Consider the following 288,358-nt stretch of genomic DNA (forward strand, 5'->3'; position numbering starts at 1 on the left):
CTCAGCTGTATATTCCTAGTAAGATGTACATTCAAATCTATCTGTTTTGCATCCAGCCCCCATTTCTACTTGAGGCTATTCCTGGCAGAGAATGCGACTTTTCAACTGTGAAAGTGGCGTCATCAGGCTTGATTCTTAACTGATGACAGCAACATTAGCAGTGGTAAGTAAACAGGGTTAACCAGTATCACGTCCACGCATAAAACATGTATAATGTGGTAAATCACAGGAAGCTTCTTTGAACAATTAGCTATGTACTTGAGAAAGTTATTGACAAACACAATATCCCTCACTACAGCTTTATTAAATTTGATCACAAGCTGTGGGCATTGCTGGCTAGGCCAGCATTTAATAACCCATTCCTAATTGCCCTGAGGGCAGTTCGGAGTTAATGGCATTTGGGTCTGGAATCATTGTAGACTAAACTAGGTAAGGATGACAGTTTCCTTCCCTAAAGGACATTAGTGAACCAGATGGGCTTTTTCCAACAATCAACAATGGTTTTATGAGCATCATTAGACTCTAAATTCCAGACCTTTTTTTTATTGAATTCAAATTCCATCACCTGCCATGTCTAATGCTAAGTCCCCAGAATGTTGCATGGGTCTCTGGATTATTACTTAGTGATAATGCCTCCAGGTCATTGTCTCCCGCTCTCATATAGTAGGGATAAATCATGCTTAATTAAGTCCATTCAAAAATGTGGAATATACAGTGAAATTGCAATGAGTCAATTGCTGAGAGAATAGGAATTCAATAGAAGGTGAAGACAGCTCTGTCATGAGAGAAAGACAACTGGTGGTGCTTTAACCTGAGGGTTACCATACCTTTAGGCAAGGGCAGAGGTTGAAAAGAAGTTCTTCATGGTTGCCTCAACCAAGGGAAAGAATTGAAGCTATGTTTTTGGTGTCACTCTATGTTACCAGCCAGCCATCCAACCAACTGAGTGTGCTAGTTGGACTCAATGTTCTCATGTGTACCAGCTTGGGTTCACGCATTCATATGCTTGAAAGTCAGAATCAAAAAATAATTCCCTAATGACCCCTGTGCTGCAGCTAAAGAACCTCTCCAACTCACTCTGCTACAAAGCAGTTAAAAAGGCAACAGAATAGAAAAAGATTCTCTTGTATAATGTTGGAATTCAATCTTGGCTGAAAGGCATTATAATTGCAACCTTGAAAAACTAAGAATTGTGAAAATATTGCCCACCTGCCAAGATCTATGCAATGGTAAACTCTCAGTTGCAACGTTTAATTAAACAATTTTGAGACCGAACCAAAACTGAAAGAACTGTGGATGCTGGAAATCAGAAACACAAACAGAAATCTCAGCAAGTCTGGCACCATCTGTAGAGAGCAATCAGAGTTAACGTTTTGGGTGCAGTTCTGAGGAAGGTTCACTGAACCTGAAATGTTAATTCTGATTTCTCTCCACAGATGTTGGCAGACCTGCTGAGCTTTTCCAGCAATTTTTGTTTTTGTCTCAGGGACTGATTCATATATTTGTTTTTGTAACCTTCTAACCTTTTCAACACACCTCTTATTCTTAGTGTGTGTGTGTGTGTTTTCTCAGCCTTTCTTCTTGCGTGTCGCAATTAATAAATTCACTCTTTTTCTTAATTCAAGAAGCCTAGTTAAATTGGCTACTTTTAAAACACAAGCTCATTTATGTCTGGGAGAGAAAGATTTCACAATGAACCTTTTAACCTAGTTGCAAACAATTGAGGGAGTTAGTGAATAAAGAGCCAGTCCATCCATCCTCACATGGGAATTCAAAGTTGAGGGCAACTCACCTGGATCTGTAACAAACTGGGGAACCTTGCTTCAAGGAAAGAATCAGGAAATTCAGCCCTTCAATAATAATCCAGCCTTATACCAACATCTAAAATATTACTCATTATAATCCTCCAAAAGTAGATATTTAGAGGTATTTGTTCTATGTTGTGGCACCATAATCTTACCAGATCATACAGCTACTGTCTCATCAGAGAGATGACTGATGGTGGTTTATCTTGGGGGCCACCACACCCCAGGGAAGCGAAGATGTTAAGAAGGAGGACCTTTCATGGTACACACAGCCAGTGTTAGGAATTGAACCCACACTATTGGCATCATACTACTGCACAAACCAACTGCCCAACAGGCTAAGCTAAACTGACCTCCATTTGTTCCATAATACATTGTTCACAGGGCAAAGGTGTGATCCAAGTATAAAATATGTCCCATCTTTTACAGTAGCCCTATTCTATTCCATGTTGTGCAACCTTTGGGCCGTTATAATACCAACAAGAACATCCCAAGAATTCAAATAGCCTGTATTAACAAGGGCTGATTCTGTAATGGTGGTAAGTGGAGCCAATTACTTTTCCTTCAGAACTGTTGAACTTCAAACACTAAAGCTCCTGAAGGGTTCAAAACAATCTAATTATTTATTTTCAGTTGTGAATGCCTGATAAATTAGCTTAAAATTCTACAGTCACAACATATGTTGTCCTTTACTGGATGCTTGATACCTTTGACCTTTGCCCTGTAGATCTTAAAGTGCATACAACTTAGGGAAACAAGATCCTGGCTTGTCCATTTTGAGAACAATGCACTGTCGTGGCAGCTGATCCTTCTGTACTTGCGCTTTTTTAAAAATTGACTCTTGAGATCCACTTAAAATACATTAAACACTCTGGACAATGGACAGAAAATGTTGTGAACACTAACACATAAGGATAAAACCCTGGCCAGTTCTATCTATTTACATGAATGGCCAGTTTTATGATATGTTATAGGATATCAGAAAATGTTACATGCTGAAGAAAAACTCCTTGTATGGAAAACATTAACGAGGAAAATTATACACTGTAAGCTATACCAAAAGGATAAGATTAAATTTTTTCCAATGTTAAATGGATTTTGCTTAGAAAAAAATCAATACTGTAAAAATATCCAAGAAAAGTTGCCAACAATTCTGTCCTACTTGAATTAGTCATTTCGAAAATATCGTTTCTATTACAATTTGATCTTAAGCTTAGCAGGATTCAATGAGCTAATTAAATGAAACTGGTCTATGTTGTGATTACTGGAGAAACTTCTGGGATCTGAAGTGTACCTAATAGAAGATGTCTGAATACATTTGTATTGGGTAAATGAAGCGATTTCCAACACTGTATCAAATCGCCGTTCCAGTGGAAAGCTGGAGTTTGAGAAAGGAGCAAAGTATGGGCCTGTGTGTAGTAACTTAAACACAGGCATATCGTTTTGTATATAAAAATACCTAAAAAGCAAGTGTATGTTAAATTTACAAAATTTTCTCAATCTAGCAAAAATATCAACAGAATTGCTCCAAAGTTGCTGAGAGTTGAGAAGGTCTCGCTCTGCGTGTTACAAAAAGCACAGTCTGACTCTAGAAAATTAAGGAATTTGAGTATTAGTGGGAAAAACAATTTGTTGAAACTTTTTGCCTTGCTCTCATCAGGACATTTTGCAAGAACAGAATTTCAAGAGGAAAATAACTGCCCCAGAAGAGAATGCTCATTGGTTAGGAAGTATACCCTAGAGCTTTCACAGTAGAGAATATACCCATTAATGCTAATTGACAGTTAACACACAGACTTTGTCAAATTTTACAACTAGGCAGGTTCATTGGTTTTAAAAATGTGTTGCTTGAAAAGCGCAGCAGTTCAGGCAGAATCAAAGGAGAAGGAGAATCGACGTTTCGGGCATAGTGCCCGAAACGTCGATTCTCCTTCTCCTTTGATTCTGCCTGAACTGCTGCGCTTTTCTAGCAACACATTTTTAAGCTCTGATCCCCAGCATCTGCAGTCCTCATTTTTTCCTAGGTTCAATGGTTGCCATGTAAGATGAACCAGTGAATGGCTGTCTCCTATATTGTTGAGTTGAAAGAGACATAATGTGTCTACATATTCTGTCCATCTGCAGAGAACAGGGCCCTGTGTATTAATATATGAAACTTGCAGCATATGCCATTAGTGTGAGCTCAAGTGACCAAAACCTGATTGTCAGCATAATTTATCACACACTCAGGATAATCCAGAAAATGTTGCCCAACTGCAGAATGACATTGAAATTCAGACATTGTGTTGTGTAAATGCCAGCTGGTAATTTAGAGAATTATCACTTTAGAAACCAAATGGTAGAAAATATGTTTTGTTTATAAAGACAAGAATAGTTTCTTCAGTCCATATATAACAATGGGAAAATATTACTTAGAATAACTTCTTATACATCATGGAGAGCAATGACTTGAGAGCCTTAATTATCTGGCCATCAGAAATAATTACTATATATATATAGGTTCAGTGTTAAGTAAACTGTACTAAAATAATGCAAGTCCACAAAAATGTAAGTAGTAAGCTTGGTGCAAAACATACAGGGACTTTAGTTGAACAAAATTATATTAGTTACTCTTAACCATACATTATGAATACAATTGGAAACTGTGTCAATGTCAATTAACAGTTTAAAGTATAAAAACCCACAAAGGAAAGCCAGCATTTTTTTTAGGTTTGATACCTTTTGTCCATTGGCTTGTGACATGATGAAACATGTGAAAGGTTTCAACCCTAAATGTGTTTCACGAAGTGATTCTAGTGACTGTAGCATTGAGGAGCAAAGTTATTGTTCATGAGGCCACGTTGTGTGGTTTGCTCGTCTGCTCGCAACAAGTACTTGAGCAGTTTACCATCTGCAGGTGGCTGCACTTGGTTTTGAAGATGAGAAAATTTAATACCAAGAAGATGCCTTTTATTCGTATCTGATCAAGATGAAAATGCATTGAAAGAACATGCCTTTGTGTTTAACCAAGTTTAAACCTGCTGTAGATTTGCACGCTGGATGTCTAACAGCATACCCACTGTCCATCGCTGCTCTGTATTCTTTGAGAAAACAGAGAAAGCTTGCTAAATAGCAAGTAAGCATTGTTATGGCAGAAGAGTTTGTATTTCACTGAAATTGGTCTTCCTGGGATTTTCTGTAATTGCAATGGATTTCAGCACTGAACTAAATTGGACTCAGTCTACAGAAGGACAACAATATCCAAAGCAATGGGGCAATCTTTTCCCTACAGTTATGGAGAGGAGGCGATAAGGTTGAAGCCACTTCCCCATGTTTGAGAAAAAATGTAGTGTACAAATCTCTACTTGCGAAAAAAAACACCTTAATTTGGAGCTTGTATTTGAGCAATCTGACTGATTTTACTCAGTAGCACTCAGTAAAATTAAGCTGCTAACCTTTCAGAGTCCCAGCTTGTTCTCTTGTCTGATGTGCTGGATCAAGCTTTGGACTTTGAATTTGACACTGGTACTTGCTCAGGTCAGAGGAAACCAAATTAAATTCGGATTAATGTGTTCAAACTCTATTCAATTTTTCCAGAGCATTTAATGGATGCAATTGCCTTTCTCTAGTCTAACAAACATCAACAGATGATATCTGGTTGCCTGCCAATCTGTAACAATGAGCTTTCAGTCAGTATAGTCAGACTCTATGTGAAAACATATAAAAAGTAAAATGCTGTAATTTTTTCTTCTCCAGTCTATGGACAGAAGAATTTAAGAATGAAATATACAGCTTAGATGCAAATGTAGTGATTAAAACTGGGTCAATTTGAAACAGATATGATATTTTCTCCCCCCAAAAATCTACGGTTGCATGGGCAGCCTGGTAGCTCAGTGGTTAGCACTGCTGCCTCACAGTGCCAGGGACGATTCCAGCCATGGGTTACTGTCTTTGTGGAGATTGCATTTTCTCCCTGTGTCTGCATGGGTTTCCTCCCACAGTCCAAGATGTGCAGGTTGGGTGAATTGGCCATGATAAATTGCCCATAATGTTAAGAGATATGTGGGGTAGATGCATTAGTCATGGGTAAATGTTGAGTTATAGGGTAGGAGAATGGGTGTAGGTGGGTTACTCTTCAGAGGGTCGGTGTGGACTTGTTGGGCCAAATGGCCTGTTTGCACACTGTAAGGATTCTATGATTCGAATTACAGACAATTTGGATTTCAAATACCATCTCAAACCATCCGAGACAACTGCAATTGATGCTATCCCACTGGTTAATTGCTTCATAAATGGATTTGTGCAGTCTAATCGTGAGCAGTTAATTTGGTCTAGAGAGAGGCACGTTCTATATTTTGCATGTGTTTTCATTGCTTGCTGTAATGTTAAACATGATCGCTTTTGCCAGGATCTCATAATGGAAAATACCAATGATGCAAAACGTGCTAAATATCAAACAGATTGAGAAAAAGTATTGCTACTAATTCAGTAGAATGAGCATACATGGGAAAATGGATAGGAACAAAGTTATTAAAACACCAAGCAATGGTGAATTCAGAAGCGATGCACATTTTACAGTTTATTATTTGATTGTGGTAAATCAATTTTGCCAGTGGGGGGACCAGATCTCGACATCTTCAAGAATGTTTGTTTGTCAGGGGCCAGTATTTAGTTCAACATGCTTCATAATAAATGCCACTTGCCTTGGACAACACCATGAATGCAAATAGAGGATCCCAAAATGATCCTTTTGTCAAAAAAAAGCCGAGCATTATTGTTTACTCTGAATGTCACAACCACTGACAACTACTCCTCGTGTTGGACAGTTCTGGAGCCATAAAGGTCTTTCAGTTCGTTTCCAATACCGTCCAAGAATTGGGAGCAGTTACGGACTTTTCATTTCTAGGGGATTCCCTTCATTTGTATTTACCATTTTTACGCCGTTCTTTTTAAGACGTCTGGCATGAGAGCTTCGACCTAAAGGTTCAGTGCATGCTCACAAAACAAATCGAGGCAAATCGAGCTGGACTTTACAGCACAAGGTTAAAAGTTGGTTGCTTTGGAAAGGCAATTAAGTGTTGTGCTTGACGAGTAGCGGTTTACTCCCAGCCAAAATCATGGCCTGTCATCTGGTAGAACTTCAGATTAAATGGCCTATAGAACTCTTTGAGCCGAAGAACAACATCCATGTCTATTTTGGGGTGAGTCCTTCCCTTTGATTTGCCGAGGCAGCGGGGCCTACTGCTACCCTCTGGCTTCTTCAGGCAAGGAAAGCCCTTGGTTTCATTAAAATAGAAGTGTTTGTCAGTAATGACTCTCTTAAGGCCCAAGAAGTCCTGCACACGGCCCATCTCGCCGGCTGGATCTGTCACGAGCCTCTCCCCGCTCACAAAGAGAATCTTGGACAGGGGGAAGTACTGAAGCCAGTTCTCCAGATGCTTGGCATAGATCCCAATGCGGATAGCACTCCACGACGTGTCGATGAGGCCCGTGCTCATGTTTTTGAACGTCAGCATTTGAAAGCTCGGGACCCCCGGATTCTTGGACAGCGTTTGTGTGTAGTCCGAAATAGCTCTGGTCACAGGGTTCCTGACCACCACAATCAGTTTGGTCTCTTTCGACATGGAAAAGATTCGCTTCGGGGCTTCCTTAGTGACAAAATAACTTGGGGTCTTCTCCATGGTGATCTGTCCTTCCAGAGTGCGAGGCATAAGGTTCCTGTGGAACAAAGAAGGAAACTAATTATCATTAAGCAACTCCCAATCAAGAGCGCAACACATCGCCTCATGTTTACATTAGTACCTGGTGATTCCGCCAAATGAATAGCAAGTGGAAGATTAAAAACCAATTAACAACTTTGTTGTCATGTTTTCTCTTCCTTAAACTCTCATGCCCTCACACTCTCCTGATCTGACATCAATTTGGACTCCTCCACTTAATTCTGATAATTACACTGCTCAATACTAAATACATGATGGAGATGGTGTGATGATACTATAGCTTTAAGAGGTTATTTTTGTCTTGGCCTTTTTAAAAAAAGAGAGATTGAATGAGAGGTGCCACGAATAAACAGCTTGTGAGATTTTGGGGTATCGTTTCTTCTTGAAAAGCTATAACAATAGGAGCAGCCTGAATGAGTGTGGTTGAGCACCCACAGAACCAGGACCTTTAATTTAGCTTCCAGCAGAAGCTGCTGGGGTTGTGAAAATCTTCCACAGCTCTTTTTGCTACAGCTGAAAGCTGGAGTTCTGTCTCTCTCTCAGAATTGATTTTCTTTCCTCTTGGATTGGAGAACTGCATGTGAGAAAATCTGTGTTTTGAAATGGCCTTTTGCCAAGTGTGTATTTATGGGGTGCTACTATATTGGCACAGTTAATTAGTATTGGGTACTGTACTATTATTTTGTTACGTTTTACAATAGTTACCCTAAATTCCTCTTTCTTTGGTTATATTTTTAACTGTTGTGTTTAAATAAATTGTGTTTTGCTTAATGCCAAGTAGTTTGACCATTTGAATTGCATTTGGAACACTGCATCTCACACTTACCTTTAAACTAACAAAACGTTAGGGTCTAGACTACCTTCTTCATATATTTTGAGAAGGTCTGCTCTGGTCCATAACAATGGAAACTACACACTGGCAAAGCCCAACTCACGTACATTTACCTGAACATCCCTTACTTCTGAAAACCATTGCTCTGCTCAAGAAAAACACATAGAATATCAAACTATTTTCTGGTCTGTTTGCGATCAGAACACAAAACAAGCCAGAGGGCCAGCTACACCAGGTTAAAGTAAAGGATAACGCTCTTCATTCTCCACAATATGTATGCCTTAGGTTTGACTTGCATTTCCAATCCTTGTGTGTTTTGAGTGACATGGTCCTCTTTGTGGAGAGATGGAGTCAGATTTTGACAAAATTATGTGGGAACTGGAAGGAGATGGCCCAAGCTCAATTCAGAGAAGCCTCAACAGAGACAGAATGAGAGACAGTAAGTGTGTATGTGTAAGTGTGTGAAAAAGACTATAGAATCCCTATAGTGTAGAAGCAGACCATCGAGTCCACACCAACCCTTCTGAACAGCATTCCACCCAGTTCCACACCCCTACAAATATGCATTTACCATGGCTAACCAACCTAGTCTGCACATCCCTGGATACTATGGGCAATTTAACACAGTGTGTTAGCTTTTATTGGTAGGGGGATTGAGTTTTGGAGCCATGAGGTCATATTGCAGCTGTACAAACTCTGGTGCGGCCGCACTAGGAGTATTGTGTATAGTTCTGATCACCGCATTATAGGAAGGATGTGGAAGCTTTGGAAAGGGTGCAGAGGAGATTTACTGGGATGTTGCTTGGTATGGAGGGAAGGTCTTATGAGGAAAGGATGAGGGACCTGAGGCTGTTTTCATCAAAGAAGAAGGTTAAGAGGTGATTTAGTAGAGACATACAAAACAATCAGTGGATTAGATAGGGTGGACAGTGAAAGCCTTTTTTCTTGGATGGTGATGGCTAGCATGAGGTTTAAATTGAGGGGTGATAGAAATAGGATAGATGTTAGAGGTAGGTTCCCCTTCAGAGAGTAGTAGGGGCGTGGAATGCCTTGCCTGCAACAGTAGTAGACTCACCAATTTTAAGGGCATTTAAATGGTCATTGGATAAACATAGGTGTAGAGTGAAAGCATTTCTATAACGCTCGGAGCTGCCTGCGTGTCTGCGTTGTTTGATATCTAATCTCTAGTGGAAGTTTTACTAACATTAATAGCATTATGTTTATAGGGAAAAAAAACTTGGATAAGGTTTGAACATGAGAAAAGGGGTTATAATCACAATTATTGCTTGTCTTCTGATGCAGAGAGTACCCAGATTTCACGCTGCCACCTCATTAATACTTGCCACGTGTAGCTAGTACCTGAATATGGAAGAATAGGAGCTAGGCTAGACCATTCAGCCCCTCCAGTCTGCTCAGCCATCCTACTCCATCATGGCTGAGCTTCCACCACAATGCCAATTTCCTGCACTGTCTCCATAACCCTTTGTGACTTTAATATTCAGAAATCAATGTTCTCGGTCTCAAAACGCTTTCATTGACTGAGATTCCACAGCTCTTTGGAATTCTTCACCACAAAAGTTCACCATCCTCTGAAGAAATTCCACTTCCTCTCTGTCCTAAATGTCCCCAACCCAGCCCACAAGCCAGTGGAAACCTCCTTACATCTGCCCTGTATTGACTTTGTTGCTACTTGTTGGAGTGATTGGAATGCAGTCAGCCAGGTGGATCTCAGAATAGGAGTTCCCTGTTTAAGGTTGTTAGCCAGGGCTTCCTCTTTGGACTAGGGTGACAGATATAAACAGCAGTGTCAGGGATTCTGCTCCCTCTAGGAACTGGCTATGAGCTAACTGGATCAGTGCCATGTATATGCACATGTAAGTAAAGGATGTCTTGGAGATGGGATACCAGCCTTTGCGTAGGCACAACACCTCTTTGTCAGAAAGCTAAGGAAATTGGGCAGGTCCATAAGGATCCCGCCAACCTTTAGTGGTGTACCATCGAAAGCATTCTATCCAAATGCATCATGGCCTGGTATGGCAACTGCCACGCCCAGCACATAAGAAACGACAGAGAGTTGTGAACACAGTCCAGTCCATGACGCAAACCAACCTCCCATCCATTGACTCCATTTACACATTCTCAGAAAGGCAGCCAATATCAAAGACCATTTCCCACCCCAGTTATAATCTCTTCCAACCTTTACTATTAGGCAGAAGATACAAATGCTAAAACACACATACCAACCAGAACAGCTTCTTGCTTGCTGTTATTAGACTGCTGAATGGACCTCTCAAATTTCAAACCTAATGTTGATCTTGTTCTTGGTGCACCTTCTCTGCAGCCGAAACATTGTATTCCTCACTCTGTTCTATCACCTGATGATCTTTGGATGGTATGATCTGCTTGTACTGCACACAAAACAAAACTTTTCACTGTACCCAGGTATATGTGGCAATAATAAATCAAATTTAAAAAAAGTTATGTCACTTGTAAAAACTATGTTTCCATGACAATAGATACAAACAGGAGTATACTACTTAGCCCTTTGAGCCTGTCTCAGCCGTTCACTAAGATCATGGCCAGTTTGCTTTCTCTCGTTCTTCTAAACTCGAAAGGCACGCCCATTCTCTTCAATCGGTCCTCATAGAAGAAGCCCACCACTCTAGAAATCAGTCTGGTGAATCTTCATTGCACTGCTTCTGTGACAGGGTCTGAGGCAAGGAGGTCAAAATTGCACAGAGTGCTCCAGGTGTAGCTTCAATGCAGCTCTATGCTGTACATTCCTGATGAAGGGCTTATGCCTGAAACATCCGTTCCCCTGCTCCTCGGACACTGCCTGACCTGCAGTGCTTTTCCAGTGCCACACGTTTCTACTTTATGCAACTTCAGTCAAACACTTTTACGCCTGCACTCAAATCTTCTTGCAATAAAGGTCAGCAGATGATGTTCCTTCCTAATTGATGGATGCATCTGAACGTTAGTTTCCACTGACTCATAAGCACGATCACTTAGGTCCCTTCGGTCAGCAGCACATCCCGATCCCACACCATTTCAGAAATGCTCTGTGTCCCTGTTTTTGCTGCTATTGTGAATACGTTTGCATGTTATATTCTACCCGCCATGTTCATGCCTGCTCACTCAGCCCCTGAATCACTTGGAAATATTTTTGTGTCTACCTCTCCAACTCACATCCCCATCAACTTGTGTGCGTTAACAGCATTGACACTATGCACACATCACAAATTTGAGGAAGGGTAGGAACCACTCATGGCAATACACTGGACAATGAGCTTGGTGCTGGATACCAATGTCTACTTCAGCACTCAGACGGTAAAGGGTGCTGCCACAGTGCTTTTCCCCAAGGTACAAAGCCCTTCTCCTGCCACTGCGCTTGCTGCCGCCTGTCACTCAGTCCAGCCTAAGCTGAGACGGTGCAGTCTGAAACCGGGCGATTTCAGAAAGGAGCTGTTCCAGGGCAAAATCTTCATCACACTCCACGGAACACCACTGTTTCACAGTGACTGAGATATCACCAAGTTAGTGCAGTGGAACAGGGAAAGGTATCTAGGAGATAGAAGCAAAGGGATGGTTTGTTAGGTTTACAGCATGCACGTTGACTTTTATGACAGTTGTGTGGAATGAATTGCCAGAGGAAGCTGTGGATACAGGTACAGTCACAAAATTTAAATGGCATTTGGATAGGCACAGGAATAGGAAAGGTTTAGAGGGATATGAAGCAACTGGAACTAGTTTGGGAGACATGGTCAGCATGTACAGGTTGGACCAAAGAGTGTGTTTCCATGCTGTATGCCTCTGTCATAGAATCCCTACAGTGTTGAAGCAGGCCATTCAGCCCATCGAGTCCACATTGGCTCTCCAGACAGCATCCCTCTCAGACCCATCCTGCTGCCTCATCCCTGTGTTTCCCATGGCTAACCCACCTAGCCTGCGCATCCCTGGACACTATGGGCAATTTGGTCTGGCCCATCCAACTAACCTGCACATCTTCAGACTGTGGGAGGAAACCCACGCAGACACAGAGAGAATGTGCAAACTCCACACAGACATTTGCCTGAGGCTGGATTCGAGCCCAGGTCCCTGGAGCTGTGAGGCAGCAGTGCTAACCACTGAGTCACCCCACCATGGACACCACGATGACAAGTGACACTGAAGAGGAAGGCTTGTGACTGCTGGGGATTGAGGGATTGGGGCTGTGTTTACTGGCAAGTGAGCTGATCATTCACAGAAATTGGGGATAAATGCTGTTTAACTCTTAGTGAAGGAGGATTTTATTTAAAATACTGCAGTCTCACATTGTCTTGCTTTAACATCCTGTCTATCCACGCGATGTAGCCAGTTTATACTTGCCTAATATGGCTGAATAGAACAAAGGCATTGGCCAACATACCCATTCCCACTCATGGCAAGAAACCTCCAAAAAAAAAGAACTTAGTAACTCCTTGTTTGCTGAGCCCCAGTATAATTTTTAATGAGCTGGTGCACAGACACCCTGAAATCTTCAAACCACTGAACAACAGTCTCACAGAGCCTCACCCTTCCAATCTTCCCTCCCTTTCAGGAGGACCTGCCCTTGTGGGTTTGGGTGCAGTTAGGAATTCAGTGGCTTGGAGAAGCGGAGTACTCGTTCTGTGGGAAATCTGTATTGGTATTCCAATGCATAAAAGGAATTTAAATCCCTACTTCAAAATGTCATTCCTTGCACACAGTGATTGCTGACATTTCCTGGGACAGAGATAGAATTTAATGCGCTTCCTATCTGGCACAATGTTTCAAGACACCTAATCATTTCCATTCCCCTGACTCCAGTCATTCCCTCCAAGTGAAATCGGGAATCTCAATGGCATCCCATTCAATCGGGAATCACACATACTTCTGGGGGGTCTTAGAATTGCAAATTCCAAAAGCGATAGTTTTTATCTTTTTTTTAATTTGAAGCAATGAAGTGGATAATACTGACCTCGGTTTGTAAACTAAACCAGCTCTTTGCTAAACATCTACATTAAACCACTTCCTCAGCGGGCGTGCAGAATAATATGGACTGGTGTTTACAACAGATGCTCAGATTTTCCAACGGTCATGTTGTTCTTTTCGTAATGTGGACGGGAGTCGGTCGGGAGCTGTGAAAAGTGTACTTCAGGGAGACATTGCATTCGTAAGGGAGCCATGATCAGAATCTCCCACCAGAAATGTGGAGCAGGGACCCCAGTGGCCAATGGGCCAGAGCAGGAGTGGGGCACTGGCTTGGAGTAGGCGTTTGGTAGAGACCATGTGGAGGCTCCCCTGTGCTGATCTGTTGCAGAGAAACTTAGGAGAGATAGATAGAGACTGTGATGTTTGTCTGTTTTAACTTTGCTTCTTGATTTTCTGACCCATGGTTGTAGCTGGAGTGTAACTATTTTTTCATTTCTTTATTCTGTAACTAAGGATTGTACCTAGGTAGCTTTGTACCTAAGATGGTGCCTGTGTTGGTGACATTGTTACACTAACTAATCTTATAACTGAAGAAAGTGTACCCAGATACCTTTATAACTAAGATGGCACTGTAAGTGGCAACTTATAAACTTTCCACTGTATTCATTTCAGTACATGTGACAATAAAGGTAATTCTAATGTAAGAATAAAGGAGTGGGGTGCCAAGAAAAGTGATGACCAATCCTTAGAAAGTCAGGCCATATTATCCACATACCAGAGTAAGCTGGGGGAAGATTCCAGTGTTTCCCCCAATATTCCATGGTCCAACTTTAAAATTGAAACAAGATTTCCTGCTCCATTTCCAACGTGTTCTACAAAATGTGGAATGGACTGGTGGTACTTGAGGGAAACAAGCATCTCGTGTCTGCTGGCAATAACACACAGGGGAGCCATTCACACAAATTACTAAAGACCATGATGATGTATCAACAAGGACAATCTTCCCAAGGTCAATCCCACACTGGGACAAGCTGCCAAAGGAAACAGTCATGGCCCCATTAGCTGAAACATCCAAGATCCAGCTTCAGATTAATTTCCCTTTACAAGTTACTTATCATCAGGACAACCATCTCAGTAGATCACATCTGGTTTAGCCAGCGCTATTCAGAAATGTCGATAGAATTTGGATAATAGTCCCCAGTGCTGACACAACCCAAAGGTGAGGGTCAAGAGCGTCAATTTCCTAGGAGTGACGATCACCAAAAATCTGTCTTGGACCTCCCACATTGATGCGACAGTTAAGACGACACAACAACGCCTCTTCTTGCTCAGGAGCCTTAGGAAGTTCAGCATATCCATAAGGACACTCACTAACTTTTACAGACACACCATAGAAAGCACTCTATTTGGGTGCATCACAGCATGGTATGCCAACTGCTCTGCCCAGCCCTGTAAGAAACTACAGAGAGTTGTGAACACAGCCCAGACCATCATGAAAGCCAACCTCCCAACCATGGACTCCATCTACACTTCACGTTGCCACGGAAAGCCTGCCAACATCATCAAAGACCTCTCCTACTCTGGTAATACTCTCTTCCAACTTCTTCTGCAAGCAGATGTTATAAAAGCTTAAGCCAACAGTTTCCTCCTTGCAGTTATTAGACTGTTGAATGGACCTGTGTAATTTCAAATCGAATATTGACCTTGCTTTTGTGCACCTCCTGTGCAGCATTAACCTTGTGCGTCCTGCTCTGTCTAAGCACCTTACGATCTGTGTCTCTTTGTGTGTTAGGACCTGCCTGTATTGCTCACAAAGCAAAACTTTTCTCTTAACTCAGCTACACATGACAACAATAAATCAAATCAAATCAACAGAAAGAAAAAGGCAGCAGATTGACAGCCAACTTTGAGAGAGAAAATGCTCATCACACTTGGTTGAGTTGAAGCATCGAGTCTTGCCTTTTGCCATTCTGCTAGACATTTGCAGATCTTGCTGTATTTTAAAAAGTTAAAGACAGCCATATGTTTGAATGCACACTTGATGCCTTTGTGAACCAGAGGCCAGTAATGCCTTGGGTTATACTCCCACCTAGTTGGCCTCACGAGGGAAAACAGGGGGAGCAGGATAATTGGTCTCTTTCCTCAGGCTGTGAGGTGAGAATCAGCCAGGCTTCTCTTTCCTGCTGGACAATGAGGTGGAGGAGCGGTGTTGGGCTGGGGTGGACTAAGTTAAAGATCACACAACACAACACCGGGTTATAGTCCAACAGGTTTACTTGGAAGCACTCGCTTTTGGGACCTGACGAAGGAGCAGTGCTCTGAAAGCCACTACTTCTAAATAAACCTGTTGGACTATCACCTAGTGTTGCATGATTTTTAACATTGCTGGACAAGGTGTGTGGATATGGTTTGGAGACAGGATCCAGCATAGCTGACAGACCTAATACAGTTTACTGGTTACTATTCAATACCTAGATACACTGAGAATACACATCCACTTGGCTGAGGTGTGGAATGCGTGCAAGAATCCAGTGAACTATTTCCTGACCTTTAGCAGAAGAAAGAATTGAAACCTTTTCAAATCATTCTATTAGGGAACTGAACCGACCTGCACTGACTAATCCATCTATAAAATAAAGCAAATTCTGTAACTGGATTTCAGCCCCCATCCAATTTCTTTTATTGTTATTTCCTGATTATTTTTCAATTTTTCTCCAGTCTCATTCTTCTGTCTGAACAGATCCAATTCACTTTCGTATCATCTATCTCAGCCCTTTAGCTCAAGTACACTGCAAGCAGCCTGTCAGCCTAGTCAGTCTGCAAGGAATCATACCTTCCCCTAAGCAGGCACAAAATATCCTCAAAATTACACTCGCGCTTGTCAAGAAAAGTGACTGCTTTATTTCATTGCAAAGTAGTTTAATGTAAATATCGTTCTGAAGAACGTGACACTGGAGTTAAACCCTTGCTAGTAGACGTTCATTCTTACCATCGCTTGCAAGGTGATAGCCCCATACTCAATTTCCATTGAAAAATAACCTCGTCTCAAATATTTATAGATCCCAATTAATTTCCAGTGAGAATGTACAGAAACAGCAAGGAAAGTCATCACCGTTATTGAGTAATACATGATTCTGTGGGCTACACATTACATTTTTCAGTCAGAAAATCATTAGATGGACACATTCACTTGTAGTTCATTTCTCTCTTACAATATGTCAACTCAGTTCCTTCTATCCTCTCACTCAGACTGTTCTCCTCCCACGTTACCATGCCTCTGTGGCCCAACGCTTCACAAACCTTTGCTTTGTACCTCTGATTGTGGTCTAGGTTGGTCAGTCAGAGAATTGTCACAATCAGTTACTTTGGTGACAGCAGCAAATACAGGGAGAGCGTGAACTCTGAAAAATTTCAGCCGGGAAGATTTCATTTGGGCTGTCTCTATAAATCCTGCTTAATGTCATCATGCTGGCCCGTAAAAAATAAAGGTTAATAGATAACTCCATCTCCTGGAGGCTTTTTATATTCTATTTCATGTACTCTGGTTCCAATACATCACATTCAGAAATAGTTCGGAATAGTATTTTATCTACTTATTGAGCATGAATTGGAAAATCAGTTAAGTCATTTCAAAAAAAACTTGCCTTTTGCAATATGCAGCCTCATTTTTTGTTCTGCAACTGGAAAACAACCTTCCTGTGTCTCTTTTATGATAAGCTGGTATACTACTTGAATTCTCACAATGAGCTCGGATTTAAGAACCTCTGAATTACCTCACATTTCAGAGCTTGACCTTCAACCCAGGTATCCTATTGGAAGGATGTCATGAAAGTTGAAAGGGTTCAGAAAAGATTTACAAAGGTGTTGCCAGGATTGGAGGGTTTGAGCCACAGGGAGAGGTAGAGTAGGCTGGGGCTAATTTCCCTGGAGCGTCGGAGGTTGAGTGAGGTTTATAAAATCAAGAGGGGCATGGATAGGGTAAATAGACAAGCTCTTTTCCCTCAGGTGGGGGAGTCCAGAACTAGAGGGTATAGGTTCAGGGTGAAAGGGTAAAGATTTAAAAGGGATGACAGGTGCAACGTTTTCACACAGAGGGTGGTGTGTGTATGAAATGAGCTGCCAAAGAAGAGGTGGAGGCTGGTATCATTACAACATTTAGCATGCATCTGGATGGGTATATGAATAGGAAGGGTTTCGAGGGATATGGCAAATGGGACTGGATTAGGTGAGGATATCTGGTTGGTATGGATAAGTTGGACCGAAGGATCTGTTTCTGTGCTGCATATCTCTCAGATTCTATGATCCCCAAATCCAACAGCCTTCAGAATCTTACCCCCTTTTTATTCCAATTTAGTTACTTTTTCCCACACTATTTGCTTCCCAGCACTGGCCATTTCAAATATTCACTGTGGAAAGTGTCTGTACACCTTCGCTCTGCTAAGTTTGATCTCTTTGTTATACTTACTGCTATCATACAGTAAGTCCTTTACCTAAGAACAATGCGTTTTGTGTAGCCACTCGACAGCTACAGTGTATCTTCTGCCAGTAACCACTACAAGGCTAAGATTTGTGATTAGGAGGGGAGTCAAGGGTTGGGGGAAAAGCCAGCAGGGTTGACGCGAGGAGTGTCAGATCAGACATGACCCTATCGAATGGTGCATCAGGCTCAAGGGGCTGAACGGCCTACTCCTGTTCTTATTTCTTATGGTCTTAAGCCTCATAGAATTCACACAAACTCCATGAAACATATTTGCATTGAATGTATGTAATCGGTGGAACATCTTGAATGATATCCCTTCAGTCTACCCTGATCACCTAGACAATCCAACAGTCTTAAACCTCTCCTTTTGATTCAAATTCCTTGAATGAGGTGACTGCCTAGCTGACCCTTTTCCACATTGCCTCAGTCATCTCCTTAGCAAGTGGTAGGGGGAGGAAGTGGGAGTATGGCATGGAGATAGTGGATCAGCCATGATCATATTGAAAAGCAGGGTAGACTTGAAGGGCCTGCTCCTAATTTCTATATAACCTCGCTGTGGTGTCGTGACCACAGCTGGGTGATACTTTCCCAGATGACCACTCCTGGCTCCTTCTGGCATTTGCCATCTTTACCAGTATGTGGTACTGGGTAAGGGGTGTTTGCACCCTGCGGCTCCCACATACAACTTTGATTATCTATTTCTAACTGGATCTTCAAACTACTTTAGGAACTGCCAAAAGCTTGAACCAGTGATCCCTATAATTCTGTGCTGATCTGCCACACCAGCCAGTCAGAGCATATTACGTGCACAGTTCCCAGTTCAGAGCTTTTTTTTAATCTTACAGACTAATTGCTTGAGTGAACTCTAACTAATGCACACAAAATACTTATTCAAGCTATTGCTTTCTGTGTTAATTTCCTGGTTTATGAATTTTTGGCCAAGTGGATAGATGGAACCACACCTCAGTGTCTACTCAATGACATTTGACTCAGTTGCCAGAAAGAGCATTCAAATTCTTCTTTTATTTAAAGGCAGTTCCTCATATCCTGAAGCAGTCCATATACAAATGCAGCAAAGTTAAGACAACATCCAAGCTTATGCTGATGAACTGCAATTAGCAGTTGTGCCACACAAGTGCCAGTCATTGACCATCTCCAACAAGACAGAATTCAACTATCCATGACAATCAATGATGGCATTACAATCATTGAATCATTGACTGTCAACATGCTGGGGGTTACTATTGGCAGGAAATTGACTTAGACTTGCCAAATGAATACAAAGGCTACGAGAGCAGGTCAGAGGCTAACCACCTAGTAGGCAGTCCCTCACCTCCTGGCTCCGCAAACCCTAGTCCACCAGCTACAAGGCACAAATCAGGAGAGTGATTGAACACTCTCCACTTGCCTGGATAAGTGCAACTCTCACAACACTCAAAAAGCTGGGCACCATCCAGGCCAAAGCTGCCCACTTGATTGGTATCACATTCGCCACTTCCTTCACTACCAGCACGGTGGCAGGAGAGAGTACCATCTACACGGCACATTGCGGTAATTCACCAAGGATGCTTCTTCCAAACCCCTAGCCTCTATCATCTAGAAGGACGAGGGCAGCAGAACACCACCGCCTCCACACTCGCCTCCAAATTACTCACCATTCGAGTTGGAAGTACGTTGCCACTCTTTCACTCCTGCTGGGTCAAAATACCTGAATTCTCATTCTAACTACACTGTGGGTGTACCAACGGACACAGCAGTTCACCAAAACTGCTCACCCCCACCCACTTAATAGCAATTGCCGGATGGACAGTTGACATTGATCTACCTAGTGACAGCCACATCCCATGAAATGAGTGGCCAAAGGTAGTGGTTGCCAAATGCTTTCCGCAAAGAAATTTAAGGCCTTCACTCCACAGAGGGCTGCAGTTCACTAATACCACGCATTACACACTTCAATTCTGATTTTAATCTATCATCCATGATAATAGCAACCAAATAAATGCAATTAGTGGCTGCTGGTGACGATGGAATCACTACCACATGTAGCTCAGATGCACTTAAGGGAATGCCAGAAGAGAGATAAGAAAGAACAGGAAGGTAGACTGATAGAAATAAATGAAGCTGGGTCTAAAAGAGTCACAGGGAGCACATACAGTAAGATGGACTGATTGTGCTCCACAATTGTATGTCGACAATGGTTGCTGTGCGAGAATTAGAGCTGAGCAATCTCTGTGGCTGCCAGAATCACTCTGTTTTGGGTTAATGCCAACGTGTGCGGTTCCTCAAGACAGGCCCTACATGAGAAGTATTCTTCGACCCTGTTGCCTGAAATGACTCATCTCTATCCATGCCCTGTGCTGGACTGCAGCACACTGAAACATGAAGGCATCCCACTGGGACTAGGGAAAACATTCCCACCAACAAAATAATCCACAACAATCCTAATGATAAAAGGTCCTAGTTGGTGACTATTAATTAGGCAACTTTGACCCCAACCCCTCTGTTTCAATTCACTCCCTTGTTACTTATCTTGGCAGCAGGCACCTATATAATCTGGAAATAGCAAATTGTGTGGCTTGCCCTGCAGTTTAAACCAAAAGAAAGGTTGAAAGTGCCAAAGGCAGCCAAAATAAATGAAATAACAGGCATTTTGATGGAACCCAAGGGCCTTGTAAAATAACTAAATGGTACATTGTCTGTTTGTGATGTAGTTTCAAAGGCTCATCAGCAATTTACAAACATAGCAGTGCACACAGCAGCAAGACCTCAGACACACTGAGAAACTAAAAAGTTTGAAGATGCAACAGGCTGAATATCCAAGTCTTAGCTCAAAGTCACTTTTGAGCTATTAATTGGGGATGTCCGTATCAGGCAAGTGTAGCCCGATCTGTCATGAGTTTTCAGAAATAGGAACAGGAGGCGGCTGATTGGCTCCCTCAAACCTGCTCCGCCATTTGATAGGATCATGGCTGATCTGACATTCCACACGTCTGCTCTCCTGCCTTTTCTCCATAACCCTCGGTTCCCTGACTGATCAAAAATCTCTCTGTCTCAGCCTTAAATATACAAAAGAATGGTAGGTGAGAAGGAGGAGGGCCCTATTGTTGGTGTGGGAGGGAAGGGAGGGGGTTAGGTGTATCCAATGAATGTGCACAGTGGTGTATGTTTCTGCTCCAGTTCAATCTCCCCCACTGACCAGATGTGAGGCAAAGGAAAATCAGCCATTTATGCTCATTGTCGATTGTTTGGGAAAACCCCATCTGGTTCATTCAGGGAAGGGGAAACTACCATCCTTACCTGGTCTGGCCGACATGTGACTCCAGACCCACAGCAATGTGGTTGATGCTTAACTGTCCTTTGAGCAATAAATGCTGGCTTAGCCAGCGACACCCTCATCCCATGAATGAATAAAAAGAAGCTATAAGCTTGCTGGAAGAGAATGGTTTCCAATGTTGCAAACCCTGACTCTCCTCTGTGCTACATTAACAAACAAAAACACATTGTCCAGCAATGTTACAATGTGCTGATTTGGATAAAGCGAGCCTAGAATATTTCAGAAGATCAAAAACAAACCCCATTACACCACTAAATGCAAACCAAAGAAATCAGCAGTAAGTTAGTGGTAATAGCTACCCATGGTGCAGAATCTCTGTCTCTCCAATTGTTGGTCCACTCCACAAGGTTAAGACTGTAGGGTTAGACACACAATGCTATAAAATGTGCTTCATGCTGCATTACAGGAATTCACCACCTCTGTCATGACCAGAGGTCAGACCCTTGATGTACTGTGGAATTTATAAAGAATGTTAATTCCAAAGTGTGCCATCGAAAAGAGGGTTGATACAGTCCAAAATGGTCAGAGGTATAAATATAACTGATGCCTGGGGGTGGGGAGGGGGGGAGAGAGAGAGAGAGAGACCCACAAGGCAAAAGGAACTTTAAATACAGTCCTTCAAAATGGTGAAAGAAACAATCCAAAAGAGACTGCACTGTGATCACTTGAGGTAATGAGGAGCTAGCACACCTCTGCTCAAAAATGAGCCACCCAACCCTCTGTGGATTAATGTTCCAAATTGCAGATACATTTCATGTTTTTGTCTTTGAGGAATACACAAGGATTGGAGTTAAACAGCCAATTTCAACACTACAGGAGGGTGCCAGAGGGACTGCATGTTCTCATGTGCACCAGCCTGGGTTCAAGTGTTCACATGTTGTGAAGATCACAACAAAAGAACTATCCCCTCGTCACCTGTGTTCATGAGGTGGAGGTGCCGGTGTTGAACTGAGGCGGACAAAGTCAGAAAACACACAACACCAGATTATAATCCAACAGGTTTATTTGAAGTGCCAAGCTTTCAGAGCGCTGCTTCTTCATTAGATGAAGTGACTTCTGGGCAGCGTCATCCAGGGACGATCCCAACCTGAACTTAATTCCAATGAGTTTGCTAAAGGAGCAGGACATCACTAACCTGTGTAATGAGTGGACTTCCCTCCTCTAAAGCCACTGGGAGCACCGTGATTCTGTCCAAGGGTCAGAAATCTCTGAAATTCCACAAGTCAATGTCCATCAAATGAATAGATTAAAACAAACTCTATAGCATAGCCCCATAGTGACTGTTCAAGTTCCAGGATCATTTAAAACATGTTAATTCAGTTGCAATGGTAACTGATCCATTGTAAAGGTTTGAGAAAGTTGATATCCAATATAATCCTTCATTAATTGTTGCAAAGTAGCATGTCAAAAAGTAGTCTCCTTGTCTGTACAGACTGATGACACAAATGGTAAAGATTAAGATTATGAAGTCTTTTTAAAATTATTGCATTATTTCTGTTTAAATTAATCAAAATGTTTTGCCAAATGGCACTAATGAAGATAAGATGATAGCAGCTATCACTGTTCTCAGTCACAGCCCAATTAAACTCTCACAGATGGACTGTACATAGCAGGGAGTCCTTGCAAATCATGTCACAATGTAGCAAATAAATCCCAAATAAATCCCCCCTTAAGGATGCTGTTAATTCCAAATATTTTGACCATTTCTGATTATTAACCTAAAATTTGCTGCAAGCTTCTCTGTTTATCCCCATTGGAATAAATGAGACAACTGACTGGGAAATGGTGTTTTAGCTGGAACGCCTTGATGGTAACTAAGGGAGACAACCAGAGCAACTTCAGTGTTTGAATCAAGACTTTGAAAACGATTTGTTTGCGTTTTTGTGATGGATGAAATTTAATGGGCTGTGGCTGTATCACAGATTCCACCTCAGGCAAAAACTGAGTTCTCAATATTGGCTTGTTCACTAATGATTTTTCTGCACTGTAGCCAGTAGGATACTAGGTCTACAGACATGCTGAGCTAGCTTTCCCTAGCTACCAGTCACTGCTTTTGCAGCTTAAATCCAGCTTCCCTGCCATTGGCAACCACTTTAATCCCCTTGTTGACCAATGGAGTGCCAAAGCTTCAAAGTGTTGGTGTGAAACTCGACAGATAAAGACTTTCTTGACAGCTCTAACATTTACATGCACAGAAAATACTGGCTTTATGCCTTCTCCCATCTAAACTGGGAGCTAACAGGGATAAGTGTTAAAGGTAATCGCTTTCTTCTGACCTCTTACTTTTAACGTTTTCTTCCCCTCCCCTTCTAAAGATACAAAATGAGACATTATCCGCTGCCTGGAAGCTTATTCTTTGCTACCAACCTTCTCCATGAAAGTTTGCATGCTATTCAAGAGCGACAGTGCCACGATTGAATCTGATCTTGCCCAAACCTTGGCATCCACAAACAAAGCTTCCTCGTGGCACCAACCAGATAGAAATCAGAAGCAAGAGCTTCCCTTCCTTAGCCTGGGGCAACCAAGATCAAGGATAGCTTCCAGGTTGGCACTCTTGCAGAGAATTGCAAACATTGTACAAGGCAGGAAGGGTACTGGTTTGTAGGAATGATTTCCAATGAACTCTTACATATTCCTCATGGAATCTTTGGATGGGGCCCCTTACTTTCTTTTTAAAGATCTTATTCTTCCCAAAGTTTTATGTTCAGTCGACATATTTGCGGCCACATATGACCATCATGCAAGTCAAATTCCTGACCTAGAATTTTGGACATGTGTTATGCTCACAAATATGAGGGGTGCAATTTGCCATAGCCTTTTAGAGTTAGAGGCCAAGGGCACAGAAAAAAAGACCCTTCAGCCCATCAAATCTGTACCGGTCAAAAACAACCCAATTACTCTAACAAAAACAGAAATTGTTGGAAAAGCTCAAAAGGTCTGGCAGCATCTGTGGAGAGAAACCAGAGTTAACATTTCAGGTCCCATGACCCTTCTTCAAAATGTTAACTCTGATTTTTCTCCACAGATGCAGCCAGACTTGCTGAGCTTTTCCAGTAATCTCTGTTTTTGTTTCTCATTTACAGTATCCGCAGTCCTTTGGGTTCCAATTACTCTAACCCCATTTTATAACTATCTATTGATTTCTCTGTTTTAACACAGATCCAGTTGATCCCCAAGTTACACAGAAACAAAAACAGAAGTTGCTGGAAAAGCTCAGCAGGTCTGGCTGCATCTTCGGAGGACATTTCCAGTCTGGTGACCCTTCTGAGGGTCCGAAACTTTAACTTTGATTTCTCTGCACAGATGCTACCAGACCTGTTGAGCTTTTCCAGCAATTTCTGTTTTTGTTTCTGACTTACAGCATCCACAGTTCTTTCAGTTTTTATTCCCCAAGTTACACAGACTCATAACTAATTTCTCTCCAAATGCTTGCTGCTGAGAAGTCTTCTTCAGTTGATGACACAGGAAATGTTTCATGCAATTTTTTGGAGGTTCAGTATCTATAAAAGCATTTATCCTGCAGCATATTTTATGCTTCCTCAAATGTACTTTACAGCATAGAAGAAGTTGCATCAAAGCTAGCCAAAGATGTGGAACTAATGTGCATCAATGATGGTTGAAACTTTCATTTTAATATTCAGAGGAACTGTGGGTTCCACACTTCCCTGAATCTTGGGCCTTGTTTGGTCACACTGATATGGCCCATTATAGTTCCACGTACACAAAAGATCTTTATTAGAAATTCAAACATACCTTTACCATCCACCCCAGCAACATCCTTGTAAATCTCTTCTGAACCCTTTCAAGTTTAATATCTTCCCTATCGGAGAAATGAACGCAATATTCCAAGTGTGGCCAATTGTGATTTTAAAGTTTAAGGTGAGAGGGATAAGATTTAAAAGGGACCCGAGGGGCACCTTTTTCACACAGAGGGTACTGCGTGTATGGAACGAGCTTCCAGAAGAAGTGGTGGAGGCTAGTAAAAACATTAATTACAACATTTTAAAGACATCTGGATGGGTGCATGAATAGGAAGGGTTTAGAGGGATATGGGCCAATGCTGACAAATGGGACTAGATTAATTTAGGATATTTGGTTGGCATGGACGAGTTGGAGTGAGTGGTCTGTTTCCGTGCTGTACAACTCTATGGCTGTATCCAGATTACAGGCCAATTGAAATCAGTTTAACATAGTGTTACCTGTCTGGCTTTTCCAGTTGCAAACAGGACGAGTGGAACAAACTGCTTATTTTAGGGAGTGGCACCTTCATAATGTCTAGATGGCATGTTTCCATCACAGTAGACATGAAAAGTATAGGTAACGACACAATAAGTACAAATTACTACGGAAAAAAGAAACAGGTGCCCTAGGCTTTCTTAGTTGTAAAGATCAGTTGTGTTTTATTGCATACTTCTCAAATATGTAATAGAAATTTGAACCAATTTCACAGCATATATTTTCACATCAGATTAGAGGGCTGTCATGAATTAGAGACTGAGGACTTGGTTTAAACTTCCTGCAGAAACACAAATTAGCTGAGCCCTGCTGCATTTCACTGCAGGTGCCTGACCTGCTAACAGAAGTTATTCGGTGGGATCACCTCTACTGTCAGCACCAACCTGCCGCCTGTGTTTCTCACACTAAAGCAGTTTAAGACACACAGCAGATTTGCCGTCCATAAAGGGGAGCTGGAGCCCAAGTCAAAACTAAAACAAACAACATGCAAACAGAAGAATAGCTGGGACAAGGAGCAGAGAGACACTATAAATGAAATCACAAACAGCTGAAAAAATAGTAGCAAGGCAGCTGATTGTATTTGTCGCTGAGTTACTGCAACATTTAGATTAGATTAGATTAGATTACTTACAGTGTGGAAACAGGCCCTTCGGCCCAACAAGTCCACACCGCCCCGCCGAAGCGCCACCCACCCATACCCCTACATCTACCCCTTACCTAACACTATGGGCAATTTAGCATGGCCAATTCACCTAACCTGCACATCTTTGGAGTGTGGGAGGAAACCGGAGCACCCGGAGGAAACCCACGCAGACACGGGGAGAATGTGCAAACTCCACACAGTCAGTCGCCTGAGGCGGGAATTGAACCCGGGTCTCTGGCGCTGTGAGGCAGCAGTGCTAACCACTGTGCCACCGTGGTAGAAGGATGAGAAAAAGAGTAAACAATTTGATAATAACCAGACTTAGATTAAAGGATAAATATTGGAGAGAACTTCCTTGCTCTTATGAAATATTTTCATGGAAGATTTAGTATTCACCTGAGAGAACAGACGCAGAGCATTAGTTTGGTGTTTCATTCTAAAGTTGACATCTTTGATAATGCTGTACCTCCTCAGTATTGCCCTACTGAGTGTCAACAGGAGTTCTGTGCTGGAGTGGTGTACAATAGACTCTTGCCTGCACTGGTTCTATTACTTAGTGTCAACCTCCTGTCCGTTCTCTATATCCCTGCTCACTATTTCTATCCAAACAATCATCTCATGTCCTTTTGAAAGCCTCAGTTGAACCTGCCTCCACCACATTTCCAGACAGTGCCCAAACTACTCAGAGTCATAGATTTATAGTGATGTACAAAAGAAATGACTATGTTCTCTCAGTCCTGTTCATTTTATGAGCAGGAACAGCCTCTTCCCAACTCCTCAAAATTTAACTCTCTGATTCCTGGGGCCATTCTTAGTTATAGAGTCAAAGGGTCATACAGCATGGAAACAGACTGTTCAGTCCAACCAATCCATGCCAAACATAATCCCAAACTGAACCAGTCCCACTTGCCTGCTCCTGGCCGATATCCCTCCAAACCTTCCCTATTCATGTACTTACCAAAATGTTTTTTAAATGTTGTAATAATGCCCACATCCACCACTTCCTCAGGAAGTTCATTCTACACATGAACCACCCTCTATGCGAAACATTTGCCTCTCATGTCCTTTTTTAAATCTCTCCCCTCTCACCTTAAATATGTGCCCCTGTCTTGAAATGCCCCATCCTGAGGAAAAAAAATACTTGCCATTAACCCTATCTATACCCCTCATGATTTTATAAACCTCTATAATGTCACCTCTCAACCTCCTTGTGCTCCACAGAAAAAAAACGTTCCAGCCTATCCAGCCTATCCTTATAACTCAAACCTTCCATCGAGGTCTAATAGGTGTCTCCTACCAGTTCAACATCACCATCAGCTCTTGTGCTCTATGCCCCTAATAATGCCCCCTTATGGGCAGCACGGTGGCTCAGTGGTTAGCACTGCTGCCTCACAGCCTAGGGACCCAGAGTCAATATCACTCTCTGATGACTGTCTTTGTGGACTTTGGACATTCTCCTCGTGTCTGCATGAGTTTCCTCCGGGTGCTCTGGTTTCCTCCCACAGTCCAAAGACGTGCAGGTTAGGTGAACTGGCCATGCCAAATTTCCCATAGTATTAGGTGCATTAGTCAGAGGAAATAGGTCTGGATGGATTACTCTTCAGAGAGTTGATGTGGATTTGTTAGGCCAAATGGCCTGTTTCCACACTGTAGGGAATCTAATCATCTAATCTAAAGCTGAGAACATTGTATGCTTTATTAACTGCTCTCTCCAGATGTCCTGCCACCTTCAATGATCTGGGTATACATAGACCAAGAACCCTTACTTTAAAACTGCTCCTCTATTTCATATTGTCTTTTAATGTTCTTCTGACCAAAATGACTGTTTGCACTTCTGCATTGAAATTTATCTGGCACCTCCACCAATTTATCAATGTCCTTTTGGAATCTCGCACTGTCCTCCTCACAGATTACAACCCTCCCAGGTTTTGTGTCATCAGTAGTGTTTGAAATTGTCCCTTGCACACCAAGATCCAGATCGTTAATATACATCAGAAAAAGCAAGGTCCCAACATTGACTCCTATGGAGGATTCCACTACAAACCCTCCTCCAGCCCAAAGTCACAATCATAGACCCTACAGTGTGGAAGCAGTCCATACTGACCCTCCAAAGAGCATCTCTCCCAGAGCCAACCCCAGCCCTCTACCTTATCCTTCCATTTCCTATGGTTACCCTACCTAGCCTGCACACAACAGGGAATTCGGCATGGCCAACCCACCTAGATTCGATTCCCTACAGTGTGGAGACAGGCCCTTTGGCCCAACAAGTCCACACCGACCCTCCGAAGAGTAACCCACTCAGACCCATTTCCCTCTGACTAATGCACCTAACACTATGCACCTAACTTAGCATGGCCAACTCACCTGGCTTGCACATCTTTGGACCATGGGAGGAAAGCGGAGCACCAGGCGGAAATGTCGGCTATTCTCAGCTAATGGTGACCTTGATAACCATCGTAGTACTCTAATGGTCCTTCCTGGTTACATGGCATCAAACTCTAATTAGCTTTGGAAGGAGCTGAGCAAACCACTCAGTTCCAGGGCAATTTAGGATGGGTAAAAAAATACCAGCCTTGCCAGCAATGTCCACAACCCATGAAAGAATGAAAAAAGAAATCAGATTGCAAGCTTCAGTTAACTTTGTAAACTAAAATCTGTTTCACACTAAATAACTGAGTATCATTAAACCAACACTATTCTCCTTTTGATCATATCATTAAGTAATTTTCCCTTCCATCGTTCATGTCTCCAGTCCCACAGCCTAAAACACAGCTAAAAATCACACAACACCAGGTTATAATCCAACAGGTTTAATTGGAAGCACACTAGCTTTCGGAGCGTCGCTCCTTCATCAGGTGGTAGTGCCACCTGATGAAGGACGATGCTCCGAAAGCTAGCGCTTCCAATTAAACCTGTTGGATAATAACCTGGTGTTGTGTGATTTTTAACTTTGTACACCCAGTCCAACACCAGCATCTCCAAATCAAGTCTAAGATACAATATTTAACATTGATAGGTACTGGGCATAATATTCATGTGCTCATTGTCCAGCTGAAGAATATTTATAGAGTTTGCCAAGGGAAGGAAAACATTAACTTTATTTAAGAAGCGTCTTATGGTTGTTTCATCTTACCACAAGGCTGCAAGAGAGCGAATGCATCACTCCCTGTGACAATGTCTCCTTTAAGCATATCATAGCCAGACGTTATCCCTTGTATAGCTGCTCAGGTTCCTTGGTGATGGTGGATCCTGAATCACAGCAGAAGCAGCAGAAGATGGAAAGCAGCAACGCACTGACAGTGAAGAGAAATTTCCATTACACTAAGCAAATGATAGAACCACCATGCCAAGGAAACTGAATACAGAAATTGAATACATTGCCTTTATATTTGCTCATTAAAGCCATGCCTTTTATAATGTGCGTGGCATACATTCCAATTTGGTGTTGGTGATGCATAGCAGTTTCCTGTCATACAAATTCAACAGACCTTTATACAGCCTTGAATTACGCTAGCAGCTGTGTTAGCTAGCCAGTGATCTCTTAGAGAAGAGAGTTTCGGGTTCATTGTTTACATATATGAATCTGCAGTGTCGACATTGGAGGCAGCTGATGTTGCTTTTCATGAATTGATGACAACTTGTTACAAAGCACTGACCCAGATACTAACCAAAATGATTCTGCCAGAACATGATTGGACTGTCCAGTACTGGACACAACCCTGACAATGAGAAGGTCACAAGAAATAATACTTGCTTTAATTAAGGGGGTGGTATGACACAGGAAATCGATTAGTGAAATGCTTTCTTGGAAGAGGAAATTGTTCCCAGACATTTCAGAGGCTTTGGTGGGATGTTATTCTGCAAAAAGTGGGCAGTTTTGCAATGACTGGGATGTACAAATGTTAAAATCCTGGCCCAATTCCAGTTCTAATGGAGTCAGGATCCAGTTCCGATGGCCAGCATGAGGAGAGCTTGCAATGTACGTATCATCATGAAGCCACTTGTCTCATACTTCATCACCCTTTTAAAACATTTTCTAACACAGGTGTTCTGAGGAACGGTCAATGGACCTGAAACGTTAACTCTGATTTCTCTCCGCAGATGTTGCCAGATCTGCTGAGCTTTTCCAGCAATTTCTGTTTCTGATTTTAAAACTTAATGCTAGTTGCTCAGATCATTGAAAATCTCTGGTAAAATGGAAGGTGAGGTGGTTGAATCCGATAGGGAAGTGCCTTTCTACTTACTCGGAGGATCCAGTAGACTTACTTCGCCCACCTACTACAATCAGATCACCATCCACTCCCAATTCTTACTATCTTCTTAGTGACCTTCCCACCCTTTGCCCTGTGACCTTTCTGAGTAGACCTGAAGGATGGCTGATTTCCCTCGTCAACAGGACTTCAGTGAACCAGATGAATTTTTACAAAATCAGTGGTAGCTTTTTGGGGCTTTCCCTGTTCCTGATGTGGTGTAAGAAAAGAAGGAATCTCGATAGCTAGAAATATCTTTTCACGATTCTCCCCTCTACCCTTAAATGGCATTTTAGAATTTTGCAAGAGAGCAGGGATGACCTTATTTCAATGCATTTGTGTTTCATTAAAGCCACAATTCACCCTATTTATATGCCACCTTTCCTGCAATGAGGCAAAGAGGGGGGGTAGACTGTGAGAATAGCAGTTAATTTTGGAGGTCCCTAAGCAGGAGAGATGTGTGACATCACAGAGGTAAAGCAGAGAGCAAGGTTGTGGATGTGGGTGAGAGCCATTGGGAGAGGTTTGACGTATGCAGGGAAATTCAGGGAAGCAGACGCTAGAATACAAACACTCGTAAGAAGATTTAGTGAGAGAAATTATGTTGAGTATTTAGGAGGGATTGCCCATAATTTTGAATAAACATAATATTTTAGATTTTTCGTAATGAACTTATTTCTTTTATTTTTTTTCTTTAAGATAATAAACATTATTTATATTTTTATCTGTTTCATTAATGCTTTTAGCTAAGCCTGAAAAGGAATAACTATGAGCTGAGCCGAAATAGTTCTGCGCCTAAATGGGTCTGCAGCAAAATGGGCTGCGCCAAATAGGCCGTGCCAAATCGCTCGCGCCAAAATGGCTGCGCCGAACGGTCCCACTCCGTCGGAAGGTCAGTGTGGGCTTGTTGGGCCGAAGGGCCTGTTTCCACACTGTAGGGGTTCTATGAAGTCAAGCAGAAGTGGGAATTGGATGAAAATATCCTCCCTCTGGGCCTTCTGCTTGGTGTGGGTCAGTCAAGTTAAGTTTTAAACAGATAGCACTAAGCCAATCCCTACCAATACAAAACAAATGAAGGAAGCCATAAGGGGCAGCAAGTATGGGTCACTTAACATAAGTGAGAGAGTTCATTGATGAGTAGAGTTAGAGACAGTTGTTGTTGAACAGAAAGGAGTTTTACTTTTGTATTTAATTCACGGCCGGCTATTGACATTGGTCACAAAAGAGAGAAACATGCTATTTCCTTGCACTGAGATTGAAATCCTCACAAACACAAAATTGAGGTGGAGGCTTAATTAGGAATTGGTGGGGGTTTTTAAAAAAGATAAAAAAAGGTAGATTCGCAAACAGTTTTCCAATTCCGCATGAAGTACAACCACTAACTGATGAGATTATAATCATTTCAGTGCAAAACACTGGAGTGTATTCTGTCTATGATAGCGCTGAGTGTGATTGGTGTCTGCACGTTCCACATCACCAATGCCAACAGCGTTGTCTGGTTCAGCTCATGTACCCGACCACGAGGTCACTGCTTAATGACGGATCATGCTGGGGGGGGATCACAGCCCGTCTCTGTCACCATTGGTGGCAGCTCGTGTTCTGCTTCACTGCCACTGGGACTTAATCCTAAAAAAAGTTTGCGCTGCACAATCACAGGGACCTGAACAATAACCGACAACAGCCAGAGCTGCATACATATTAGCCCGCGCAAGCTTGCACTGGTGACATCAGTGACACCCTCTGTCAGGAGATACTGTGCTGCTTTAGTCTAACTCACCCTGAAATACTCGAGGAGGAATGAAACACAAGTGGCTCAAAAGCATTCAAAACTCAAGTTTTCCTCAGTTTGCTGTCAATCACCATTTCAGAGAGAGAGAGAGAGAAAGCTGGGTGCTTTCATTCATTAACACTGAGCCACGACATGCTGAAAAGAAATCATTTACTGGCCCCCGTTTTGAAATGTGGCCAAATATGGGAAGATTATAAAATGTCCCACGTTGTCCTACAAAGAGGAGGAGGCAATCGGGAAGGATTTCGACGCTGTGTTCGAAACCGGGCTCTCATGACTAGCTTAAAAACTGCCGCAGCTTTGGATTCTGTGGTCATCATAATTGGCTGACCATCTCAATTAGCATAAAGCCTTGGAGGCTCTGTCTGCTACTCTTCATTCCGAAATGGATCATTAGGTAGTTTGCCACCAGACAAAACCCATCTTGCAAATTTCATTCACAAGAGTGTACAATTTGCCCCATGAGAGAATCTGCCTGAAACCGACCTCTCCAAGGAGCTAAAGTCCAAACCAAGAAAGGCAATTGAGCAGAACTCCAGTCCCAGAATATTCAGCTCTGGCCTCTGCATTCCATGGTGCAGCGATATAGTCCAACAAATAACGTTCATCATATAAGACTCTATTTCATTGTAGCCATCAGTGCTAGTCTTAAAGGTAATCTTACAATACTTTTTTTAAAAAAGTCATTCGCAGGATGAAAGCATCACTGATTAGGCAGCATTTATTGCTCAGAGGGTGTTTGAGAGTCAATCCCATTGCTGTGGGTCAGGAGCCACACATAGGCCAGACCAGTTAAGGATGGCCATTTCCTTCTCTAATGGTGAACCAGATTTTCAACAATGGATTCATGGTCATCATTAGATTCTTAATTCCAGATATTTATCCATGGCAGTATTCAAACCCAGGTCTCTGGAATGTTATCTGGATTTCTGAATGAACAATCCAGCGATAATATCGCTCAGCCATCACCTTCCTTTATCGAGTTGAAATGGTATTCCTTTAACACATACAACTTCATCGCAATCACCGTTCCAGTCAGACAAAAATTCTTCAACTTTTAATCTCACTTATTAACATTGAATTTGGCCTTCTCTAGCTGTGTGGGTACAATCCAAGCTAAATGAGCCATTCAACCCTCTGACCATTTTAAAGACTGGATCAACTTATGTTTCAACCTGGGCCTCTCCAGAGAGGTCAATGAGAATTGGAACAGATTGCAATAGAAGTAGAAAGGCAGCTTGTGTAGTTACACAGGAATCAATACTGAGCAACTTGGAAATTTTCTGTAGCTTCAGGTGTAGAAAACATATCCTGACAGACAGAAATCAATGAGGTCAGGATTTAGTGTTCAAACAGGCAGGATAGTGCTAAAAACAGAAATGGTTCTGCATAAAGAGAACTGTGTATACATTTGAGGAAAATATGAATTGCAAAAAATTAAGGCACAGTCAGGAGTCTGGGACAAAGTGGATTTTTCTTTAAGAAAGCTGCACACACATGATAAGCTGAATAGTTTCCATCAATATTACAAGATTCTATAGCATGGTCCCAAATTAATTTTGTTCCAGGGCTTTTTTTGATCTACTCCCAGCCTATCCTCAGTGGCCAATGCACTTGCCTCAGAGCAGAAGGCTGGAGATCAACTTGCAGACCAGGGAGTGGTGTACTCTCAGTAGAACCATCTCTCAGAAGAAACATTGAAGTTGTTGACCCAATCTTCTCTCTTGGATTGACCTAAAAGATCCCATGTCACTACTTAGAAGTAGGGCAGTTGAATTCCCTGTGGTGTCCTGGCCAATATTTATCCCTCAACCAATGATACAAAAAGCTGATCATTATTCCATCCTTATTTGTGGGAGCTTACTGCGCAAAGTGCGGCTGCTGCAATTCTGAAATCACAGTGACTACGTGACATGAAGTATTTCACTGCAGCACGCTTTGGGATGTCCCAATGTCATGAAAGGTGTTGTAAAATACAAACCTATGTTTCCTTCAACAAAGATGCAATGGGAGAGATTTATATCACTTTCCATTTAATCTGGTGCATTCTGAGCTCCGAGGTCCAAAGTTGGAATCCTTTGAACATTATACATAGATGCCACTGGATGGACCTGTTGTTGCAGGTAATCAAAATATCCAGCACTCAAGCTGGATTAGTTACTACATAGTTTTAACTAGGCAGTCTACTTAGGATAAACCTAGTCCTTGATACATGTGAAACTTTTCTGTGCAGTCATGTTATCAAAATATACTCCTTCCACCCCATATTTCCTTCCGAACAAAGCATTCCTTGTCTGCATGTTAAAGCGTTCGCCTTCCTGCTGTGTCAGAGCACTTCCTCTGTCTAACACACCCTTTTTTTCCCTGTATCTTAGCATTCCCTTCCCTCAGCTCATCCACTTAGAACACAGGCTGCCTATTATTTCTCCCCCTCTTCACTAATTCGAGTTGCCCAGAGAGTGACACAGCTCAATTAGCTAAAGATCTGTTGAAGGCAGATTGACATATTAACACTTTTGAAAGAGGCTGTGGGATTAATCAAATCCCCACTTCAGATTTTAGCACATACTTTTAAATGACCTCAATGATTTAAGGACCACTTCATTTCCAAAGCACAACTTGGGGAGCTTATGTGGAACCCTTCAGAATTCTCACGACTCAAACTTGACCAGATCCCCTTAACATAACCCAGCCTTGTCAAATATCGCTTTGAAGTCTTCTTGAAAAATTCAAGATTGCAGCATTAAAACGCTCGTACAGTTAATGTAAGATTGCTCATCACTTTCATGATTCATCTTTGCTGATAAAACTAAATGAATCCTTTATGCACTGAAATTCCCTGGCAGTTTTTGATGAATGAGTTAGTCCTTTCTTCTGTGATGAATATTCTGAACTCCTGGCAGTATTAAGGAAATCAGTAAATGAGAGAACCGTGCTCTCAATAGAGTATTTATGACTAAGGGTAGAAATGAACTGGAAACATAAACTCATTGTGTGCGTTACATACATTGAAACTAATGGGGCTGGGTCTTTTCAGTAACATCAGTTCACTTGCTTTCTAAAGGTCTAGCTTAATCTCTGAGAGGGGAAAGAATCAAGGTCATCACAATCTGTTTTCTTAGAAATTTAGTCACTCCCAAACCTAATTGTAGCCACAAGGTTAAAGTCAAAATGGAAATGCTCACTTCTTACACTCTTGGGTTGAAAGATTGGATTAGATTCCCTATAGTGTGGGAACAGGCCCTTCGGCCCAACAAGTCCACACCAAACCCCTGAAGAGTAACCCATCCAGACCCATTTCCCTCTGACTAATGCACCTAACACCATGAGCAATTTAGAATGGCCAATTCACTTGGACTGCACATCTTTGGACTGTGGGAGGAAGCCAACACAGACATGGAGAGAATGTGCAAACTCCACACAAACAGTCATCCAAGGCTGGGATCCAACCTGGGTCCCTGGTGCTGTGAGGCATCAGTGCTAACCACTGAGTCACCGTGCTGCCCATCGATTTGCCACTTCCAGTTAACTCCCTAATAATCTGATTGCACATGGGAACCCCATCTTCTATATAGTCAGTTCTCATTCTGACATTGATTCACTTCTTAGCCAAGTGAAGCAAGCATCTGGTTATGAACAGAAGAGAAAATATTTCAGACATCATTAGGAAGTTTCAAGTAAAAAGCAATAGAGCATTTTAAAAAGCAGAATTGACTATTACAAATAACAGTTACTGCTACTTTAATAAGACAAGCTGCAAGTCTGCTGTAAAAACAGGGCTGAAACTTAAGGAGAAGAATACAAATCTACAGAAGGTAATCGATCCTGTAAAATAGTGGCTCGGTCAGACATGGGAAGCCAACTCGTCAAAGCAGATTAGTTTCTGCTAAAGCTGCTTGAAATTCTGAAGTTTTGTTTTGCTAACCTTAGGAGTTGTAGATTTTTATCTGTTTAGATCTGTACCTGCTGTTCATATCTCAAGAGTCTGAGTGAACTGGGTGGAGTCAGAGGCTGAGCCCGATACAAACAGTCAATGAGCCAATCTCAATTGATGCTTTTTACCCATCCAAATTTTCCTCAAGCTACGTAATAGGTATTCAGCACAGAGGTTTAATTTTTGTTGATTTCTGTGGACAATGAAATCTGCTCTGGCTCATTTTCTAGCATCATTGTCACATGTATAGTATGTCTACAGACAAGGTTTCTACCAACAAAGACTGCTAATGTTTTAATCTTACTCAGAAACATGCTCAGTAGGATTACTGCAGCACAAAGGAAGCAAGTCCAAGTCCTGAGGAATGTTGCCAAACATAGAGACCTGGGAGCGCAGGTTCATAGCTCCTTGAAAGTGGAGTCGCAGGTAGATAGGATAGTGAAGAGGGCATTTGGTATGTTTCCTTTATTGGTCAGTGCATTGAGCATAAAAGTTGGGAGGTCATGTTGCGGCTGTACACCACATTGGTTAGGCCACTTTTGGAATACTGCATTCAGTTCAGGTCTCCCTGCATTAGGAAAGATGGTGTGAAACTTGAAAGGGTTCAGAAAAGATTTACAAGGACGTTGCCAGGGTTGGAGGATTTTAGTTACAAGGACAGGCTGACTAGGCTGGGGCTGTTTTCCCTGGAGTGTCAGAGGCTGAGGGGTGACCTTAAAGAGGTTTATAAAATCATGAGGGGCATGGATATGGTGAACAGCCAAAGCCTTTTCCCCAGAGTGGGGGCAAGTCTAAAAATAGAGAGCGTATGTTTAAGGTGAGAGGGGAAAGGTTTAAAAGGGATCTAAAGGGCAACTTCTTCACACAGAGGATGGTGCGTGTATGGAATGAGCTGTCAGAGGAAGTGGTGGTGTTGGTTAAAATTACAACATTTCAAAGGCATCTGGATGAGTATATGAATAGGAAAGGTTTGGAGAGATATGTGTCGGGTGCTGGCAGGTGGGACTAGATTGGGTTCGGATATCTGGTCAGCATGGACAGGTTGGACCGAAGGGTCTGTTTCCAGGGTGTACATCTCTATGACTCTATGACTCCAAGTTGCATTCACATAGCACCTAACACGATAGCAAGGCTGCAATTATTTCCCATTCCTCAAGAACCTCCCATGGTGGTGTTAGGTCAGCAATTTCAGAACATTTCTCAGAGATGATAAATTACTTGTCTTTCTGAATTTTGTCTTAAGTTATAGCAGTCATCAACTTTGAATGCAGGTGTAGTTGAAGAGTCCTTTGTAATCATTGAGAGGAAGAAGATTAATCTTGGAAAATACTTACTGCAAACCCCATTTTGAACAGCCTGAAAATTAATGCAGAACATGATAAAGTGTCAACTTTTAAAATCAGGCTTTTGCAAAGATGTGAAAAGGAGGCAAAGTCTGATTAAAAGAAAGAAGATGACCCAAATGTATAAGACAGAAATGATAACCAGTGTGAAGATAAAAGCCAAATATTGCAGATGCTGGAAATTTGAAATAAAAGCAGAAAATGCTGGAGAAACTCAGCAGGTCTGTCAGCACGCGTGGAGAGAGAAACAATTAATGTTTTGAGACCAGGTTCTTCTTGGACTTGAAACAGCGCATACATGATGTTGAAACAATGCACGATTTCTTTTAAATCCTTGTGCTCACAGGTCAGAGAGATTAGGGCTTAAAAAGGACCTGTCCTTCCACCTGCCGCAATTTTAACACCAGGTTTTGAGAGTTGCTAACTGCTGGTAGCCTCATAGATATGCAAAGACTGGAGTCCCATAATTACACTAATCCAATATGACTCAGGACCATGCAAATGTATTCAGAGTGCATAGAGTTCTCTACTCCACTACATTCCGGATATCAAACAAACAGTGCATGAATCTACACGTAATCTGGGAAATACATTTATAGAGTCATAGAGCATGGAAATAGACCCTTCGGTCCAACCCATCCATGCCGACCAGATATCCCAACCCAATCTAGTCCCACCTGCCAGCACCCGGTCCATGACCCTCCAAACCCTTCCTATTCATATACCCATCCAAATGCCTCTTAAATGTTGCAATTGTACCAGCCTCCACCACTTCCTCCAGCAGCTCATTCCATACATGTACCACACTCTGCGTGAAAAAGTTGCCCCTTGATTAAGCTCCAGCCTTTGAGAGCATAAGTCCGACTATTCCAAACTACCACAGATCATAAGGCATAACAATGATACACTGAAGATCATTTGGGGGCAGCACGGTGGCTCAGTGTTAGCACTGCTCCCTCACAGCACCTGGGACCAAGGTTCGATTCCAGCCTCAGGTGACTGTCTAGTGGAGTTTGCATGTTCTCCCAGTGTCTGTGTGGGTTTCCTCCCATCATCCAAAGATGTGTAGGTTAGATGGCTTGGCCATGCTAAATTGTCTATTGTGTCCAGGCAGGGTGGATTAGCCATGGAAAATGCAGGTTTATAGGGATGGGTGGGTCTGGGACTCAGAGTCATAGAGTCATAGAGATGTACAGCATGGAAACAGACTCTTCGGTCCAACCTGTCCATGCCGACCAGATATCCCAACCCAATCTAGTCCCACCCGCCTGCACCCGGCCCATATCCCTCCAAACTGTTTCTATTCAGATACCCATCCAAATGCCTGTTAAATGTTGCAATTGTACCAGCCTCCACCACATCCTCTGGCAGCTCATTCCATACACGTACCACCCTCTGTGTGAAAAAGTTGCCCCTGAGGTCTCTTTTATATCTTTCCCCTCTCACCCTAAACCTATGCCCTCTAGTTCTAGACTCCCTGACCCCAGGGAAATAACTTGGTCTATTTATCCTGTCCATGCCCCTCATAATTTTGTAAACCTCCGTAGGTCACCCTTCAGCCTCCGCCGCTCCAGGGAAAACAGTCCCAGCTTGTTCAGCCTCTCCCCATAGCCCAAATCCTCCAACCCTGGCAACATCCTTGTAAATCTTTTCTGAACCCTGTCAAGTTTCACAACATCTTTCCGATAGGAAGGAGACCAGAATTGCACACAATATTCCAACAGTGGCCTAACCAATGTCCTGTACAGCCGCAACATGACCTCCCAATTCCTGTACTCAATACTCTGACCAATAAAGGAAAGCACATCAAACGCCTTCTTCACTATCCTATCCACCTGAGACTCCACTTTCAAGGAGCTATGAACCTGCACTCCAAGGTCTCTTTGTTCAGCAACACTCCCTCGGACCTTACCATTAAGTGTATAAGTCCTGCTAAGGTTTGCTTTCCCAAAGTGCAGGACCTCGCATTTATCTGAATTAACTCCATCTGCCACTTCTCAGCCCATTGGCCCATTTGGTCCAGATCCTGTTGTAATATGGGGTAACCCTCTTCACTGTCCACTACACCTCCAATTTTGGTGTCATCTGCAAACTTACTAACTGCACCTCCCTTATGCTCGCATCCAAATCATTAATGTAAATGACAAAAAGTAGAGGACCCAGCACCGATCCTTGTGGCACTCCACTGGTCACAGGCCTCCAGTCTGAAAAACAACCCTCCACCACCAGCCTCTGTCTTCTACCTTTGAGCCAGTTCTGTATCCAAATGGCTAGTTCTCCCTGTATTCCATGACATCTAACCTTGCTAATCAGTCTCCCATGGGGAACCTTGTCGAATGCCTTACTGAAATCCATATTGATCACATCTACTGCTCTGCCCTCATTAATCTTCTTTGTTACTTCTTCAAAAAACTCAATCATGTTTGTGAGACATGATTTCCCATGCACAGAGCCATGTTGACTATCCCTAATCAGTCCTTACCTTTCCAAATACATGTACATCCTGTCCCTCAGGATTCCCTCCAACAACTTGCCCACCACTGAGGTCATGCTCACCGGTCTATAGTTCCCTGGTTTGTCCTTACCGCCCTTCTTAAACAGTGGCACCACATTTGCCAACCCCCAGTCTTCCGGCACCTCACCTGTGACTATCAATCATACAAATATCTCAGCAAGAGGCCTAGCAATCACTTCTCTAGCTTCCCACATAATTCTAGGGTACACCTGATCAGGACCTGGGGATTTATCCACCTTTAACCATTTCAAGACATCCAGCACTTCCTCTCTGTATTATGGACATTTTGCAAGATGTCACCATCTATTTCACCGTCTATATCTTCCATATCCTCTTCCACAGTAAATACTGATGCAAAATATTCATTTAGTATCTCCCCCATTTTCTGTGGCTCCACACTAAGACCGCCTTGCTGATCTTTGAGGGGCCCTATTCTCTCCCTAGTTACCATTTTGTCCTTAATATATTTGTAAAACCCCTTTGGATTCTCCTTAAATCTAATTGCCAAAGCTATCTCATGCCCTCCTGATTTCCCTCTTAAGTATACTCCTACTTCCTTTATACTCTTCTTAGGATTCACTCGATCTATCCTGTCTATACCTGACATATGCTTCCTTCTTTTTCTTAACCAAACCCTCAATTTCTTTAGTCATCCAGCATTCCCTATACCTACCTGCCTTCCCTTTCACCCTGACAGGAATATACTTTCTCTGGATTCTTGTTATCTCATTTCTGAAGGCTTCCGACTTTCCAGCCGTCCTTTTACCTGCGAACATCTGACTCCAATCAGCTTTCGAAAGTTCTAGCCTAATACCATCAAAATTGGCCTTTCTCCAATTTAGAACTTCAACTTTTAGATCTGGTCTATCCTTTTCCATCATTATTTTAAATCTAATAGAATTATGGTTGCTGGCCCCAAAGTGCTCTCCCACTGACACCTCAGTCACCTGCCCTGCCTTATTTCCCAAAGGTAGGTCAAGTTTTGCACCTTCTTTAGTAGGTACATCCACATCATGAATCAGAAAATTGTCTTGTACACACTTAACAAATTCCTCTCCATCTAAATCTTTAACACTGTGGCAGTCCCAGTCAATGTTTGGAAAGTTAAAATCCCCTACCATAACCACCCTATTATTCTTACAGATAGCTGAAATCTCCTTATAAGTTTGTTTCTCAATTTCCCTCTGACTATTAGGGAGTCTATAATACAATCCCAATAAGGTGATCATCCTTTTTTTATTTCTCATTTCCACCCAAATAACTTCCCTGGATGTATTTCTGGGAATATCCTCCCTCAGCACAGCTGTAATGCTATCCCTTATCAAAAATGCCACTCCCCCTCCTCTCTTGCCTCCCTTTCTATCCTTCCTGTAGCATTTGTATCCTGGAACATTAAGCTGCCAGTCCTGCCATCTCTGAGCCATGTTTCTGTAATTGCTGTAATATTCCAGTCCCATGTTCTTAACCATGCCCTGAGTTCATCTGCCTTCCCTGTTAGGCCCCTTGCATTGAAATAAATGCCGTTTAATTGATTAGTCCTACCTTGTCCCTGCCTGCCCTGACTGTTTGACTCACTTCTGTTCTCAACTGTACCAGTCTCAGATTGATCTCTTTCCTCACTACCTCCCTGGGTCCCACCGCCCACCTTACTCGTTTAAATCCTCCCAAGTAGTTCTAGCAAATCTCCCTGCCAGTATATTAGTCCCCTTCCAATTTAGGTGCAATCTGTCCTTCTTGTACAGGTCACTTCTACCCCAAAAGAGATTCCAATGATCCAAAAATGTGAATCCATCTCCCATATACCAGCTCCTCAGCCATACATTCATCTGCTCTATCCTCCTATTCCTGCCCTCACTAGCTCGTAGCACTGGGAGTAATCGAGATATTACTACCCTTGAGGACCTCCTTTTTAAATTTCTGCCTAACTCTCTGTAATCTCCCTTTAAAATCTCAATCTTTTCCCTTCCTATATCGTTGGTTCCAATGTGGACAATGACCTCTTGCTGGCCCCTCTCCCCCGTGAGAATATTCTGCACCCTCTCGGAGACATCCTTGATCCTGGCACCAGGGAAACAACACACCATTCTGCTCTTTCTCTGTTGGCCACAGAAACGTCCGTCTGTTCCTCAGACTACAGAATCCCCTAACACAATTGATCTCTTGGAAGCCGACGTACCCCTTATTGCATTAGAACCAGTCTCAATACCAGAAACTTGGCTGTCTGTGCTGTGTTCCCCTGAGAATCCATCACTCCCAACATTTTCCAAAACAGCATACCTGTTTGAAATAGGTATATTCACAAAAGACTCCTGCCCTAGGTGCCTACCTCTCTTACCCTTCCTGGAATTAACCCATCTATGTGACTGCATCTGAGACTTCCCCCCCTTCCTATAACTGCCATCCATCATATACTGTTGCTGTTGCAATTCCTCATCGCTTTTATCTGTCTCTCCAACCGATCCACTCGATCTGATAAGATTTGCATCCAACAGCATTTATGGCAGATATAACCTGCAGTAACCCTTAAACTCTCTTTAAACTCCCACATCTTACAAGAAGTACATATCACTACGAAGGTCATTTTTGCTCCTTCACAATCTATAGACCCAAAAAATAACACCGTCTTATTCCTCTACAAAACACTGCACCAGGTTAAATTAATAGCTATGGCTCATATTTTAAGTTTAATCAAAAGACTTATCTCCAAAAACATATAATCACGAAAGAACCCACTGTACTCAATACTGCAGCCTTTCTCTTGGACAGACTTAAAACAACGATTAACTTATCTGATTCTGTGTTGTGAACTTCGCCCAAGATTAGTTGTGAAATTCACTGTTTGTTAATTTTCCGAGATGCACTCCGAAGTCCAGTGACACATGAATTCTAAAACAGCAAAGGCAGTAACTGTGAAGGTTCTCTCTCTCTCTCTCTCCCTCCTGCACTGTCCTCACCATGTGCTTCCTTTGTCTGCTCTTCTCCCTTTTAAAACTGCTGTTGTTCTGACTTTTTTTTTCCCAAAGTTCCAAAACAATGCAACAGCATATAAAACAGTAATTGCTGCTCCTGGAATTCGAGGAAATCATCTCCAGCACCTGAAATACCTCAAAAAAAAGGAGCAGCTCTTACAGCCAGAAATTTTTCCCGTCCTCCATCGGGAGGGATGCTCTTTGGAGGATTGGCATGGACTTGATGGGCCAAATGGCAGCACCCGAGGAGCAGGAGAATCAACATTTGGATGTAAGTCCTCCATCAGGAATTTGTGAATTGTGGAATAATGATCAGCCTTCAGTGCTTCTTTCTTCCTGGCTAGCCATGTCAAAACCAATGTGAAAGGCTAAGGCGCAACTCCAAATTGTGTGCTTTTTACAGCTGAACCAGTCTACATTAGGAAGCCTTTATGTGTTCACTGAATGTTGAAAAGCACTTTAGAAATCAATTAAATCTGGTCATATTTCAGAACACGGTGGCACAATGGTTAGCACTTACGCCTCACAGCGCCAGGGACAATTCCCGCCTCAGGCAACTGTCTGTGTGGAGTTTACACACTCTTCCTGTGTCTGCGTGGGTTTCCTCCCGGGTGCTCTGGTTTCCTCCCACAGTCCAAAAATATGCAGGTCAGGTGAATTGGCAATGCTAATTGCCCATAGTGCTAGGTGAAGGGGTAAGTGTAGGGGAATGGGTCTGGGTAGGTTGCTTTTTGGAGGGTCAGTGAGGACTTGTTGGGCCGAAGGGCCTGTTTCCACACTAAGTAATCTAATCTATCATAACGTCCTTCATTCACTTAGTTGCTGAATATTTTCAAATACTCAGCTGATCCTATATGCTAACAGTACCATACTGGAAATTATGTAAATATTCATACAAAAGTGCATTTGTATTTCTTCAGGGATAGTATATTTCCTTATGATCTTAGTTCCAAAAATGTGCTATCATTTTTTTGTTTGATAGATATTGAAGTAATTTGTGAATAATGGGACTAATTTAATCAGGCTGCGTTGCTGACGAAAGGCCTTGTATGCAGATATCTCCTGTTTGTAACTCAGGGGTCCACTGTCCGTGATGTTCCAAACATGGGGACTGCAGTGTCTACATCTCCAACATGTTGCTGCTGCCTTGTGAGATACCCCTTTCCCCTCCCTCTCGGGGTGTAGGTGGGGTGATGGGATTGAAGTGACCAAAATCGCCCTCGATTAAATTGTATCAAAGCTGCAGAAATGTCCAGCTTTCGAAAAGCCCAATCGTCAGAACTGAACAAGACAGCAAGCAAGACGCACCTGAAGTAATGACATTGTTGGGCTCCTCAAGCAGCTAATGAGGCTAGCTGGGTGCTGAGAAGTTTGATTATCCAGCTGGGAAGTGTTCAGTTATTGACAAACTGTCAGCCGAGTGAAGGCAGCTTTACTGATGGGGGTCCCTGAGAGTGCTGAGAATCGCAGTAATGGATCAATACAAGTACATTGTTGGGAGGCAAGGACTGCTCCCTTGCACACGAAAAAGCTTTAACGTTTGGCAATATCTGAATGGCACTGTCAGCCCTGACCCCAGGACTCAAAGTCCTATATAGCAACAAATACAAACGCATGCTACAGTTAAGAAACAACACAGGTTGTAGATTAGTGAGTCAGGATTACAGTGGTGCTGGAAAAGCACAGCAGGTCAGGCAGCATCCTTTGCTCGAAACGTCAATTTTCCTGCTCCTCGGACGCTGCGTGACCTGCTGTGCTTTTCCAACACCACTCTAATCTTGACATCGATCTCCAGCATCTGCAGTATTCACTTTCACCTTGTGGATTCATGAGGCCTTTTCTGGAATACTGTGTCCAGTTCTGGTTGCCCAGTTATAGGAAGAATATTATCAAGCTGGGGAGAGTTTCAAAGAGATTTACCAGGATGTTGCTGGGAATGGAAGGTTTGAGTTCTAAAGAAAGGCTGGGGCTTTTTTTTCCACTGGCTCATAGGAGGTTGAAAGGGATATTATAGAAGTTTATAAAATAATGGGGCATATAGATAGAGTCAATGGTAGCTGTCTATTCCCTAGGGGATTTCAAAACTAGAGGACACATTTTTAAGGTGAAAGGAGACAAATTTTAAAAAGACATGAGGGGAAAATTTTTTTACACAAAGGGTGGTTTGCATGTGGAATTAACTTCCTGAGGGAGTCGTCGATATGGATCCAATTTCAATGTTTAAAAGACATTTGGATAAGTATATGAATAGGGAAGGTTTGGAGGGATACAGCCCAGGAACAGGCAGGTGCGATGAGTTTAGTTTGGGATTATGTACGGCACAGTCTGGTTGGACTGAAAGGTCTGTGTCTGTGCTGTATGACTCTGTGAGGGACACAGATGCAATTGCTAAGAATGTACACAAAAACAGACAGATAATAGCAAGATGCAGCAAGTAAAGTGCCAGGAGGGATAATAACAAGGTCAAGAAAATTGGATTACACATGTCAAAAAGGAATTTTCAATTGTTACTCAATCTTTCGCGCAGTTATATTTAGAGCTTTAACTATGATATGGTGAGGCCACAAACCACAACAAATTCACTCCAATTAAAAGGAGGTACGGTTGAGTATTGGGATGGGCTGGTTTGCTGGCTGCAGTAACTGCAAATTGGAAAAATTGTAGATTTTGTGCTCAAACTCTGAAGTAGGCCTTGCGCCGACAAATGAGACTCCAAGGTGACAGTGTTGCCAATTGGGCCACAACAGTGGATGGGTCTTCACCACAATGGGATTACGGAATTCACATTCAAGGTTGGCATATGAGATAAGAACAAATGTGCAAAAGTGGTTGAAATTTCATGCTCAGTTTTCTCGGGCAGTCCATACACTGATGCAACTCATGCTTTGTATTACTATAGCCCTTTGTTACGCCCATCTCTATCAAGTCTCACTGCTGAGCTACAGTTTTCAAAATGATTGTCTGACTCACTTGGACAGCATCTCCATCACCCTGGGTAAAAGCGGCTGTGTCATGCAAACACCATTAATGTCCAAGTTCCCTTCCAGGTCACAACCCATCACTGGATACAGTGACATTGAAAGAAAGATATGAAGACAAAATCCGGGAATTCCTAGCTGACACCAATTTGGGAGCAGCATCACCACAAGGACTGCCGCAGTTCACGAAGAAGATACAGTCCATCATCGTAGGGCAGCAAAGCATGGACCAGAAATGCAAGCTTGCCAATGCCATCCCTGACAACAAGTCTAGACAAAGAGTTTGACAATATTCCAATTTATTCAGGCAAAATAGGAAATCCATACTCCCTCTGAGACAAAACTAGCCATGCATTGTCACATAGAGAGGGCCAATGAAGGTTCAATTAAATGCCTTGCCTGAAAGACGGCACCTACATCAGTGTAGCACACCCTCTGTATGGCACGGGAGTGACAATATACAATATAGAATCATAGAGATGCACAGCATGGAAACAGACACTTCAGTCCAACCCATCCATGCCGACCAGATATACCAACCCAATCTAATCCCACATGCCAGCACCCGGCCCATATCCCTCCAAACTCTTCCTATTCATATACCCATCCAAATGCCTCTTAAATGTTGCAATTGTACCAGCCCCCACCACTTTCTCTGGCAGCTCATTCCACACACACACACCACCCTCTGTGAGAAAAGGTTGCCCTTTAGATCTCTTTCATATCTTCCCCCTCTCATCCTAAACCTATGCCCTCTAGTTCTGGACTCCCTCACCCCAGGGAAAAGACTTTGTCTAGTTATCTTAACCAAGCCCCTCATAATTTTATAAACCTCTATAAGGTCACCCCTCAGCCTTCAAAGCTCCAGGGAAAACAGCTCCAGCCTACTTAACCTCTTATAGAGTCATAGAGATGTACAGCATGGAAACAGACCCTTCGGTCCAACCTGCCCATGCCGACCAGATATCTCAACCCAATATAGTCCCAAGTTCTCAGGTACACCTGGTCAGGTCCTGGGGATTTATCCACCTTTAACCGTTTCAAGACATCCAGCACTTCCTCCTCTGTAATCTGGACATTTTGCAAGATGTCACCATCTATTTCCCTATAGTCTATATCTTCCATATCCTTTTCCACAGTAAATACTGATGCAAAATATTCATTTAGTATCTCCCCCATTTTCTGTTCTCTTCCTCTAGCTCAAATCCTCCAATCCTGGCAACATCCTTGTAAATCCTTTCTGAACTCTTTCAAGTTTCACAATATTCTCCCGATAGGAAGGAGACCAAAACTGCACGCAATATTCTAAAAGTGGCCTAACCAATATCCTGTACAGCCGCAACATGACCTCCCAATTCCTGTATTCAATACTCTGACCAATAAAGGAAAGCATACTAAGCACCTTCTTCACTATCCTATCTACCTGCGACTCCACTTTCAAGGAGCTATGAACCTGCACTCCAAGGTCTCTTTGTTCAGCAACACTCCCTCGGACCTTACCATTAAGTATATAAGGTCGGCTAAGATTTGCTTTCCCAAAATACAGCACCTCACTTAAGTGAGAATTGAACCTGTACCCTTTTTACTCAGGGGTAAGAGTGTTACCATCGAGCTATGACCAACTAGAAAAAATATAGCAATATTTCAGGAGAGGGACAATCCCCAGCTGCTCCCAGTTTTGCTGATTAGAAGCATACTCAGTGATGGAATATGAAACATGTCTTTCTAAAAATAAGCATTGCAGTGTTCATAGTATGACTTACTTTGTGTACTCACTAGAGCAGGACTCAAGCTAGATGCTTTCATCACGATTACAAAATGATTTAATATTTTTAGTGAAGCCCACGACATGAGCTGGGCCATGCGATCATTTTTGTCTTTCCAGCCTGAGAAACATAACAAAAAAGCCCACTTGGATAAGTGTGTTAAATTAGCTCACTGAGCTGGAAGGTTTGTTTTCAGACATTTCGTCACCATGACTAGGTAACATCATCAGTGAGAGTCTCAGGTGAAGCGCTGGTGGTATGTCCTACCTCTCTATTTATAGGTCTTGGTTTCTTAAGGTTGTATAGAGCCTTTCATGCCTTCATGAGGTCATAACATCCAATGAAGTACTGTTTGAAGGGAATGTAAGGATTAAACAGCAAGATCCCAGAAACAGCAATGTGAGAATAACTCGATAAACTGCCTTCAAAACAACACTGATTGAGGGATTGTACAAGACATCAGGAGAATCAATGGATTTTTTTTTAAATGATACGATGTGATTGTTTATGTTGCATGAAAGGTTGCAGAAAGGATTTACAAGGATGTTGCCAGGGTTGGAGGGTTTGACTTACAGGGGGAGGCTAAATAGGCTGTGGCTATTTTCCCTGGAGCGTCGGAGGCTCAGGGGTGACTTTATAGAGGTTTTTAAAACCATGAGGTGCATGGATAGGATAAATAGCCAAGGTTTCTCCTCTGGCTTAGGGGAGTCCAAAACTAGAGGGCATAGGTTTAGGTTGAGTGGGTAAGATGTAAAAGGGATCTGAGGGGCAACCCTTTCTTGCAGAAGATGGTGTGCATATTTTACGAGCTGCCAGAGGAAGTGGTGGAGGCTGGTACAATTACATTTAAAAGGCACCTGGATGGGTACAAGGATAGGAAGGGTTTAGAGGGATATGGGCTAAATGCTGGCAAATAGGACTGGATCAATTTAGGATATCTGGTCATCATAGACAAGTTGAACCAAAAGATCTGTTTCCGCGTTGTATACCTCTACGCTCTAAATGGTTTAGCCCAATGAATTTTCATCAGACTATAATCTGTACATGAGGTAAAAACAATGACTGCAGATGCTGGAAACCAGATTCTGGATTAGTGGTGCTGGAAGAGCACATAATCTGTACATCTCCGTCATGATCGTGTCTGACCTTCAGAGTGTTGGAAACATTTTCAGTTTTTAAACTTCAGATATTTGTTTTTTACTAGAACATATTAAAGCCTGCCCAAACATCTGAGAGAACCAGTTCTTTTCCTGTCTATTATGATCAATTATTTTGTCTTGTAAGATCAATTCTTGATCAAAGGCATGGATTGTGTGCAGCGAAACAGTCAAACAAGTATAACTCATTTTCTTTCTTCCTTCATGGAATGTACACTTTGCAGGCAGGGCGAGAAATTATCACTCATTCCCAATTGCTCTTCAACCGATTGGCTTGTTAGAACACTTCAGAGGTCTGGTAAGATCTGACCACATTGCTGTGGGTCTGGAGTCACATGTAGGCCAGACCAGATAAGAATGGCAGATATCCTTCCCTAACAAACGTTAGTGAATGGGATGGGTTTTTACAATAATTGATGATAGTTCCATGAACTCCATTGCAGAGACAAGTTTTATATGCCAGATTTAACAATAGAATTTAAATTCCACACTAACTGACCTGGTGGGATTTGAACCGATGTTTTTTAGTCAGTCATGGGATGAGGGCATCTCTGGCTAGGTCAGCATTTATTACCCATCCTTACTTGCCCAGAGGGCAGTTAAATGTCACCAACATTGCTGTGGGTCGGGAGTCACTTGTAAGCCAGACCTGATCAGATAAGAATGGCAGTTTCCTTCCCTAACGTACATTAGTAAACCAGGTGAGTTTTTCAGACAACCAACTTTGGTATCTAATCAGCTTTCATGGTCACTATTAGATACCAAATTCCAGATATTTCTTATTAAATTCAAATTCCATCATCTGCCATGTCAAAAACCAGGTCCTCGAAACATTACTAGAGTTTCTGGAATAATAGTCGATCGATAATACCACTAGACCATTCCCACCTCACAGTATTATCTCAGGCCTCTGAATCAGAGGCCCTGGGATAATAACACTACACCATCAGGGAGTGAATCTACAAGTGAAGGCATGAACTGAAGATCACCAAATGAACCACAAAAAATTTTTTGGAGAATTTTTCTTCCTTCAACAGAGGAAGTTATTTCATGTGGAAGGCCTCTTGGAAACAATGGTGGAAGCAGAATCCATCGCAGCTTTTAGAAGGATACTCGGTAAAAACTTGACAAAGGCTACAGATAGTAAGATTAATTAGATTTCCGTGGCTGGAACAGATGATTAGAGGGTGGATTAGCATCTTCTACGCCATACAATTCCAATCCAAGCACCATCAGGATCCAGTTAGAATTTGGATTCAGCATTAATATTCTTTTGTGCATCTTTCCCAACATTATCAATATTTGCTTTACCCGTCGATGCCAAACGAGAGAACCAAAGAAGAAAACGTGCAATGCAAGGGGGATGAATTATCAGCAAAATCTCAGACAGTGCATATTAGTGACTAATTCAAACTGTGTGCATTGATCGCAGCCCTTTGTTCTGTCAGCTTCAATTTTCAATCATGTCATCAACAATGTCTGGGAGGGGGGTGGGGGGTGGTTCAAAAATATGTTCCACCGACAACAGCAAGATTAAACTTCAAAGTCCAAACTTTTTGACAGTTAATTCTTCACAGGGATAAATCACTGAGATTTCAACTTCAAGGAAGTCAAGTTGTTCAGACCAAAGGCTTTGCTTTATTAAAGATATTTGCAATCAAACCAGTAATGAGACATGTCTGCGGCAGGTAGGATTTAAACCCAGTTAATAGTGTGGTGCTGGAAAAGCACAGCAGGCCAGGCAGCATCTGAGGAGTAGGAGAATCAATGTTTCGGGCAAAAGCCCTTCATCAGGATTTAAACCCAGACCTTCTGGCCCAAAGATGTGGATATTACCACTGCACTAGAGGCTTTATTTTGTTTTGTGACGTCCCTGACTAATGTTCTATCAATTTAAAAGTAATATTCAGGTTGCTTCATCAAGAATGGTTGCAGCAATAAAACAAACTCCCCGTACATTGGGAAAGAAGGTAATTTAGCAGCAGGCCTGCCTTTGGAAGCACAATGCCACCTACTTTGTGGTTTAGCCAGCATCCTTCTCCTCAATCCAAGTACAGTTGGACCTTCCCCTTCTGCCTCCATTTATCAGGATGTGGAGGTGCTGGTGTTGGACTGGGGTGGACAAGGTCACAAGTCACAGTACACCAGATTACAGTTCAACAGGTTTATTTGAAACCACAAGCTTTCGGAGCACTGCTGCTTCATCAAGTGATGAAGGGGCAGCGCTCCAAAAGCTTGTAATTTTAAATAAACCTATTGGACTATAACCTGGTGTCATGTGACTTGTGACCTTGTCCATTTACCACTCTTGGTCAAGTGGCTGTTGAGATTGTTTCTGTTGTACAATTGAATGCAGAGGCCGCTTGAACAGCAGAGGGCCAACGCTGTTTGAGTACTGTAATCATTTTGACCCTCAAGCAAGCTGTAAGATCACATTTATTTCATTAGACAACTGTGAGGCAAGGTTATTGAGATTGACAAGGTACTGCACAAAAAATCCAACCTGACGTCTGCCAAATAGGAAGTTCCTGGCAAACACCCTGGAAGCAAGGCCTGGGTGATGGAGGGGAGCTGTTGCGGATGTTCAAACATTGAGATGACACTTTCATCTTGTTGGATTGAGAGCAAAATCAGGCCTCGATCTTAAAGTCTCCAGGTCAGCACTACTCAACGTTCCATCCAAAACAGGGGCGTGTAAAACACATCTCAGTAAATCAGAGAGGCCAAGTTGGACAGTAGATTAGAGCAGTTCCCTTTCTTTGCTGGGATCCTGGGTTCAAACATAGATCAGACTGATGGCGAGAGCAAAGTCTTGTTTCTCTAGCAAGAGATAGCACAGGATTGTAGCACAGGTCAGCACTCAGTTAGCAACATATTTCAGAGAGGTCAGCTCATGACGAGAAGATGTACAGAAACACAGACTGGTCCGAGTGATATCGTGGTCAGGGCAGTGTACAATGTACATCGCTGTGTAGCTTTCTGTGTTGACCTGCCTCATGAATGCTGGAAGGGTGACCAAATGGAAGAAAAAATACTTTATTTCTAATTCTCACCCACAGCAACATTTGTAAAGAAGGAAAAAACAAGCGTGAAAATCTAAAACGAGTACTCAGACTATAGTTGCCAGCAGAGCATTGATATTTCTCAGACCCATGTAGATAGGGTTAATAGTAGGTATCTCTTCCCCAGGATGGGGAGTTTCAAGACTAGGGGGCAGATGGGAGGAGGGAGTTTTAAAAAAGACATGAGCGGCAAATTCTTTACACAGAGAGTGGTTCGTGCATGGAATGAACTTCCTGAGGAAGTGGTGGATGTGAACGCAAATATGTTTAAAAGACACTTAGATAGGTACAAGAATAGGAAAGATTTGGAGAGATATGGGCTAGGAGCAGGCAGGTGGGACTAGTGTAGTTTGGGATTATGTTTGGCGTGGACTGGTTAGACCGGAGGGTCTGTTTTTACACGAAATGACTCAATGATGATAACTTACTTCTCACCTTCTTATGTTTGGAAAGCCCCGTAAGGGAGATTTAACAAGCCTTCCTGATATTTGTCTTTATTGCACAAACTTTAAAAGATGGAATTAATTTCTGCTGGTCAGTGGAACGTATTTACAGTCACAGGAGATGCAGAATCAGTCATGTAAAGGAAATAGAGTGAATGGGCTTTAATGAGCCATGAAATATCCTTAAAATTTTAACGGTGTGGCCAGCAGAGCAGATTTTGAAAGAATTCCAGGCAGTTTAGGAACGCCTGCAGTAGAACAGATTCCCAGAATGCTCAAAGACTGACTAACCTGTTGCCTGATCCACAGGACCATCACCAGGTTGTTCCTGAGGGAGTAGGGAGCAAACATAGGGACAAGGAGATCGAAGGCTGGATTTTCAGGAAGACTCCCATCCTGTACTTACGCCCTAGAATGAAACTTCACTCCAAGAGGTCACTTGAAATCAAGGGAGGGGCTGCCAAGTCAGAAAATCAATCTTGGAAGCCTTGTCCACAAGATTCAGCTCTCCGCCAACCAAACCAGGCCTGAGAATGGCACTAATGAGAAGTCTGTAGTTCAGATGCCACACTGACAAATTAAAGGAGAGGGCAAATTTTGATGGGAGGGAACAATTGTTGCAGGACTCAACAATGAAAAATAGTTTTAAAATTCCTGTGGAAAAATGCCAAAAGAGTCAATTACAATAAATGAACGAGCAGATTTCAAGAAGGGACACTTAAATAAACACATACTGTTCCCATAATTTTGTTGCAATCAGAAGGGTATTTATTGTAGCTTAAGGCAGACATCAGTTAAGCACTGATTTAAACCGGAGTATTGAAATGAAGGATGTTAACAGCTTCAAGAGGTTAAGAGTAACAAAGCATTCGTTAGAGGGGAATGGAATTGTTCTGGCTCACTGCCTTTATTCCTGATGAAGGGCTTTTGCCCGAAACGTCGATTTCGAAGCTCCTTGGATGCTGCCTGAACTGCTGTGCTCTTCCAGCACCACATATCCAGAATCTGGTTTCCAGCATCTGCAGTTATTGTTTTTACCTTGTTCTGTACTTACCTGGTCAGCCACAACTAACTAGCTAAAAGCCATGTCCACTGCTTTACTTCTAGCTCTGGAAGGTACAGTATGTCTTTTTGAGAGATGTGTTGGTGAATTGGCCAATACCCTGCTCTCTTCTGGGCAAACTAAGGCAGATTTGGGTGCCCTCAATATTTAACAATGAGAAATGGCTGGATGGTGATTACAGATAATACTGACAGGAGTATTGCACATTCTGGATTAGTGGTGCTGGAAGAGCACAGAAGTTCAGGCAGCATCCGAGGAGCAGTAAAATCGACGTTTCGGGCAAAAGCCCTTTTACTGCCCCTTGGATGTTGCCTGAACTGCTGTGCTCTTCCAGCACCACTCATCCAGAATCTGGTTTCCAGCATCTGCAGTCATTGTTTTTACCTAGAAGTAATGCACAATTGTGTAGCAATGAAGGGTGGGAAATTGTTATTGTTTAAAATGTGATTCGGTCTAAAAGTAAGTTTTTAAAAAAGGTACTTGATTTCTCTGTATGACGCATTAAATTGGCAAGGTTTATATGCATTTACAAGCATTAGGTTACAAATGATAGTTTTTATTGCAAGAGAATAGAGTACAGAAGCAAACAGGTCTTGCTTGTTCAACTGCACTGTGTGCGTAGTTCTGGCCCCCTCACCTATGGAAGGATATACTTGCCACAGAGGGAATGCAGTGGAGGTGAACCAGACTGGTTCCTGGGTTGGAGGGGCTGTACTGTGAGGGAGAGGGTTTGTGGAGACCAAGTCTATATTCTCTCAAGTTTAGATGAATGAATATCTGTTGCTCAGAAACTTACGATTTCTTAAAGGGATTGACAGGTTGAGTGCAGATAGGATGTTTCTCCTGACTGTGGCATTCAGAAAAAGGATAAAAGGCAAGGCTAAGATGAGGAGCAATGTATTCACTCAGTAGGTGGTGAATCTTTGGAACTCTCAGCCCAGAGGCCTATGAAAACTCCATCACTGAGTAACTTCAAGACAGACACTGATAGATTTCCAATTACCAATGACATCAAGTGATATGGTGACAGGACTGGAATACAGCATTGAGGTAGATGATCAGCCATGATCAGGAAAGGCCAGAGTCAGCTTGGGGGCAGAATGGCCTACTTCTGTGTTCCTTTAATAAATGAAAAACTGCATCCAAGAGAACTGGCCTATAAAGAATGATATCTGTGATTATTTCTGATTGCAGCAATAGCCGTTTTTAAAGAGTGCTCATATATCTCTGCAGTGGTGGTGCTGGTGCTGTTGGCAGGGACTCGCAGTGGTGAAGATCCTTTGCCGGTTGGAGAGCTGGTCCACCTTCCTCTCATTTTCCAGTCACTCTCAAACTCCGTCCCTTTCACCTCCCCTTGGTGAAAATGTGCAGCTCCCAGCAGCGTCCACTTCCATGGTAACAGATTGAGGCACAAGAGATGACAATCCAGCCTGCTCTGCCACTCATTAAACCAGTGCCTGAGTGTATCCTTACACCATGTACCTGCCTTGGTTACCCAAGAAATGGCGATCAATCTCAGTTTGACATTTTCGAATGGCTCAGTCTCAACAGCTTTCTGAAGGAGAGGGTCAGAATGGGACAGGGATGGGGGGGCACCCCGAACTTCTCCTCTATCCTGAAGTCACGTTGTCACATCTAGTGACAGTAGATTCACTTCAGAATCCAAGAGAGAGCTGGGATAGCTTCAATCCCTAAAGTGCTCCTTGACAGAAGGAAAGCAGCATATAATTTTATGGAGCTACACAAGTTAAAGAAAGTTCTGATGTTATTGGGGGATTGACACAAAGGAGAATACAAGCTGACAACCTTTTAGCCTTTGTGGATGCCTCATCAAACCCCATTAGGACCTGTGCTCGGAGATTGTAATTCTGCAGTAAACAGCAGAAGGAAGGTCTTTACTCTAGTACAGAGGTTTATTAATGCCATTCCTAACACCAAACCACGATTTGTATCAGTGAAGCTTCCCAGTGCGGAGATAAGGAGAAACGTCTTAAGCCAGAGAGTGGTGAATCTATGGAATTCATTGCCACAGAAGACTGTGTAGGCCAGGCCATTGAGTATAGTTAGGACAAAAATAGGTTCTTGATTGTGATCAAGTGTTATAGGGAGAAGATGGGAGAATGGCTTTGAGAAACTTATCAGCCATGATTATGAACAGCTACAAAACGCTTGATATTTCTTTCCTCCTTTGTTTTCCTTCTTTATCTCCCGATCATGATGGGCAGATTCATGGAGGCAGAGGCAATGGATGAGGGCAGCTTTGGGCACAGTACGTGACTTGGCAGCATTGGCAGCAGCTGTACTGGTGAGATGTGCCCAAAGTAGATACATGGTGGTGGAGTTGAGTTTGGGCCAGTGTGGGTGCCCAGCAGTATTGTTGACATCTGCATTGGCACGGTCCATGGAGGACCCATCATGGTGAAGGCATCAGTGGAGGCGAGATGGCACCAAAGAGGAGCTACAGTGGCAGAGACTCGGTGAAGGGATCTCATGCCTGGCCACCAGGCCCACGGCCCATGTTAGAGCACTTAAGAAGAAGGGTGGCTCAGTGGTTAGCACTGCTGCCTCACAGTAGTAGGGATCTGGGTTTGATTCCTACCTCAGGTGACTGTCTGTGTGGAGTTTGTACGTTCTCCCTGTGTCTGTGTGGGTTGCCTCCAGGTGCTCTGGTTTCCTCCCACAATCCAAAGATGTGCAGGTCAGGTGAATTGGCCATACTTAATTGCCCATAGTGTTAGGTGCATTAGTCAGGGGGTAATGGGTCTGGGTGGGTTACACTTTGGAGGGTCAGTGTGGACTTATTGAGCCAAAGGGCCTGTTTCCATACTGTAGGGAATCTAATCTAAATCTAAGGAAGGACTGTAAAGTTGAATACCTTTTCTCTTTTTTTTTACTTTTCTATGTTCATATTCCATGCTTTAGCTCATTTTCATAAGTTTTAAAATGGAGAGCGGTGACACTGAGACACATTTCACAGTCTTTTGTAACAAAATACATGTGACAATCAATCAATCAATCAATCAATCAAGCAATCAATAAATAAATAAATAAATCCGTTGCATTACCGACCCTTTGCACAGTGTGTGTTTTGGGCCGAGAAGGCTAAAGGCAGAGGCATCCAATGGTGCAACAATTAAGACTTGGGTTACACAAGAGGCAAGAATTTAAGACCATAAGACATAGGAACAGAAATTAGGCCATTCAGCCCATCGAGTCTGTTCTGCCATTCAATCATGCCTGATAAGTTTCTCAACCCCATTCTCCTTCTTTTTCTCCTGTAACCTTTGCTCCCCTTGACAGTCAAGAACCTATCTATCTCAGTCTTAGGTATACTCAATGACCTGGCCTTCCCAGCCTTCTGTGGCAATGACTTCCATAGATTCACCACTCTCTGGCTGAAGAAGTTTCTCCTAATCACCATTCTGAAAGGTCTTCCCTTTACTGCAAGACTGTGCCCTAGTCTGTCCTACCAATGGAAACATCTTCCCAACATCCATTATGATCGTAGAGGGTTATGGGGGAGACAGAGATCGGAAATGACAGGACATGGAGGGATTTTGAAAATGAGGGTGAGAATTTTAAAGATGAATGCTTGCATACCTGGGAGCTGATGTATTATCAGGAGAGCACAAGGTGGACACCTTAAAATTTACACAGGGGTTTGAGCAGAAGTAAATACTCACATCTAGAGGTAACAAAGGCACAGAGGTGAGTTTCAGCAGCAGGTGAGCTGACCCAGAGATGATGTTATGTTCAGCATTAAAGCATAATATTGTCACAACGTGGCTGAAATTTGAGCTGACTCAGTCCAAATGAGAAAAAACATCTGAAAGCTTTGAATTATACATTAAAATATGCATTTACAGATACTGTCAGTGATACTGTTTGAAATAATATTGCCGCAGGGTCAGTTTGCAAATTTACAAGTCTCCTCTGCACAAAGTCTCCCATTTAACACTTGGTGTTGTAAAAGTAAAGTTGGTTTCACAGAACCTTCTGGGAACTCAATGAAACAAATGTTTATCTTGCCTTCACTGAGGAACACAAGGATTCTGATCTGACAGACGGAAACTGGGAGTCCAGGTGGAATAAAGCAAATAACATTGCATTCACAATGTGCTCCCACAGACCGTCTGTTTGAGCGTACACTTTCAGATAAAGACTGAGGCCGCCCGAGATGGCAGCCTCATGCAAGAACAGGGTAAAATCAAGGTCTGGTGGTATAACTAGGACCCACCTAATGTTGGACCTGCCAGTAATAGGGGTGGTCACTGATGATTGTTCAGCTCCATTCACAACTCCTCTGATACTGAAATGGCCTGTGTCCATACAACAGCAAGATATGAACCCCATTCAGGTTTGGGTCCATGAGTGACAATGAACGTTTATGAAATACAAGGCAATGACTATCTCCAACAGCAACAAGATTCCCTCTCAGCATCTCTCCTTGACATTCCTACCATCACTGTGCACCATCTACAAGGGGCACTGCAGTAATTCACAAAGCTTCTTGGACAGCACGATCTCTACTACACAGATGGACAAGGGCAGCAAGTACAAGGGAACACTTATCACCTGAAAAGTTCCTTTCCGAGCCACTCACTATCCTGACTGGGAAATACATTGCCACTCTCTCTTTGTCACTTGATCAAAATCCCAGACTACAGTAGGACCCTAGCAGCACTGAGGACATACTGACATAATACAGACTGCAGCAGTTCAACAAAGCAAATCACCACCTCCAAAAAACAAAAGGACCAGGAGCAGGAGTAGATCATTCAGCCCCTCAAGCCTGTTCTGCCATTTAATATGATCATGGCTGATTTTATCTCGGTTTCAACTCTACTTTCTTGCATGCTCTCCAGAACCCTTCAACCCATTACTAAATTAAAAATCTACGTTCTCCTTAAAATTTATTTACGATCTTGCATCCATCGTACTCTGGGGTAGGGATTTCCATGGATCCACAACATGTTGAGAGAAGTAATTTTTCATCTGTTTTAAAATCTGCTACACCGTATCCTAAAACCATGATCTCTCATTCTACATTAGAATGGTGCTGGAAAAGCACAGCAGGTCAGGCAGCATCTGAGCAGTAGGAAAATCGACGTCTCGGGCAAAAGCTCTTCATTAGGAATTTCTGATGAAGGGTTTTTGACCGAAACGTTGATGTTCCTGCTCCTTGGATGCTGCCTGACTTGCTGTGCTTTTCCAGCTCTACTCTAATCTTGACTCTGATCTCCAGCATCTGCAGTACTCAGTTTCATCGCGTTCTACATTGCCAGCCAAGGGGAAACATCCACTCTGCATCTACTTTGTCAACCTCCTTTAGCATCATATGTACCTCAATTAGATCTCCTCTCACTCTTCTCAAGTCTAGTGAATATTGGCAAAACCTGCTCAATCTCTCCTCATGCGACAAGCCTTTCAACTCTGGAATTAATCTTGTGAACCTTCTCGGAACTGCCTCCAATGCAATTAACATCCTTCAAGCTGAAAAGTGGCACTGCACAGGCCAAGCAGCATCTGAGGAGCAGGAGAGTTGACATTTTGGGCATGAGCCCTTCATCAGCGCTTCCTCAGGTAAGGGAACCAAAACTGCACGCAGTACTCCAGATGGTCTCACCAACACCTTGTACAATTACAATAACACTTCCCTACGTTTACACTCCAGCCCTTTAGCAATAAATGCCAAAATTCCATTTACCCTCCTTATCACTTGTTGTCCCTGTATACTAGTTATCTGAGGATGCTCAGATCCCTCTGCACTGAAGCAATTTGAAGTTTCTCTCCATTTAGATAATAAGTTACCATTCTTATATTCTTCCAGCCAAAATGGATAAACTCACACTTATCCACATAAAACTACATCTGTCAAATTTTGAACAATTCACTGAACCTTTCTCTATCCATTACATTTCTTATTTCTTCATTGCAACTTACTTTCCCACCTATTTTAGGGTCCTCTGCAAATTTGGCTGTAATATATTCTCATCGCTGCATCCAACTCATTAGCAGATTGTATAAAGGGGAGGCAATGGCCCAGTGGTATTATCACTGGACTGTTAATCCAGACATCCTGATAACATTCTAGGGACGTGGATTCAAATCAGACAACAGCAGATGGTGGAATTTGAATCTTGAATTAAAAATCTAGTGATGATCAGAAATCCATTGTTGGGGAAAAACCCACCTGGTTCACTAATGTCCCTTTAGGAAAGGAAACTGCTGACCTTACCTGGATATGACCTAGATGTGACTCCAGACCCACAGCAATATGGCTGACTCTTAACTGCCCTCTGGGCAATAAATGCTGGCCTGGCATTCCTGTGAATGAATAAAGGGGAAAAAAAATGCTGGGAACTTAAAAGGAAAATTTGATAACAAACGTTGGCTCAGACAATGGTGCCATATTCCAATGAATAAGCAAATAAATATCTGGTCGACGCCCTTTAAATACACCTGAAATTCTAGGGGTTTTATCAATAGCAACCCAGACTCATTCAGAACCATCCCGCCTCTGCCTTTAATTGAGTCAGCATCACAGACAAACATCCATATGGTACCAACATTTATGTGGGCAGCACTGAGTAAACCAACTCTCCTCTATTGAATTGATCATCCTGACAATGAAAGCTTCTAAATGGAAATCTGAAGCTGCATCGTGAAGATTTCAGATGATGGAGTCATGAATATTTTCTTTGGCAGCTTTTCCCATTGTGGGATTGTTCTTGTAGGAAAGATAATTGAGACAAGGTTTTGGAAACAGATGATGGTCTTAGTAGCTGGTGTGTATTCAGTGAATAGTGCAAAGTGATATTGAACAGTACCATTGTCAGTGTAATTCATATCATTTGACATAAATACTTACAGCCCTGCTTCTATTTATCAGCAGCTACTAAGATAGAAACACTCAAAAGAGCAGCAACTGTTAGAATTCCAGCTCTCTACACCCCAGAAAGAATAAACACTTGGCAATCAATCACGATCACAGAGTCTGGTATTTGTATCATCTTCAAACAAAAGAGCTACACATTACCTTTGTGATAACTTGTGAGAGGTGACCATGAAAGGTAAGGAATGAAAGAAGAGGGCCATTAAAAGGCTTTGCCTTGACAGATTTTAGCACATTACTGCATTGTGGAATGTCTCAATGTCTTCCTAAAACATCAGCATCTATTGCTTATCAAGTTTCATTAGCCACATTAAAGCAAATTAATGTCAAAACTGTGGATTGTATTGTTGGTCAATGCATTTCACCTATGTTATAGAACTGGAGGTCCACACATTGAAAATTACAGTCCCCAGAACAACTCAGCTTCCAGTTAGAGAGTCGTACAGCCCAGTCCTACAACTCTTTGGTTCATGCTGACCAGACGTTCCAATCTAATCCAGTCCCATTTGCCAGCATTTGGCCCATATCCCACCAAACTCTTCCTATTCATATACCCATCCAAATGCCTTTTAAATGTTGTCATTGTACCAGCCTCCACCACTTCCTCTGACAGCTCGTTCCATATACGCACCACCCTCTGTGTGAAAAACTTGCCCCTTAGGTCCTTTTTAAACCTTTCCCCTCTCACCCTAAACCTATGCCCTCTAGTTTTGGACTCCTCTACACTGGGAAAAAGACCTTGGCTATTCATCTTATCCACATCCCTTATGATTTTATAAGCTCAGCAAGTAAACCTACACCCTAAATCTCAACCTGAGCTACAAACCTTCACAAATCTTGCATTTTATAAGCCTTTAGAAGGTCACCCTTCAGCCTCTGGCACTCTGGGGACAATAGCCACAGCCTACTCAGTCTCTCCCTATAGCTCAAACCTTCCAACCCTGGCAGCATCCTTGTAATTCTTTTCTGCACCCTCTCAAGTTTAACAACATCCTAACTATGGAAGGATGATCAGAATTGCACGCAGTATTGCAAAAGTGGCCTCAGGGTTATCACTGCAATAGGACATCTTCTATCTGAATATAAAATGGAACGTTTATCTGTGTACTTACGAATTGACTGCTGAATGCAGCTGGAGTTTGAGCCTTGGCAACTAATATTAACACAGAATTTATCACCAAGGCCGCTTTTAGGAAGAGCAAGTGAGAGATATAAAGCTATCAAACCTGATCAGACTGGAACTTGAATTTATTTGCTTCCTATGACACTTTTAGGATTCTGATGGTCTACGTTTTTGTTTTCTAATGAGCAGTTTTGTCAAGAGTTTTTGTTTCAGATAATTAAACACCTTTACAACTTAATATAAGGTGGCTGAAACACCGACTAATTTTTATATGATAAAAAATAACGATGCTCAAAACTGATCTAATTTGTCATCCTTATATTTTCCCCCTTCTAAGTCTAAATTGAACTTTTTCCCTTGAATGGATGAGTCAGAACAATTTTAAATATGAAGAAATGCTATTATATCATTTGGATTTCAGATACCAATTGCCTCTTGCAATATTCTTAACAAAATGACACACAATCCTGACCAGAAAGGGGGCGCCAATTTTATCAGACAAATACTTCCTGAAACAGGGCAGCTGGAAGACAATGGGATATAACGGGTAAAAAGGAAGCGACGATCTTGATGTGTTTACGTGACAATGCAGATTGAGAGGGCCCTGGCTCCATCAGTGGCAGTCTCACCTCTGAGTCAGACTGCTTTGTGGCTTTAAGTTTCAGTCCAGGCCCAGAGTCTAAGTGCAACTCTTTATAACAAGACTGAGGACCTACTGCACTGTCAGGGGTACCAGCTTTCAGAAGAGACATTAAACAGTGACCCTGTCTGCTGCCTTAGGTGGAGGTACAAGATCTCATACCAGTGTCATCAAGAATAGACTTACTCCCTGAGACTTAGCCAATACTTACATCTCCCTGCATACATAGGCTGCCATGATTCCTTTATTACAATAGTCACTGCATGTCAAGGCACGTTATTGGCTGTAAAACACTTTGGCACATCTTGAAATCATCAAAGCTGCTATATAAATCTAAATCCTCTCTTTTACTTCGATACCACTGCATTGTTGCTAATGCAGGGATCTTGGGCCAACTGTAAAATTATTCGGATGTGTTTTAACCATCAACTATATCGGAGGTTAAAGAGAGCACACTGTGGGAAGACAGTGTTAGCCTAGTGGTACAGGTAATGGACAAATAATCCAGGTATTTTGGCGACCCGGGTTCAAGTCCTGTCATGGCAGATGGTAAATTTGAATTCAATAAAAACCTAGAAATAAGGCCTTTTAGATACTGTCAGGGAAGGTAGCTGAATCCTAACCTGGTCCGGCCTACAAGTGACTCCAGATCCACAGCAATGTGGTTGACACATAACTGACCTCTGGGCAAATAGGCAATAAATGCTGATGGCTGCATTGTGAAATATGCAAAAAAAGTGGTCTATTTTATTAACACTGTTTTGCATTGCATCAGTGACTTCTTGGACTCACACAGGCTTGTATACAGCATCTTGGTGAGCTATTAGTGAAAGGACCAAGCATTTTATAGCAATTACTGTATCAGAGTTCAAATACAGTGATGTCCCTTGCAGCAATAGTTGGTGCACAGAGCAATTAGCCTTTGCTGATAACTGGTGCATATGAGCTTTTTCTTGGAATAGTGTGCCTGATCTAAAGGTCAGGTTGAGATGATAGCTGGTGCCCAAATCCATCGGAATGAATGCAAGCATGCACAAAGGAGACAATGACCCCAAGTGACAGGTTCAATAAAGCAGCAGCATCAGCAAGTTAGGCCAAATTTTACATCTGGGACTCACAGAAATGACAGCCACACTGAACATTTTCAGCACTGACGCTGATAGAAACTTCCAGAACCACAAAGAAGTTGGAAAATGAGTCAAATGCTATTTGTACGTTGCTAATTCTCAATAATTTGCTTCTATTTCCTTTTCACTGAAGGAACTGGCTCCTTTGCCCATAACTCTAAATTCCTTTCAAAAGGAGGAACTATCATCTTGACAAACTGGAGACCACATCTTGGTGTGAAAATAAGTAGCAATTTTTCCTGTATGTATAATTTTACCCAAGGAATGCAAGAATTGACAGGGTCATGCAGAAAGAGCTTTGCCTGTAATAATTATCCTTGCACCTACAGGCATTCGCATTCACACAGGGGATGTGATTTTAGTAACGGGAGAGCACATGATCCTTTACAGAGGAGGGGTAAGGGTATCAAGAGAAACCAGGAATGCAGCAGATACTGGAGCTCCACAGCAAAAACAGACAGCATCTGTGGAGGGACTGAAAGGCTCATTCTTCAGCCAAAACCGCAATGTGATGAAGATCTTTCAAGAGAACTTGCTCACTCTTAGGGAGTCGTAGAGTCATAGAGATGTACAGCATGGAAACAGATCCTTCAGTCCAACTTGTCCATGGCAAACAGATATCCTTAATTAATCTAGCTCCATTCGCCAGCACTTAGCCCATATTCCTCTAAAATCTTCCTTAGCCCATATTCCTCTAAAATCTTCCTTAGCCCATATTCCTCTAAAATCTTCCTATTTATATACCCATCCAGATTCCTTTTAAATGTTGTAATTGTACCAGCCTCCACCACTTCCTCTGGTAGCTCATTCCAAACATGCACAGCCTCTGTATGAAAAAGTTGCCCCTTAGGTCCCTTTTAAATCTTTTCCCTCTCCCCTTAAACCTATGCCCTCCAGTTCCCCACCTCAGGGAAAAACCTTGCCAATTTACCCTATCCATGCCCCTCATGATTTTATAAATCTCTATAAGGTCACTTTACAAAACCTTGCAACAGCCTTGTAAATCTTTTCTGAACCCATTGCTGAACTCCTGTACTCAATGCACTGACCAATAAAGGAAAGCATACCAAACGCCACCTTCACTATCCTATCTACTTGTGACTCCACTTTCAAGGAACTGTGAACCTGCACTCCAAGGTCTCTTTGTTCAGCAACACTCCCCAGGACATTACCATTAAGTGTATAAGTCCAGCCCTGATTTGTCTTTCCAAAATGCAGCACCTCGCATTTACCTAAATTTATCTTCTTCAAACAGGCTGTGGGATTTTTTCACTTTGTTGCACTACTCCACCTCTGGAGTGTTCTCTGGGGAGAGGATGTCTCTCACAGAACCTTACAGTCTGCTTAAAGAAGCCTTGCCTACAGTGGTAGCTCCTTTCATATACAGACTGACAAGAACCAGCCCATTTACCCTCGATTCCCACAACTTTATGCCGACAGAAGATTTGTTCAATGCCTGACAAAGAACAATCAGCACTTCTTCCAAAAAAAGGAAGATTAGGAAGAATATTGCCATTGCTTCAGGCCCTTAACCATAATCTCCATTCCCTGATGTCACTGGGCAGGCCTCCCCAGCAACTGAGTCGGGCCCTCTTAAAATGTGCTGTCCATTTGTGGGCGGCACGGTGGCACAGTGGTAACACTGCTGCCTCACAGCGCCAGAGACCCGGGTTCAATTCCCGCCTCAGGTGACTGACTGTGTGGAGTTTGCACGTTCTCCCCGTGTCTGCGTGGGTTTCCTCCGGGTGCTCCGGTTTCCTCCCACTATCCAAAGATGTGCAGGTCAGGTGAATTGGCCATGCTAAATTGCCCGTTGTGTTAGGTAAGGGGTGGATGGAGGGGTATGGGTGGGTTGCGCTTCGGCGGGGCGGTGTGGACTTGTTGGGCCGAAGGGCCTGTTTCCACACTGTAAGTAATCTAATCTAATCTAATTCTGATGCAGAAGAAAACATCAAAGCTTCCATTTTGTCCATCAACAATGACGTCTCCCTAGACCTCTGAACATTACTTGGCTCTGCTCTGGAAGCACAGAGACGTGCACACATATGTATTCACTCTGGGCAGCTGTGGTTCAGTGGTGGCACCCTCACCTTTCAGTCAGATGGCAATAGGCTCAAAGACCCATTCCAGAACCTCAGCTGACACTTCAGTGCACAGAGTTGAATGTCTCAGAAACCCAGGTCCTATCTGTAGATGGGCCTTTAAAAACTCCTTGGGAACATTTGATTGTGGTCAGGCTCAGTTTCCTGGCCAACATTTATCTCTGAATAAAACGCCACGTACAGACGGGCTGGCTGTTTATTCACGCCTTATATTATGTGCACAAGTAAGTCTGCCCACTATTCCAATATTGTGCAAGTCCAAATTTTCTTTCTTTGTAATTGCCCTGCGTCCAAACCTTTCTCTTCACTCAGGCAGAGTGAGGATGAGGATTGGTTGATGGAAGAGCTTGACCGTGCCATTGGTCAGGGATCAAGCCAACAGCTGTCAGCCTGTATTTACACAGTACATTGTAATAGAGTGAAGAGTCATTAGAAGCTTCACAGGAACATTACAACAGCAACATGTCAACTACATTTCGAGAATACCTCACTGGCTGCAAAATACATTCAGGTGTTATGAAAGGCACTGTGTCAAATCATGTTATTTCTTTCTTTAGCGTCTTCCTTATTGACTTCCCACTCTCTACACTCTGACTCAGCTAAACATACAATATTCTGTTTGGCACAAATATCTGATTCTCTCTCTCAGTTCCCCTGCTCTTCACTTCTCTATACACCGAAGCCAAAATTCTTATCAATGTTTTCAAGTCCCTACAATGACGGACTTCTTTCTCAATTTATTCACTACAGCTGATTTGTATTTTCAGTACTGATCCTTTCTGCCCTAATCTGGCTGAGGTTACCATGAAACACTCTCATTATTGACTTTCGGAAGGATGTTACTCATGCCCCCCCTACACATTAACAGCACAGAGGTGGAACGAGTGGAGAGTGTCAAGCTCCTGGAGTGGTCATCCACAACTAGCTTTCTTGGACTCTTCATGCAGACGCACTGGTTACAAAGGCCCAACAATGTCCCTTCTTCCTCAGGCAGCTGAGGAAATTTGGCATGACGGCGAATACCCTCGCCAACTTTTATAAGTGCACCATCGAGAGCACTCTGTCTGGATGTATCACTACCTGGTATGGCAACTATACCATTCAAGACCGGAGACGGTTACAGAGAGTGGTGAACTCGGCCCAGACAATCACAAAGGCCAACCTCCCATCTATAGAATCCATCTACCAGGCCCACTGTCAAGGAAAGGATGCCAGCATTCTCAAAGATCCATCTCACCCTGGCAATGTTTTTCTCCAACCTCTACCATCGGGGAGAAGGTACAGAAGCCTGAACACACACACCAGCCGGTTTTGTAACAGTTTCTACCCTACTGTTGTTAAAATACTTGAATGGACTCACAAACTCTTAACATTCGCCTGCACCTGTGTTTTTGTTTTTGCTGATGTTTACCTGTTATTTACCACTCTATGCTACTGAACTCTGTGATCTGCCTGTATTGCTCACAAGACAAAGCTTTTCACTGTGCCTCAGTACACATGTCAATCAATTCAATTCAATTCCATTCCTTCTCAACCTCTCCCCTCACCTGTCTCTCTCTCTCTCTCTCTTTCCCTCCGTCTCCCTCTATCTAACCTGAGAGCAGCCCCACGGTTTGGTAAATCTATGGCAACTTTTACAGACTGCGGTTATGGCCTAGAGCACCTTAGTAGAGAGTGTACCATGCGAAGGTCCAATTGCACCCATCCCCCAATCTTCCCGAATCACCACAGGTAGGCTTTATTAATAAGTGCATGGAATACAAGAGCTGGGAGGATACGTTGAACTTGTATAGGCCACTAGTTAGACCTCAGCTGTTATCAATCTGTATACCTCAGGATGTGAATACATTTGGGAATGCGCAGAAGAATTTGATAAAAATGTTTCCAGGGGTTAGAAACTTCAGTTATGAAGACAGACTGGAGATGGTGGGACTGTTTTCCTTTGAAAGGAAAAGGCCAAAAGGAGATTCTATTGAATTTTTCCAAATCATGAGGGGTCTGGACAGAATAGACAGAGAGAAACTGTTCCTGCTTGTAAAAGGGTCGGAAATGAAAGGGCACAGATTTAAAGTGTTTAGCAAATCTGACGCAACAATAAACTTGTTCCACATGAAATGTTCTGGAATGCACTACCCAGAGATGTGGTGAAAATAAGTACAATTGAGGCATTTTAAGAGGGCAGTTTAGGTGGATTGGCTGTGCTAGGTTGCCCACAGTGTCCAGGAATGTTGCAGACAAGGTGGCATTGCCTTGGGAAATACACGGTTACAGGGATAAGATAGAGGGGTGGGTCTGGGTGGGATGCTCTTTGGAGGGTCAGTGTGAACTCAATGGTCCGAATAGCCTGCTTCCACACTTTGGGGATTCTGAAGCAACAATGATGATCTTTACAGAAGTGACGTGCTGCAGGGTTATGGGGAAAGGGTGGGAGAGTGGCATTGTGTCATGATGCTCATTTGGAGTGCCTGTGACGACACGATGGGCCAAACTGGCTGCCTTCTGTACCACAACAATTCTGTGAGCCCTTGAGGCCTTCACAAAACCCAAGCAGCTAAGTTTCAGCCAGCTTTTCTCACCAGTGATAGGGGCAAGTGCAAAGTGCCTTCAATGCCCTCCAAACCATTTGTGTGAAAGGTTGGTATATCCAGTGTGACTGGCATCCCATTCCTCCATCTCCTCTGCCTAAATCAGATGCTGCCAGTCAGCTACAAAGGCGGCCAGTGGTTGGAGACACAGCAGAGGGAGAGGCTCAGTTCCTTGGAAGGCTGGGCTGCAATGCCAACAGTGAGGGTTCAATTCCCAGACCAGCTGAGGTCATCCTGAGAGACTCTCCTTCTGAATTTCTCCCTTTGCCTGAGGCACAGTCACCCTCAGCTTAAACCACCACCAGTCTCTCTCTCTCTCTAATGTTACAGCAGCCCTACAGTCTGGTAAGACTATGGTGACTTTTACAGACTGGTTATGGCCTAACTTGATAGAAACCATGACATGGAAGTGCTGGTGTTGGACTGGGGTGGACAAAGTCAGAAGTCGCATCAGGTTATAGTCCAACAGATTTTACTTAAAATCACAGAGCGCCGCTCCTTCGTCAAGCAAAGTCAGCAGAGCTCTGAAAGCTTGTGATTTTAAATAAACCTGTTGGTGTTGTGTGACTTCTAACTTGAGTCTCACGTGAAGTCTGATTTCACCATTCCCCCAATCCCACTATGTCAGCACTTTAGCCAGTTTACCGGAGATGCATTTTATTACACTGTCCCCACTCACATTGATACCTAAAAATGTACCACAGGGTTTTGCACCTTCTCACAATTTTAAAGGGAGCAGTACAAATAGACTTTGCTGCTTGTGATTTATATCAATGTTTGATCCCAGAACCAGTGACAGCCACTGCCAAAGTATAACAGATTGACTTATACAGTAACTTCAAAATAGAATTGCTTATCCACACGTACGTACAAAACAAATTATTCAAAAACATGACCGTAATGGACATTCTAAAGCTCAACTCTCAGAGCATATAAATTATATATCAAATCCTGAGTCCCGATGAACTACACATGTGCAACATTTTTATAGTTCCTGTTTCTTAAATGAAAGTCTCTGAAAGCTTGAAACCATTTCACTGGGAAGATATCAAAAAAGGAGTCTTGGGGTTTAATGAATATGATCCTTGCCAATATCGACATGAATCCTTTCATTATCCATTCCTGCTGTCCACAGGCCTGACATTAAATTTAGCAACTTTCTCAAGGCCCATTTACAGCTGTTACCAAGGATCCACAAAGCTTTAGAGTTAACCCTTGGCAGAATGCTGCACAACAGGCCAATTTGCATTATTATATGTTATAGGGTTGTCAACTGTAATTAAATCCAGTGCTCAAGTTTCAACCCAAAGCACATCCACCATTCCCCAGCCATTAGGTGGCCAACACGCATCCGCCCTTGTGATGCAATGCTTTCCTAGGCCAATCAAGAAGCAAAGAAGACACAAAATTCAACTGGATGATGTTTCGTTGCCTCCCCCCACCCCAACATTTTCCATATTTTTATATCTGGAAATTATCAACTTAATGAGGAAAGAAAATACAGAAGCTTTCAAAAGTCCCTGTGATTTTTCTTTTCCCTTCAGTGTTTGACACACAAGATGGAGATTGATGTTTAATTCCTGGAAATTCCAGGCCAGTACTGAAGTGCTGGCAACTCCGTGTTGCGTTAGCCCTGCTTCCATCAAAAGGAAGGGTTTGACCCTGTAATTCAACTAGACTTGTAAAACAGGAAGGGAAATGAGGAATAAGTGTCTTTTCATAATTACCCACTAGATTTCCTCCATTTATCGGATTTCCTTTCAACCCTCATCTCCCTAACACGTAAGAGAAAGACTACAGAAGCAGTTCACAAGAATAGTTCCTGAGAAGGATGAACTTCAGCTCCAGAATAGATTGAAGAAGTCAGGACTTGTCTTTGGAGAGAAGTTGGCTAAGATGAGATCTGATAAAAGTGTTCCAAAGTACAAGTAGCTAAGTAGACCAGATAGGGAGAAACCGTTCCCACTCATAAGAAAACAAGATGGTGGCATAGATTTAAAGTAATATGCAAAAGAAGCAAGGCTAACGTGAGAAAAAGCTTTTTCATTCAGCAAGTAATTTGTCTGGAATACACTGCCTGCAAGTGGGGCAGAGGTAGATTCAATTGAGGCATTCAAGAAGAATGATTATTTGGGTTAGAAATGGTGTGCAAGAGGGAAAGGCAAGAGATTCTCACCAGGTGCTAGACCCAGTCCAGACATGATGGACTGAATGGCCACCTGTACTTGTGATTCTCTCTCTGTGAAGCCAGGGACTGGTCCTATGACAGCATCAGTAGTTATGACTGCAGTTGCCAACTTCATCACATGTCCTCCCATCCCACCTAACAAATGGACTTTGCTTCCCCACACATCTCCAATACTGGGATAACGGTTAAATGAAACAGGACTGGGGGAAAAGAAAAGGAAACTTTTTTTTCAAAAACAACAACAAAAAAAGAGTGCTTTCATGACTTCCTTCCAAGTTGCTCACAGATAGGTCCAGGAGATGAATTTTAAATTTTAAATCCCTGGCAAGTTGAGGGCAGCATGAGGGTCAGGAAATTCCAAGGCAGAATCAATCCCAAAGTTGATGTCAGATGAGGGGCACCATGTGGGGAACAATCAACCAGTATTGACCTCTTGCGAAGCGGCCAATGATCACGCTTGCTATCCTTTAATAAAGACCCAGGCAGGCTCCTGTGAGCTGGAGATCCAACTGGAGTGCCTTCAGCGTTGACCTACAGTGCAGGTTTGAGACAGTTCCTCTATCTTGAGACACTCTCTCAGCAGGTTTGAAAAAGGTTAGAATTCAAGTATGGCCCACAGCAACTAAGCCACCGTTGTGCAGGAGAAAGCTCTCCTTAGGATTGGCCTACTACACAGCAGTGGTCAAGTAGGGTTAGAGAGACTCCTGCCCCAGACTCCTCCCCTACCCAGTTTGTCTCATCATCGTATCGGGCTGAGGTCCAACTGTGCAATACTCTCAAACAGTACTGATCATCATAGGAAACAGTGCAATTCAGCCAATAATAAACTAAATATTCCTTAAATTCATGTTTTCCTTACCTCATCAGACTTCATAAGAATTCTTTAGCTGCGAAATGAGAACATGAATATGTCCTTCGCACCCCCAACCCCCACACTCAGAGTTGGCTGATTCCAGGCACCTAACACACCCCAAGCCCAGTGGAAAATTCCAATCAATCTCTCGTAATTGACCTTTTGCTCACTTCTAATGGCTACTGCTACTTGCAGGAAGTCTGCTCTGCTGCCCTCTGAGCATGGCTTTGATTAGAGGCTTTGCAGAGGAATGTCAGGGGCAAGTTGGGACATCAGTGGGCAATGCACATTTACATGTCAGCCCCCCTATATACTGACCCCCTCAAGGGCAGGCAAAACTACTGGCACCCATTCTCCCCAAATTACAATTGGTCTGGGGTTTACATCTTAAAGATATTTTCCAGTCAATCCATTCAGAGATGTGATGACACATCTCTGGAGCAGGTGGGATGTCAACCTGGGTCTCTTGAATCAGAGGTAGGGACACTACCATTGCACTACAAGGGCCCCTCCACATCAGACTTAGAAAAGATTACAAGGGACAAGAAATGTCTCTAGAAAGCTTTGCAGGATATAAGAGTTGATGGATGATACTTTCTGGGTGATATCTCAAGGACCATACACTGATATCCAATGTTGAGGTGTGACTGCTAAAATCCCATCCAAATACGACATATCCTTTCCATCATTTAACCATTCCTGTCTCCATCATATCCCAGATGGCACCTCTCTCTCTCTTCCCAATTCCGATTCCCATAGCATTCCCATCATCCTCCAATTCTGACGAAGACTTGCTGAGCTGGAATGTTAACTTGGTTCCTCTCCTTACAGCTGCTGGCAGACCCATTCAGATGCCTAGTCTCTGCAGTATTCTGTTTGTGTTCAAAGCATGTTTAGCTTACAGAAGAGTGGCAACCTCGCTGCTTTATCAATATTGACCAGATCACCTTCTTCCAGTCTTTCTTGTTTTTGATGAATGTCTTGTAATTTAGCTAGTAGTGTAACCTGCAACTTGTTAGTAGGAACAGCTGAGTGATGTGTTAAATGGGCATTGTGACAGAAGGGGTATAGTTCTAGATCTGCAGTTACACCAGAGAGAGAAAAATACAGGCCATTTGGCTGACAGTGTTTGTACCAGCTCTTTGTAAGGGCTATCCAATTAATCCCATCTCATTCTCTGAATGCAGAGCCCTGCAATTTTTCTCTTTTCAAATGTATGCTCATTTCCTTTTTGACAATTCCAACTGAAGCCGCTCCCACCAACCTTTTAGATATAACAACCCGCTGCTTTAAAAAAGTTCTCCTCATCTGCCTTGGCTTTTTTGTTTTGAAATCCAGAACAGGAAAGGTCCAGAACAATCGCCAGCCCAACGTGACAGTCATGCCACCAATTCCGTTAGTGCAAAGACAAACCCATTTGACAGAGAACAGGAAACCTGGAGGATGACAGGCTTTAGCCCATTTAATGCGGGGCCTCTCTCAAAAGCCAAGACTTGGCTCATTCATTTCTTGAGAACCTATTTAGTTAAGTGAACAATAAGGGTCATTTTTGTTGAAGTGCAGATTTCCACTCCGTACACACAATACACACGTAAATGGCAGATTAATGGCCTCATTTGTTCCTTTACAAATGCTAATCTGTTAATTGTTTATCCAAATGGGTCAGTTTAACATCTCATTATTCACTAGTCATTGGCGTCCTGCCAGTGGAAATGTCTGACTCAAAACTGTCTTAAATCCTTCCGGTAATTGTGAATATGAAATAATTTCTTGCTTTCGGAATAGATTGCTGGTTACGTAACAATATGCAGTGTGTTAGCTCAGAGCAAAGAAAAACAGTTAGTTACTTAACAGGAATGTACTCCAGAGCCTTGTCTCTTTCTAGTTCTCTGTAAACAGCCAATGTATATTTATAAAATCAACATTACGCTTTACAGAATGAGACATAATGAGTAATTGCTATCCAGAAAATGCAGAAGTTAGTGATTTGCAGTTGATGACAAAACAGTTGTTGAGAGAGTGAGAGGAATTTTAATTAGGACAAATGGTTATTCACTGCCAGTTGCTGTGTGTGTGTGTGTGTGTGTGTGTGTGTGTGTGTGTGTGTGTGTGTGTGTGTGTGTGTGTCTGTTGGTGTGTTGGTGTCTGTGTCGGTGTGTGTATCTATGATGTGTGTGTTGGTGTCTGTGTCGGTGTGTGTGTATCTATGCTGTGTCGGTGTGTGTATCTATGATGTGTGTGTTGGTGTCTGTGTCAGTGTGTGTGTATCTATGATGTGTGTGTTGGTGTCTGTGTCGGTGTGTGTGTATCTATGATGTGTGTGTTGGTGTCTGTGTCGGTGTGTGTGTATCTATGCTGTGTCGGTGTGTGTATCTATGATGTGTGTGTTGGTGTCTGTGTCAGTGTGTGTGTATCTATGATGTGTGTGTTGGTGTCTGTGTCGGTGTGTGTCTGTCTGGTACAGAAAATAGCAGCTACAAAAATGGCAGTGCAGTGAAAGAATGGTAAAACTCAAACAAAGCAAACAAACAACATCAATGGCAACGTACACCTACTTTGGTTTAGCAACACATTGAACTTAATCAAAGGAATACAGTTTGAAAGTCAAAAAGAAATAGGTCGTTTCACTCCCTTAAAGCATGTGCTTCAAGGAACAGCTGATTTGAGGAAGACTGCCTCAACTCCATCTCCCAAACATGTCACACAGAATCTCCATTAATTCATGCTGACTGACCACTTTAGCCCAGCCTCCCTTCACCAGTTCACACTGTCGGGGTATACACCGATGCACTGGCCTGATCCTGAACATTGGCAAAAGTGAGGACTGCAGATGCTAGAGATTAGAGTCTAGATTAGAGTGGTGTCGGAAAAGCACAGCAGGTCAGGCAGGATTCCTGATGAAGAGCTTTAGCCTGAAAAGTCATTTTTCCTGCTTCTCGGATGCTCCCGGACCTGCTGGGCATTTCCAGCACCATTCTAATCTAGACTCTGATTCTGAACATATAGAGAGATACAGGCCCAGTTACAGGGGTGTATCTCGTGATCTTTAATTAGTCAGTCCAGTGACAGAACCATTGGAAGTTATTGAATAGACATGAGCCAGAGAAAGATTTAGATAAAACCAAAGAACCATGGATGCTGGAAATCTGAAATCACAGGTCTAGCAGCATCTGCGGAAAGAAAGCAGAGTTAATGTTCTGAGTCCAGCAACCCTTCTTTAGAAAGGTTTAGCCTTAACTGCAATGGATTCAGCTCCTCATGATATAAACTAATAGGTCTACACTCTGACCTTGAAGCATGTTACTGGGGCAAAGTTTGGGGCAAAGTTTTGCTGAAAGTCAAATAGAGTAAACACAAACTCAATATCTCTTTCATACACTGAGTGACAAGAGTAAATTGTTTTTGGGACAGCACAGTGGCTCAATAGTTAGCACTGCTATCTCATAGCTCTTGGGTTCAATTCCAGCCTCAGCCAACTATCTGTGTGGAGTTTGCATGTTGTCCCCATATCTACACAGGTTTCCTCCGACAATCCAAAGATGTGCATGTTAGGTGTATTGACCATGCTAAATTGCCCATAGCATCCAGGGATTTGCAGGGTAGATGGATTAGCCATGGTTCATGTAGGGTTGAGGGGATAGGTCTGGGTGTGATGCTGTTTGAAGAGACAGTGTGGACTTGTTGGGCCAAATGGCCTGTTCCCACACTGTAGGGATTCTATTCTTTACCAATTCATGGTGCATCCCTCAAATTTCACACCGCAAACTACAAGTATCATTCGTGTCATAGAAGCACTAGGCACTCACTGACTGGCTCCAATAAGAGACATTGTCCCCTTCACATTCAATGGGGTTACCATCACTGAATTCCCCACCATCAACCTCCAAGGGATACCACTGACCAGAAACAGAACGGGACTAGCCATAGAAAAACTGTGGCTATGAGAAATTCTCTGCAAATAACTCACTTCCTGACAGCCCCTCTCCATCACTTATACAGCACACTTTGTGAAGCTCCAACACTCAACAAGTTCTATCTAGGTTAAAGCAGGCTGGCTGACTGGGACCCCATCCAATCAATGCCCAGCAGCCTGTAATACATAGAAGATGCATTGCATAAAATTCACGAAGGCTTCTTCAACAACACCTTGCATTTGGCCCATATCCCTTCAAACCTTTCCTATTCATGAACTTATCCAAATGCAAGTAACTGTACTTCCATCCACCACCTTCTCTGGTAGTTCATCCCACACACAAACCACTCTCTGTGTAAGAAAAGTTGCCCCTCATGTATTTTTTAAACCTTTCTCCTCTCACCTTAAAAATATGCCTCCTCGTTTTGAATTCCCCCACCTGAGGGAACATAACCTTCTTATTCATCTTAACTATACCCCTCATGATTTTATAAACCTCAATATGGTCACTCCTCAACTGCCTACACTCCAGGGTAAAAAGTCCCAGTCTTTTCAGTCTATATTAATATCGCAAACCCTCCAGTCACAGCAAAATCCTGGGAAATCTTTTCTGAATTCTCTCCAGTTTAATAATATCCTTCCTATAGCAGAATGACCAGAACTGGACACGTTAGTCTAGAAGAGGCCTCAGAAACGTCCTGGACAACCTCAACATGATGTCCCAATCCTCTACTCAAAGGTCTGAGCAATGAAGGCAAGCATGCTAAATGCCTTCTTAACCATCCTGTCTACCTGTGACATAAATTTCAAAGAGCTAAGTATCTGAAGCCTAAGGTCCCTCTGTTCTAAAACATCATTCAAGGCCCTACCTTTAATTGCATAAATCCTACCCTTGTTTGTTTTACCTCGTGCTTAATCAGATTAAATCCACCTTCCACTCCTCGGCCCGTTGACCCAAGAGTGTTTCTCCTCAAGGGTCATTAGGAACAAGCAACAAATGCTAGCTTTACCAGGGACATGAAATCCTATGACCCTTAGTTCTAGACCCTTAGTTTGAATATTCAAGGGGTCTAAAGCCTGCAGGCAGTCCCACTCTTAAGTTGGTATGTACAAAACAAAATGGACACAATGCACAGCAATTTCTACTCTCATCGCTTTCAAAAATTCAAACAATACCAGTCACACTTGCTGGAAATCCGAAATAAAGACATACAGTGTGGGGGTGGCATGGTGGCTCAGTAGTTAGCACTGCTGCCTCACAGTGCCAGGGACCCAGGTTCGATTCCGGTCTTGGGCAACTGTGTGTGGAGTTTGCACATTCTCTCTGTGCCTGCGTGGGTTTCCTCCGGGTGCTCCGGTTTCCTCCCACAGTCCAAAGATGTGCAGGTCGGGTGAATTGGCAATAATAAATTGTCCATAATGTTAGGTGCACTAGTCGGGAATAATATAGGGTAGGGGAATGGGTCTGGGTGGGTTACTCTTCAAAGGGTCAGTGTGGTTGTTGGGCCAAAGGGCCTGTTTCCATACTGTCGGGAATCTAATCTAAAAAAAAATCGCCAGACAATGCTGGAAATGCTAAGCAGATCAGACAGCATTTGTAAAGGGAGGAAGAGAATTAATGTTTCAGGTTAATGAACGTTTGGCGGAACTGGGAAAATATAGAAGTATTATAAATCTTGAGCAATTTGGCGGGGGGAGAGAACAAGATGGAAGATCCATGATAGGAGAGGCGAAACAAAAAGGAAGTGTCCAATGCAGGTGTATATGGAAAAAACTTTAATTAAATCCCACAAAGAAAGGGGAAATAAAAATGGGAGAGGAGATTTCTGTCTGAAACTGCTGAATTCAATGTTGAAGGCAGTAAAATATCTAAAGTTAAAGATGCATTGGGCCAGAACTTAATTGGTAGCAAGTGGCATAAACTCTGCACTGTATTAGAGTGAAGGAAAGATGATTGAAGCTTACACATTCTAAAAATAACAGCCTGTCAAAGGCACACATACGCCAGTGGTATACTTTGCATGTTGTAGTTCACCAGTTTGACATGTAGAGTGACACTGGTATATTCTGAAGCCTAATTACTAAGGGGACAACCCAAGTCCATTTGAAATTTGGCGAATGCAGCAGCACCCGAGCTGGGGGAGATGTTGCGGGGGGGGTACCAGTCCAATGCAAACACATTCTTAGCACTAGTTTATAATGAAGCTTCTTCCCGGAATTATTTGTTTGAATAATATTGACTCATTGTTTTATAAAACATTTTGCATTTACATGTTCCCATGGGGAGAAAAATAACATTAAACCAGTTCATTGAGTATATCAAGTGATGTCAACTGTGTCAGACAGACGTCTTCAGACCATTTGAGTGGTTGCTGTATGGTATCTTCAATTCATACACAGTAATGTTACTGACAAGGTTCCTGCAAATCAGTAGTTAGCTTAATAGAAGATGTGCCAACCAGAGTTGATTTTTCTGAACAGATTTTACATTGTACTTTGTGAACTGTGTATGTGATGCACTAAACTTTTAATTACTTAGATATCAAACTGCTATCCTGGAAATTAGAAGGAAATTAACACCTAGAATTAGAAGTGCACTCTCTCTGAATGAGAACTAAGCAGTCTGTGATCATGTAAATACACGGAAATAAACTATTTAGCCACCTGGGCCCTATAAGGAGTTACTTGTTTACGAAAATATTTGCTTCATTGGAAGGCGGCGTGGTAAAATAAAATGCATTGGACAACAATAACTTCAGTTTATACAGCACTTTTATGTAATGGAACGTACCCCCAAGACATTTAACTGGAGCATCAAACAAAACTCAACAACAATCAAAGGATACTCTGCCCAAGTCATTTCAGTAAGAGTCTTAAACGAGCAAAGAGAAGCAGCAAAGTTTAGGACAAAAATCAGATATTGCTGGAAAAACTCTGAGGAAGGGTCACTGGATCCAAAATGTTAACTTTGCTTTCTTTCTGCAGCTGCTGCCAGACCTGCTGAGTTTTTTTCAGCAATCTCTGATCTTGTTTCCGATTTCCAGCATCTGCAGATTTTTGGCTTTTTTGTTTGGAAAGTTTTGGAGGTGGATTCCTGAGTCAAGGCAGTTGAAGACTGGGCCACCAATGCTAGAGTGACGAAAAGTAGTCACAAGGCTACAACTGGAGGAGGGCAGAAATCTTACAGGATTGTAGGACTGAAGGTGGTGTTTACAGAGATAGAGAAACAATATGTTACAAGTCATTTTAGAAAAAATGCAAGGAAGTAAGGCATGGTGCCAATTCCTTCTCTACAATAACCTCGTAGCAAATACTACTGCAAGCATGAGCCTGGCTTAAATGATTTGCTTGTGACAATATTCTGTAGGAGTACCCTGGCTTCAGAAAGGTCCAAAATACAATTAAAGTTGTCCAAGCTCGAAACTATTTTCAGGGAGGTGAGAGAACAGAACAGAACAGAATAGATCAGATCAAGGTTATAACAGCCAAGGACAAATAATCCAATCATTAAAGGTAGCAGCCTGTCTGAAAATTAGTCACCTGTAGTTCTTACTCACTACATTGAATTCAATCTCATTCTTTCTCAAAACTACATTACACACTCTTGAAATCTTCCATTGACCAGTTGATAGCCTTTGCCTAACTGTGTCAACTAGATCAGGAATGTTCTTCATTCATGGAAGTTGAGGCAACAGAAGGTTATTCATGAAAGCATCAATACAACATTACAAAAGCTTACCACTTCACATGATATGGAACACCGATAACGGTGGATCAATGCATATCAATTCCACAGGTTTTAGCAGTCATGAACAACAAACAGTATATTCCTAATTTAAACTGTAAAGAGGCAATCTTTCAGTTAGATATACCATGCAACCTGAATAATATATGAACATTTCATTAAAGTCAACTTCTTGTATAGCATTTACATCTTTTCAATCATGTTACCCGCAACCTTTATGTTAACCTTTTTTTGTCTTTTTATATTAATTATCACAGAACTATCAACTGGAAAGAACATTACTACATTTTCAAAAATTGTGATCTTTAAACTATTTGACTGCAAACACACAACTGCAATCAGCAAGCTAATAAATGTATGATTTCTTATTCATTCATTTTTCTTAACACTTTTCCCACAGAATTCACTCCGCAATATTAAACACTACAGACTCGCAGCTGCACATGTCGATGTGATAGTACCACTGCCTAAAGGAAATGTCATTCTCTAACCTTCACTCACTGCCTGGAAAATATTGATGCTTATGTAGTGCCTCCTGGGCTGCATTTCCAACAGTAAGTATTATAATAAGCATTGAAGAGCCAATTTTTCTGTAATTCACTACACCCTCCAAAAATAAATCCCGACCCGAGCAATAAAGCTCAGAAAATAGATTAAATCTCACAAAGCTCATTTTGCAGCAGCATTAGCTGCGAAGCTACAACATTATAGACATTAGCCTAAAACTTTGAGTGTTCTGTGCCAGTGGCAAAGTTCCATACTTACTGCCAGAATGTCGGAGTAATTCAGTGGTTTTTCAATGGGTGATGTGCATTTGCAGCGGACTGGCTACATCAATACCAGCACAGGCAGAAAAACTGCATTGGATCTCAAACCTTTACTCCAGTTTTTTGAAAAATAAAAATGAAATTTGCAATCCAGTACATCACAAACTGTATTCAGTTCTAGGAATTTGACCCAGTGACAATGAGGGAACAGCAATATATTTCCAATTCATGGTGAGCGGCTTGGAGTGCAACTTGCAGGTTTTGGCGTCAGTGGGACAGCTTTTCAACTAAGTAGGTACATGAAGGAGGACAGAATACAGGTGTTAGGATAAGATGAAGAGTTTGGGACGGCAATTGTGTGCTGCAGAAATGCAGGCACAAAACAGTTTGGCTTAACCTTTCAAAAAAAAATTATAAGATGTGAAAGTTTCTGACAATATTTATTGTCCACATCTCATTGCTGTTGTTGAGGTGGTGGGGAGCTGCCTCATGTGATCACAGCTGTCACACTGTTAGGGAGGGAGTTCTAGGATTTTGACCCAGTGACAATGTGGGAACTGAGATATATTTCCAAGTCAGGATAATGAGTAGCTTGGAGTGGAGCTTGCAGGTGATGGTGTTCCCATGTATTGGCCAGTGCTTTGAGGACAGGAGTTGGGAGGTCATGTTGGAGCCATATAGGACATTCGTTAGGCCACTTTTGGAGTACTGCTTTCAATTCAGGTCCCCCTGCTACGGGGAAGATGTTGTGAAACTTGAAAGGGTTCAGAAAACATTTACAAGGATGTTCCCAGGGTTGGAGGGTTTAAGCTGTAGGGAGATGCTGAATAGGCTGGGGCTGTTTTCCCCGGAGCATCTGGGGCTGAGGGGTGAGCTTATAGAGATTTATAAAATCATGAGGGCCATGGATAGGGTGAATAGTAAAGGTCTTTTCCTAACTGGGGAGTCCAAAATTAGAGCTCAGAGGTTTAAGGCGAGAGGGTAAAGATTTAAAAGGGAGCAAAGGGGCAAATTTTTCACGCAGAGGGTGGTACGTGTATGGAATGAGCTGCAAGAGGAAATGGTGGAGGCTGGTACAACGACAACATTTAAAAGTCATCTGGATGGGTATATGGTTAGGAAGCGTTTACAGGGATATGGGCCAAATGCTGGCAATTGAGACTAGATTAATGTAGAATATCTGGTCGGCATGAGTGAGTTGTACTGAAGGTTCTGTTTCCATGTTGTACAGCTCTATGACTCTACCTGCTGCATTGTCCCTCTGAAAGGTAGTAGTTGTGGATATAGAAGGAACTATTGGAGCAGCACTGCATTGTGTTGATGATACAAACTGCTGATCCTTAGAATAGGAGTAGACCATTTTGTCTCTGGAGACTATTTCGCCCATTAATGAGATCTTGCCACCCCTATGTGTTGGAGATGAAGGGAGTGGAAATTAATGGCGATGGATATGGTGCCAACTGGGCTGTTTTGTCTTGATGTTAACAATTTTTACCTTCAAAGAAATTAGATCTACACCATCCAGGCAAGTGGGGAGTATTGTAGCACACCCTCCGACTTGTGCTTTGTAGATGATAGACAGACTTTGGGAAGTGAAGAGGTGAATTCCTCACAATAGGTTTGCCAGATTTTGAACTGCTCTTGGACCCATTCGAATACGACTGGTCCAGTTCAGTTTCTGATCAACATTAAGCCCCAAGATCCAGCAATGGTAATGCAATTGAATATCAAGGGATGATGATTAGATTTCATATTGCTGGGGTGGTCGTTACCTGGCACTAGCGTAGTACAAAAGTTACACACCAGTCATCAGTCCTGAGTTTGAACATTGTCCAGGTTTTGTTGTAGTTGGACAAGTTTTTAAGGAATGATACTGGCCATCAGTGAGTATTCCAATGTCTGACCTTATGATGAAGGAAAGGTCATTGGTGAAGCACCTGAAGCCTGGGACACTACCCTGAGGAACTCCTGCAGAGATTAAAACAATTACCTACAAAATTCGTAAATCATCTTCCCTTGCACTAGCTATGACTTGAATGAGTAGGCTGTGTTTTCCCCCCCCGCGCACCCCCCCACCGCACCCCCTCCAGCCCACCCCAAACCAATTTCCAATTACTCCAGTTTTGCTGGGGCTCATTGATGTCACACTCAGTCAACTGCAGTCTCCCCTCAGCTACGGAGTTCAGCCCTTTCACTCACATTTGGTTCAAGGCTGTAATGAAGTCTGGAACCTCGCAGAGCCCAGAAAGAGCGGGTTACTGCCGAGCAAGTGCTGCACTGTGGACCACTCCTTCCAACGCTCTGACAGAGAGTAAACCAACAGACATGCTTATCCTCCCTTTTCGTTTTGGACAGAATATACCTGGGCAATTTTCCACATTGCCAGGTAGATGCCAACTTTGCCGCTTAATTGCCTGTTTCTGTTGTGGGTCATTGGAGCTCAACAAATCAAAGAATTCAGGCGGCAAACAGTTTTTTGCTGATGTTGTGTGACATAATCCCAATATAATAATCAACACTTGCACTTAAATTAAGTGTTTACTGCCAAGTTGTTCTATATTCCCCAAATATTTACTGACTGGAAAATAATCTCTCAAGGAACCCTTCTTGTCTTTTTTTTTCTCAACTCCTGGTTAATTAGAGATCCAGGGCAGGGCTGCACTGAAGTGATTTTGGAAGCAGTAATTATAGCGCAGTAGTAAACACAGGGAAAAATCACTGGAGTCATGCAGATTTGTCAGCATCTAAAGGCAGACAACATTTTGGTCTTGGATTTTTGATTAGAACCTCAAATTGAAAAATGAGCAAATCTCTTTCAGGGACTGAAAAGGGAGATGACGAAGTAAAGCAAGAGAAGGTCAAGAGTTATGTTGGTTTTCATCACAACAACGCAGCTCACGTGAATAGGGTTTATTCAGCTAGGCAGAAGAGTTGAACAACATAGAAAAATCTGAGAACTTTTTTTGGATACAGGAATAACTGAGAGATGCAGAGAGAAATAAAAACACACACAGGAAATGACATGGAAAGCAGATAGCCGAAACACTCAGGATAAACAGGGTGGTATGTGGCTCAGAGGTTAGCACTGTTGCCTCACAATGCCAGGGACCCTCGGGTGACTCTCTGTTTGGAGTTTGCACATTCTCTCTGGGTCTGTGAGAGTTTCCTCCAGATGATTTCGGTTTCCTCCCACAGTTCAAAGATGTGCTGATTAGGTGGACTGACTATGCTAAATTACCCAGAGTGCTCAGGGGTATGCAGGCAAGGTGGATTAGCCATGGGTGATGCAGGGTTGCTGGGATGGAGTGGATCTGGGTGGGATGCTCTTCAGAGGGTCGCTGTGGACTCGATGGGCCAAACGGCCTGTTTCCACACAGTAGGGATTCTAAAAAGGAGGAAATCAGCAAGGGTTTGAGGTATCCCCACATCAATGTATAAATCAGGGGTAGCAACAAACAAAAAGGAAATACTTGCATTTATATAATGCCTTTCCAGCCCTTTCGATGCTCAATGGCATTTTACAGCTAAAGAAATACTTTAATGCTGTAGATGTGGAAGCCAACATATAGATCAGAAGATCAAACAAACATTGATAAAATGATAACCAGATTGTCAGTCTGAATGTTTCTGCTCAAGTGTCTGGAGTGAAGCTCGATCCCATGACCTCCAGATGTGAACTGTGGTACCAACTAAACATGTCTGATGGGTGGGGTGGAGGGGTCGGAGGAGGGTTAGCTATCACACTCCTTTGTTCAGAGCATCAGGACAGTGTGCAGAATTCCAGTGTGGCAGCTCATTTGGAAGGGAATAGGTGAGGAGGAAGAACATGTTCGGGGTTAGAGTTTAGGGAGTGGCACTAAGTGGCCATGTCATTGGAAGAACCTGCACACACACAATGGACTGACTGGCTTCCTCCTGCTCCATTACATTCTGAGATTCGGAGGGTAGGGAACCCAAGACGGAATGGTCAGAGGGGAATGAGGATGTTGCTCTAGATGACAAGCTGCAGAGGTGAAGGTCATATTGGCAGAGGGGCTCAGTCAGTAGAAATACCGGATAGGGAAGAGAGATTTCAAGTTTGGAGGGAATTTTTTGAGGAGGTGATGACAGTGATCGATGAGAGTAGAGCAGTGGAGGTTGTCTAGCTGGATTCTAGTGACAAGGTACACTCATCCAGAAGATTCGGCCACTTGGATTCAGAACTGGCTTGCCCACAGAAGACAGGGTATTGGTGGAAGGATGTTTCCTGACCAGAACTTCGTGACTAGTACTGTTCTGTAGTGATCCACACTGAGACCTCTGCTGTTTGCGATACATATAAATGACTTGGAATGAAAATGGAGATGGTTGGGGTAGTAAATTTACAGAGGATACAAAGATTGGTGGAGTTGTGGATAGTGTAAAAGGTTGTCAAAGGATAAAGATCAGTTGTAGAAATGGGCTGAGAAATCGCAGATGGAGTTTAATTTGGCTAAGTGTGAAGTTCTGCACTTTGGGAGGTCAAATGTTAAGCAAGTTTGGTTAATGGCAGGACCCTGAACGGAATTGATGTACCGAGGGATTTTAAGATTCAAGTCCATGGCGTTCTGAAAGTGGTCACACAATTATTTAGGGTGGTAAAGAAAGATGTGTGGTATGCTTACCTTTATTGGTTGGAGAATTCCGTTCAAGAGCCAAGATGTCATATTGCAGCTTTGTAAGAGTTTGGTTAGGCCATATTTAGAGTGTTACATTCAATTCTGGGTCGCCACATTACAGGAAGGATGTGGAGGCTTTGCAGAGGATGCAGAAGAGGTTTACCAGGATGCTGCCTGGATTACAGAGTCTGAGCTATAAGGAGAGGCAAGAAAAACTCAAGTTGTTTTCTCTGGAGCAGAGGCTGAGAAAAGTCTGTAAAATGATGAGATGCATAAATAGGGTTGACGGTCAGAATCACTTTCCCAGAGTTGAAATGTCTAATACTAGAGGGCATGTGTTTAAGGTGAGGGGGGCAAGTTCAAAAGGAGATATGAGGGGGCAAGCTTTTTACACAGAGTCTGGTAGGAATCTGGAACACGCTGCCAGGGATGGTGGTGGAGGTAGATATGATAGTGGCATTTAAGGAACTTTTGGATAAGCACGTGAACATGGAAGGAATGAGGGATGTGGACTAAGGGCAGGCAGAAAAGATTAGTTTAATTTGGCGTCATATTCGGTATAACATCGTAGGCCAAAGTTCTATGTTCTATGTTCTAACTGTAAGCTGCTACACAGATGGGGAGTGATTGAGACCTCTTGTGATTCATGATGCAATTTAAGGCCAGTTGATTAGATTACTGCCTCGTAATCACTCCCAGGTATCCATCATTCTCTAAAGACATTGTTTCTTCTGCAGGAAATTCCATTCTAGCACAAAAACCATGTCTCTGTTTTCTATTCCACTCTGTGTTGCTTTGATGTTAAAAATAGCCCTATGAAAGCAAAAGGCTGAACTAATAACTGTCAATCACGCTCAAATACTTAATTTACCACAAGTTCCAAACGGAATGGAGGATAATTATTGCTGCTGGAAAGACCCATCAAAAAATAACCATGTTATAAAAAATGATATTGTTATATGTAGCCATAATAGTGCTTGCTAATTACTGAATAGCAAGATCCAATCCAGTGTGAAACATCTGTACCTCAAAAAAGATACAGGTGGACTAATGTGAAGTCATGGTGTTATACCTCTGCAGCCCAATCCCTTACCTCAAATGAAACCCAACTCCTAAATGATTTCATAACCATTTGAGGTGCTGGTCTTCCAAGAGGACTTTTTGATTGCTTAGTGCTTCAACACCATCTATAATAGACCCTGAAGTGTGGAAGCAAGTCACTTAGCCCATCAAGTCCAAATCGACCCTCTGAACAGCATCCCATTCAGACCCACCCAATCCCTGTAACCCTGCATTTCCCATGGCTAATCCACCTAATCTGCACGCCTTTGGACTATGGGAGGAATCCAGAGCACCCGGAGGAAACACATAGTCACCTGAGGGTGGAATCGAACCCAGGTCCCTGGCACTGAGGTAGCAGTGCCCACCACTGAGCCATCGTGCCACCCTGATAGATACTGGAGAAAATTTCATTTGCTATAAATACACATTCTGAGGGAACATGGCACCATGTTCTGAAGAAGTGTCACTGGACTCAATTATAGTAACTCTGATTTCTCTCTTCACAGATGTTGCCAGACCTGCTGAGTTTCTCTCAATCTGTTTTTACATTTGCTTCAGATCTCCAGCATCCACAGTTATTTGTTTTAAAGTCAACAACAAAAACAGAAATTGCTGGAAAAGTTCAGCAGGTCTGACAGCATCTGTGCAGAGAGAAATCAGAGTTAGCGGTTCAGGTCCAGTGACCCTTCCTCAGAATGTCCTCATTGATTTCTCTCCACAGTTGCTGAGCTTTTCTAGCAATTGCTGCTTTTGTCTCCAACGTCTGCCGTTCTTTCAGATTTTTATTGTTTTATTATAGTGGAGAAACATGGGATTGGTGCAAAGGTAACTCATTGACTTTATATACGGAGGCTGGGTCTAGTTTGTGAAGAGGGACTGGAGAAATTTGGGTCCTTTTGATTACAGCAATGAAGACTATGAGACAATCTCACCAAGATGCTCAAAAATGACAAAAGATTCTGATTTGGTAAATTGATAAGAAAATATCTGCCCTTGAATGGCAAGTGCCATTCTTATGGTCACAAGTACAAAAGGACAAATTAAGAGAATAGAATCTTCCTGCACATTTAGATATAGAATACCTACCAGACATAGAAATCTATTTTAGAAGCTACTTGCAATTCAAGAATAGGTTCTTATTGTCGTGTCAGGTGGAAGGGAAAATGGCGGTAAGTTGGCATAGGGGATGTAAAAGTCCACAGTGCTTATGTTAGCTGTCAAGTATACAGCATAGGAGTGGGGTGTAAGTGCTGTGGAGTGTCTATAGAGGGTCTAAAGCTAGAGATCATTTTTAATGCTTAATTATTTTTCCTACAAGTTTTGAAGCAGTGGGGCCAGTCTTTTACACAGGGTGAAAGGGAGTACTGCAGGTCCTGGAGATTACAGTCAAGGGTGTGATGCTGGAAAAACACAGCAGGTCAGGCAGCATCCGAGGAGCAGGAAAATCGACGTTTCGGGCAAAAGCCTTGAAGGGCTTTTGCCTGAAATGTCGATCTGCCAACCTTTTGCACAGACAACTTCAGATCTACCTCCCTGTGGCTGCCTCCATATGTGCCTCTGATGGTGGAGCCAACTCCTATAAATCAACCCTGCCATCCCAAGAAGTAAATGAGAACTTCCAGGGCACTCACTCCAGAGTTGGGTGCGTGGAATGCTCTGCCAGCACTGGGAGTAGAGTCAGATACATTAAAGACATCTAAGTGACTCTTGGATAGGCACATGGACGATGGTAAAATGAAGGGTATGTAGGTTAGTTTGATCTTAGAGTAGGATAAAAGGTCGGCACAGCATCAAGGACCAAAGGTCCTGTACTGTGCAGTACTGTTTTATGTTCCATGTTGGTTATTATTACTCTTAGGAACTTGACGCTCTCAACCATCTCCATCTCAGCTCCATTGATCTAAATAAGGGCATGTCTTCCTCCTTGCTTCCTGAAGTCAATGATCAGCTCTTTAGTTTTGCTGATGTTGAGGGAGAGATTGTTATCTTTACACCAAGCACACTATTTAAGGAAATTCAGCATGTCCATAAGGACCCTCATCACCTTTTATAGATGCAGCTCCATCTGGATGCATTATGGCTTGGTAAGGCAACTGCTCGTCCCAGGACCATAAGGTGTGAACACAGCCCAGTCTGTCACATAAGCCAACCTTCCATCTGAGACCTCCATCTACATGTCTCACTGCCTCAGGAAGGTAGCCAACATCAAAGACCCCTCCCACCCCAGCTATAATCTCTTCCAACCTCTTCCATCAGGCAGAAGATATAAAAGCTTAAACACACATACCAACAGGTTCAAGAACAGCTTCTTCCCCACTGTTATTATATCTGAATGGAGCTCTCAAATTTCAAATCTAATGCTGATCTTGCTTTTTGTGCACCTTCTCTGAAGCCGTAACTTTGTATACCTCACTCTATTCCATCACGATGATCTTTGGATGGTACGATCTGCCTGTACTGCACACAAAACAAAACTTTTCACTGTACCCAGGTACATGTGACAATAGGAAATTCAATCAAAGACTTTTACACAATCCTGGAGGAAAATCTTCATTTCTGTCATATACCAAACCTTTAACGAGCTGTTAACACTAACAGGAGAAAAGTCAGTTACTGCTTTTGATCGGCCTTATTTCTGACACGCTGTTACTATCAATAACACCCAGAGCATAGCACTCCCTCCCTCAATAGCTCAACAGTTCTCAAATTATATTTTCGTGTGCACTTAAAATAGAACAAGACATTATTGCGTTGAAGTCAAACCAAAGACATTTAACAAACGCACACTTAAGAACTTTGTCTAACCCTAAAAACTTAATTTAAGATCCCCGTGGGCAGAAAGATAAATAAATAAATTCACATTTCTCACGATTTCTACAATATTCATCAACTGCAGCCTGACTGAATATGACAACGACTCCCCGATAATTCTTGGTGGTAATCAGTGGTTCATAATGACTTAACGGTGTAAAGCACAACTGATGGTCTAATTTAGCTGTCAACCTTCCTCCAATGCTCCCCCATTCAAGATTGATGTTTCATTTTTTTTTGTGTGCAGCGCTCCCACTTTCAGTTAACCCAGCTGAGATCACTCTCAACTGCTGAGGTCAAACAGATACTTAACTTGAGAAGAACAACCTTCGAGAGTTGGACACATTCTTGCTGAAAAATAAATCACTTTGTTTCAAGGCTAGCTAAAACATCAATCCATCTTTTAATCCTGGCAAATGTACAGGCTTTTAAACTCTGGGCTGTCATGTACAGTGTCTAAGAGACAGGGGAACGAGGTTTTTGAACAAGTGCAGACTGTCCACCACTGTTGCTTCCAACTGGTGTGAGCCAGCCTTGTGCAAAATTAATGTATCATCAATGCAAAGCTAATGTTTCAAGTCTCATCTTCACAAGAAGTGTCACTGGATTCCAAGCATTAACTTTGTTTTCTCTCCACAGTTGCTGCCCAACCTGTGAGTTTCTCTCGCAATTTCTGCTTCTGCTTGTTTCAGATCTCCACAGTTCTTTTCTACGTCTGCGTGGAGTCTTAAAACAAAGTAGCAATGTGTCAGGATAAATTTGACAGCTAGGTAACCTTATCTACACATGAGGATGTGAGCATCACTGGCAGAACCAGTATGTGTTGCTAATCCCCAACTTCCCTTGAGCTGAGCAGTTTGCGAGGACAGCTTCAAAGAAATGAGGGGTTATTGAAACATAAGATTCTGAGCGGAAAGGGTAGATGTTGGGAAGGTGTTTCCATTAGTAAGACAATCTCAAACTAGGGGACAGAGCCATGGAATAAGGGGTTGTTCAGTTTAAAACTGAGACATCAAATGTCTGGAATTCCCCAACTTTACACCAGGGAGACGATATCACAAAGTATTGAACAATGAAGAAGGTAGGACTTTTCAAATATTGAGGAGTTGGTAGCTGCATTGAGCTGGCACGAAAGAGAAATTGAGGCCTTGGATAGATGGGGCACCTGATAACAGACTGGTGCAGGTGAACTAGGCAGGCAGGCAGATCCTTTCCAACTGCTGGGCCCCTGCTGCAAATGCAGGTTGCCCTGTGCTGGGGCCCCACTGTAGCACCTGTAGTGTTTGAAGTTAAAAGAGTTGAAGATGTGTGTGTGTGGGTGTGTGTGTGTTATCCTCTCTCTCTTTTGTCTTGATTTCAGCAGTTGGCTGATCCTACAGTAGCAGCTAGCTATCAGTGGGTTAATTCAGGGGAAACTTACACCCCACGACTGACCTCCATTTGACTCTGATGTTTGGGGGTACCAAAGCTCCTGTGGGAAATCCTCCCTGACATCTCTACCTTCTGTCTTCTCCAGGGTTGGAGACATCTCTGTCTCTGAAGGGATGTCTGTGCAGCAATGCAGTCAGTCCTTTACCCTGAGCTCAATCCCTGGATCCCTCTAAGCTTGTTTTCCTTCTCCATCATGGATCCTCTGTGCTTTTACCACAACTCCAACTCATAGCCACTCCCCATGTGGAAGAGATTTTCCACTCGACTCCCCTGCATCTTTTGTCCACACACCTCACCATAGATAAAAGATCAGAGAGGTTATGTTGGAGTTGTACAAGATATTGGCTAGGCCACAGCTGGAGTACTGTGCGCAGTTCTGGTCACACACTGTAGGAACGAAGTGACTGCACTGGAAGAGGGTGCAGAGGAGATTCACCAGGACCCTGCCTGGGATGGAGCATTTCAGCTTTGAAGAGAGGCAGTATAAGCTCAGGTTTTGTCTTTTTAGCAGAAAAGGCTGAGGGGAACCTGATTGAACCAGATTATGACTGACATGGATAGGGTGGACAGGAAGCAGCTGTTGAAGGGTCAATAATTTTAAGGTGAAAGTTTAGAAGGGATTTCAGCAAATATGTTTGCACCCAGAGGGTGATTAGAATTTGGAATGTTCTACCTGGGAGGATAGCTGAGTCGAGAAACTCCAGAACCTTCATAAAAAGTAACTAGAGCAGCACAACATAACATTCAGGACCATGGGCCAAGTGCTTGAAAGTGAGGCATGTGTTGCCATAGAGATGTTTCTTTCAGTGCAGACGTGATGGACCAAATAGTCTCTTCTATATTCACTGTAAGGTTCTATGATTCTATTCCAAAGTGCAATGGAACCTGGAAGAACTAAAATATTTCTTTCAGTTTGGCTTTACAAACGTCCAAACTCAACACCGGGTTCAACAATCCTAATCACAAACAATACATCAATTTTGTTTTATAACAGAGTCTAGTAATGATTCCATTGTGGATATTAACACCTCTAGACCCGAATTTTGTTTCTTTGTTTGTCCTACTGCCATCTTTCTGGCAAGCTTTTGCAACCTCCTTTTTATTATTGATCAGAGGGTAGGAATCCTGCAGCGAGTAACTCACCTCCCGACTCCCAAAGCCTGTCCATCATCTACAAGGCACAGGTCAGAGTGTGATGGAATACTCCCCACTTGCCTGGGTGGGGGCAGCTCCAACAACACTCAAGTAGCTTGATACCATCAAGGACAAAGCAGCCCGCTTGATTGGCGCTACAGCCACAAACATCCACTCCCTCCACCACCAAAGTTCCGTAAAGGCAGAAATTCACCCAAGATCTTCAGACCACACCTTCCAAACCCTCGCCCACCATCTAGAAGGACAAGGGCAACGGATACATAGGAGCACCACCAATTGGAGGTTCCCCTCCAAGCCACTCACCATCCTGACTTGCAAATATATCGCCATTCCTTCACTGGGTCAAAACCCTGGAATTCCCTCCCTTAATGTATTATGGGTCAACCCACAGCAGGTGGACTGCAGCAGTTCAAGAAGGCACTCACCACCATTCAAGAGCAACTCAGAGTCATAGAGATGCACAGCATGGAAACAGACCCTTCCATCCAACCCGTCCATGCCAACCAGATATCCCAACCCAATCTAGTCCCACCTGCCATATCCTTCCAAACCCTTCCTATTCATATACCTATTCAAAGACCTCTTAAACGTTGCAATTGTATTAGCCTCCACCATTGGAAACATCCTTGTAAATATTTTCTGAACCCTGTCAAGTTTCACAGCATCTTTCAGATAGGAAGGAGATCAGAATATCATGCAATATTCCAACCGTGGCCTAACCAATGTCCTGTACAGCCGCAACATGACCTCCCAACTCCTATATGCAATACTCTGACCAATAAAGGAAAGAATACCAAACGTCTTCATTACTATCCTATTCACCTGCGACTCCATTTTCAAGGAGTTATGAACCTGCACTCCAAGGTCTCTTTGTTCAGCAACACTCCCTAGGACCTTACCATTAAGTGTATAAGTCCGGCTAAGATTTGCTTTCCTAAAATGCAGCACCTCGCATTCAACTGAATTAAACTCCATCTACCACTTCTCAGCCCATTGGCCCATCTGGTCAAGATCCTGTTGTAATCTGAGGTAACACTCTTCGCTGTCCACTACACCTCCAATTTTGGTGTCATCTGCAAACTTACTAACTGTACCTCTTATCCTCGCATCCAAATCATTTATGTAAATGACAAAAAGTCGAGAACCCAGCACTGATCCTTGTGGCACTCCACTGGTCACAGGCCTCCAGTCTGAAAAACAACCCTCCACCACCACCTTCTATCTTCTACCTTTGAGCCAGTTCTGTATCCAAATGGCTAGTTCTCCCTCTATTCCGTGAGATCTAACCTTGCTAACCAGTCTCTCATGGGAAACCTTGTCGAACGCCTTACTGAAGTCCATATGGATCACATCTACTGCTCTGCCCTCATTAATCCTCTTTGTTACTTCTTCAAAAAACTCAATCAAATTTGTGAGACATGATTTCCCACGCACAAAGCTATGTTGACCATCCCTAATTAGTCCTTGCCTTTCCAAAGGCATGTACATCCTGCCCCTCAGGATTCCCTCCAACAACTTGCCCACCACCAATGTCAGGCTCATTGGTCTATAGTTCCCTGGCTTGTCTTTACCACCCTTCTTAAATCGTGGCACCACGTTAGCCAACCTCCAGTCTTCCGGCACCTCACCTGTGACTATCGATGATACAAATATCTCAGCAAGCGGCCCAGTAATCACTTCTCTAGCTTCCCACAGAGTTCTAGGGTACACCTGATCAGGTCCTGGGGATTTATCCACTTTTATGCATTTCAAGACATCCAGCACTTCCTCCTCTGTAATCTGGACATTTTTCAAGGTGTCACCATCTATTTCCCTACAGTCTATATCTTCCATATCCTTTTCCACAGTAAATACTGATGCAAAATACTTGTTTAGTATCTCCCCCATTTTCTGCGGCTGCACACAAAGGCCGCCTTGCTGATCTTTGAGGGGCTCTATTCTCTCCCTAGTTACCCTTTTGTCCTTAATATATTTGTAAAAATCCTTTGGATTCTCCTTAATTCTATTTGCCAAAGCTATCTCATGTCCCCTTTTTGCCCTCCTGATTTCCCTCTTAAGTATACTCCTACTTCCTTTCTACTCTTCTAAGGATTCACTCAATCTATCCTGTCTACATCTGAAATATACTTCCTTCTTTTTCTTAACCAAACCCTAAATTTCTTTAGTCATCCAGCATTCCCTATACCTACCAGTCTTTCCTTTCACCCTGACAGGAATATACTTTCTCTGGATTCACGTTATCTCGTTTCTGAAGGCTTCCCATTTTCCAGCTGTTCCTTTACCTGCGAACATCTGCCCCCAATCAGCTTTCAAAAGTTCTTGCCTAATACCGTCAAAATTAACCTTTCTCTAATTTCGAACTTCAACTTTTAGATCTGGTCTCTCCTTTTCCATCATTATTTTAAATCAAATAAAATTATGGTCGCTGGCCCCAAAGTGCTCCCCCACTGACACCTGCCCTGCCTTATTTCCCAAGAGCAGGTCAAGTTTTGCACCGTCTCTGGTAGATACATCCACATACTGAATCAGAAAATTGTCTTGTACGCACTTAACAAATTCCTCTCCATCTAAATCTTTAACACTATGGCAGTCCCAGTCTATGTTTGGAAAGTTAAAATCCCCTACCATAACCACCCTATTATTCTTACAGATAGCTGAAATCTCCTTATAAGTTTGTTTCTCAATTTCCCTCTGACGATTAGGGGGTCTATAATACAATCCCAATAAAGTTATCATCCCTTTCTTATTTCTCAGTTCCACCCAAATAACTTCCCTGGATGTATTTCCAGGAATATCCTCCCTCAGTACAGCTGTAATGCTATCCCTTGTCAAAAATGCCACTCCCCCTCCTCTCTTGCCTCCCTTTCTATCTTTCTTGTATCCTGGAACATTAAGCTGCTGGTCCTGCCCATCGCTGAGCCATGTTTCTGTAATTGCTATGATATCCCAGTCCCATGTTCCTAACCATGCCCTGAGTTCATCTGCCTTCCCTGTTAGGCCCCTTGCATTGAAATAAATGCAGTCTAATTTATTAGTCCTACCTTGTCCATGCCAGCCCTGATTGTTGACTCACTTCTGTTCTCAACTGTACCAGTCTCAGATTAATCTCTTTCCTCACTATCTCCCTGAGCCCCCCCCACCCCCCCCCCACCTTACTAGTTTAAATCCTCCTGAGCAGCTCTAGCAAATCTCCCTGCCAGTATATTAGTCCCCTTCCAATTTAGGTGCAGATCGTCCTTCTTGTACAGGTCACTTCTACCCCAAAAAGATTCCAATGATTCAAAAATATGAATCCTTCTCCCATATACCAGCTCCTCAGCCATACATTCATCTGCTCTACCCTCCTATTCCTGCCCTCGCTACCTCGTAGCACCGGAAGTAATCCAGATATTACTACTCTCGAGGACCTCCTTTTTAAATTCCTGTCTAACTCTGCGTAATCTCCCATCAGAATCTCAACCTTTTCCCTTCCTATATCATTGGTTCCAATGTGGACAATGACCTCTAGCTGGCCCCCCTCCCCCTTGAGAACATTCTGCACCCTCTCTGAGACATCCTTGATCCTGGCACCAGGGAAGCAACATATCATTCTGATTTTTCGCTGCTGGCCACAGAAATGTCTGTCTGTACCTCGGACTAGAGAATCCCCCTAACACAATTGATCTCTTGGAGCCCGACATACCTCTTGTTGCTTTAGAGCCAGTCTCAATACCAGAAACTTGGCTGTTCGTGCTACGTATCCCTGAGAATCCATCACCCCCTACATTTTCCAAAACAGCATACCTGTTTGAAATGGGTATAGCCACAGAACACACCTGCACTAGGTGCCTACCTCTCTTACCTTTCCTGGAGTTAACCCATCTATGTGACTGTATCTGAGACATTCCCCCCTTCCTATAACTGCCATCCATCACAAACTGTTGCTCTTGCAAATTCCTCATTGCTTCTAACTGTCTCTCCAACTAATCCATCGATCTGATAAGATTCACAACCAACAGCATCTACTGCAGACATAATCCGCAGTAACCCTTAAATACTGGCAATAAATGCTGGTCCAGCCTACATTCCAACATGTCCCTTATCAGAATTCCTGCCTTTTGCTTCTTTACCCTTTAACATTTACTTGCCTTTTGATGTCTTTAAAATAAGAGCCTTTACAATTCTAATGAAAGTGTATCAACCTGGAAAGATTCAGTACAAAGCAATCACACTGGTCCTGCTGCACCACAGGACATGGTGTCACAGGCATTGTGATTGCATGGACTGTGAACATGTTCCTTGCAGTCAGAGTAGCAGCAAACACAGCCAATGTTAATGCTGTTTCACTCCACAAATGCAGACCGACCAGCATTTTCGGGTTTTATTTCAGAATTTCAGCTTCTGCAACATTTGCCTTTTTTTCCATCATGGTATTCGGGAAGCAGGATTCCAAACATCATAATGCTGTTGAAAATTCTGCATCGTCCAAACCATACCTAAATCCAATTGTGTCCCAAGCAATATGATTCAGACCACTACAGGTGGGAAACTTGCTGAATTAGCCTAGGTAAAATCTCAAAACTCGAAAACCTTTAGGTTAATGAAAGGAACAGCAGTACAGTTTCAACACTGCAAACGCTATGATCTTTTAATGAATTGATGCAGCTGACAAATACTCCAAACCTTATGGCAGGGCAGCAACAGCTTGTCAGTCTGAACATAGCGCAGCTCGACCTCGGAGGTTCTGCCTGAGGGGCACAATCCAAATGAGCTTCACGAGTTCTCAGATCGGCGGTGTCTCCCATCCCAGATGAGCTGGGGAAGAGGTACGCCCCACTGCTCTGCAGTGAGCAGACTCTTAACATAGAACCAGACAGTATTCTCGCCTTCAAAGTCCTCAGTCCAGCAACTTGCAAATCTCATCTTTCACGCAGTTGGAGGAGACTATTTGGAAAAGCCTCCTAACTTCATCCAAACCAGGGGTACACTGAAATATTTAGTAAAGGGTAAAAAATCTCAGAATTACAAGTAGCATCTTGAGAGTTATTGCACAATTGAATTACTCAAAAATTCAAGTGTTTCTCCACTAGAGTTATCAGACGACTGGCTCTATTGAAGCTACCTGCTTGATCGCCAATACTTTCTTTCAACATTGTTTTTTAAACATGTGTAGTCCAAGACAAATGCCAAGAGCAGGCAGATGGGATTATCTTAAATTTGGGATTATGTTCGGCTAGACTCTAATAGATTCTAACATTAAGCCACTATTGAGCCAAATATTCACTTTCATGGAGATAAGTTTCTAGTGTCCTAAGGGAAAAGAACTGTCAACACAATGGCTCTGAGAGGCTTTATAGATGGTTCTACTGCTTTTGAGTTGGCTCGGCCCTTAATGAAGGTTTGCCAGGAAGCTATCAACATAAAGAGAATCATACAACACTTTAGAAGTTGCAGGAGGTCATCCATTTCCCATTTGTTCCAACCATTCTCTCATCACCCTACCCTTCCACGGTCTCTTATACCCTGCCTGCCAACACAAGTGTCCATTTTTACCCATGTCATTCCTCATATCCTCCATTGCAAATCAATGATTCCCCCCTACCCACCTCCATCATTCTCATGACAACCATCCAGGACACCACCATACCATATCTACTCATCTAGTACCCACTCTGAGAAGATCTCACAGACCATGTAATGCAACCCACGCTCACAGCAAAAATAACTCCCATTCATAAAATCCATTCAAATCTTTTACCATGTTAATAAAAGTAGGAGTAATTGAACTCTTCTCCAAACAAACATTTGTTACTCCTGAAGTAGACCACTTAAATTGTCAAATGGTGAGGTCAGAGATATTTTTGAAACTTAGTCAAGCATTCATGATAATGTGAGAATCTTTGTGGAGGTTTTAACAAACAACTCTATTGAAACTTTCCAACCAGATAATACTTTCTATCTAACTACTTAAGAGTTATAGAGTCAGAGTCATACAGCATGGAAACAGACTCTTTGGTCCAACCAGTCCGTGCTGATCATTTTCCCAAACTAAACTGTCCCACCTGCCTGCTCCTGGCCCATATCCCTCCAAACATTTCTTATTCACGTACTTATCCAAATGTCTTTTAAATGTTGTAACTGTACCCATATCCTTCAGTTCTTCTGGAAGGTCATTCCAGACACAAACCAGTCTGTGTAAAAAAGTTGCCCACATGTCTTTTTTTAAACTTGCTCCTCTCACCTTAAAAATATGTCCCCTGGTCTTGAGATACCCCATCATAGGGAAAAGACATTTGCTTTTCACGTTATCTATACCCCTCAACGTTTTTAAACATAAACTTTGATAAGGTCGCCTCTCAACCTCCTACACTCCAGTGAAAAAAGTCCCAGCCTCTTCAGCATCTCCTTATAATTCAAACCTTCCATTTCCAGCAACATCCTGGTAAATCTCTTCTCAACCCTCTTCAGCTTAATAATATCCTTCCTGTAACAGGGCGACCAGAACTGGACAATAAAAGCAGAATAAAAGAATGTTTTTTTCAAAATATCTTTCGTGACAGCTATAAAGTATTTTTATGTAAGCTTTAAGAACAGGCCATTTAAACAAAATACTTAAGATCGCATCATTTATACAGATGTTATACACTATTTAAGAGTACTCATGTGTACACTGTCAATTTAAGATGGCCACTGCCATTGCAACAGCCAAAACAGTGTTTCTTTCCTGTTCGAATTCAGCATTACATTCAGTTCTTCCTCCCACATAAATAAGCCCTCTTCCTCAAAGCTGAAATAAAGTTTGTTTCATCAGAAATTGAACAGGACTTCCATACCTTGGTTTTGCCCATCATTTTGAAGGGTCTGCAAAGTGTTTTCAGCTCCATGGAAATCTGACCCTGACCAGTGAAACCACCTCTTCTCCTGTGACACTGAAATGAACAGAAATACCCAACAAGCCCTCTTTAATGGGAGCTGTTTTCATGAAAGTACTTGCACTGGAAGAGCAGAAAAATGTTTCTCAGAACTTTAGAGATCATAAATGTGCAGGCAAACCAAACAAAAGATCAAGGTTTAATGTGGGTTTCTGGGGATAGGGTGGGGGCTGGGGCTGGGTGAGATGCCCTTTGGAGGGTCGGTGTGGACCCAACGGGCTGAATGGCGTTCATACTTTTCATACTGTAGGCGTTCTATGATTTATTTATATGAAACTTTGCTTAGACTTACAGAAGACTGACAGATAAAAGCCACACTGCTCCCTTATAGGAAGTTTTGAAAATATCTCTGAACAACAAAAGGATCAACCCCCTTCCTCCTCCATCAACAGGAAAGCTTAGAAATCAGGTCAAACAGATTGCAGTTTCCACTTTGATCGTTAGAACTGCTTTACTCAAGAAGAGAAGTCACTATTGGAGCTGCTCTTCAGTAGCTGTGTAAAAGTTAATTTTACAAAAAAAAAGACAACACGGAATTAGAAATAAATTATTTTCTGCTACACTATTTGCAACACTTTTCCTTCGTGGTATGAGATGGTCACGAGCAAGGCATACATTTGTTGCTTATCCCTAATCACCCTTAAGATGGTGGTGAGCCACCATCCTGAACTGCTGCAGGCTGGGGAACTCTAAGGCAGTTGGCAGGGGAGATCCTGGATTTAAACACAGTGCCAACCAAGGAATGCCAACGCCAAGGTGGGTGATGTTGGGAGCAACTCTCAAGTGATGACCCCACACCTCTCTGTAGCTTTTGGAAGGGATGGAAGGGATGCTGCAGTGCATCTTGGGTACAGCTTAGCTACTGTGCTGTTCAAGCAAGTGATCGGTCAAATCTGAATGGTGTCAAAAGCAAAAACTAAAATGTTGTTGAATGAAGTACCACATTGGTTTCCCTTCTCTGGTTTGTGCTAATAGTTAAAAATAAAACTTAGTCAATGGCTATTGTTGCATCCATCTTAGGATGGAGGATGAGCACACTACCAGTCACAATAATGACAGAAATTGTCTACTGTAATAAAAGTACAGAATGGTCAATTAAACGCATCAACTTATCTATTGGCAAAGCTGGTATATGGCTTACTCTACTCAGTAAATATGCTTATTCATTAGACACCAAAACTTCCAATCAATAGACGTGCTTATGTAGAAAACATGTTCTTTAAAATGTTAATATATTGAAGTCATCAGCTGAAATGATTTTCAAAGGATTCATATTGATCCACTGCCAATGAAAAATACATTCACTTTTTAAATAGATACAAAGGGGTACTGGCGTGCCTTGTTAGGACGGTACAACAAGACATTGCTAGTCAATAGATATATCAGGGGCATTTCTGTTTGTTCCCAACAGTAAGAGAACAACAGGATATTGTCCAGCTGTACCTTCTGTTCTGCAGTTTTGCAGCCAACCACATTTCTCAAAACTTATTCTCCACAGCAAGTCATTTTGAAGGTCCAAACCTGAAGTCAAGTACAACGGCTCCAAATCAATTAATTGATGTGGTGAAGAATTTCCAAAGATATCTTCAATAACATCTTTTTTTTCCCTTTCTAGATTTAGAAAGCAGTGTCCCTCCCGTTCCAAAAATAACATTGCGGATAATTCTACAAATGTCTCAAAAATGCTCTACTTGGCTTTCATTCAAACACAAGCAGCTCTTGGCAGAATAAAGGCAGAAGCAGAGTAACTAAAGAATTAATTGCTTACAAAAAAAGTTATACGGAGTCACTATAATTCAGAGATTGAGCGAGAAAAATAAGGAGCGGGCTTGTGCTGAAGACAAAAATAATTCCATCGCTGGCATAGCTATCAATGAAGACGCCTGACTCCAGGCTTCACACGTCACTACGATGAATTGAAAAAAAAACGTTGAACGTCAGTACTTTTACTTTCAACCATTTTGGTAGATGCAATCACTGCATTATAGATGACAAGAATGGACTGTACTTGAGTTGCAAAACACACTCATTGCTTTACAATTTCTTTCAGAAAATATAACACAAACACATATCAATGCAGTTAGCTCTCTAGGATTTCCCCCCTCCAAACAAAAGGTAAGGGAGGTGTCACTATACTCCTACCAGGGCATCGGACTGCTCTCAGAGAAAAGAGACAGAAACACCACTGGTGGTGGTTTAACCAGAGGCTCACCAGGCCTCCGGCAAGGAAAGAAGGAGAGTCCTTCATGGTAACCTCGGCCAATGCAGGAATTGAACCCACACCATTGGCATCACACTGCTTCGCAAATCCCTCCCACTGGGCTAACCAATTCCTTTCCTTCCAAATGTACACTAACCCAAGAATAAAAGTCCCTAACAACGTGAGGGATTCACCATGTTATACTATTGTAGAATGAACATTTCTTTGTCCCACATTCTGCATTTCTTACATAATGGAACACTGAACAAAGGACTTATATAGCACCTTTCAAATATCCAGAAAACCCCAAGGTGATTCACTGTTGAAGTGAAACGGCTGTTTTGCAGGAAAAGAAAAGCCAAATAAAAAACAACAATGACCCACAACCTGGACTGAAATGAATGGCCAGATAATCTGCCTCAGTACGTTGGACAAGGGATGAACATGAACCTGCAAACTCCTCATCTTCAAAATGATCTTTGTTTCATCATGTTACCACAGTATGTGGTCTGCTCCAGTGGCTTACTAAATCAGTAACATTACAAATTACAGCACCATCTCCCACCATGGGCACAAAATCATGACTTTGCCATCACAATTTGGCTGGTATATCAATGTCCTCGATGGAGGGAAATCTGCTGTCCTTACCTGGTCTGGCCTACATGCAACTCCAAATCCACAGCAATGTAGCTGACTCTCAGCTACACACTGAAATGGTTGAGAAAGCCACTCAGTTCAAGGGCAGTTCAGGCTGGACAACACAAGATGGATTTGCCTGTGATACTCACATCCCAAGAAAGTACACTTTTAACGTGGCAGAATAGAAACTGGGGGAAGACACAATGATAAGCACAGGCAGATCAGTAACAGCTTTGCAATCTGGGAGGAGTCACCACCACACTGCCTTTTGAGATTTAGGGTTAGGACTAATTCTTCTCAATACCTTGCTAAGAGTAACATGGTGATGTGCTGCAGTTCACTCAGAGCCCAAGTTGCTACAGCGACATATATATTCACATGGACTCTTGGCTGTTTAAGTTTACAGAACTAAATGAGCAAAGCAAACATCTACCACAAAATATACGCAGTTCACTCAGTTATTTGTCATCTTCAATGCTTCCCCACAGCCATAAGTAATTCCTTCTTGCCCTTCCTATTATGGAGTGAAAAATCAGACATACCGGATTAAATCCTGTATGGTCCGGGAAACAAAAGAATATCTGAACCATTGATTTACCAGATCACTTCTGAGAAGAAAAACACTCATGACTCTATGTGTTTAAAATCAACATTAAACCCTTGTGACCAATTTCACAGTGACCCTCAGAAAGTAAAGCATCTTAGAGTCACAGAGATGTACAGCATGGAAACAGACCCTTCGGTCCAACTCGTCCGTGCTGCCCAGTTATCCCAACCTAATCTAGTCCCATTTGCCATTACTTGGCCCATATCCCGCTAAACCCTTCCTATTCATATATCCATCCTGATGCCTTTTCAATGTTGTAATTGTACGAGCCTCCACCACTTCCTCTGGCAGCTCATTCCACACACACATCACCCTCTGTGAGAAACGGTTGCCCCTTTGGTCCCTTTTATATCTTCCCCTCGCACCCTAAACCTATGCCCTCTAGTTCTGGACTCTCCCACTCCAGGCAAAAGACCTTGTTCTATCCATGCCCCTCATGATTTTATAAACTTCTAGAAGATCACCCCTCAGCCTCTGACACTCCTGGGGAAAACAGCCCCAGCCTATTCAGCCTCTCCCTATAGCTCAATTCCTCCAACCCTGGCAACATCCTTGTAAATCTTTTCTAAACCCTTTCAAGTTTCACAACATCTTTCCGATAGGAGGGATACCAGAATTCCACGCAATATTCCAACAGTGGCTGAACCAATGTCATGTATAGCTGTAACATGAGCTCCCAACTCCTGTACTCAATACTCTGACCAATAAAGGAAAGCACACCAAACGCCTTCTTCACTATCCTATCTACCTGTTACTCCACTTTCAAGGAGCTATGAAGCTGCACTCCAAGGTCTCTTTTGTTCAGCAACACTCCCTAGGACCTTATCATTAAGTGTGTAAGTCCTGCTGTGATTTGATTTTCCAAAATGCAGCACCTCACATTTATCTAAATTAAACTCCATCTACCACTCCTCAGCCTATTTGCCCATCTGATCAAGATCCTGTTGTACCCTGAGGTAACATTCTTTGCTGTCCACTGCGCGTTCAATTTTGGCGTCATCTGCAAACAGAGACAGTACAGCAGGGAGACAAGGGATGGGCAGAGAGGAACCCAATACTTTTGAAAACAGATCAACCCAATGCAATTGGATAATTGGCACCGGAGAAAACACCAAATTTTTTTTTCCACAAGTTGAGGGTATCACTGGCTAACCCAGCATTTATTGCCCATTCTTAATTCCCTAGAGGGAAAATTAAGAGTCAACTACATTGCTGCGGATCTGGAGACCAGAGCAGTAAGTTTGGCAGTTTCCTTCCCTTAAGGACATTAGTGAATCCAGATGGGTTTCTCTGACAATCAATTCATGGTCACCATTTGAGTCCTGCACAGTGGCTCAGTGGTTAGCATTGCTGCCTCACAGTGCTAGGGACCTAGGTCCGATTCCAGCCTTGGACAACTGTCTGGGTGGATTTTGCACATTCTCCCTGTGTCTGTGTTGGTGTGCTCCAGTTTCCTCCCACAGTCCAAAGATATGCAGGTTAGGTGAACAACCATGCTAAATTGCCCATAGTGTCTAGGGATGTGTAGGTTAGGTGCATTAGTTTGGGGAAATGTAAAGTAATAAGGTAAGGGAAATGGATCTGGGTGGGTTACTCTTCAGAGGGTCGGTATGGATTTGTTGGGTCAAGTGATCCTGCGTACCTGTAACATTACCTGGGTTGTTGGACTAACAGACCAGTGTTAATACCACTCAGCCATCATCTGCCCCTACTAAAATATGAAATGAAGCATTTCTGACAATTGGATACCACTTACCCTTACTGCCTTAGAGTCAGGAAATTCTGTTAGAGGTTCTACTGCCATCTTGATCCTGAGAGTCAACACTGACATGTGTGGCAGAGTAACACAAGGCCTGTGACCTTAGGCTCTTTTCATTAAGCTCAATAAAATGAAATGATCGAATGTTAGATTGTGCAGATTTGGGCCCCATATCTCAGGAAGGGTATACTGGTCCTGGAGTGTGTTCAGAGGAGGTTCACGAGAATGACCTCAAGGCACAGTCTGAGAGCAAAGGGAAGACCTTGTGGAACGGAGATAAGAGAAACTTCTTTACCCAGAAAGTGGTGAATCTATGGAATTCATTGCCAGTGAAGGCTGTGGAGGCCAGGCCATTGAGTATTTTTAAGACTGAGATAGCTAGGTTCTTGAATATGAAGTGGATCAAGGATTACAGGGAGAAAATGGGAGAATGGGGTTGAGAAACTTATCCACCATGACTGAATGGAGGGGCAGACTTGATGGGCTGAATGGCCTAATTTTTGCTCCAATGTCTTATGGTTTAGATCAGGCAGAACTGCAGTCCAGAGTTGGCCCGGATCACTTCATTAACTGTAGCACTCACGCTCTCGTAAGGTCAATGAGAAAATGGGAAATGTTGTCTGCCACTCAATATTGAGGAAAAGGACTGCTCGCGGAACAGGGTCCTGTGGATGCATGCAAGGGAGGAACATAACTCCAGTCTTTGTTACAGATGGTTCAGCCAGATCTGGGCTGCTGTAATTAGTTAACACTCAAAATTAAACAACAAATTAAGTTGAAAACCAAGAAATAAATAACAAATTGTTTACTCGTGTCCATCTGGGGCAAGGGTGAAATGCCTTTTCATCAAAAATGAGATTCTTTGCTGTTTTTCTCCTCAAAAAAGGCACAAGCCGAACTACTCTTGTAGAAGGCACAACTTGAAGCCACACATCTTCATTAGAGCATCATTCATTACAGAGTGGGACAAAAAGAGAGGCATTTCTCCTGTTTCCAATTAAAACAGGAATTTCAAGCCCATGGTCAGAATCGACACAATCATTTCATGTCATTGGCGGTTCAGCCAAGTTGATTAGAGGGATATATTTAGGTAAAAATAACTGTTCATTAGCCCAAGAAATGGCTCTTTTACGTTGTCAAATTGCAGAACTTCGAGCATCTTAATTATTTCGGTACCCATTTTATCTTGAAGCAAGGCCATTCATGGCCTTTAAATAGATTGCTTGCATCCTTGCGGATTTGCCTCATGTCCACAACAAAGAAACCAAACAAAAATGGTTCAGCTATAATGGGTAAGTATTTGCAGTCAGCGATAGAGTTTATGGTAGTTGTCCTCTCCCTGGGACGGGGTGATTTTAAGACTAGGGGGCACGTTAGAGGAGAGAGATTTAAAAATGACTTGAGGGTCAAATCTTACACACAGAGGATGGAACAAACTTTGAGGAAGTGGTGAATGCAGGTACAATTACAATGTTTAAAAGACATATGTAAAGTACATGAAGAGGAAAGGTTTGGAGAGATTTGGGCCAACATCAGGCAAGTGGGACTTGTTCAGTTTAGGATTATGTTCAGCATGGAATGGCTGGACCAAAGGGTCTGTTTTCATATGACTCTATGACTAATGATGGCAGTTTAAAGAAATGCAAGTGTGATATTTGGAAATGCATTAAAGAACGTTTAAGATCTCCATTTGAACAGAACAATGTTTTGTGATAGAGTCAACTTGTGCTTGATGTAAAACCTGGTGAATTTTAAGTTATTCACAAAGTCAGTAAGTTTCGTGTAATGAGCAGGCCACAACACTTAGGAGCAAAGTAGAAAATTATGGCATTCTTGTCTTTCAGCCAGCAAAGCACAGATAAACAAGACTGAACTCTAGGGGAATTTTTATACAGTTTATAAAAAAGAAGAAAAAAATATTATCATGTCATAAATCTTTTTCAGAAAGCAACAGAATGATACCCACCAGGGAGAAAAGTATAGAACAGCTCTCTGGCCAAATGAAATACTGATAGTTTCCTTCCGTTCATTTCTTTCTTAATTTACAAATTGCACTAAAACATCAAATACTTAAAACTGTTAGTCTTCTGGTGAAGCTAATTGGATGTCCTATTAATGTTGAAACAATGTCACAGTCAGATGAGGTAGACAGCAGGCAGAACATGTTGAAACAGTTGACTTTCCACAGGTAATAGTTGACCTGCTGTGGACTAGCAACATTTGAGAGTTGAAAATTGTTTTGAAAAATATTTCACATCAATGGTATACATAAATATATTGGGCAATTTTCTATCATTTACATATTGGTGTCAGTCTGACGCTGTTTGAGACTTACATAAGGAATAGAAGGAAGAGCACTCCACTAGGCTCATTATGCCTTTTTTACATTTCAGATCATCAGAGTGAACTCTCTCAACAACTCCACTTTCTTGCCTTATGTTCATATCCTTTAATTCTGATGTGTGTACGTTCTGGTTGCCCTGATAAAAGGTATTATTAAGACGGAGGGGGTTCAAAAAAGATTTTCCAGGATATTGCTGGGAATGGAGGGCTTGAGATATAACAATAGACTGGAAAGGCTGGCACACCTTTCACTGGAGTGTAGGAGGTCGAGGGGTGGCCTTATTGAGGTTTATAATATCATGAGGGGCAAGGGTCATTTCCCTAGAGTGGGGGTGTTCAAAACTAGGAGGCACATTTTTAAGGTGAGAGGAGAAAGATTCAAAAAGGACATCGGGGCAACTTTTCTTACACAGAGAGTGGGGTTCGTGTGTGGAATGAATTTCCAGAGGAAGTGGTGGATGAGGGTACAGTTACAACATCTAAAAGGCATTTGGATAAATTCATGAATAGGAAAGGTTGGGAGAATATGGGCCAAGTGCAGGCAAGTGGGACTGGTTTAGTTTGGGATCATGGTGGGCATGGACTGGTTGGACCAAAGGATCTGTTTCCATGCTGCATGACTACGATTCTAATTCTCTCTTGGCATTCAAAAGTCCATCAGTCTCAATGTTTTTTAAAAATATCCACCAAATATCCATAGATCTCTAGGGTAGAAAATTCCAAAGATGCATGACCCAAGAGTGAAGAAATTATTTTTTCAGTCTTAAACACATTATCATGATTACGACCTATGATTCTAAGCTTTCTAGCCAGATGACACCTATCCCATTAAGTCCACAAATAATTTTATATAAGATGACCTCCCATTCTCCTAAATCCTCAAGAATAGAGAGTCCCTTCTGCTTGATCTCTTCTCATAGGTCATTTCTCTCAGCTCTGAAATCAGTTTACAGAAACATCATTACACTTTCTCTAAAGCTCATTACTGTCTTGGGCAAGATGACCAATGCTGTGTCAACAATACTCTAGAAATACTCTCACCTAAATTCTATATAAGTGCAGCAAGATTTTACTCTTATACTGTACACCCTTGCAACAACAGTTAATGTACCATTTTCCTTCTGAATTGCTTGCTGTCCCTGTATGCTAGCTTTGTGATTCATGCACAAGGATTTCCAAGTCGGTCAAAATAGCATTTCCTAGTCACTCTTTTTCAAAATATGCTGCTTTCCCATTCTTCCGACCAAAGTGAATGATTTCCCATTTCCCCACAATACTCCATCTGCTACCTCACTGGCCAATCACTCAAACCCATCTCTAACCCCGTGAAGTCTCTTTTCTCTTCATTGTCCATTTTTCTACCCAGCTATGTATGGTCATGCTTACACAGGCTAGTTACACTCCACCCCTGATCTCAGTCAGCAATCTAACTTGTAAATAGGTGAGGCCTCAGTACTGTAACTTGCTTTACTCCATTAGCTTCACTGTCATTCTGAAAATAACTAATTCACCCGACATGGTCATTGCTGACTGGGCCAGCATTTATTGCCCTTGAGAAGATGGTGGCGAGTGGCCTCATTTACTGCTGCAGTCCTCAATCTATGCCAGTTGCACTACCACCACGTTTCAATGAGCCCTACTTTCATGTAACTAGTACTGCAACTTATTGAATACTTCTTGGGAATATTATAGCAAAACCTGCCCACAAAGTTTACAAAACAATAATGTGAAGGACTGACTTTGGAAGAATTTTACATTTCCATTTTATTATAAAAATGTCAGTCACAGAAAACACTGACCCCAGTTTAGTCAAATCTGCCCAAATTAGGCAGTATAAGTCCCAAAAGCAACACAAAAATCAAAAACCACAAAGGTTGATTCAGTGGTAGTCTCTCCATGCCTTGTGTCACTGGAACTTTGGGTGGCACTGTTACGTCCTTACACTTCCTGCTCCCAGCAGACAGTCAGAAAGCTTTCAACAGAGTTAGCTCTTGTGAAGACACCAACCCATCTCACTTGGTTAGTTAGAAAGGAGTGCCTCCTATTTTTTCTTGTAATTGAAAGCAGCGCTGAAATAAATAGGGTGATACATCAAGTTAGCTTTGCACTGGCCACAGTATTAGTGCAAGTGAGATATTAGAAAGTTCTCTATTGCTCAGATTTTGTTAAAATGGATCATTTCACTTTTGCAAATAGCCAACAATTACGTTAATGATTTGGTCTAACATTGAACAGCTATTTGAATGCTGCTCAATTCTCACTTAGTGTATGCTCCTCAGCCTATACAGACATAAACTGGCTTTGCCCACTCAAAGGTTTGGCAGTATAACTGAGGCTTAAAAGGTTTTGTCCGGAAGGCCTTTGACAAGGGGCTGCACAGGAGGCTGCTAAAGAAAATAAGCGACCATGGTGTTAGGCCCAAGGATAGATAAAAGATTGGATGACCTGCAGAAGGCAGTTAGTGGGGATAAAGAGGTCTTTTTCAAGATGGCAGCCAGTAGTAGAGTTCCGCAGTGGTCAGTGACAAGGTCAAACTATTTACATTATACATTAACAATACAAACATAGGAACTGAGGGCTTTGTTGCTAAGTTTGAGGATGATACACAGATAGCTAGAGGGACAGGTAGTGTTGAAGAAGCGGGGAGGCTGCAGAAGGACTTTGACGGGCTAAGAGAGAAAGCAAAGTAACGGCAGATGGAATACAATGTGGGAAAGTGTGAGAATATGCACTTTGGTAGGAATAGAGACGTAGACTATTTTCTAAATTGGGAAAGGCTTCAGAAATCTGAAGTACAAAGGGACTTGGAAGTCCTAATTCAATGTTCCCTTAAAAACAACATGCAGGTTCAGTTGGCTGTTGTGAAGAAAAATGCAATGTTAGCTTTCATTTCAAGAGGGCTAGAGTACAAGAACAGGGATGTACTGCTGAGGCTGGATAAGGCTCTGGTCAGACAACATCTGGAATATTGTGAGCAGTTTTGGGTCCAGTAACTAAGAAAGAATGTGCAGGCCTTGGAGGATTTTTTGGGGTGGGGTGGGGGGGAGCAAGGGGAAGGGTCAGAGGAGGTTTACAAGAATGATCCCGGGAATGAAGGGTTTGTCACATCAGGGACAGTTGAGGACTCTGGGTCTGTACTCAATGGAGTTTAGAAGGATAAGGGAGGTTCTGATTGAAACTTACAGAATGCAGAGAGGTCTGGACAGAGTGGATGAGGACATATATTTCCACTACTAGGAGAGACTAGGACCTGAGGGCACAGCCTCAGTGTGAAGGGAGGACTGTTTAGAACTGAGATGAGGAGGAATTTCTTCAGTCAGAGGGTGGGGAATCTGTGGAACTCATTGTTGTGGAGGCCAAGTCATTGAGTGTTTTTAAGACAGAGATAGATGGGCTCTTGGTTGATAAGGGGATCAAGAGTTACAGGAAGAAAACAGGAGAATAATTTTTAGAAACAGATCAGTCATGATTGAATGGCAGACTAGACTCAATGAGTCAAATAGCCTGATTTGGCTTCTATATCCTATGGCCTTATGGTTGTGCCCTGAAAAAAAGACTCAGGTATAATTTATATCAAATATGAAATGATCTGAAGCAATTTATCTCAAATATGGAACTATCCTAAACTATCCCTTACTATCTCCACTCTCCAAGAGGTTTTTCTAATTAATTTCTCTCCTTGAATGCATGTAACTATTGAATTGATCCTCTTATTGAGACACTCAAACCTCAGATTGCTTCTCAGATCTGCCATGTACCAAACCCCTCACTGATCTGTCAGGTAGGTAGCAAGTTATGAACTCAAAATACTGCAATTAAAATTCAGCTAGAATTGGACTATTGTAGTAATTTATAACAGATTGCGAACAAGGACACAAATATCACATCTGATTTATGCCTCACGGTGGGGTGGGGGGATGGTGGGAGCTTGAACTTTGAGTGGTATTGAATTGGTTGACCATTAACACACCACCATTAATTTACTTTACATTTTCAGCTGTGGCTCAGTGGTAACATTCGTGCTTCCAAAGAAAGAAGGTTCCAGGTTCAGCAACCCAAGCACAAACATCAAGATTGAGATCCCAGTTCAGTACTACATTGCTGGAGATGTTGTTTTTTTCATTAGAGCTTAAGCCTAGGTACTGTCTACTCTCTCAGGTGGATATAAATGGCCATGTGGGACGATATTGAAGAGGAGCAGAGCAGTTATCCCTGGCGTCTTGTTAATTTTTATCCTCCATAAGGACAGACAGACAGAATCTTGTTGTTAGTAAGTTTGGGGAAGTTTGCAAATTCACTGCCCCTCACAGATCCTAAAATATAACAGCGAGTACACTTTAAAAGTACTTCCTCAGTTGCAAAGCATCTCCTGTGCTTGCGAATGTTGCCATTTAACATTTCTTTTATTGTCTTCAATGTGGCATGATACATAATTAGATTTACCATTTCACACCATCACCCAAAGGTAACATTAGTTAGGATGGTGCAGAGACTAGACTGCGTGCACAGATTCTAAAGTCGTAATGAGATTGCTTCTTAAATTGCATGAGCGTCTCCTGAAGTATGCCACCTAATGCCACCCTCACCCTGATGGCCACCTTTGTGTGTGGCTGCATCAAGCTGTGCGTGGAACCCCGGTACGCAAACACCAAGTGTCACTACGTACTGAGGTTCTACCTATCCCCGGTGTTGCGAAGGATGGGCCTGGCCTCGCTGCCGCCAAATGCTCCGAGTAGTTGGACTGTTCCGTATCACCTGTCCTTCGTGGAGAAGTTTATGAAGAAAAATACTTTTGACCACAAGTCCATCAGGAAATGGTCAGCATGTAGTGTTCTTGAGACCCTTCGGGAAAAGGAGAGGGCGGATCCTATCGAGCTGTTCCCTGAGCAGACTGTCAAAGCCATTTGGCAGAATGTCTCATCACCAGAACTTTCCAACAAGCACCAAGACATGGCTTGGCTGGTGGTGAGAAGGGCTCTGCCTGTGAGATCCTTTATGCATGCCCGGACTCTCAGCCGCACCGCACACTGCCCTCGAAGCGGCTGCAGGGGGGACAAGACTGTCACACACCTCCTTCTGGAATGTTCCTACGCATAAGAAGTCTGGAGTGGAATGCAGTGGTGTTTGTCGAGGTTCGTCCTGAGCAGCGCCTTGAGGCAGGACTCCGTGCTCTACGGCCTGTTCCCCGAGACACACACCAAGATGAACATCAACTGTGCTTGGAGGATCATCAACTCGGTGAAGGACGCTCTCTGGGCGGTCCAAAACCTGTTGATCTTCCAGCTGAAGGAGTTGACCCCGACTGAGTGTTGCAGATTGGCACATTCCAAGGTCCAGGACTGTGATGAGGAACGCACTGAAGCTTGGGGCAGCTGCCGCGAAGGCGCAGTGGGGAAAGACCACCGTGTAACATCTGCCTGCCTAAAGAAGAACAGGGGGCCCACGCAGTCATTTGGGCTCTGCTGACGCCTCAGCTAAAAACATAATCGTACAGACCTGTAAATAGGAATGATTACTCTGTTTTTCGGTATGCAAACAAATGGAATGTTTACATATGTATGGCATGTCCAACTGTACAGACCATTAAAGTATTTTATGAATAAAGTATATTTTTGAAATTAAAAAAAAGCCTCCTGACGTAAAGCTGCAATTGACAGAGGAAGAGGTTGTATAAAATTCACGAATTGAAGAAAGCAAATATCATTTACTTATAAGTGGGAGACAAGTTAGAGAACAATGGTTCAGGATTGAGACCTCCAAAACCTTCGCCCATTCGTGATGCAAGTTTGAAAGAACCTGAACAAAAGGAATTGTCTGGTTTGAATGGCCACAGCTTTCCAACCTATTGATACCATCCAACAACAAGTGGTTAGTGAGATCAGTGGGATTGGTACTGAGAACACAGTGTCAACAGTAAAAGGTACATTTAGGAACGCAAATACATCAGTATTAATTTGATTTTTTCCCCCCATTTACCTAACTCAAAAAATAGAAAGTAAGCTATATAGGAATTGGGTAAATCTTGCATCACTGTTTTAAAAAAGAACTAGATGTCAATAACTAACGTATGTGAACATTTAACACATTTTTAAAATTGTCAATGGGAGACAAATTGCTGTCAGAAGGGATTATTATGGTTGTTCCCCAACATAGCTCTGCAGAAGCCAAAACCTTCCTATTCATTGATCTCTTCAAAATCTGCAATTGAATGGAAGAGATTGCGATTTGCCCAGCACCAGGATTGACACAATTAATGTTGTGTCGTGACACAGCTCTCAGAAAGGCACTGCAAGGGCTTTTGCCCGAAACGTCGATTTCGCTGCTCGTTGGATGCTGCCTGAACTGCTGTGCTCTTCCAGCACCACTAATCCAGAATTTGGTTTCCAGCATCTGCAGTTATTGTTTTTACCTACTGCACTTTTAAGGACAACCAGAAGACATCATGACGGGCTGTTTGAGGATAAAAGATTTCCATCTGACTCTCAGCACGGTTCAGTCAGTCAGCTATGTATATAACAACACTGTAGGCATAGAACGGAGACTGCAAATGCAAGTTTGAGATATCACATCGATGTAATCGTTAATGTCATTAATATACTTCAAGACATCTGTCTCAGCAAGAATCCGGTCTCTGTGGGGTTTGTTTTGTGTGCTAACATGGACAAAACCTCTGTGCAGCAATGCCAACAAGTGGGTACTAGAATATGCCAACAGTCACTTGAAGCTGGTGACAGCAAGTGCCAAAGGGGTTGGGTCAGAACTGAAGTTATAACTACAACCAAAACTGAAGGCCACATTTGTACTGAAACAAGAAAGTGAGTACTCTCTCTTACACACACAAAAGGAAGGGGCGGGGGTCACAGTAGATTTGATTTGAGCAGGGAGTTTTAAAAAGGACAGCTCCAACCACTATTGCAATCTCAGAACAAAATGTTTCAAAACAAATCATTGAAATAAAAAGCCTTGCCAGTGTCCAGACATCAGTCAATCTGGCAGCTTTTCAGAAATGATATGAACACCAAGAAAACGCACACTGTGTCATATCTCTCTGGTCATGAATTGCTGCCACATGCACAAGCTGGCTACTCCCACTGCAGCTATTTTTAAAGCTGCAACCAGAAAAAAGGGGGAAAGAAGTCAACAAACAGAAGACAGAAAAAGTGCTGCACTACATCACAACTTGTTAATTCTGACATTTCTAAAAAGCACAGAGCAGCATTGCAAGGACAGATCATATCACAAGGCTTTTCACACTATCAGAAACAATGGTTAAACCATAACGTAGGAACAAATAATGCATCCAAGTTGTAGATCATTAACAATCCATCCATCACAGAATGGTGACTTGGATGCTGAAAGTTTCACACTTAACATGATAGACATCAATCCACAGACAGCACCTACACAGTCAAAATGAGACAACTGGATAAGGTCAAGTTGCATGCCTGCCAAAGCAATACCTTAAAGAATAGAGATGTATGGAAGTGCACCCTTATATATTTGATCGAGACAGGTTTACCATTCAAACAGAGAAAAAGGAGGATGCTATGTTATTGCACTTTATTGGAAAAGAGTCTAGTCTACATGTACAGCTCTATGATTCCAGATGTTTAATACAGCTGGATGACTTCATGACGTGTAGTGCTCGAGTATAAAGGTCTCCAACGTACCTTCAGCAGTTCGTCTGGTCATTTGTTATAATGCATACGTAACTAACTGAACAGTAATCTTCATGAACATAGAATCCAGACTGATTTTACAATTCTGTGATATCACATCAAAATAATATAGTCAGTATTAATAGATTTCAAGACATTGCTCTCAACCAGAATCCAGTCTTGGTGGTAATTAGGAATTAGCATATAGCGAGAAAAAAAACCACATATTTCAGCCTTTGGAGTTGTTTACCAGACCCATTTCTAGCAGGAACTACTCCCCTTTCAAATCAGCTGTGGCAATTCAAATAGTGAGGGAAGTTGCCAGCTTTATTTCTGTACCCAGGGAGAATGGTCACACCAAGTAAGAGATAAATATTAACCAACGCAGTATATCATAAAAACGTCACTGATTTCTCCAACATTAGCAATTTTACAGATCCAAATGTTTAAATAGATTGTCAGCAAAGCACTTATTCTAGGAGCAAATGTAGTGCAGATTTGAGCCAAAAGTGTGCCCAAAATACCAGTATGGTCCCCAAATGAAAAAAAAGTCTGTCATTAACAGGAAGCATGAGTTGTTTTTTTTAAAACGCAGACCAGCTCATTAGAGTCATCTGTTGAAAACATCGTAAAGTTGTCATTCAATACCATCTGCCTTCATTATTTAGAAGGTCTGCAACTCTGAACAGGGACATAATATTGCGCAGAGGTAAAGCATCCGCAAGGAAGACTTTCCTCCTGCCTGCCGCCTCCCACAAACTCAATTGTACCCATTGTTTCCTGCAAACCTCCAGGTAATTAAAGCAACTCATCGCACAGTTTCACTGGCTTGGGCCAAACTGCCTCCTAAATTGCTGCCTTTAATTATTAAAAAGCCCCCTTTTGACAAATCTCTATTAAGCCTGCCAATGAAGACCAGGCATTCATCATTAACTTTTTAATTTCAGAAAAACCTCAGTAAATTAAAGATTAATTTTCATTGATCTTAAAAGAAATATGGTTGCTGTGCTCAGGCAGAGGCTATAAGCTTTACAGAAAGTCGGTCACCCTAAGTGTGCAATACATTAGGTTTCGATAGCCTTGGGGTCTGAAAGATAATGGATAGAATTAGCTGCAAGAGAAGATCTGTGTGGAGTTGCCACAATTACAGTCACTGATGAAGCACTGTATATATTTTCATTGCCTGAAATAGCATTTTGGCAAGCATGGAGAAGAAAAAAGACTTTTTTCAACTTGCTTCCAAGAGCAGATGATACCTTATGAAGATTGAATGAGATTCTGATAATAAAGGCAGCTGCTACCAAACTAATTACAACTTGTTTTGAAATTCCTTTGCTAACCATGTCACTGAACACACACTGCATTCTGTTACCACAGAACCCATGGAATCGGAATTGTATGAAAATCAGAATGGGTTCAAAGCCAGTTTTGGACAGGTTTTGATGCAATATGTTATCATTATCTATCAGATTGAAGGGGAGGTTTTGTGATATTATCACTGGACTGTTAACTCAGAGACCTGGGTAATGTTCTGGAGACCTGGGTTTGAATCCTGCCACAGCAAATGGTGGAATTTGAATTCAATACAAATCTGGAATTAAGAATTTACTGATGACCATGAATCCATTGTTGATTGCCAGAAAAGTCGACCTGGTTCACTACTTCCCTTCAGAAAAGGAAATCTGCCACCCTTATCTAGTCTGACCTACATGCACCTCCAGATCCACATGTGGTTGACCCTTAACTGCCCTCTGGGCAATTAGGGATGGGCAATAAATGCTGGCACAGCCACTATCCAATGGATACATTTCACAAATAAAAATTGCAACTCATATTGAAACATAAAACTTCGGGATAGTGTCAAGAAAACAAATTGAGCTTATATATCTCACACACACACACACACCTCCTGCGGATTGTTGAACATTTACTGCACAGCAAGAAAAAAATTTACTTGCATTTGGATGGCACCTGTTTTTAATCACAGGATGCCCCAAAGTGTTTTACAGCACTTTAAAAAAAAGTATGACCATTGTTGCAATACAGAAATTGCGGTAACTCATTTTTTTGCACTGAAAACAGATGCTGGTTGAGGGACCAAAATTGGACTCCCCTCCTTGTATCCTTTAACATCCCCCTGAGAGGGCAGTTCACAGCACTGTTTAAAGTCTCATTTGATTGACCTCCAACAACACTCCTTCAAGTGCAGTTCACCAGGCAGTGAAGATGAACTGGTCATTCTCCACTTAAAATCTTTTATTTATAAAAACCCATCAAAAAATGCATATTTCCAATCCTACAACTGTACTTCCAGTCTGCTCATACACACACAGATTGCACACAAGTTAAGCCCTTAATTAATGCCAACAACCTGAATATAATTAACCCTCAATTGACAGGCAATTAATATATCTCACTGGACTGTCAGCCGAGGTTGTGTGCCAGGGTGGGATTTGAACTTTCTGACTTTCAGTATTGAAAGAACAGGGTAACTGAGCTCTGACAAAATGTTTCCTGTATAGAATGTTGATCCATTTCCCAAGTAAATTTTTCCCCGCTGTAGGAAATGTTAATGCAGAGACACGACGAAAACGATAGGTATGGGCATGGCCTACAAGACAGCTTCGATAATTCTCAAACAACTAAGCAATTGAATCAGGGGTTGTCAGTCAGGTGGGACGGCTACTTGGTAGCTACACAAGTCACGGGCAACCAAGCAGCTTAGATTGTACTCAATCTGCTCGGGCCCCCGTGAAACACGAAAGGTAGACAAAGAGGAATGCGACAACTGAAGTGGTGGTACAGGCATTCGAAAAGGACTGGAGCCAAGACAGCGCACCAAGAGAAGCAGGGTCACAGCAGGGACATCGGTAGATGTAGAGAGGGCCACAGCAGAAATGATGCTGGAGTCCGGCCAGAGAAGCAGGGTGAGGGGGGGTGGCGAGAGGCGACTGGAGCGGCTGACTGACAGCAGCCATGACCGTGGCTGCCAACTGGGAGAGGCAGGGCGGCCAAAGGAACAGCAATGGAGGCCAGTGACGGCAGCCGGCACTCGGAAGCCCAATTAGCAGCAGAGATGGAGCAGAAGGCCAAACAGGGAAGTGGGATGATCACTGCGACAGTAGGAGAAACAGCTAGAGAGGCCAGGTGGAAACAGAGAGCTAGTGGTGAAGGCCAATCAGAAAGGCCACATGGAAGCAGCAATGAGCTTATCATAACAAAAGGTGGAGGCGGAGGCTGGTTTCAAAAGGGGCCACATGTCAATGTGGCTGTTAAGAAAGGACAAGCAGGTAATTAAAGAATGGGGAGGAGAAAGATAGTGCAGACTGGGACAGCTTACCCAACATCTCTGGACAGTGGGAGAGAGAACAGAGGATCAAACTCATTTACTCTCCTCACCTTCTGTCTGTGAGCAGCCCGGGTTAACTTCGAACAGGCTGTGGTGTGTTCATAAAAAAAACCAGCTTTTAAAATAACGACCCACAGCAAGCTGTCTCTCAGGTATATAAACGGAGAGTTTTTTTTATTTAGTAACATTCAAACCAGATGTGGTTTTCATGACTTCAATCAATCATACACACAGGGAAAGAAACAGGAAAAAAAGAGAGTTTTACAGCTATATCGAAGCCAGTCGAGGTCACGGGGATTGTCAAAGTCCAGTGAGGGTCCAACCTGGAGTCTGGCGATGGTATTACCAGCAGGGTAAACAGAGCAGACTGCCAGGACCCAGCAAAAAATGTCACGTCAAAAATTTCCAAAAGTCAGACGGTCGAGTGACTGGCCCATTAGGGACTCAGCTTCAACCTCCAATTAGTTTCAATCATTCTGATCATCGAATCATAGAGACGTACAACGTGGAAACAGATCCTTCGGTATGACCCATCCATGCCGACCAGATATCCTAAATTAATCAAGTCCCATTTGACAGCACTTAGCCCATATCAATCTTAACCCATCCAGATGCTTTTTAACTGTTGTCATTGTACCAGCCTCCGCCATTACATGCACCACCCCCTGCGTGAAAAAGTTGCCCCTTAGGTCCCTTTTAAATCTTGTCCCTCTCACCCGAACCCTTTAGTTCTTGACTCCCCCACCCCAGGGAACAAAATCTTGTCTATTTACCCTATCCATCCCCTCATGATTTTATAAGTCTCTGGAAAGTCACCCCTCAGCCTCTGATGTTCCAGGGAAAACTGTCCTAGCCAATTAGCTTCTCCCTATAGCTCAAACCCTCCAACCCTGGCAACATCCTTGTAAATCTTTTCTGAACCTTATCAAGATTCACAACATCCTTTCTATAGGAGGGAGACCAGAATTGCACACAATATTCCAAAAGTGGCCTAACCAATGTCCTGTACAGTTCCAACTCCTACACTCTATGCTCAATTGTTAAATATAGGTGATACCTGCACCTCCACAAGTAAAGGTAAAGTCTTGCCAGATCTAAGGCTGCTCTCACATTAGACAGACATAACAGGACCACCACACCTCAGGCAAGGGGAGAGGTTGAGAAAGAGAGTTGAACATGGCAACCTCAGCTGGTGTGGGGATTGAACCAACACTTAGAATTATGCTGCAATGCGAACCACCAACCAACCCCTGCTCCCAAACGTACTGTACAATGAAGTTTGATGACCATCCAGTAGAGACCACAGCTTGTTTAAGAGAAATACTGTCTGCCCTTCTTTTTGCATTTTTTGATCAGTATTTTTCACACTGAAAACAGAGAGATTCGAAAGGAGAGCATCCTAAGCTCTACCTTTGTTATCACTATTGGAACTTTCTGGAATTGTAGCCAACTTGTATCATGTCATTGATGGTGGCCATGTTTTGTTACCACCAAGGTTCTGTTTTAAAACAGATAACACGGTAAAGTTTGATTTAAACTGTTTGATCTTTTTCGTTCATATTGGCATGACACGTGAAAAACGAGACAAAGGCCACTAGAGTAAGTACAGCTGCCAAACAATCAAACCTGATAAGATAGTGTGGCTCAGTGGTTAGCACTGCTGCCTCACAGCCCCAGGGACCCAGGTTCAATTCTATCCTTGGGTAACTGTCTGTGTGGAGTTTGCACGCTCTCCCCTTTCTTGTATGGGTTTCTTCTTGCAATCCAACGATGTGCAGATTAGGTGGATTGGCCGTGCTAAATTGCCTGTAGTGTTCAGGGATGTGTAGGCTAGAAGGATTAGCCATGGGAAATGCAGGGTTACAGGGATGGGGTGTTGGTCTGAGTGGAATGCCCTTCAGAGGACTGAATGGCCTCAACACTATAGAAATTCTATGAAATGGTGCACAAGTTTTAAAATGATCATTTTATAACTCCTATTCCATCTCTGTTGTTTGCTATAAATGTAGCTACATTTACAAAACATGCTTAAAGGTGATGCCGGGGCGGGGGGAGTAAATTCCATACGCTATAAACAATTAACTCAGGGGAATGTTTAGGCTGAATGTCAGGTGGTAGCAAATCTGCCTAACATCAGTAGGACATTCAGGCCATCTGAACTCCAGAGTACATCTGAATAATACAGCACCACAGCATCGTAGAGCTAATGGGAATGCTGTCACTCCCAGTCAGTGGGAGCAGCGAATGAGACAGGAGGAGGGCTTCCCATCCAGAATCCACAAGGATGGCCCCCCGACAAACTCAGAGAAGGGTCGGACAAGCAGCAGATGGTGGCGGGTGGTGGGTGGGGGAGCTGGTGGTGGGAGAGAAAGGGAAGACATGGTTTTGGAATCCCGAGGGTTCTTGAAGAGATTCAGGTGACAATTTCCTATGAAATACTTCAGGAAGATTCACCACAGTAAAAATGTGGGGTCTGTGACGATTCCGAACAATATATAAATAGAGCTATTGCCCTTGTGGTTTGTATTGACAGCTCTCAATCAGTATCAATGCCTGTGGGGACAAGCCTTTGTCTAATTATGCACTTCAAACCAGAATATTAGTTCTGTTTTGATGAGGTTTTGCTCAATAGAAGCATAGGAGAGGACAGAGGGAACAAATCACTTAAAAAGGGAGGCTAAGTAGGAGGTGAAACCAAGACAGGTTTAGCACCTTCTGACAGCATGCAATTATCTGCCAGCACTTCACATAGAACTCCTTACTTTGAAATATGATACAACTGTTTCATATTGTGCAAGATCTCACAAACATCGGTGAGATAAAAGGTTGCGTTTTGGAATGGTCAAAGCACTAGAGCTCTTTTTATCATGTCAAATAATTGTTGCTGACCACCCCACAGAGTGATGATGACTGGATGCACAGTATCGCCAACTCTGCAGCACTGCCTGCACTGAAGCAGGAGTCCAGATATATACCATCAAAGCCATCGATCAACATGGTGACGTCAGCTATTACAAGTCGGTATGTTAAAATAGAGTCAACTAAATTGAGATCAGTCTGCCACTAACAGACATTTTAGCCAAATATTCCATTGGACACACAGAAATGTTCACTGGATATTGTTAAGTAGTGTTTTGATTCACCGTCAAAGCAACACAGTGGCTTAGTAGCTAGCACAGGGACCTGAGTTCAACTCCAGCCTCAGGAGACTGTCGAGGTGGAGTTTGCACATTCTCCCAATGTCTGCGTGGGTTTCCTCCGGGTGCTCCAGGTTCCTCCCACGGTCCAAAGATGTGTAGTTTAGATGGATTAGCTGTGCTAAATTGCCCTGTAGTGTCCAGAGATGGGCAGGGTAGGTGGCTTAGCCAAAGGAAATGTAGGGGTTATACGGCTGGGATGGGGGGTGTGGGATGTTCTTTGAAAAGTTGGTGTGTATGTGATGGGCCAAATTACCTCCTTCCATAGTGTAGGGATTCTATTACTGGGACAGTTGGTTTGTGAAGCAAAGTGATGCTGACAGCGTGGGTTCAATCCCCACACCAGCTGAGGCTACCATGAAGGACCCTCCTTCTCAACCTCTCTCCCATTGCCTGAGGTGTAGTGACCCTCAGGTTAAACCACCACCAACCATCTCTCTCTCTAAAGAGAGAGCAGCTCCATGGTCTGGAAAGACTTTGCTGACAAACAAAAAAAATTCACGAGGATAAAAGATTGACTAACTAATAGGGAGTATAGAGGATGGATAAATGTATCTTGTTAGGACCAGCAAGTTGTAATAACACACTCAACTGATGACCAAGATTGCACAAGTTCAAGTGACTCTCTCTCTCTAGTTCCAAACTGCACTGATCACAATATACATTTAATGAGACAAGTTATTGATATGGCCAATTAAAATAATCAAACAGAAATCTGAACAAACAAGTAAATTGATTATAAAACAAGATTTGGCAGCTATGCAAAGCTGATTAATGCACTCTGTTTAAAATAACAAAGGTTATTTATCCCCAACACAGTTAGAGAGAGAAAACAAATCTTGTCTACACTTGTCAACTTCAGAAAGAAAATACTTTGGCTAACAATCATTGGTTCTGGTAGGAAAGAGGATATGAAGGAAATGTTCAAGATAGTTTTCGATCAATGCTAAACACGAAAAGCCAGGAGTTCTCTCTTGGATTTTTGATAAGGACTTGTTGAGAAGAATGTTTTTGGATTCTTTTCAGGATTTCAGTTCTCACAATTTACACATAACAGGGGTTTTTCAAAAAAAAAATCAGACTTGTTTTCTCTCAGTATGGTGTCATCCAATGGGATGGAAACCATTTCCAAACACAACAGCCCAGTTCCTGGTAGTCTTAACCTAGTCAAGGTCGTTTGAAGTAAATGGCTCCAAGCAATTAGCATGTGTATGTCATCTTCAAGAAACATCTCTCTAAAAAAAAGGGCCCCACTATCTTTTCCATGACCTGAGTAAAATAAAAATCTCAGGTACCAAAACACTTCGCTGCCTACTATCCTTTAGCAGAAATCTCACGCAAGAAACTAAGTTATAAAAGAGATGATAGAGTCTGCAAAGTGACATACACATTACAAAAAGTGGGCAAAAAAGAAAGATTAAATGGAGGATAATACAAGAAAAGATGAAGTCACCTAGTTTGTCAGGAAGAATAGAAAAACAGTGTTTTTTTTTCAGTGAGAGACTGCAGAACTTAAAGGTCTAGAGGGATCTGGATGCCCTGATAAATGAACTAACAAGTCAATCTGTAGGTACAGCAAGTGTTTAGAAAGGCAAAAGGAGCGCTCGTGTTTATTGCAAGACTAATGTAATGCATGAGCAGGGAAGTTTTACTGCAGCTGTACAGGTCCTTAGTGAGACAATATCTATAATATAGTGTACAGTTTAGTCCTCTGTATTTGAAAGAAAATGTAATTGCATTAATTGCTGGGTTGGGGGTAGATCTGTCTCACTTTGGGCACGTAGGCAAACTTTGGTGTAATCCAATTCAGAATTTAACTATCACACATCAGAGACTGGATTTTAACCTGGAAGGGGAATCAGACAAGGCCAGGCATAGTATACGATTCAGGAATGCAAATGAACCAGGAACAGAAAAGTGGACTGTAAAAGCTTCACTCGGGACGTAAAGGGGTAAAGATGAGCAAGGTTTAATGTGGGTTCATTTCAGGTGGGAACAGGAGAATTTATAGTGGCGAACAGGGAAATGGCAGAGAAAATAAACACTGAAAAGAAAACATAGAAAGTCTCCCAGGAATACTCAGCAGCAAGAGACATGCATATCTGTAGAGCTGGAGTAAATTAGTATTGATAAAGAGATAGTATTTGAAAAATGAGCTAGCCTAAGGATTGATAATCTCCTGGACCAGAGAGTATTAATCCAGAGAGTGTTGAAGGAATTAGCGAGAGAGATAGTGGCTTCATTGTTAGTTTCATAATTCTACAGATTCTGAAATGGTTCCAGCGAACATGAAGGTGGTAGGGAAGTGCATGTGACCAAACTGGACATCCTTATCCATGAGGCACTGAGACGTATGAAAGGCACCATGCAGGTGTGAGAAGTGGTTAGAAAAGCACATGGTATGTTGGCATTCACTTCTAGGAGATTCGAGTACAGAAGTAAAAGACTTCAGCTGTAAAGAGTCATGGTGAGACCTCACCTGGAGTACTGGGTGCATTATCCTCATCCAGGAGTGGGGACACTTGCCGTTGAGGAGTTGCAATGGAGGTTCACTAGATTAATCTCTGGTAAGGGAGGACTTGAGGAAACTGCACTTGTACTCTCCAACATTTTGAAGGATGAGGGGTGATCTCATTCTAACTTGAATTCTCACAGGCTGGACCGGAGGTTCCCTCAGCTGGTGATTCTAAAACCAAGGGGCAGAATCTCAGGATAAGAGGTAGGCCAAGATGAGGAGGAATTTGTTCACCCAGAGGATTGTGAATCTCTGGAATTCTCTAACCCAGAGGACTGTGGAAACTCAATCGTCGAGCAGGGTCCACGCAGAGTAGGGTTCTGAAGACCGATGGCAGCAGGAGATGTGGGGATAGTGAGGGATAATGGTACTGAGGAGATGGTCGAGAATAGGGGGACAGGCTCAATGGGCTGAATGGCTTACTCCTACTGCTACGTTTCAATGTTCAAGCAAATCACGATGCTTTAACTGATCACATCACTGACACAGTAAGGGAGAAGACTTCATGTTATTAAACTGAAAAGAGTGCAGAAGAAAGTTACAAGGATGCTGCCAGGACTCAAGGGACTGAGTTATAGGGAGAGGTTAGATAAGCTTAGACTTTTTTTCCTTAGGAGGCAGGATGGGGGGAATCTTGTAGAAGTGTATAAGATCATGAGAGACATGGATAAGGTGAATGCACTCAGTCTTTTTCCCAGGGTTGGGGAAATCAAGAGAGAGAAGACATCAGTTTAAGGTTATAGGGGAAAGAAGAAAAAGGAATCTGAGGGGCAACATTTTTACACAGAGGATGGTACATATATGGAATGAGCTGCCAGTGGAAGTGGTTGAGGTGGGTACATTAACAACATTTAAAAGGCATTTGGAGAAATACATGGATAGGAAAGGATTAGAAGGATATTAGCCAAGTGCAGGGAAATGGGGTTAGCGTGGATGGATATTTTGGTTGGCATGGACCAGCTTGAGCTGAAGGCCTGTCTACACTGTAGCACTCTACGACTCTATTACTCTAGAATGAGCATGTGAACAAAGGGATCTTGCTACCTTTGTACAGGTGTGAATAAGATAGTGTTACAATAGATAAGGAGCAAACAATCTCAGGGACAGCGTGTTTGCAGACACCCACAGCCTCAGGGGGACTCTACACTGGTATCTCAAGATGCAGATAGCATTATTGGTTTAGCACAGAGGACAAGACCTCTGGACACCCCTGGACACCATGGTCAATTTAGCATGGCCAATTCACCCTAACCGGCACACCTTTGGACTGTGGGAGGAAACAGGAGCACCTGCACAGACATGGGGAGAATGTGCAAACTCCACACAGTCACCCGAGGCTGGGATCAAACCTGGGTTCCTGGTGCTGAGAGGCAGCAGTGCTAACCACTGAGCCATCAGGCCACAGATGAAATCCAAATTTGCATATTTAAAGAGAAACCGCGCTGGGATCTGTCCATTCGGTCAGAACAGTTAATTATTTCAGTGAGGTTGGTTTCCAACTTGGGGTGGCATTTTTAGATGAATATTTCTGTCAATGAAAAAGTAGTGAGAGATTCATGTGTCTAACATGTATATTCTTGAACTGCTATTTGGAACATTAATAGACTGCTGGCAATAGCAGATATGAACCAGTTCCGTTTAAATAAAGAAATATGTGCCTAAATGGCATTGTGTAATTTGATGCCCTTTTTAAACTGTTGCAAATTAACAGTAGACCTCCTATGCAGTGGATACATCAAAATTGTCAGTGGAGATCCACATCAGAAATATTTATTAATGCTCATAATCAAAAATTATACTCAGACAATGCATATACTGTGATGACAAATTCTGTAGATGAACATCTGAAAGAACAGCTCAACAGTCATAAAAGCTGGCAGTGTGGAAGCAGGTCATTCAACCCATCAAATGGCATGGCTAATCCACATAGCCTGCACTTCCCTCCCTCACTCTTTCTCCCTCTCTTCTCCCTCACATGCATGCGCACACACATATAAGTCTATGGGGTGAATCTGCATTTGCAGATACATTCTACTTTGCTCAACAAACACACACAATCTGCAGGCAGTCAATGCAGGCAGTGAATCCATGTAACATTTTATAAATTCCACTTTGGAAGTAGAACCAATTTGACTAAAGATTGGGATACAGACAGATTCTAACCTCACACTTTAATGCATTGTCTGAGCTGAGATGTCCCTTTTCTTTATAAAATCTTAAGTTATCTTGAGAATGTGACTTTTAAAAAGTTCTGGGATTTACATATTAATAAATCAAAATCTGCAACCCATTCTAAAAGATGGAAACCTTAACGGCAATCTAGGTTTGTTCAAATACTGTATGTTGTTTAAGTTGCATGACACTATAATCTTTTGCTATAAATTCTGTGTCCTATGATCCTGCTCCACAGCTACCTGATGAAGGAGCAGCACCCCAAAAGCTAGTGCTTCCAAATAAACGCGTTGGACTATAACCTGGTGTTGTGTGATTTTTTAACCATTGAAATGTCTGAAGCAGGACTGGAGTGTGGGGAAACTTGTCCCTACTGAGTATACCCATAGGTGGAGCAGCCTGCACAGTGTCATTTCACCGAAAGCTGGTCAACCTTTCATGGATTTTGATCAGTTTTACAAAACGTGCACTTCCAAGTTGTCACAGGTATCAAACAACCGCTTTGGAACAGCGCTGTCTGAAGAGCTACAGCAACTGAAAGTCTGTACAAGTCCAAACAAGACATGGGGCAGACCAGATGGACGTTCACTGACACTCAATAAAAAGATCAGAATTCAAATCCCAGCAGCTGTTAAGGAAAACGCTTCAGTTCAGACAGCTATCCTTCTGTTTGATAATGAAATGCTGCCATTAGTTTCTGCAGTCATTTTCAAAACTGCATGATTAAGTTTAAATGATCTGAACAAAATTAGCTCGTAAGCAATCGACAATCTCTGAGATGTCAAAAGGGACCGTGAGAATAGTAATATACAGAAATACTCCAACCCTTCTTCCCAAAGAGAAATATCACATTAAGTTTATTTGCAATTGACTTGGAAGCAATTATTTAAGTTAACAATTTGATGTTTGACTGGACTACAGAACCAGGAGAAAGTAGTCAACTTGACATCCACACAGGCATCTTTTATCACATGGGAAAATCTTGTGTGTCTTCAAGCGTTTTTTGTTCCGTACATGGTAAATCAATGCAGATTATCTACTGGACATCTGAAAGGAAGCTCTCTTGGTAATTACACAGCGATCTCCTCTGACAGGAAGAAGCTGATATAGAAAATATCAGCTACCACCCACCAACTTTCTGACTGCACCGTTTAGAACTCTGTGGATTTGCAGCTCCAAAGCAAAATTTTTTTTTAAGAGCATTACCTCAGGAAACCAAAGGCCCCAAGAATTTTCTGGAAAAATGCAAAACTGACGAACCTTTCAACCACCCTCCAAATAGTCCTCCAACAGGCACTTGGGGATGTTACTCAGTATCACAGGCGCTATGTGAATGCAAGCCAGTGACTGCACCTTCAACCTTTGACCGATTTCAGAGTTTATTTTTAAACTACACCAATTAGACACCGGGTATTGCTACACCTGCCTGCCTGGCCTTAGCCATAAGCGCAGCAACTCTACAAGGGCAGTCTCTGGCTTTTGGCATGGGCTCCCCACACTCTCCACAGACGGCAGACACAGCGCCGACACACAGATTAGCAGAAATGCAATTCAAACAGCAGCAGGAGACATCTCAGTAAATCACTGCGGCTGCCGATTAATTGTGCCATTTCCAGGAGGCAGCTCACTCCCTTCTTGTGTACAACAATTGCCAGCTTCGCGGATGTAAATATCAGTAAACAACCATCAAGTAGTCAGGAATTGAAGTCCACTGAATAAAACATTGTGGTTTATGGACTTACTTAAAAATTTTGTTTTGCTTTGTGTTGAGGCGATTACTCACCTTCCTCACATTCCAAAGTCATTCCTATCACTTTGGGTGCTAGCAAGTGGGATTAGATTGGGTTGGGATAGCTGGTCGGCATGGACGGGTTAGACCAAAGGGTCTGTTTCCATGTTGTACATCTCTATGACTCTGTGACTGTCCTGGAATTCTTCACTTCCTGTCCCAATAAACAGAGAACTGCCCTACGTATTGCTTATAGGAGAAAGTGAGGACTGCAGATGTTGGAGATCAGAGTCAAAAAGTGTGGTGCTGGAAAAGCACAGCCGGCCACACAGCATCCGAGGTGCAGGAGAGTCAACGTTTCAAGCATAAGCTCATCAGGAATTCGAAACGTCAACTCTCCTGATCCTTGGATGCTACCTATTACTGTTCCATGCACTGCTTAAACTTAGAGGCCTCAATTTCAACCTGTCGGCAAGTCCAAGAGCATCAATCCCAAACTCAAGAGGAGGAGTAGGCCATTCAGCCCCTTGAGCCTGCTCTCCCATTCAATAAAATCATGGCTGATCCAACTACTCCGCATTCCCACCTACGTCAAATATCCTTTTATCCCTTTGCTTATCAAGAATATACACAGTTCCTGCTTTAAAAAGATTGAAAGACTCAACCCCTACTGCCTCCAAAGGCTCACGATCCTCGGAGACAAGAGGAATTAAGGCTCGCCCATTGCCAAATTCCTGATCACAACCATTGTCCAGATGGCAAATCAGGCACTGCTTGGATGGGAAATCAGAAATATTTATATAAAACTAAACCATTAACATTGGGCTTGACTCACTCAGGATGCCATCTAATTAAACAATGCGTCTGCACTAACTTGGGAAACGTACAGGGGAATGGCTTTGAATGTCTAATCCTGGGAATGGGAATTCAGAAATCCAGCATCAAATTTAGGAAGGCACGCAGTTAGCTCAGTTGGCTGGATAGCTGGTATCTGATACAGAGTAATACCAACAGGGTAGGCTCAATTCCTGCAGTGGCTAAGGTTACAGTGAAGACCTCTCCTCTCACCTGAGGCACGGTCACCCTCAGGTTAAACCACCACCAGTCTCTCTCTTTAATGAGAAAGCAGTTCTGTGGTAGCACTATACCAACTTTACCTTTACCTAGCAAACTTAAGAAGCCAAAGCATCACGAGGCTGGTGACCGACTGAGAATGACAAGGGGGTGGTGGATTAAAGTATGAATGTCACTAAAGACAGAGAGAGAGAGAAAAAAAAAACAAAAGTCTACAATCATCTCAAGCAATCAGACTGAGATTTGCTCCACACACAATGTGCTTACACTACAGCAGGTGTACAAGCGAGTGTCTTGCCTGGGAGGTCACCTCGAAAATTAAGTCTGTATGATTTTGAACCCAAATGAAGACCAACCGTTTGTAGTGATGAGACACTTTCCCCACCCATTATAGACAAACCAGGCTCAGAGTAAGGAAAAACAGCAGTGGCACAACAAAGAGCCCAGATTTCAGCTTCTGCTGCGTAGGATCAGGATTTTAACCCTGCAGAAACCAGGCCGGTGAGCAGTTCAAATGGCCTGACTCACTCAGTGCCAGGAAGCAGCTTGGGATCCTACCCTTGCTGACCTTGGGCAACACACCCCAAACTGGAAAAAATTCCAGGAAGTGGGTTCACCTCCAAAAACAGAAGGTTGTAGGCCCAAGCCCCATGAGTTGGCTGACAGGATCTTTGGCACCGCGGTAAGGTGCCATGCTATGTGTGCTCCTTTGTTGGAGGAGCTGAGTCTTCAGTGAGCCATCTGCCTGAAGTGGATAGAAGAGAGAACACTGAAGAGCAAGAAGAGGAGAAATTTTTGGCCAATGTTTCTTCCCCAAAAGTGGATTGTCTGTAGTTAGTCGCTCACCGTTAACAGGGGCCCTGCTGGATCCCAGTTGGTTTCTGCACTTTCCTTTATTTAACCTATTGTTTTCCATTTCCATACTCCTGTTGGTAACAGAGAGCACACTTCCAAGAAAAAAAGTGTCATTCAAGCTCACTTCTTCCTCCAGATGCTCTGACCATTCCCAAATCCCTAGAACCGGGTCACGTGAGCAACGAGATCCCATTCGGCAGTAAATCCATCGCTTTACTTTGAGAGTGGTCTTTGCCCTATCATCAGTTTCTCCATCACTGCGCCATTCAGAAACAGTATATCAGCATTCCAAAATCCATAAAAGTTTGGTTTGGAGGTCGTTCGTTTGTTAGGTCATGTTTTGACCACCTTTCCTTAAAAGGGGGATACACGTTCCGGAGGGAGTACAGCAGATGTTTACCGGACTAACTCCCAGGATGGCAGAGTTGTCCTGTGACAAGAGATTGAGGAGTGAGTGATAGTTATGAAACACCCAAAATTCTTTTAAATAAAACAAAAATGGGGGATGGATGATGAAATAGTGTTGATCAGGGCATCACTAAATTGTGGATCATGATCAACCCAAAACTCCAAGGTCCCGTAACTTGCAAACACCACACAACGTTGTGATAGGAAAAAGCTTGGGAAGCATTGAGATAGTTGCAGAGAGAATATTTCCAGTAGTTTTCAGAAGTTTGGGACTGGGAAAGAACTCCATCACTCGGCCAACTTGGAATTGGTTTATAGAATCACTACAGTGTAGAAGCGGGACATTCAGCCCATTGAGTCCATACCGACCCTTCATCCCACCCAGATCCCTATCCAGTCTCTGTAACCCCGCATTTCCCATGGCGAACCCACCTAGTCTGCACATCCCTGCACACTATGGGCAATTTAGCACGGCAAATTTACCTATACTTCTTTGGATTGTGGGAGGAAACCGGAGCATCCGTGGAAACCCACACAGACAGAGGAGAATGTGCAAACTCCACAGAGACAGTTGCCCAAGGCTGGAATTAAACCCGGGTCCCTGGTGCAGTGAGGCAGCTGTGCTAACCACTGAGCCACCATGAACTTGTTCACTCAGAGGTTAGTACATCTCTGGAATTCCCTACTGCAAGGACCTTGGAAGCAGTCCTGAGCATGTACAAGACCAAGATTGATAGATTTCTAGATTCTAATGACATCAAAGGAGTTGGGGAAAGTGATGCCTGAGTAGACATGACCTAGAATGATGGAGCTGGCTCAGAGGTAGAATAATCTACTCCTGCTACAACGTTGAAAGTTCAAGAAAATGGTTTGAAAGTGGAAAGGAGTGCTTAGATTTTGAACGAGTTAACCTACACATTCTTAATGTTGTTAACAGGGCAAGGACCGGCAAGGGACAGAGATAGACAGGAGGAAGTTAGATTCCAAGTCATCCTCTGCCGGAAGAAAAATGGACATGATCATCAGGCCCACAAATCATTTTACACTCAGATTGTAGGTTTGCTCGCTGAGTTGGAAGGTTTGTTTTCAGACATTTCGTCACCGTGCTAGGTAACGTCATCAGTGAGCCTCTGGTGAAGCGCTGGTGTTCTGTCCCGCTTGCTAATAGTGTGTCTTGGTCTGTGAAGGTGGCTGATATTATTTCCAATTCCTTTTCTCAGAGGTTGGTAAATGGGGTCCAAATCGATGCATTCATTGATGGAGTTCCAGTTTGAATGCCAGCTCTGTAGGAATTCCCGTGTGTGTCTCTGTTTAGCATGTCCAAGGATGGATGTGTTGTCCCAATCCAAGTGGTGTCCTTCTTTGTCTGCATGTAGTGATACTAGTGAGAGTGGCTCATGTCTTTTGTTGGCTAGTTCGTGTTCATTTTCTTACACTGTCCTTCTTACACTGAATGTTTATGATGTTTTCTCCATTGTCAAGTCCAACCGTGTTTCTGCGCGAGTTGAAAGTCATGAATAAAGGCCGTCACAGTGTGAGCGTAGAGGCCACAGCTGTTGAATTTGGCAAGCAGTCACATGCTGCCATTTTACAAGGGTTTCAGTCAGCACAGAGTAAGAAGTCCAGCAGCAATTACACTTCACGCAACAGGAAACCTTTTTACTTCTAATTACTTAAATCTGTCCACTCGACCCAAAGAATCAAACCATGTCTCATCTCAGTAAAGAGACTCCCAGCATGATGCCCAGGGCATGCTCACCAACCTTTGAATATCCGTGCGTCACCTTGCAGATCAGCATCGCATTCAAATGGGGAAGAAATGCAATTAGAAGTGTTCCTTGGGGGCTGGGGGAACAAAAGGAAGCAGCTTTAACACAGAGGCCTGGACACACTAAATGAGCGATTTGACGAGGATGTGATCTTTGACATGTGGAAGCACACAGTCACAGCAATAAGGAAAATAAAGAGCTTACCTTCAAATGGAAATCAGCACTCATTCTAATGCAAATAATCACAACACAATAAGTAGCAATTAATTAGGCCGGTGAACTCGAGGGTATTGTCAGATAACATAGGTAAAAGAAACAAAACACCTAGTTGATCAGTCTCAGGAGGGCCTCAGTGTAATTAGGCGAGACACAAATGGAGAATTGATCACCTTCTGGCCTGCTAAAGTGAGATTTCTGAAGGACACCATAACTCTGCCCTGAAAAACAAACACCAGGTCCTTCCATTTTAATCACATCGATGTCACAATCACACAATCAGAGCTTTTTTTTCTCCTGGGTACAGTCTGATTGAGTATCATAGAATTCCTACAGCATGGAAGCAGGCTATTCGGCCCATTGAGTCCACAATGACCCTTGGAAGAGCATCCCACCCAAACTCACCTCCTTAGCTTATCCACATGACCCTCCATTTCCTGTGGCTAACCCACCCAGCCTGCACATCCCTGAACACTATGAGCAAGTTAGCATGGCCAATCCACCTAACCTGCACAACTTTGGACTGAGAGAGGAAACCAGAGCACCCAAAGGAAACCCACACAGACACGAAGAGAATGTGCAAACTCCACACAGACAGTCGCCTGAGGTTTGAATCGAACCTGGATCCCTGGTGCTGTGAGACATCAGTACTAACCACTGAGCCATGCTTAATGCAAATTAACCATCACAGATTAATGATTTCATTAAATTTATTTATTTTTGGCTAAAGTATGAACAGGAGTTTCTAACAAATTAAACAGCTGTTATACAATACTTTGGATGAGTAATATGAATAGAGGGCTGTGGGCCAAGTGCTGGCAAATGGGACTGGATTAACTTAGGATATCTGGTCAGCATGGACGAGTTGGACCGAAGAGTCTGCTTCTGTGTTGTACATCTCTATGACTCTATAAGAAAGACTAGGCATTTCTCATGACCAATGCATGTCTCAGTGTGCTTCAGAGGCTGTGAAGTACATTTTTAAAAGGTTAGTCATTGTTGTGAGGTAAGAAATGTCTCAGCCAACATGCACACAGCAACTCCCCAAAACACCAATGTGGTCATGACCAGTTTGTGCATTATATCCTGGCAATGTTGATTGAGTGATAAATATGGACTAGTGTGCAAGGAATAACTCCCCTGCTCCACTTTAACATAGTGCCCAGAGATCTTTTACATAAAAAAAGGGCAAATGGAACCTTGGTTTAATGTGCTTTCTGAGAGGCAGCACCTCCAATTGTGTGGCATTCCCTCAGTGCTGCTCTGGAGTGTCAGCCTTGATTTTTGAACTCCAGTCCTGGAGTGATACTTAAAATAAGAACCTGGTGACTCCGAGGTGAGAAAGGACTACTGACTGAGCCACGAGATGTTGCAGATGTCCTAAAGGCTGGACCTATTGCTTCCAAAGGTCTCCAGCACTGGTGTTCTCGGTTGACATGTCTGACTGAATCTACTGCAGAACAATTGCTTACTGATTCTGGCAATCAATCTCCATTAATATCACTATTGTGAATTGGTCAGATTATTACATTTTGGACTGAACCTTCTGGTTTATGAGAGTTCACATAGTTTGGTACCATATTTAGGATGAATGAAGGGAGGTTCTCTTACATGCTGGAGTCTGCTTTACAATCAGCCTGGGGTGGTTTAATTGATCAAGATCAGAAGAAGCCTCAAGATGATAGATTTGGGGGTCACCCATAACTGTCCCAAGTAAAAACCTCGCTCTCAATAAAACAGTGCGTGGACTTTGCAGCACCTAAAGTCCCGGAATAAGTGTATCAACTATAAACAGTTGTCCTGAAACCTATGCCTTTAAGATGAAAGGCATTTGTGACCAAAAGATAATGGATTAACATTTCTTCGATACAAAACTAATGTTTCCTTTTGCCATGGGAAAACAGCGTGGAAGAAGCCATTTTGGGTTCATATTGCAGACCCATTTTGAGATCAGGTTGCAGCCTTCGTTTTAAGTTCACGAACATCAGAGAGTGAACATTTGAATATTTGTCTGCGGGGGGGTGGGGGGGTGGGGGGGGGGGGGGGTTGGGTCGGGAACTGCAACCAACTGAAGGGTAGAGAGCTAGAAGAAAAATACGAATTTATCAGGCCTACTGTTTAGGCAGAGAAAATACTGACTATCCCACACCACATGGAATGCACAAGGGAGTTCAGGCTTTGTTTGACCCAGGCAGGCTGGAAAAAAAAGGAGGCTGGAAGATTTGCCAACCTTAGAGCAAAGTTACCAGGGTGGGAAGGTAGAAAGGAAGCAACTCATTGCAAACAACTACAAATTGTTTGTTAATGTTTATACTTCGGGGTGAATGATAAGTAAAAGACAATATGTCTAAATTTAAAATGCAATATTGTCTATACAACAAGTGTTTAATTAATTGCATTTTTAGGCATTTGACATAATAAGGCATTACTTACATGTTATCAGCAGTGATTGCAATGAGGTCAGCTGGGGAACCTCATAGAGTAAGAGTTCCCTGATTGGACCAGATTAACAACCCCAGTCAAGGAGCCCTGGCTGACAAATATGAACAGGATTGCCAGAGGTTCTGTTCATTCAGAGCTGGCTCTGAGGGAGCTGGATCAATGTCAAGGACTCTCCACACGTAAATAAAGGGGGACTTGGCAACGGGATACTGACTCTGTGAAGTTATTTCATTATCATCAGATGGTGGGAGATGGAAATGAGTTGGCTCTTGGTCATCTTCAATTCTCAAAATCCAAGGCAAACTCGGGAAACCTGGAGTCTCAGGCCTCAGCTCCTGAACCCCACAATCCTAATGTTTCTGTGTAAGGAATTCAGCGGTTACCAGTGGAGCAACTGTTGCTAGGTAGACAATGTCTTGTACATAGGTCTGAAATAGTCTAGAATGGGCTAATGCTGAGGAATGCCATACATGCCACTCAATATGAAGCTGCAGTGCGGATGTGTGGCTTAGGATCTCTGAAGAATGAGTTCCTAACCTCCAGGTTCTTCAATAATTCGATAACAACGTCCGTCATATCAACATCATGGGGTGCCTCAGACGGAAATGACCAGTGATAGTTTAAACATAGGGTCACCATGCCCCAGGTGAGGGGGGAGGTTGAGAAGGTGGGACCTTCATGGTCACCTCAGTCAGGTGCAGGAATTGAACCCACGCTGTTGGCATCGCAGTTCATCACCAACCATCCAGCCAACTGAACCTCCCCTCCCCCATATCAATGTAACCAGTTGCTCACACGCAATAAGTGGCTGACTACGAGAGACTCTTTTAGTTCAACCAGAAAGTAGTTTTCCTTTACCACATGAGACCAAATAGGCGCTGTAGTTTCTGACAGCTAAAGAGGGTAGTGACAGCATCCTTCAGCACGACCAGACAGTGCAGTAAGCTGGCACATTCTTTCAGATAGCTTTGTGTTAACAATTGTGGGGAGGGGAAAGAGGGGTCAAGAAAAGGAAGTAGAAAAAGTATAGAGGCAGGGACATTTCTCGTGACCTGGAAAGCACCTTTCTTAATAGCTAGCATGGAAAGGCACAGATGGCGATCCTTTCTGAAAGTGTCATCACGCATAATTCTTTAAAAAAGAGAATACTGTACAGTCAGTTCTAAAACGCGATGGTTGTGTTCTTGTGCAACCCCGTGTTAGAGAAAGATCGCGCTTTAGAAACAGGGATTAATGCGTTGGCACTGTAATTGCTTTAAATGTTTTAAACGATCGCACTTTAGACAATTCATCAATCGCGTTACAACGAATTTGCGTTGACGGAACCCGCATTGTAACAGAACAATCTCTACTTTAAAGGGAAACAAACCATAACCAAATCAGAAAATAAAGTGAATGTTGCACTCTATGACATGCCTGCACTATAGTCACACTTGTGCATAAAATGGCTCAAGTTTGAGAAAGCTCTCATTAATGTCAAAATTGGTGATCCTCTTGGCTTGTGGCACAGTTGAGACAAGGAGAGTACTGAAATAGTGGACCAAGTTATGTCAGAATCGAACATTTTATTTTGTTTTGTTAATAAAGAACAGAAATATTCCAGGAATTGCCATAGATTTTGATTTTTTACAAAACATGAAGCTAAGATATTAGCAACTGGATGAAACCTGTACTATCTGCCAGATTCTGGATTAGTGGTGCTGGAAGAGCACAGCAGTTCAGGCAGCATCCAAGTAGCTTCGAAATCGACGTTTGGGGCAAAAGCCCTTCATCAGGATTTCTACACTTCCCTGAAAATATGAAAAACAAACAGAACCTCATGTAATGCCCTGTCTACGCATTGATTTACGGAGGTACTGGAAAAGTCTTAATGTGGAAAACATGTTCAATTCTGATAATTAAATGATGAAATGTCCAAGTTCGTCTCTCAGGTTCCCCTCTCACACAAACAAGATTGGAACTAAAATAGAAATTGCTGGAAAAGCTCAGCAGGTCAGTAGACCCGAAATATGATTTCTGATTTCTCTCCATGGATGTGCCAGACCTGCTGAGCTTTTCCAGCAATTTGACTTTTGTTTCGGATTTCCAGCATCTGCAGTTCCTTTGGTTTTTACAAACAAAATCAATTCAGACAGGCACAGAACATGGGTTTTCTTAAATGGGCATGGGGAAAGACCAATATTAATGAGAGGCATAGAATTTCAAAGGCTGCTTTCTCCTCTATAGAAGATTTCCACAGGTAACCGCTTTAAATGAATTGATGTTTCTTGGACATTTCTACTTTGTAAATGAATGGGGTGGCGGGAGTGGGGGGGGAGCGGTGGGGTGGGGACTAAAACAATTATTTTTTGGAGGAATCTAATCTGGATGTGGACAGACATATAATTCTGGAGAAAGAAAATTCTGTCAAACCACATACTATTGAGGGTCTTATGTACATTTTAACCTTGCCTCCTAGCTCCACTTTAACTCCCTTCCCTCTCCACCAAGGACATGCAAGTCCTGGGCCTCCTCCACTGCCAAATCAAAGCCACCAGCCAAGTGGAGGAAGAACGCCTCATCTCCCACCTTGGGACTCTCCAACCACATGGCATCGACACTAACTTCAACAGTTTCCGAATCTCCCCTTCCCCCACCTCATCCAATGCTCCAACCTGGCACTGCTCTCTTGACCAGTCTGTCTTCCTTCCCACCTATCTGCTCTATCCTCCCCTCCGCTCTCTCACCATTATCTCCCACCTGCATCCACCTCTCGCCTTCCCAGCTACTTTCCCCCTACCCCCACCCTCCAACTTATCTCTCAGGCCCCTTCTCCTTCTGCATCCCTGATGAAGGGTTTATGCCTGAAACGACAACTGTCCTGCTCCTTGGATGCTACCTGACTTGCTGTACTTTTCCAGCGCCATACTTTTTGACTCAGCTCTCAAGGGAAGGCCTGGTTGAAAGAGTGTTCCAAGTTGGCCACTTGCAGGGCGGGCAGTCACAGGGAGGTGAAAAGACTCTCCTACCCTCACATAGGCAAGAAGAGAATGAAGTTCAAGAGATACATTAGTAAGGTGTCCAAGAAAGATCCAAAACTAGCTGCAAGGCAGCTTTTTAATTTGATTTATTGTTGTCACATGTACCTTAGTACAGTGAAAAGTTTTGTTTTGCGTTCAATATAGACAGATCATACCATACAAAGTACATTCATGTAATAGAACAGAGCGAAGAATACAATGCAATGACTGCAGGGAGGGTGCACAGAAAGGGAGATCAACATTAAATTTGAGAGCTGCCCAATTAGCTGGAAGATCTGATTGGTAATTGGGCCAAGGACAGAAAATGAACAGGGGAAGTAAAGGAGAGAAAAGAGAAATCAAACTGCACATATTTCATTTTCGTTTCTTTCTTCAACTGCCATTTGTAAACTTGAGTCTAACGTGAAACTAACCAAGAACAATGATGCTCAGATTCATTCAAGATTCCATCTAGTGTCCTAGTCTAACAGTAAAGCAGGCTTCAGAAGTCAAACCTCAGCAGTCACCCTCCGTTTATCGTGAAGCTGTGAATAACACTGAGTAAAATCGATCCTGATAGTTTGCAAACAATGTCTATGTTGAGGAATTTATTTGTTAAACATTTAGCTGACGTAGTTTGGCGAAAGGGAGAGCACTGAAAATCCTTGGAGTCTGACAACTTCTTTCTCTTCTCAAGAGGATATTCCATTCAGATTTCCAGTCATAATTAAACCCACTCCTTATCGGATCCTAAGGGCTAATCGTTATTTTTGTTTATGTCTGGAGAAATCAGTCATGATTTTATGGTTAGTCTTGTTGAAAACTGTAGTATGTCACAGACAGTAAAATAGGTACTAGTTGGGGAACTTCCTTGTATACCAATCCAACAGCAAAATCCTACTTTTTCAGCATTTGATAACAACATATTTATTTAAAAAGCAGGCTTCATTTACCAAATAATCCCACAGTTCCAAGTAATTACACAGGAAGTCAACTGTACACAACCAGTGCCTCTCACTCACCCCTTATTGACCTTTATTAAAACGATCGTTTGACAGCAGCTCACAACAGGCATTTTGTCCAGGTTTTCTGACTGGAATGCTGTGTTATTTTAAATGGACTATCAAAGGTGATTGGAAAATCAAAATCTTTGTGTGAAACGTCCACTTAGCAACATTGTAGGTTTTTGGTTCTAATAGGGAGTGCTGCTCGTCATTCACTTGCTCATTTGCAGTCCCCTAGAACAGAACTGCACATCAAAAGAACATCTACCTCTCTAACCAACTGAAGTCTCACATCTCAGCACTGAGACCTGAAAGCTTTTATTCTGACCTATGCTGAGTTGGATGCCAATGTGTGTGACAATATCAGCACCACAAGTGTCTTTGGTAATCCTCCAGGTAGGATTAATGCAACAGAACAGTAGAATCCCCTAGGAGTCTCACTGCAGGTTGGGCCATCTGTAGAAAGTACAGTTCATGCAAAGACAGAGTTGTGTTGATCACAATCTAACAAGACTCACTTCCTATGTACCCAGACCTGAAGATTGACAGCGGTCATCAAAAAGCTGCCAGTTCTTCATGGAACTGCATTTTACAAGAGAAAGGTAAAAGAAAGAGGCATTTGCAATTTAATTGTAAAGATTAACAAGATTTGATTGCTACTGTGACAAACATTAAACACTCAGCTTTTCCTCAAGTCAGTTTCTGGTATGGTTTTCAATGATCTTCAGCCAGAAGTGCTGACATGAATGGTCCTCACTATCAGTATCTGATCAAGGAACTAGGACAGGGTGGCATGGTCGCTCAGTGGTTAGCACTGCAGCCTCACAGCACCAGAGACCCAGGTTCAATTCCAGCCTCGGGTGGCTGCCTGTATGAAGTTTTCACATTCTCCCTGTGTCTACGTGGGTCCAAAGATGTGCAGGTTAGATAGGTTAATCAAGCCATATTGTCCAGGGATGTGCAGGCTAGATGGACTAGACATGAGAAATGTAGAGTTACAGGGCTAGGAGTGGGGGTGGCTCTGGATGGGTTGCTCTTTGAAGGGTTGGTGTGGACTCGATAGGCTGAATGGCCTGCTCCCACACTGTAGGGGATTCTATGAATTGAAGTCAGTAGGAATCTGGGAAAAAGCCTCTGCTTGGTATGATTCCAACTGGCAAAAAGGGCAGAGGTAGTGGTTGCTTGAGATTAGTTACCACAACCTCAGAACATCTGTGCAGATGTCCCTCAGGGTAATCGCCCGGAACCAACCACCTTCAGCTGCTCCATCAACGACCTTCCCTCTATCATAAGGTCAGAATGAGAAGGACCTTTGATGATTGCACAATGTTCAGTACCTTTTGCCATTCCTGGACAGTCTGCCCCATAGGCAGCAGGACTTGGACAACATTCAGGATTGGGCTAGTAAGTAACATTGATGCCACATAAGTACCAGGCAATGACCAGCTCCCCATAAAAGCTAGACTTCTACCCCTTGATATTTAACATGATTGCAATCACTGAATCCCCATTCTGGGGGTTACTGGACTAGTCACATAAGTATGAACTACAAGAGTAGATCAGAGGTGGGAAATTCTGCTGCAGTAACAATATACCCCATGAACTCCAGCATTTTGCCACCCTCTCCTTAATGAATACCGGCCTAGCCAGCAAATCCCACATCCCCATGTATCGATAAAGAAAGATAAAAAACCACACTATATTGATATTCTCCAACTCACTTCCAGAAGAATCTCATTTACTCTAACAGAAGTGTAACTCAATCACAATAAATTGACTTGAAATGTGTTCCAAACAGCAGTTTGAGAGCTTCAGTCAAATGTTTACACAAGGATATGGGAATTAAACATACAGGCTAAATACAGGATTTTCAAGACGACTGCCAGGAATTTTTACATTAATGTGACAGCAAATCACAGCAGTATTTTTACCCAGATTTAACAGAAACAGAGGCACCAAGTCAAAAGTTAACTCCTCCAATGCCCTTAAAATGACCTTTGTCATCTCCAATGATTAGGAATTACATCCCGGGAGTAATTTTTATGTACTCCGAGTGCCAAGTTTGAAATGAGTTTAAATCGTATGTCCATGCCCCAGCTGGACTGCTGGTTTAATTTGAGTCCAAGCTAAAAGAATGGATTGTTCGGCAAATTCCTGCAGCCAGAAAGGATAGAACAAATTCATCTATGGATTGTTATTATATTAAATAGGGAAAAAGAAAATGCAAGCTCACATCACTGGTATGGAATGTGTCAATGTTTAATTACAAAAAACACAAATCAGTGTATCTAGGGACCTCCCATAAACCCACAATCAATCCTCAAGTTATGATTATTTGCTTCTTTGGCACTTCATTCTGGAGTCTGAACTTTATCCAGACCCACAGCCCCGCTGTAACCGGGGTTAAGTGTTCGATGTGCAGCAAGGAGAGAATTCCCAGGCATAAAGGCTCAGGACTGCTGTTTAATGCTGGGAATGTTCACACTGAAGAGTTCATCTGCCAGGTCTGCTTCCACTTTGAGCCTCACTTGTGCAAACATAGAGAAACAGTCCCCCCAATGACCAGTGAAACAGTCTGTCTCTGTCCATTTCTCTCAGGCATGTTATACCATTAACGGCCTCTTAAGGCTAACAGTGCACGCTCTCTTAATCCTAAACCCCATGAGGGGAATTACAGAGATTTTCTTTACTTTATTCAGTATTTAACTTTTGTGCAGGAATCTTCAGTTTCCTGTTGGAAGGGCTACCAGTGAGCGCTTGGAATTAACTGTCATTATCGCGATTCTAAGTATTCCAAGGACAAACAAACAAGCAGTTGGGGGGTTTAAAAGGGGCCTTTCTTTTACGTTTAAGTTGATGGGGAATTTTTAAAATATTAGAAGCGCTGTATTGCTAATTAATCCAGGCAAATAAGAGATTGTTTTAATGATCTTGCAGTCAAGATAAAACAAAATTAAACCTCCATCAATATAAAAGCATCAACTTTAACCTAATCATGCCTTTTTTTTGGGACATATTTTGCATTCAATGGCAAACAATAAAAGAGGAGAATTTTGCTGATCTCAATAGAGCAGTTAACATGCTGATAACGTGAAACAATTATTTCAGCTCAACTGATTGATATTTGAAAAGGATCTCAATTTATCATCAAATTTATCAAGTCGCCATTTGAAAATTTTGTTTCATGCCAACAGAAATACAGGCGGAAAATGAATAAGGAAATATTAAAATTAAAACCTTGTTATTACAACATTCATTTTAAGTTACTGAACGCAAAATAATGATCCAACACAACAAGATGACTGAAGGAACTGGTGGAAATGAACACGACATGGACATTATCTGTTTAGATAATTTTTTATCTGTTTAATATTGGAAGCTAAATGCTTCTTTCAGCTCAAGTACCTTCTGAAAATATTTGTCAGTAAAGATGCAATCCTAAAAATTGTTCCAAAGTGGGTTAAAGACAAAGCCAATGTGGGAATCAAAGTGACATGGCGATAGGTCAAACTGGATTAGCCATGATTTTTCTGAATGGCAAAGTTAGCTCAAGGAACTATATCACCCAGTTCCCTTCCCATTTCATACATTCTTATGAAAAACATTCACAGAACTTCTTTTTTGAACCTTGTAATCTTGCTGTGTTTGGATTTCTGTGCTACTACAGGGGTCCAAATTGGTTTAGAAATCTTTCAAACTGCAAGAATTTGAAAATCATTGGAACACTATTCAAACTATACATGGATATTAACAACAATAAATCTATATTTAAATACCATAATGATCCCAGCTAATGGCAATACTGGAAAAGTCAGATTCAGGAATGAAACCTAGCTTGATAGATCAGGTTGTATTTTTGCAGTTTGATTAAAATGTCGGTTGGCCTCTGAAGGTAGTCACACAAGGCTGTCAAGGTTCTCTTAACAAGAGAACACCGCTTTATTACACAAAGGAAGACACATATGCATGTGTATATGTAAAGATCTATACAAAATTTTGAAAGATCTCAACATAAACAGCAAAACAAGATTCAATCCTTTTCCCAGCAACATCGTTTACAGGTACTCAATGCCAATGAATTTGCACTCCAATCCCAACTCTAATTGCAACTTTTGACAGGCAAGACACCTCATTCCATTTTTGAGGACCTAGATTTATTTTCAATTCTGATAACATGGAGTGTTCCACAAACTCTTTCAAACTGGAAGTTCCACAAGTTTAAAAAAAAATCTGCCTTTCTGTTAAGGTGAAACTGTTCTTGAGAACTGAAAATCCCCTAGTCATTGTTTTTCTCTATGTTCTAAAACTCTGTCTTATAAATACCGTACTAATTAAAAACATAAGTCAGATACTTTATTGGAAATTATGTACTTAATGCACTATTTCAAATGTCTTCCTGCTCTCTTTTAAAAAAATGTCACCTTCGCAGAACTGAATCCAAAAGCCTCAACTCAGATCCAAATTCTCAAATGGTAAAAAGGTGCTAATGTGGTAGAAGATATGTGATAACATCCAAAGGAAAATTATACCAATAAAATTTTTACCAAGCCTTTCCGGAGATATTACGGCAGATGACCAAAGATTTAGTTAAACAGATCGATTTTAAGCATTCTTTAAAAAGAGGAAGGGGTAGAGAGAGAAAGGGGTTTAGGGAGAATATTCTAGAGATGAGGGTAGAGGGAGCTGGAGGCATAGTCACCAATAGTATAACATGCTTAAGCTCAGGGATGCTCAAGAGGCAAGATTTAAATAATTTCAGATATTGGAGGGTTAACATCCACAAGGAATAAGAGCTGCCTGCCTAGCCCCATGATGTTCAACATCCCTTTAAAATCAAAGGCCGTAATTCTAACACAACATTGAAAACATTCAGCATTTCAGTGTTCACTGCTCTCCAATGTAGAGAATTTCGAACACTAGCCACTCTATGAAAGAAGAATTTCATTGGCTAGAGGATATTCAGGATAAAGGGAGCAAGATCAAAGTCACATCTTTTCTTTCAAAATAAGGTTGAGAATTTTAAAAATCGAGGTGGTAGTTAACCTGGAGTCAATGTAGATCAACAAATACAAAATGAATGGCAACTGGTGTGAAACTCCGCATAGAGTTTTAAGTGAGGTTTTATGGAACATAGAGACCGTGGTGTGTAGGAAATGTAGAGGCAACAGAAAGTGAGCTGAGGCAGGAGTGAAGTCATGCAATGTTATAGAGAGGTGATAGTGTGGATGGATGGTGGGAAACTCCTCTCAGTATCAAATACCATACCAAGTTTGCTTCAGTCTCATTCAGTTGTCAGGGAGAGACAGAGAGAGATGAAGTCAGTAACTAGGAGACAGAGTTTGGAGCAGAGACTGAACTCACTAGGTTGGATGCACTTGCTGATGGCACACTGATAGAATCAGCTTCTGGCGGAGAAAAAAAGACAAAACATAAGCTGGTATACCTATCAGAACAGGTAAAAATGTTTACAAAATGATAAAAATCCAACAAGCAACATCATTCAGGAAATGCATTTCAAATGACCTGTGTTTACTGTTAAAATTATTCCCAGTCCAAAAGATGTGCAGGTTGGGGTCGATTGCAGGGCAATTTAGCATGGCCAATGTCCAGGGACATGCAGACTAAGTGGATTAGCCACAGGGAATACAGAGTTACAGAGATAGGGTAGTGGGTTGAGTCTGTGTGGGATGCTCTTCGGAGGGCTAGTGTGGACTCAATGGGCTGAATGGTCTGTTTCCAGGGATGCTATGATTCCATATTTAAATATCGCACTCCTCTCCCCATGCTGGATCAAAACATCTAGTCACCTCTTCCAGTCCAGGGAACAGGTATGTCAGGTTTAATCTGAGCATAATCTTGAGTTGGACGATTCCTAAAGCACAGGCCATCAAGCTGCGAGCTCCTGATGCCATCCCAATTCGGACATTTGGCAAAAGGTGTTTCGTGGTGCACAGTCAATATTTCTGAGTACTTCCTGGATGCCTCCACACTGTGAAGCTTGAAAACAAAATCAACGTAGACCGATTCAATTTGTTTTTCAGTGAAGGAACTGAATTCAGGACATATTCCTACCCAGCTAATGGCAGCAAACCAGTAGTTTAAGTTTTTGATCTTTCCTAATAAGCTATTGCCTCGCTGTTAATTGCTAACTGTACTGGAACTATTAAAGAAGAAAAAAATGGTCACATAACCCATTGATGTCACATGCTACAGCAATGTATTATTTTTTAAAATATATACTTTCAATTGCAGTGATAGTGAAATCAAACTATTGTGAACTAACTGGCAGTCAAATTAAACTAGACGTGATGGGTAAAATTGTATGCACCTGGTAAGAGGCACGTTCCCACTTTGTACCTTGTCTGGGGGATTCTGATATGTATGGCTTTCAAAGGTGCATGCATTATTTGCAGCTCCTTCATCATTTCACAAATAGTTATTCCCATTCTGGAGGTCTTTAGTTAGCTCTCAGAATTGGTGCTGGCAGGAGACTTTAATGCCACATCAACAAATGTGCAAGTTACAGAACACAGTGTCATGGAGTATACACGCTTTCCCATTACCCTGCTCCCACTCTTAGCCACACTGTTGTCAAACAAGCACAGAGAGGCCACTCCCAGATTAAAAAGGCAACACTCCACCTAACTTCCATGCAGATAGTTACAGAGGACAGCACGAATAAGCCTGGGAACATGTGCCCTCAAACTGGGGAGGGAACAGTGCAGTGGTATCGTCGCTAGACCTCTTAATCTTGAGACACAGGTTATAATCCAGGTGTGAATCCCACCATGGCAAAGGGTGAAATTTGAATTTGATACAAATCTGGAATTAGGACTCTAATGATGACTATAAATTCATTTGTGGTTACAGGTGGCATGGTGGCTCAGTGGTTAGTACTGCTACCTCACAGCGCCAAGGACCTGGGTTCAATTCCAGCCTCAGGCAGTTGTCTGTGCGAAGTTTGCACATTCTCCCAGTGTCTGTGTGGGTTTCCTCCCACAGTCCAAAGATGTGCAGGTCTGGTGAATTGGCTGTGTTAAATTGCCCATAGTGTGCAGGTTAAGTGCATTAGTCAGGGGAAATGTAAAGTCATAGGGTAGGGGAATAGGTCAGGGTGGATTACTCTTCGGGGGCTGGGCCAAATGGCCTGTTTCCACACTGTAGGGATTCTATCAATTGTTGGGAAAAACCTATCTGGTTTACTAATATCCTGTAATGTTCTATAGTGTAGGGGGACGAGCTGAGAATAGTTCACAGGTCGGCGCAACATCGAGGGCTGAAGGGCCTGTTCTGTGCTGTATTGTTCTATGTTTAAGGAAGGAAACTGCCTTCCTTACCTATATGTGACTTCAGACCCACAGCAAAGTGTTTGATTCTTACATGCCTTCTGGGCATTTAGGGATGGGCAATAAATACTGGCCCAGCCAGTAATGCCCTCATCCTATCAGTGAATAAAATTTGAAAATGCCCCAGGATACACAGCACCAAAGAGCTTGGAAGTGGAAATAGCAAGGATTGCACCAAAAAGATAACAAAGGAGGTACACAGGAACAGTGAACTGTACAACTCCTCAGCGGTGTCTGACCTGCAGCTCAGACACACTTCAGCACTCCACAATCTATTCTCACAGGCCAGCCAGCAGGGTTACAAAAGTTGACTCGCGATCTTGTGAGCATGTTTCAGTTTACCTGAAAATAAGCTACATTAAATCAGTAAAACTAACAATAACATCTTGTTAGATTTTCTCTTTTGAAAGTATAGCAACACAAAAAGCCATCGGTGGATTTGCCCCTTTTAGGGTTGATGAGGAAGATGGTGAGAAGGGGAAATATTTAGGTGGATTAGCCTTGTACACTCCCTTCTTGCTATTCTTGCTATTAAGCCCTGGTTGTGAAAGATCCATTTTTAAAAATTCATTCAGTGGATGAGGGCATCACTGGCTAGATCAGCATTTACTGCCCATCCCTAATCACCCAGAGAGCAATTAAGAGCGAGTCTGGAGTCACATGTAACCCAGAGCAGGCAAGGCTGGCAGTTTAGGGAGAGTTGCGCCGACCTGAGAACCAGACAGGCTTTTCCTGACAATCAGCAACAGATTCATGGTCAACATCAGACTCTGAATTCCAGGCTTTTATTGGCTTCAAATTCCACCATCTTCCACAGTGGGATTTGGACCCGGGTCCACAGCACATTACTTGGGTCTCTGGATTAACTGTCCAGTGACAATGCCACTAGGCCATCACCTCAATTAAAGTGCATTTCCCTCTTAAGGTTAGGCCTGAATTTGTCAATTTAATAAACACTTGAGAATGTCAACTTGCCATCACTGTGATGACAGGAGGCAAGGAAAGGGATTGGTTTCCCAGCTTGGTATCCGGGGTGAACTTTCTGCTGAGTTTGGGGCTTCGGACAGAAATGCAAGATCCTGGTCAAATAGCTCAGGGAGTGGACAGGAGTTTTTTTTTTAAATGACATGGCAGCAGTGAGAGCAGAATCTAAGGTCAGTCTTTAAAGGGTAAGTGGTTGGCAAATAACATCAGAGGTTACGGGACAAGAAAGGATAGTCATTCTGAGGAAGGGGCACTTGACCTGAAACGTTAACTTTGATTTCTCTTCACCGATGCTGCCAGACCTACCTGAGCTTTTCCAGCAAACCTTTGTTTTCGTTTCTGACTTACAGCATCTGCAGCTCTTTTGGTTTTTATTTAGTACTTCAATTGCTGTCACAGCCTGGTCTGATAAAACACAAGGGTTTCTGACTTCTAGGCTCAAGTGTAAGGGGAGTATTGAGGCTTGCTTCACCCTAGTTTGAACTGATTTGAATCATTTCATTCATCAAACAACATTAAAAAAATCACCACAAGATTGATTTGATTTTGTTTTAAAACAATTGCTGAGAGATAAAGATTGGAGCAAAACCATTTGGAGTGTGAGGAACTAAATGAGATTTGGGTGCCAAAGACCATCTCAAATGATAAACATCTCAAAATGGAGGCCTATTTAAGAAACATCACCTTCTCACTCATGCAAGGTCTCTTTTTACTCCCTATAGGGCCATCTTTGAAACAAATTAATGCAGTCAGATTTGAAACATCTTTATAAGCCAAAAAAGATAAAAATCAGAAGTCCAGTATGCATAATTACACATGAAACAGCCAGAGTAGGTTCTAATGTGAATGAATCCTTTCAGAGATTAAGCTCAGTGCACAGTGAACATAGAACATAGAACATTACAGCACAGTACAGGCCCTTCGGCCCTCAATGTTGCGCTGACCTGTGGAACCAATCTGAAGCCCATCTAACTGACACTATTCCGTTATCATCCATATGCCTATCCAATGACCATTTAAATGCCCTAAAGTTTTTGAGTCTACTACTGTTGCAGGCAGTGCGTTCCACGCCCCAACTACTCTGAGTGAAGAAACTATCTCTGACATCCGTCCTAAATCTATCACCCCTCAATTTAAAGCTATGTCCCCTCGAGCTAGCTATTACCATCCGAGGAAAAAGGCTCTCATTGTCCACCCTATCTAACCCTCTGATTATTGTATATGTCTCAATAAAGTCACCTCTCAACCTTCTTCAAATTAAGCAAAGCTTGGGTAAATGGGACAGCCACCGATTTGATTATTATTTCAAATATACACTGATAAACAACCCAAGGAAACTCAAACATATAAATAGAAAATGGGCTAAAATATTTCATTCAGAGGCTAACTGAGGATGTTACCTAGTAGGGTGACAAAACATCTAAAATGAACCTTTCAGCTCAGCCAGCAAACCTACATCCAGACCTCAACTTGAGCTACAAATCTTCTCAAAACTGATAAACAATTGCAGATGCCAGCAGAATTCAGATCAGAGACTCATTTTAAATCCGCCAGTTGCCCTGCTCGGAATTTCAAACCCATGCCTCCAGAACACTCTGCTACATTCCGTAAGTGCTTGGGAAAACCTGCCCGATGCACTTCTGTATTTCATGAAAGATGCAGCTGATCGATGTGTGACATTGCCCAGGATTTGTTTTCTGTTCATCTGGGGTCAGCCGCTTATTGCAAATGCAGACAAAATTCAGGGAAGCAGACCAGTTAGAAAAGAGTTGTTCATTACTGCAATATGGCTCCCAAAGTTTAAAACAAATCCTTAAACTTCATTACCCATATATTCACACTAGGCCCGTGAGAGCCACGTCCTTTTATTTCCCTTACTTTTGGCCTGTGGACTATAACAAGGAAGATACTGCCTTTAACCAAAGAGATCATGCAAAAAGATGGTGGCAGTTTTAAAAGGCGTGTTTACTGGAGCGTCTTCAGCATTGTCTATAATTGTTGAATTTTTCCCGGAACAGACATAGCAAAAGCAGACACCACAGGGCTGATGGGTTCTGAGCTAAGGGACAATTGGCTGGTAACGATATTTTAGATCAGTTGTGCGAGGCTTGTGTGGGGCTAGTGCAGAAGAGAAACAGCGAGCCCAAACAAGAGAAAGCAGCAATTTCTGTACCTCCCCTGAGTGAATGTACCAGAAAGTCCCCAGTAACAGGTACCTGTCTTCAACTCTCTTTGTTCCTAGATTAGTAATAACACGCCTTCAAAGGACAATTTATCCTTTCATTATTGATCAGTAAATGAGAGTGCATTGGTGTGCAAGCAACCTTGTGTCAACAGCAAAGAGCTCAAAAGGAGATCAAGTGAGTCCACGCTGACGCTCTGAAGAGATGTCACCCCCTTATCCTAACCCTGCATTTTCCATGACTAGCCTGCAACAGGCCTGCATGTCCCTGGACACTATGGGGCAATTTAGCACAGCCTATCCACCTAACCTGCACATCTTTGGGCTGTGCAAGGAAATCTTTGAGCACCCAGAGGGGACCCACGCTGGGCAAACATGGGAACTCCACGCTGACAATCACCCGAGCTGGAAGCGAAAGTGGGTCCCTGGTGTTGTGAGGCAGAAGTGCTAATCACTGAGCCACCATGCCGTTTCCTTGATTCTTTCTCCCTTTTCCACCTTTAATATTCACACCTTGCCTGCCTTTGTACGCCTGTTGATTTGAGAAGAGGGGAAATTTAAGAAAGAATTGAGTTTAAGTTATAAAGTTTAAGTTTTCGATTCATATTTCTAAATTGCCATTCATTAAAGACAAACTGCTCATAATAAAAAGGTTTTTTTGTAAAATACAAAAAGCACTTCCTTTTAACCTAAGTTTGCCAGTAAAGTGGGGACTTCTGATAGTTTGACGAAATATTTTCATAAAACTTGATGACTCCAGGAAATGTAGGACTTCATTTCCAGTATCTTAGCTCAGTGAGTGAGAATACCAACAACACCTAGAGCATACAAGCAAGTGAAAGAGTACGCACAAGAAAGAGCAAGGGAGGGAGTGTGTGTGCGTGCAATAGAGAGAGAGAGTAAGCATGCATGAGAGAGACTCAAGGACTTCTCAACCTATCAAAAGGTCAGGAAAGCAAAAGAAAATTGTCTACTTTCCTGCCTAGAAAAACCCACGTTCAATGATTCATGGCCAATTCGCACCACACTGGGAGATGAAAATACTGACCCAGAGCAAGAGAAGGAACTGTGCAAGCCATAAACGTTTCTCTGTTCAAACCATGGTCACTCAGACGCCAGGCAGCTGGTTATAAAATTCTAATTAACATCAAGGAGTGCTAATATCAGCTCTTGGCAAAATGAATTCATTCAAAGCTAGCCACACTGTAGGAAGCCACACTGGAGATGAGTAATATATATGGTGGAGAGTCAATCGAATATAACTGAATCAGCAAATTATCACGAGTTCAAAAGGTACTGCTGTGAGAGTAAGTTGATAAATACCAGACTAACGAAGGTTCATACTATGAGGTAAATCACAGTCATTAATGTCAGGTTTGACAGAATAAAAAGAAATCATAATCCTGAAGATAGTTACGTTGGGTTGGGATACATTTATAAGAAACTCGCGACCCTGAACTTGTTTCCTATCGACGAAATCGGAATTAAATGTCTTCTGCTCTTCATTCAGCTCCAGTGACCTGAAGCTGACTCCATTCGCCCCACCAAAGTTCAATCCTTAAACCACTTCCACGTTGACTTAAACTTAATTTTAAACAAACAAAAATAAGTTCAATCTGCAGAGAGATTCACCAGCTCGTGAATATCATTGCTAACCACAGCTCCCATTAATATAATCAAATCTGTCTATAATCTTTCCCTTCCTGATCTCCCCTCCAACCCTCTGGGACATCCGATTCTGGCCTCTTATCTCCCCAATACTGGATTAGTGGTGCTGGAAGAGCACAGCAGTTCAGGCAGCATCCAGGATGCTGCCTGAACTGCTGTGCTCTTCCAGCACCACTAATCCAGTATTTGCTTTCCAGCATCTGCAGTCATTGTTTTTACCTCTCTTATCTCCCCAAGCCTCTCCCTGCCTCTTTCAGGAACCCACCTAAAAATCCACTGCTTAATGTTTCTTCATGTCCCTCAAGTGTTTTATAAAGCCTTCCATTTTATAAAGCAAAACGGAATTCCATGTACAGACTGTGGCGGTGTCTTCAATTCAAGGACATCATGAGATGAGTTCGCCAACAGAACCTAATACGTAACAGGGTAAACAAAGAGAAGAGAACAGGATCTTGGTCAAAAAATAATTTACAAAAGGATTAATGAGGGAGCTTGGAAGGAAAAATTAAACTGTGGAGTTCTCTTCAAGCAACAGTCATAGAGCTGAACAGCACAGATACAGACCCTTTGGTCCAACTCGTCCACGCTGACCAGATATCCTAAATTAATCTAGTCCCATTTGCCAGCACTTGGCCCATATCCCTCTGAACCTTTCTTATTCAGATACCCATCCAGATGCCTTTTAAATGTTGTCATTGTACCAGCCTCCACCACTTCCTCTGGCAGCTCATTCCATATATACACCACCCTGTGAGAAAAAGCTGCCCTTTAGGTCCCTTCTAAATCTTTCCCCTCTCACCCTAAACCTATGCCCTCTCATTCTGGTCTCCCCCACCCCAGGGAAAAGGCCTTGTCTACTTACTCGATCGATGCCCCTCATGATTTTATAAACCTCTATAAACTCACCCCTCAGCCATGCTCCAGGGAAAACAGCTCCAACCTATACAGCCTCTCCCTATAGCTCAAACCCTCCAACCCTGGCAACATCCTTGTTAATCTTTTCTGAACCCTTTCAAGTTTTACAACATCCTTTCTATAGGAGGGAGACTAGGATTGTATGCAGTATCCCAAAAGTGCAGCTGCAGCATACTTCGACACTCGCTGAAAAAAGGGAGTAAAGAAAATGACGCACAGAAGATTAGAGTCAGAGGTAGGAAGGGTTCACAAGCAATTACAGGGTTGGAGGAAATCATTGAAATAGATGGGATTAGGAAGGGCACATTGGGATTACAGACAAGGCCAATATGTATCCTGGTTTTCACCAATCAAATTCTACAAGCTGACTGATTAAATTGAAAATCATTGCTCAAATATTTATTTCAAAAGCTAATAAGAAGTATACCTATCTACTTGTTGAAGGAACAGTGCTCTGAAAGGTAGCACTTCCAAATAAACCTGTTAGACTTTAAACTGGTGTCGTGTGAGTTTTAATTTAATCCTGGAGTAATGTGACAGTCAGAGGAACGTTTGCATTCACAGCTTTAAATGCAAAATGGAAGATCCCAAGATCAGGGGTAACTATCGCTGCTGGACTGTAAAGGCAGAAGGTAAAGATAATCCCATTAATGTTTCACGCCTGGACAAGTTGCAGCTGGTCACAATGTGTGTTAAGTCAGGAAAACAAACTGGATTTTGCACATTGTTGACCTATAGAAACCCGCAGCACAGAAAGATGCCAATCGGACCTGTGCCACCTATTTGCAAACAAGATTGTTCGCAAATGTGTTCGTACAATCAATCATTGTCAGCATGATATTGATTAGGAGCGAGGTTGGACACACTTGGAGCGTAACTGTTGTAAACCGAAAGGTTGCCAGTGAGAACAGGAGGGTTTGAGGACGTCAAGCTCTGACGACGGTTTAAGGGATCATGGGTGCTGTCTTCTCAAGGCAGCTGACAGATTTTACTTCAGTTCCAGAGACACAGGTCACCTTGTTTGAGAAAAAATGGCATAACTCGGAAAAGCGTTTCTGCTCTTCCACCATCAAAATGACGGAGAGGTATGAGGAGTGGGTGAGCAAGCACTATTTGCATGCAAGAAGCATGGCAGCCTGTGTCATTGCAATTATAATTGCTCTGGAGAGAGTGCAGAGAAGATTCACTGGAACGTTACCAGGGTTGGAGAACTGTAGCTAACGAGGAGAGATTGGAGAGGTTGGGATTGTTTTCCTTGGAATGGAGAAGGCTTGGGGTGACGTGATTGAGGTATACAACAATGTGAGGGTTAGATAGAGTAGATAGGAGGAACCTGCTACCCTTTGCAGAGAGTTCAAAAACCAGGGGTCACAGACTCCAACGATTAGAGGGGAAAAGGATTACAGGGAACACGAGGAAAAATATACATGGAATGGTGGGTGTCTGGAATTAACTGCCTGAGTTGGTAGTGGATGAAGAGACCCTAAACTCTCAAAAACTACTTGGATCTGCATCTTAAGTGCTATAAACTGCAGAGCTAAAGGCCGTGTGTAGCAAGATGGGATTAGAAAGGGGATCTGAGTGTATTTGGATTGGCCTGGACAAAGCGGGCCAAATGGCCTCCAGAAGTGGGAGGACCCATTTATCTCTCCACCCTGGTGGCTCCCTGCCTCTATTCCTGATGAAGTGCTTTTGCCCGAAACATCGATTTTCCTGCTTCTCGGATGCTGCCTGACCTGCTGTGCTTTTTCAGCACCACTCTGATCTAAACTTTGGTTTCCAGCATCTGCAGTCCTCACTTTTGCCTTCTTTGAGAACCAGTCCGTTCTAGTAAATGTAATTCTTCATCCAAACTCTTAAAAGGTTGACAGGGGCTTTTCGGATTTTATTTCTTAAAAAAAAAGAGAAGCAACATTGGATGGAATGAACAGCCTCAGGTCATTTTCACTGGTTGGTTGTGGAGAGTTATCAATTTAAAACAATCACAGCAAGGGTACAGAGAGATTGGGAGAAAGTAATTCATATTGAGGCTTCAGAAGCCTGGAATGCTCTGATGGACAGAATTACTGAGGCTGGAACTGCGATGCTTTGAGGGAAAATTGGTCAGATATTTGAAGTGGGATGGATTTCATCCCCCTGGAGGTGGCTAGAGAGGTGATCAGAAGGGAAAATAAAGAGGGTATAGTGGCTCTGGAGAGACACCATGGCCTTTTTTCCACCTCACTAACACCTGGAGGAGATGGTCCATGGCAACCGTGAACCCACCTCCAATTAAAGCCTTTAAGTGTTCGATCAATGGTCATTGTGAAAAAACGACCTCCGCTCCCCACCAACTCCCCCCACCCCAAAAAGGTGTAAAAGGGTGGCTAGCTTCCCCAACAGGAAACAGGATGACCTCCCTACTGGATTTGAGGAGGTAGTTGGTGAAGGTGATCCTCCAATTTAGGGGCCACCTGGTATATGGTTAAAATGGCAAGATGGTAGCCTTGAGAAGTTGGAGTTTAATTTAGATAAAGGTGAGGTGCTGCATTTTGGGAAAGCAAATCAGAGCAGGAGTTATACTCTTAAAGGTATGAGAGCATTGCTAAACAAAGAGACCTCGAAGTGCAAATTCATAGTTCTTTGAAAGTAGAGTCGCAGGTAGCTAGGATAGTGAAGAGGGCGTTTGGTATGCTTTCCTTTATTGGTCAGAGTATTGAGTACAGGAGTTGGGAGGTCATGTTGCAGTTGTCCAGGGCATTGGTTAGGCCACTTTTGGAATATTGCGTGCAATTCTGGTTTCCTTCCTATTGGAAGGATGTTGTGAAACTCGAAAGAATTCAGAAAAGATTTACAAGGATGTTGCCAGGGGTTGGTAGATTTGAGCTGTAAAGAGAGGCTGGGGCTGTTTTCCCTGGAGCATCAGAGGCTGAGGGGTGACCTTATAGAGGTTTATAAAATCATGAGGGATATGGTTAGGGTAAATAGACAAAGTCCCTGGGATGGGGGAGTCCAGAACTAGAGGGCATAGGTTTAGGGTGAGAGGGGAAAGATATAAAAGGGACCTAAGGAGCAACCTTGCAGGCAGGGGGTTTTGCATGTATGGAATGAGCTGTCAGAAGGAGTGGCAGAGGCTGATACAATTGCAACATTTAAAAGGCATCTGGATGGGGATATGATTAGGAAGGGTTTGGAGGGATATGGGCCAAGTGCTGGCAAATGGGAGTAGATTAGGTTAGGACATCAATTTGGCATAGACAAGTTGGACCAAAGGGTCTGTTTCTATGCTGTACATCTCTATGAGTCTATGACTCTTAAGTCAGCTTTTCTTCCAGCCCTGTGAGAACTCTTTGCGAATACCTTTTGTTGATGGGTTTTCCAAAGGATTAGGTTTGACTGGTTTTGACTTTAAGACCCAGAAGCTGTAACTCCTTGCCTCCAATTGGCCAGCAGCTCCTAGCAACCCAGGAGCCAATGTCAAGGCTTGTGACTCACGGAGAAACATGCCTTTCCTCTTTCGAGAGCTCCTAATAAGCTGATTAACAGGTATTGGTCAGGCTTTCTCAGCTGTGGGGGTGAAATGTCAGTCAACATTGAACTGTCAACCCCACACTTCTTAAAAATAGAACGATTGCACGCGTGGAGATTGCTGCATTGTACACTTTAAATAAACAAACAATCTTCATCTCAAAGCACACCTTTTGTATTACAATATTTGCGGTGCTTTCATCACAAGTGGGGATATCCTAATGCAGGGCAGTTTGACACACTCGCCTCAGCCCCCATTTATTCAGAAAAACTATTATTCCCCCCACTCACCATACCCGAGGCAGCTAACCGTGATGACATAGAAATGAACAACAGAAGTAAATTTTGATTTTTGTTTCCAGCGCAGGGTACACAAACCTTCCGAGAACCGACCAGTGAGTAACTCAAACCAGGCAACTACAATCTGTCTACTGTCAGGAAGAGATGAAAGAGTGGGAGCCCCAATGTTGTCACCGAACTGTAGGGGGTGATGGCATGTATCTCTGACCTGTATTTTATCCAAATCTGCATTCATTGCAAAGACTCCTTGCTATTGATTTTACAACCTCCCCTAATCAAATACAGCAATCTTTCTTGGCTGTTCCCTGCATGTTATTCAAATGGCATTATAGAGTCTCAGATAGAACAGCACTCGAAAGTGGACATTTCCTCGACTAACATTGAAACTTTATTATGAACTCAAATGGTCTAATCACCTGCTTGTGAAGGTCGAAATATTCAGGAATGAATCCTTTCACGTCAAAGATTATTGAATCCCGGTTTGCCTAGACAAACAGGAAAGATGTTGTGAAAAGTGAAAGGGTTTCAGAAAAGATTTACAAGGATGTTGCCAGGATTGGAGGATTTGAGCCACAGGGAGAGGCTGTAAAGGCTGGGGCTGTTCTCCCTGGAACATAAGAGGCTGAGGGGTGAGTTGATAGAGGTTTTTAGAATCATGGATATGGTGAATAGCTAAGGTCTTTTTCACAGGGTAGGGATTCCAAAACTAGAGGGCGTAGATTTAAGGTGAGAGGGGAAAGGTTTAAACAGGACCTAAGGGGCTACTTTTTCACACAGAGGGTGGTGCGTGTATGGATTGAGCTGGAAGTGGTGGAGGCTGGTACAATTTAAAAGGTATCTGGATGGTGCTTTAAAAAGGAGGAATTTAGAGGAATATGGACCAAATGTTGGCAAATGGGACTAGATTAATTTAGGATATCTGATCGGCATGGACAAGATGGACAGAAGGGTCTTCTTTCCAAAGTACATGACTGTGACTTTGAACTTCTTAATCAAGTGACACTCTCTCTCTCTCTCTCTCTCTCTATCACTGAGTCAAACACACACATACACACACTTCATCAACATCTTTCATTTCTTGCAGAATGTGTCATTGACTAAAAGGACTTAAAGTCGCAAGGATTTATTCTTCACATTGAGGAGTATAATGAGAGAGGAGAAAAAGGAGAGGGAACAAAGGAGGGAAACAAAACACCATGACTGACAAATCATACCCCAGCAACATTCCATCATTTTGCTATCATCAGCTCTGTAAACATTCAGAGAGTTCAGCCACCTTTTCTTTCAAGTAAGTTTCATAACCTTTCATTTTACTATATTGAGAAAAATATTCCCCGAAGTTGCACAATTGATAACTTCCTCCTTCAAAAAGGTATCAGCCCTTATAGATATTTCAGTTTCCATTCCAAACAAACAGAAGACCCCAGGAACACTTTTACCTGTTACTGCTATGGGGTGTAATCCTGTAAACAGCAGTGTGAGTAACCAGGCAGGTGCGGTACTGAACAGTAAGGGCCAAGAGTAGAGTTGTGACCAGGAGAGGTGATGCTAACTAGGGCTTGGTAGGAACGAAGAGCAGGGGCAGGCCTCTATCACAAATCGATACTCCTACATTCTCAGATTGGGGTTGCCACTTCCATTCAGATCTATTTCAGGAGATGCCCGCGATGTGAAGTCATGACAAGTCCATGGTACGGAATGAGTAGCTTAAAGGTCTCACCAACCTGCCAACCTTCACCACCTCCTCACTCAGTGTCCTGAAGAAGAGTTACACCTGAATCACTGACTGCTCCACCTCCTGATGCTGCCTGGCTTGCTGAGCTCTTCCAGCTTCCTGTTTGTCTACTTTGGATTCCAGCACCTGCAGTTTTGTTGTGTCCCCCTACATCAATGGCAGGGATCTGAACCAGCCCCAGCTTGACCATTCATCCAACCCCTTTACTAGAGGATGAGGAGGATGCTTGGTTGAAAAGATTGGCCAGTACCTTGGGATTGACAGACATCACAAAGTGTTTACAGAGTCTTCCTGTCCACCTGCTGGTTCCACCACTCCCTCCAATCCACTGTCACTTACTGGCTGCGATGGAGTCGAACAAAGGTGTGTCCCCATTCTCTCCCCTCTCTGTCAGTGCTCCACCCTCCTCACCTCCCCAGTGCTCCACCCTTACTGCTCACCCCCTCTTCCTGACCAAGGAGCAGCACTCAAAAATGTTTGTAATTTCAAATAAACCTGTTTGATTATAACTTGGTGTCATGTGACTCCTGACCGTGTCCACCTCAGTCCAACACCAGCTTCTCCACATCATCACCCTCCTCTTCTAATAGCTGTAATGGTAAAGTGAATATGAAGAGGTCAGATTATTATAGAACTCCAACATTCATGTTCCTCAAGAAAGCAAACTCGCTGTCCTTACCCAGTCCTGTTGGTATGAGACACTGGTCTGACAATGTGTTTAGCGATCATGTGCCTTCTGAAGTTGTCTAGTATGTCATCCAGACTACACAAGGGAACCTAGGACTGCAAAGGTTAACTGTCACCAAAACCAGACCTTTGGTGATGGATAGCCATCAACGTGAATCCATCTTCTCAAACTACAGGTGCTTCTTGAGTTACAGAGGTCTTCGAGCATTTTCTGGTTTCTTCTTTTTTTTTAACATAGTACATTCAATGCAAGGCTTTGTAATGACACAGTGAGTTACAGCACCTGAATGCTGGTGAAACAGTAGAGTCTTATGAATTAGCTTAGAAGGAAAATTCAGTTCGGACCTACTCTACACATTCAGCCAGAAACACCATGGCTTTCCACAGAACCTATAGATTGGGGAACAAATTGATTGCTGCTTTATAAGTAAAATACTGCTTTCTCCAGTCTAAAATTCTTCCAAATAGTTCCTGCTACCAAAATACAACACAGAATTCCAATAAACGTGAATTGGTTACATTCTCTCTATAAACAACCATTTTAAAACACTGAATCTCAGTTTGGAACAATTGGGTCCCTTAAATCTATGCTGGTGTCTTCCTCCACATGGGACTAACTCTATCTTCCTGCTTGCTCATCTGAAATACCCACTCCTCTTCCTTGTACAACTAATTCCAGCATAAACGGATTTATAGATTTTTTTTTAAAAAGAGCATTTCAAACTCTAAACTAACTTTCTATCCACAATAATCACTGTAACAATAAGTGACATAGCAAAAGTATACTTCAAGGGAAAAATTTTAAACATTTACAATTATTGTTAAACACAATTCAGCCACACCTAATTCGAAAAATCAACATTGGAATACAAAAATGCCACCTATTCATTTTCATTCAAACAGTCTACAAATCATAGCAATTTCCGTTTACATGTTGAAACTGGCTACACCCTGACCAATTTGCTTTAATCAGACCACCATTATGAACATGAATAACCAACAATTTGCAACAAATAATGAATGACCTCTGACACAAAAACAGAAATCGCTGGAGAAACTCAACATATCTGGCAAAATCTGTGGAGAGACACAGAAAGCAGAGTTAACATTTTGGGTCTGGTTTCAAAGATGGGTCACTAGATTCAAAAAAAATGTTTAACTCCATTCTCTCTCTTCAGAGATGCTGCTGTTTTTCCAGGAATTTCTGTTGTTCTGGATTTCCAGGGTACGCAGTTCTTGGTTTTATAAATAGCCTCCGCTAATCTAATTAATAAATAATGTTTCTCTGGCCTCCCTATATCCAGGTGCTTGGGTTTCAAATGCTTGGAAAGCCAAGTCTCCAAGCCTTGAATTTAATTGGGATTCTTGACTCAGTGGCTGAGTGCAGTTTTGAGATTTTCTTTAAGAAAAATAATAGGCTGAATGCGGGGTCTGATCTCCAACTCACAAAACATTCCGTTTGAATCGAAGTGCATTGTGTTGGAAGTCAAAAACGCTGGTTTAAGGTTGTACCAGATACCCCACTGGAAGACAGAAATTATCGAGCAGTTGGCAAGACAAGACCAGAAACCTTGCTGTGGGAATACCTACAGATCATGGAACATTTAAATAGCAAAGTTGTAGAATCCCTACAGTGTGGAAACAGGCCATTTGGTCCATCAAGTTCATACCAACCCTTCCCCCTACTCTATTACTCTACATTTCCCCTGACTTATGAACCTAACCAACACATCCCTGAACTTTGGGCAATTTAGCATGGCTGATTCACCTGCACATCTTTGGACTGTGGGAGGAAACCAAACCACTCAAAGGAAACCCATGCAAACACGGGGAGAACGTGCAACCTCCACACAGACAGTCACCCAAGGCCGGAATCGAACCCACATCCCTAACGCTGTGAGGCAGCAGTGTTAACCACTGAGCCACCATGCTGTTTAGTGCACAGTAAGTAGCTGTTTAGTCCATCCAGTTATTGTGAGTTCATTTTGGAATCAACATTCACTTTTGTTGGTTTTAAACCTCTAAGACAATAAAAGAGATGAATTTCCGGTGAACAGGATGACCATTTATTTATGAGAATCCTGTGATAAAGTCCGCAACCCGGAGAAAAACGGAAGTGGGGGGGGGGAAATCAATGGTACAGGAATCAGCTGGACTGTGAAGCACAGCACCACTTCAGCTCTCCATCACCATTCGCCAGAAAATTTCTACCCACACAGAGAAAAGTCCAGCATCTCAGCTATTTAAGAGAAAAACAGGGATACTCAGACTGGCATCCCAACATTTTGGGGCATGGCAAGGGGACAGCTTGAGCTCCCCCCCCCCCCCCCCCCATGCCAGAAATGGGCTCCAGGATAGAATGGACAGCATCCTGTTCAGTCGTTCTTTATTTACAAAGGGGTATTCAGGCTGTGTTTGTCGGGTGGGTGGTGGGAGTGGCACTGAGGGAAGTGGAGTGGGTAAGAGAGCGTGAGAGAGCGTGAGAAAGCAGTAGAGAGCTATCTATCCCATACAGAAAATCCAGTAAAAAACTGACAAAAGACTTATACTGATTGAAGCTCATTAGATAAATCCAATGTGGAGGTACAGGACATTTATTTCCAAGTATTATTGGTTTCCTTAAAGCAATCTTCACACCCCCGGAATAGGCAAATCTTTCCTGATTCCAAGATGATATGTTGGCAGGAGTTCCAAGGATTCAGAGGCAATTGCATCTTTCATGTTGTTTGAAAGGATCTCACCAGAACACTCACTTCAAATACTGTCAATTGGAGGTAGGATTGGACTGCACTATAAAAATGATGAAGTGTCCACTGGCCCAGGGGATTGATCTGCTTCTGCCCATCAGATCCAGAGCAGGGCTAGCACAACAGTTGTACATTTGCTGGTGCACAGTGCCCTGACCCAAGTATACAAACAATGTTATGCCAAGATTTCCAAGGGTGGGGGAAGAGTTGGTTCGATCAAGTGGGCATCACTAGCAAGTATCTGCTGCCCATCCTAAATTGATCTATTCTTGCTAGGACCATTTTAGAGTGTGGGTAAGAGTCAGCCACGTTACTGGAGTCACATGTTGGCAGACCTGGTAAGGGCAGCAGATTAGAATCAATGAACCAGATGGGTTTTCACATCAAACGGATGGTATATCTCATGGTCACTGTGACAATACTACAGCCTTAAGAGGTGTATTTTGTCCTTTATTTTTATGAAGAAAGATTAAGATCAGAGGGGCCAATCATTTTACTTCAAAGGCCATAAACTAAACAGCTTGTGAAACCTTGGGTTTTCTCCTAAGATTGGAACAATAGAAGCAGCCTGGATGGGTGGGGTCAAGCTCCAACAGAACCAGGATTTTTAGCTTTCAGGAGCAGTTGCTGGGATCAGAATTTGCAGAACATCTCTCTTTGCTCCTCTCTCGGAATTTTCTCTCAGAATGTTTATTCCTCCTGGACTGGAGAATTGCCTGGGTCAAACTATTTCATTCCATTTGCCTTTTGCCAAGGGTGCATTTGCGGAATTTCAATAGGGTTACAGTTAAGTCAATTCTTTTATTTTGATGTATTTAAACTGTAGCATAAATTAAAGCGTGTTTTGCTGAACGTCAAGTAGTTTGACCACAGAAAACCTGACATTACCTCTAAAATAAGGAAAAGTTAGGAACAGAAACAGAAGTTACTGAAAAGGCTCAGCAGGTCTGACAGCATCTGTGAAGAAAAATCAGAGTTAATGTTTTGGGTCCGTGATTTCGCTTCATTGATCCTGCCAGATCTGCTGAGCTTTTCCAGCAATTTCTGGTTTTGTTTCTGATTTACACCATTCGCAGTTCTTTTGGTTTTATTGAGAAAGCGTTAACTAGCTTCTGAATATATTTTGCAGGGGTTTGGTCTGGTTCATCACACCACGATTACTAAGTCTAGCCTTAGAGACCCGACTTACCAATTAAATTGAAGCTTCACTAACTGCTGCAGTGGGATTCAAAGTCATGTTCCAAGAGCATTATCCACGAGATTGGTAATCTGGTGGTAATACCTGGGGTTAGGGGAAGCAGAATACCTGCCACTCTGCACTCGGGCCGGGATAGCACACCCCTGAGAATTGCAAAGCCCCCCCAACATTGTCAACGCTTTTATGATCTACTGAGATTGTGTCAGGAATTATTCCAAGAAATTCTCTCAGTTTTGCTGCCTTATTATTTCTGGCAGCCGGCTAGAATCGAAAACAGTTGTCAGGAGTGTTCTGGCAGCAAATGGCTAGCTCACTGACCTCTTATAAAGATGAAGGAAGGAGCAGCACCTGCTACAAGCAAGATAAACACTGGCTTTAAACCTCAGAAGTATCCAGCGAAATGCCAGCTATAATTACATCCTTATCCTAATGTTTACATTCTGACTCACAGCATGTCGTCCCCACCTCTTGTAGTGTTAATGTGAGACCTGACCCTTGCAGTCATTCATTGCTCAACACAGCTTGAATTTTTTAATAGTTCGAATCCTGATAAACACACGGCTTGTTTCCAAGGAATATTAGACCTGGATTGCCATTTTCATAAACCGGTTGAGAGTTTTTTTTTATATAAGAAAGAAGTGAATCAGTGACAAGCAGTGAGCCCTGTTGGATGTGGTCAGCCAGTACTGGGATAAATAAAATTGCCCATAAAATGAGTGCATGACTTCTTGTAATCAGGTAACTGAATAATTACTTACTAAAGGAACAAAACTAAGACTTGCCGTCTGTTTAAATTGATATATATCTATTCAGTTTTTGCAATGTTCCACACTCCACATCCTTAACATTGACTGCACCACTGTTAATGTGCTGCATTGACTGCACCACTGTTAATGTGCTGCATTGAATGCACCACCCAGGTATTACCACCAGATTACCAATCTCGTGGATAATGCTCTTGGAACATGACTTTGAATCCCACTGCAGCAGTTAGTGGAACTTCAATTTAATTGGTAAGTCGGGTCTCTAAGGCTAGGTTAGCAGTTAAATTACACACCTAAAGCAAATAGATTCAACTATACTCACAATATGAACTGCCTCCTCACAGGGTACACTTGATCATATTTAAAATGTTTAGTTACCCAAGCCCTGGCTTTTTAACAAGTGTTTGATTATGATTCCAGAAGCCTGCTGACCATGAGCTGGACCCGTTCATTTCTACAACAACTGCTTCCAAACCCAACCTCCAGGCAGGAAGCTAACCTTCTATGGAGGCTGGTTCGAAGATACTGGGTGGGTTCTGTCCAGACTTCAACGTGAGATGCCAAATGCATATCTTCTTCAAGTCCAGCGGTGCAGAGCTACATTTCTGGACTTGTAATATTGAGGCCTGGATGTACAAATCTATAAAAGCTGCAATCCGAGAATTTATATCGTGATGGAGTCACCACAATGGTTCCAGCCCAAGAGGCAACCAATCAGCCCATTGTGTCCATATCAGACTTTTAAAAAAAAATATTCATTCATTGGACGAAGGCTTTGCTGGCTAGCCCAGCATTTATTGCCCATCCCGAATTACCCAGAGGGCAGTTAACAGTCAATTACACTGCGGTGGGTCTGAAGTCACATGTAGGCCAGACCAGGTAAGATAAATTTCCTTCCCTAAGAGATATTAGTGAACCAGATGGGTCTTTCCTTTTCCTGACAATCGACAATGGATTCTTGGTCAGCATTATATTCTTGAATTCTATAAATGTCTGGATTCCAATTCCACCCCCTGCCATTGCAGGATTCAAACTCTGGTCCCCACAACCTTACCTGGGTGTTTGGATGAAGAGTCCAGCAATAACACCAGTCGGCCTCTCCAACCCTTCTCCACCATGTTTACTCCTACTTGCCCTGCAAACGTTCTATGCTCAGGTTATTAACCAATGCCCTTTAGGGAACCTGGGTGGAATCACCACACTCTCAGGCAGTGCACTCCAGATTCAAACAACAAACTGCATGAAGCATATTGCCAGCTCATGCCTCTGTCTCTTCCACCACCACTCTTGGAGGGTTAGTGTGGACTTGATGGGCTGAATGCCCTGCTTCACACTGGAGGGATTCTGGGACAGAACTGAACCAATTGGGTTTCCTTGAATCCTCAGGTCACTTCAATTTTGAAGAGAACTGTTTAAAAACTCAATTGGTTCAGTTCTGTCCCAGAATCCCTCTAGTGTGGAAGCAGGACATCCAGTCCATCAAGACCACACCAACCTTCCAAAGAGCATCTCACCTAGACCTATCCTCCCCTAACCTTCTTCCCTGTAGTCCTGCATTTCCTATGGATAATCCACCAACCTTGTATTTTCCTGGACACTATGGGACAATGTTAGCACAGTCAATCCACCCTATCCTGCACACCTTGGACTGTGGGAAGGAAACTGGAGCAAACCCGCACAGACACAGGGAGAACGCACAAACTCCACACAAATGGTCACTTGAGGGTGGAATTGAACCTGGGTCCCTGGTGCTGCGAGGCAGCAGTGTTAATCACTGAGCTACCATGCCACACTAAGGGAATATGTCCTACAGGGAAGGAAACCTTCTGACTGAATGTGGCTGTAGTCCTATGTCAATGTGATTGATTCATAACTGCCCACTCAACTGTCAAGTCAGTAAGTCACTTGTGTCCAATAGGGTGGCATAAATGCTAGGGAATAAATGCCAGCTGATACCCACATTCCAAAATTGAGCACATAGAAAAACAAATCAGACAATCAACCTAAGCAGAATAATGAGAAATAATGTCTGTGTTGTCTCAGCATTGAGGTTTATTGCACTGTGTGTAACGAAGCCAGACAGAAAACATATCATAGAGTCATAGAGAGGTACAACATGAAAACAGACCCTTTGGTCCAACTCATCCATACTGACCAGATATCATAAATTAATATCTTGCCAGCATTTAGCCCATATCGCCCTAACCCCTTCTTATTCATATACTCATCCAGATCCCTCTTAAATGTTGTCATTGTACCAGCCTCCACCACTTATTCTATACTCATTCTATACACATTCTATACACACACCATCCTCTGTGTGAAAAAGATCCCCCTCACGTCCTAATTAAATCTTTCTGCTCTCACCTTAAACATATTCCCTCTAGTATTGGACTCCACCCTCGCTGGGAGAAATACCTTGAGGAGAAAGTGAGGACTGCAGATGCTGGAGATCAGAGCTGAAAATGTGTTGCTGGAAAAGCGCAGCAGGTCAGGCAGCATCCGAGGAGCAGGAGAATCGACGTTTCGGGCATGAGCCCTTCTTCAGGAATGAGGAAAGTATGTCCAGCAGGTTAAGATAAATGGTAGGGAGGAGGGACTTGGGGGAGGGGTGTTGGGAATGCGATAGGTGGAAGGAGGTCAAGGTGAGGGTGATAGGCCGGAGTGGGGGTGGGGGCAGAGAGGTCAGGAAGAAGTTTGCAGGTTAGGAAGGCGGTGCTGAGTTCGAGGGATTTGACTGAGACAAGTTGGGGGGAGAGGAAATGAGGAAACTGGAGAAATCTGAGTTCATCCCTTGTGGTTGGAGGGTTCCTAGGCGGAAGATGAGGCCTCATCTTCCGCCTAGGAACCCTCCAACCACAAGGGGCCTCATCTTCCGCCTAGGAACCCTCCAACCACAAGGAATGAACTCAGATTTCTCCAGTTTCCTATTTCCCCTCCCCTCAACTTGTCTCAGTCAAATCCCTCGAACTCAGCACTGCCTTCCTAACCTGCAATCTTCTTCCTGACCTCTCCGCCCCCACCCCCACTCCGGCCTATCACCCTCACCTTGACCTCCTTCCACTTATCGCATTTACAATGCCCCTCCCCCAAGTCCCTCCTCCCTACCTTTTATCTTAGCCTGCTGGACACACTTTCCTCATTCCTGAAGAAGGGCTCATGCCCGAAACGTCAATTCTGCTCCCTGGATGCTGACTGACCTGCTGCGCTTTTCTGGGAAAAATACCTTGTCCACTCACCCTATCCATGCCCATCATAGTTTTATAAACCTCTATAAAGTCACCCCTCAGCCTCTGACGCTGCAGGAAAAACAGTCCCAGACTATTCAGCCTCTCTCTATAGCTCAAACCCTCCAACCCTGGCAACATCCTTGTAAATCCTTTCTGAACCCTTTCAAGTTTAACATCTTTCCTATAGCAGGGAGACCAGAATTGCACACAGTATTCCAAAAGTGGCCTAAGCAATATCTGTACAGCCGCAATATGACCTCCCAACTCCTATACTCAATGCACTGACCAATAAAGGCAAGTGTACCAAACACTATGACTTCTGGTTTGTGCTGGGTTAGCTAAGTTCAACAGGGTGAGCACTCAACGTTAGCTAAGGTCAGGAATCATCACTGTCTTCAGAAAAGAAAAGACAAGTGAACAATTTCGATGAAGAGAGAATAATTTATTCAAATAAATTTCCATTAGAATGGCTTTTATTTGAGGTTCCATGATTATGGAATGCGCAAAGTTCTAGAAATAAACCAGCAGAATCATTGGAATTCACCCTTTTCCAACACTGGAATGTCCAAGGTGAAGGTTATTGCAAACTAATGGTTCTCTTATCTGTGCCTGTATAAATTACAGTTCCAGGCCCCTCCATTTCAGTGACCCCCTCAACTACATTTGAACTGTGCATCTCACTTTCCGCCCAAACTCCACCTCCCCATCTTTCCAGCGGCTGCTCTCTCTCTCTCTCTCTCGCTCCAATTACTCCTCTCCCTGGCAACTTCCAACAGCCACGGCTGTTTTGCCCTGATTTGCGAGCCTCCTCAACTTGTTACCGTGCAGCAGGCTCCAGGTTCGAAACAATTTGAATCTCCTGCCGTCCTAGGGGTGCACAGGCTGCGGAGATGAATTTTCGAAAGAGAACTTGTTAAGGAGAGCGTGGGGGGGACCAGAGCACAGACAAGCTAGGCTGTTGTTTCAGTGCTTCAGTGTTTTGTAATGTTGTGCTGATTAAAACCTGTGGCTGGTATTTGCAGAATTCCACCACCTTGGACAAATGCAACTTGGTGGCACAGTGGCTCAGTGGTTAGCACCAGGAACCTGGGTTCAATTCCAGCCTTGGGCAACTGTCCGTGTGGAGTTTGCCCATTCTCCCCATGTCTGCGTGGGTTTCATCCAGGTGCTCCGGTTTCCTCCCACTCTTCAAAGATGTGCAGGTCAGGCGGATTGGGCCATGATAAATGTGGGCGGCATGGTGGCTCAGTGGTTAGCACTGCTGCCTCACAGTGCCAGGCACCTGGGTGACTGTTTGTGTGGAGTGTTTGCACATTCTCTCTGCATTTGCGCGGATTTCCTCCGGATGGTCTGGCTTCCTCCCACAGTCCAAAGATGTGCAGGTCAGGTGAATTGGACGTGCTAAATTGCCATAGTGTTAGGTGCATTAAGTCAGAGGGAAATGGGTCTGGGTGGATTACTCTTCAGAGGATCGGTGTGGACTTGTTGGGCCAAAAGGCCTGTTTCCACAACGTAGGGAATCTAATCTATAAATTGCCCAGAGCGTTCAGGGATGTGTAGGTGAGGTGCATTAGTCAGGGGTTAAATATTGGATAATTGGGTTGAGGGAATGGGTCTGGGTAAGTTAGTCTTCAGAGGGTCGGTGTGAACCTGTTGGGCCGAAGGACCTATTTCCACCCTGTAGGGATTTGAACTCTCTCCTACCAATGGAGAAATTACAGCCAGATTGTATCTTCCTTCTGTTAGGATACTGCAAATGAAGTAATCCTCCCGTGATCCTCCACATTTCCAGATGCATCCCAGTGATTATTTTAGATACAAAATATGCAGAAAAAACACAGACTTTCAGCTAACAGGGGTCCTCTAGGACGAATGCTTTTCGGCGTCATGTTTAAAATAATTGTGCTGGAGTTTGGGACCCCCAGGATTGGCACATTTAAGTGGGCCCTTAGAGACAGGCTTCCCCCTCTCTCCTATTTAACATTGATTCTGTATTAGAGTTCAAAGGATATTTTATTTTAATGTGATAATGCAAAACGTTTTTGGTAGATCCAACACTCAATACTCAGCTTTGGTTAAAAAAAAAGGCTTTACGGGTTGACATTGTAAGGTTTGACATTTTTCTTCTGCACTGCAATTAGATTGTTAACTTCAGAGAGGCAGCAGAATCATATTTCATACATCAACATTTAGTCCCCCATGGAGCATTGTATTTTTAGTTCTATGGATAGAATGTTACATCTGTAAATAGAATACTGCGCGAGAAGATAAGCAAACTACTGCAGGCTTTTCTTTTAAAAAATGGAGGCGATTAAAGGCGATTTAATTACGTTGCTTTAATCAGTGCCCAGAATAACTAACACTTGCTATCATTTGGTCTTCAAATCCAAATCACTTTCAATTAGTACCTCCCAAGGTCTGATTTGACGTAACTGATGCCAAGGAAGCCATTACTAACAGAGATCTTGTCCTTCACAGAACCTTTTCGGGCTCTGGAAAATACTTCTGGTAACGTCTATTCTGATTATTTTTTTGATATGAGCACAAGAGTATCAGGATTGAACCTTTTCGTCGGTAGTTGTTAAGTAGTTGACGATTTGGAAACTGTACTAACTGCATCTTGGATCCCTCACCTGGGCACTAAATAAATATGACGCCTTCTCTTTCCACCAACCCTCAACTCTGACAATCTCCTAGAAAGTAGAGTCACTGAGGTCTACAGCAGGCCTTTCAGCCCAACGTGCCCATGCAGCCCAGTTTTCACAATTAAATTAGTCCTCTTTGCCTGCGTTTTCCATATCCCTCCACACCTATCCCATCCATGTAGCTGTCTAAATGTTCCTTAAGTGACGAAACTGCACTCAGTTCCACTCGTACCTCAAGCAGCTTGTTCCACCACACTCTGTGTGTAAAGAATTGCCCATCTAGATCTTTTTGGATCTCTCCCCTCAAAAGTTATGAGAGTAATACTGCAATTAAAGCAGCAGATCGACCCAGCCGCCTGCAGGCTGAGAAACAGGACACTCACTCCTCCGTATTGCAAATTCTCTCTTGCTATGCCTTCCTTCATTTGAGGCTTGTGCTAGGGGTGGGGACAGGACAGGGTCGAGACAGGATCTGGGCCACTCTTAAACTAGCTGTCGGCACTGCCACCCCTGATTAACAGCAGACAGCTCAGTCGGGGAGGACACAATGTCGGGTACTCCTCTCCTAGGGGACAGTACAGAGTGCGACCCAGCTGAGGACCAGCAGGAACTCAGCAAATTAAGTTTCGAGTGAGTTCGCCACACCTCACTAGGCAGAGTCATTTTGTTGAGAACCCAGCTCATTTGGCTGGACAATCTCACAGCAAGGAGATCTCTCATCAACTCTGTACTTTCGACCGGTTGGTCTACTTTCAAAAACGTGACCTCAATATCTAGCAGAAACCAAGAGAGAAATTCACAGCTACAACTCCCCAGATCAAGGACAGCTCTGTTTTTGATTCTAATTGACGGAACCCAGTTCATTTATACCTGATAAGTGGTTCCATATGCTTGCTTATAGTTACAGATTATTGATGCACAGTTAAAATTACAGACCTGACTCTCAAGCGATGCTTGTGGCTTCCTGACTGTTTTATCTTGAGTTAGTGAGAGGGTTCCACTAAGAAATGTCAGCAAATTGGTTAAGTAGTTCCATTCCTGAGTGGTAACATCGGATCAGCATAATCTTTCTCCTGCTCAGGCTTTGGCATCGGAGGGAAAGGAACAACACATCATTCGGTGACAAGAAAGATGGAGGAAGAAGAAAGTTAAAGAACCTCAAACTAACATTAAAGAACAGTTTTCCCCTGTTTAAAAAGCTGTCAAAATCACAGCTCGCATTCCCTCACAGTTCAGCTGACATATTGCCCTTTGAAGTTTGCCTCATTAACAGTCTTTAGAAATTAAGAAGCCAGGCCGGAAGATGAAAGGCAATCAGTACACAATGATATCATCCCTCCATTACGCATTGTAGGCGGACACTGGAATGGTGCCCCTGTCGTGCAAAAATTAAACTGTACTAATTACAATTTCCCCACAGCATGGAGCTCTGAACATTTGGCAAAGAGTGAATTACCTTTCGCATTAATTCAAAACAAGGTCAAGCTCTCTCTGAAAAAGGATCAAAGCGCGTGTTTGATTCTAAGGATTCCATGAGGGCTGGCTGTCATGACAAGGGACTCTCAGAGTGAAACCAACCCAAAAGATACTTCATTCAGGTTCCACCATGAGTCCTGCATCTGTGGCTTTCAATTTATTGGTGTTCTACATCAATGAGAGGAATTATCCAGATTATAACAGATTTTGTACTTCTAAACAAAATATAGGCAATTTGATCCCTTCCCTTCATCTAAAGAGTGAAGTCAAGGTGGGACTACAAGCTCATGTAAACTTAACAAATTCCAATTTTCTTTCAGGGCTACTGAATGATAGAATGAGTTAGAAAGCAGCCTTAAAGTCATAAAGTCACACAGTCACACAGCACAGAAACAGACCCTTCAGCTCAACTCATCCATGCCGACCATGACAGTCCCACTTGCTGGAGTTTGGCCCATATTCCTCCAAGCCTTTCCTATTTATGCACCTGCCTAAATGCCTTTGAAATGTTGCCACTACCTGGAGCTGGCACTTCTTCTGGCAGAGTCGAGAGAGTGTGGTGCTGGGAAAGCACAGCAGGTCAGGCAGCATCCGAGAAGTAGGAGAAGCAACGTTTTGGACATAAGGCCTTCATCAGGAATGAGGCTTGTGAGCCATGGGGGTGGGAGCTGGTGGGGGTGAGAGGTAAATGGGAGGGGGGGGGGGTTGCGAAGGTAGCTGAGAATGTGATAAGTGGATGAAGGTGAAGGTGAAGGTCATAGGTTAGAGAGGAGGGTGGAGCAGATAGGTGGGAAGGAAGATGGACAGGTAGGACTGTTCAAGAGGGCAGAGCAGAGTTAAAAGGTTGGATTTGGGATAAAGTGGGGGGAGTGGAAATGAGGAAACTGGTGAAATCCACATTAATCCCATGTGGTTGGAGGGTCCCAAGGTGGAAGGCAGTACATTCCACATATGAACCACCCTCTGCATGAAATAAAATTGTCCCTTGGGGCTTTTAAATCTTTCTCCTCTCACCTTAAAATTATACCCGCTAGTTTTGAACTCTCCTACCCGGGGGAAAAAGAACCTTTGCAATTCACTTTATCGATACCCCTCATGATTTTATAAACTTTGAAGTCTGACTTGGAATCTCACACGGAGGTGATTTGGGAGCCTGTGAAGAGGCAGTTTTTAGTTCAGCTTTTAAAGGCTCTCACTTATCAGGAGACTGCTGACTTAATGCTGCTGATTTCTTGATCTGAGGCACCACTAAGTGGCTGATAGAGAAGCTGGCTAATTGTGCAGTGATGGGTGGTGGGGTGAGGACAGAGGTTTCCTGACGTCAATATGCGACATCGCTCGTACTGACAGTGTGCGCGTCCAGTGAAAAATAAAGTAGCAATATCCTTTCACTGCAATGAGGGGGTCTCTCTAGTCAGTTCGGGCAACATATTCACCAGAGCAGAAAGGTCAAACACCAAAGGACATATGTGTAAAGGAACTGATAGGAGTGAATTGAGGAAAGGTTTTTATGCCCCTCGTATGTTCCTGATGCCTACTTTATGAGCAGTGTCCTGTAGGAAATGTGGAATGACATAGCTCCACATTGACCAGAATGAACACAGTGGGCTTGTGGATCACAGATATTCTTTGACTCTATGACGTCCGTGGCATTGTTAAAATGGGCTTTGAATTAAGTCAGATATCTTGCAAGAGGAAACAAGTCATTATGGCTCCCGAAAGGCGTTTGGAGGGCCTGCAGTTTCGCATCTTATCCCGTGGTCTTACCAATCTGCCGTCACTGAACTGTTCCCGGTTGCACCCAGACAGCTGCCAGGTTACAAATCAATAATGCAAATGGCAGCTGGTCATCTGCCTGCTCCCATTAACTCGAGTTGATACATATCCCGAGGAGGACTAAAGTGCCAACTACAGCACAAGGTTACCTTCATTCTTGTGAAGAGTAGCGAGACATTGGCCAGTTAAGATATCAGATAATAGGAAGTCCCTCCCACACAACACACTACCATTTAAAACATTACAGAATAATAAATTTTGTTGACAGTACAATATACAGCGTCACTAATCAACTGGAAACAATCTGAAAAAGATATATGGATGCAGTGGCAAGTATTAAATCCCCAGGAGAGCAAAGGCGAAGCCATGTCATTGCAACGTGGAATAATTTTAGTTGCAGAGTTAGGAGTAATTATGCTGTTGGTGAATACTTTTCATTATTTATTTTGTCTACAGTAGGGAACATGCTTTCCCCTGCCTCAATGTGCGACAGCCACAAAGATCGTTTTCAGATGTTCTGCAAAGGAAATTTTTCTTTTCCCCTCGTTGTATTAACTGTCCCGATGGCAGAACCGCACAATTTACACATGGTACATGTTCCTAAAGGAATGCCAGATGTTAATGCTCCACTGCTCACAGCTTCATTTCGGACACGTTAGCTAGGCAGCGATGGGTGGCCTGAAGTAAAGCTGGGGCAGATCAAAGGTCAGCTGAGGTGGAAATCAGTGGGTGACATAGTCTCAATCATGTACCTGTCGTTCTGTGTTCCAAAGTAGACATTCAACAATCAGTAAGGAGTCAAAATTTCTTGTAATCCTGAACTCATAACATGATTAAAATTCAAGCCTCCACAATGATTTTTTTTTTTGCAAACCAAGAACATGCAGGTCAGAATCAGGCCATTTGATTCAACTGACCCACCCTGGCCTCCAGGCCCCATACAAACTTACTCCATCATCAGCTTAACATCCTCATCGGTGTAGTCATGAAGTCATACAGCATGGAAACAGACCCTTCAGTCCAAACAGTCCATGCCGAACAGAATCCCAAACTAAACTAGTGCCACCTGCCTGTTCCTGGCCATCTCCCTCCAAACCTTTCCTATTCATGTATCTAGAGTCAATAAAATGTAGCACTGGAAAAGCACAGCAAGTCAGGCAGCATCTGAGGAGCAGGAGAGTTGATGTTTCAGGCATACGTTTTCACCAGAAGCCCCGATGAAGGCTCCTGTCCAAAACCTTGACTCTCCTGCTCCTCGGATGCTGCGTAACCTGGTATGCTTTTTCCAGCTTCACAATTTATCGATTCTGACTCTTCAGCATCTGCAGACCACACTATCTCTGACTCATGTAGCTATCCAAGTGTCTTCTAAATGTCATAGTGGTCCCCACATTCACCACTTCCTCAGGAAGTTCATTCCACACAGTGTCATCTGCTGTTTTCTCTCTCAAACTATCTAGCTTCCTCTTCAATGCATCAAGACCCCCACTGAACATGCTCCTCAAGGTGCAGAGCACCCTCTTTAAATCAAAGGGAAATCAACAACCCTTTGAGATGGCTTCATGAACCATGTGCTGTGGAAAAAGCAAAGGCTTAATGTTTCTTAGGTCCCTATCACTGCTTCTCCTTCCTACCCTCCCTTGTGGCTGGATATCACAGAGACTGAAACATCTGGTCGACAGCTGCACTATGTAATCTTCCATTGATGTTTAACTCCAAGTTTTCTTTCCCTCTATTTTAAATTCTGAAAAACAGACTACAACTGAAACATGCACTGGACTGAAGGGGATTATTCCATCCAGAAAGTACCACAGATAGAATCTTCATTGATAGATAATTTAACCAGCAATCAGTTCAACTTTAACATGCTACTCTTGCAGTTTGGGTTTGTACACCAGACTCAGTATCATCAACACAATTCCATAAAGCAGACCTTGTGCCTCTTATGGATCAGAGTGTGTCTTTTCCAGCCCAATACCCTGGAATTCAGCTACACCATGATGCAACAGAAATCGCCATTGTTACACAATTACTGGATCTCCAATTGTAAAAAAAACTGAAGAATAAACACCCAAATGATTTACATTACAAACAAGTGAACTGTATGCGGATATTCACAACAATCGAACAGTTTGTTTTTCTCTTTGTATTACCAAAAGGATCAATGATGTTTCCTGTAACTTCAACATGAAACAGTGAGCCTTAAAACTCAATAACTTTGTTACGTGGATACATGTCACCATGGGGGACTGTGATCAGCCTCCTTCATGGGATAGCCTCGACCAACCTGTCATCTGATCCAATCCAAGATGCTTGGCTACATGGTGAGAGAAGCAAGTGAGTTCGCTCACTGTCCTGCTCTACATTCTTTGTCTCCAACCGACACTAACAAAAAATAATTATCCATCCGTCTCATTTTGCTGTTTGTGGGAGATCAAGGGGTGAAAATTGGTTGCAGCACTTCCTACATTACAATAGCAGCTTCCTGGCTGAAAAGTAAGACTGTGCACTGCATTCTGAAGAATGTTCCTCAGCACATAAGACTACGAGACCCAATCTTGTTCTAAACTGGAGAGATTGGAACAAGTGTCAGGTGGATTTCATTGACTGTGAGATCTTTGATTGGCCCAGGTTAACAGCCCCAGTCAGGGACCCCCGACTGACAGATAAGAGATTCAGAGAATCTCCTCACTCTAGAGACTGGCTCTGAGCTGGCTGTTCAGACCCCATGTACTATACATTTGCATTACATTGCCGAAAAGTGTTTCAGATTACTACCATGAAATGAATTTGTTGGGTTAGCAAAAGGCAAATGAGCATAAATTGATTTTCTCCCGCAATGTATATGTTTGCCAATCAACTCAGACTGCTCATATACACTGTAAATATCATAACCAACTTCATTCCTAATGGAAGGCCAGATGTTATATCATAAATGCTATGCAGCTAATGGTATTGGAATAATCACACATGTCCAACAGGAACTAATAAAGTCAAAACAGATTTCCTATAAATTCTTTCTTCATTACCTTCAAAATAAGAATGATAATAATTGACTTGACAAAATGAATATTGCTACCACATTTAATTCCCATGTGAATTAAGCAACAGTCAAAGTTCCAGTCATTTATCTTAAATTCTATACATACCACAGAGTTCAAGTGCACTGCTTTACATTGAACAACACCATCTCAAAATTATAACAGAAACAGAATTTTAGCAGAAAGCCTCCAGGTTGCTCCCAGACTTTATTTTGTAATCTGGTGGTTTGACCGGGAATCCTTTGGACAAGTTGATTCTGCCTTGTGTCAATGAAATGGAGCACAGTATTGTAGAAGATTCCTTTCACACCCAAAATACCGATGCATTATTGACCAAAGCATCGTGTGGATTTGCTGATTATCCCGATTTCGTGTAAACTGCTATTCAGTTGGCAGCACTCTCATCTCAGCGTGAGAGAGTTGAGAGTTCAAGGCCCACTCCAGAATCTCATCCACAATATCCGGGCAGACACCTCAGGCCCAATGGGGTGATGAACTGTTGGAGGTGCCATCATTCAGATGTGACATTGCACAGAGTCTCGGCTCTCTGTGACAGTAAAGTTTATTTTAAGAAAGGTGACGCGAGAGCCATGGGCATCGTATTGCTCAGCCCTAGCTCCCATTGAGAAAGTGGTGGTGAGGTGCTGTCTTGAAGTGCTTCAGCCCATGTGCTGTGGGTAGACCTGCCCATTAGGGAGGAAATTGCAGGATTTTGAGCCAGTAGCGAAGGAACCGTGATATACAGTTGGTTTTGATATAATGCAATAGTTCCCCTCTCGTGCGATCTCACGTTATAAGAAAATCACGCAGTAGCTATGCCATTTAAACTACTGGGGATGGAATCGCGTTTTAGCCAATACAGGTAATGAAAGTTTGCGTTCTACAAATCATGGTCTAAGTTCTTCAATTGCATTCAAGCCAATTCACATTGAAGAAACACACAGAACCGACTGCACTTCCAAATCAGGATGGTGTGAAACTTGCAGGGGTGGTGTTCCCATGTTTGCATAGAACCCTTGTCAGAGTGGTTGGAAGTGGTCGTGGGTTTGTAAGATGCTGTGTGAAGATCTTTGGTGAATTTCTACAGTGTATCTTATAGATAGTACACACTGCTGCTACTGAGTGTCAGTGGTGGAGGGACTGGGTGCTTGTGGATGTAGTGCCAATCAAGCGGGCTGCTTTATCTTGGATGATGTTAAGCTTCTTGAGTGTTGTTGGAGCTGCCCCCATCCAGGCAAGTGGGGAATATTCCATCACACTCCTGACTGGTGCCTTGTAGATGGTGGACAGGCTTTGAGGAGTCAGGAAGTGAGTTACTCGTTGCAGGATTCCTAGCCTCTGACCTGCTCTTAATGATATTACTTCAACAAGAGTAGGGAAATAATCCCCAGTATCTGCACAATCAGATATCCCTCACTTGACAATCACGAGAAAAAAGGATTATTGTTGCTTTGCTAATTGTGGAACGTATCAATGCACAGATTGACTGTGGCATGATCCTTCTTATAACAATGATTATGCTGTAAAAAAGCTAAAGTTAGTTAAGTAACTGAGCAAATAGCGATAAATATGTATGATTTGACAACCATGTAGAGGGATAGCTGCAAAATGGCAAAGACTACAACCCAAATATTTGTAGGTACATTGTGTTTAAGAATGACAGGAAGAATCATAGAATCCCTACAGTGTGGAAGCAGGCCATTCAACCCATCGAGTCCACACCAAATCTCTGAAGAGTATCCCACCCAGACCCAGACCCCTATCCTGTACATGTAACCCTGCATTTCCTCATGGCTAGTCCACCTAACCTACATGTCCCTGAACACAGTGGTCAATTTAGCATGGCCAATTCACCTAACCTGCACATCTTTGGACTGTGGGAGGAAACCAGAGCACCCGGAGGAAACCCACACAGACACGGGGAGAATGGGCAAACTCCACACAGACACAAGGCAAAGGTGAAGGGGTGGCTCTGATTTAAGCGAGGACGGCATTAGTACAATTAACGAGCATAGTTCTGTATATCAGGAGGTAGACTCAGTTTGGGTAGAGAAATTGTAAAAGGTAAGTAGGAGTAGGTTATGGGCCATTTAGAGCAACCACACTATTGTATGGGATGTACAAGAAGAAATTATAGGGACCGGTATGAAAAATATGGTGGATAACTGAACTTGGAGATCTAGATACACGAATCACAAAATTAATAAACAGGTAGAGCAGGAAGAGATAAATGGGATGTTTTTTGAGGGGAACAGAACATAAAAGAATGCTTTACTATAGTTGTACAGCAAATCTGGAATTCGCTGTATGGTTTTGGTATCTTTATTTAAGAGAGGGTATAAATTCATCAGCAGATTGGGAGAGGTTCACTCAAATGGCAGCTGGATTGGAGGGCTTAGTTTATGTGGAAAGGTTGAATATGTTCAGCCTGTATTCATTGAAGTTTCAAAGAATAAAAGATAACCGTATGGAAATGCACGGGTTCCTGAGATGTCTTGCAAGAGTGGATGCTGAAAGGATGCTTCCCTTTGTGCCAGTTAAGTGAGTTGGCCAGGCTAAATTGCACACAGTGTTAGGGACGTGTAGGTTAGATGCATTAGTCAGGGGTAAATATAGGATAATAGGGTAGATTAATGCATCTGGGTATGTGTTACTCTTCGGAGGGTTGGTATGGCCTTGTTGGGCCGAAGGCCCTGGTTCCACACTGTAGGGATTCTATGATTCTTTGTAGGACAGGTTAAAAATAAAGGAACTCGTTTTAAGATAAAGAGGAGGACTTTCTTTAAAATGAGGTTTGCATATCTCTGGATGTCTCTTTCCTCGAGAGAGAGAGAGAGAGAGAGAGAGAGAGAGTGGTAGAGGTGGGGTCATAAAGTACTTTTAAGAAAGAGGTAGACAAATTTGTGATTAACAAGGGAGTCAAAGGTTACAAAAACATAAGTTGCGGGAAAAGCTCAGGAGGTCATGGCAGCATCTGTGGAGAGAAATCAGAGTCAAGATTAGAGTGGTGCTGGAAAAGCACAGCATGTCAGGCAGCATCTGAGGAGCAGGAAAATGAATGTTGCGGGCAAAAGCCCAAATCTTGACAAAAGCTCCAATCTTGACTCTGATCTCAAGCATCTGCAGTCCTCACTTTCGCCAAGAGAAATCAGAGTTAACGTTTCAAGTCGAGTGACTCTTCCTCAGAACAAAGGTTACCTGGGGTAGATGGAGATGTAGATTTAAAGCCACAATAAGATCAGCCATGATTTTATTGAACGGTGGAACAGAGTTAAAGGGGCTGAATGGTCTACTTTTGTTCCTAATTCATACACCCATTTGGATGTAAGCTCCTATGCCATTTGCAGTAAAGACCATAAATGCACATCTGTCATTTTTCTTTTGGAAAGGATTAGAATAATGTAGACGAGCTGCATCCTATAAATTCACAATTTTTTTTTCACACATCAAAAGCCAAACTTTGAACTTGCCATTTATGGTGATGAAAAACATACAAGTGGCTTTGCATGTTTCTTTAATTAATCGATGTCACTTTCACAAAAATAATTCCAGAAAACCTTTCCAAATGTTCCCGTCCAGATGAGAATAGATTTTCCAACTGCGCGCATTGCATCCATTTGTTTGGAGGCAATGTTATAAACTTTCCCTTCTGTAGTGTATACAAACCTTCTTCATTAAGGGACTCTTAAGTCAAGCTGATGAATGCGAAGAGTTTACATTGGCAGATTTCAACGTAAAACTGCTGGAAAATGGTTGGGAATCTGGAATGCAGATGAGCACATTTTTATTTTGCTTTGTGTTCAGCAGAAAGTTTCAGTTGCTTCTCTTAGCAGGGCTCATATTTGGGTTCGCTCTTCCTTCAAGTCGATCTTCACATTTCCCTCAGAACTCCAACCTTTCACACCATGTGCCAACTTTATGATTCTTCAGCGACACCCCCCATTCACTCCTTCCCAGAAAATTTGGACTGTTGGCTGAAAGTTGCCCTTCTTGGTCATGCCTGCATGAGACAGAACTGGGGAGAGTGCACGTGCGGGAGAAAGACAGACAGAGAAAAGAGAGAGAGAGGAAGGGGAAATAAAAGAGAGACACAGAGGGCAAGGTAAAAAAGAGAGACCAAGAGGAAGACAGAAAAGAGCGACCCAGAAAAGAAAAAAGAATGAGAGATAGAGGGATAGAGAAAAGACATCTCCCTGACATGGTTCAATCCTCCACAATTTAGAGACGACCATTCGTCAAAAATTAAACTGGGCCAGGGACATAAATCCCATGGCTACACAAGCAGACCAGAGGTTGCAAGTTCTGCAGTGACACCAACTCACTTCCCAACTCCCCAGTGTCTGTTTATAAACGACAAGATACAACAGCATGATGCAATAACCTCCACTTGCCTGCATGGTGCAGCTCCAACAATACAGAAGGAGCTTGGTACCATCCAGGATAAAAGCAGCTGCCTCACTGACTCCCATCCACTAATTTAACATCCATTTCTTCCACCACTGAGGCGCAGTGGGGACCATGTATAGCATCTACAAGATGCATTGCAACAACTCACTAAAGCCTTTTTTGAGAGAAGCTTAACTGAATGGATTCAAACACAAAGTCTTGGCATAAATGATATCTGACTGAGGACTAACATTGCATTAAGAAAGATCCTTTTCTGGAGAATGAGGAGTTAGGAACGGGTAAATGGTACCTGCATGAAGGCAGAAAGCCTATTACAGTCTGAAATGGTTGATTTTACAGCCTTGTGTTTCCAATTGTAGACTCCCAATTGAGTCTGTTTGCAACTGAAGATGGGGCAAGGCGAGGTCAGCTGCTTTCCCCAAGTGGCAACCATTTTGAAAGGGCTCAAAGCATCATGGTAAGTTAAGCCATTGATAGAAACCTCAACTTACCTCCCATGTCTCCCTGGCCATTAAGTCAGGAGTCAACCTATAGAAATCCTGAGGCAGCTAAGCTTGTTCAACCTGCACTCCTGACTGAAAAATGGTGTGCGAATAGAATGATGGGAAGCCATTAAAAAAAAGTGAAACAACACTTTACAGGGTTAGTGTAGGGAGGACAAAAATCCCAGAGAAGGTTTGGAAATAAACCAAGTGACACTAGCAACATCCTGCTCTTTCACAAACAGTTCAGCATTGAAAACATGACCTCCAATACCACTGCTTAACTGCAAAGGGACCGTTTTTTTAATTGACACAGTGTATCTTCACAATAAAAACAATGGCCCTCAGCTTGAGAAATACAGAGCTTGCAAAAAAAAACGTAGATGAAAGAAATGTAACAAACACACAGCAGGAGCTTTGATAAAATCTAAACCATTTATCATGTCAACAACCTAAATAATTCATTACCAGAACAATTATAATGGACGAAATTAATAAATAGATTGGGACAAACCAGCCCCATTCAAATATCAAGCATTCACGGTGAGAGAGTTTATCTTAACAATGGACATGTGCTCAATCTCCACTTTTAAATATCTACTAATGGCAGCGAAATAAGGTTGTTTTTTGTAAACCTCTGTGCCTATTTACAGAAAATGACTTATTAAGGAATGATTTGAAGGATGGTTTATTTGTATGTATTTTTGTGTGTGTCACAGGCTTGCTGGTCTACTTAAAGATTCAATGTTCTTTTGTGCAGCAACTCAGCAAGTAAGCAACGTTTTTAGTGAGTATTGAGTCCGATGCTATTGCTGCCACATGTTAGCTATATTCCATTTGGCTGCTGAAGCTCATCTTTGCATTTCAGTCCAAGCATTTTTTTTAAGAAAAAGATGCAATCCTTTCTAATCAGCATCCTCAACAAGTCCTTCCCACCATCAGTCAGTGCTGTCTCCATCCTATTCCATACAATACGCCAAAATAGAGACAATAAGAAATGAGTCTCAAAAGACAGCAAAATAACTACTTCGCTCAATGCTAAAAGTGCAGGTTACAGTTCAGCCTTATCCACAGCTTTGACAGCAGGCAGATTCCCAACAGATACCCGTCTCCCTCGGGCCTGGTCGAGCAGAAAGGAGAGCCCAGTGTAAAACCCACTCCAAGCCACCTTTGATGCCCCAAACATTGTGGTTATCTGCAAAAGAATTAATTAAAAGGGAGATTTTCCAAACAGAAATGTGGCAGGTTGGAATATGCTGCCTGATACAGCTCCAAAGGTGAATTGGATGTCTACTCAAATCTAACCAACAGGACAGTCAAAGCAGCTAGACTAATTCGGCAGCCCATTGTTCCTACCTGACCCTGGGTGAGGGTCTTCAATTTGTTACAGTTCCAGATGGGATAACTCCAAAGGGTGTGAGGAGACCCCTCAGTTGAATGCAACAATTTATACAGTATCCCTTCCCTCTACACTACCTTTTCCCAATCCGAGTGCATTGACATTTTTAAAGTAACTAAATTAACCAGGCTTTCTTGAGTCAAAGAATGATGGATTTTAATATCTATTAAATGCCAGGAATAATTAAGTGCCACGCACATACAGAAGTCAGCGAAGAGGGTTACCTCAGATTACAACAGGATCTCGACCAGATGGGCCAATGGGCTGAGAAGTGGCAGATGGAGTTTAATTCAGATAAATGCAAGGTGCTGCATTTTGGGAAAGCAAATCTTAGCAGGACTTATACATTTAATGATAAGGTCCTAGGGAGTGTTGCTGAACAAAGAGACCTTGGAGTGCAGTTTCATAGCTCCTTGAAAGTGGAGTCACAGGTAGAAAGGATAATGAAGCAGGCGTTTGGTATGCTTTCCTTTATTGGTCAGAGTATTGAGTACAGGAGTTGGGAGATCATGTTGAGGCTGTACAGGACATTGGTTAGGCCACTGTTGGAATATTGCGTGCAATTCTGGTCTCTTTCCTATCGGAAAGATGTTGTGAAACTTGAAAGGGTTCAGAAAAGATTTACAAGGATGTTGCCAGGGTTGGAGGATCTGAGCTACAGGGAGAGACTGAACAGGCTGGGACTGTTTTCCGTGGAGTGTCGGAAGCTGAGTGGTGACCTTATAGAGGTTTACAAAATTATGAGGGGCATGGATAGGGTAAATAGGCAGAGTCTTTTCCCTGGGGTCGGAGAGTCCAGAACTAGAGGGCATAGGTTTAGGGTGAGAGGGGAAAGATATAAAAGAGACCTAAGGGGCAACTTTTTCACACAGAGGGTGGTACGTGTATGGAATGAGCTGCCAGACGATGTGGTGGAGGCTGGTACAATTGCAACATTTAAGAGGCATTTGGATGGGTATATGAATAGGAAGGGTTTGGAGGGATATGGGCCGGGTGCTGGCAGGTGGGACTGGATTGGGTTGGGATGGGATATCTGGTCGGCATGGACGGGTTGGACTGAAGGGTCTGTTTCCATGCTGTACATCTCTATGACTTGGAAATGTGAATTACGTAAAAAGATAACTTTTTACAGTGGCTCAGTGGTTAGTACTGCTGCCTCACAGCACCAGGGACCTGGGTTCAATTCTGCCCTCAAGCAACTGTCTGTGTGGAGTCTGCATATTCTCCCCATGTCCAGGTGCTTCGGTTTCCTCCCAGATGTCCAAAGATGTGCAGGTTAGGAGGATTGGGAGCGATAAATTGCCCACAATGTCCAGGAATGTGCAGGTTAGGTGGCTTAGCCATGGCAAGTGCAAGGTTATAGGGATAGGGTAGAGGGGATGGGTCAAGGTGGCGTGCTTTTCAGAAGGTCGGGGCCGAATTTTCTGTTGCCACACTGTAAAGATTATTTGATTATTGTATTAAAAAAATCATACAAATCAGTCTCCAAGTTGTGTGAAGAGTAGATGGTGGGGTGTTGCAATCTTGCAGTTGGATGATCCCAGTAACATTGATATTGGTAGTGCAGCAGTTGATTGAGATTCCTGGCAGGGAGAGCTAGTCAACAGGATTTTGTCCTGTTCATTTTTAATTATGACTTCACTGGCTTGCATGGCTTCCAGTATTAAAAAAAAATGTATCCTTACCTGCAGCATAGGGATTGTCCTTAAGATGGGACTTTCACATGATATTAGTCCACATCAGTACATCAGCCCATTATTGCACACAAAACCAAATGATTTTTAACCCATTTTTACACATATTCCCAGTAGGGTAAAGCAGAAACACATCTGAAGCTTAGAATACAATCCCATGTAATGGGTTCCTGCTGGAAGGCATCGTCAGCTTTCATCATCTCTGTAGCTACATGAGATCACAGCCCAGATTTTAAGAACTGCATCTCTGCTTTTGAAGGGCTGTTGTTCAAAATTCCCTCGGCACCTTTTCAAAAGGTATAATATTCCATGCTTCCTCTCAAAGCTTTGCCAGTCACCAAATTTACATCCACAGACGTCTCGTGTCTGTCTATCCTCTTTAAAAATACATGTTGTAATTAAAAGTTCATTGATACATGTCCTTAAGGACTCCACAATGATGAAATGTCTACAGAATACAATGTGCTGAATATCCTCCTTCCACACTACATAGTTCTATAATTCAATGGTACACACACACACATGACTATTCATCTCAACTGATCACAAGAATATTTCATATTACCATCATTTATTATAAGGATGCTTTAAACTAGTCATCAATCTGCCTTACTGTTTCTGATATCAAACCCAATGTTTGAGCAAGGCAGCCAACTAACTAGAATGGTTAAATATCTTTTAAAACCAGGAGGGCAAGTTTCTAATCAATTTGCACAGTTGCCATTTCAAGTTTCACCATTTTACAAATTAGCACTCTACTTATAGAACATAAAGTCGTGTGGTCAAAGGTGTAACTTTGACAAACAACTTTAAAGTAACCACTTGCTCCCAAAATTCAAGTTATATGGTTCTGAAGGAGAATCACATTGGACCTGAAACATTAACTCTGTTTCTCTCACCACAGATGCTGCCAGACCTGCTGAGTTTCGTGAGTAATTTCTGTTTCGTTCTCAAGTTTTTGATAGGAGATTGCACAGTCTCAGAATCACTGGCCCTGGTAAGTAATAATTTCTAACTATTTCAGGGACATTCCTCAAGACTCCAAATGTCCAGATAGTAAAATATATCACTCTGGCTAGTTGAAGGTTCAAAGCAAATGGTCTGAAATGAAAATTGAGGCAAACTCACTGGGTTCCAAATTGTGGTCAAACAAAAGAACGCAGTGTCCTCAATCTTAACTGCAGCTTGGCTTTCCCCTCCCACACTTTCTGCAATTCCACAGTAAAGACAGACATGTGTTTCCTCCCAGAGGGCACATTAGTAGTGGGATAGCATGGTGGCTCAGTGGTTAGCACTACTGCCTCACAGCGCCAGGGACCTGGGCTCAGTTCCAGCCTCAGGTGACTGTCTGTGTAGAGTTTGTGCGTTCTCCCTGCGTCTGCGTGGGTTTCGTCCCACAGTCCAAAGATATTCAGGTCAGTTGGATTGGCCATGCTAAATTGCCGATATATTAGGCGCATTAGTCAGAGGGAAACAGGTCTGGGTGGGTTACTCTTCGAAGGGTCAGTGTGGACTGGTTGGGCCGAAGGGCCTGTTTCCATGCTGTAGGGAATCCAATCTGAGCTAAATTGCCTGTCGTGTCCAGGGATGTATGGGCTAGGTGTGTTTGCCATGGGAAATGGGGGGAGGTGGAATGCTTTTTGAATGGTCAGTGTGGGCTGAATGTCCTGCTCTCACATTGTAGAGATTCTAAATCAGTGACTTGGCAGAGCTGTGCCTCTGTAATGTTGGATCGATGGCTATGTGACACCATCTTGCCAAACCATGCATTATAAATGTCTTAATTCTGGGTTTGAGACATTTATACTCTCCATAAAAATCTACAGACACTGGATACTGAAGTTTCCAACTTATAAATTCAGCCATAAAATTGAAGCAGCAACGTTTGTTGCCATTGTTAGACAACAAGCCTGTGAATGCTTTAATTTGTGGATGGCCCAAGGTACTCAGTGTCAGGTCCAGCCCCCACTCAGTTGGCTCCAGTGTCAGTCACAAAAACAAGAAAGAGGGCAGGTTTCTGCCTCAAAGGTCAGGATTTTCTCCAAGATAGAGAGAATCAGTGGCTGGATTGTCCCAACTGGATAGTTACATCCTGGGGGATGGGGTGGGATTTATTTCTGCTGGTAAAGTAACTCTGAAATGCAATGTCCAGTCCATCCTTTGGACCTCAATAATCAAATGTCTTCCCCTCCATGCTACCCCATCCTGTCACAGAGCAGAGTGCGGTTTAAAACTGCCGGTCGGGCAATGTAACATTTTATAATGTTTCAGCAAACCACCCAAAGTAGCCTTAAATGCTGTTTATCTTATTTAGTCAGTTGGCATATTTCAATGAGGAGAAAGTTAGGATTGCAAATGCTGGAGACCAGAGTCGAGAGTGTGTGGTGCTGGAAAAGCACGGCAGGTCAGGCAGCATCCGAGGAGCAGAAGAGTCGACGTTTCGGGCATAAGCCTTTCATCAGGAATGTGTCCCATTCCTGATGAAACGTCGACTCTCCTGCTCCTCGGATGCTGCCTGACTGGCTGTGCTTTTCCAGCACCACACTCTTGACACTGACATATTTCAATTGTTAGTAAGAGCCAACGTTTCAGATTTTAATGCAGACAATAACCTTTTAAAGGAAGCAGGAATACAACAAGTGGAGGGCTGGTTGGAAAACATAGGCCGGAAGGTCTTCCTACAAGTGTAATACTACTTTCCTGTATCATTACCTTTATCACATCCTTATCCAATTTGAGTCGTTGATCTGAATAGAAAATTACATTTCATCACTTTGAGTTGTAACCCAGTATTTCTAGCTATATCTCATAAACTAGAGAATGGCGTTGTTCTTTTGGCTTGGATACATAAAACATGTGACTCCCTCGCTCACTTTTCTAAATGCCATCAATCCTGATTAATTATTCCAGCTCCCCCTTTAACTACAGTTTTCAAACACATTAGGTAATTTTCAGATGCTCTTATTGTTCAATGGTTTTCATAATCCCAGATCCAACTGATTCCCTCGAGCAAAAACAATGGGAATTATACCCAATGTGAAAATAAATACAGCCGTGGACTTGTCCAGCACTCCCACTTTGAGTGTTAAACAAATGAATGGCTATGCTGCAGGCATTAGCTGATTCATCTGCCTTGGGAGGTTTAATTTATGGGCTGTTTGCCTGAGTCCCCCACTCTGAAAATCTTCTACTCTGCAAATATAGAATTAACCAAGGTCCCAACCATGTGAAAATAATTAATCAATTGAGTCCAATCAACCCAGTCACGCATAATATTAAATAAATAAATGGTCCTGCCAGGGGGTATCAATTGATTTATCAACTTGAGCCGATTGAATATATCTGCGAACTGCACAGTTCCCCTCTCACTCTGTGAGCTGACATGCAATTAATTAATTAAAGACAGTGAGGGCACATGACCCATTGAACAAAATGCAAATAATAATTTTGCCTCGTTAAATGCTGTACATTGCTCTGGTGTACTTGCGCTCCCATCCCCACACAATCTCCAATCCCTGTGCTGTTTCCTTTGTACACAGTTACCTGTTCTCATTTAAAGCTTAGTTTGTGTTACCTATGCTTTTCTATCATGCTGCTCTCTGTACCTTCCTTCTTTTTCTCTTCCCAGCTTCTAGAATTAACACGTTCTGTTTTTCCTTCACTCTACCTCTTGCCAGTTTGGAAAATAAGTCCCACGTTTTCATGATGCAGCTTTCATTGAATATCTCTCAGCATCGTTTTCTCTTCTCCCCATCTCTTCTGCACCCAACTTCCATTCATCATTTTTATTCTCTAGCTAATGACCCAACTTTACATTTAACGTCACATCCGACTCCCAACTGCTCCACACTCCACCCCCCCCCAATACTGATTACTTGGCACAGAGAAGGTTTGCTTGAAGGTTTTACCTTTGCTTTGGGTATACGCAGTTCCTTCTGAAAAGTTACAATTGGGTCTGCTTCCATCACGATCTCAAGCAGTATATTCCAGATCACAAGTCCAACTTTTTTTTTAAAAAATGTTTCACGCTGCTGTTGGTTAATCATCTTAAAATTTGTATCCTCTGGTTACCACCCTTCAACCACTGGCAACATTTTCTCCTTATTTATTCTACAAGTGAGATACCCTATAGGTTGCAAGGTGGTTGGGTGGTTAGCACTTCTGCCTCACAGTGCCAGGGACCTGGGTCTGGTTCCACCTTCGGGGACTGTGCGGAGCTTGTACGTTCTCCCTGCATGTGCGTGGGTTTTCTCCAGGTGCTCCAGTTTCTTCCCACAGTCCAACGATTTGCAGGTTAAGTAGACTGGCTGTGCTAAAATGACCAGAGTGTCCAGGGATGTGCGGGCGAGGTGGGTTAGCCATGGGAAATGCGGGGTTACAGGAATGGGGTAGGTGGGATGCTGTTCGTTGGGGCGGTGTGAACTCGTTGGGCTGAATGGCCTATTTCCACAGTGTAGGGATTCTATGAAAGGTTGGACCTGTATCCATTGGAGTTAGGAAGAATGTGAAGTGACCTTGTTAAATCACAAAGACATGGAGGGATTTTGGCAGGATCGAAGTAGATATCTTGTGGGGCAGACTGGAACTAGGGGGACATGAAATTCTCTCACGAGACTGTAGAACACTCTTTCCCCAGGGAGAGTAGTGGAGAAAGAGTCATTGAATATTTTTAGTGCAGACGGAGATCAACATCCTTGTTGGTCAAGAATCGAAGGCCGTTGGGGGTAGATGGGACACTGGAGTCGAGGCCACAATCCCATCAGCCATGAAAGGTAGATCTGGCTCAAGGGTCAAATGGCCATCAGTTACTCCAAATGTGCGTTCATGTGTCATTGCTTGTTATTGGAAGCAGGGATAAGGCAGAAATCCGCAATATGTTCATCCTAATACTCATGACTCCCATAACGTGTTGCTTTGCACCCCCCCCCTTTTAAAAACTATCACAAATTTCACAATCTGCAGACGAAAGAAGCCACTCAGCCAATCGTGCCTGTGCTGGCCCTTTGATCGAGCTCTCCAATGATTCCCACTATCCCTGCTGTATTCACTTTCGGTATACTCAATTCTTTCTCAAAAGCTATAATTGGATCTGCATCCATCACGCTCTCAAGCAGTATATTCCAGATCACAAGTCCAACCTTTTTTTAAAATGTTTCACACTGCTGTTGGTTAATCACCTTAAAATTTGTATCCTCTGGTTACCAACCTTTCTACCACTGGCAACAATTTCTCCTTATTTACTCTACAAGTGAGATACCCCTACAGACTACAGTAACCAAGGCGACAGTCTGTTATATAGCAGCACATCCTTCACTCTCTGCGAAGTTAGGTACATGGTGCAGTTCATACACCTTTTATGAAAGCAAAACTGCACATTAGCCCTCCCCTCTCCACCCTCAACCAGTGGTCCACAACATTTCAATTTAACACATTAACCAGGTACCTGTGGGACTGCTCATACCTAATAGTCAACTCAGTCCTGCACTAAACTACGAGGGTTCTTTCTTTGGCTGTGGATCACTGCCTGGTTGGAATTGGCTAGAGATCAACCAAAGCCATTTAATAAAAGACTGCAGCTGGAAAATAAGGAAGATTTATATCCGACTAACCTGGTCTTCATTTAAACTCAGGGCCCCAAGGTTTAAATAGTGTAATAAGTTAGATTCCACCCTTTAAATTACGGGACCTGAATTATTGGCCATTGTAGACAGAGAAGATGGAAATTTCCCATTTCCCACCTCCCCCTCAATTATCTAAATAGAAGTAGGACTCTATGTTCAATTCACATTTTGCTTAAGACCCATGTGCTGGGCAGATGTCTATTTCATGTCTATGCTGGTGACACGTAACTCTGTTCTGCTAGGGAAATGTCAAGAGGCACATGATATTTAGGGAGAAAAAAGCCTCACTCCATGACGTAATTCACATTCCCATTTTTCCAAAATAAAGCTTGCCAACTGAATGGATTGCACATCGCCCATCACCACCTCACTAAAGAACTTGATTTAAAATGGATGTCAACTGTGGCCACAGAAGTGTGTAAGTGGAAAAACTCCAGCAGTGACTGTGACAGACACAGGACTGAGCAGCCCAGACTTGCAGATATTTCCATTGAAGATCCACTCTTGAAAATGTGATTAAATATTTCTTGTCAACAAAAAGATTTTCTTTCATGGTACCAACTCTTGAGTTTGTGATCCACTCAGAAGGCCACATCAAGCACTGTCTTTAGGCTTGGCTCTGTAGTAGTTCTATTTACGGCATCTCCACACCAATTATTGCCATACAATAATTCCAGCTATATCTGGTTCTAATCTCTCCATTGCAAACACTGATAATCTATTCAATTGGCCTTACTGTCTTTTACTAATTGTGATTCTTAGCATGTGTTTCTATCTCTCACATTCGCTCTGACCAACTCAATATCCAATCCCTCTCATGCCCTCTCTGTTCTAACCAACTCCACCCACACTGTGCTATTTATATCCAGGGAGGAGTAGCTCCATTGCATCACAGCACAGTTGGTCCAGGCTCCTAAAGCCCTTACACAACATATTTGTTAATGAAGTAACAGGGTAAGCGTGTACTCAAATGAATGACAGGTTGCTAGGAAGCACAAAGGAAGAGAGGGCTGTTGAGGTGCATCTTCACAAATCCCTGAATCCAACAGAACTGGTTAGCAGTGGAGTTAAGACAGATAACAGATCACTTTCCTTTATCCGTTGAGGCATAGAGTATAAGAGCAGGAAGGCAATGTTGAAGCTGTTAGTATGGCTACAGCTGGAGTACTGTGTGCAGCTCTGGTCACCACACTATAGGAAGGATGTGATTGTGCTGGAAAGGATGTAGAGGAGATGTGCCAGGACCTTGCCAGGGATGAAGCATTTTAGTGGCAAAGAGACACTGTATAGGCTTGGGTTGTTTTATTTCAAGCAGTGAACGCTGAGGGGGTTGCATAAGATCGTGAGGGCAATGGATAGGAGGCTGCTTTTCCCCTTGGTTGAAGAGCCAGTAACAAGAGGGTGTGATTTTAAAGTGAAAGGCTCCTGATTTAGAGGAGACTGGAAGGAAAACATTTTTTACCAGAAGGTGGGGGGAATCTGGAATGCACTGCCTGGGAGGGTAGTTGAGACAGACAACCTTTAAAGGGCATTTAGAAGAGCACTTGGAAAAGGTCACAACATCCAAGTCTATGAGCCAAGTGCTGGAAAGTAGGACTCTTGTAGATTTTGACCAGCTTTAATCAACGTGGACTCAATATAGCCTCTTCGGTACTGTAGGAGTCTATGATTCCAAGATCACAAAAATTCAAGAGAGCAATAACTTTGAATGGAACTAAACACAACTTGTGCATTTAAAGCAGTAAATCTTCTCACGGGACGGTTAGCAAACGCAAACATGGACTAATCCAAAGGGGCCGACACTGGTACAGTGGATCAAAACCTTGGTCAAAGAGGTGGATTAAGGAGCATCTCACAGGAGCACATGGAGTTGGAAGACATCCCAGAGCTCAGGGCCCTACAACTGAAGACAGAATCACCAAGGGTGGGGCAAAAAGTGTCCAGGGATGTGCAGGCTGGCTGGGTTGACCATGGGAAATGCAGGGTTCCAGGGATTAGATATTGGAGATGGGTCAGTGTAGATTTCATGGGTTGAATGGCCTGTTCCCATACTGTAAGGATTCTATGATTCTCAAAAAAAGTAGTCAATGATGTGCAAGAATCTACAATTACAGAAGAAACTGTTTCAGGATTGTTAGGGAGGTTACACCAAAGAGAGGGACAATTTGGATGTCAATATGTGCTGCATTTGGTCCAAGGAAGAGGTAGAGTGAAGACATCAGCCAGGATTGCCACAGCTGAACACTATCTCATTTTCTCCTTCTCAAACATCTAGTCGTGTAAGATGTCTAAAGAAAATGAAACAGCCTTCCATGCATTGACTCCCATGATCAACCAGTCAGCTATTGTTCAAAATCTTAATGCGGCTGTGAAGCAAGGTACTCAATCATGTCTCACAAACTTGATTGAGTTTTTTGAAGAAGTAACAAAGAAGATTGATGAGGGCAGATGTGATCTATATGGACTTCAGTAAGGTGTTCAACAAGGTTCCCCATGGGACACTGGTTAGCAAGGTTAGATCTCACGAAATATAGGGAGAACTAGCTATATGGATACAGAACTGGCTCAAAAGGTGTTGGTGGAGGGTTGTTTTTCAGACTGGAGGCATGTGACCAGTGGAGTGCCACAAGGATCAGTGCTGGGTCCTCTACTTTTTGTCATTTACATAAATGATTTGGATGTGAGCATAAGAGGTAAAGATAGTAAGTTTGCAGATGACACCAAAATTGGAGGTGTAGTGGACAGCGAAGAGGGTTACCTCAGATTACAGCAGGATCTTGACCAGATGGACCAATGGGCTGAGAGGTGGCAGATGGAGTTTAACTCAGATAAATGTGAGGTGCTGCATTTTCGGAAAGCAAATCTTAGCAGGACTTATACACTTAATGGTAAGGTCCCAGAGAGTGTTGCTGAACAAAGAGACCTTGGAGTGCAGGTTCACAGCTCCTTGAAAGTGGAGTCGCAGGTCGATAGGATAGTGAAGGTGTTTGGTAGGCTTTCTTTTATTGGTCAGAATATTGAGTACAGGAGTTGGGAGGTCATGTTCCGGCTGTGCAGAACATTGGTTAGGCCACTCTTGGAATATTGCGTGCAATTCTGGTCTTCTTCCTATTGGAAAGATGTTGTGAAACTTGAAAGGGTTCAGAAAAGATTTACAAGGACGTTGCCAGGGATGGAGGATTTGGGCTATGGGGAGTGGCTGAACAGGCTGGGGCTGTTTTCTCTGGAGCGCTGGGGGCTGAGAGGTGACCGTATGGGGGATTACAAAATTATGAGGGGCATGGTTAGGGTAAATAGACAAAGTATTTTCCTTGGGGTCGGGGAGTCCAGAACTAGAGGGCATAGGTTTAGGATGAGAGGGGAAAGATATAAAAGGGACCTAAGGAGCAACTTTTTCACACAGAGGGTGGTGCGTATATGGAATGAGCTGCCAGAGGAAGTGGTGGAGGCTGGTACAATTGCAACATTTAAGAGGCATTTGGATGGGTGTATGAATAGGAAGGGTTTGGAGGGATATGGGCTGGGTGCTGGCAGGTGGAACTAGATTGGGTTGGGATATCTGGTCGGCATGGATGGGTTGAACCGAAGGGTCTGTTTCCGTACTGTACATCTCTATGACTCTAAGATCATGAAAGCAAAGAGTAATAATTGAAATTTAGCCAAAAGGTTTTCCATGAAAATTTGGTAAACTATGTCTCTTCTTATAGCGAAGAAAGACTCCATGACAAAAGTTTGAAAATCAGACAACTTGGCAAAGGACAATGGGTGCATCAGCTACAGCTCAGTTGATGATTCTCTCATCTCCAACCAGATCACTGAGAGACTTGAATACAAATCAAAGTGACAGTCCCGTAGTGTAGCGAGGGAATGCTGCACTGTTAGGAGGTTCTTGCTTTCACTAAGATGTTAAATCAAAGCCCTGTCTACTCTTGCAGGTGAATTTAAAATATTCCACGGCATTATTTTGAAGACTGAATTGAATGGAGTTGAATTGAATTAGTTTTATTGTCACATGTACACAAGTTTACAAGTCGCCAAGTCTGGTGCCATCTTAGGTACAAGGTATCTAGGTACAGATTATTAAGTAGAAATTCTTAGGAAAACAAATTTAGGAACATCAAGAAATAAAAAGTCCAGTGTTACAGATTGTCGGTATGAGAAAAGAGAGAAATAAACAAAGATAGCTGAATACGTTTTTGTCCCCGTGTCCTGTTCAAATATTATTTCCTCAACCAACACCATTAAATAAAACTAATAAAAAATCTTGTCATTATTACATTGCTATACTTGTGTGAAAACTGATTGTTGCATTTTCTACAACAGTGGTTAGTTTTGAGATGTACTTCAAGCACTTGGAGTGTCTGGTGGTCGTAAAATCAGCTCCATAAATTTAAAGTTTTCCTTTGCATTTCTGTCTGGGCTTTTTTGATGGCATTTTAATCAATTGCAATTATTTTGTCAACAGTTTGGCAACTTATTTGGTCATGTCTACTGCGCCACATTGGTCTGCCAAACGTGTGACAAACCCTCAACTCCAAATCCTCAGAGGTTGGGTTCATAGGAGACTGGACCACTTGTTAATTCAATCCACAATACACACACAGGCACACCTTGTAGCAGTCCGTTAGAGGTGATACTGACAGATGCTCAAAGAGTGGGTTACTGAAAGAATAGTGTACAGCATCAAACACTCAAACACTCAAAATGGGTGTTTGTGGGAAAGAGACCATCTGAAAATCATCAATTTCACATTTGTACTGCTGACAATTGTACTGTGACAATTAATGCCAGGGAGAACTTCTCCTTGAGGATGAGAGAGAGCTCTACACAAACAAATTTTATTTGAAAGAGAGTGTAGAAGAGGAGTCTCACTGGATTTGTTTCATCTTCCACTCTCTTCATTTTAACAGTTTCTCATTCTCCTGCTTGGAGGAGCTTCCTGTGTTAAATTGGTTGCCAAGTTTCCTACCCCAGTACACTTCATCAAGTAGAATTCATTTTGTGATAGTCAGTAGTCATGAAAAGCACTATGTAAATATCAGTCCCTCTTCGTTTCTACAAAAAAAAAGGCTACAAATCTCTCCAAATATCACGGTCCCCTTTGCTAAGTGACTTGCACTACAGATAACGGAAATAGGGCTACATAGATAGGGTGGTTAAGAAGACATTTAGCACGCTTACTTTCATTGCTTTAAGTATGGGAGTTGGGACATTATGTTTGTTGTGGCTGAGGTTGTACAGGACTCTTCTGGGGTACTGTGTCCAGTTCTAGTCACCCTGTTATAGGAAGGATATCATCAAGCTGAAGAGGGTTCAGAAGAGATTCACTCGGATGTTGCTGGGAATGGACTCTATAAGACAAACTGGATAGGCTGGGTGACCTTACAGAGGTTTATAAAATCACGAGGGGCATAAATATGGTGAATGGCTCTCTTCTTTAGGGTGGGAGATTTCAAGACAAGGGGACATATATTTAAGATGAGAGGAGAAAGATTAAAAAAAAAGACATGGGGACATTTTTTTAAAAATACAGAGGGGTTCGTGTGTGGAATCAACTTCCACAGGAAGTGGCTGATGTAGGTATTCTCACAACATTTAAAAAGATATTTAGATTAGTACATGAAAAAGAAATGTTGAGTGGGATATGGGCCAATTGCAGGCAGGTGGGACTAGTTTAGTTTACGATTAGAGTCGGCATGGACCGGTTGGACCGAAGGGTCAATTTCCATGCTGTATGACTCTATGACTCTATAATCCAGCCTATGGACGTCTTGGCAATGAGTGCTGTTAACAAGGTGAAGCCCCACTACTATATAAGCTATCTCATCAGGCCCGACTTTAGCTCTCTGCTTCAGAACTAAAAGAACATTGCACTCGATCCATACCAAAACCCTAGAGAAATAACTACACAGTTATCATGAGTCTCATCAGCCCTATCAATATTGCAACTATTTAAATCTATAATAAGCCTTCCAGAAGCTCGGAAAAAAAAAGAGAAATTGCCTCATATATCATACCATCTGGCTGAAATACAATATTGAGAAAGCAAAAATGGATCTTTTTTTTGTAAGACTCGTAAAGTCGACACAGCCATTAAAGAAATAAATCCATTTAATTTTTACATTTCAACATACACGTTAACTACCCTCATTGAGGCTGGGCGTTCCACTTTATCATTTTTATTTAAAAAGGGAAGATGGGAAATATGGACAATTGCTCTTAACTTACCTCATTCAAGCACTAAACTCCAACATTATATTAATTATGGTGTTCAATCCAAATTACATTTTTATCCATCAATAAGTCATTTTACATTATCTGTATACTGTATCAGATTGACTATTACAGCTATTATGTTTAATAGGAGTTTTTACAAAAATGCACATTTGCTACTTCCAATGAAGCATTAAGAGGAAGAAATCTCAATCAGTCATATGACTGAAATCCTGTATTTTCTTACACTCTTAAATCTTGTGTCTTTAACTTGTCAATATCATTGTGACCAAAGCAGCTTCACTTCTTGTTACATTTAAACTGGATAAGGACCCTCAATATACAGCTAAAGCTGAACTGATTAAGAATCACAGGAACAAATGCAGCACCATGAGTAGGTATTTCAATCAGCTGTAAAATTCATGGCATCTCAGGACATTATGGGTTTTGCTGAGTAGACAATTTACAATAAGAATTGGGGATCTGCCTGGTTCAAATTCTTCATAGGAATTAGAATTAACTTCATTGTTAAATGAGTCCAGTGGAAAACATACAAGTTGCCGATTACAGCATCATTTTAGGTACAAGGTACCTAGGCACAGCTTCTTCAGTTACAGTTCTTAGAAAAATAGGGAAGTAAGAAGTCCAGCATTTGCAGACTGTCAGAATAACTTATCAAATGGAGAAAACAAATGTTCAGTGCAACATTCTCCCAACCCAGTCCACACTAGTACCTATGCTCCAGCCTGCACTGGGCCTTGGCTCCAGACCGTGCCTGGCTTCACTTCAGGGTTCACTAGGCCAGGAGATCGCTCTGGAATCACCTCAAGACTGGAAGTCCACGCTGAGGCCATTACGCCAGGCTGTGAGCTTACAGACCCAAACCCAGAACATATCCACTCTGGAGTCATTTTTATTGTGCCAGTATGCCAACAGTTGGGATCATCCTGCTACCCATTCATCACACCATAAATGGCACTTTTTTTTTTACAAATAATCTCAACATAACCACATTATGTCAAGCTCTGACAATTAGGGATGTTGGATTTGTACACATTTAAGGGCAGTTTTCCCATTTTATTTCCCTCCTTCCTGTGAGCGCAGTGAATTATACTGGCACTAATGTTCCACAGATGCTGTTAGTCGGCCTTCTCTCTCTCTCTCTCTCTCTCTCTCTCTCTCTCTGTCAAACAGCAATTCTTCATGCGTAAGCCTACAGTGCAAGTGCTGCCAAGAGCTGACCCTGGCAATCATCAGAGCTGCACTCAAACTTGTGTTCACACCATGTAACAACAAGTGCACTTTCCAGCAGGGGTCACCGTGCAACATTCAGGAGAACAACACAACTTCATTTTATTATGTATTGATGCTGGAGTGACGAGGGTGACTTCAACATTCCCCCTGCTCAAATTGCCTAGCTCAGGACAGATCAATGCACACAAAAAGAACCATCTCCACCTGAATCTTTGCCTCGTTTGATTCCATCTTCCCCAAATACCAGTGCTGGCACCTGGCTGCTTCATTTGCAGCTCTACCAATGTGTAGTTTAAAAAGGGACCATCTTCCTCACTGTGAGGACATGTAGACCACCTTACACCAGGCCTTTTCCAGCACTGCTGTCTGACTGGCCACTAGGGGGGTGCATAGCAGCAACACTGTGACATCTCATTTTTTCCCCCTCCACCTCTATATACAAGTAGCTGACCCCCACTTGCAGCTCAGTATCGATGCCTCCTACAATATTGTTCCAATCTCAGTCATTTATAACATGGAGGAGGCCTGTTTTTTTTTCTATTCTCCAGTATGTAGTTGTATAGCCTGGTGCTTAAATTCAAATTATTCATGCATAAAATTCCCACTGGATGGACTGGTTGCAAGGGAACACCCGAAGAAAATAAGTGTTAACGCATTACAGTCTCAAACGTGCAAGATCCTTGTGAACTGGACAACAAAAGAGAAGGCCTTTTAACAAACATTATCCATTTGATTAGCATCAATATCTAATCCTTACTGACTAGTGTCAAGAGATCACATTGCAAACTACACGCTGAAAGCCTACAGTTAACGCCACAAAAGCTATTTGTGTTAAACTATATTGATAAGAAAAGTCAGTAATTCTTGCAAAAACATATTGACATTTCAAGCACCATAGAAGTAATTTTTGTAAGTGTCACGGTGCCAAAGCTATTTGGGTCCATTTGTGTCAGCGGCTGCGTGCTGAATTCGGAAGCATGGCTAATGCTTTCATTTAATGAATTCAATTACACCAAGAATTCACCTGGTAATTCTTCGGGCTTCACAGCAAAGGTTTCTCTGTCTGTAGAATTCAAGGTGGATGAAGAAATTCACTAAGGACACCTTTTCATACAGACAATGAATATTTAATGTATCGTATTTTAAGTAAAAGTTGAGTCAAAATAGAGACACTGGAGTTTGTGAAACTGGCAATGATATTTGAAGGCAGTTTTTGTTTTAAGACTACCAGGAAAACATTTTCTTGATGTTGGGAACAATGTCTCTCCAATAGAGATGCCCTGACAGCATAACATTTTAAAATAAAACACCATTCATTTGAAAGCTCAAAATGGATTTTTGCAAAATAACACAAGAGCAGTGACAGACTGTTGCTGCTGACTCTTAATACAGCCACCAGCCACTTGAAGCTCATGCTCTTAAAACCAGTCCTAAATTCCGAGCAAATCAACGAAATGGTCAGTTTTGCACAACATCACTCTCATTACTTTTTTTTTTTCAGATCCTACCTTCCCCATGCAATCATTTCTTATTTCAACACATAAATGTGAAAGATTAGTTTTCTTTCTCATCTGTGATGAAAAAGCAAAGGCAGTAACAATTGGGAACAGGAAAGCAGATCCAATCAATTTTGAATTGGGCTTCATCTCATTCAAACAGTTTTAACTGTTAGCTCTCATCACATCAGGAATCTACAATAGTATATTCCTCTCTTCCATAAGCTCACATTCCATTCCAAAGATGGCAAAGATCGTAGGGGAAAAAAAAAATCACACATGTGGATTGACACAAAAATTTATTAACAAAACGATCAAGAAATAGATCAATCCTTTCACCATCAAGTTTCTAAGTTCCAAAAACCATCAGAGTTTTATAATTAATGAGGGAAAAAATGGGAGTATTGAGATGTACTGTGGCAATTAAATAAGAATGTCACTTGGTTAGAACACATTTGGCAAGTGATTGGTACCTCAGGAATTCAAAAGTAATCATTTTATTGGAACATGAAGAGGTCAGGCTGTGAAGTATAATATCCAGACTTTTCAAATCAAAATGCTAGTGATTAGACAAGACTACCTATTCACCTTGGCTTGTATTAACCCTTCAGGCAATTAATTATTTCTATCTTTTGGAGATTGCAGTTCTGACATTTTGACAGTGGATAATGAGAAGAGATTTCTGTATTTTCCAAAATGGTTTTCATTGGAAATCATAGCTCAAATAATTAGTAACGTCAACGTCATGTAAAATACATCTTGTTTCAGTATTTTAAAAGAAGTTTGAATGAGGAGACAGGATTTCAAACCAAGTAAATAGAAGCTGTAATTCTTTAAAATGTATTTTCTGAATGCCATAGTGTTGCATGATCCATATGCTGCACTTTACGACTGAACATTAATAGTACACAGAAAAGCTGCTGTGACACATTTGTCTTGAACATAACATGATGCACAGTAAAGGTGACAGTATGTTGTCCTTTTAATAATAACCGAATTATGGACTAAGCACAGGAGCTCCCAACAACTGCAACTATGAATCCCGTTGCAACTAAACTAGCAGTGTTTGCTCAATGGTCCATAATACATATTGTACAACTGGCAGGCACTCTAACACCTGCTACCAACAAGAATTCATATCCACAACAGCAAAGGTACTGCCCATGAATACACTAAAAACTAATGGATTTAGGAGAGCTGGAACGATGGTTGCAAATTACTTGAACTCTTCTGAAGTTCATGACTCCAACCGAACTTCTCAACAAGATCATGACCTTGCAGTCCTTCTTATATACCATTATTAGATGTGTCATACTTGCATATTTTTGATGCCCTAACCACCTCTGCCTGTTGCAGACTGGGTAATGCCCATCTGTGGTCTGCAAACCTGAAACTTCTTGAACGTTTAAATTACACCAAGTGAGAGCTACAATACCTTCCAAATTAAAATACCACCAGTTCCAATGCGACAAAGCTTGTTGTGATATTTGCCTCAAGACAGAACTAATCCTGAAACGTTTTGTCTTACAGATACAAGTGTTGCTGGATTAAAGTTGTGCATGGCTATACTGTTAACTTGGTGCACAGAGTTAACTATAAAACCAGAATGGGAACAGTCAGGGCTTGTGAGTGACTGATCTGATTATGAATTGTGAGTGACTGATCTGATTGTGAATAATAAAAAGGACCTGGTGTTATTTTGCTGCTGTTATCAATGCTCAGACACATTCCCTCCGCACCCCCCCCCCCCCATTTTCTTATTGTATTCTCATGACTTTTACTGGTCGAGCTTTCGATGTCCCGAGCACATTATCCACATCAAGCGAGCGCCTTTTTTTCCTCTTAATTACATAGCAATATTGTGACTTTCTGAGTACCTCCATTCTGTGACCCCCAAATCATAATTCTTTCATCCATCACGCATACATATGCTGCAGGCAAGCTGAAGTCTTTTGTGCCACATTAAAGGTTTAATCGGACAGATTCTGGTTAAGCAAGAGAGTCCTTCTCACTTTTAAAGTAAACCATTTTTGCAAAACTGTTGAAACAGAATAAATCCGTCCCAGAGTTCCAATCACTCTGCAATCCTGCCGCTGGACAGAATAAATAGTAGACATTTCAAAAAGCTGCACAGATGAATTTTATGGATTTAACGTGTTTTAAATAGAAAAAAAAATCCAGTAACTGTATTAATCCACTTAATTCAAATTAGATTTTGATTAAAGGTATTCGCCCTGAAACTTTAATTTCACACTCCGCCACCTATTAAAGTTTAGAGTTAGAATGTGACACTGTGTAACACTGACCCTGAACATTAAAAGTTGGTCCAATTACTAATTCCAGGACGTGCCTCTCAAGGCGATCAATGATGAGCCTCAGACAGTTCTCTTATTTTAAACTGGGAAAAAGAGCAAAGCCATTTACCATCAAACCGATTTGTTTCATTTACATGAAGCTACCTCAGAGTACGATCTAGCCTACAGTACCACTGCTGGGCAGAATACGCATTTTCTATTTTCAAAGGCTGCAGCAGATTAGCTTCGTAGATGCAAGGATCTTGTTTAAATTAAAGGAGGGGCAAAGTTTTACTGCATGTTGGTTTAAAAATAAACTTCATATGTAAAAAGAAAGAGCCGCGTGCTCCCAAAACGATGTCCACAAAGCAGAACAGCTCAAATGAATATTCACCCACTTATAATCCCCAATTTCTGGCAATTGAATGGTTGAAACAAAATTACAGCCTGCTTTCCAACTTTATCCTGTATTTAAGATTACCACCCACGTCTCGGAGTGTGCAGAAAGTGCTTTTTGGTTATTCAGCCAAATTTGAACACACCGCTAACAAAATGCATTAAGTTCCTTTCTCACACACATCGACATAATCAAACTGTCAATAACGCGACCGAACACAGAAAGGATGCGCACCATAATCTGTGAACAATTTTATTGTATGAGGTGTGCGAATGAATATTTTGCATTTCGGTGACTGTTTAAATTGAGGTGTGAGTTAAATATGTGGCTAAAGGAGTTGGGTGGCTCTGTGCTGTAGGAGGAGAGAGCTGGCATGTACGGACGAGCTGTTTGCTCTGGGTATTTTTTTGCTGTTGAATCCCTAGGATGCTGTGTTCGAGTCAGTACCTGTACCAGTTCAGTCCCCTCTCGTAGTTTCTATCGAAGAAGTGCGGCTCGGCGCCCACCGCCCTGACATCGGGGTGAATTCGTAAGAACTCCAGCAGAGCCCTGGTTCCGCCTTTCTTCACCCCGATGATGACGGCCTGGGGGAACTTCTGCGTCCCAAAGCTGTTGAAGACCGAGATGTTGGCGGCGGCTGTTGCTGCTGCCCCCTGGCCGGTGGAAGGAGCAGGCAGAGCGGGCTGTTGCTGCCCATGTTCCGCGCTCCGGGCTCGCCCCGGTTCCCCAGCCGCCCGCTGCTGCTGCTGCTGCTGCGGGGAGGCGCCCGCGATAGGGCTCGGCATGGTCTCGCAGTAGCCCGTCAGACAGTAGACAAAATAGGTGAGCACTATGATCATGGTCAGGAAGAGAGGCACCTTCGAAAAGCCGAGATGAAACCAGGCACTCCAACTACAACATCCCATGGATTGGCTTCCTGCTCAGAGAAAACGGGCCAAAGTTTGGAAGCATGCTTCTATTTAAATTTCTATATTCCTTTTGCTTTTTTTTAAAAAAAAAGTTCAGTCCTTAAAACACAAATTCTTTCCAGTCTCATCCATGCAACGCTTGGAACTCCATCAGCTCTCTTTCTCCCCATTTGTTTTTTTTTTGTCGTTAAAGGGGGGATGTGCAGAGCTCTCAGTTTAATAGCCCCATCTCTCTGTCTCTGTCTGTCTGTCTTCTCCTTATTTTGCCTTTTGCCTCTCGAGTTTACAACCTGCCTGATTCCAACATGATGATCATTTCCAACTCGCTCTAACTTCACCAGGCATGGATCCACCCCCTCCGCTTGGTCATTGGGCGGGATTTAAATAGCCTACAATATATTCAAATCCCTCCAAAAAAAAATCACTCAGGCACCTGCTTAAATGAGCTCCCCCCCCTCCCTCAGCACAACATATGGACAATGGCAATTGCATAACCAGCAGTCACATGTTGAATAAATAACACTATATATTTGCATTTATTTGTTTAAGAAAATAACAGTTTCTCACTTTCTTTCGGACAGCTGCTCCAGATTTCATTTGCTTTATATTTAAACCGGATGGAGCAGCACTGAGATATTTACTTTTGCAGAGGTTGGATGCAAGTTATTCAAATCTTTCAGTCTGTGCTCCGTCCCTGGTGAGACCAGAGCCCTGAATTGTATCAAATTGAACAACATAAAATCCTGTGGAGTTCTGAGGAACTGTCACTCGACCCGAAATGTGAACTAATTTCTCTCCACAGATGCTGCCAGACCTGCTGAGCTTTTCCAGCAACGTCTGGTTTTGTTTCTGCTTTCCAGCATCTGCAGTTCTTTCAGTTTTTTGGGGGGGACTTGGGAGCTCTTGTGTCGCAGTTGTAGTATCCCTACCTCTTAGCCAGGAGGTCCAAGTTCAAGTCCAATCTGCTCCAGATGTATGTCATAGCATCTCTGCACAGGTTGAGCAAACTACCCCAGTTGGATGTTGAAAGGATTGTGAGTGTATCTAGGAGCAGGAGTCATAGTTCAAAAATAAGGGGCACCCATTCATACCAGAGATCATAGAGTCCCTACAGTGTGGAAACAGGCCCTTCAGTCCAACAAGTCCATGCCAACCCTCCAAAGAGTAACCCACCCAGAGCCACTCCCCTACCCCATTATCCTATATTTACACCTGACTAATGCACCTAACTTACACATCCCTGAACAATTTAGCATGACCAATTCACCTAACCTGCACATTTTTAGGTTGAGGGAGGAATCCCATACAGACGCAGGGAGAACATGCAAACTCCACACAGACAGTCGCCCAAGGCTGGAATCAAATCCAAGTCCCTGGTGCTGTAAGGCAGCTGTGCTAACCACTGAGCCACCATACAGCACCAAGTGGTTAAGGGCTCATCTCATTGGTATCTATTAAATCGACACGATTACATTATGTTAGCAGCTGTAAGAGTTAATGCTGAATACAGCCATATACACCACTCACAATAGTAATGTCATTTGGGCCTGAGGGGAGAACAGATTAGGATCTTGAAGGAGCTTTCACCTGGGTCTTCTTCATAGTCTCTGTAACAATGTCTACCGCACTGGTGCATCTTGCATTGGGTTGTTGTCAAGCAACAAATCTATACCTTGTTTCAGACAACAGCCTATTCCCATTAGACCAGCACCAGCAGCTGAGGTCAAACAGGTTCTGGGGTCTCTACCAGGAAAGGTGATGGTGGCAACACCAATGCACATTGGTTAATACAAACTTGTGAACAGGAGTGATGATTCATCTTCGAATTGAATGATGAGGGAAAAGATAGAATATGATTTCAAACTAGCCCAAAAGGACAATAAAAAAGTTAATTTAAAAATGATTGTAGTGCAAGTTTTCATTCGGATGGCAAATGTTTAGACTCGTCTGATTATTAGAGAAAATACCGTTAGAGTTCTTTCAATTATGTTCTTGAGATGTGAGTTATTACAGCAGACTTTTTTTTTGTTTAGTAAGTTGAACCGACTTTGCAGTTCTCATGATTTTGGGGCAAGTTGATGGAAAGGATGACCACTCTTCCAGTCAGCTGTTCCCACTGTTTCACAGAGTGCAGGCAGCAATGTAACTCCAAGCTCACCAGAACACAGCGGAGAATGTGACTTCCACCAAGTTCAGGGTCATCTTATTGTGATAAGGGTTACATTTCCTTTCACTGCAGTTTCAAACAGATTTCCAACCTCCTTGACTTGACTATGCCTGATGATACAAACAAGAAACAAGAGGAGGCCCTTCGAACCCACTCCACCATTTAATGAGGTCACAACTGATCTGATTATAACCTCAACTCTACATTCCTGTCGTGATTCATAGATTCAGACAGTACAGACAAGGCCCTTCAGCCCAGCGAGTCTGCACTGACATTACTCCTCTAAAAGTGTACTCATCCCATGTCCTCAAATGCTGTGATATTTAAAGTATCAATCGAAATATTTTTTAAAGGTTTTAATGTTTCCAGCCTCCACTACCTTCCCAGGTAGTGGATTCCAGATTCCCATCATCCTCTGAGTGAAAACGCATTTCCCAAGATCCCCTCTGAATCTCCTGCCCTTCATCTAAAACTATGTTCCCCACCCCCCCCACCCCCATAGTGGACCCCTCAACCAAGGGGAACAACGGCTCTCTATTCACCCTGTCTATACCCCTAATAATCTTATACACCTCAATTATGACTCCCCCTTCGGTCTTCTCTGCTCAAAAAGAAACAATCCAATTCTATCTAGTCTCTCCTCATAGCTCTCTATATACATAGAACATAGAACATAGAAAAATACAGCGCAGTACAGGCCCTTCAGACCTCGATGTTGCACCGACCGAAGCCTACCTAACCTACACTAGCCCAATAACCTCCATATGCTTGTCCAATGCCAGCTTAAATGAACATAAAGAGGGAGAGTCCACCACTGCTACTGGCAGGGAATTCCATGAACTCACAACCCACTGAGTAAAAAATCTACCCCTAACATCTGTCCTATACCTACCACCCATTAATTTAAAGCTGTGTCCCCTAGTAACAGCTGACTCCATACGCGGAAAAAGGTTCTCACTGTCAACCCTATCTAAACCCCTAATCATCTTGTACACCTCTATCAAATCTCCCCTAAACCTTCTTTTCTCCAATGAGAAAAGTCCCAAGTGCCTCAGCCTTTCCTCATACGATCTTCCTACCATACCAGGCAACATCCTGGTAAACCTCCTCTGCACTTGTTCCAATGCCTCCACATCCTTCCGAAAGTATGGCGACCAAAACTGCACACAATACTCCAGATGAGGCCGCACCAGAGTCTTATACAACTGCAACATGACCTCAGGACTCTGGAACTCAATTCCTCTACCAATAAAGCCCAGTACACCATATGCCTTCTTCACAGCACTATTTACCTGATCATCTCTCATTCCCTTGGTAAATAAGAATATATCTACCTTTAATACTTAAAGAGTCTGCATCTACTGCCTTTTGAGGAAGGAATTCCAAGAGTCTTAACTCTAAGAGAGAGAGAAAATGTTGTCTTGGTACATGTGGTTCATTGGTTAGCACTGCTGCCTCATAGCACCAGAGACCCAGGTTCGATTCCAGCCTCGGGTGACTGTCTGTGTGGAGTTTGCATGTTCTCCCTGTGTCTGTGTAGGTTTCCTCTGGGTGTTCCAGTTTCCTCCCACAATCCAAAGATTAGCAGGTTAGGTGAATTGGCTATGCTAACTTGCCCATATTGTTCAGGGATATGTAGGTGAGATGCATTAGTCAGGAGGAAATGTAGAATAATAGGGTAGGGGGAATGGGTCTGGGTGGGTTACTGTTCGGAGGGTCGGTGTGGACTTCTTGGACTGAAGGGCCTGTTCATACATTGTAGGGATTCTATGAACTGCTTTTACTCAACTGAAAACCTTAGCTTTTCTGATTGTTTCCTCACAGCACATCCCCCTTCTACTTCAGTTTGGTCCTAATGTTATCCACTCTGCAAATTTTCCAATGATTAAATCTCTCTTTTTCTATTGTGTTGCCAGGCCTGGGCACTATTTGCAAGTGAAGGCTGAACACTGTAATGCCCCAGTCTGACTTGCATGGTCCTATTCTGGTTATCTCAATGCAAAACCTTTACAGCACAGCAAGAAAGCATTTGATTCGTGGAGGCTGACATTAACTCAGGAGTACATTGATTAAGTTAGAAATTACAAATTGATGCATGCACCCTCAAAATGCCATCGATTTGTTTTACAGTAGCTTGGTTGCATGGCCTGTGTGTGTCCTGTCATTGAGAGGCAAGACAATTCACATCTATCATTAAATCAGCCTCTCACAGTTTTTTTTTCGGGAAGTGTAATTAAATTTTAAAATTGCTGGCTAGATTCCCTGGGAAGAAATAGCCTTGTAGTGAAAGAGAGATGACAGCATCCAGTTCCAATTGCTCATGCTTTTTACAGCACTCCCTGTGGGCGAAGAGGAGCCAAGTTCATTAAAACTTAAGAGGACCTCTGCATCCCCAGACTTTGTCACCACCTTCCTGAATGTATCACTTCACTCAAATAATCCAGAAGTTATCCTTCTTTCTGCTTTCTGCATTTAGCCTTATATTTTCCAATTCAAATACTGATCCAACTTTCTATTAAGCACATAATGTTTGCACTTTGGTTGTTCTCTGCAGCAAAGCTTTAACACACCGCTAGGTCAAGTAATTTCATCGCACTTTCTAAAGATGAGAATTCTTCTTAGTGTCGTCGGCTATCTTTATCCTTCCACCAACATCAGTAAGACAGATAACTGATCTTTTATGTGGTGGCTGCTTCCGGTGCAGAAATTAACTGACACATTTCCTTCAGCACAACAATGACTACACTTAGAGTCATACAGCAGAGAAACAGAGCCTTCAGCTTAAACAGTCCATGCCAAGCATAACGCCAAACCGAACGAGTCCCACATGACTGCTCCTGGCCCATATCCCTCCAAACGTTTCCTATTCATAGACTTATCTAAGTGTCTTTTAAGTGTGGTAACTATGCCTACATCCACCACTTCCTCGGGAAGTTGACTCCACATGCAAACTATCCTCTGCGTAAAAAAATTGACCCTCATGTCTTTTTTAAACCTCTCTTCTCCCACCTTAAAAATATGCCCCCTAGTCTTGAAATCTCCCATCCTTTGGAAAAGCCACCCAACTATCTGTACCCCTCATGATCTTACAAACCTCTATAAGGTCACCCTACAAACTGCTTTGTCCCGGTTAAAACAAAGTCCCAGTCTAGCCAACCTTTTTTGCAACTCAAACCTTCCATACCCAGCAACATCCTGGTAAATCTCTTCCGACCCCTCTCCAGTTTAATAATATCCTTCCTATTACAAGGCTACTAGAACTGGACACAGTATTCCAGAAGAGGCCTCACCAATGTCCTGCCCAACCTCAACCTGACTTCCCAACTCCTTCAACAATACTGCCTGGAATCACACAATTGCTATAGTGTAAATGGAGATCAATTGGTTTATCACGTCTGCACCAGATCACTGACAATTTTGGTTTAATTTAAATCCCCTGCCTTATCCCCATTAACCTGCACATTATTTCTATTTAAAAATAATAACCATCCATTGCCCTCTTGAATGCCTCAATTGAGTTTACCTCCACCACACTTCCAGGCAATGCATTCCATTTCCTAGCTCCTCTCACCATAGTCATAGAGTCATACAGCATTGAAACAGTCCATATTGAATATAATTCCAAACTATAGGCAGATCACAGAGTTAAGTAGCGTAGATAAGTAAATAATAGGTAAACAGCAGCAAAAACAGAAATAAAGGTACAGGTATTTATGAACTTCTATTCGATGGTCCATCAACCTCCTGCATTCCAGTGAAAACAAACACAGTTTACCCAATCTTTCTTCAAAGCTAAAACCCCCCCATACTAGGCAACATCATTTTCTATACCCTCTCCAAAGCATCCAGATCTTTCTGATAGTGTGGTGACCAGAACTGTACACAATATTCCAAGTGTGGCCTAACTAAAGTTCTATAAAGCTTCAGTATAACTTGTCTATCCTTATACTCAATGTCCCTTCCAATGGAGGTAAGTATGCCTTTTTTACTATCTTATCTACCTGTGCTGCCACCTTCAGTGATCTGTAGACCTGCACACCCTATCCTTCTGCATATCAATATCCCTAAGGATTCTGCCATTTGCTGTATAATTTCCACCCGTACTTGACTTTCAAAATGCATCACCTCACATTTGGCCAGATTAAACTCCATCTGCCATTTTTCTGCCCTTGCTCCATATCCCTGCTGTATCCTCTGACAATCTTCCTTACTATCCACAAGTACCCCAATCTTTGTATCGCCTGCAAACTTACTAATTAGATCAGCTACGTTTTCCTCCAAATCCTTTATGCAGACCATGAACAGCAGTGGTCCCAGCACTGATCTCTGTGGAACACTACTAGTTACAGCCTTCCAATCCAAAAAGCATCCGTCCGCCGCTACCCTCTGTTTCCTATGACTAAGCCAGTTCTGTACCCATTTTGCCAGCTCACCCTAATACCATGTGACTTCACCTTTTGCGCCAGTGTGACATGAGGGACCTTGTCAGAGGCTTTTCTGAAGTCCATATAGACAATATCAACTCCTTTACCCTCATCAATCATCTTCATCACCTCCTCAGAAAACTTGATCAAGTTAGTATGGCATAACTTCTCCCACACAAAACCATGCAGTCTATTGCTGATAAGTCCATTTGCTTGTTAATACATATAGATCTTGTCCCCGAGTACCTTTTCCAATAATTTCCCTCCCATCAACATGAGACTCACAGGCCTGTAATTTCCAGGATTATCCCTGCCCCCTTCTTAAATAATGGAAATACATTGGCTATTTCCCAATCCTCTGCGGCCTCACCTTTGGCCAAAGAGGATACAAAGATGTCTGTGAAAGCTCCAGCAATTTGTTCTCTTGCCTACCTTAACATTCTGTGATCGATTCCATCAGGACCCGGGGACTTATCTACTTTAATACTTTTTAAGATGCGTAGCACCTCTTCCTTTTTAATAGCGACTGAGCTTAGAAATTTAACACTCCCATCCTCTGCCAATTCCTTCTCTTTGGTGAATGCCAATACAAAGTATTTATTTCGGACTTCCCCCACCTCTTTCTCCTTGAGTGCGCCAACCCTTTCCCTGATCACCCTCTTGCTTTTTATATATGTATGAAAACCCTTTGGGATTCTCCTTAATTAATGACTTTTCATGACCCCTTTTAGCCCTTCTAATTCCTTGTTTAAGTTTCTCCTACTTTCCTTATAAACTTCAAGGGCTCCGTCACTTCCCATCCTCCTAGACCTTCCAGATGCTTCCTTTCTCTTTATGAAAGAGACCATAACATCCCTGGTCATCCAAGATTCACGCAAATTGCCACATCCATCCTTCATTCTCACAGGAACGTGCCACTTCTGAACTCGTATCAACTGCCTTTTGAAATACTCCCACATGTCCGATGTGGATTTATCCTCAAACAGCCGCCTCCAATCAAAATTCTTCAGTTCCTGCCTAATGCTGTCGCATTGCACCGTCCCACAATTTAACACCTTCACCCGTGAACAGCTGTAATCCTTATCCAGGAGTATCTTAAAACTTATATTTTATGGTCACTACTCCCGAAATCCTCCCCCACTCACTCACCTGACTGGGCTCATTTCCCAAAAACAGGTCCAGTATAACCCCTTCCCTGGTGGGACCATTTATATACTATGTCAAGAGTTTCTTCTGAACGGTTCTTACAAATTCTGCCCCATCCAAGCCCCTAGCATGTAGTGAGTCCTAGTCAACATAGAAGAAGTTACAATCACCCACCACAACAACACGGCTCTTTTTACATCTTTCCAAACTCTGTCTACACATTCTCTCCTCTATCTCTTGCTGGCTGTTGGGAGGTCTGTAGTATACCCCCCAGCACTGTGATCTCACCTTTCCTATTCCTGACTTGTACCCACACTGCCTCACTGTACGAGTCCTCTGATGTATCCTCCCTCAGTACAGCTGTGAGATGCTCCTTTACCAGTAATGCAGTCAACCCCCCCCCCCCCCATTCTGCTTTTACATCCCTTTCTATCTCACCTGAAACATCTAAATCCTGCAACGTTCAGTTGCCACTCCTGTCCCTCTTTCCACCAAGTCTCTGCAATCACAATAATGTCTTAGTTCCAAATACCGACCAAAGCTCTCAGTTCATTTGCCTATTATACTTCGAACACTGACACACATGCATTTCAGACCACCTGCCCTGCTCTTTTCAGCAGCATTTCCCGCCCGCTCTTGTTGTTGGTAATGTTTGCCCTGGTTTGTACCTCTCCTTCAATTTCTGCAGTCCGACTCCTCTGATTCCCATCCCATTCCCACACCGGTTTTAAACGTCCCTAACCATCCTAACAAGTACATCCCCACCCCCAAAAAAGGACATCAGTCCCAGTCCTGCCCAGGTGTGACCCAGTTTGTATGGGTCCCACCTCCCCCAGAACCAGTCCCAATGCCCCGCGAATCTGTAATCCTCCCCCTCACACCATCTGTCCAGCCACATAATCATCTTAAACTTCCTGCAGTTTCTATTCCAACTAGCTCATGGCACTGGGAGTAATCATGAGATAACTAGCTTGGAGGTCCTACATTTCAACTTACTTCCTAGTTCTCTATATTTTAGGGCCTCATTTGTTTTTTTTTTAAACCTATGTTGTTAGTACTAACATGTACCATGACCACAGGCTGTTCACTTTCCCCCTTCAGAATGTCCTGCAACCGCTCCGAGGCAGCCAGGACCCGAGCACCAGGGAGGCAACGCACCATCCTGGACTCTTGTTTGCAGACACAGAAACACTTATCTAATTCCCCAAATCCCCTATAACTGTAGCTTTTCTAGACTATTTCTACCTCCCTCCACAGCTAAGCCAACCATGATGCCATGAATTTGGCTGCTGCTGTTATCCCCCGAGAGGCTATTCCCCTCAAAATCATATCACTGTTTTACGAGGAGTAGCCACAGGAGATTCTTACATTACCTGCCTGGTGGTCACCCATTCCCTTCCTGCCTGTGGAGGCTGAATCTGCAGTGTTACCACCTCTCTATATCTGCTATTCACAAAGTTGAATTCACATTCGACCATCTGCCATAGAGAGAGCATTATCTGCGTCAACAGCCTAGCAATATTGCCAATAGGTCAACCCATTCCCACGACTAAAGAAGTTGATGTAATAATGTGCATCATGATATTTTTCCTATTCATTCATGGGATGGGGATGTCACTGGCTAGGATACACATTTATTGCTCATCCCAGGATGCGTTTAAGAGTTATTGGTGGGTCTGGAGTCACATGTAGTCCAGACCAGGTAAAGATGGTAGTTTCCATCCCTAAAGAACATTAGTGAACCAGATGGGCTTTCCCCCAACAACAATGGATTTGTGGTCATCATTAGATTAGATTAGATTGCTTACAGTGTGGAAACAGGCCCTTCGGCCCAACAAGACCACACCGACCCTCCGAAGAGCAACCCATCCAGACCCATTCCCCTACATTTACCCCTTCATCTAACACGATGGGCAATTTAGCATGGCCAATTCACCTAACCTGCACATTTTTGGACTGTGGGAGGAAACCCACGCAGACATGGGGAGAATGTGCAAACTCCACACAGACAGTTGCCTGAGGTGGGAATTGAACCTGGGTCTCAGGTGCTGTGAGGCAGCAGTGCTAACCACTGTGCCACCGTGCCACCTTAATTCTCTTAACTCTTAATTCTAGATTTTTAAAAAAGTGAATTCAAATGAAGATTTGAACTTTGTTCCCTCAAATATTATCTGGATCTCTGGATCATCAACCCAGCGATAATACCACCAGGCCATCCCTTCCCCTATCAATCCAGCGATAATACCACCAGGCCATCCCTTCCCCTATCAATCCAGCAATAATACCACCAGGCCATCCCTTCCCCTATCAATTCAGCAATTATACCTGCAGGCCGTTGATCCATCTATCAATCCAGCAATAATACCACCAGGTCATCGCTTCTGAAACTCACCACCACCTACATCTACCACATCTCAATTTGTTTATACAAATCAGTTATTTGACTTCTTACACTGAAAGTATGATTGACCCCTATTGGATCCAGCCACATTTTTAATGGTTTGCTAATTGGATCTTGCACTGTGGCTTCTGCAAAAAACCTTCTCTCACTATTGACATTAAACTAATTGGTCTATAGTTATTCAGTTGGTTCTTTGCTCCACCTGTGAGCAATTGTGTTACAATTAATTTCCAGTCCAAACACATAAATGGTATCATTAAGGATGATTGACCATTTCATAAGCAGCATTTCTGCTTTTTCCTCTCAAGAGCCGAGCTGGTTGCTATCAATTATCTATCTAGTCAATGTTCTCTTTATTAAATATTTCATGTCATTGCCTCAACAAATGAACTAATTTTTTTGTGTCACATTGAGAGGATTAACTCCACCCACTGTCTCTCAGAATTTAAAAGGTCCCCTTCATTATACAAGTAATGTGAAAAATTTGCCAAGTATGCTGCATGTTATAAACTGCATCAATGTAACATTTCATCATGTCATCATGGAGGCTGACTACAATATTTCCAGTAAAGATAACCCTTTAACATTCCTCACGCTTCTAACCATTTCATTACGGACCTCTTTTAGGTCAAACTGTAATAATTTTCAGTATTTTTAATGTAGGAGAAAAGAGAGTTCAAAACAGAAATTTAAATTTCTGTTCCACAAGGTAAAACTTAAATTTCTAATCTGTTGTTGGAATCCCGCCACATTTTACTCCTTCTCTGTGTTATTATTATATGCATGAGTGTCCACCATTTGTGGACCAATACAACTTCATATTTCCACATTTGAGAATTCATAGTGTTCAACGATATCCAGGAAAGCAGCGATTTCAGTGAAGGTTTCTCACTGTTAAGGCAGGATGTTGTTGGCATTCAATCAACTTGGCTCAATAATCTCCTCAGAATTCACTGTCCACGTTGACAGCACAGTGCTTCTAATTAAAGATGGGTGTGTGAGTGATCTTGGTATGATTATCCTGTGTGATGCAATAAACATCAGACTGAAGGCCTTTGTCTGATGAGATTAAAGGACACAGAACTAAAAGTAGAAGGTATGTTTTTGATTTTGGAGTATTCCGACATTGTTGTGTAGGACTGACGTGTAAGGCACCTTCATAGAGTCATTGAGTTGTACAACACTGGAACAGACCTTTCAGTCCAACTCATCCATGCCGACCAGATTTCCTAAATTAATCTAGTCCTATTTGTTGGTATTTAGCCCATAATCTGCTAAATCCTTCCTATTCATGTACTCATCCAAATGCCTTTTAAATGTTGTAATTGTACCAACCTCGACCACTTCCTCTGGCAGCTCATTCCATAAACACACCATCCTCTGCATGTAAAAGTTGCCCCTTTAGGCCCCTTTTAAATCTTTCCGCTCTCACTTTAAATCTATGCCGTCTAGTTTTGGACTCTCATACCCTGGGAAAAAGACCTTGGTTATTCACCCTATCCATGCCCGTCATGCTTTTATAAACCTCCATAAGGTCACCCTTCAACCTTGAGGGAAAACAGCCCCAGTCTATTCAGCCTCTCCTTATAGCTCAAATCCTCCTTATAAATCTTGCCATGTTTCACAACATCCTTCCGATAGGATGGAGACCAGAATTGAAAGCAATATTCCAAAAGTGGCCTCACCAATGTCCTGTACAGCTACAACATGACCTCACAATTCCCATACTCAATGCACTGACCAATAAAGGCAAGCATAGCAAATGCCTTCTTCACTATCCTATCCACCTGAAACTCCACTCTGAAGGAGCTATGACTCTGCACTCCAAGGTCTCTTTGTTCAGCAACACTCCCTAGGACCTTACCATTAAGTGTATAAATTCTGCCCTGATTTGCCTTTCCAAAATGCAGCATCTCTGATCATAAGTACAATGCTGTGTCCCTTATATAAGGGTGTTCAGGAACATGCTCTTTCATGGTAAAACTCTGATGGACCTGGTGAACCAGAATTAGCCTGCGCATCTTTCAACTGTACACTCCTCTACTCTTCAAATCACTCGAGAATCATTCCTAGACCGTAGAGCTAAGAAACAAGGTAATAATTTGTATTGTGAGTATCACCGAAGGCATTTCTCTCTCAATACTCTGTGCTTTATTTCTAACTGATCCTTTTTTTCTTGAAGATTGTTCGATATTCCCATTCCAATCTGATTTACAACTACACATTCTCTTTATGGCTAACGTTTCCCTTTTCTTTGGCATTGTACAGTCTGTGATATGATACATTACCATAGACCTCTGCCCCAAGTAGGCTTTATACAGGGTGGATGTTTGGACATTGAGCAGAGAGAGGATCTGATCAGCTTTCTTCATCTCAGCCCAATTATAACATTCCTTATGTTAGCTCAGGGGAGACTGGAAGCCATCAGGCACATCATCGTCCAAAGTTTCTGTCAAATGTTTAAACATTGGACACAAGCTAGCTGCATAAATGATATGAATTTTGACATCTGGGCAACAGACGGTATCAAGTCTTTGGTGAATACTTAATTAAATGTAACATATCTCCATCCTTTGGGGGAATTCACACTTCTCGTCTTTAAGATACCTAGAATTATGAAATTTCCATTCTTCAGACTGGAAAATAGGGAAGATTGATGCTCAATGGACATCATCAACTTCCCACTGGATCACAAGGCCTTCCCCATCCATACATACGAGAGGCACCTCAGAAATGTAACAGGTGTGATCAAAACTAGGTTCAAAGGTCGTATCTTAATGCAACCTGTTTCTTCAGAGGTCTGGTCACTTGCTAGTATTAGCAATAGACTCTGAATCAAGCTGTAAGTCACCAAGCAGCCAATAGGTTTATCTTAAAATCCTCCAGGATATTCAATTACAGGAGCTTCGCAATCATTATGAATCCTGTGCATCAAATCTATTTAAGAATCGGTGTCCTGCCACGCGGTAGACCAGAGCTCACAAATCAGCAGAGACTGAATTAATTGTCATCTGTAAGTATGCACTATCCTTATAAGTATGAAACATTTGTGTATGTGTGCATGAATGTGTTTGCGCACGTGTGTGTGTGTGAGTGTGTGTGTATATGTGTGTGTGTCTATGCGTGCGCGGGTGTGTGTCTGCGCTTGTGTGTGTGTGTGTGTGCGTGTGTGTAAAGACCGAATGTGAGAGATTTTGCATTAATTTGAGTAAAGTGTGTGAGAACAGATAACCTTCTTCAGTTTTAAATTCATGAACGACTTGTGGCTGAATTATTTAATTGGGATACACACTCCAATGGTAAGAAAAGACGTATGTCTTTCTGTAGAAAGCATACTGACCATGGCGATAAGAGTGCACATACCTGTACCTAGCAGAGATTCCCCAATTTGCTATGGTTCCAGTGAGGATGCCTCTCAAACCATTAAGCTCTTTGGTGAGGGTTCCCCTTCTTTATTAAACCCACCCTCTCAGCATGTCGCAAGAAGGTTAAGTTTTAAAAGAACTCCTTCCTTCTGCTTACCTTTCCATCAGACCCAAATGAGCTTTGCTTTAAAAGGAACCAATTTAACCAGGCTTTCTTGGATTATCAAACAATATAATACAGCAGAGGAACAGGCCCTTTGACCCACCAAGCCTGTGCCCATTCATAATTCTCAGTTGGACCCGTTACGTATTGCCCACGTGTGGTATCTATCCCTCTGATCACCTCATGTTCAAAAATGATTGTTTATTCATTGCTAAATGTGAAAAGATATTCTAACTCTCAACAGATGAGAAATAAGAGACATCTCTAAAAAATGCATTGAAAAATATGAGCCACTGAATTGCTTGAGAAGATTGATTAGTTCACATTGCAGTGGAGGTTACCAGGCAACATTGATGCTAGTAGTTGAACAGTTGAGTTCTGGATTCCTGGCTTTTGTAGATTGTTTGAAGCTCTTTTGCCTCGATTCTTTTCGGCATTGGCTGGCTGGCAGCACCCAGAATGAGATGGAAAGACTTTTCCCTTTTCTTTACCTGCAGTGCAGGGTTTTTGAAATGGCTATCCTCAGAGCTGTGATCCTTACCACACACTAGCATACACATGAGGACATCAGGCCGCTTAATGCTCACAGATCGAGTGGTGAAGATCACTTTTAATCTCTGTTTTTATGAAAGAGTGTGAGGAGACACAAATATGTCTCTTGCCGAAATTGCTGCTTTTTTTAAATTCATCGTCATGTTCTCATGAGATCACAACTTCATGTTTTTAAATTCCCTTATGGGATGAAGGCATTGCTGGATTGGCCAGTATTTATTGCCCAGATGGCAATTAAGAATCAATCACATTGCATTTATAGCGCATTTTTTTAAATACCTTATCAAGTGTGACATTCCAGAGTCTCTCTCTCTGTCCATGGCATCAACTGAATTTACATCTGCTGTCAGCTTTTGGCTGTAGATCCTTTTCTTAAAACAAAGCATTATAATTAGTACCTCAATACCTCAATAAAGGAGCAGCCGTCCTCCATCTTGGGTTACCCAGAATCCATGGATAGGATAAATAGACAAAGTCTTTTCCATGGGGTCGGGGAGTCCAGAACTAGACGGCATAGGTTTAGGGTGAGAGGGGAAAGATATAAAAGGGACCTAAGGGGCAACTTTTTCACGCAGAGGGTGGTATGCGTATGGAATAAGCTGCTAGAGGAAGTGGTGGAGGAAGGTACAATTGCAACATTTAAAAGGCATTTGGATGGGTACATGAATAGGAAGGGTTTGGAGGGATATGGGCCGGGTGCTGGCAGGTTGGGATATCTGGTCGGCATGGACGGGTTGGACCGAAAGGTCTGCTTCCATGTTGTACAACTCTATGACTCTAATTAAAGTTCAATTAGTCCAAAGCCAGTCTGGAGTTGTGGTTCCTGATGATGATAATACATTCTGTTTGTGACTCAACCCCAACGAAGGATTGGCTCTGGTATCATTTTAGTTCTCAAATAAAAAAAACAATAATTGCTGCACATTGTAGGGGGAAAGAAACAGATTTAATTTTTCAGGTCACTGAGATTCTATCAGAACTGAAGGCTGCTGACTATTCCAGCGTTTTCAGTTTTTATTTCCAATTTCTTACACCTATGGTATTTTGCTTTTAGATCATTTGATGCACTTATGGTGCTACCATAAAGTCTCAAGGCTTTACCCAATTCTTTCACACAGGGTGACCTTATAGAGTTTACAAAATCATTAAGCTGAATGACAAAGGTCTTTTTCCCTCGGGTGGGGGAGATCAAAACCAGGGGCGATATTTTTAAGGTGAGAGGAGAAAGGTTTAAAAACCATGCGAGGGGCAACTTTTTCACACAGCGAGTGGTTCGAATGTGGAATGAACTCCCAGAGGAAGAGATGGATGTGGGCACAGTTGCAAAACTAAAGAGACATTTGGATAAGTTCGTGAAGAGGAATGGTTTGGAGGGATATGGGCAAAGCGCAGGCAGGTGGGACTAGTTTAGTTTGGAAACACGGTCAGTATGGACTGGTTGGACCAAAGAGTCTGCTTCCACGCTCTATAACCCTATGAGATAACTCCCCATTTTAAATCAGGTGCGTCCCTTTTCACAATGGTTTCTTTTAACAATCACCTGTAACAATCTAAGTTCCTAAATGCTACATGATGACTATAAGGGTAAAGGTGCCATAGTCCCACTCTCTCATAGAGAGAGATGACTTGGGGTGAGTTTAATCTGAGAGTCAGCATGCATCAGGTAAGGGGTAAGCTGGAGAAGGCAGGACCTAATGGCGACATCTGCCATTGCGGGAATTGAATCTACACTGTTGGCATCAATCATCAGGTGCCCAGCCAACTGAGCTAACTAACACCACACTCAGTTGCTTGGATAACTGGTTTGGGATGCCAGAGTGACATCAACAATGTAGGTCCAACTTCCACATTGGCAGAGGTCACGGCGAATGACACACCTTCTCAATCTTGCCCCTTTCCTGAGGTGTGCTGACCCTCACACTAAACCACCACCAGCTGTAGAAACCCTGCAGTGCAGAAAGAGGCTATTTGGCCCATCGTGTCTGCACTGACCCTCCAAAGAGCATCCCATCCACTTCACCCCCGTAACCTCCCATTTCCTATCACTCGTCCACCAAACCTGAATATCGCAGGGTAATTTAGCATGGCCAATCCACCTATACCTGCACAATTTTGGGGCGGCACAGCAGCCCAATGGTTAGCACTGCTGCCTCACAGCAACAGGGACCCGGGTTCGATTCCAACCGCAGGCAACAGGCTGTGTGAAGTTTGCACATTATCCTGGTGTCTGTGCGGGATTCCTCTGGGTGCTCCAGTCTCCTCTCCTAATCCAAAGATGTGCAGGTTAGGTGAATTGGTACATTAAATTGCCCATATTGTTAGGTGCATTAGTCAGATGGAAATACTCTTCAGAGGGTCTGTGTGGACTTGTTGGGCCAAATGGCCTGTTTCCACACTGTAGGGGATCTAATGTTTGGACTGTGGGATGAAATTAGGGCAACTGGAGGAAACCCATGCAAACATGGGGAGAATATGCAAGCTCCACACAGACAGTCACCTTAAGGTGGAATTGAACCCAGGTCCCTGGCACTGTGAGGCAGCACTGCTAATCACTGAGTCATCCCACCACGCTGCTGCATCATATCTCTCTCTCTCTTTCTCTCTCTCTCTTTCACTATCCTGCCTGTGGCTGCACAATTCAGAACAGCTTTTATTCCTCAAGTGATGGGATATATTTTGTTAAATATCTCAGGTCAGTTTCTCCTGACCACGACTGAATCAATCAGGCACACTTTTCTTTCAGTAAAGTCCTAAGAATAATCAATTTGAAATGACTTGCTGGTCTAATTCGAGCTGAGTTGATACTGTTTGCATTTTTGCAACAATCGATTAGGAGCAGCTAAATATGTGCACGGGGCCTGTATTATCTTTAAGCCGGAGATCTGTGTGAGTGAGTGGAGGGGAGCCAGAACTTGGTATACTGGCAGAGAAATACACCGAGTACAAACCCCTTTGGGACTCCCCACTGTAAAATTCCCAGTTTGTTGAAGTACTCGGAGTTTGGGGGTGGGGGAGGTTGCTGTTGTGGAATAGAGTCTTCCTATGCAGGAACAGGACCTGAAAGCGAGCTAAGCACACTGCGGCCAAGAAAGGACGTAGATTTTATGAAGGGCCTTGTGAAGTTCTTGGGACCGTCCAGAGCTGGATGGAGTGAGGCATGGGTAACAGTTATTACAAAGTTAAAGCACAGAGGAGCTTGGAAATGTTCTGTGTTCCTGCACATTCCTCGCAAATTTAATCATTACAATCACTCGCTTGAGGCTACATGCACTTTGTCAGATAATCACGAGGGTCTGAAGGGAATGAGTTCTCACAGTACTTACACTGTCCTCTTCTCTGCTTCAGTGGGTTCATGCACCATTGTTATTGAATAACCAGCTCAAAGCACATGCCCTGTTTATTTTTGTACTAGATAATGGCAGGAAGTCTACACAAAAGTGTTTACACCTACCTGACACAAGTCCCTTGCATTTCGACTTTCAGGCTTTCATTTTTGTGTGAAATACTTGGGTCTTTTCAGCACTGATGTGCAGCCATCTTCACCTGCAAATTTACATGTCCCGACTGCCCTATTAAATGGTCAAAGTTAAAAATCACACAACACCAGGTTATAGTCCAACAGGCTTATTTGGAAGCACTAGCTTTCGGAGCGCTGCTCCTGCATCACCAAAAGCTAGTGCTTCCAAATAAACCTGTTGGACTATAACCTGGTGTTGTGTGATTTTTAACTTCGTCCACCCCAGTCCAACACTGGCTCCTCCACATCATGGCTATTAGATGGTGTCAGTTGAGCCAACCTTGGAATTGGATTTAGAATCCCTGGGCTGGGTCATGAAACAAAAGCCTGGACAAGCACATTCTGAACAGATCTGTCACTCCTAATCCCTATTCGATAACCCCTCCAAGACCTCTTTGTGTGACCACACATTGAAGACAGAGTTCAGCTATGTTGCAATGCTTCTATTGTCGAATATACTGAAATACGTACATAGAGAGGGAATAGACATCTATTATTGTCAGGAAAGGAGCAGGAACAAAAGAGAACTTTAATGTTATTGAACAGAGATATGCATCAATATACCATGTTAGTATTTAAATTTACTATCATTTGTTAACATTGTATCTGCTCTGTAATTCTCTAAAGCATGACTTTCTGCTTGTTTCCAGGCTTACCCTCCCCCTCCATCCACATCCAGCCACTGGAAATCAATGACCTTCTGCAGAGACAGAGTTCCCAATTTCAGCTGAGCCAATCAGAGAGGTGGAGAGGTAACACACACTCCCTGAAGAGAAGGTGAAAAGCTGGGTATCCGTACGGCAAAGCCATGGAGAAACTCAGCAGGCCTGGCAGCATCTGTGGACAGAGAAACAGAGTTAGTGTTCAAGTTCACGATGGCCACGTGTCGCTTCCTGTTTTTAACTCCGATTTCCAGCATCCGCAATATTTCATCTTTATTTGAGAGAAAGCTGGTGCCTCAAGGAAATCAAACCAATCAAGTTCAGATTCACACAGTCAGGCAGCATGGAAACAGACCCTTCGGTCCAACCAGTCCATACCAACCATAATCCCAAACTAAACTAGTCCCGCACTCGAACCATATCCCTCCACACCTTTCCGATTCATGTACTTATCAAAATGTCTTTTAAATGTTGTACCTACAACCCACATCCATCACCTCCTCTGAAAGTTCATTCCACACACGAACCACTCTCTGTGTAAAAAAAGATGCCCCTTGTGTCATTTTAAAATCTTTCTCCTTTCACCTTAAAAACATGCCCCCTCATCTTGAACTCCGCCAGTATAAGGAAAAGACAAGTGCCGTTGATCTTATCTATGCCCCTCATAATTTTATAAACCTTGAAAAGGTCACTCCTCAACCTCCTACACTCCAGTGAAAATTGTCCCAACCTAACCAGCCTGTTCTTATAACTCAAACCTTCCAATCCTGGCAACATCCTGGTAAATCTTTTCTGAGTTATGGAAAACTGGAAAACTTCATTTCCAGTTTAATAGTATCCTTCCTATAGCAGGCCACCCAGAATTGGACACAGTATTCCAGAAGAGGCCTCACCAATGTCCTGTACAAACTCAACACGACGTCCCAACTCCTAAACTCAAAGATCTGAGCAATTAAGGCAAGCGGTGTGCTAAACGCTCTCTTGTCCACCCTGTTGTACAGATTTAGGGTGTGAAATTGGGACAGTGTGCACATTGTTCTGAGTCTCTGAGTGCCTTTTGATCTCCAGAATGATGTCCACAGAGCACACATGCTGAGCACTACATATATCGGTGAGGTTGGTAGTGTGCAGGCTGTGAATAGTTGCTGTAAGGACACAGTATCACGTCAAACCATGGACTGTACTATTTGGTATAGTCAATCTGGGACTCAATCGGCAATGAACACTTTTAGCTTCACCCATTTGTACAGCAGCAAATTCTCTGATCAACACTATCTACAAGGGCAGTCAACTCCTTAGATGTAACGTCTAATGGCTGCTGTGTTGATTCTACAAGGGCATGGTGCTTTCTATAGTTGTTTCAAAGTTACTAATATCTATAGGAGATGGGAGGGCAGGCGTTGAGGTTTGAGGAGACTTCAAGACTTCTGTATGAATCATGTGCTCCTAGACATTGACACACCTGTGAGATTCCAGTTGGGATACGTCATGACTCAGGGAATGAGTGGAGGCTACAGGGAGCGGGGCAAAGATGCTGAAAGATGGAGAAGAGGTTATTTCAGCAAGAGGGCAATACAATCCAGTGTGTCCAGGGAGTAATTCCCCTGTCTGAAACTCAGTGAGGAACAATGTGTGAGATACTAGAGTCGCAGAATAGTTGCAGCACAGAAGTAGACCACTCAGCCTCTCATATCCATTCTGGCCCTTTGAAAGAGCAAATTCACCAAGTTCAATTCCTCTTCCTTTTCCACATAGCCCTGAACTGATTTCCTCTTATGATGATGATCCAATTCCTTCTGAAAGACTCACTTAACCTTGCCCATCAAACCTAAAGGCAATGCATTTCAGATCCTTACCACACGCGGTGTGAAAATTATTGGCTGATCTTTGCTTCTTTTTGCCAATTTCCTTAAGTCTGTCTTTCAGGTCTTTGACCAATGACATTTCCTACTCTGCCCAGACCCCCTCATGATCTTAAAGCCTCTGTCAAACCTCCTTTCAATCCTTCTCTTCTCCGAATGAAGCAGTGCCAACTTCTCTGACCTTTCTATGAACTGAAGTTTGTCAACCTTGGAACTATTCTCATGAATTTTTTCTGCACCTCTTCATATCTTTTCTAAAGTAATACCCCTCAATTGGATGCAATTGTGTTGTGGCTGAACTAGATTTAAGAAAACCCCTGTGCTTTTATGGCCCTGTTGGTAAAATGCAGGATTCCATGTACTTTATGAACCACTCTGTCATCCTATCTTGCAGCTTTAAGGCTTTATACACATGTACACCTTGTTCCCTTTACTTCTGCCTCCCCGCAACTTAGGAATTGTAGCTCTTGTTTTATATTCTCTATTTTTCTTGCCAAAATGAATCACTTCACACCTCTCTGCATTAAAATTCACCTGGCACTTGTCCACCCATTCCATTAACTTGTCTGTGCTGTTTTGAAGTTCTATACAATCCTCCTCACAGTTCATGATGTTTCCAAGTATTTTTTTGATCATCCACATATGTTTATATCCTGTACACCAAGGTCTAGGTCCTTAAAGTGTATATGAGGAAGGGAAGAAGTCCCAGCACTAATTCCTGGACTCCAACTCAAAAATTATCCATTAGTGTCTACGTCCTGTAACTTAGTCAATTCCATTCTTGATCTTGCTACTGTCCCTTTCGTTCCATGAGCACTAATTTTGCCAATACCATTGGTGTGCATCAGTGTATTAAATGCCTTTTGAAACACAAGTACAGCGTAACAGCAGTATTACCCTCCTCAACCCTTTCTGTTGCCTCTTCAGAAAAGTCCAGCCGATTAGCGGAACACAATTTGCTCTTAACAAACCTTGGCAACGTTTCTTAATCAATCTATATTTGCCCATTATTGACCATTAAATTTGTCCCAAATGATCACTACTGGATCCCTGAGGTGAAAGTGACTGGCCTGTAGTTGCTGGTTATCTTTATGAACAAAATTGTAGTGTTTGAAATTCTGCAAATCCTCTGAGTTATTGCCTGTGGTACCACCCCCGGAGTCTGAGGACCATTGACATTTATAGTCAGTGCCTCAGCAATTTTCATTCTCACTCCCTTCAGTTTCTCACAGAATGAGGTGGATCTCGCCTGGTCCTGGTCTCTGTGTTGGGTACGCTATCTGTTTTGATCAAGTTACGGTTTCTGAACAACCTTCTCTTCCACCACAATCAGAGCAACATTGTTTTTTCTGGATATAGACAGATCTATTCGCTGCTGCCGCCCCCTTGTGTAAACCCCCTTTCTCTGGTCCCTGAACTGCCTGACTCCCTGCCTTTTAAAAACTATTCTTGCTCCTCATCTGTGTCTAGAAAGCTTTAAGATTTCTGTGCGCATCCACTGGAGCCACAACCACAGAGCGAGGTAAAGACCCATGTTGCCAGTAGCGGGTACTGTCACTGCACTGACACGATTTTAGGGGCTGGAGACTGGAGATATTTACAACTTCTCACAGTCTGCTGACCAGTGTTGCACAAGGGAGGTGACAGACACACTCTACTCAACAAGAGCGAACTACATCTTACCTTCTCTTATCTGGAACAACCTTTGCTGGGCAGGGCAGACTTTCTCAAGATGATGGGAAGCATTCATTGGAGGTGAGCTTGGCTGGCTTCACCCAGAACTTATCGCCCATCGCCAACTGCCCTTGATGGTGAGCTGCCATCTCTGCCGTCCCGAGGGATAGGGAGGTCCATGTTGCTGGCAGGAAGGGAGTCCCAGGATTTTGATTCAGGGACTGTGAAGGAACAGTAGGGACACTTTCTCCACTACTGACACTCAATCGCAGCAGTGCATACTGTCTGAACGATGCTTTGTAGAAATTCACCAAAGATCCTCAGACAGTGCCTTCCAAACCCACAACCAGCTCCATCTGGAAGGTCAAGGGCAGCAGATACAAGGGAGCACAACTACCGCCAAGCCATTCACCACCCTGACTTAGAAATATATCATCATTCCTTCAAACTCACTGGGTCAAAAACCTGGAATTCCCTCCCTAAGGGCATTGTGGGTCAACCCCACACCAGATGGACTGCACCAGTTCAAGAAGGCAGGTCCCCACCATCTTCTCAAGGAGCAACTATGACAAGGCAATAAATGCTGGCCCTGCCAGTGATACCCACATCCCACAAATTAATAAACAATAAAAAAATTCCCAATTGGGATGGTGTGCAGGGTGGAGAGAGGGGACGGGGATGGAACTCACTTATGGTGGTGGTGTTCGCACGCATCTGCTGCCCGCGCCCTTTGAGGTGGTAGATGAGGCTCTTGGCTCAGGAAGGTGCTGCTACTGAAGGCTTGGTGAGTTGCTCTCTGCACTTCTGCTATATACAGACCACTGCACAGGCATCACAGGCCAACCCTTCTGCGCTGCAACCCATTCCCTCAACAGCAACTGTGACTGTGAGCGTAAGCCAAGGGTCAAGTAGCTGTGCATCCAGTATCCTAGCAGCAGTCAGGATTTTACTCTGCAGAGGTGATTACTGGCCAATAAGGGTTATCTGAAGACTATGCAGTCAATGACGCCTGTGTGTGATTCAACGCATCCACTATCCGGACAGCCCAACAGCAGTCTTGCAGTGTTTGGGAGAATGACCATCCACTTGCTCAATCTCACAATCACATGAGGATAGCTCTTGTCACTTGTTGAAAAAGTGATGTGTCCTTCCTAACAGCAATGGGGGCTATCCTATCATAGAATCCCTACACTGTGGAAACAGGCCATTTAGCCCACCAAGTCCACACCGACCCTTGGAAGAGTATCCCACACAGACTCATTCCCTATTACTCTACATTTCCCCTGTCTAATGCACCTAATCTACATATCCCTGAACACTATGGACAATTTAGCATGACCAATTCACCTGACCTGCACATCTTTGGACTGGGGGAGGAAACTGGAGCACCCGGAGAAAACCCACGCAGACCTGGGGAGAAGGTGAAAACTCCACACAGACAGTCACCGAAGCTGGAATCGAACCCTGATCCCTGGTGCTGTGCTTACCACTGAACCACCATGCTCCAATATTGCACACACTTGTCGTCCTTGCAGGCATTAGCTCACTACCTCCTCTTCAAAGGCAATTAGGGGTGGGTAAGAAATACTCCTCCAGGTAGCAACTCCCAATCACTGTGAAAGAACACATTTTTAAAAACTCCACACGGTTCCCATTCTGCACAGAGTGTTCCTCTCTCAGTGGCCATCATAGAAGTTCACTTGAGCGCAAAGCGCAAAATAGAGGCAGCAACAAGTGGACATTCCAAACTACATTTATAAATGAAACAAGTACAGAAATTGTTGCGAAAGCTCAGTAGGTCTGGCAGCATCTGTGGAAAGAAATCAGAGTTAACATTTTGTGTCGAGTGACCCTTCCTCACAACCTTTAGAAATGAACTCTGACCTTTACATTACATATAGGATGGGGAAGCACTGACTTGGTGGTAATGTTACTGGTCTAGTAACCCAGACCCCACGCTAACATTCTCAGGACTTGCATTCAAATCCCAGATAGTGAAAGTCAAATTCAATTACAAATCAAAACTGGAATAGAAAGCTAGTGAAGAAGTTTTTCCCCATCTCAGTCCCGAATGGTTTACCCCTTATTCTTAAACTGTGACTCCTAGTTCTGGAGTTCCCCAACATTGGGAACATTCTTCCCAAACCTAACGACACCAGTCCCCTCAGGATCTGGGATGTAATCGGCAAATGCTATATAATGTGGATAAATGTGAGCTTATCCAATTTGGTCACAAAAGCAGGAAGGCAGATTATTTTCTGAATGGTGGCAGTTCAGGAGAAGGTGAGGTGCACTGAGACCTGAGTGTCATGGTGGAGCAGTCTCTGAAGGTTGTTGTGCAGATACAGCTGGAAAGCTAACGGCACATTCTCCTTCATAGTGAGAGGATTTGACTATCAGAGTAAGAATGTCTTGCTGCAGTTATGCAGGGCCTTGGTGGGGCTACACCTTGAATATTGTGTGCATTTTGGTCTCCTGGTCTGAGAAAGGACATTCTTACTATTGAGGGAGTCCAGTGAAGGTTCACCAGATGAATCCCGGGATGGCAGGACCAACATATGAGGAACGAGTGGATTTGCTGGAATTTAGATGAATGAGGGGGATCTCAGAGAAACATATAAAATCCTGATGGGACTGGAGTGGCTAGATGCAGAAGCATGTTCCTGATGTTGGGGAAGTCCAGAAGTAGGGGTCACAGTCTAAGAATAAGGGGGAAGCGATTCAGGACGGAGATGAGGAAGAATATCTTCACTCAGATAGTTGTGAACCTGTGGAATTCACTCCCGCAGGAAGCTGTAGGGGTCAGTTCATTAGATATATTCAAGAGGGAGCCGAATGTGGCCATTGTAGTTAAAGAAATCAAGGAGTATGGGGAGAGGGCAGAAATGGGATACTGAGATTGCATGATCAGCCATGATCATATTGAATGGTGGTGCAGGGTTGAGGGGCCGAATGGCCTCCTCCTACACTGATTTTCTTTGTTTCTGTATTTCTATGCAACCACTGTTGATTGTCATAAAAAGAAGAAACTGAGGGGGTTTCCCAATTGTCTGTCAGGGAAGGAAACTGCCATTCTTGCCCGGTCTGGGTCTACATGTGACTCCAGACCCAGAGCAATGTAGGTGACTGTAACCTGCCCTCTGAAACGATCCAGAGAACCAATCAGTTCAAGGGCCATCTCAGATGGGCAGCACTTGCCAGTGATGCCCAAATCCCACATGACAATAAAAAGAAAAGGTTGCCCCATTGAATCGTCTGCTGCAGAATCTGTCTGTAATCTAATCCTCCGCTGGGTACTGCACTCATGACCTGCTGTAACTCCAGGTCCAGTGCATTTTTCCTGCCTCAGAACTGTCCTTCAGCATCATAACATGGGGTGGCACGGTGGCTCAGTGGTTAGCACTGCTTACCTCACAGCACCAGGGACCCTGGTTCGATTCCAGCCCGGGTGACAGTCTGTGTGGAGTTTGCACATTCTCCCCTTGTCTGTGTGGGTTTCCTCTGGGTGCTCCAGTTTCCTCCCACAGTCCAAAGATTTGCAGGTCAGGTGAATTGGCCAGGCTAAATTTCCCATAGTGTTCAGGGATGTGTAGGTTAGGTACATCAGTCATGGGGAAATGTAGAGTAATAGGGTAGGGTAATGAGTCTAGGTGGGAAGTTCTTCGGAGGGTCAGTGTGGACTTGTTGGGCTGAATGGCCTGTTTCCACACTGTAAGGATCCTATGATGACCTGAGTGGGTGGCTGTGGGTGTGAAATGGAGTGTTGGAGCTATGTCATCATCATCATCACTGCTTTTCCTGCTGGGACCTCAATGCAGCATCCGTAGGGTAAGTGACACAAGGGGAATTAGTGATGTGGGGAGAGAGGGATAGACAGGTAGACAGGGACGGGGTGGTGGATGGGGGCATTGTAAGTAGGAGGTGTGTGTTTACGCCATCTGCAGCCTGTAAATCAGAAGGGAGTGTGATCCAAGGTGAAAGTGGGCTGTCAGGTTTTGCAGGGCAGTACCAGTATCTTTCACTTTGGTGTCACCCTCCTCCAGATGCTGTGATTCCATATCTCCCAAGTGAGAGACCCCTGTATGGTTCTCAGAATCAGCCCCAGAAAGAAAGATGTAGGCTCCACTTAAAGCACTGTAGTAACTCAAAGCTGGACCGGTCTAGTAGTAGCCCCTTGCGGAAGCATCAATCGACAGTGCAGTCAGTGCTGGCTGGCATTGACGTCATTGAAATGGGTGGCACAAAGTTGGCAGGCTGGCACTGTTACAAACAATGGGATGGGTAATCAGGCACTGCGATCCCAATGCCCAATTTCTGGGGCTATCAGATTTACCCCCACCCCCAGCTCCTAGCCTCACTGCTAAACATGTGTTATGAACTGAACCAAATTCCCTCAAAATATTCAGAAGATAATCTTGACCCTAAACTTTCTGAGCTTAAAGGTAAACGTGAGGGGTTGCAATCCAGATGCAATTCAATTGGTCAAACTACTGGGTTTAAAGCAAAACCTAATTTATTCATCCAGTATAGTTAAATTACACCAAAAACACAAAGGAATTGGAGTAACCTAACTCTATTGCAAAACTGAACAGAATAATAGATGCAGTTACTACTATGAATTAACTGTCTCAATATAGTAACATCCCAAAAGCACACCCTTGGCAAAAAGGCAAATTCAGAGAACAGACTGGCTCACATGCAACTCCTTGTAATAGGCAGAGAACCCTCAGCTTGTAGCTGGAACCAAGAGAGTGACCAAAAAAGTAGCTCTCACTTCTACAGGACACCAACTGCAACTCCTGCAAGCTAAACTAAAGATCCCTGGTTTGGTGGGAGGTTGACTACACCCATTCAGGCTGCTGCTAATGTTTCAACTTTTAAAGAACATGCCCAAGGCTTCACAAATTGTTGATCTTCTCAGTGACTGCTTGACACCTGTCCTCCCATCTCTTTCTAAAAGAAACCAGGACGATACACATCTCTGTGGTCATGTGGCACTTTGGTGGTCATGAAGTGCTTTGAAAGGCTGGTCATGGCATTAATCAACTCCAACCTCCCCACTACTCTTGACCCACTAATTTGCCTATCGGATCAACAGATCCACATCAGATGCCATATCACTTGCCCTTCACTCCTCCCTAGAACATCTTGACACCAAGAACAGCTACGTAAGAATCCTACTCATTGACTACAACTCAGCCTTTAACACTATTATCCCTTCGAGACTGATTACTAAACTCAGACTAAGCCCCACTCTTTGCAACTGGACCCACAGGCCACAATCAGTGAAGATTGGGGACAATATTTCATCCTCACTAACACTCAACACTGGAGCCCTCCGGGGTGCATACTCAGCCCCTCCTGTACTCATTGTATACCCATGACTGCGTCGCAAAATACCAGACTAATGCCAAGTATAAGTTCGCTGATGACACCACCATAGTCAGTCAAATCTCAGATGGCGACAAAACAGACAATAGACCTGGAAGATCTGGAAGAATGATGCACTGAGAACAACCTAGCAAAACTAAGGACTCATTATTTACTTTCAGCAGGATGTTACTCATGCCCCCCAACACATTAACAGCATAGAGGTGGAACGAGTGGAGACTGTCAAGCTTCTGGGAGTGGTCATCAACATAAGTTTTCTGGGACTCTTCATGTGGACGCATTAGTTACAAAGGCCCAACAACGTCTCTTCTTCCTTAGGCAGCTGAGGAAATTTGGCATGACGGAGAATACCTTTGCCAACTTTTATAGGTGCACCATCAAGAGCATTCTGTCTGGATGTATCACTATCTGGTATAGTAACTGTAACATTCAAGATCGGATACTGGTACAGAGAATGGTGAACTCAGCCTGGACAATCACAAAGGCCAACCTCCCATCTATAGAATCCATCTAGGTAAAAAGCCTGATGAAGGGCTTTTGCCCGAAACGTCGATTTTCCTGCTCCTCGGATGCTGCCTGACCTGCTGTGCTTTTCCAGCACCACTCTAATCTAGACTATAGAATCCACCTACCAGGCCCACTGTCAAGAAAAGGCCGCCAGCATTCTCAAAGATCCATCCCACCCTGGCAATGTTTTTCTACAACGTCTACAATCAGGGAGAAGGTACAGAAGCCTGAACACACGCACCAGATGGTTTCGTAATATTTTCTACCCTACTGTTGTTTGAATACTGAATGGAGTCACAAAGTGTTAACATTCTGTACCCTTCTTTTTTGTTTTTTTTTCTTTTCTTTTAAGGTGCACGAATCTTTATTCAAATTTCCATCACCAGGAAGGAAGAAAACACCTGAGTGGCCAGTGACAAGCAGTGCCCTTCACATCAAATCTTTTTTTTTGTTTTTGCTGCTGTTTATCTATTATTTACTGAATTATGCTATGTAACTCTATGATCTGCCTGCATTGCTCGCAAGACAAAGCTTTCCACTGTGCCTCAGTACACATGACAATAAATTCAATTCAATTCAACTCTTAAAGCCACCGCATTGTCACAAATGATCAACCAATGTCTATGCGCTGTCAAACAGAGAGGCAATTAATAGAGCTGATGGGATGTTGAACTATATCACCGGAATAATATACAGTAAATCTGGCTGGATAGTGATCAAACATTACTGTGGTCTCGTCAGACTGTGCTTTGAAGAGAGCATCTCGTTCTGATTACCAAGGAGTGAGCTGTCAAAGTACGGAAGGCTGTGCAGAGGCAAATCATGATGCTGGTTTCCAGTGACATGCCTGTTTTAGCAGCAAAGGCCAGAGAACATCGGGTTTTCCATCCTGAAAGGGAAATGAGTGGTGATTCTACAGCAGTTTGTAAGTTTGCAAAGAAAAACACATGGCAGTGAACGTTAACTGATACTAAACTGAGGTGGCAAATAACAAGTGTAAGTTCAAACTAAAGAAGGGTATTTTTACTCCAAACATCAGTCTTCACTTACAAGATGTAGCATGGACTCAAAGTTAACTTCGTGGAGCTAAGAGCCTTGAAATGGTTGAAGATACAAGTGATGATTAAAATTGTCCAAATAGTGTTCCTTATCCATAACTAATGTGTGAGTGAGCCAACACTGACAGCCCACTGAAGCTAATGGTTCAGTTTCTGGCCAGTCAGTGGCAGATCACCAATGGTCTCTCCTCGTTCTTGGATGGAGAACAGCTTTGAGTGGAACAAGGCATAAAAATATTCACTTTTAAAACTGAGGACCTGCATATGAAATGGACATTTTGGGGGCTGTCCAAAATCCTCACCTTAATTGAGTGAGTACAACTGTGCTGGTGTGGGACGATGCTATGATTACATCAAAGATAAAGCAAAAGAAAGGGCGATTAAAAGGATTAATTGTCCCGATACCAGCTTTAACTGTCTCTATAATGTATGTAAGAATAGCAACTCAGGCACCATTTGGATTAAGGTTTGGGAAGACTGAAAAAATAGATAAATAAAAAGAGAGACTTCTTTCTTGAATGATGAACAACTAACAAAGAAATTAGCATTCGAAGCAAGAGTCATTTCCAAAGCTGTTTCAAAAATGCAAAGTTAGACCCAAACCGGGTCACTTTGGAGGCTTCCAAAAATAATGGCCATAGAAAGCTTTCATGTTTTACTGACTCTTACAAATGTTTCACTCTAAGCACTAACGGCACAGAAATACCAGGAAATGCTTCAAGATTTAAGAGAGTTTCCTGAGATATGAAGTGGCCTCCCCCTTCTCCTCCTCCTCCTCCTCCTCGAGCTAAAATATTGCTTTTATTTAGTGTTTACCATTCAGAGTCTACATATGTCGATAAGATAAAGGGCTGATCTTTCTCTTGGTTGAAGAGAGGTCAGGTCATAAACTGCAAAGAGAATATTGCACGGTTCTTCAGCTCTGTGACTGAGAGTTTGAAATGTGGACAGAATATTGAAATCCAGAAGCACACAAAGTTCTATCATTCCTTTGATGCAAAGATCTCTCTCAACAATTAACTTATATCACAATTCATGTGAGTCATAACCCTTACAGAAGGCTATCCATCACAGATTTAGGGTGTTTGGCCTAACCAGTCTAGGTGTTATTACTGGTCCATGTGGCACGACCGGTTTCCAGATGAGATTCCCCAATTTGTTATGGTTCCATTGAGGATATTTCAGACTCAGTAAACTCCTGGGTGAGGAAGAGTGACTGGTGAAAAGATCCCTTCCCTTGTGGATACGTTTCTTGCAGACCCCAAGTGAACTTCTCTTTTAAAATGAGCCCCTTTTTTTTCTTCAATGAACAAATAGAGTAAACTATTAATTACTAAATGTGAGAAGAAATCATAACCGTAACACGGTTTAGAAATGAAAGGTGAGTCCAACACAGATATATGGATTTAGATTAGATTAGATTCCCTACAGTGTGGAAACAGGCCCTTTGGCCCAACAAGTCCACACTGACCCGCAACCCACCCAGACCCATTCCCTGACATTTACCCCTTCACCTAACACTACGGGCAATTTAGCATGGCCAATTCACCTAACCTGCACGTCTTTGGACTGGGAGGAAACCGGAGCACCCAGAGGAAACCCACGCAGACACGGGGAGAATGTGCAAACTCCACACAGTCAGTTGCCTGAGGTGGGATCTGAACCCAGGTCTCTGGTGCTGTGAGGCAGCAGTGCTAACCACTGTGCCACCGTGCCACCCACTAAGTTGTCTCTAAGTTGTTCATGAATAGTAGATATTGTCTTCATTGCAATGAATATTGCCTGCTATCTTGATGTTGGTGGATGAATGGTTGGATTTTGCGAGTCTTGGACTTATAGGTTAATTGAAATTGTTTTATCTTGATTCCTATCAGTAGTAGTTGGCTGATAGAACTCTGAGGAAGAGAGAGCTTTCCACTTCCTTACTGACTGTGCAGTGTGCTAAGATCTGTGATCATCACAGTACACTAGTCCACATGCAAAGACAAGGATTAAAGCTTACTTTTAACCCCTATATCTGTACTTGCTTAAAAGGAGTGAAATACAAATCTGTCTCTCCCACAGGCTGTCTTCTTGCCTACCATTGGGTTCATAGTGTGAATGACTGAGCAGATTACAAGTTCAGTTTATAATACATTTCTTTCCCTTTGAACCTTCTTTGACACTTTGGTGGATGTGCCATTCCACAGTCTCTCTCCCCGGGTAGTCACTGAATTTAAATATGTAGTCAACATTTAGCTGTTTGTCATTTCTTTTCTTACAAAAACAGTTCATGTCTTAAACTAAACTTTGAAATGTCCATCGATGATTTGGGTTATGATCTATGCTCATGCTCCACCTGAAACACCTCACATTTTTTTCTCATCTGAACTGTAACCTTCTCTATCATTTATTTGTGTAGCCTCCCCTTAAATACCATCTACCTCCCATGAGTTGTATTAGATTAAATGAGATTCCCTGCAGTGTGGAAACAGGCCCTTTGGCCCAACTGACCCTCCGAAGAGTAACCCACCCAGACCCATTTCCCTCTGACTAATACACCTAACACCATGGACAATTTAGCATGGTCAATTCACCTGACCTGCACATCTTTGGACTGTGGGAGGAAACTGGAGCACCCGGAGGAAACCCACGCAAACGCAGGGAGAATGTGCAAATTCCACATAGACAGTCACCCGAGCTGAGAATCGACCCTGGGACCCTGGTGCTGTGAGGCAGCCGTGCTAACCACTGAGCCACCATGCCACCCACAGTTAATGGAATCCACAATCCCATCTCTCTGTGATTAAAGGTGTTTCTTCCAAATTGCATTTTTAGATTTCCTGGTGACTGTCTTATAGTAACTGCATAGGCCTATTACTTTGACATGAATGTTAACACGCAGCACAAGACGCTAAGCCTACCTCTGAGACTCCATAACATCATACCCTGACACACCCCATTCCCAACTTAGTTCACGATTGGCACCTTAAAGAGAACATTTGTGTGTGAATGACAGAAGCCAGCAGCTAACTGCGGGCAGTAACACAATCTCAGCATTCTGATGACTTGATAAAAATGCTCTAGCCTCAATCTTGTGGCTCCTACATCATCAGGATTATTACATAGTGTTCCTTGTGGTGGAACATAAACCCCCTCCAGCAGCTGCTGCTTTGTGTATAAAATCGATAAAATACATGTGGTGCTGCATCTGCCTTTTTTTGTTGTTGGAGGTTATCTTTTCCTATCTCTGTAAGCCAGGTGTGCTGAGTAGGACTGAGAGCTTGAAGCATTCTGGTCAAAAACAAAAGGGTTTTACAGCTGGCTATGAACATTTGACCTGAAGCTGTCTCAGCTTCACATGACAGGTACTCAGCGCTAAAGGGGTTTTTTTTCCCAAAAATGATTTATCCGTTTCTGCCTTACTTCTTGCGTACAGCATTCTGCAGGGGGCTAACAGATACCTGCGAGGTAGAATTATCAGGCTGTAATCCAAGCAGTAAACTATGGAAAATTCACAAACCACCAAAGCAAAGTTTATGCTCGTGAACTGAACCCTGAGATTGAATTAATTCCTAGCATTCACTCCTGGGCACCTGTTATCGTTTATGATGTGGAGCAGATAGTGACTTTTCATTGTAACTTGTTTTCCAGAACCTTTTGGTTTTGAATACAGCAATTAGTTGAACAGTAGGTTGCAAAGCAAAGAGTATGATCTCTTTTATGGCTCATGATTTGAAGGCACAAGGCAGAATCTTCCCTCCTCCCCCCCATCCCAAAAAGATGTCAAGAATACTGGCTGTGTAGGAGAGGCAGACCCTGGCTGGTGTTTTCTCCAGTAACACTGAAGCGGAGGTTATTTCACTCAGTACAAACTCCCTCTGAATCTTTGATCTCCCTTCTCTATATAACTTGGCTCTGATACACAGTGATTTTGTTTCAAGTTTTAAACTAATTGGAACCACAACATGAGGGGGCAGTTCAGATAAGAACTAACTCTTGAGGAGTGACCATGCACTGGTTTCTTTCACCAATTCCCTGTCACTTTGCTGTTTAACATTTGCTCATCTATTACACTGCATGCCCAATGCTTACACACCTCCATCCAGGTCCTCATTTGTAGTAAGGACTTCTTAAGACTTGGAGTTCCAAAGCAATTAGTTTCCTTTCTGTCAAACTGCTTATGAGCGTTGACACGATGCCAGTGAATTTCTATAATGTGAGCTTTCCTGGCAATCAAACAGGATTTCTGGAAAGAAGCTTGTTAAATGAGCTGGTACTGAACAGAGACCAACAAACACTTCAGCACCTAATCAACAATGTAAACTCAACATTTGAATTAATTTAAGTGATGTACAGTCACGTTGTCAACACACGGTAATGATTGGAGATAAAAATGGAAAATTCTGGAAATACGTAGAGCAGATCACACAACAACTGAGAGTGGGGATGGGGGGGAGAGAGAGAGAGAGAGATAACATTTAAAGTTGATCACAACAACTGAGGGGAGAGAGAGAGAGAGATAACATTTAAAGTTGATCTTACTTCAGATCACTGGCAAGGAAACTTTGTGTTGATTTTCTCCAACCTCTCACATTGGTAAATTATTGCACAAATATATTGTGTCCTCCCTCACATAGAAATCACGCGAAGCAACAATAGAAAAACAAGGGGCAAAATTTAGAATACCTTGAAAAAATACAATTACAGAAAACGTACTTCGAAAACAAGTGGAACTAAAGGCTGAAGAGTCCCTGGGTTCAGTTGGCCTGCATTCTGTGGTCTTAAGTGGTTTCAGAGAAACTGGAAGTATTGATTTGATTTGATTTATTATTGTCATGTGTACCTAAATACAGTGAAAAGTTTTGTTTTGTGTGCAGTATGGGCAGATCATTACCATACAAAGACACAAAGATGTCAGTGTTTTTGAACAAAGTGAGGAGTACAACATTATGGCTGTAAAGAAGGTGCACAAAAAGCAAGATCAACACTTGATTTGAAATTTGACAGATGCATTCACAAGTCTAATAACAGCGGGAAAGAAGCTGTCCTCAAACCTGTCGGTACGGGTGTTTATGGTTTTGTATCCTCTGCCCAACAGAAGAGGTTAGAAGAGATTATAACCGGGATGGGAGGGGGCTTTAATGATGTTGGCTGCCTTCCCGAGGCAGTGAGATGTGTAGGTGGAGGCATTGGTTGGGAGGTTGGCCTGGGCTGTGCTCACAGCTCTCTGTCGTTTCTTACAGGGCTGGGCAGAGCAGTTGCTGTCCCAAACCGCAATGCACCCAGATAGAATGCTTTCTATGGTGCACCTGTAAAAGTTGGTGAGAGGTGTTATGGACAAGCTGAATTTCCTTAGCCTCCTAGGGAGGAGGAGGCGTTGTTGTGCCTTCTTGATGCCACATCAACATGGATGGTCCAGGACAGATTGTTGGTGATCATTACCTGTAGGAACTTGATGCTCTGAACCATCTCCTCCGTGCTTCCTGAAATTGATGATCAGCTCTTTAGTTTTGTTGACATTGAGGGAGAGACTATTATCTTTACACCATGCCTTCAAGTATCCAAGCATAAACTTCCAAAATTCCCGAGCAGATTGGAAAACTGGAAACCTTATATTTCTGTTCAAGAAAGAAGGGGAACAGAATGCAGGAAACTATTGTCAAGTTACGTTGACATAGAGTCATAGAGTCAGAGTCATAGAGTCATAGAGATGTATAGCATGGAAACAACCCTCCAGTCCAACTCATCCATGCCAACCAGATATCCTAACCTAATCTAGTCCCATTTGCCAGCACTGGCCCATATTCCTCCAAACTCTTCATATTCATACACCCAACTGCCTTTTAAATGTTGCAATTGTACCAGCCTCCACCACTTCCTCTGGCAGCTCATTCCACCCTGTGCGTGAGAAAGTTGCCCCTTAGGTCTCTTTTATATCTTTCCTCTCTCACCCTAAACCTATGCCCTCTAGTTCTGGACTCCCCGACCCCAGGGAAAAGACGTTGTCTATTTATCCTATCCTATGCCCCCCATGATTTTATAAACCTCTATAAGGTCACTCCTCAGCCTCTGATGGTCCAGGGGAAATAGCCTCTGTCTATTCAGCCTCTCCCTCTAGCTCAAATCCTCCAACCCTGGCAACATCCTTGTAAATCTTTTCTGAACCCTTTCAAGTTTCACAACATCATGCAATATTCCAAAAGTCGCCTAACCAATGTTCTGTATAGCCGCAACATGATCTCCCAACTCCTGTACTCAATACTCTGATCAATAAAAGAAAGCATACCAAACACCTTCTTCACTATCCTATCTACCTGTGACTCTACTTTCAAGGAGCTATGGACCTGTACTCCAAGGTCTCTTTGTTCAGCATTTATGAATGCGGTTGATACTAGAATCCATTACTGAGTAGGGAGTAGCAGGATATTTTAAAAAGACAAGGCTAAAACACTAACAACTATCTTTAACCAAAAGTACCCAGTGAATGACCCACCTGAGACAGCAAGCATATAAGGCACAACATAGTTGACATACTATATACTGGACGGTAGGTTAGCTCAGTTGGAAGCACTGCTGCCTCACCACGTCAGGGACCTGGGGTTCGATTCCATCCTCGAGCGACTGTCTGTGTGAAGTTTGCATCTTCTCCCTGTGTCTATGTGGGTTTCCTCTAGGTGCTTTGGTTCCCTCCTACGGTCCAAGACATGCAGGTTACATGGACTGGCCATGTAAATTTCCCGTAGTGTTCAGGAATGTGTGGGCTAGGTGGGCTAGCCATGGGGGATAGGGCGGTGGAGTGGATCTCCAGAGGATTGGTGCAGGCCAAATGGCCTGTATCTGCCCTGAAGGGATCCTATGACTGAAGTCCAAGAACTAGTGCTCCTCTAGCCAAGCCCTGGAATGTCTTGTCCACAAGAGAAAAGAGAATGAATTTAATTTGGAACACGCTTGCCTTCGTTACTCAGGCCTTTGAGTATAGGAGTTGAGAATTCCAACTTTGAAGTTGTACAGGACATTGGTGAGGCCTCTTCTGGAGTACTGTGTACAGTTCTGGTCACCCTGTTACAGGAAGGATATTATTAAGCTGGAGAGGGTTCCGAAGAGATTTACTAGGACGTAAAGGGCTGGATAAGCCGGGACTTCTTTTCTTTGAAACATAAGAGGTTGAGACCTGATAGAAGTTTATAAAATAATAGTAGTTGTCTTTTCCCTAAGATGGAGGATTTCAAGATTAGAGGGCACAGTTTTAAGGTGAGAGGAGAAAGGTTTTAAAAAGACATGAGAGGCAAATTTTTTTACAAAGAGGATGTGTCGCACATGGAATGGATCTCCCCAGGAAGTGATGGATGCGGATGCAATTACAACATTTAAAAGACATTTGGATAGATACATGAATTGGAAAGGTTTGGAGGGATATGGGCAGATGGGACTAGTTTAGTTTGGGATTATGTTCAGCATGAGCTGGTTGGAGCGAAGGGTCTGTTTCCATGCTATATGACTCTATGGCACTACGTAACCCAATTAATTTGACTCTCAATCATCAACAAAGTGATGGATGCCCGTCATCAACAGCGTTAATAAGTGGCACTTACTCATCAATAACCTGCTCCCTGATGCTCATTTTGGGTTCAGTTACAGCCACTCAGCTCCTGATCTCATTAGAGCTTTGACCAACACATGGAGAAAAGAGCCGAACTCCAGGGATGAAATGAAGATGACAGCATGAGGGCAATGTTTGACTGAGGTTTTCAGCAACCTCAAAACTGCAGTCAGTGGAAATCAGAGGCAAAGTTCTCCACTCTTACCTAGTCATACCTAGTCCAAAAAAACACATGGTTCTGGGAGCTAGACGCCAATCATCTCTGCAGGACTTCCTCAGAATAGTGTCCTAGGCCCAACCAACTTCCAAGCTAATTCAAAAATGGCCATCCCTCCATCATAAGATCAGACGTGGGGATGTTCACCGATGATTGTACAATGTTCAACTCCAATCTTGAATCCTCACACACTGAAACAGACTGTTCCCAGATTCAGCAAGATCTGAACGACACTTTGACTCAAAAAGAGAAATACTGAGTAATGTTCCCACCACACAAATACCAGGCAACGACAATCTTAACCAAGACAAAAATTTAACTACTTTCACTTGACATTCAATGAAATTAGCATTGCTGAAACTCCACAATCAACATCCAGGGGGGTCACTAATGACCAAAAACTAACACAGCCAGCCATATAAATATCATGGCTACAACAGGAAGTCAGAGGCTGTGGAAAGTATCTCACATCCTGTCTCCTGAATGCCTGTCCATCAATCACAAAGGATTAAGTCAGGAATAATCCTGAAAAACTCTTCGCTTACCTGGATGGGAACAGTTCCAACAGCATTCAAGAAGCTCAACATGATACTAGGGCAAATACCTCACTTGATGGTCACTTCATCCAGTAACCTAGGAACATAGTCCCTCCACCATTGATGCACAGGGGCAGCAGTGTGTACCGCGTGGAAGATACTTTTCAAAGCTTCCTTCCACAGCACCCTCTATACCCTTGGCTTTTGCCACCCAGAAAAACAAGCGAAGCCTATCCTTTGAAACATCACCACTTGCAAGTTCTCTTCCAAGTTTTATACTATCCTGACATTGAACTATAATGCCATTGCTTCATTCCCTTCTTAACAGTATGTGCACAGGAGACTGCAGTGGTTCAAGAAAATAGTACTTGCTATCTACTTTTTCCAGCCTGGATGTGGTTCAAGAAAGTAGATCATCATTGCCTTCTCAAGGGCAATTAAGGAAGAGACAATAAACATTACTCTAGCCAGTGATGGCCACAACCTATTAATACTGAAAAGGTCATTGATCTGATACATCTACCTTGTTTCATTTTCTCTAGATGCTGTTCAACTTAAAGTCATAGAGTCACAGCATGGTAACAGACCCTTCGATCCAACTCGTCCATGCCGACCAGATATCCTAAATTAACCTAGTCCCATTTGTCAGCACTTGGCTCATATCGCTCTCAACCCTTCCTATACATATACCCATCCAAATGCCTTTAATGCTGCAATTGTACCAGCCTTCACCACCTCCTCTGACAACACATTCCATACACACATCACCCTCTGCATGAAAAAGTTGCCCCTTAGGTCCCTTTTATATCTTTCCCTTCTCACCTTAAACCGATGCCCTCTAGTTCTGGACTTCCCCGCCCCAAGGAAAAGAACTTGTCTATTTACCCTATCCATGATCCTCATGATTTTATAAACCTCTATAAGGTCACCCCTCAGCCTCTGATGCTCCAGGGAAAACAGCCCCAGCCTATTCAACCTCTCCCTGTAGCTCAAATCCTCCAACACTGGCAACATCCTTGTAAGTCTTTTCTGAACAATTTCAAGTTTCAAAACATCATTCCGATAGGAGGGAGACCAGAATTGCATCCAATATTCCTTGCTGAGTATTTCCTTGTCTCTCCTGGAACCAAAGGATTCAGCTCTCTGGCCAAACCTTTGGACAAGAATGCACTGTCAACAACTCATGTTCCAAGTTATTTCAATAACACTGCAACTTGTGGCAGCAATATCTTGTGTAACTTGGAATGTACTTTCTACATAGAACATAGAACATTACAACGCAGTACAGGCCCTTAGGCCCTCGATGTTGCGCCGACCTGTCATACCAATCCTAGTCTTTTTAACCTTTCCTCATAGCCAATGCCCTTGAGACCAGGCAACATCCTGGTGAACCTTCTCTGCACTCGCTCCAAAACTTCCACGTCCTTCTAGTAGTGTGGCAACCAAAGCTACATACAATACTCCAAATGCAGCCTAACATATATAGCTACAACATGGTTTGCCAACTCTTGTACTCTATGCCCTGTCCAATGAAGGCAAGAATACCATATGCCTTCTTAATCACCTTGACCACTTGTGTTGCCTCTTTAGGGGAACTGTGGACCTGAACACCCAGATCCATCTGTATGTTAATGTTTCTAAGATTTCTGCCATTTACAGAATAATTCACAAATAAATTTGATCCTTCAAAATACATCACCATGCATTTGTCTGGATAAAGCTCCATCAGCCATTTCTGTGCCCAAGTCACCAATCTATCTATATCCTGTTGGGAAATGGGAAATCTTTTCAATTGGGCTCAAAATGTTGAGTGAAGAGGATTTTGTCTAAAGGACACTGGACGTTTCAAAGCAGGGAGAAAAAATATGCTTAATGTCAGAACTATATGTTTGAGATTACACATCCACAGAGAGCACAGTTCTATAAAAATGCTGCATGCGGTTTTCAGTTGCTATACGTTACAAGGGTGTAACTTTTCTGAAGGTTAGCATATTTGTTGTCTCAATAATGTTTAGCTGATGCTGAAATTAGTTGTTTTGTTACAGTAAAAGTCTTAAAACATGAATGTTTGCCCTAAGATTGGTTACCAAACAAAATGCTCCTCAAGAAGAGAGAGAGGGAATGACACTGGTTGGAGAGAGAGTAACATGAAAGTGGAAATGGTATGGGAGGAGGAGAAAATGGAATAGGGGGAGTTGGAAGGGAATGGATGTGGATGAGCATTTAAGTCAGTACTATTGAAATAAAAGATACTAGTGATCAAGTTTTAGGGATCTTTGCAGGTTAAAATGAATCTTTCATATTATAAAACATTATTCTTCTTTCTATAGACATTCATGGGATGTTGTTGCCTGTCTGTAATTACCCTTGAACTGATTGGCTTGCTGGTTCATTGCCCATAGGGCAGTTATTAGTCAACCACATTGCTGTGGGTCTGGAGTCACATGTAGGCCAGGCCAAGTAAGGATGGCAGATTTCCTTCCCTGAAGTACATGTTTCAACAATAAGGGTTTTGACCACACTCAGTGATAGTTGTCACAGATTCCTTACTGAGATTGGCTTAATATTCCAGATTTCTCAAATTTAAATTCTGTCAGCTGCATTAATCTGAGCATCAACCTGAGCCACAAGATTACTATTCCAGCCACTTTAGCACCATGAGGGCAAACTGTTAGAAGACACCATGAGAACTTCCCCTTTCACATTGTACCTTAAGGTCATTAGGGTTTATCGAACAGGGCAGACATGGCTTCTTTTCTCACCTCTTCTAAACAAAAAATTTCCCTTCCTTTTAGGCAATTGCTTGTGGATGACTTGCTTCCTCTCCAATTCTAAAATGGCCGAGTGGTCTAAGACAGAGGAAATAGTGGTTGTGGGTACAGTTACAGCATTTGGATAGGTACATAAATAGGAAAGGTTTGGAGGGCCAGGAGCAGGTGGGTGGGACTAGTTTTATTTGGGTTTATGGTCAACATGGACTGGTTGGACCAAAGGGTCTGTTTCCGTGCTGTATGACTCTATGACAGCAGCTCTTGCTCTGCACCCTCGATTATGTGCTCAAGGTTTTGGCACGTCTACTTACCTCCTGACCCAGAGGTCAGGAAGGTGAAGCACAGCTAACAGCTGAGAAAGGTTTCAGGGAGTGTTCCGAGATGGCAGTGCTTGCCTGATGCAACAGCAGCAGCAGGTATTGAAAGGTTCGGGCAAATTTGGAAGCTCTGGGGCAGACTGCTTTCAATGCTATTACCAAGTAAGCAACAATGTTGAAAACTACCAGGAATGTCTGATCATCCAAAGGTAATGCAATTGGAGCTATAATACTTCCAGCCAAATGCATTCCTAGATTCCTGTGAACTGTGCCAAAATGGTGATGGAATGCTGCAATATTCACCAAATAAAGGTAAGAATCTTACAAGGTTGGAGGTAGTTCAATGTATGAATTGAGCTCACTGGGCAGCACTCTCACCAATAAAGTCAGAAGGTCATGAGATCAATCACTATTTGAACATCTAATGGAAGCGCCACGCTGAGCAAGTGCTGAACAAAGCCGTACCATATTTTTTGATGAGCTTTTCAGTTTCCAGCATCAGTCTGCACTCTCAGTTGGAAGTATAAGATCCCAGAGCACTGTCTGAGGATATCCTGGTTAAAGGTCCTACTTAACAGTTTGACATCAATCAACACACTAATAAACAGATCATTCCTTCGCTTAAATAAAAACCAAAAGAACTGTGGATGCTGTAAATCCAGCACCTCATTTTTCACTTGCAGCCTTCAGGACTCAATATCAAGTTCGACATCTTGAGGGTTTGAGCTCTCCCTTACCCCAAACCCCACACACCAGGTCTTGTTATCACATAGTCTGCAATTACACACAACCCATTGTTAGCCACTAACAGTCCCCATTAATAGCTAGTCGCCCTCCTAGCCAGATCGCTACCACTACTTTATCTGTCAAACTGCTTTCCTCTCTTCTGGAGCTCTATCCCCACCTATCATTTACTCCGTAACCCCTCCCGTCATCCTATCTTCTGCATATAAACCTACGTTTTGCTAGCTACCATCGGGTCTGAGGAAGGGTCACTTGAACTAAAATGTTACCTCTGATTTCTCTTCACAGATGCTGCCGGACCTGCTGAGCTTTTCCAGCAACTTCTGTTTGTGTTCCTATTCCTCACTTTCTGTTTGGGCACTATACTGTGTACAAAACTGCTGCCCCCATTAACAACAGCAAGAGTAACCCATCACTCATGACATCTTTGGACATGATGAGGTACTAGGTAAATGCTTGTTCTGTCTTTTCTCAGGGCTCCTAAGGTTTACCCGTGAATAATAGGCAGTCAAATGATACAATGCAGTGTGAGGGCTCTTCTGGCACAATGGTAATGCCCCTATCTCTGACCCAGGAGGCCTGGTTTCAAGTCCCATCTTTTCCAGAGGTGTGTCATAGCAGCTCTGAACAGGTTGATTCGGGAAAGTACCCACATTGCAGAGCGGTGAACACCAAACTTAGAACCACCATATTTACGTGATAGTGAAAGCCAGCTCAAAAACTAATGGAATTGAGCTTTGTTGGAATTTGCTTCTTTGAGAGGAGTGGTCTGTTTGCAAAGTGCAATACAGCAAACTTTTTATTAACCAGCACCTATGGGGCTAGGAGTGTGCTGGTTGATCAAATATTCCACACAATCAAGAGATCCACATAATCAATGTCAAAATACACACTAAATGATAGAAACATAATACAGGGGGTATACGCATCACTGTTCTATTATATTTACATCATAAATCACTGAAATAAAAATGCAAGTTTGCCTTAAATAAAACTTACTGGCAGAGAGCCTTCTCACACTCAACTAACTAGAATAGAACAGCATAAAAGCAAATTACTGCGGATGCTGGAATCTGAAACCAAAAGAGAAAATGCCGGAAAATCTCAGCAGGTCTGACAGCATCTGTAAGGAGAGAAAAGAGCTGACGTTTTGAGTCTAACTGACCCTTTGTCAAAGCTACTGGAGAATAGAACAGCAATTTGTTGTCACCTGTACTTTCACAAAGAAAATCTACTCAGACGTTGCGGAGATTGCATTAATACAGTCCAGTGTTTCAGATATATAATGTTTGCCAGTTTATAGAGAGTAGACAGGCAGGAGGCTGGAAGAACACAGCAAGCCAGGCAGTATCAGGAGGTCAACGTTTCAGTCCTGAAGAGGGGTTACACCCGAAACGTTGACTTCTCCATCCCCTGATGCTGCCTGTTTTGCTGTGTTTTTCCAGCTTCCGGCCTGTCGACTTTGGATTCCAGCGTCTGCAGTTTTTTTTGTCTCTAACCAGGTTTTTTGTGCGTTCCAGTCCATAAGGTGCTGGTTAAAACAAAGTTTGCTATATGTAGCGATGCATTTTTCATGATCACGGAACATGTCAAATGTGTTTTACAGCTGGTGAGGTACTTATTGAAGTGCAGTCACTGCTATTAAGCTGGGAACCTGACAGACAATTCATACATAGCAACATCCCACAGACAAGAATGTGATGTTGGTTGAGGGCTAAACATCAGTGAGGACACTACCCTTCCTTAATAAAAGAGTATCTTTTCCACCTACCTGAGCATGTGGGGCCCCAGTTTAACTTTTTTGGTGGGGTGACAGCAATGCAGCACTCCCACAGCACTGCACGGGAGGATCAGCCTTGATATCCACACTCAAGCCATAAAGTGGGACTTGACCCTAGAATCTTGTGGCCCAGAGATGTGAGTGCTTCCAAACTGAGACACAAAGTCAGTCAAAGAGTTTTTTTGTCCTGTTGGCAATGAAGGGTTCAAAGCAAATCCTTCAGTGGCAAAACACTCTAATTACTACCAACACTCTATTTGCCTAGTGAAAGGGATAAAGATCAGAAGATTAATTAGCGGCGGTGCTTTATGAATAATTCTGGATATGGTGTGTGGATTGCTGACTGCGGGCATGCTCTGGTTAAGTATTTGTATTTTTCGAGCTAATATTTGCCCAGCTGAAACGTTAAACTAAGGTGTGCGTTGGCAACCCACAGATTACAAAACAAAATGAGATGTTAAGCTAAGTGCACAATCCAACAACCATTCAGTTTTGCTCCACCTTTCAGAAACAAAAGGAAATGCTTCTAAAAAAAAGGTTAGATATTTCGGTTTAGGCAATCAACCAATCTCCCAAAAATTTCCTTCAGATTCATGTTCCAGATCTGTGTTGCAATAAACTCTGTTAACTCCATTCAGATGGAAAAACAACATTGCTCACTCCTTGGGGAAACATGCAGCTTCCAGCATTGGACAGGTGAGAGCTATGGTGTCATTGCATGATATCCTTGGAAATGCACTTTTCTAATATAACCCTGGGCTAGAAATACTGGTTACTGAGTGGAAAAACAAAACTCAAGTCAATACAAAACATCCGTCTGAATGCAGACAAATTTGTTGCAATCGGTTTCTTTACTTGTCCTAGCCCACTGGCTTGGCCCAACTTGTGCAATGTGGAACATCTCAAAATAAATGAGGGAAAACTTATCCTTGATTTAACAAATAGTTTCTAAATAGTCACATTGTTTAGGGAAAATCATCCACACCTTGTAGCTAAGTCTTCAAGTGTAATCAGAACATGTGTAAGTTCTGCAGCCCTTCCTCTCAGATAAGCGACTAATCTTTCCAACAAGGGTTGACAATTTTAATGGTGAGTTGTTTGATAACTGTTACAATTTTGCTTTTTGATAAATATGCACGTGATTCCGCGCTGGGAAATGTTTAATAATGAACGAGTACAGCTACTTTGAAAGTTGCGAAGGGGAAGTGATTTCTCACATGTGTTGAGAGCAAGTACTAACAGACCATGAATTAATGGGAACGGACAAGCAGACTATGGTGATTACTGACGAGCACCACGTATTACACCACTGGGCATAAATCAGTAGGGATTCAATATGAAACAACCTTCATTCTCATTAACACCATGTACCACTGGACCTTATTCAAAGCAGGACACTAGGCAGCGGGAATTGTGAAGATTTGCCTTTTCACAATTCCCTTTTATATTAATGAGACTACAACCCTATTCTGCAGAAGGTAGCCTTTATGCTGAAGTGAACTTCCAGCCCACCGGATATCTTTTTCACCCCGAGAGCCTGGTTGCATGCCAAAAATCTCCCGCACTGACATTTTGACCCTCAAATCTTCCAGATCCCCCATTCCCCCTCCCCACTGTCGACGCATCATCCTTGTTCCATTTCGCAGTTTGAGGTTTACAAGAGCATGTTGCATGGTGGATCTCGGAGACGAGGAGGCGTAACTATTGCTCGGTTGTGGAATGGTTTCTAACAGCCTGGCTATAAAATAAATCACGTGCCTGGCAGGTTGGAGACAGTTTCAAATCCTAAATGCATTTTTAAGTAAGTGACAAAATGATAATTGCACTGCAGAAACAACAGGCGATTTCAAACACATCATTAGTTCTTGATTAACAGTATTCAGTGTTGGAATGTCCGCTATTTTAGGATTTTCCATTTGATTTCTGGCAGTATTTGTCAGAGATGTGATTTAAATATGTTAATTCTACACGTATCAACTCACTTCTTCCTGTTTCATTCCTAAATGTGTTAATTCTCAGAATCTGCACGATATACAGTACAGGAAGTAATTGATGTGAAACTCTCTGTGGTGTAGGAGAAGGTATTGATGTTGACGGGTTAATTAGCGCCCTCTAGAGCAGACATTACCTTCAGAGTTAAAAATCACACAACACCAGATTATACTTCGACTGGTTTATTTGCTAGTACAAGCTTTCGGAGCGCTGCTCCGTAGTCATGTAGCTAGCGGGGCAGGATCATAGCAAAAGATGAAATTCGCATATAGCCCCAGTCCAACGCCGGCAATTCCACACTATAACTGCCATCAGAGTCACAGAGATGTACAGCACAGAAACAGACCCTTCGGTCCCCTTGTCCATGCCGATCAGATATCCTAAATCTATCTGGACCTATTCGCCAGCATTTGGACCATATCCCTCCAAACCCTTCCTATTCATATACCCATCCAAGTGCCTCTTAAATGTTGCAATTGTGCCAGCCTCCACCACTTCCTCTGGCAGCTCATTCCATACCAGTACCACCCTCTGGATGAAAAAGTTGTAGTCCAACAGGTTCATTTGAAATCATAAATTGTCAGAAAAGATTTACAAGGATGTTGCCAGGGTTGGAGGGTTTGAGCTACAGGGAGAGGCTGAATAAGCTGGGGCTGTTTTCCCTGGAGTGTCAGAGACTGAGGGGTGACCTTATAAAATCATGAGGGGCATGGATTGGATAAATAGACAAGGTCTTTTCCCTGGGGTGGGGGATTCCAGAACTAGAGGGCATAGGTTTAGGGTGAGAGGGGAATTTTTAAAAGGGACCGAAGGGGCAACGACTTCACGCAGAGGGTGGTACGTGTATGGAATGAGCTGCCAGTGGAAATGGTGGAGGCTGGTACAATTACAGCATTTAAAAGGCATCTGGATGGGTATATGAATAGGAAAAATTTGGAGGGATATGGGTCGAGAGTGTAGTGCGAGAAAAGCACAGCAGGTTAGGTAGCATCTGAGGAGCAGGAGAATCAATGTTTTGGGCATTAGCCCTTCATCAGCACCACACTGATCCTCCTGCTCACTTTCTCCTTAGAGGGATATGGGCCGGGTGCTGGCAGGTCGGACTAGATTGGGTTGGGATATCTGGTCGGCATGGACGGGTTGGTCCGAAGGGTCTGTTTCAGTGCTGTACATCTCTATGACTCCGTGACTCTTTTCCTACAATCCAATCCTCCTCTTCCTTCTGTTAAGTTGCTTGTTCTCATCAGCGGACCATGTTAGTGGGACAAAGGACCACCTATCGGGTCTATCTTCACTGACTTTCACTCCCCAGTGTACAAACCAACTCATTGGAACAGCCCAGTGAGGTGATGTGTGATTTCCCAATTTCAGTATCAAGTCAGGCTCCAATTGAAGTCTGTCCCTCTTCTCTGTTTTCAGCTCCCCAGCTATTGAAAGTCCAGTCTCGCAGATGTACTTTGTAACAGCGACATAAATCCTTCTTATAAAACCGATTTGTATTTTGACAGCAAGTGCCTGCTGCAGTCTGGTTGTGTGATCTCACCCGCGTGGTAAAGCTGAGGGATCTGGAACCTTCTCCCCTCTGGGCCTTCGTCATGGGGTCAGGCAACAGTGATGTGCTCGGTGAAAGTGAGGACTGCAGATGTTTGACTTTAAAGTCGAAGACTATGGTGCTGAAAAGCAAAGCAGGTCAGGCAGTATCTGAGGAGCAGGAGAATCGACATTTTGGGCAAAAGCGCTTCATCAGGAATGCTTTGACATGCAAGTCAGAGCAACCCACAGTCTACTCACTGGGTCCGCATGATCCGCACACTGAGAATCACAGTGTTAAACCACAGCATAGTGCCAGTGGATTATCAGTGCAGTGTGTTAAACATCAACATGCAACATGCCCCATACATCAGCTGACTGAGCTCTCGTCAATATCATCACCAATCTTCCATTTCATTCCATTGAGTTTTCTGTGTTATTAGGTGAAAGTAGGTGGGGTGGAACCAATAGGTCATCTGTAGCACCTCTTGTCCCACTGTAATAGAACACAGAACAGAGAACAATACAGTGCAGAACAGGCCCTTCAGCCCTCAATGTTGTGCCAACCTGTGAACTATTCTCAGCTCATCCCCCTACACTATCCCAAAATCATCCATATGCTTATCTAAGGATTGTTTAAATCTCCCTAATGTAGCTGAGTTGACTACTTTAGCAGGTAGGGCATTCCACGCCCTTATCACTCTCTGCATAAAGAACTTGCCCCTGACATCTGTCTTAAATCTATCACCCCTCAACTTGTCGTTATGCCCTCTCTTCCAAGCTGACGTCATCATCCTAGGAAAAAGATTTACACTGTCTACCCTATCTAATCCTCTGATCATTTGTTGGTCTCTATCAAATCCCCTCTTAGCCTTCTTCTTTCCAATGAGAACAGATCCAAGTCTCTCAGCCTTTCCTCATAAGACCTTCCCTCCAGACCAGGCAACATCCTGGTAAATCTCCTCTGCACCTTTTCCAATGCTTCCACATCCTTCCTGAAATATGGGGACCAGAACTGTACATAATATTCCAAGTGTGGCTGCACCAGCGTTTTGTATAGTTGCAGCATGATATTGCGGCTCCAGAACTCAATCCCTCTACGAATGAAACCTTGAACACATTGTATGCCGCCTTAACAGAACTATCCACCTGGGTGGCAACTTTCAGGGATCTATGTACATGGACTCCAAGATCCCTCTGCACATCCACACTACCAAGAATTTTTCCATTGATCCAGTACTCTGCCTTCCTGTTATTCCTCCCAAAGTGCATCACCTCACATTTAGCTGCATTGATCTCCATTTGCCACCTGTCAGCCCAATTCTGCAGTTTATCCAAGTCCCCTTGCAACCTGTAACATTCTTCCACACTGTCCACTACTCCACCGACTCTAGTGTCGTCTGCAAATTTACTAATCCATCCACCTATGCCTGCATCTAAGTCATTTATAAAAATGACAAAGAGCAGTGGTCCCAAAACAGATCCTTGTGCACACCACTAGTAACCAAACTCCAGGCTGAATATTTTCCATCAATCACTACTCGCTGCCTTCTTTCAGAAAGCCAGTTTCTAATCCAAACTGCTAAATCACCCTCAATTCCATGCCTCTGCATTTTCTCCAGTAGCCTACCATGTGGAACGTTATCAAAGGCTTTACTGAAGTCCATGTATACCACGTCAACTGCCCTACCCTCATCTACATGCTTGGTCACCTTCTCAAAAAACTCAATGAGGTTTGTGAGACACGACCTGCCCTTGACAAAACATGTTGACTATCTAAAATCGAAATTGTTGCTTGCTAGATGATTATAAATCATATCTCTTATAATCCTTTCCAAAACCTTTCCTACAACAGAAGTAAGGCTCACTGGTCTATAATTACCTGGGTCATCTCTACTGCCCTTCTTGAACAAGGGCACAACATTTGCAATCCTCCAGTCCTCTGGTACTAAACCTGTAGACAATGACGACTCAAATATCAAAGCCAAAGGCTCAGCTATCTCCTCCCTAGCTTCCCAGAGAATCCTCAGATAAATCCCATCTGGTCCAGGGGACTTGTCTTCTTTCACTCCTTCTAGAATTGACAACACCTGTATGTAACTAGCCTCAATCCTTTCTAGTCTAATATCTCGTATCTAATTCTTCTCCTCTACAATATTCTCCTTTACCTGAGTGAAAACCGATGAGAAATATTCGTTTAGCACCTCTCCAATGTCCACAGGGTCCACACTTAACTTCCCATTTCTGTCTTTGACTGGCCCTATTCCTACCCTAGTCATCCTTTCATTCCTCACATCCCTATAGAAAGCTTTAGGGTTCTCCTTTATTCTATTTGCTAAAGACTGCTCGTGTCCTCTCTTTGCTCTTCTCAACTCTCTCTTTAAATCCTTCCTAGCTGATCTGTAACTCTCCATCGCCTCATCTGATCCATCTTGCCTCATCAATACATAAGCCTCCTTCTTCTGCTTAACAAGAGATGCACTTTCTGTAGTAAACCACGGTTCCCTTACCTTATCACTTCCTCCCTGCCTGACAGGGACATCCCTATCAAGGACATGCAATATCTGTTCCTTAAACCAGCTCCACATTTCCATTGTTCCCATCCCCTGCATTTTGCTACCCCATTCTATGCATCCTAAGTCTTGCCTAATCGCATTATAATTGCGCTTGCCCTATCGATAACTCTTGACCTATGGCATGTACCTATCCCTTTCCATCACTAAACTAAACATAACTGAATTATGGTCACTCTCTCAAAAGTACTCACCTACAATTAAATCAAACACCTGGTTTGGTTCATTACCAAGTACCAGATCCAGTGTGGCCTCCCCTCTTGTCTGCCCTTTGACATACTGTGTCAGGAAACAGATCCATCCAATGTACTACAGTTATAACATTTCCAGTCAATGTTGGGGAAGTTAAAGTCCCCATAATGACCACCCTGTTCCTTTCACTCCTACCAGAATCATTTTGCCGATCCTCTCCTCCACATGTCTGGAACTCTGCGGAGGCCTATGAAAAACTCCAAGCAGTGTGACCTCTCCTCTCCTGTTTCTAACCTCAGCCCACACTACCTCAGGAGACGAGTCCTCATCAAAAGTTCTCTTAGCCACCGTTATACTATCCTTGACTAACAAGGCCACGCCTCCCCCTCTTTTACCGCCTTGCCTGTTCTTAATGAAAGATCTAAACCCTGGAACCTGCAAAATCCATTCTTTACCCTGTTCTATCCATGTCTCCGAAATGGCCACAACATTGAAGTCCCAGGTACCTATCCATGCTGCAAGCTCACCTACCTTATTTCGGATACTTCTGGCGTTGAAGTAGACACACTTCAAACCAGTTTGCTGTCTGCCAGCACATTCCTGTGACCCTGAAATCCTGTCCCTGTCCTCCCTACTCTCATCCTCCTGTGCACTGCAACTATACCTCAGTTTCCCATTCCCCTGCTAAGCTCGTTTAAACCCACCTGAATAGCACCAGCAAATTTCCCACCCAGGATATTAATACCCCCCTGGTTGAAGCGAAGACCATCCTGTTTGTAGAGGTCCCACCTTCCCCAGAATGAGCCCCTATTATCCTCCCTCCTGCACCATCCCTGCAGCCACATGTTCAGTTGATATCTCTCCCTATTCCTTGCCTCGCTATCATGTGGCACGGGTAACAATCCAGAGATAACAACTCTATTTGTTCTAGCTCTCAGCTTCCACCCTAGCTTCCTGAAATCCTGCCTTACATCCCTATCCCTCTTTCTACCTATGTCGGTGGTACCTATATGGACAACGACTTGAGGCTGGTCACCCTCTCCCTTCAGGACCCCAAAGATACGATCTGAGACATCATGGACCCTGGGAGGCAACACACCAACCGCGAGTCTCATTCATTCCCAACAAACCTTCTATCTGACCTTCTAACTATTGAGTCCCCAATGACTAACACTCTCCTCCTTTCCCTCCTTCCCTTCTGTGCAACAGGGACAGGCTCTGTGCCAGAGACCTGGGCCCCACTGCATGCCCCTGGTAAGTTGTCCCCCTCAACTGTATCCAAAACAGTATACATGTTTTTCAGCGGAACAACCACAGGGGATCCCTGAACTGACTGTTTTCTCCCTCTTTGAACAGTTACCCAGATATCTTCGTGCCTTGGAGTAACTACATCCCTGTAACTCTTATCTATCACAGTCTCTGCCTCCCGAATGATCCGAAGTTCATCCAGCTCCCGCTCCAGTTCCCTAACATGGTCTTGGAGGAGGGAGAGTTGGGTGCACTTCCTGCAGATTACTTGGATGGGACACTAACTGCGTCCCTGACCTCAAACATCATGCAGGAGGAACATTGCTCTCCCTGCAATGCCATCCCTGCTAGTCCCCTTATCACAAAGTAAAAAAGAAGAGACATTTACCTGATATGTCCCTGGTCTTTAAGGTTAGGGGAGGTGGTTGGATGGGAGGCCCTACAAAGGTAGGGTCTCGGGTTGAGAAAACATTGACTTATATAGCTGGACGGAAATAAAAATAAGAAGTCCCTCCTTTCCCAGAAACCTCTGCTTTCTGACTTCAAATTTAAAAGCACAAATCAGTGACTCACTGCTCCCAGTAGGCCCCTGGTCCAAGCTTCCACCCTTCGAGATACTGCTGCTGCTGGAAAACAGAAATGGTAATAACAGTGAGTCATTAATATTTCACCAACCAATGTTGCTAATCTCATTGATAGGGGAACAACTGGTCACCACATTACAGGAAGGATGTGGAGGCTTTGGAGAGGATGCAGAAGAGGTTGACCAGGATGCGTCAGTGGGTGGGTTTAAACTAGCTCAGCAGGGTTTTGGGAATCTGAGGTGTAGTTGTAGTGCACAGGAATGAGCTATAAGGACAGGCTAGAAAAATCTCGGGTTGTTTTCTCTGGAGTGGAGGCTGAGGGGAGACTTGATAAAAATCTATAAAATTATGAGAAGCATAGGTAGGGTTGACGGTCAGAACCTTTTTCTTGGGGTTGAAATGTCTAATACCCGGACACATGTATTTCAGGTAAGAGGGGGATCGTTCAAAGGAGATTTGATGGGCATGTATTTTACACAGAGAATAGTAGGAGTCTGGAACGCGCTGCTGGGTGCGGAGGCAGATATGATAGGGGCGTTTAAGGGACTTTTAGATAAGCACAGGACTATGCAAGGAATGGAGGGATATGGAACAAAGGCAGGCAGAAGAGATTAGTTTAATTTGGCATCATGCCTGGCACAACATCATGGGTCAATGGCCCCGCTCCTGTGCTATACATATCTATGTTCTCTGTTCTAAAATGTATGTCTCAATGGGTACCACCCCTGCCTCTCATTCTAGTAAGTTGACCACACAATCTTGGCTCTAGATTAGAGTGGTGCTGGAAAAGCACAGCAGTTCAGGCAGCATCCAAGGAGCAGGAAAATCGACCAGGACATCAATGTGGACTTCACCAGTTTCCTCATTTCCCCTTCCCCCACCTCACCCAAGCTCCAAACTTCCAGTTCAGCACTGTCCCCATGACTTGTCCTACCTGCCTATCTTCCTTTCCACCTATCCACTCCACCTCCTCTCTGACCTATCACCTTTATCCCCACCCCCATTCACCCATTGTACTCTTTGCTACCTTCCCCCACCCTCCTCTCTGACCTATCACCTCCATCCCCACCCCCACTCACCTATTGTACTCTATGCTACTTTCCCCCCACCCCCACCCTCCTCTCATTTATCTCTCCACCCTGCAGGCACTCTGCCTCGATTCCTGATGAAGGACTTTTGCCCGAAACGTTGATTTTCCTGCTGCTCGGATGCTGCCTGAACTGCTGTGCTTTTCCAGCAACACTCTAATCTAGGATCTGGTTTCCAGCATCTGCAGTCATTGTTTTAACCACATAATCTAGGCTAACAATCCAGAAATGCAGCACAATACGCACCCTATAATAGGGTGAATCTCACATGGATGCCATGCTGATAAGGGCATTACCAATATACCCATACACCTAATCACCACTAACACTCCATAATGGATCAACATACACGTTAGTTGCCAGTGGATTCCTTCTTTCCATGGCTGCAATGCGCATTTGGCATTTTCTATAACTGTATCAAGTTGCTGAAGTCTGCAGGGGACTATGATGCAGGTGAAGAGGTTTGTGCTATCTCCACAGCTCAGTACTAACCAGTTGCTCCCAGTCATGACTGCACACGTAGGTATTCCCCTTCGAATCCGTGGGAGAAGATAGAGGGCACACCGAGTTGGACCAAGTGCTGGAAGATGGGAGAAAGATAAGGGAGAGTAGGGTTTGCAGCTGTATCCAGACTGTTATTGTGTGACCTGAACCCCAGTGAGAACCAGTACATCAGCAAATATATTCTCACTGAAATATGTAGACTGCTGCAGCCACAGATTCAACCATAGAGCATGGCAAAGACGTTGTGGTTGCTAGCTGTGGTGAAGAAGTTGAGAGGTCAAGGTACCTGCATTAACCATCGCAACTCGTAGGTCAGGAGAGAGTTGGATATACTGGTGTACAAGGAGGTTTAGGCATGAGTATAACCTCTTTGTTGATGGTTTATGCTCTATAACTGGCCACAATGTCAGCCATGGATATCCCAATAATGGGGGCTAGGACACTTAAACTCACTTGTCCACTTGTGTGAGGTTGTTGTTAGCAGATGGAGTTCTCAGGGTCTCCCAACAGAAAGTAGGACTGCAATATCATTGACAAAGGGATAAATATTTGGACCCGATTCTATAAGAAATTCCTGTGTTGTACCATTGTTTGTACACATGTTCTGAATGAGTCTGTTTTCAAACTATTATGATTCATTCCTATTGCTATTCCTATAGCCACCCACCTGAAAGTAATCTCTCTTATGGCCTGTATTGCTGGCTGGCCAGGCTTGGTGCCATTGTGAAGGTTTCTCATGGAAACATGGACATAAAGCAATTGATGGAATAGTGTTCTCTTACTGGCATGTTGACAGCCCTCTGATTAATGTACTGGGCTGGGTCAGTGATGTGACTGTCCCAACAGAGAGAATACTTTGTTTTGCTTGGGAAGTTTAGACCATCCAACAAACTGCACTGCTTTTGGTTAATGTGAGGTCTTACTTAGGCTGTAAAAAATTCTGATAAAGCTTCATCTAGCACCCCACTGAGATGCAGACTCTTATTAGCACATCTCTCAGTGTTCCATAATGGCAATCACGATTAAGGTGATACCAGTCTTAAAAAAAAACACAAAGATTTCCCCTGGTCCTGTTGTACCAATTAAAATTTGTTTTGTTTTATTCATTCGTGGGGTGAGAGTGTCACTGGCTAGCCCAGAATTTATTGCCCATCCCAGAGGGGCAGTTAAGAGTCAATAACATTGCTGTCAGTCTGAAGTCCAGACCAGGAAAGGATGGTAGATTCCCTCCCTAAAGGACATTAGTGAACCAGATTGGGTTTTCCCCAACAATTGACTCATTGTCATCATTAAACACTTAATTCCAGCTTTTTATTGAATTCAAATTCCGCCAGCTGCCATTGGCAGGATTCAAGCACTGTCCCCAAAACAATACCTGGATCTCTGGATTATCAGTCCAGCGATAATACCACCAGGTCATCACTTCCCCAGGATGAATTTAAAATTTTGCTGTGTTGAGGTTATGCCTTAAACTAGAATAATAGGCCTTCATGATGTTGTTAAGTTTGGCAGCTTATTCATCAATGGCCTGTCTGTTAAGATCAGTGTCAATCAGGAGCCAGGGGAATTGAAACAAAGTCCCTGGTATTGTGAGGTAGAATTACTAACCATTGAGCCACAGTAGCTTCAAACTCACAGATGCCAATAGCACACATTAATATGGTCAATGACACAGAGTCTCCATCCCAGTATTCCTTCCTTATATACTGGATCTGGGGGGAGGGGTGAAGGGGTAATGTCATGCTTCTCAAATCCACAGAGCAATTTTGCAAAATTTGAGATGGTTGCCATTTGCAATCCATTCCAAACCATCACAGAAACTTTAACACTTTGAAACAGAGAACAGAGCATTAGATGTAATCTATATGGACTTTAGTAAGGTGTTCGACAAGGTTCCCCATGGGAGAATGATTAGCAAGGTTAGGTGGTCTCATGGAATACAGGGGGAACTAGCCATTTGGATACAGAACTGACTCAAAGGTAGAAGACAGAGGGTGGTGGTGGAGGGTTGTTTCTCAGACTGGAGGCCTGTGACCAGTAGAGTGCCACAAGGATCAGTGCTGGGTCCTCTACTTTTTGTCATTTACTTAAATGATTTGGATGCGAGCATAAGAGGTAAAGATAGTAAGTTTGCAGATGACACCAAAATTGGAGGTGTAGTGGATAGCAAAGAGGGCTACCTCAGATTACAACAGGATCTGGACCAGATGGGCCAATGGGCTGAGAAGTAGCAGATGGAGTTTAATTCAGATAAATGCAAGGTGCTGCATTTTGGGAAAGCAAATCTTAGTAGGACTTATACACTTAATGGTAATGTCCTAGGGAGTGTTGCTGAACAAAGAGACCTTGGAGTGCAGGTTCATAGCTCCTTGAAAGTGGAGTCGCAGGTAGATAGGATAATGAAGAAGGCGTTTGGTGTGCTTTCCTTTATTGGTCAGAGTATTGAGTACAGGAGTTGGGAGATCATGTTGAGGCTGTACAGGACATTGGTTAGGCCACTGTTGGAATATTGTGTGGAATTCTGGTCTCCTTCCTTTCGGAAAGATGTTCTGAAACTTGAAAGGGTTCAGCAAAGATTTACAAGGATGTTGCCAGGGTTGGAGGATTTGAACTGCAGGGAGAGGCTGAACAAAGAGACCTTCAAAGAAACATTTCAAAGTTTGCAGATGATATGAAACGTGAAAGCATTGTAACCAGACAGGAGGACAGTGTTGGATCCATAGGGTTGTGACAGTAGTGGAGTGGGCAGACAGGTGGCAGATGTAGTTCAATGCAGAGAAGTGTGAGATGATGCACTTTTGTACAGAGTATACAGAGAAACTGCGTAAATTAAAGGACACTGTTCAAAATGTGCAGAAGCTGGGGTACCTGTATGCATTTGTGACATGTCATTAAAGGTGGGAGGACAGGGAGAGAGAGCTGTAATGAAACAGACCATATTCCGATTTCATTAATAAAGGCAGAGGATAAGAGCAAGGAGATAATGTTGAACTTGTAGAGGACAGCTAGAGTATTGTGTATATTTCTGGATTCCACACTTTATGAAGGACATTTTATGGAGAGAGAGAGATAGAGAGAGAGAGAGAGAGAGAGACACACACACACACAGATAAAGAGAGAGAGAGCAGAAGAGGTTTATGAAAATGGTTTCAGCAATGAAAAACATTATTTTCGGAGATAGACTGAAAAAGTTGGGACTGTTGTCCTTGGAGATGAGACGGCAAAGAGGAGATTTGAGAGAAGCTTTGAAAATCATGAGGAGCCAGGACAGAATAGATAAGGAGAAACTTTTCCCACTTATAAAAGTACTGAGAACAAGGGGCCACAGTTTTGTATACATTCGTGTTTAGTCTTAGACAGTTGCAGCAAATCAAACAGGATTTAAAATACTTGATTGAAACAATACTTTATTTCGAATAGCTACCTTGATGGAAAAGTAGATGGATTGTGTCTGCCATTTTATGGGAGTTAACTGATCACTTGCCTTGAAAAAAATATCTGTAACTGTTTTAGATTAAAGCAGAGGTCTTGAGAAAGTAACATACAAAAAGAAAATAGAAACAGGAGTATTTGGCCTTTTGAGCCTGCTCAACCATTCAATACGATCATGACTGAGCCTTTATCTCAACACTATATTCCCACTTGTTCTCCACAGCACTTGACGCCTTTAAAGTCAAAAAGATTGTCAAACTCTTTCTTGAACATACTCAGTGACCCGGCCTCCACAGCTTTCTGTGATGGTGAGTTTCACAGGTTGACTACACTCTGAGTGAAGAAATGGCTCCTCATCTCCATCCTAAATGCTCTTCCCAATCCCATTCTCATTCCCAATGAAACCATGACCTCTGGTCCAAGACTCCACAACCAGTGGAAATATCCTCCCTGTTTCTAGTCTGCCTAGCCAGTTAGGATTTTATATGTTTCAATCATATCCCTTCACACCTTTCTAAACTCCATGTGAATGTAGGCCCAGTTGTTCGAATTTCTCCTCATCTGATAGCCCAGCCATTGCCAGGATCAACCTGGTCAACCTCTGCTGCACTCCCTCTACGGCAAGTATATCCTTTCTTAGGTAGGGAGACCAAACCTGCACCAATACTCCAGGTGTGGTCTCACTAAGGCCCTGTACAACTGCAGTAAGACATCCCTACTTCTGAATTCAAATCCTCTTGCAATGCAGACCAATTTAGCATTTGCCTTCCTAGTTCTATGCTGCAGCCGTCTGTCTACTTTCAGTGAGTGGTGCACAAGGATACCCAGAACCCTTTGTACATCCACATTTCCCAATACAATATCATTTAAATAATATTCTGCCTTTCAATTCTTTACACCGAAGTGTGTAATTTAATGTTTGTCCATACTTATTTTCATCTCCCATGTGTTTTTTCATTCACTCAGCTTGTCTAGATTACCCTGAAATCTGTCTGCATCTTCCTCACAACTGTCATCAGCAAACTTGGAAATATTGCATTTGCTGCCCTTATCCAGGTCATTCATATACATTATAAACAGCCGATGGCCAAACACTGATCCTTGTGGTACCCTGCTGGTCACAGCCTGCTGTTCAGAAATGTCCCACTTATTCCCACTCTCTTTTTTCCAGTTTGCCAATGACGCCTCCATCCATGCCAATGTATTACCCCCTGCCCCATGTGCTTTAACTTTGTCCACTTAACCTCTTATGTGGGACCTCATCAAAAGCCTTTTGAAAACCCAAATACGCCACCTTCACTGGTTCTCCTATATTTATTTTTGCTAATTACATCCTTAAAAACCTCTGGTAAGTTTAGTTAGGCATGACTTCCTCTTTCACAAACCCATATTTAACTTTGGCCAAAGTCTGAATGCTTTCCAAATGTTCTGTTATGACATCTTTTATAGTAGACCCGAGCATTTTCCCTACAACTGACGTTAGGTGAATTGGTCTGTAAATCTCTCTGTTTTCCCTCCATTTTTAAATATTAGGATTACATTTGAAAACCTCCAATCTGTGGACTGGACGGTTGAACTGCTCCAGGGTCTGTAAAATGTTTGCAATGTGACCACATGTGCAGTGTTTCCTTTAATTTTCATTCTGGCTACTGAAGCCTCTGAAGTCCATGCGCAGCAGCAACTTCTGGAACCAGAGATCAATAAGGCAATTGGTTTAATCACGTGATTGCCACAAGTGGAACATCGAAACAGCTACACACACAGACAGACAGACAGACACATACGTACATACACACACACACACACAGACACACTTACACACACACAGATACACAGACACACGTACACACACACAGATACACAGACACACGTATACACACATACGCATATACAGACACACACTCACACAGACATATACACATGTGCGCACACAAGCACATCCACACAGACACACACTCACACAGACATACACACATGTGCACACACAGACACACACATGCAACACACACACAGACACACACACATACGCATATACACACATACACTCACACAGACATACACACATGTGCACACAAAGACACACACATGCAACACACACACACACACACAGACACACACATACGCATACACAGACACACACTCACACAGACATACACACGTGCGTTCACACACACACATCCACACAGACACATATGCGCAACACACACACAGACAGACACACACACATACACACAGACACACACGCACACACACACACGCATGCACAGATACACACGCACACACACACACAGACATACACACACACACAGACACACATATACAGACATACATGCACACACACACAGAGTGTGGTCAGGGTATACACACACACACCTGTGCAATTTTAGAGAGATCATTGCCACCAGATCATCCAATATTCCAAGGGTCACTTCCTTTGATACTTTGAGGTGTAGATGATCACATCCTGGTGATTTGTCAGCCTTTAACTCCATTAGTTTGTCTAGCACCAACTTCGTTTAACTACTACCAATACCCTTCAATTCAACCCTCTCACGAGACCCTCAGTTCACAGACACTTCTGAGAAACTATTGACTTTTTTATTTCAAAATATGCTATATTCATAAAAATATCTTTATGTTCATATGTAGTCACTAAAACAGTTCTGTTTTGTACAGTGTCATATGAAGAAATGATCAAACATTGGAGGAGCAAATTCATGACGAGCATGGATAGGGTAAATAGCCAAGGCCTTTTCCCTGGGTTGGGGGGAATCCAGTCTAGACAGTGTAGGTTTAAGGTGAAGGGAGGGAAATTTAAAAGGGCCCTAAAGGACAACGTTTTCACACAGAGGGTGGTGTGTGTATGGAATGAGCTGCCAGAGGAAGTGGTGGAGGCTAGTACAATTACAACATTTAAAAGGCATCTGGATGAGCACATGAATAGGAAGGGCTTAGAGGGATATGGGCCAAGGCTGGCAAATCTTACTATATTAATTTAGGATATCTAGTCGGCATGGACACGTTGGACTGAAGGGTCTGTTTCTGTGCTGTACATCTCTATGACTCTACAGCAAATGTTAGAATCTGTACAGAAAACAAAAAATGCTGGAAATCACAATGGGTCAGGCAGCCACTATGGAGAGAGACCAAGCTAACGTTTCGAGTCTAGATGACTCTTCTTCAGAGCTGTCTGTGTGGAGTTTGCACATTCTCCCCGTGTCTGTGTGGGTTACCCCTGGGTGCTCCAGTTTCCTCTCACAGTCCAAAGATGGGCACGTTAGGTGGCATGGCCCATTGTGTCCAGGGATATGTAGGTTTGGTGCATTAGTCAGAGTAAATATAGGATAATGGGGTAGGGGAATGTGTCTGGGTGGGTTACTCTTCAGACGGACATGTTGGGCCGAAGGACGTGTTTCCACACTCTTGAGATTCTATGATTCATCTAGATTCGAAAAGGAAAGCAAACATTGGAGTTTGTCTTTCTCCAACAAACAAACCAAAAGCATCTCTTACTTGTACAAAACTATATTTACACACATTTCAGCTGCCCCAAACTTAAATGTGTCCCTCAGCACATAGTCCTTTCTCTTTTGTGAAGACAGAACTGAAGAGTGTGTTCAATTCTTTCACTGTTTCTTTGCCCCCATTACTGCTTCTGACTGTAAGTGACATCCATTTGAAGCTTTTCATAGATTGTGAACAGTAAGACTCGATCTTGCTCAGTGAAGTGAGGAATCTAAGATAAAGACTGATCGGGAGATTCTTGTGAAATACGGTGTTGCTTTGCATGCAGATTTCTGAAGTGCAAAACTGAAAGAGGAATCCAGAAAATTGCTGTCTGAAACCTACTTATACGATCTTACTACAGTTTGCAATTCTTTTGTTTAAGCCAAGCAAGACTACCCTGAAATGGAGGAGAGTAACATTTTCATTATTTTGGTTCTATTACATTGCATAATACTGAATAAACTACTGCTCTGTAACTTTATGTCCCATCAAATCAAGGAGCTTAACTATTTATATTGAGCTGCAACTCACTGACTGTTTATCTTGGCCAGCTTTGAAGAGATTGAGTAAATGTGAAAATGGTATGAATTTCCTGTTAAAAATCACAAGGGGATTTCTTCCGTTGTAGTGAATTGAATTGACACAATTGTGTAAGTCAGCTCAGTGTAACAAGATGCCAAGACCATTTAACACAGCAACTAACACCACTGAATGTGAGAAGATATCTCGATCAGATCCAAATTACTAATAGACTGTTATCACATGCCTATACAAATAAAATACACACTAGTGACTGGAAAATTATAATTGGATTAATTACCAAGCATCAGTTATAGAGAATCACAGAGATGTACAGCACAGAAACAGACCCTTCGGTCCAACTCGTCTGTGCTAACCAGATATCCTAAATGAATCAAGTCCCATTTGCCAGCACTTGGCCCATATCCGTCTAAAACCTTCCTATTCATATACCCATCCAAATGCCTTTTAAATGCTATAATTGTAAAATCTCCACTGATGCTGTCTGGCTTGCTGTGTTCTTCCAGCCTCCTGCCTGTCTACTTTGGATTCCAGCATCTGCATTTTATTTTCTCCACCACTTCCTCTGGGCAGGTCATTCCATACACGCACCACCCTCTGTGTGAAAAAGTTGCCCCTTAGGTCCCTTTTAAATCTTTCTCCTCTCATCTCTCTTAACCTCTGCCCTCTAGGTTTGGACTCCCCTGTCCTGGGGAAAAGACCTTGGCTATTCACCCTATCGACGCCTCTCATGGTTTTATAAACTTCTACAAGGTCACCCCTCAGTCTCCGATGCTCCAGGGAAAACAGCCCCAGCCTATTCAGCCTCTCCCTACCCAATGTCCTGTACAGCTCCAACATGAGCTTCTAACTCCTATCCGCAATGCAGTAATAAATACAAGCACAGCTTCCTTCACTATCATGACACTCTGTGACTCCACTTTCAAGGAACTATGATCGCATAACATTGATTAAATGAACACTCATTACAACCAGACTCTGGGCAACGTTCACATTGAGTTACGGTTTCAGGTGTCCCAAATCGGTAAGATCCCAAGTGAGGAGGGATGACCTTGATTTATTCACCCAGCCCCTTGGTTGGTTGCAATTTGAACTAAATCCCTTCCTTTCCTCACAGACCAAAGGTGAACGTGGAATCCATTTAATCTTTCTTGATTTAATAAGAATGTGAGTTTGTCAGTTATTAAATACAAGAAGAAATAATAATGCAATTTCATACGCAATATTGATTTCATCAAAAAGCCAGTTGTTATCAAAACCATGACCTTCACAGCACACTAGTCCAAACCCAAGGATGTCAAGCCCCTAGCACACTGAGAATAGTGTTGAAACTTGCTCTGACCCTTCCAGGGACAGTGGGTTAAAACACAAACAGGTCTGCAGGAGGTGGACTCATGCTGAGAGGGATTTCCTCAGCTTCGAATTATGTCTTCCTCGATTGACTTTCTGTTTGATGTGTTCCTGACTCTATACAGGTCTGACATTCCAGAATTTCTCTCCAGACTGCCACTGAATTTATATCTGCAGTAATCTTAGCTGTAACAGTTCTCTTTTGCAAACTACATGGTGGAATTAAAAGTTCAATATGTTCATAGATAATCGAAGGTCTTGACCCATTACAGTGCCTCGAGACTTATTAACATATTGGTAGTGAAAGAAACCCTTGCATTTATATAGTGACTTTCACAACTACTGAATGTCTCGAAGTGCTTCACAGCTAATAACGTACTTTTGAAGTGTAGTCACTGTTGTAAGGAACACAGTAATCTATTTGTCATCGCAGACTCCCACAAACATAGGAGTCCAATCATCTGCTTTTCTGATGTTGATAACTATAGACCAGGTCACCACAGAGACCCCACTGCTCTTCGAAATAACATTTATTATAAAATTTTTAGATTCACCCAAACAGGCAACTGGGACCTGATTAATACTGAGTCCAAGTGATGGTACCTCCAGCAGTGCAACACCTTCTCATCAGTGCAGCACACCCTCCAGCAGTGCAACACACCTTCCAGCAATGCAGCACAGCCTCCAGCAATGCAGCATTCTCTCCAGCAGTGCAGTACTCCCTCCACCAATGCAGCACTCTCTCCAGCAGTGCAGTACTCTCTCCAGCAGTGTAGCATACCCTTCAGCAATGCAGCACTCCCTCCACCAATGCAGCACTCCCTCAGCAGTGCAGCACTCCATCAGCAATGCAGCACTCCCTCAGCAGTGCAGCACTCCCTCAGCAATGCAGCATTCCCTCCACCAATGCAGAACTCCATCAGCAATGCAGCACTCCATCAGCAATGCAGCACTCCCTCAGCAGTGCAGCAGTTCCTCAGCAATGCAGCAGTCCCTCCTTCAGCACGTCATTGAAGTGTCAGCTTTGATTATTGTGCTTAATTCCTTATAAAATCCAGAATCTTGTCATTCTGAGGCAATTCAACCATGGCTGACACGAGAGTAACATCATACAGCGACAACATTTGACGTTTTCTGATATTCTTAAATCTTTAATCACTTCCGTTTGTACTTTGCTGTAGCGCTACATTGTTCAAAAGATTATCGGCAATTATTAGAAAGTGTTCACTATTGGGCATCTTGAACTTCAAGGGTGAAAATATTTAGTTTGACACATCAATGTATCACCCACGATTAATTAGTAAATCAATAGATACAAAGGTAGTGACAACTTGCATCAAACAAAGAACAGATTATTCCAGTATTTTAATTCAGTGTTATATGTGCACTGTCTCACATGAAAATGAAAACTGCTTTTCATACCTGGCTAACATGTGTACAGCATTTTAAAAGGTATTTGTTTAAATACCTCCAGTACATCCAGGGATATCCATTAATGTTAAACTCTGAAGCCCTGGAGGCCCTCTGTGTATTAGAAGTCCACAATCTGATCCGTTCTGACTGGCTCACTCGCATCTCCAGGGATTGCCTGAATTGCAAATATTGATATCTGGAATCTTTCCAAGTGACATACAGCACCGGGAGAATATTGTGTTGTTATGGGGCTCTATAGATTCAGTTGCAGGGTTTCCCAAATAAAATGAAATTTGCTGTAGTTAAAAATAACAGTCATCATTTCGATTTGTGAAAAAAAAAGCAAAATGGAATTTGGTGCCCAGTTCACTTCAGTGGTCCCTGCAAAATCAGATCATGTCAAACAACGTATTCTCCAGCAAAGCTGTTAGTCTAAACAGAGGAACCCTTTCGATATCCTTTCTAGAACATGAGCTTTATGTATATGAGCTCTCTGCCTTTATATTCCATACGATTTCAAGCCTGGAGAATCTCCACAACCTCGTATCTGATTATCTGCCTCAGGAATAGATATTGATACTTGGCCTTTTAACACAGATACAGTTGTTGAACTAGAATGTAAAGGCACTTGGGGTGTGAGGGGGTGGGTGGAAGGGGCGCATTTATTGTAAAGCCTTCTAGTTCATTTGGATAGGTCCAACACAGACAGGGTGACTGCTGCCCATGACAGTGACCTTGAGCGTTCAGTCACTTTCCACTTGAATGCACCATCCTACCCCGATGGTAACATTTCTGTCCTGGGCCTGTTACTGTGCTCCACTGAAGCCCAACGCAAGCTGGAGGGACAGCATCTCATTTTCCGCTTAGGTACTTTGCAGCCTTCAGGACTCAATAACTTCACACTGTGAACACTGTCACCTCAGGTATTGTTTGCATGGCTTTCTCTCAGCACAGCTGACTTCGTGTCTGTTATGAAAACCGATCGCTAACACCCACTCTTCAGATACATTTTTCTTCCACCGACATTCCTTTGCATTTTGATCTGCAGCATCTTTCCCATCTCATCCAGTTGCTCGTCCTTCCCTCCTTTCCCTACAGCTTAGAAAAAACCGTTGCCATTCCAGCCCCCTCACACCGGACTCCCACACATCAACACTGCTATTTGCTCTCTCTTGCGTCTCAGATGCGACCAGTCCTGCTGAGTTTCTCCAGCATGTCCTGTTTTAAGTATTATACCGGAATGGTTGGCCTCAGTCTCAGCTTGGAGTCAGAGCATTATGTGTGTCTCAGCCTCATACCAGGGAATTTGAGCACCTCATCCAGACTGACACCTCAGTACAACACTGAGGGGGTGCTCATACTATGGACTGCCATGACGTGGAGGCGATGGCTGGGGTGGACAAAGTCAGAAGGCACACGATACCGGGTTATAGTCCAACAGGTTTATTTGAAATCACAAGCTTTTGGAGTACTGCTCGTTCGTCAGGTGATGTGACTTCACCAGCGCTCTGAAAGCTTGTGATTTCAAATAAACCTGTTGGACTATAACCTGGTGTTGGTGTGATTTCTGACTTCACACAATTTTCAGATATCTACCCTCACAGATAGCGCCTGATGCTACTATTCAAAGAACAACAGGGTAGGTTTTGCTGTGGTTATAGCTAACATTTACTCAACCATTATCTCCAAAAGAAGATGACAGTATTTGGTCGGGCTTGCATCATTGCTTGTGACAGCTTGCAAACTGGCTATTGCTTTTCAAAACTGCTGCTCTTCCTGGGATAGAAAGAATTTGGAGGCATGGTGAAGGGGTCTACTTTAGACCCAAACATCTCCCCATCTGGAGACTTGAATTGACGTGACCCCACACGTAGAGCCGAGGGTAGTCATGGATGGAGCTACAAGACCACCACCCCCGCACCCCCCCCTCCCCCCGCACCCCCCCCACCCCAACTGTGAGGCCAGCGAGGGGAGCAATGGAAACTGTTTAATCTTCAGGGATTTTCTTCGGGAATCCACCTCTTCGCTGGCCTTTTTTTGGAACAGGAAACAGGCCACAGAGACTGGTCATTAAAACAAGGCGAAGATTCAAAGAGACCTCCACAGTTGGAACTCCACAGTAGCCAGAGTGGCCTCAGTACCCATAACCCCACTAGGGGTCACCATCCACAGATTGGGAAGCCCAGTGCTATACTGTTGGGTTTGTCCTTTCCCTTACAGTAACCTGACCAAAGCCATGAAGAGAGTTGACCCAATGAGGCTGAACTTTATTCGTCCTAACTGGTGATTGCATTGAGACACATCTCCCACTTTGCCTGTTAAACTGAAACTTAATGTTTGACTGGGTTAGTCAGACACACTCACAGTTAATGAGGAGCTCTGTTTAACACAAGTATGATGGCTGGATGAAGTGACAGTTATTTTTAATTGGTATTTCCATGGCATAATTGCAATGAGGAAACTTATTTTACATTTTTAATTAGCACACAACTCTTGCCCCTCCATGCCCCACATGATTTTATAACCCTCTATAAGGTCACTCCTCAACCTCCGACGCTCCCGGGAGAAACATCCCAGCCTATCCAGCCTCTCCTTGTAACTCAGACCCTCCAATCCCAGCAACATCCTGGTAAATCTCTTCTGAACCCTCTCCAGTTTAATAATATCCTTTCTACACCAGGGAGATCAGAACTGGACACACTACTCCAGAAGAGGTCATTTCCAATCCAAGTTAAGCATTTTAAATGAACTCTGGCCTGCACTATTTATATGGAGTGCAAGATTCTGGAGGGTCCCGCGCTTCCATTTACCTGTTTTGTTCCATGTGAATTGGACACTACCTTCTGTTGCCCATCACCCATCCCTATATACAAACATTATAATCCCCAAGACCCTTGATCCCATTCTCTAGTTTCTCACATCCACTCTTACCTCTCCACCAACGGCTTTTCGATTCTTCTCTCCCCTCCCTTTCAACATCCTGAAGGAAGAACAAGTAAAGCTGGGGAATGAGACATATTAGGCCTACTCATCGGGTACACTTCAAAATGGAGGCCACAACCCATACACTCATTTCCATGTATTACTGATTCTTAAACTGAAACAGAAATCCCTGGAAATGTGCAACATACCTAGCAGCATCTGTGGGAAGAAAGCAGAGTTAATGTTTCAAGTCTGGTGACACTTCATCACTAATTCTTCACTGTTTCTTTCCCTCTGGGTGGGGCCTGATGCTGAAGGCCACCCTACCCAGCAGTCTCTCTGTCCATCAGCAGTAACCCGGGAAACAGAGACAAAACTGTGAATCAAATTCCTGAGTTAAATTAGGATAGAGCTGAAGGAAACACATTCTTCTGGTTTTACCTGATCTCAAAAACCTCCCCCCAAACCCCTCCACTCTCTCTCGGGTAATACGGCCACCAATTTAATAAAATAGTGCATAATTGGCCAAAACGTTTTCATCACTTAGGTCCTGCATCCAGTTTTCCCAATGAATTAGTGACAGCAAGCAGGCAGCTGCCTGAGGGAAGATGATGGCATAATGCAATTGTTACTGGGCTAGTAATCCAGAGATTCAGGGTACTGCTCTTGATAGATGGGTTCAAATCCCACCACAGCAACTACGGTGGAATTTAAATTCAATTGGAATTGAAACCTAATTCCAGTAATTGTTGACACTATCATCAATTGTATGAAAAACCCATCCAGTTCACTAATAACCTTTAGGAAGGAGATCAGCCATCCTGACCTGGTCTGGCCTATACATGATGCCAGACTCCCAGCAGTGTAGTTGACTCTTAACTGCCCCTGGAATGGCTCCAGAAGGCCAATTAGGGGTGGGTGAGTGATGGTTCCCTGCCCCCCTCCATTTATCATTTCTTCCTGAAAGAAGTGCAGCTGGATCTGAGGGACTGAAGTGAGGCGATGAAGAAGTAGGCCAAAGCAGGAGGACAAGAAAGGCCTAGAGGTCTTCAGATGTCAGGCCCCACAGTCTGTTCATCATTTTCCTGCATAGTTCTTCTCAGAAGGATGCACCGAGAAGGAGTCAAAAAGTGTGGTGCTAGAAAAGGTCAGGCAGCATCCGAGGAGCAGGAAAATCAACATTTCTGGCATAAGCCCCCCAGGCATTAAGAAAGAGGCCTTGTGGCTGAAGATGCCAAAAGTGAGAGTCCCCTGTGACACAGGAGACAGCTCGGCTTTGATAGGAGAGCTGACCCTCTCATTGCCTGTAGATCCTGTGGCTGGGGTCTTTCATTTTCAAACGTAGCGACGTATCAGTCTCAAGTCATTACTTCTGTTTCTCTCTCTACTGAGTTTCACCAGCAATTTCTGCGTCTGCTTCAGATTTCCAGCATCCACAGTATTTGGCTTTTCTTTGCTCGGTTTCCTTGGTTTAAAATAGAGACTTTTGTTTTAGTCCACTGACCAAAAATAAAGTTAATAAGCTGTGGTCTTGACATTTTGTTTTTCGATTTTACCGTTGGCTCTTCCTTCTCTTTCAGGAAAAGTCCTACTCTAGTGTTAGTGATATGGTTTCTTTGGTCATCTGACACTGTCAGTGTGAATAGGCTGCATACTTTCTGATATGTTAGCCCATATAGCATAAATCAGGAAGGCTCGATTCTTGTTGAGACAGGTACCTTGAAGGTTATGAGCAATAAGAACAACTTATACTGTTATAAATCTTCAGACTCAAACATAGTCTGCTTACTAATGTTACCGTGACATTATGTAACTGTAACTCTGTCTGTGGCTGACTGACTACTCACAGCACTGACTCCATTGCACTGTGGCTACTGAAGGTGAGGCAAGGAAGTTTACATTGGAACATCACATGTTTTGATGTAATCTGACTATCTAAAGGAACAAACTGCAATCATACAAATAGTTAGTACATCCACAATGACAACTGGCTCTTCTTCCCCTTCCATTCCACGCTGTTCTCTTGCCCTGAGAAGATGTCTTTAACCATGGCACTGGGCAAGCAACACACCCTTCAGGACTCCTATGCTCAACTGAACAGAACAGCTCAAGTGAACAGAACAGCATCCATCCCCCAGAGTGTTAGCCCACAACAGCTGCATTCTTTTCTTGAACTGTCTCCAGTGTTTGGATGGCTCGCTGCTCTATTGTGCTGTGATGAGTTTGCTCATTATTCTTCCAGCTGCAGACCCTGCTGATATCCACAAAAGCTGTGAGAGTATTGAACCTGTTGAACAAGTGGAAGTACCGAGTGTCGGGGGGGGTGGGGGGGAGTTGGAACAAAGTGTCTCAGTATATCTACCCCTTGCTGTTGCAGTTCAACATCCGAAGCTCCGACTCTAGCTTCAAGCCTTTCTTCTTTTTGTTCACAGGATATGGGTACCACTGGCTAGGCCAGTATTTACTGCTCACCCTTAGGCAGTTTTGTGTCCGCCATATTGATGTGGGTCTGGATGGATGCAAGATAAGGCAGGTTTCCTTCCCTAAAGGGCATTTGTGAACCAGACATTTTTCCCCTACAATGCTTAAAGGAGGCTAGCTTTTTATTGGTGGGTTTCGAACCCATGTCCTTTGAATGTTAACCTGAGTTCTGGATGGCTAGTCGAGCAGCATTACTGCTCTGCCACCATCTCCCTTTACTGCTGGCGATTACATAGGTGTCCAGTCACTCCCACATGCTACAGCTGCAACTCTTCCTGAATGTACTTGACTGAATCAATAATCATGAACTCCATCATCTCCCTTGACAGCCGGTTATGTAAATTGGCATTGGAATATTGGTTGCAGGAATGTGGGTGAGATGGTGATGGCTGAAGCTGTCGTTTAATGAGTGAACTAATGTTGTTTGACATTTCATTCTCGGTTTCCTTGGTACCGGCTGGCCAGTCGGGAGTTTGGTTGGGGTGGTGGCAAGGGGCGTTTGTCTTTGCAGGTGATAGCCAAGGAACAGGGAGGGTGGAGGCGGTTCCAGCTTGGCTGGGGAGATCACAGTTTATATCAGATATTGGAGCAGAGGTTGATGGAGAGGAAAGTGGGTCATGGGTCAGAGGTCAGACTGCATGCTGGGAGGAGATGGGAACATGTGAATGGGGAGGGCAACTTCTATCATTATAGTTTGGTTGACACATTTAAGTAAATCAGCCTGCCCTTAAAAAGCAGATTAATATACCATTGCAGCCTCTACTAAAATCAGAATTGGGACAGGTTGCATCAGAGTTTCAGATTTTGAACATTTGTGCCTACACATAGTGAGCATTAAAATGACACCCATTGTAGATTTGCACCTAAGCATGGGCCACCTGTGTTATCTGTGTTCTTCCCAATAAAATGAAATAGTCTGCCATGGTTCACCATTTAAATCTGTTTGGAAAGAAATCCGAAATTTGTCACTAATAATGAAAAACCCAACTCGTAACAGATCCCTCAGCAACAGATCCCTCAGCAATGGATGCCTCAGCAAGATCTGGCCACAATAGGAAACATTGATCTGGATTGGCAAAATGTAGCAACTGTCTTGCAGAATACCTCTATTTTTCTATCAGAGCAGAGGAATGCAGGTTACAGGATTCAGCGGATTTTTCTTTGGATTGTAAAGCGAGCCTGTTTATTCTGATTTAGCGGCAGATGCTTTGATGCTTACTGGTCATTCTAATAGCTTGAAGTCTCAGTTTCTGTCCCATCTTTCATCATTAGTGGTATAATGTGGAGTGAATTTGTATTGGTTGTGAGATCAGTTGGCATTGATTGATGGTGGCCTCAGGATAGGACTTGTCACAGCCTTGGGGAGAGAAACACTCATTAAAGACAGCCATTATCGCAGGGCGGCCATTTCTTGAACAGCTGTTTGTGCTATACATGTGGATACATGTCCTTAATTCCACTGCTAATCTATCATCCGGTATTACTGAGGATGTTAACATTGCAAAAACAAAAATAAATTAGATTCAGGGAGAATAGTTAGGTCTTAACCTGATGGCAGAAGCTGCCCACAATAGGAAAGTAAAATCCACCCTTTTGACTAATTGAAAGCAGACCTGTTGCATTGTCTTTGGCTTAGTGCACATGATATTGCATCTGTCCTTTTTGCTTAAAGATCAAAATGCAGCCCACATAGCTGTATTGATGTTCCAAAGTCCAACCTCAAATCTAGCGAAAACTGTGGGGTTCCAAGATTTTGTTTCCTAACTGCTCTTACACAATTACCGTGTACAAAGTCAAGTGCAATAGTTGAACTCCAGGTCAGAGGATTCTGCGACAACGTGGAGGTGACTCACATTTCTCTTTGCAGGCACTATCCATTCAAATGACATTCCGTAGGGACATTGCAATGCCACTGCCCGTAATATATGCCTCACTTTATTGTGCGGATTTAAAAAAAAAGACAAACAGTAACCAAAGCTGTTATTTTTCTAAGTTAAGCCCAGTCTAAAGAAGCAATGCGTTATAATAAGGGGTTACATGTTAAGCAGAGTGGGGCTGTGCAGTTCAACAATACCCCATAAAAGAATCCCTGGAGAAGGACAACAGAAGCTTAAGGGTATTGGGTTACATATGGGGAGCATCCCAGCCTTTTGAACTCTGTATAAAGTTAGCATTATATCTGAGGATGAACAAAGACAGCATCACTTTTTCAGTAGCTGAGAGGCATCAGAAACATTCATTACACAATAACAGTGAGATTCTGTGCTCCAGCAGCTTTATCACACTGTCATTTTGTACATTAAAGAGACAACTATCCCTTTCTGCACTTCCACCCACATTGTAATTCAAAACTGTATTAAAGTAATACAAAGCACAAGCTTTTCAAGAGCATCCATTTAAGCACACTATTAACTAAAGTTCCCTGAACGCCACTGAACCACCAAAAACGTTTTCTTTATAAAGTCTAACGTGGCTCTTCGTGAAATAGCACAGTTTTTGAACATTGAACGGTGTTGGAATACTGGCTTGTCATGAATGGATTTTTAAACTGTGATTTTTTTTTGTATTTCAGGAATCTTGCTCATATAGATCACGGTTCAGCCACACTGTCTTGAATGTGATTTTTTAAAAAGAAGGTGAGGTGAGAGTGACTGCCCTTGATATCAAGGCCACATTTGCCCGAGTATGGCATCAAGGAGCCCTGGCAAAACTGGTATCAATGGGTATCAGGACAAACACTCCGCTGGTTAGAGTCATACCTGGCACAAAGGAAGATGGAGGGTCAGTCATCTCAGCTCCAGGACATCTCTGCAGGAGTCCCTCAGGGTAGTGTCCTTGGCCCAAAAGTCTTCACCTGCTTCAGCACAATGACCTTCCCTCTGTCATAAGGTCAGAAGTGGGGATGTTCGCTGATGATTGCACAGTGTTCAGCACCATCTGCAACTCCTCAGATACTGAAGCAGCCATTTGCGACAATATCCAAGCTTGGGCTGACAAGTAGCAAGTAACATTTGTGTCAGACACATGCCAGACAATGTCCATCACCAATAAGAAACGCTCTAACCACCGCCCCTTGACATTCAACCGTATTACCATGACTGAATCCCCCACTGTCAACAACCTTGGGGTTACCATTGACTAGAAACTCAACTGGACTCACCACATAAATGTAAACACAGTGGCCACAAGAGCAGGTCAGAGACTACGGATACTGCAGCGAGTAACTCACCTCCTGACACCCCAGAGTCTATCCACTACCTACAAGGCACAAGTCAGGAGTATGATGGAATACTCCCCACTTGCCTGGATGGGTGCAACTCCAACAACACTCAAGAAGCTTGACACCATCCAGGACAGAACAACCCGCTTGATTGGCACTACATCTACAAACATTCAATCCCTCCACCACCGATACTCAGTAGCAGCAGTGTGTACTACCTACAAGATGCACTGCAGAAATTCACCAAAGATCCTCAGACAGCACCTTCCAAATCCTTGACCACTTCCATCTAGAAGGACAAGGGCAGTAGGTACTTGGGAACACCACCACCTGCAGGTTCCCCTCGAAGCCATTCACCACCCTGACTTGGAAATATACCGCCGTTCCTTCACAGTCGTTGGGTCAAAATCCTGGAATTCTGGCATTGTGGGTCAACCCACAGCAAGTGGACTGCAGTGATTCAAGAAGGCAGCTCACCACCACCTTCTCAAGGGCAAATAGGGATGGGCTATCAATGCTGGCCAGCCAGCAATGCCCAAGTCCCACAAATGAATTTTTAAAAACTGCTTCTTGCCCGCATTCAAACATTGCAGTGTAACTTCAAGGTGAGACCCCCTGGGTTGTAATGAATAGGCTTTGTGCAGTTGCCTATAACTTTAGCAAACTGTGTGAGCCCACAACACAATGCTGTATTAACGTTGTGCCTTTAAGCCAGTAAAGCATCCATTCCTACTTGGTCGGATCATTATCGACCTAATGACCATTTAAATGCCTTTAAAGTCGACAAATCTACTACTGTTGCAGGTGGTACATTCCACGCCCCTACTACTCTCTGAGTAAAGAAACTACCTCTGTCACCTGTTCTATATCTATCACCCCTCCATTTAAAGCTATGTCCCCTCGTGCTAGCCATCACCATCTGAGGAAAAAAGGCTCTCACTGTCCAAACTATCTAACCCCCTGATTATCTTATATGTCTCAATTAAGTCACCTCTCAAGTTCCTCAGCCTTTCCTCGTAAGACCTTCCCTCCATTCCAGGCAATATCCTAATAAATCTCCTTGAACCCTTTCCAAAGCTTCCACATCCTTCCTATAATGCAGTGACCAGAACTGTACACAATACTCCAAGTGTGGCCACACCAGAGTTTTGTACTGCTGCAGCATGATCTCATGGTTTCGAAACTCAGTCCCTCTTCTAATAAAAGCTAACACACCCTGTGCTTTGTTAACAACTCTATCAACCTGGGTGGCAACTTTCAGGGATCTATGTACATGAACTCCGAGATCTCTCTGCTCATCTACACTACCAAGAACCTTATCGTTAGCCCAGAACTCTGCATTCCTGTTACTCCTTCCAAAGTGAATCACCTCAAATTTTTTGGCATTAAACTCCATTTGCCACCTCTCAGCCCAGTTCTGCAGCTTATCTATGTCTCTCTGTAACCTGCAACATTCTTTGTCATTATCCACAACTCTACCGACCTGAATGTCATCCACAAATTTACTAACTTTCTATGCCCTCAATCAGGTCATTTATATAAATGACAAATACAAGTGGACCCAAAACAGATCTTTGTGAAACCCCACTAGTAACTGAACTCCAGGATGAACATTTCCCATTCAACCACCACCCTCTGTCTTCTTTCAGCTAGCCAATTTCTGATCCAAACCACTAAATCACCCTCAATCTCAGGCCTCTGGTCCTCGCTGTCACTCCTCCCACTCCAACTGCTGCCAAAAAACTATGAAGCACGCTGAACTCCTGAAATAAGCTTTTATATCCTTTAAAATTTACCTTCCCGTCGGGCCTCTGGTCTTCGCTGTCAATCCTTCCACTGCAACTGCCACCAAAAAACTATGAAGCTGATGTATTCGGGCTGTGGCTCTTTTCGTTTCAGGCATAAGCCTCCTGTTCCACAGGATAGACTGCCCAGGCCATAATACAGCAGGCATGGGCAGCTGACTGGAGTAGAAGGCCATTTTTAAAAGTTAGCATGAACAAAGGAAGGAAGCAAATGGGGGACATAAATCACAGGATGCCCTGGGCCTAGCTGGGAACCACCCACCATTCCAAGATGCCAAACCCTCTTCCTCGAGTGGCACTTGCTCAACAGAACCTGCTTCCCCCACTCCCCTCTCTCCTATTTGCTCTTAAAAAGACTTATACCTGAAAGGTCGACTCTCCTGCCCCTCGGATGCCACCTGACCCACTGTGTTTTTTCCAGCACCACACTTTTCGACTCTGATCTGCAGCATCTACAGTCCGCACTTTCTCTTCAGCACAATTAATGATTATTGAACTTAAGAACTCGGAGCAGGAATAGGCAATTCATCTCCCCCCCCCTCCCACCACTGACCCAAAATCGGGCCTGATCCACCATTCGGTAGAATCATGGCTGATCTGACACTCCTCATGCCCACTTTCCTGCCCTTTCCCTAGAATCCTCGATTCCCCAACTGTTCAGAATTCCATCGATCTCAATTTTCGATATAAATTGGGTGAAAAACCATTACACCCAAAACACCTGGTATTTCCATGTTGCAATAAATGGGGCAGTAGGCCCCATTTTCAGAGGGTATCCTGAATATCCTCAGAGACTGAGGTGGAGACTCTCCTCTTGGTTAACTGAAGAAGAGCTATGGTCACCTTCTTTGGGATATATCTACCGTATGTGTGACCATTGACTCTCCTCTGCACCTGTCTGTACTCCTGGAAACCTGGAAACCTGTTTGGGTTGGGAGCTGAGATCATTCTTTTCTCTACCATTTGTCAGGGGAGTTGTACTTTCAGTATCCGACGTTTCGTCCCTTTGGAGATTTGAACAGGGTTTCACCTCTTCATCTGTTCTTTGGACTGATCCAAGATGCGAGATCACAGATGGCAAAATTGCAACAGAACATTCACCACAGATACACTAATAGGTCACCTTGGAATAAAATACAACGTAAATTTGTTGTGTTTACTGTGGAATGTATAATCCATATTTGCTTTGATTTGACTGTCAAAGGTACAGAAATAGAATGAAATCTTGCTTTTCAATGTTTCTGGTGAGGTCATTTTTTGATTACTATTCTCTCGTTTGGGGATCCCAATAAATCATTGATTGGTCTGGACGGAATCCTGGATGGAAGGAGAGATTGAGGTTCCATACCTGGAGACAGCTATGGGTGGGTAAGGTAGCAGGTGATGACTGTTAATGAGAAAATGGTCTAGTGCTCGTGTAAAGGTTTGTAGGTCGGGTGCTGGTTGCAGTTGTTGTCAGTATGTTTGCCCATGTTTCATCCCCTCAGTGCTGCGGAGCCTCCTGTGAAGCTGTACAGTGTGGGTGGGAATTTATTTGGTTTCATTCCCACTGCTTCCAATTGTGCGTTGCAGTGGCCAGTTTATTGGGTCTATCTTGACAGAGCATGGATGAGAACCAAACTTCTTGGAATTCTCAGGCTGTCCTCTGTTTGGCTTGTCCTATTACTGTTGTGTTGTCCCTGTCAAACTAACAGCCAGACTCCTCCGACCACTCGGATTTATGACAGCACATAAACCGACAGCCATGCTCAGACAACAACTCACCAGAACAACAAACCCAATACCCATCATGTGCAGGACAAACGTGGTGTACAAGATTCCATGCAGAGACTGCACAAAACACCATGATGGGCAAACAGGCAGACAACTAGCAATCCGCATTCATGAACATCAACTAGCCACTAAACACCATGACTAGCTGGCCCTAGTATCGCTACACACAGATGACAAGGACCACAAATTCGACTGGGACAACACAACAATAATAGGACAAGCTGAACAGAGGACAGCCAGAGAATTCCTAGAAGCTTGGCACTCTTCCATCAATAAACACGTTGACCGAGACCCAATATACCGCCCAATACACCGGAACCAACAACCGGAAACAGCAGGAACAAAACCAAGTAAATTTCAACCAACACAGTGCTGCAACATCCCAGAGGAGGCTCCACAGCACTGAGGATGTGGACCAAGAAAAGGGGATGAAGCACCTGGAAACCAAATTCCCAGCTCGGTGAACATACCCACAACAACTGCAAAATGGACCAGGGTTTCTTAAAGAGAACAGTCCCTTCGAAGTGCAGGTAGAAGAAGAGACGGGTGGGTTTTGATTAAGGAACAAGGAAGTGGAAGCAATGGTGTTGAAGTGAAGGCATTAAAGCAAGTAGAAACAGGGAACCAAAAGGTGAAGAACAGAATAGCGTTCCGACACAATCGGATGTTTGTAATGTAATTGAGACAGCTGTAAGCTGTAAGCTCAGTGCTAATAGGACAAAGCCACAAGTGCCAAGTGGTCGAACTAAACACATGTTTTACCCGAAATGTCGATTTTCTTGCTCCTTGGATGCTGTCTGACATGCTGTGCTTTTCCAGCACCACTCTGATCTAAGCTCTGGTTTCCAGCATCTGCAGTCCTCACTTTTGCCTAGCTGTAAGCATCAGCCTACAATAGACATTTGTTGTTCACGTATTCCCAGAGATGAAGATGAGGAAGTCGAAAAAATGAAGCTAAGAGGCTTCACATGAAGGAGGGAGACCAGTCGGAATTTGAAGCAAGGTTGAGGAAATTGCCAGCTTGGGCTAAGAATGGAGTGGCACCAACTTACAGGGGATTCAGTGTTGTTTTAATATGACCTTGTGGTAAATCTCACTCTCAGAAAACATTCCCTTCACTCATTTATGGTAATGTTAAAGTGAATTTGCTCCATTATGGCCAACCGTGGCTAAAAGGGAAGTGTTGTAAATGAACTCAGATTCACTGGTTGGGATACTTAGCATTGAGTTTGACTGCAGTCATTAAGCTCTTATCTAATGAGGAGAAAATATAACAATTCATCCATCTGAGATTTAAATTCATATCACAGAGAAACACTAATCCTTCCACATCTCTACACGACAGTTCCCATCAGTAGCTGGCCAATACATTGTAGAGGATGCTGGTGTGATGCTGGCAAATATTTGGAACAATGTGTGCCAATACAGCAATGCTATATTGCCACTCAAACCTCTTGATTAGAAGTTGATGATCTGTGATCTCACTATTTCAGGCACGTCGCAGTTCAAGCCTTTTATCAGTTAAACTGCAACTCATGTCAACATCCTTCATCAGGTAGAAATTCACTCCAATTTGGCATAGGCTGTGTAGACCCTATTCACTGAAAGCTCAGTGCTAATAGGACAAAGCCACCAGTGCCAAATGGTCTAACTAAACACATGTTTCTAATATTGAGAAGAGGTCACCCTGCAGCCCTCACCTGTGTTTGGTATTTTAAGGCAGACCGACAGAATTTTAGAAAGCTAGATGAAAGTTTTGGGGTACTGGGCTAATGGTCAGATACTTGGTAGTGTGGATGAGCAGAGGGATCTTGGTGTCCATGTACACAGATCTCTGAAAGTTGCCACCCAGGTAAATAGTGCTGTGAAGAAGGCATATGGCGTACTGGCTTTTATTGGTAGAGGAATTGAGTTCTGGAGTCCTGAGGTCATGTTGCAGTTGTATAAGACTCTGGTGCGGCCGCATCTGGAGTATTGTGTGCAGTTTTGGTCGCCACACTATAGGAAGGATGTGGAGGCACTGGAACGGGTGCAGAGGAGGTTTACCAGGATGTTACCTGGTATGGGAGGAAGATCGTATGAGGAAAGGCTGAGGCACTTGGGGCTGTTTTCATTGGAGAAAAGAAGGTTTAGGGGTGACTTGATAGAGGTGTACAAGATGATTAGGGGTTTAGATAGGGTTGACCATGAGAACCTTTTTCCACGTATGGAGTCAGCTATTACGAGGGGGCATAGCTTTAAATTAAGGGGTGGTAGGTATAGGACAGATGTTAGGGGTAGATTCTTTACTCAGCGAGTTGTGAGTTCATGGAATGCCCTGCCAGTAGCAGTGGTGGACTCTCCCTCTTTATGGGCGTTTAAACGGGCATTGGATAGGCATATGGAGGATAGTGGGCTAGTGTAGGTTAGGTGGGCTTGGATCGGCACAACATCGAGGGCCAAAGGGCCTGTACTGCGCTGTATTTTTCTATGTTCTATGTTCTATGTTATTTCTGCTCCATATACACAGACACCAAGGTCAGGAAAACCATAGTCAGGAAATGGAGTGGACAGCTGATCAGCTGGGGCAGTTTACAATCTATAAGGAAGCCATTTGGACTGTCACGCTCACTCTAAGATAACTGTCCATTTAATTCCATGCCCTTTTGGTGGTTTGTTACAATTCACTCAAGTTGCTGGAGAAACGGGCAGTAGCTTTGGAGAGAAAACAGGGTTAATACTTTGACCTTTCTTTACAACTGAAGAAATAGCAGCTAGGAAAGGGTTGTATAGAAAAGATGGTAGGAGTTCCAGCTTACATCCCAACACATGACTGACAAAGAATCTCTCCTGCTTCAATCTTCTGCTGCAGAGTACAATTGTTCTGTGTTTGATGATTTGAGTCTGCTTACTGGTTGTGCTCACTGTGCTTGATTAATTAAGCCTGAGTGTGGACTCAGAAATAAAGCTGTGGACATTGCTGGCAACAAAGAATTGGAAACATGGAGCATACCCTTTAAAGCTCTGTATATAAAACCGATTACACTCAGAAAGTAATGCCAATCTCCGCAAAGATCGGAGGATGTAAAACATGACTTCCCTTGAATAAAAACTGAAAGAACCGAAATTGCTGGAAAAGCTCAGCAGGTCTCGTAGCATCTGTGGAGAGAAATCAGAGTTAACATTTTGAGCCGTCTGGACTCAATATCGAGTTCAACAATTTCTCACCCCAACCTCTAAGCACTGGGTCTTGTTGTCACATGGTCTGCTGTCACACACAACCCATCATTCGCCACTTACAGTCCCCATTATCAGCTATTCATTCTGCTAGGCTGTCTGTCCAACTGTTCTTCTCTCACTTTGGGCTTTATCTCCATCTTTAGTTTACTCCTTACCCCCTTTCCCCACCCTATCTTCTACATACTAACCGCATTTTTCTAGCTACCACCCTGTTCTCAAGAAGAGTCACTAGACTCATGTCACGTGGTGGCTCAGTGGTTAGCATTGGTGCCTCACAGTGCCTGGGACCTGGGATCGATTCCAGCCTTGGACGACTGTCTGTGTGGACACGTTCTCCCCGTGTCTGCGTGGGTTTCCTCCCACAGTTCGAAGATGTGTAGGTTAGGGTGGACTGACCATGCTAAATTGCCCAGAGTGTCCAGGGACGTGTAGGTTGGGTGGATTAGCTGTGGGGAAATGCAGTATTACAGGGAAGAGGTGGGTTTGAGTGGGGATGCTGTTCAGAGGGTCAAAGTGGGCCAAATGGCCTATTTCCACGCTGTAGGAATTCTATGACCCAAAACGTTAACTCTAATTTCTCTCCAGACCTGCTGAGCTTTTCCAACAATTTCTGTTTTTGTTCCTGCCTTTCACTGATGTGTGGTGGATGGTTTTGCAAATCGATAGTGTTTACACTTGTCATAGAGTCATAGAGATGTACAGCATAGAAACAGAACCTTCGGTCCAACCTGTCCATCCCAACCCAATCTAGTCTCACCTGCCATCACCCAGCCCACATCCCTCCAAACCCTTCCTATTCAGATACCCATCCAAATGCCACTTAAATGTTGCAATTGTACCAACCTCCACCACTTCCTCTGACAGCTCTTTACCCTCTTGACATTTTATCCTTTTTTAATTATTTACCTGATTTTCCTTTAAATATTTTCCTTTACAATATTCCATATCCTATCAATCTTTTGCATTAAAAAAAATGCCCAGTCTCTTCATTTCCTTTTTGTGTCATTGTGTTCAGGGATGTGCAGGTTAGATGGATTGGCCATGCTAAATTACCCATTGTGTTCAGGGATGTGCAGGTTAGATGGATTGGCCATGCTAAATTGCTCATTGTGTTCAGGGACGTGCAGGTTAGGTGGATTGGCCATGCTAAATTACCCATTGTGTTCAGGGATGTGCAGGTTAGGTGGATTGGCCATGCTAAATTGCCCCTTGTGTTCAGGGACGTGCAGGTTAGGTGGATTGGCCATGCTAAATTACCCATTGTGTTCAGGGATGTGCAGGTTAGGTGGATTGGCCATGCTAAATTGCCCCTTGTGTTCAGGGATGTGCAGGTTAGGTGGATTGGCCATGCTAAATTGCCCATTGTGTTCAGGGATGTGCAGGTTAGGTGGATTGGCCATGCTAAATTGCCCATTGTGTTCAGGGATGTGCAGGTTAGGTGGATTGGCCATGCTAAATTGCCCATTGTGTTCAGGGATGTGCAGGTTAGGTGGATTGGCCATGCTAAATTGCCCATTGTGTTCAGGGATGTGCAGGTTAGGTGGATTGGCCATGCTAAATTGCCCATTGTGTTCAGGGATGTGCAGGTTAGGTGGATTGGCCATGCTAAATTGCCCATTGTATTCAGGGATGTGCAGAATAGGTAGCCCTATTCCTGCCTATTGTTTACTCCTTACCACCTCTTCACACTTTATCTTCTGCATAAAAAGCAACCTTCTTCTAGCTATCACCAATTCTGAGGAAAGGTCACTGCACCCGAACCGTTAACTCTAATCTCTCTGTACAGACCTGCTGAGCTTTTCCAGCAATTTCTGTTTTTGTTTCTGATTTCCAGCATCTGTCTGGATTCTATGAGGCCCGACTGGCCTTATGTTGCATTCTATAGAATTCAGGTGGAAGCTTGACAATGTCTGAAAAGTAAGTAAGAACAGGAATGTCAAATTATGTTTCTCCAGAAGAGGCTACAGTTTCCAATTCCCTTTGTGTGGAACCTTCATCACAGAAGATGAGACAGTCCATCAAACCTTGTGTTATCAAAACAAAACATAATTACTGCGGAGTTGGCAGTGGCATATTAAACAAGCTCCATCTTTCATCGCACAGATACAATAATCTGTGGCAACGTGCTGTTCTGTGGTTACTCTGCATACGCAGATGCTTGTGTATTCAAACAGTACTTGTTATTTAAGAATGAGAAAATCCTTTTTTTTTGGTTTATTTTGATAGTTCTTGGGATTGCTGATTGGTTTCACTCTGAGTGCACAGATATTTGAGTGGCCAGACAAGACAGACCTGCAGTTTTTTATTCAATGCCTCAGTGTTTTGATAATCTCCAAAATATGCAGTTTAAATGTCCTGGTTTTCACCTTTTTCCTGGTTGTCAATTAAAACGTTGGCTTGGCGGATGAAAGTCTGTGTGAATTGTTGCTCTTCTCCCTGTCAACATCCATCACATTACATCCCGTCACATTGCACCATTGCATGTAGTGAATTCACATCCCTCCCTGTAAGACTATAAGCAGAAATGATGCCATTCAGCCCATTGAGCCTGCTCCACTATTCAATCATAGCCAATAAGTTTCTCAACACCATTCTCCCGCTTTCTCTCTGTAACCCTTGGTCCCCTTGACAATCAAGAGCCTATCTATCTCCATCTTAAGTACACTCAACAACATGGACTTCACACCCTTCTGTGACAGTGAATTCCATACATTCACCATTCTCTGGCTGAAGACGTTTCTCCTAATTTCCATTTTAAAAGGGTATTCCCTTTACTCTAAGGCTGTGCCTTCAGGTTCTAATCTCTCCTATTAATAGAAACATCTTTCCAACATCCACTCTGTCCAGAACATTCAGTGTTCTGTCTGGATCAGTTAGATCCGTTCTCCCCCCCATTCCTTCTGAACTCCATCTAGTGTAAACCCAGAGTCCCCAAACGTTCTCATATGTTAAACTTTTCATTCCTGGGACCATTCTTGTAAACCTCCTCTGAACATGTTCCAGGGCCAGTACATCCCTGCTCACATATGGCCCCTTTTCATCTCTAAGAGAATTGTCACAACTTCATTTGATACCAAGGGCTCCATTGATTATGGTGTCTTTTAAATGATCCATAGAACAGGGTTGCCAACTCTGGCTGGACATATTCCAGATCAAATCCTTCCCATGATCTCGTGGCTGCCCCTCTCCCTTAGTCAACCAACATGGCAATCATCACAGAACCCTGGCTTCCCAAGGCGTTTCAATGGATCCCCATGTTGATCATTTGGGAATCTGGTCACCCTCATTAATAGCTGAGTGACAGTGCAGCCATTGGGTGGCCTGTGGTTTGTAACTGCCAGGCGTAGGAACTTTCACAAAGAAAGCTGATGGAGTGGGACCAACAATCACTTCGTCCCTTGGTGGTCTCAAAACACCAACCTTTCAGTTAACAGTCAAACACGCTAACCAATTGCGCCACAGAGGCTGGCATAAGGGTTCTGAAGAAGGGTTACACTCGAAATGTTGACTTCTCCACCTCCTGATGCTGCCTGGCCTGCTGTGTTCTTCCAGCCTCTTGCCTGTCTACTTTAGATTCCAGCAGCTGCAATGTTTTTGTCTCTGTAGGAACTTTCATGGCTGTTGTGAGCACTGGCCTCTGGTGAGAAGCCATTTCCAAGCACAATTCTCCCAATTGTCCAATCCTCCAAAAATGCATCCAAATATAGACCTTAATGAATAGGCTGTTAATTAGGGGCATATGCTACATGAAGCTGTGTGTTCCTGTCAGCTCCATGAACCATCTCTGGGAAAATGGAGGATGTTCACCTTCCTTTCAGCTCCCAGTGAGGCTGACAGTACAGCTCGATTCAAAAATGCTGAGGACCGTTCTCCATGCTAATAACTCCTAAAAAACCGAGTTTATTGAATTCAATTTCACAATTTGCCATGATGGGATTTCAACTTCATAACCTCTTGTTTTATCAATCTGCTTAAAACATGGGATCAGGAATTGGGACTAGAAATCTCTATAGAAACGTGGAATGACATTTGGGAAAACGCCAGAAGAATCACCATCTGTAACAGAACTCAGGCTATCCAGCTGAAGATACTTCATAGGGCCCATATAGCACCGGATCGATTGGCAAAATTTAAGGCAGGGGCATCTCCAATGTGTCCCAAATGTAAAATAGAAGTGAGCACTCTTGTACTTTGTCTATGGACCTGTCATAAGCTGCGTAGATACTGGGCTAAAGTAGCAAGTGCCCTGACAGAAATTTTAGGAACGGAAATTAAAGTGGACCCGTATCTCTCCTTTTGGGCTTTTCGAACTTTCCCTCCCTGGACATGTACGGGAAGAGACTATTTTCTATTCTCTCTTTCTGTGCAAGGAAAAATATTTTGGTAAACTGGGTGGCTGAGGGCCCCCCTGGACTTTCAAATTGGCACAGCTTAATTATGGAATGCATTCCCCTTGACTTCCTTACAAATATGGTGCACCGAAAGACCGAATTATTTTATAAAATATGGCAGCCCTTCTTGAATTATATGAATACAGATATTTCGGCTATCCTAACAAGGGCTTTTAATTAATTGAGATTACGAACCTGGCTGGTCCGGGGCCCCTTGGGAGAGGAATCCCGCACGAATACGGGTTTTGTTACATTTGATGTTAACACATTCCGAGCATGTATCTCACTACCCAATTTCTATGTTATCCGTTGTTTTTTTTTCTCTTTCTCTTATTTGAATAATGTAAGAGACTTAAATATACACTTTGGTTAGTTGTAGGTTAGATCAGTAGTTAGTTGAGTTTTGTTTATTTTTCTCGGTATTTTTCTTTTGTTAAATTTTGGTTATTATATATTTAAGATTTAATTGTATATCAATGTTTGTACTAGAGAGTTTGTTTATTTTTGTAAACTTCTAAAAATGTTAAATTTCTAATAAAAGTGTCTATAAAAAAAAGATAAGTTCTTGATTGACAAGGGAGGGGGTCAAAGATTGCAGAAAAAAGCAGGAAAATGGGGTTGAAAGAAACAGTCAGCCATGATTAAATGGCAGAGCAAACTTGATGGGCCGAATGGCTTGCTTTCTGCTCCTGTGCCTTATGGTCTTATACCCTTGATCATTCAAGGGTGATTTTCCCCTTATATCTCTTTAAAATCAATCACCTCTGCAGAAACTTGTCTGTGCTTTTTGTTGTTGTGTGAGATATACTTGTGGTGTTGTCAACCAGTGTTTCCCACTTTCTTTAAGAATAAATTTTCTTTGCAATGTCTGGATTACTCTGAGTTCATTAAAGAAGCCTGGTTTATTTATTTGTGATTCTGGGTAGCAGTACAAAAGAAAACAAATTGCCATTTTGGTAATTAAATGGTTTATACTAATGGCCTAACTGGTGTAGTACTGGGGATTGATTGTCAGTTCATTCTTACCATGGCCACTCTCTCTCTCATAATCCGTCGAAAATATTTAAATATATCACTGATAGTAACATTGGGACATTTCAGCAAGGAGAATGTGAGGACTCCAAATGCTGGAGATCAGGGTCGAGAGTGTGGTGCTAGAAAAGCACAGCAGGTCAGGCAGCATCTAGGGAGCAGGAGATCCAACGTATCTTGTCCACTGAGTTCTACAATCGTAGAACCTCCACAGTGTGGAAGCAGGCCATTCAGCCCACACTGACCCTCTGAAAAGCATCCCACCCTGTAAACTTGCATCGCCCATGGCTAACCCACCTAGCCTGCACATCCCTGGATACTATGGGCAATGTAGCATGGCCAATCCACCCTAACCTGCACATTGTTAGACTGCGAGAGGAAACTAGAGCACCTGAAGGAAACTCACGCAGACACAGGGTAAGGGTGCAAACTCCACACAGACAGTCGCCCGAGGATGGGATCGAAACCCAAATCCTGGAGTTGTGAGGTAGCAGTGCTAACCACAGAGCCACCGTGCCATGGTCGCTGGACCCAAACTGTTAACTGTGCTTTCTCTCCACAGATGCTGCCAGGACCTGCTGAGTTTCTCCAGAAAAGACTGAGAATGTTTTGAAGCCAGCATCATGTTGGGTTTTTTTTCTGTTGAGAATTTTGTATAAATTAATCTTGCTTGCTCTACCTGTTTTACAACGAGAGAAAGGAAATCAGAGACTCCCAGTGAGAACGTGAGAGAGATGTATAAGTGTGGATGTTTCACCTGCATGTTTGTTATAAAAAGGTTTTGATTTGAACCATTTCTAACTCCGAGTGCAACATCTGTACCACAGCACTGTTCACCCTCCAGCTCCTTGCTATTCCTCTCTGAACTCTAAACCCTACCATCCCCACCTGCCATCACAATGACCCACAGCCAAGCAGCAGGAACCATTGCTACTCCTGACCTGAGACCTCTTCAGCAGCATTGTCTATCTGACAGAGAATCGAACCACTCAGGCAGGCTGGTTTCCGGGTGAAGAACCTTTTCACATTAAAAAAAAACAAAAGAATATTTTTGAGTTACAACTGCAGGCTGGCCTTTCTCCCCTTCCTGTACCATCCCAATCCAACTTCAGTATCTCAAACCAATAAATCGTTGCGCACTGTCTCAGATACTGAACCGATCCTGGTACTGATAATATCACCACATTACTGGCATTAAAACGCTCCTCTGTTTCCAAAATCAGATCCTGAAGAGATAACTTTGTTTATAAATACTAACCCTGATACAGTCGAGTATTAAGTTTTCTGATGGTTAGCCCAAGTTGTGCTTATTCTGCTTCTCATATACCATCCTTATTCTTGCCAATGAGCAGTTTGCCAGTTGTTGATATTGGTAACTTCCAATAATACACATACTAATTATAAATTTTGTTGCATCAATAGCTCTTCACAGCTAATTGTTGAAGTAGTGTCTGTAGTCATAATGTACCTTTTTTAACTATGTTCCCATCTATATATAGATGTGAGCTGTTAAATTTGTGCATGAACCAGCCTTAGTGCTTAAACTGCACACTTAGCAATAAGGAAAATTCTGGAAAGCATCGTGAAATTCACGTTATTTGACCGAGTTGAGAAATGATACCCTCATTATCGGTTCTGATGATTCAGATAAAAAGAATTTCAGACTTAAGAGGTGACTGACAGAATTTGTTTTCTTTCCCTCCCATTATTAGCAGAAAAGGAATGTAATAGTGTCAAAGGTTTAAGGCTGTCAAGGGAACCATTACATTTGTCTGAAAGGCTGACAGCTTTGAGAGAACAGACAAAAAAAAAAACCCCCCCTGCAGATGCTGGAATCCAAAATTGACAGGCAGGAGGCTGAAAGAGCACAGCAAGTCAGGCAGCATCAGGAGGTGGAGAAGTCGACGTTTCGAGTGTGACCCTCCTGAAGAAGGGTTAGACCCGGAGCTTCTGGAGAAAACAGCGACTTAGAGAAGGAAACATGTTCGACGATCTTACAAACCATCTGCTTACTGTTAGTCTTCACAAAACCAAGATCACAAGATGCAATCCATGTGACTGTGAATAACAGCTAATGCCAGGCATAAACAAATGCATTTAAAACACTAAACAGTGACAGCATGAGAGAAATAAATTGAAGCAGTGTTTTTCCCTGTTATGTGTATGGTTGTGTTACCCAAATAGTCAAATGCCTTGTGCAGAATAGATGCACATTCCCAAAGAACCATGGCTCCCCAGTTTATGTTGGAGCAGTTGATGGAAGGAAACAATTAGCCCCAATATCTGAGCTAGGGACCTGCAGATGGAAAAATATTAGCATCCATTTCTACTTCCGACTAAAGACTAAGGTAAAGTCACTATCATTTTACCAAACCATAGGTCTCTCTCTTACTAGAGAGAGACACCTGGTGGTAGTTTAACCTGAGGGTCACCCCACTGCAGGTGAGGGGAGAGGTTGGAAAGGAGAGTTATTTCTGGTAACTTCAGCCAATGCGGGGATTGAACCCACACTGTTGGTGTCACAAGTTAGCCATCTGACCTAAACTGATGGCCTAATGCTAAACTATTAATTGAAAGACTCCAGGTAATGTTCTGAGCGATTTGGGTTTGAATCCTGCTGGGGCAGGTGGTGGAGTTTGAATTTGAATTCAATTTTTTTAAAATGTGGAATTAGGAGTGACCATTGTCAGGGACAAGCCCATCCAATTCAATAATGCCCTAGCTTCAGGGAAGGAAATCTGCCATCCCTATCTGGTCTGGCATCCATGTGAATCCAGCAGTGTGGTTGACTCTTGACTGCCCTCGGGGCAATTAGGGATGGACAATTATGTTGGCCTAGCCAGTGACGTCCACATCCCCTCAATGAATAATAATAAAAAACAAAAACAAAGGGTGGGAGTACAAAGACCAACATGGAACACGCGGGGACAAATGATCTGTTTGTGCAGCGTAATTTTATATGTAACTCTGTGCAAACATTAGTCGGATGTGGCAAAGGGGAATGTATTCCAATACAATTCAACTCGTCTCATAACACCTGCTCAGCCTTCCTTCTGGTTCGATGAAGAGGTATTCAGATGAAAGGTGGTTGACAGGAGAGATGACTTCTCTCTTCATGTGTAAAGAATTAGCCTTTGTCTCGTGGTTAAAATGATGTAATGTATCGCACAGCACCTGGAGGTGGACACAGGCAGAGCAACATCACTAAGAAAAGGCGCCTCTTTCTCTCAGATGTCAAGCCAAACTTTCCAATGAACCTGGAGGCCGGGTTAAAAAAAAACTGCTCTGAACATCGAAAGGACACATGCACTTTCACTGCCTGGCTTGCCCTGTTTTCCTTTCAAGTCTGCAGTGACCCATCTTAAGAGGCTGGACACATGTTCCATATAATGGGCAGCTTGCGACTTTACCATGATACCGTTTAAAATCAAAGACCGATACGTTATTATGATAGGTCTCTCAGCTTAGCAAAACTAACTAGGTAACACTCCTTGATTGAAAAATCTGCAGCATCAGTGTAAGCAAACAACCAGCATCATGACAGAAGTTTGGACATCATGTTCAAACATGGTAGGGACTGTGTAATTGTTCTTTGCAGCTGTGAGTGCAAATCCCAAAGGATGTGCTGCCCTGCCTGGTGTTGGGATTACAGACCAGGGCTGGAGGGGAACTTGGAGAGGCAGAGGACTGATCCCAGTGTCATTGTCCATGTTGGCGCCAATGATATCGATAAGACTGGAATGGATTTTAAAAGTTAAGAGTCCAGTTCAAAAACAGAACCTCCAAAGGTTAAAAAAAAACCTGAAAGAACTGCAGGTGCAGACTCAATGGTTGAATGGCCTACTGTTGCTCCTCTGTCCTGTGGACTATCTCTCAGTTTGTAAATAACACAAGATTGCAGATGTCAGTGCAGTCTTCCAATTTGTGCAGCTTTTACACCTGTTTCCTTTTGTTCCAACTTACAGATTTCCATAAGTAAGTGAAAAATGTATAATTTGTAATAGCACGAGCTAAATGCTTGCATTAGCTTAGAGATTGACTTTAGTCCCACAGTTCACAGACATTTTCCAAAGTTTCATCGCTGCTCACTGATCACCTCTCAGCTTGGACTACACAATGCCTGCACCATCATCCTATCTGCCACGTTGCCTTTCTTGGGTAATGTTGGGGATGGGGGAAAGGTTCTCATTTTTGCTAAAGTCAAATGTCACACGACACCAAGCCTTCACCTGACGAAGGAGCAGCGCTCTGAAAGCTTCTGATTTCATTGGACTAGAACTTGGTGTCATGTGGCTTCTGACTTTGTCCACCCCAGTCCAACACCAGCACTTTCACCTCATTACCCCTATCATATGTACAATCTCTTACTATGTGTGCACCTAATGTAGGGTGGAAGTGGAGGTGTGCAGACTGTGGGTTGGAGAAAGGTGGTGAGATGGTTGAGTGAGTTGGCATTGCAGAGGGCATTCAGGGTTTGTAGTCTGGGAGTTGAGATGATGTGAGTGAGAGCTTTTGAAGAAAGCTGCTGATTGCAATAGTGAAAGTGGTAGGTCACAGTGGCTCAGTGGTTAGCACTGCTATCTCACAGCGCCAGGGACCCTGGTTCGATTCCTGCTTCGGGCAACTGTCTGTGTGGAGTTTGCACATTCTCCCCATGTCTGCGTAGGTTTCTTCCGGGTGGTCTGGTTTCCTCTCACAGTCCAAAGATGTGCAGGCCAGGTGAATTGGCCGTGCTAAATTGCCCATAGTGTTAGGTGCATTAGTCAGGGGTAAACGTAGGGGAATAGGTCTGGGTGGGTTGCTCTTTGGAGGGTCGGTGTGAGCTTGTTGTGCCGAACGGTCTGTTTCCACACTGTAGGGAATCTAATCTAATCTAATCATGATCCTTGGAGGGTGGTGGGTGAAGTGACAGCAATACAGCGATTATGAGGGAGCTGAGGTTCACTTCCCTCCTTCCTGCCCTGCTGGACACTTTTCCGGACAATGAGATGAGTGTCACCTTTAGAACAGGCTGGCAAGGTCTGGAGCTCTAGCCTGCTTTGCGGTCCGGAGAGAAGGGGGTGGTTATGATCTCCTACACCCACTCCGCAAGGCCTCCTCTAGCTCCCTGTTGGCTAACTTCCCTTTCTCAGCATTTAGATCTGTGTAGCAGTGAAATGTGAATTGGACTTCCTGGGGGCTGGCAGTGTTTGACCTGGGACACAGCTGGTCTTTGGCTACGCCAACCTTGGCACACAAATCCTGGAAGTGGTGAGCAACCTCTGCCCTCTGGTGAGTGCCCAGTACGCCGAATGCCCACCTTTAGTGATGTGGAGCATATGTAATGAAGTGAGCAGCAAACAATTGTGTAAGGTAACTCGCTGGAACTTAGGCAGAGAAAACACACACCCCCCCCCCCCCCCTCCAAAAGTGACACTTAGGCCATCTTTGGCAAAAGTCAGCCCAATGACTAATACCTAGGAAATAATTCTGGAATGAAAAGAAAGAAGCATATCAGATGAACTGAAAACCATTTAAAGGTTAATATTCTTTAGAATGATGCCGGTGGAAGGAGTGAATTATTTCTTCATCCTTTCATCTTGTGGAAGTTGATAGCTTTGGTCAGCGGACAACAGACAGAGTCGATTGTTTAACTAACTGTATCTACATTGCCTGTGGCTACATATAATTTGGTGACATTAAGCAGCCCTCTGAGTTGTTGCAAACTGACTTAAAAGGGAGAGAGCAAGTTAACTGCGACCACTCGTAATTAAATATGTCTTAAAAGATTCTCAAATTTTCATTTTAAGCCTGGATGAGTGGAAGTCTTCTTAAAATCATGTAATAGATAAAATTACTTCCAGGCTTCTCAAATGCACTGTCTTTTCACTTTATTAATTATCAACATGTCTCACCCATTAGTGTAAGCTAATAAATAAGAGATGAGCAGTTCCTGCATTAAAGGGGTGATCAGACAACTGCAATAAACAGCATTGAGAGTTTAGCTGACCCTCAAATTCTTGAGAATGTTCCCACTGCCTCAGGTTTCTAAAATGAATTGTTTGAAGCATCATTCAAACTCACTGACTGTTGTGGAAAAGATTGTTTAGGTCAAGCTATGCTGTAGGAGCTTGTACTTGCTTATAATCCATCTATGTATCTATCAAGATCAATGCATTCACTGTTGCTGTAACCAAACTAGTGAACTGGAATTAATAAGTGTTCAACTGAAGTTACAAAGGCATAAATTAACCCAAAATCAAATCGAAAA

At 43.0% G+C, this 288,358-nt stretch overlaps 1 protein-coding gene across 1 annotated transcript; it reads right to left on the bottom strand.

Moving 5' to 3' along the window:
• Positions 1–4,141: 4,141 nt before the first annotated feature.
• LOC140464388 (heparan sulfate glucosamine 3-O-sulfotransferase 3A1-like) lies at positions 4,142–198,810 on the bottom strand. Its single transcript, XM_072559380.1, has 2 exons — positions 198,016–198,810; positions 4,142–7,502 (listed from the first exon to the last, which is right to left on the bottom strand). The coding sequence occupies exons 1-2, from the start codon at positions 198,471–198,473 to the stop codon at positions 6,884–6,886; spliced, it is 1,077 nt and encodes a 358-aa protein (XP_072415481.1). The 5' UTR covers positions 198,474–198,810; the 3' UTR covers positions 4,142–6,883.
• Positions 198,811–288,358: the final 89,548 nt, after the last annotated feature.

This window comes from Chiloscyllium punctatum, chromosome 40 (assembly GCF_047496795.1).
Source record: "Chiloscyllium punctatum isolate Juve2018m chromosome 40, sChiPun1.3, whole genome shotgun sequence".
Classification (NCBI taxonomy): domain Eukaryota; kingdom Metazoa; phylum Chordata; class Chondrichthyes; order Orectolobiformes; family Hemiscylliidae; genus Chiloscyllium; species Chiloscyllium punctatum.

Coding starts and splice junctions, on each gene's coding strand:
- LOC140464388 (XM_072559380.1), bottom strand. CDS start 198,473: ATGGGATGTTGTAGTTGGAGTGCCTGGTTTCATCTCGGCTTTTCGAAG. Junction 7,503..198,015: donor AGGGGACTGAACTGGTACAG/GTACTGACTCGA, acceptor TTTGTTCCACAG/GAACCTTATGCCTCGCACTC.